We start from the raw sequence: 243,793 nt of genomic DNA on the forward strand, positions 1-243,793 counted from the left end.
GAGAGGTTCAGAGGTGAGCCACCATCCGCTTACTGAATTTCTCAAAGGTCTTGTCATCAGTGGGTCCGCTGGCGGGCTCTGCCCTCTGCAGTGGGCTGCCTTCGCAGCCAAGATCCCCATTCTAGACACCCTGCTGGCCCAGAAAAATGCCTTGTGCTCCAAACCTCACCTTTCCCTTGGATTACCCCTCTCCTCTCCCTCTGCACCCCCAGTCCGTGTTGGGTTTCACCGCCTCAGGACTTTGCTCTGTCCAATGGCTCAGCCAAGTGCATGAAATAAAGGAATGCCACCTTGCTGTGGGAACTAATTTAGCCCTAAAGGTGAGAATCATAACGCCACATGGCAAACCAGTGGGGAAGTATTTTTTCCTGAATACTCATTGCCTGTCTTATCAGGGAAATTATGGGGGATGGTGTATAGAGTCAATGCTATTTGCAATTTTTGCAAATTCTTTACACAAAGTGCTACTCTCATGTAATATCTCTCCAGGACCTTAATGGGTTTCAGTTAGATTCATTAAGACCTTTTTTAATGACACTTCATAAATGAGTTTGCTTTTGTGGGAGGGAAATTATGATAACTTCTCCTGGGGAAAAAAAATGAAGTTAAACATTTTTTTTAAAATGTTGTCATCTAAAATCAGTCAGCCGTTTTAGCTGCAGGGAAAAAAAATCAGAATGCAAAGAAATGCCCGATAAAAATAAAGGAAGAGGGAATTTACTGTTATTACAGTTAACTGATGACTTATATCCAGGGGCATGTAAGGAACTGATTACACTGCAGCTCTACCAATAACTCTCTTTGGGAATTTACTCCAGATTGTTGAGATCCCCAGTGACAAGAAGAGAACAGAGATTATGAGGTAGAAAGGGTTGTGGTTATATAGTGTGAACTGTTACTTGTTACTAAAGGAAATCACAGACTGTTATTCTGTCTCTGATTTTTAACTACGGTTGTTTAGTTGATTTGATTCTGGAGATTCTTGGAAAGTCTTTCTTGTTATATTATTCTGTTTGGGGAGTTCCCGCCAACCACATTAATGTCTCTTTTGTTTGTGATTTATTTCACAAGCACATTTCTAGTCCTATTGTTGAGGTTCACTCTTTTCTGTCTCATTCCAGATGACAGAGCTCTAGCTAGGAGGTATTTTTTTGGACAACATGAAAATTCAAGCCCAGCTAGAATCCTACAATGCCAAACAAAATGCTACAGCACAGGAAAATATTTCACTTTTTGTTTTTAATGTTCCTGAGGTTTTTGTAGTCCAAAATACCCAGCAAATAATTGCCATTTAGAATCTGAGTAAGGGGGAGGGTATAGCTCAAGTGGTAGAGCACTTGTCTAGCAGGCACAAGGTCCTGGGTTCAATCCCCAGTACCTCCTCCAAAAATAAGTAAACTTAATTACCTCCCTCCCCCAGCCAAAAAAAAAAAAAAGAAAAAAAGAAAGAAAAGAATCTGAGTAAAATGCAGAAATAGAGAAGATTGCTGCAATCACATTCTGTAGTAACTGTTAATACTGAAAATTATTAGAAATTGACCATTTTACCAGATTCAAACAATAGTTGAAGATTGTCTCATTTGTACTACACATTGATCTTGATATAAGTTCAAATTCTATTGATTCTGTTGATATAAGTTCAAGTTCACTTTAAGTTTTATTCTGAAAGATGATTTTCTTGCTGCATTATAAACCTAATAACAAATGAGCAAAGTGGTTGGTATTGGTATGTTTTTTAATGTTTGTGCCTTTAAGATCATAGTTCGAAAGAATTAAGCAAACACGATAACAAAGGAAATGCAAACATAACCTTTATTCTCTTTCAAAAACCCAGAGAACAGAGCCTGGAACCGTACTCATTGATTTAATCAGAAAACCTTAAGTTTTGTAGTCTCATTTAAAATTTTACAGCAATAGAATTAATATTGTAAAAATGATAGCAAAAGACATGGTTGCTCTCAACTACGTAGTAAAAAAATGTGGTAAATTTTCTTATCCATCATAAAGAAGGGCTAGGCTAGTGAGCTGCTCAATCAAACATTCATAATAAATAAAAATTACTCTATATACATATGATCATATATTCATAGGCTAAAACCACAGTACGAAATCTAACAATAAAATTGTGTCACATTCAAGAGTTGGGAAGCCAATAGATAGGAATTATAAAACATTTTTTGTTTTGTGGGGCAGAATCCCTTAAATCACAACTGCTTCAAAAGATCTGAGACAGACTTTGGTGAATATGCCTGCTGTCTATTGATGATTAATTTTCAAAGAACTAGAATAGAGTAAAATAAAATGAAAGTAAATTATTCAATACAGATCAATATTTTTGACAACTTAAAAAAAAAAAAGGAATTCAAGGTCTTGCACTGCTTCACAGGCATGAGCAAAAATTGTAGCATTTGGGAAGTAGCCATAATAGAGAACAGGCACCAAGAATTCTGATAGAAAACCAAATAACTGTTTGCTTTCAGTAAATAAACTGGTTAAGATGATCTCACTTTTTTGAGTTACTTTCTCATAAAAGTCCATTTTCTTAGAATAACTTTATAGATATGAGAATGATTCTAGAGTAGTCAGAGTTGAGCATCATCTCAAAGGTTCAAATAATTCTTAAGATTCTAGTTTATGTAAGGCTCTATTCCTTCGCATGCATTCAAACATATTACTACAGACAAACATGCTTCATTTGAGAACATAGATTAAATTTTTTTCTTAGACCCAAGGGGAAAGGTACAAATGTAGCCCTTTCTAAGCATAAAAAAATCATTTAGATGACAGAGGACTGAGTCAGGAGATGTAGATATGACTTTAGGGAAATCACTTTCGCTTTAAGATCCCTTCCAGCTATCTTATTCTAAGGTTAGAACATCCCCTCTGAGCTATACAAACTGACCTGGTATTTTCAAACTTCTACACGGTACTTGATTAAAAAAAAAATATAATATATATATATATATATATATAGTATATATATATGTAATATATATGTAATATATGTAAATTCCTCACACTCAAATATCAAATGAATTGATACAAACCCCACTATACAAATCTGTATGCCAGGGAGCTGTCTTTACTCATTCGTGGAGAAGTGCCAGACCAAACCTACAGCATTCAGCTTGTCATTGCCACTGGTAACAAATAACTACCTGAAAAACTGGACGCAGTGATTGCTTCAGGCCCAGCCTCAGACACACGAGGAAACTGGGAAGCAGGCAGTGTTCTACTTGCTCCCTGGTTCAGGGCACTGATTCCCAAACTTGAGGCAATACAGTGGAAATCTGCAGATGGGTCTCTTAAAACTGCAGCTTGGAGGATCTCACTGCAGCCTTGCTGTGTTAGAATCTCTGGGGATGAGGCCTCCTCATCTACCTAACATTTTTAACCAGTATGTTCTCCCCAACCCCTCCATGCCTCTGCAGGTTACTTGGGGGCTTCACTCTCTACCTCAAACCGCCCCCACCCCCAACGCCTGCTAAAAGAAAAGAAAACCACTGTGCTGTGGTGGTTAAATCTCTAGAGTCAGGAGCTAAGGAGTAGCTGCTAGATCTCTAACGAGATGTTTAACTTCTCTGGTCTGTCTCTTATCAGATGGGAATTGAATAAGAGGAGTCTCTAACCGTCCCTTCTGCTCTCAAAGAACCTAGCGTGTCAACTCGGTAAATCCTGAAGGACGTGGGGACAATTTGCAGGGACTTCTCACTCTAGCAGTTCGAACACCCCGGAAGAGTCCAGAAGCTCCCAGTTGGGTTTAACTCCCCTCTCTCTGGTCCCCTAATCCACAACAGGAGGCGAAGTGAGGCAAGGTTGGAACTGGGTGAGAGTCGAGAGGGAGAAGCCAAAAGAAGCTTGCAAGACAATTTTGGCAAGAAGCAGAAAGGATACTCTGAAAGCAAGAATTACTCCTCGTCCTCGTCCTCGTCGTTCTGGTCCTGGTAGCGAATGTAGACGACCAGCATGACAAAGCCCATGAGGATGCAGAGGGAGCCGACCACCAGGTAGGCGATGCCCAGGAACGGGTTCTTGCCGCCCATCCACGAGATGCTGCTGAAGATGATGAGCTTGTGGCCGCCGAAGGCGCGCACCGGGTAGTTGTAGGTGATGTTGACGCGGTAGGCGCCCCGCGGCAGCCCGGTCGAGTAGTTGCCCTGGCGGATGCGCGCGTACAGCTTGCGGAACGTGGGCAGCGCCGCCGTGCGCATCCACACCACGAAGTCCTGGTTGATGAAGCCGGTGTTGTTGGGATCGGTGCTGAGATCGTAGACCGGCCGGTGCCAGTTGGGCGGGGGCGCTGTGCCCTGGAAGGCCAGCGCCAGGCTGCCATTCACCAGCGGCGGATTGCGGAACTTGACGTGGTAGTCGGTCCACCAGGCGATGCCGGTGCGGTCGAGCGGCACCTCGACGTAGGGCCCACCGGCCCGGCGCTGGTGCCACAGGGAGAAGGAGTCGTTGAAGAGGCTGTTGGCGATGGCGCCGCAGGGCGCGATGGGCAGGCCGGCCGCGCTGAGCTGGTAGGGGGCGCACTCGTTGGCCGGGTGGCGCAGCGCGCTCGGCAGCCCGCTCAGCTGCTCGTCGTCGCGGGACACGCCGTAGCGCCGGTAGTTCTGGTAGAAGTTGGTCAGCTCGTAGTACAGATACACGGGGCCCTGGAAGAGCTCGGGCAGCGAAAAGTACCAGGCGCAAGAGCAGCGGGGCGGCGGCGAGCGGCCCTGGCCGGCCGCGGCGCACACCGAGCAGTTGCTGGTGCCCAGGTCGCCGGTGTAGTCGTACTCGAGCTCCTTGATGCCGTTGGAGGAGTAGTAGAGGCCCAGCCCCAGGCCGATGAAGGCCAGGCCGGCGCAGAAGAAGAGCGGCAGCGCGATGCTGGCAGACAGCAGCGGCTGCCAGGCGGGGAGGCGCTGCTGCGTGAACGCGGTGTTGTCGGGCTGGTGGGCGCCCCGGGCCGTGGCGCTCCAGGTCATGGCGGCCCCGGGGACCCACGGAGGGTCGCCGTCACCTCCGCGCCGGGTGAGCCCGGGGCTACTCCCGGGGCAGGTTTCCGCCGGCTCAGGTGAGTTCGTGCCCCGGCCCCGCCTCCGGCCCCCGCACAGGTGCGTCTCAGTTCCAGGTTCTTCGTGCTGTGACCGGACCCCTCAGTTCCGCCTCGGCCAAGGTGATGCGGCCGGCTCCGCCCCTGCTGGTAATCCGGAGCCGCGCCCCGCCTCTTCGGAGGTGAGCTGGGCGGGCTCACCTGGCCGGCTTGGGGCTCACTTTTCCTCTCGATCCAGGTGGGTCCGGACGCCAGCTCCTCCTCCCCGAGGTGAATGGCGGCCCAGGCTGCCTCTGAGTGGCTCATACCTTGCTCAGGTAACTCCTTCCCTTCCGCCTTCCAAGTGACTATAGTGCCTGGGCCAGTCTTGACCGACATGGTAGGAGCTGCAACCTTCAGCACAAAGTTCCACTGAGCGTGCATCCTGGAGACTTGAAGATTTCAGATAATTAATCCTCTTTTATCTGAACGGAAATAAAAGCGTCTCTAGACCCTCTTGTCTTTGTAGATTCACTTATGAACCCCCTTTCAGTCAACTCAGCCACAAATTGTAAGGCCCGAGGGGATTGCATTATGGTAAATCTGTTCCGGATTCAATGTCTGCATTTAAATTCTAGCATATACTTTTCAAGGGAAAATGATTTTCCGGCCAGGTGCCCCAATCTGGCTGTATAACTAAGAAAAGTGGAAAGTTCTTCTCTAAAAATAAAATGAGACTTAAAAAAAGAGAATCAAAGAAGGCAAGAGGTTCAGAGCCTTTAAATGTCTCTCTAGCTAGTGGAAAAACCACACAAGGAGAAAAATGCACTGGAATCCTTGTGATTTTTTTTTCTTTTTCAGAATATTTCCATGACTGGAAAAAGGCTGGATCCAAAGTCCCCAAAGACCCAGCTGCTGTCCACAGTCAAAGATGTTGGGACTGTTTGGCTTAAGGAGGAACTACAAGGATTTATAGGACTTAGGGCAAAAAAACCCAAATTAGGTCTGAACATTGCTTGGGATTCTGGCTTTTATATCTCAGTTGGTACAATATACACAAGGGGGTATCAGATCAATTCAAGTTGGTGCTAAATCCTCCTTAGGTATTCATTCAGGTGTTCCTGCTTCTCCTCCAGCTCATAAAATACAAATTAATTAAATAATTTCTATATTATACTTCTGCACCTAGAATAATACATTACATTCAGCAGTTATTCAAAACCCATTGAAATTTGGGAGGTTAAAATACTTGCTTAATTAAACAACAGGTTTGTTTTTTTTTTTAAGCATCTTCCATGTGTCACCCCTATGCTAAGCAATGTAGAAGACAGAAGAGAATTAGACTGAAAAGGACCCTTGAGCTCAAGGCATTTGCAATCTGACAAGGGTCATATTACTTATAAGTAGGAAAGAATCAACATTGCCAATAGATGGCATGTACTCAAGTACCAAATTATACTCTGTAAGAATGATACCAAAGTTAAAAAGTAATATTATTATAATAATGGAAAAGTCATTCCATCTCATTGAATGGAATGAGTGCAGGTTGAAAACTTCAGCTGTTCAAGAACACTAGGGAGACCCAGATGACCTGAATTCCACTTCCCTCACTTCTAATCCTACCTCAAGAGAGGAAATCCCAGCGTTGTCCATAGGTTCCTATACTGTGAGCCAGTCTCCACTACACCTTTTTTTCAACAAGGTAAAATAGTAAACAGTTCTCTGTATCATTTTGGTGGCTTCCACCCACCCCTATATCATTGAGTCATCAGGTGGCTTGATATTCGAGTCCACAAATCTAGTCTCTAGGAAGGAATTCAGTTCCCCCAACTTAATCTAGTGGATTTTAAGTCTAACAACTGCCCTGCCACCACTTTTCTGAAGCCCTCCTGTGGAGCTGAGAGCCTTGCCAGCTCTGCTCTCCCTGGATGACCTGAAGGCATCCATTTATTCATTCCAATAACTAAGGTAACACTAGAGTGTTCCGAAGCAGAGAATATATCAAGACAGGGAATGGTCAACAGGGTAAAACCCAGCTGAGGGTTCAGCGAGGTAAGAGGTGAATTTGTGGGAACAATTTGGGTGGTGGGATGGGAGGAGTCTGGCTTTCTCCGGGGAGGGAAAGAAGACAGGGAGATGGCCAGAGTAGGACAACACTCCTTTCAGAAGTGTCGGGGAGGGGGGGAGAAAGGCAAGTTGTCATCATTTAGAAGAGCATGTATCCCAAGGGAAAGGCTTCTTTATAGATGACAGCTAGGGTTTATTCTGGGGGAAAAAGATAACAGCTCAGTCAAGGTTGAAGAGAGGAGCAGGAAGCTCATGGATGGTACAAAGGCAGGAGTAGTCAGGAGGCGCTGGGTCCAGAGGGCAGGTGCAGGGTCAGCTCATCTCTGAACCTGGAGGGCAGGGAGTAAATACGGATGCAGAATGCAAGTGGGCTTTGGGCTCGGCTCAAGTGGAGACTAGTTTAATGTAAGAATTTCTTTCTGTGCAGTAAAAGGCATTGGGGGAGCGAAGAGAAAGCACAAGATCAGGGAAGGCTGCAAAGAGGAGGAGAGGGAACTAGCCGGGGTTACGTTGAAGGGATGCTGGATGGCTTCGTCTAGGAGAGTCCTGTAACCCAGGCTAGGAGAAGGCAGGTGATCGGATATATGCAATGCATGAGGGTTTTCAGCACAGGTGAACTGCAGATAAAGGCTTAGGACACTGCACTTATTGTGGGGGGCTTGGCTAAAGTGATAGGCCTTAGTATCTAAGCAGAAAAGCGAAGAAAATGAAGCAAAGCTGGGGAGTCAAAAGAAAGCGTGGGGACTAGCAGACTGGCAGTCCTAACTGTGTTAACGAGTAGGTGGCCTGAAAGCTGGGAGGGGAAAAATCCTGGTGTGTGATGGGATGTTAGAGATTTTGCAGGTGGAGCAGTGCCAAGATCCATGTATATATCATATTTTCCCTACCAGCTTCTAAGTTCCGAGAGGTCAAGGACTGGTATACATTGTTGTGTCCCTCAGAGTTCAGTGCATAACAAGGGCTCTGACTTCATGTCTTTCATTTGGTTATATGTTATCATGATGCATGAAAGGACACTTGGTTCATGTAAACTCTTCCCAGTCCTAACAAAGAAATGGGTTCATTCGAAACAATTCTTTATTGCATCTCTTTATTATGAAGAGAACTCAAAATGAACGAAAAAGGCATTCCCAACCCCAATACTCCTAAAAATCACTTTATTTTCCATTTTATTTTCTGGATTTTATCCATAGAATTATTTAATTTTTAATTGATTATAATTATGAAAAAAATATAATTATTATCATTCTCTGTGTTAAATTACCTCCTTATGGAATGATATGAAGAATAAAATAAATATTTTTGTTTCTTCATAATTTTTAAAATAGTTCCAAAATTCATAGGTCTGCCATATTTAACTACTCTCTTGTTGTTGGGCATGCAGATTATTTCAAGTTTTTCAGTATTCCAAAGACTATGGTAGTAGATATCTTTTTGCTTATAACCTTCTATTTTATATTACTTCCTTAGGATAAATTTCTAAAAGTAGGAAAGGGGCTTAAAAGTCAAACCTGTTAAAGATGCATACTGCTAGAGTCTTTAGTGCTGCCATGACATTGTCTACTTTGCTACACTCACCAAAATTTTGCCTCCAAAATCAATTGTTAACCACAGAATATATTTAGTCTGTGCTAATAAACTATCTGATACTAGGAGAAGCAGTATAGGATAGGGGCGAAAAATTACCTCACATTAAAGAAGTCCAAGTTCTACTCTAAAGTTCATCAAGAAATAGCTGTGTGACCTTTGTTAAATTGCTTAACTTCTCTGATCTCCTCATTGCTTACCTGTATGTGAGTGTTTGCCAAAATGATAGTATCTCTTTCAATGCAAAGATATTTGTTCCTAATCATCCCAAGAGGTCTTCCTTGCACAGACTCATTGAATAAATAGTGAACATTTCTTGAGGACCTACTGTGGGCCAGTCACCCTGTAGGCACTTCATATATAGTATCTCATTCACACCTCGAACCTAGGTGGTAGGTACTACTATTATAATACCCATCGAACTGATGCAGGATCTAGGCTAAGGAAATGGAGGCTGGCCAAGTTCTTACAGAGGTAAGTGGGAGACTGGGGAGTCTAAGGGATACTAAATTCCAGCGTCCTACATTTCCAGTCACCACACTGTAATGCCTGGGCATACGTCCTTTTAAAAGAACCCCAAAGACTTGAACCAGTTTTTAGTGTTGCAGGTCTTTTATACCCCAAAGATAAGAAAATTCTGTCCATTTATGCGTAGTCCCGGGACATCTGAGTTGCCTTACTTTTGTTGAACAAAAGCTTTTGTTTGGAAGCCAACTTTTGTTCAGCATGTCTATTTCTCTTGCTAAAGTAAAAATAACTTCACTTGTCTGGCTGTACTCAGCTTTTGCATTTATTTCACTTAATTCATGACTATTTATCTTACCGAAATAGAGCCAAGGGTTTTTAATTGGCATTCCCTTATATAAGTTTATACTGTGCAGAATTGTTGCATATTACTCTGCCCATGGGGCAGCTTTTATTTAAAAGGAATCAAATTAAAGTGCTTCATAAAATTACAGCATGTGTTCAGAAAAGTTTGAAAAAATCCACTGTGCCTGGACTTCATTTTTCATTAAGAACTGTATTCAGCAGACTTCCTGTTTTAAAAATTATGGGGTGGTACCCCCTAGTGGAAAGATGCAGAGAAACTTCAGTGAATGAATACTGTAAGCATTGGAGGCAGAAAAGATAGACAGGAATTCTTTCCACTCCTTGCTGCAGTAAGTCATTAACTTACTGGGAAACAATGGAGGTCAATTGTGAGCAGAATTGGGTAATCTGAGCTGCAGAGGGCAGTATAAAATGAACAATGGGACTGAGATAGGTGACAATAGGTCTTAGGTAGCCTAGGCAGTTCACTATGGAATGGCCAGGTTAAAAGACTAGCCAAGTCAGCAGGGATGGAATTGGACTTGAACTGTGTACATGGAGTTTGGTTGTAGGAATTGTGCTTGGTGAGTTGGCAGGAGAGAGACCCAAAATATCAGGAGGACAAGTTGGATGACAGAAGTGAGATAGAGGGTAAGGAAGGGCTTTGTAACTAGAAATAAGAAAGAGTTAAATCAAAACTGAATTGGGCTATCCAGGGTGAAAGGTGAGAGGGACATATGCCAGGGTGAGGATGGGAAGAGGGAGGGGACGCCTACAGAGCAGTGTCTATGGAACCAGCCCGTCCATTGAGGCTAGAGCCCACCCTCCCCTGCCATCCCCACCTCCCTGCCGGAGTGAAACTCACTGGTTTGGGGCTGGCCCCACTGAGAAGTGTAGTATACACGCTGGCTTTCCCTTTCACACAGTGACAGTATCTAGTTGAAACTCAGGAATTCCTCACTATGTATTAGGAGTGAATAGTTAAACATTTAAAAAATTCAACAAGTTATCAGATTGTGACATTGAATAAAGTAGATATCCGTCATCACGCAAAGCCCTGTATTCTAACACCCATAACCTCAGGAGGAGGAGAGACATCTTCGGAAAAATTGAAGTGCTGAGGAGAGATGTGCCTTAGATGTTCCTTCCTGTTTGATACACATACTTTCAATGCCATTATCTAGGTCACTGATTCAAAAGTTTAAATACCTTGGCCCAGAACCTGGGAACCTGTTCTTGTCATGGGTGCTGATCAATACGACTTGTTAATATTCAATCTGGAGACTGTGTTACCCTTGGAGACTGCAGGGGCCCCTGACCTTTCCTTCTGAAACATGAATTTTAAGTGGTTGGGTTTAAAACTTTAGGGTTTTTTTCCTGTAAGAAGGATACTGTGAGGAGAACTGCATCGTGACTAAGACCCTAGACGATATTTCCTCAGCGGTTCCCGCACTGGCCAGGTAGCAACATCACTGGAGGCAGAGGAGTGGTAGTTAAAAAGATACATTTCCCAGAGTCTGATTCTTGCCACTAAGGCACAGTCCCCAGGACTGGCACCCAGGAAGCTTACTCACAGCGGTGGGATGTTCACCCAACCTCAGGGGCCGCTAATCTACTCCAGCCTCATAATCCAGCTGGGGACTGGCTTTGACTGTAGTCAGGGATTTCTGCGGAGCAAGGAACAGCTTCAGTAGTGGGCAGCTATTGTTCAGAGGTGAGGAATGTCACAGGGAAGGAACTGAGGGGCCTGGATCGGGCTCTCACAGGAAGAGTCATCAGGCTTCTCCCCTCTCTCTGCACTGTTTCTTGCCGCTGCCTCTCCCTGCATTTCCACACCCACCTTCTTCAGCAAGGCTCTTAGTTTGCTGCTCTGGATCTTGGGCTTTGCATGCTTTGGGTTGCCACAGCTCTGACGTGGACATGGGTGCAGGATCACCTATCAGCTCCTGCCGACTCTGGCAGTTGTGTTCTTTAGTTCAAGGGAGGCTGCAGGTTGGGTCGAGGATCCAGCCCTTGTCCAATCTATTGTGGCAGGGGTGGGGAAGGGTCCCATGACAGATACGTGGCTGCCTACATCCACCTCTTCAATAAAAGTTGAAGGGACTCTCCAAGAGGAGGGGATGTGATCTGGTTGAGACCTTTGTAACTTCCCAGCCAGGGGGTCTTTTGGGCTCTGCTTGAACAGCTCTTGTGACAAGAACTCACCAATTTGTGAGGTCCCCTCCTTGTCCAGTTCTAAGATTTGACAGCTTTGGGGGTAATGACCATTCTAGGTTCCATCTCTGGAGTAATACACAATAAACTTACTCCTTGCCCTTTAAGAATTATGAAGATGGCTATCATGTTCGTCTTGAGATTGTTTATTTCCCGAACATACTTGCTTAGTTCCCTGACTTGGTCCTCTTTGGGTCTAGACCCTTATCATCCTGGTCTCCTTCCTTTGCACATGGCTTGAGTCAGTATATATTCTTAATAAGAATTTGCTTATATATAGACATATTTTTAAAAGGATTGAGGTAGCTTTAAAATATACAATAGAGCAACATACAGAAAATACTTCAAAACAAAAGAATGAAGGCAAAGAGAATACATTTTGTTAAAAAGAAAAAAGTGGAGCTGAGTGATAAGTTGGTTCATGAAGCACCTATCATGAAATCATGTGGCTTACTGGGAGTGGTCTGCAGGCTTGCTTCTTAAGCTAGTTCTAGGGGCCAGCCCCACGGGGGAAGAACCAATCTCTGCCTCCATGGGAGAAAACAAACCATTAGCTCAGAAGAACTTAAGTGATTTCTGGTGTAAAGAATAGGAAACATTTTATCCTTGGGCAGAGATGTTGTGAAACCAGGCACAGAATATCTTTAACAACAACCTTGCAGTAAATATTGCAGTCGTCTCCTAGAACTGTTTCTTACAGTGTCTGCTGGAGTGAGATGTGATGGTGCTTGGTCAAGGCACAATTAGTGAAGCCATTCTGGGGAGGACCCTCGATCCAGTCCTGCATGTGCCAGTCTGCTTCTCTGCCCCGCTGTCTAGGGAGGGGTGTTAGAGGATCTAACGATGGCTCTCTGGCTATGCTCTGAGGGGCCCATCAGTGGTGGGACTCCGAGCGCCCCATCCCTTCCTCGCATCCCATTCTCTGACCCTGAGCTTCTGAGAAAGACATGGTTTGAACAAGGATTCTATGGTTAAAAAAGAAGTTTGAAAACGACTGATCTAAAAGAATGGGTGCACTGCTACCCTTCAGATCTTCCATAAAGACTGTTCACTTCCCAAAGTTCTTCTCAGCTAAGCATCTGCTGTGTTTAATCCAAGATTAAACATCCTGCTAATTTCCTGGATCACAGAGCTTCTGTGTTGCCAGTTAGATTCAGAGCCATATGTTTTAATAATCAAGCAAGCTAGGGAGGGATTGACAACTTCTTATTAAATCTGAGGTACCGAACAAGGACATATGGTGGCCAGACGGCCACTGCATCTCCACTTAGAGGTGGACTAAGAAAGGACCATCTGTCAGGGCCCAGATTCTCCTTAATAAACAGTTTGGCGTTTGCTCTAACAAGATGATGTGCAAATACAACCTTAATAATTTTAGCTTGGAAAAGAATTAATATCTCTTATAAGCAAACACCTATTCTATTTTATCCCCAAGCAAATCTCAGTCAATCACTCATAGAACATCTGACTTTTATGTTGAGAAGGGTCTACACACATTGAAAAATACAGCAGATATGTAAAAGTAGGAAGTTGATGGCTTGAGATTTAGAGCAACTGGCTTTTCTTTGTGATAATTCTAGATGGGATCAGCTGGCTATTAATGCCTGTCTGGTCCTTGATACGAAAACCCTGGGTTGGTGTACCAGCCAAAGCCCATCTTTCTCTTCCATGTAACTGGAGGAAACACTGTATCTGATCCATCGATGAACTGTTATTCCTGATCTTGAAACTCAGAGGATGGGACAGAGCGTGGGGAATCACTCTGGAGCTTGTATATCTCAGCCTACCATGGAGTTTAGTCCTCAGTATACAAGATTATGGAAAGAGATAAAAGCAGTGAACGCTCTTAGGTGTTTCTTGTTAGATTGTTCCACAAGGTTGACAAAGAGTTTAATAATGATCAGTGGTGGAGTAGCTGCCTCACTTTGTGTAGAACATTGGCCCAGCAGTCCTGGAAGTTACAATCTATTTTACAGGGACCACCTAGTAAATCAGGAGATGAGTACATGGCTGTCTTTAGGGGAAATGTGATAGACTTAACTGTGGTCCAATCAATAAGGAGAGATTTCCCATTAAAATACCACCAGTAAAGTTCTTCCCTATCTATTCACGAAACCACGTGATAACCATTTTTAAGAGAGATCTGCGGGAAGAGTGTATACACATGAGGAGCCTGTGTATTTAGCTGCAGATGGTTGCAGAGTGAAAGTGGGAAGTTGCAAACTTAATCAAGCGTAAGCTCATCTTTACTAACCTCCCAAGTTGGCAACAGCAATCTGTTAGGGCAAAACCCTAAAATGCCTGATGGACCACAGCTTCGTGAAATGATAGGCCTCCCACCTTCTCAGAAGGCCTGGCAGCTAGTGCTGAACGCGGAAACCTCCGGTTGCCTGTAGGCCTTTTTTACATCATCTCAAATGACCATAGCAGGGACCACACCCCAGAGCCCAAGAGCCTTGCAGGCTGGGGAGCGAGGATGACAGCAGCAGAGAACAGACTTGTGAACGACTGGTCTCAGGTCTTCCTTCTAGACATGTGGGTCAGACCCCCATTGTGCCCTCCCTGTAGGTTCACACAGCCTACCTCTGGTTGCCCTTCCATTCAGCTGGGTACATGGCATCTCTTCCCCACGTTGAAATTGCCGAGTGGCCCCTGCCCAGCTCATACAGACACTTATCTGGAAACCAAATCTCTTGGTTCCCCAAACAGCTGAAGAGAAAATCTTTTTCTTTCTTTCTTTCTTTTTTCCAGCAAATAAATTTGCTAAGATCAGAGCTCTCGATTAGAAGTGATCTGTGGGTGATCAATGTTCTCCGGGAGTTTTATTTCGCTCGATTTTTAAATCATGCTAAGTGATAAAAGAATCTTGCTATGTCCCCATCCCTGTCTGCAAACAGAGCAGTCAGCCTTCTCCTGACAAGCTGTGAGAAGTTAGCCTCTGAGGATCTCAATGTTGGGGCTCCTCCCAGGAAAACCCTACTGGGGAAACTGCCGCAGAACCTCACCTATCTGGAGTGGGTGACCGAGCTCTTCTGAGTAATGATACGTGTATACTGAGATTTGCATCTTACATGTTCCCGGGTGGCCATTTATAATTCGATTTACCACTGATCTTGCTGCACCTTGTTTGTTTGTTGATGCCTGACTGAGGTGGATGGTTAATTTGCCTGCCCTATCTTTGTTCCCTTCCTAGATCCAGTGTATGCCCCACTCTCCAAAATATGGGGTTTGGACAGAGAGATACTAGACAGACACTGTTTGAAGTTTTATATTTGTTGAGTTTTATATCAGTTTAGAGATGATTTACATTCTGATTCTTTAAATCTAGTGTGTTAACCATCTCTGCCAACTTAGTGTCATCCAAATATTTGATCAACATACCCCTTCATCTCAGTCACTAAGAAAAATGTTGACTAGATTTGACTCAATGTTGACTTGTTGACTAGGCGGTAGATTTATTTGATGGACTATAAGATGAGCTTCAATGTGTTGTTGCAGATCTGTTCATTGCCATGCAAAGATATCCATAATACAGGGGAAACTGGAAGAAAATCACTGATTGTGCGTGTTTCATTCTGTTGTTAAAATATGTGTGCTGTACATAAATACAGAAAAGGGCCTGGAGAGAGATGCATCATAAAAAGTCAGTGTTTATCTTTAGGTGGCCAGACTACTAGTGATTTTTCACTTTTGTTTTTTAATTGAAGCAGAGTTGATTTACAAGTTTGTGTTAGTTTCTTGTGTGCAGCATAGTGATTCATTTTTACATATATATATTCTTTTTCATTGTAGGTTATTACAAGATATTGAATATAGTTTTCTGTGCTATACAGTAGAACATTATTGTTTATCTATTTTATATATAGTAGTTAATATCTGCAAATACCAAACTCCTAATTTATCCCTCCCCCTGCTTTCCCCTTTGGTAACCATAAGTTCGTTTTCTATGTCTGTGAATGTTTCTGTTTTGTAAATAAGCTCATTTGTCTCATTTTTTTAGGTTCCACATATAAGTGATAATATGTGGTATTTGTCTTTCTCTGTCTGGCTTAACTTCACTTAGTATGATAATATCTAGGTCCATCTGTGTTGCTGCATATGGTATTATTTTATTCTTTTTTTATGGCTGAGTAGTATTCCATTGCATATATATACCACAACTTCTTTATCCAGTCATCTATTGATGGACACTTACATTGTTTCCACGTCTTGGCTATTGTAAGTAGTGCTGCTATGAACATTGGGGTGCATGTATCTATTTGAATTAGAGTTTTCTCCAGATACATACCCAGGAGTGGGGATGCTAGATCATATGGTAAGTCTATTTTTAGTTTTTTAAGGAATCTCCATACTGTTTTCCATAGTGGCTGCACCAAACTACATTCCCATTAACAGTGTAGAAGGGTTCCCTTTTCCCACACCCTCTCCAGGATTTATTATTTGTGGAATTTTTAATGATGGCCATTCTGACTGGTGTGAGATCATACCTCACTGTAGTTTTGATTTGCATTTCTCTGATAATTAGCCATATTGAACATCTTTTCATGTGCCTATTGGCCATCTGTCTGTCTTCATTGGAGAATCAATTTATTTTAATGCTTGTATGTATCTTCTGGAAAATGATTTAATGAGCATGGCTTATTTTTATAAATAGAGGAAATAACATAGAATTTTATAGTTTAAAAAATTCAAAAGAAATAAGGAAAAAGATCAACGAGAGCCCTATGGCATGTCTCTAAAGACCTTTCTCCAGGTCCGATAAAATGGTTCTCAGACCATTATGCTAAACAGAATTATTGGAAGAGATTTTAAAAAATATCTCCCCTGGGAGACTCACCAGGTAAAACTGCTGTTGCCAGTCCCTGGACCACCAGTCCCTGGACCACCCAGAGGACAGAGCCACTTAACCAGCTATGAATACACCTCATTTCCCTACCTTTTACCAGCTGTGGGGCCTCAGATAACTAACCTGAGCTTCAAAAAATTTTTTTCTGATCTTCAAAACGGGATATTAACATCTATCTTGAAGGATAGATGGCTTACTTAGTGGCGAGGTGGTGAGGCTTACATGGAGTAATGCTCACAAGATACCTAATCCAGTGCCTGGCATGTGGTAAAGCCTGGGGAGTGATACGTTGGTCTTCGTGGCATCTTACCCAAGGTTCTCAACTTTATCCTCAAAGTCATTCCTTATCACATCTCTTCTCCCTTTCCAGCACATTTTAGGATCTTATCTGAATCCAAGAAGAAAGCACAGAAACTGTTTGCTTAATATTGATGCCAATTTGCAAAAATCATCATTTCTAATGATCTCTATATAAAGCAATAAGCCTTCCACAAATAACTTAAGTTGTAACCTTTTTATTTAGACTCTTTGCTTCTTTTTTGTGGCTTCCGTATTACAAAATCCCCCTTGCATTCTGGTAAGCCTGGAAGTTAATTCAAGAAAGATTTGCAATTGTACATAAAGCAGTGTGTGATCTTCATTCCCCAAAGAACTTAAAGGCAGGTGGAAAAGACTATGCAGTAAAATACTAGCTTTCCACATCATAACATTTTAGAGGAATTTTTGTCATTTTGAACAGCCTGTGATAAGGGAAGAATGAAACAGCATACTTTAGTTTTTAAATCCCTTCTCAATTAGAGCAGGATATTTTAACAATTCTTATGAGAAGTTGTCTATTTCTTTATCATATAGTTCAAGCCACCTCAGAAAGGCTGAGACCAAAGTGATGTAGCCTGGAAGAGACCAGTGAGCTGGCAGGGAAGGTGACTCATTTGACTCGGGAGACTCACAGCCAAGCCTCAGTCTGGGAGGCATTGTTCTTGGAGGAGGAAGCTTGACTAAGATGGTACACAACCACGTTCCTCCCTTCCCTTCTCGCACTTAGGCCCCAGAGCTGGATGGTGCGTGTGAGGATTGGAAAATTCCCTTGATCCCAGAATTGGTCTCAAAGGGGAAGGATCATGCCACACGCTACAGCTTCCCAAAACAGAAACAATAGATGGCAGCTTCACTTTCTTTCTCTGAAGTCCAAGACTCATGCAGTAGTCCCATAATGTCCCGAGTCCTGAGGGTCTGCAAGGAGAGTACTTAGAATAATTGTTTTCCACGCAGAAGACTGGTCCCGTGTTAGCCTTGTAGAAATCAAGATAAAGTCCTTCCATGGATACCCCTAATTTACCTACTTAAAAAAAAAAAAGAATCACCCTAGTTGAACATATTATTTCATCCAAGGTGTTTCTGATGATTTTGTGATTTTTTTTTAAAGTATGTAATTTATGTTTATGGGTTTGTCAAGAATTACTTAAATTTGAAATGTGATCTATTGCTATCTATGCAATATGATCATGTGTAACTCACATTACAATGATTAGGGAAAAGATAAAATTGTTGTATGCCAAGCCAGTTGACTAAACAATTTTGAAACTTTAAATTTATTTGATTTACTTTTATCATTGTTAGTATTATTTTAGTTCTCATCTTCTTTCCTTCCTCTTTCTGTTGTGGTTTGCGGCCATTAGATGGCACTGTGCATTTCAAATGTGAAAAGCACATGGAATTCTAATGCTAGGCTGTGCAGAAGAAAACAATATGCATTAGTTAACATTGTCACGTGCTTGTTTCAACGAGGACAGATACATTTTATTTTTCATATTAAATTTTCCAGTATTATAATTTACTAAATAATAACAAGAACATAATCCCACAGTCCCACATGAAAATTTACTTGCATAAACAAAATGTTCCTTCCTTTGTGACACAAGAGTAATGCCTCTTAGACTTAGAGATTTGGGTGTGGGACTCCTGAGTCAAATGAGATAATCTAACTGCTTTACCTCCCCTTTGGAGCATCGTGCCCCTGATTTGCTAATAGTGTTGCCGAATTTAGTGTAGCCATATTCTCTCATTTAGAGGTCCTTGTTACTGGAAGCATTTACTTACAGATAGAATGCAAGTTCATTTATATGTTATCTGAAATGCTAGCTTTAACTCTGGAAGAGAATAAAATTTATTTTGACTTTCTTAGGGATCAGTCCCAGGGGCTGGCTTCATTACTCTCATTGCTAACCAATCAATGGAAGGTGTTACTCAAGTTTCATGCCCAGATCGAAGTATAACACAGCCCCTGCTATGCCTTAGTCTCTGCCCCCCTTGCTCTCATCCTTCCCTCCCACTGCACACCCAGTCACTCTAGAGCTCAGCCAGAGGCTCCTCATCCTCTCCTCTCTCTCCTCTCCCTAGCAGTCCCGCCTGTGCCCAGAACTCGAGTTATCTTTTGGTGTTGATGTTTCCCAGCTGTATATCTTCAGCCCATGTATCCACTTCTTCCACTTGGATGTCTTCAGGCTAAAAGTGCCTGAAGAACTTAACTCATCTGAAATGGGACTCACCATGCCCAGCACCAAGCCAGCGTTCCCTCTCTGGGGCCATGGCCCCTTCACCCACGCAGGTGCCCATGAAGAGATCTGAGGGTCAGGCTCTACCTCTCTTGCTCTCATCTCCCACGTCCTTAACGTTCACTCTGCCACTACCACAAACCTTTGCTTGGTGAAAATTACTCATGCAATCCTTGAAGGGTGATTAAATAATGTTATGAGTGTGCCACAGTTTCTGAGTGGGGCTGTCAGAGTTTCGGGTGTGTGTGAGGAACGTGTGTGTATTCTGACTACGGTTTCCCTCTTCTAAACGCTCTTTGCATTCATTTCAAAGGAAGGGAGTTGATTATCCATTCCATAGTAATACAATACAGTAAAATTTTTCAAGCACATACTATGTGTCAGACAGTGTTGTAAGCATTTTACATGCTTTAACTCACTTAATCCTAGAAATAACCCTTTGAGACAGGTGCCAGCAAGTATTATCATTCCCTTCTTAGAGATGACAAGACTGAGGTACCAAGAGGTGTAGTACTCGCCCAGGGATGAGTGGAGATCCAGTATTTGGATCCAAGCACTTTGGCTCCAGATTGTGACCTTTTATTTACTGTATTATAGAGCTAGCTTGACAGGAAATACATTTTTAAAAATTTTTAAACAACTTTATTGTGGTATAATGATGAATTTTGATAGATGTATAAGGAAATACATTTCTGATTATTTTCGTTGAGGATATTAGCAACCATTTAACATTTACTGAAACATTGTGACGTGGGCCTGTGTCAGTATGCAGATACCTGTAAATAAAAGGGCAGTTTGTGACCAAAACCTCCCCTCTCCTCTGCCTCAGACCAGAGCCTTCCCAGACACAAACCTTGCAGAAAACCTTGTAACCCTTTGCCTTTCAGGTGGTCAATCCTACTTATGTTCTCACCTCCCATGACACTTTTCCTGAGGCAAGCAAAGCCTTGCTCGTTTCTCCACAAAGAGCCTTCTTTCTTGCTTTTCTTGATCACAGATTTCTTAACTGCTAAGTTACTTTCCTTCCATCTTCCTGATCCTAATTTAGAGACTTCTTAAGTTTTACAAGATCTCTTGCTAAACATTATTCACTGCATATGATAGTATACCACACATCTTGTCCCTAGGAGTTCACATCTATCTGAGTACACCCCACGTACAGGGAAATCAAACTAGAACACTGCAACTCCCAACACAGCTGCAGAAATTAACAAACTGCATCGTCATTTGACAACACAGTGTGGTCATATGTATTGATCTGTTATTAGAAAGGATATTTTAAAGTAAATGTTTCAAAGCATAAATAACATTTTTTTCATACAGTTTGAATACTATCTGACCTTTTAGGAAGTGATTTAGAAAGATCTTCCCATACGTAAGTTTTCCATCCTCTTATAATCCAATGCCTGTGTCCAGTATGTCCCTGGTCTCATGTCCCCACTTCATTTTATCTCACAGTTTTCCTTTATCTTTTCTATTTTTCACTAAATCTTAAAATGGAGCATTTGTGAGCATTTCTTCAGTATCACCCGTCTAATGTTTTTGTTTTATTGGATGTTTTATTTTTCCTCAGGGGTGCTGGCATACTCTTGTTAAACCAAGTTGGCAGATAGAATTCTTCAAATCATTTGTATCCTTATTAATCTTTTGCCTAGTTCTTCTATCAGTTACAGAGAATGGTGTTAAAATCTTCAACTGTGATTATGGGTTTTTATATTTGTCCTTTAAATTCCCATTTTTGCTTCTTGTACTTAAAGCCTTTTTAGTCTCATAGATATTTAGAATCTGTATATCTTCATGATGAAATATCTATGTGACCATTTATCATTAAGAAATTTTACTCTTCAACTCCAATCATTTTCCTTGACTTGGTGATAGAAATCAGATCAGTGGGTTGCCTATGGAGGATGGTGCATGGAAGAGGACTTGAGAGAACTCTCTGGAATGATGGAAGTCTCCCTTGAAGTTTATCTTCTATAATGATATCAATACCACCTTTCTTAGATTTGTTTCGTCTGTCTTTTTGCCTCCTTTTACTTTTAACTTCTTTGGGTCTTTAAAATTCAAACAGTATATAGTTGAATCCTGCTTTTTATTCATCCTTGCAATCTCTTCCTTTTCATTGGATTGTTCAGTTTGTTTACATTTAATGTAATTATTGACACAGTTGGATTTAAGTCTGTTATCTTGCTATTTGTTTTCTTCTTGTCTTATCTTGTTTTTTCCCCTTATTTTCTCCTTTTCTGTCTTTGTTTGGGTTAACAAAACATTTTTAATTCTCTATTTGATTTTATTCTTTTAGAGTTGGAAGACATCAGACATTCATTTATTTAACAAACAATTGTAGAATTTCTTCTGTGTGTCTGACACTGAGCCTGGCTGCATACAACAGTGAAGAAAATGAACATTCCTGCATCCGCTGAATTTATAGGATAGCAGATCTAAGATGACTAGTATTCTATTTTAATTCAATTCTCCTATTGGTTTTAAGTCATACATCTGTGTATTTTCTTTTAATTTTTTTAGTTGCATTCTTCAACTAAACTTTCTTCAGTGATGAAAATATTCCACGTGCTTTTCCAATATGGGAGCTCAATATATAGCTATTAAGACCTTGAACTGTGGTTAATACAACTGAGAAAATGAATTTTAAATTATATTTAAATTTAGTCACTTGTGATTAATGACTCCTGTGTGTGGACAACACAACCTTACCAGTTTACTTAGAGTTAATATTGTACTACTTTATGTAAAATATAAGAACTTTATAATAATATAATATTAACTCTATTCTTTTTGTTATTGTTACCATATATATTTACTTCTACATGAGTTAAAACCCCTACAACATATTTGTCTTTAATCAATCTTTTGTCTTTTTTTTAATTGAAGTATAGTCAGTTACAATGTGTCTATTTCTGGTGTACAGCATAGTGTTTCAGTCATACATATACATATGTATATTCATTTTCATATTCTTTCTCATTATAGATTACTAAAACAGTCTTTTGCCTTGTAAATAAATTATGAGGAGAAGGAAAAGAGACAGTCCTTCGTATCTGTACACCTGTTTGTCACTTCTTCCTTCAATGCTCCTGTGTTCTGGTGCTTTCTTCCTCTGAGGAAGCTTTCCCCTTGCTGCACAGTCACTTCCCATCATACTAAAAACTCCTCTCTTACTACTTCCTATAGTTTACAATGAATTCTCTCAGCATTCATTCATCTGAAAATGTCTTTTTCGTTTTCATTTTTGAAAGATACAATTATTGTGTATATAATTCTCAGTTGACCGCTTCTTTTAGTATTTTAATAACATTCCATTTTTTTTCTGGCCTCTGTTGTTTCTAATGAGAAGTCAAATCTCAGAGCATTGTTCCCCTCTGTATGTAATGGACTTTTTTCTCTGTTTTCAACATCTACTCTTTATCTTTTATTTTCAGTCTTTAGACTATGATGTACCTAGGTGTGGTTTTTTATATTCATTCTTGTTGGATTTTGTTGATTCTACAATCTGTAGGCTGATGTTTTCCACCACATTTGAAGAATTTTCAGCCATTGTTTCTTCATATTTTATTCTACTCCATTCTCTTTCTTCTCTCCTACTAGGGCTCAAATTATGTGTGTGTGTGTGTGTGTGTGTGTGTGTGTGTGTGTGTGTATGTAATTTCAGAGAGGTACTTTTTATTTCTAATATATCTAGTTGGTTTATTTACTTGCTGATACTCCCCATCTGTTTATTCAATATATTTTATCTTCTCCTGTGCATCCTTAAATGTATTTATAATAGCTATTTTAAGGACCTCGTCTGCTAATTCCGATGTTTGCGTCCTCTTGGATTCTGCTTGTATGACTGTTCCTTTTCTTGATTATGGGTCACATTTTCCTGCTTCTTCACATGTCTAATATTTTAAGTATTATTCTTGAATGTTGTTTTATGGGAATTATAGACAATGGATTATTGTATCTTTCTTTAAAGGGCATTGAGGTTTTTTTCTATCAGGCTGTTAAATTACTGGCAAACCCTCTTGACCTTGTTGGGCTTTGTTTTATGATTTGGTCGGACAGTTCTATGTCAGTTTGTCCTTAGTCCCGGGGCATGGCCCTGTCTCTGGCTCATGGTACTTACTCCTAAGGTGTGGCCTCTTTGGAGTTTCAGTTGAATGCATGAGGTGCTTAGTAAGGCCTCTCCATTTTGGTTGGGCCAATGTTCTCATGTTTGAAGCATTGCACAGCCTGTGACATCTTGGCTCAGGTCTCTTACCTGCAGATCCATCCTCCCTTAGGACTCATGAAGTCTCATCCTACACATGGGCTGTCAGGGAACACTCATGACATCTTTGTGCCCCTCTGCACAGCTCCTTCCTGTCTGATATCCTGCCTTACAAATTCCAAGAACCACAGACATTCTAAACTCTATCTGTACCTATTCAGCTCAGCAGGATTTCTGTATCCCCTAGGATTCCACTTCCTTATATTCCAGTTGGTATCCCAGGCAGAAAGCTGAAGATGTGGCCGCACTCTCTTTGGGTTTTCCTTCTCCCGAGCATTGCAGCCCTATGATGTTTATTGCCAAATGTGTGAAATCCGTTACCTCAGATATTTATAGTTGTTTTCAGTGGGAGGGCAGGTCCAGCACCAGTCTCTCTGTACGGCCAGAAGTGGATGTCCTCTGACATACATTTTGGTATGGTTTGTACATCTTAAAAATCACTAAGATAAAAAAATCACTTTTCTTTTTTCACTTAAAGATCTTTGTTTCGTTTCTATGTCAGAGCCCTGGTCTTTGATGATTATTATGTGTTCTTAACCTGGCCTCAATAGTTGCTAGTTTGTTGAAGTTCATTTAAATTATTATAATTAATATTTCTAAAGCACAATGATTAATAATTAACATTAATATCTGTGAAACTCATTACAGTGTTTATCGAACACTGAAAAGACATTTTACAAGACTTTAAAGCAAAATTTGGGTAGAACAAAGTGTATTCTAATATCCTATTTTTAAAAGTGGGATATAATAAAATTGAGATAGTAAAATGATCTATGCAAAACTTATTGTTCACTGGCACAAAGTTCAATTTGTAATTCTATTTAAAACAACAAAAATTACTTTTTTCAGTGGTTATAGTTTAACTGGAACATCAAAGGAAAATGCTAGAAACAAATTTTCCTGATACTGTATTTCTAAGAAACTGATATAAATCATCAACTCTACCATAATGTATGTGTTTTACTTTATTGTTTAACAAAACATATCAAAGCAATATGAATGATACTGCTGCTTATATAAATCCCTTAGAGATAAGGCATGTTGAGTCAGTAGTTTACTTGAGAAAGGGACCTGCTCTGGGGAGCTCTGGCTCCACATTCTGAAGACCCGGGGAATGTGTAATAAACAACATGAGAAATGCTTGACTTCCGTTTCTGACTCTTCATCTTTGGGATAAAGTTTTGGTCTCGAGTTCTCAGGCATGTCTTCCAGGTCAAAGGACCCATCTTTTTTGTGTTCTTATTTTAACTTGTCCGACCCATCTTCTTACTGCAATATTCTATTTTTGTTTTCCATCTTAAAACATTCATTGTATACATTTATTTCATCTCAATGACAGCTCTGTTTCTGGGTGCTCATAACACGCACTGGCTAATTACAAATGGGAAAAGGAAAACAAACATGGGGCTAAATGCCAGGTAATTTTAAAACAAAAAAGAAAGCACGTATCCCATAAGTACAATGCATTGAGTCTCTGATTGCTATGACAAAAACAGACCCAAACGAAGAGAAGTGGCTTGTGCGTTTACATGGAAATACAGACTCTGGAATGATATCACTGCCTGCCATCAGTTATCTCAAACCGAGTCCAAGTTTTTAAAGTCATTTCCTAACTAATGTTAACAAGCACAGGTGTTTCCTGATTTCAGTTGTTCGGACTCTTAAAAAAAAAAAGAGTAAGTCAGGGAAATGTGTAAAATTCCTTTGTTGGCTTCCGTTCGCCTGTATTGAGCCCAAGTTTCATCTCAGTACTATGTGTGGGTGGCTTTTGTGTTTCCATGCCTATTTAGCCCGTGAGCTTGGTTATACTCACCAGCGGTTTCTTTTGTTTCTCTTGCTACTGGAGGGTTTTTTTTTTTTTTTTTTCAGGTTTCCCTCCATATTTAGATTCTCAGTTTGGACTGATTCTATTTGAACTAAGAGAATGTGTTACAAACTCTGCCACTGATTTGCAGAGTCTCTGCGGGTGGTGGGGTTGAGCCCCTGCGAGGCCATGGGTCTGTGCCTGGTTCTGCAGTACCAATGCCTCACCCCGGAGGGACACATGGCGTGGGGTGTGAAGAGGCCAGGCCGAGGTGGGGGGATAGGGAGAGTGAGCAGCAAGACCAGTAACATGTATATAATGCGGCAGGACTTTGCCACGTGCTTTTGAGCTGGGTTCTCATTTAATTCTGTGCAATTGTGTGACTTCTTTAAGGTCATCTAGCAATTTGGAGGATGCAGACCTAGGTCTTTGAACGCTCTTGTCTCTTGTGCCTGGGTTTCTTGAACTCAAGTACAAAAGAATCACCTATACTTGTTCAGCTTTGTCAAAAGTGCCAATTCCTGGGCCATCCAACTCCCCACTCATGCCCAAAAATCATGGCCAGAAGGTCTGAATTGCCCTTCTCTCACTTGTTGGCTTCCAGAGCTAAAATTATGTTAACTGTATAGTGAGACTTCATTAAATTATTAGAAAATAAACAGTACCTTGATTTGCTACGAAGTATTTACCTACTTTCCTTTTCTAGTATCTACAATAAACATTTGCTAACTTTCTCTATTCTAAACAAACGCCTCGTTTCACAGTTCTAAGAAGGGAAAATGGGAAGGGACTGGGGGGGACTATGTATCAGTTTTGTAGACAGTTAAATTTTTCTCTTTGGGGTTGATATGAAAATTTTACACTTCATTACCAAGATTTCAAGGACAGAGGGTTGTTTTTTTTTTTTTTAATGCCTCCTTATTTTTATGAACTATAAGCTCCTGGGAAGAGGGGCCAAACTGCGTTTTCACTTCCAAGAACCAGAAGACGTTCATGTTTCACCAGAAAGATGACAGGAAATGATTACAATTGAAAGAGTTAAAGTCCACCTATCTGTGATTTGGTGTGCAGCATTTTAATATTAGCTTTAAGAACTGAAATTGCTGAAATTTTCATTATAGAAAAAAAGAAAAATCACAAAATACAGATAAATGATAAGAAGAAAAAGCCACCCATAATAATAAATGTTATAAAGTTGCTTACTATGTGCCTGGCACTGTTTAAAGGACTTTACAATCAACTTCTGTAGAACACAGTAACCCACTTTACAGATGAGAAAGCTAAGGCCCAGTAAGGTTAGGTACAGCCTAAAGTTACACAGCTATAGGAGACAGGATTTGGGTGGAGGTATTAGATAGGATATGGGTGGAGGCTATCTGGCTCCAGAGTCCCTGTTTTCAACCTCTATATTAGCCAGACTCCACTCTGTAATCTATGACCTGCAATAACCATTGTTCACTTAGGCGTCTACTCTTCCAAATTTACACGTGCACACACACACACACACACACACAAAACATACAATGTACACTCTACACGGCATAGGATCCTGCTGAATTATAGTTTAATAGCCTTTTTTTTTCACTAACTATATATTGTGAATATCTTAATGGCTACTGTCATAAGTAGTAATGGCTACATCTTGGTAAAATATTCTATTTAAAGTGAAGCTCCTCCCATCTCCCTGCTTACAACGATGTAAAAGCATAGCCAAGAAGGCTGGATTGATCTTCCTATTAAGATTATTTGAACTGACAAAGGCCATTTTATGTACTACATTTTATCACTATCTATTATTCAATTCCAAGGATGAAAGAACACGTGGAGGGTGTTACAAATGACCTAAAGGCAATTCCAGGGGACTTTGAAAAGTATGAGCATGATGCCCAATGACCAGAATGGAATTACTCGTTAGATGGCCACTGAGTACGCCAGAAAATGTTATCAATGAGACGTAGAGAAAACCCAGCAAAGGGCAAGAGAAAGATGCTATTAAAGCAAAATAATCATTTTCCTCTTACAGGTTTCTTACACAAGCCATAAACTCTAATAACTCAGTTGCTACTTGTAGTTAATAACCACTCAGCTTATTAATGGACTAGGACCAAATGATAAAAGTTAATGGACCAACCTGACCATTAGCTGTATTAATAATAGGTTTAGAGAAAATTATTACAATTTTAAACCATATTCATTTGCTTCTATCACTAGTGATTTTTAGAAATATCAAAGTATTAAGAAAAATACTAAAAGGAGGAGTTACAGTAAGTTATGCATTCAGAAATAAGTAATTTTAAATTATTTAAGTTTGAAAGATATTTTGCCTCATCTAATGACATGCTTCTCTGGGTTGTAATTACAGAAGTGGGTACAAAGAAATGTTTGAGGTGACTAAATGCAAATTAGTCTTGGCTCCCCTAAACTATTTCTCTCTTATTGTACATGAGATATGTCTTTTTTTTTTTTGATCCATAAAACCATAATTCAGGCTGAGGACTTTTATGAATCTGCTTCTTAATAAAGTGCCTGTAGTGTTTTCTAGGGTTGCATCCACTACTAAGAAAGGCACTTTAGGTAATGTGGAAGATTTCAAATGAAAATATTCTAACATGGGTAGATTCAAGTAGGTGAGTTATGTCAAAAAGTAACACAGCCATGGGAGAGATTTGTGTTTGTTCTTTTTACACACAGAAAATATTTAACTGTACTGGAGTTCCTGTTAGAAAACAATGGCAGAAATGTTTTCTGGAGTCACTGCTCCTGTTCCCCAGGCTCCATCTAGGCCGTGGTCAGGACGAAGTGTGCTATCAACTTGACTGCTTTTTACGGGGGTATTACTTTTATGTTTGCACTTCTGTTCTGATCTCAATCCCTGGAATCCGTCTGACTTAAGTGGGCTTTTGAGGCTCTTCTCTGAGAAAGGCTGAGGAAGGGTGGGAAGCCCAGCTGATCTACTCCGTCTGCTATTTTAGGACTTGGCCCCTCAGACTTCCTCTCCCCCCTTCCCTCTCTCATGATGAGCTGTTCATCCAGTGACACACTGACTGACTGACGTGTCACGACCCTTTGGCTCCCTGAGGATCTTACTACTCTGATTTCATCCCAGACTCCCCTACCCCACCCCCTTTGCCTCTGTTTCTTCCTTCAAGTCATTGAAGAGCTTCCTTTTATCCTAGCTGCAGAAACCTCACAATGATGTGTCTAAGCATGGTTCTTTTTTTTTTTTTTTTTTTTTTTTACTCATTCTGCCTATTACACTGTGTACTTTTTAATGTGAGACTTGTGTCTTCCTTCCATTCTGAGAAATATTACTATACCTGTGAAGTATCTTACCTTTTTCTATTTTTTTTGGAACACTTGTAAGTACATGGTGGCCTACCTGTGCCACACCTGTACTACCTCTGTACCTTTATACATACACTATTATGTATACGTACCTATGCATAGTTAGAAACCAATAGGGAACAGCATTGCTCTAATTCCTGCTCTGTGTACCACTCTCTCCTGCATCCTGAGAATCTCCAGATTTTTCCTCTTTGTACTCAGTGTGTATAATAGTTTTCATTCCTACTATGCATTAAAACTACCTGGGATGTACTCCTAGGCATATATCCAGAGGAAACTCTAATTTGAAAAGATACATGTACCCCAGTGTTCAAAGCAGCATTATTTACAATAGACAAGACATGGAATCAACCTAAATGTCCATCGACAGATGACTGGATAAAGAAGATGTGGTATATCTGTATACACACACACACATACACACACACACACACACACACACACACACACACACACACACAATGGAATACTACTCAGCCATAAACAAGAATAAAATAATGCCCTTTGCAGCAACATGGATGGACTTGGAGATTGTCCTACTAAGTGGAGAAAGTCAGAAAGAAAAAGAAAAATACTGTATGATACCACTTATATGTGGAATCTAAAAAAAAGGACACAAATGAACTTATTTACGAAACAGAAACAGACTCACAGACATAGAGAACAAACTTATGGTTACCAGGGTTGGGGTGGGGCAGGGAAGGAGTGGGGAAGGATAAATAGGGAGTTTGAGATTTGTAGATACAAACTACCTATGTATAAAATTGATAAACAACAAGTTCCTACTGTATAGCACAGGGAACTATAGTCAATACCCTGTAATAGCCTATAATGAAAAGGAATACAAAAAGGAATATATATGCTGTACTATGCTGTACACCAGAAATTAACACAACATTGTAAATCAACTATACTTCAATTAAAAAAAAAAACCTGGGATAGGGCTTAGGCATGCATTTCTGCAAAAATGGGCCAAATCTCAGCTCTTTCATGTATTTGCTACGTGATCCAATTCAGTTAACCATTCTGGCCCTCAGCTTTCCTATGTATAAAATAGGAGCTAAGAACATTTCTATGGTTGTCATGAGGCTTAAAAGAAATGTTTGTCAAGCGCCTTGTCATAACGCAGGCGCATTATTAAGTGAGAATATGGCAGCCAAGGTAACAGCTGAAATGTACGATGTGCTTGGCAATGTATCACATGCCTTATGTGAATTATTTTATCTTCAAAGCCCTTGTAGAGAAGTACATTTCTCATTCATTTGTAAATTCCACATCCTAAGAACTATTTTCACTTATCTGTGTTGCATTCTAATCTTAATCCTTTGGTATACATATTTTATGTGCTTCATGGCACATTTATATTTCTTACTCTAGATTTTTTTAAATGTTATTTACTAGCTTTTTTCTGTGCTGCTTATCATATATCATTTTAATAACTATGTAATATCCCACTGACTTGTTATTCTATAATTTACTTGGCCATTTCACTATTGCTGGACTTCTTCAGGCAAAGAAGTGAATTCTTACCTTGAAGCTTTTGATGTATGGTGTCAAACTGCCCTCCAGAGGGTGTCATTTTATGGTAACATGGGGGTAGTTTTTGACCTGGCTGCATTATTCTCTAATTCTATTTTAAAGTGGAATGGGGGTTGTGTCAAATATTCCTAAAGAAATTAGAAAAGTGACAGTGATTTAGTCAATCAAGCAGTCAATCAAAAAAGCATTTGGATAAAGTATTAAGAATTGTAGACAGGGAAGTCCAAAGTTATAGTGTGATGAAGACAAGAAAAAGTGACAGTGATAAAGGAAGAAAGAACAAACCTCTAGTCCATAAAAGAACCTATAATACATATTTCAAAACAATCTATACAGTTAAGCAAGTTGCAGTATTGCATTGTATACAAGCCACCAGGGAGCAGGGTGGGATGTGTAGAGAGGAAACTTCTTGCTCCCCTGCCTTTCTTAAAAGTCAGCACCAGCTCTGATAACAGCAGCTGCGCTGGTGAGGTTTGTACTGGCAGAAAGTCCTTCCCTACAGGGACTCTGTCCCATGTGCCTGTTTACTACCTGTCTAGTGTCCCCCAGGAGCCACCTAATGACACATGACATAGCCTGGAGACAATCAGAGTCTTCCCCAAGATTGATTTAAGGATGCTATTACAGAAAATCCTCCTTCTGCTGGGGCTGTTAAACTGGAAGTCCAGGAAGTTGGGGCCTCCGGGGACCATCCCCTCTGGCTGTATGCGGGCAGTTTTAGACAGCAGGCTACGAGCCCCAGGCATAGGTGTTTCTTTTAAATGAAGGCCCATTTCTTCACCTGTGTCTTAAACGGCATGCCCTCCTGCGGGCTCAGAACTGTGCCATCTCTTTCCTCCCTTGCGTTGCTCCTCTTACTAAAAAAGCCCTCCACCTGGTGATTCCATTCTCCTCCTCAGCTCCCACTGTCCTCCCCACTCCAGCCAAGCCTCTTGAGAGTGTCCACACTCACTCTCTCCACTTCTTATTTTCCACCTCAAGCCCACCCCAAATAGGCTTCACTTCCACCCTGCTGCTCAGTCAGCTCAAAGAATATTCAGGACCTGTCCACCGCCAGCTCCATGGGCCTGCTTTCCACCTGTTTGCTTAATCGTTTAGCATCCTCTGACCCAGCTGACCTTTCCTTCCTGCTTGAGAACTTTTGGGTTGGTTTCCACAATAACTGGATATCACATCCTCCTGGGTTTTCTCTCACTCCCGCCTGCCAGTCCCAAGCCCCTTGCCTGCCTCTCTTTCACCTACAAATGTTGGAGTTTTTGGAAGTTTCTTTTCTCAAGCTACATTCTCTCTCTCTCTCTCTCTTTTTTTAAGTGGAGGTACTGGGGATTGAACCCAGGACCTCATGCATGCTAGCACATGCTCCACCACTGAGATATACCCTCCCCTCCACATTCTCTTCCTATGTTTTCCCATAACGGTGATCTCATCCACTATTCTAGCTTTGATTGCTATCTGTATATTGATGGCTCCTCCCTTTATGCCTTTAGCTCAAGCTCCACCTCTGACCCCCACAGCCACCTAGCCGACTGCCCACTTCAGATTTCCACCTAAATGTGTCAAAGGTATATCCAACCTGACATGTTTCAAACTGAACTCTGCATCCCCCTCCACAGGTCTGCTCCTCCTCTAGTGTTTCCTAGTCACTAATGGCTCCGTGATCCACGCAGTTGCTCAAACTGAATTCCTGCAAGCCCTCCTTGATACTTTCCTCTTCGCCATTCCCTCTATTCATCCCATCACCGAGACCTGTCAATTCTACCTTCCAAACCTTTCTCAAACCCACCTCCTTATCCTCATCCCTGCCACACCACCCGAGCCCCAGTCACCGTCTCCCCTCTGGACTTCTGCAACAACGTCCTTCCTGGTCTCCCCATACCTGTGTTGCTCCTTCCCACCCATGCATCTCACAGCCCCAGAGAGATACTTTAAAACACCCATCTCACCCTGTCCTGGCCCTGCTTAACAGCCTTCCAGAGGCTTCCAGCTGTTCAGAGTTAAAGTTCAAAGACTTTCCCATGACCTACCAGTCTGGTCGGTCTTGAACTGTGAGCCACCTTTGCAGACTCATTTCAGCCACTAGACCCTGCAGCCACAGGAATCCTTCCCTGGTCCCCAAACAGGTCAATCAAATGGTCCCTTTTCTCAGGAACTCTGAGGAAACTGATCCTTCTGCTGTGAATTTCTTCAGGGGGCCCTTCCCTGACTACCCCTTCCAGCTTACATTATCCCATGGCACCTTGGCCATTCCTCCCCTGCATCCTCTAGTCATTGAGGGACTGTAAGTCCCAGGAGGGCAGGCTCCATGCCTGTCCTGCTCAGTGCTCCGTCACCACTTCCCACCTCTGCCTGGTGCTGACTGATGGGGCAAAAATGGAGGTAAAGTGTCCCTTACCTCCCAACCCTAGGGCAGCTGTGTATCTGCCCACCATTTGGGGACTATCTTCTTTTAGTACCAAAGTCCAATAGCAGCAAATCTTTCAGTGGTTCTTAAAGCCAGAGTCCCACTCTTTGGAGGAAAAGGAGACCAAGGAGACCCAAATCGTCCCCTTGATCTCTTCCCCTGGAGCACTAGGGCCAGACAGGCTCTCCCTGGATGTTTGGGAGCTTGCTTTACAAGCCCTGTCTAAAGCTAAGGTGTCATTAGGGTGATTTGCCACATCCTGGCCCTGTTCTCCTAAGGAAGTTCTGGTGTTTTTAATTCCTACCTCCCCTCACTGACCCATTGTTCTTATTTGTTTTCATTCCATAGTGTGCCTAGGTGAAATGCTGAGGACCTAGGTTTGAGAGCCCCCATTAGGGCACTTGGGTTAGGGGGCTACAAAGACTGACCTCCTCTCAGGAGACTCAGAGTCGCCAGACAGAATATAATTAAGTATCTTAAGAATGTCTGAGGCTCTATGGGAGACACACTGGTTGCTCTGGCCCTCAGGGAGTAAGCTTCAGGGAGAGCTGATTACACTGAAAGGAGTATCCAGGGGACAAAAACTGCAGGAACTATGGGTGGGGAAAGACACCAAAGGCTGCCCGCTCTGACTCATAAACAGAGCAACAGCCCAGAGTGTTCCTAGAAGAGACGATTTCTTTGGCCCACATGTGTCAGGGACAGTGTGTGTGAACATCTTCTGTCCTCATCTTGTAGGGCTGGGTGGACCAGGAACCACCCCGCCAGAGGAAGAGATTTATGACGTCTCAGCCATCTCTGTCTCCAGAACTGACCCTTCCTGCTCTTTGTGCAACAAGACACACCTCTCCGAGAAGGAGGCAGACAGGATTTCCATCATTACTACTGTCCTATTAAAACACACACACACGCACGCACACACACACACACACAACCACCATGTAATTACTCTCTGCAGGAAAGGCACACAAACAGGATAGGCCCAAGCTGAACCGGGATGAGCCACCCCTGTAAAGATTAGGAAAAGGAACCTCCCCGCCGTGCACCCGCGTCCGGCCAGGGCCTCTCCCAGACAGCCAGGCAGGGTCGCCAGCCCACCTCCTAGGCTGGTAGGGAGGGCGCGAGCGACTCCCAGGCGCGCGGGTTCCCAGCTCCTCCTCCCCGCCTTCCAGCCCTCCCCGGGCTTGTCTCCCACGCCTCAGGTGTTTGCTCCGGCTGGGCCGAAAGCCCTTCCTCTTTTGGCCGCCACCTGGGGTAGCCTCCAGCCCAGAGCGCCTACCAGACCCTGATGCTGAGAGCGCGCGCGGAGCGGTGCGAGCGGGCGGGCGCGGGGCTCCCAGGGCGGAGTGACCCCGCGTCTGACGGACCTCAGGGGCCGGCAGCCGGCCGCGCGCCACGCCCCCGGGCTTCAGAAGGCGCGCGAGCCCGCGCAGGGCTGCCGTGAACTTGGAGCTCCAGCTCGGGATGCGGCGGCAGCTGCTTCCTGGTTTGAAGCTCGCCGAGTGGGGGAGAGCGTGAGCCCGCGGAGGCGGGGGCAGGAGCCGAAGCGGGAGGAGGCGGGGGCAGGAGACACTCGGGGCTCGAGCTAACCGGACGGGTCGCTCCGGCTCTTTGAGGAGAGGCGCTTCCCGGCCCTGGCGAAGGGGCGAGTCCTGTGCGAGCCCCCGGGAAGCGCCGAGCGCTCAAGAGGGACGGTCGGGCTACCCCGGCCCGCTAAGGGCTTGGCGCCCGGCTCCCCTCCTTTCCACCTCGCTAGGAAGGGAGGGAGGGAGGGAGGGAGGGAGGGAAGGAGGGGAGGGAAGGTCCCGCGGAGAAGGCAGAATGGCCGGTCGAGGGGGGCTTGGGCGCTGCTTTTCCCGGGATTTGCCTCCGCTCCTGCGGCCGCCGCGAGGACTAGCCTGAGCGAGGGCCCCCTGCTCTCCCTCTGCGAGCCCGCGCCGTCCCCAGAGCCGGGGCAGCGACGCCGGCATGTCGTCCGGCACCATGAAGTTCAATGGCTACTTGAGGGTCCGCATTGGTGAGGCCGTGGGGCTACAGCCCACCCGCTGGTCCCTGCGCCACTCGCTCTTCAAGAAGGGCCATCAGCTGCTGGACCCCTACCTGACCGTGAGCGTGGACCAGGTACGCGTGGGCCAGACCAGCACCAAGCAGAAGACTAACAAACCCACGTACAATGAGGAGTTCTGCGCCAACGTCACCGACGGTGGCCACCTCGAGCTGGCCGTCTTCCACGAGACGCCCCTGGGCTACGACCACTTTGTGGCCAACTGTACCCTGCAATTCCAGGAGTTGCTGCGCACGGCCGGCGCCTCGGACACCTTCGAGGGCTGGGTGAGTACCTGGAACCCTCCCCTTTGTGTCCACTCGGCACCCTCTCCCTGCTCCGTTTTTTAAAACTCGCCGGGTCTCGCTTTCCCATCCTCTTCCCAAGCTGCGCGGCGCAGGGAATTCCCTCCAGACTTTGGTCCTCGCCCAGGTGGCCGCGGCACTGGTGACGCGACCGCGTGGGGGTGTGGGGGCTCAGATGTGTCTCTAGGAAAACATTCTGGACACGGTCCCCTTTCGGGATGGCAGCTTGGACTAAGGAGAAGTCGGGGTAGGGACAGTCACCCCCTCCTCTGTCCAGACTTTGAGTAATGCACCCCATCTCTTTTGCTCACGGATAATATGCAGGAAAGGCAAGGAAGGTGTGATAGGACAGTGATTTGATTTGGATAAAGTACTTCAGGAGCTTCTTAGGAGAAGGCCATACATTCTCGCAAGTATTATTCATAATGTTTACGGATACGTGTTGGTTCTGCGGCTCAGACGTGCACGCGTGTTTCGGCATGCACATCCATTACATCCCAGAGGTACATAACCTACAATGGCAGGGATCGGAGTACCTGGGTCTACAGTTGGCAGGGTTTTCTTAGCAGTTTTCCAAGGAGATGAGGTTTACATGTGTTTACAAGTAACTTCAACTCAGTTTCGGCTTGAGAGAGATGATCCTTGCAGTGTGAGTTTCTGCTGTTGTTGGTCTTGAGAGCTTCCAGAGCTCCTCAGCCGTTTGTGAACACCCGCCCACCCCCCCTCTTCTCCCCTCACCTGCTGGTGTTTCTGTGTATTGACGAGTAGTTACCGGCAACTTCCTACTTGCCTGTGCTTTTCACATAGTTCTCATGAGGCAAAATTTCTGCTGCAAATAAAATTTCTAGAGACTCTACACAGTGCTAAAATGCTTTTGCTTCTTAATCTTCACGTTGTCTTTGATGCCGGTGTTACTCTTCCCACTTTTATGTTTTATGATTATTGTAATGGAGTGGCCTGATTTGGCAAATTGGAGTAAGCTGTTTGAAGACCCTCAGGAGTTTACTGATTTAAATTCTGAAGGATGTCAGTTTTGAGCCCAGAATGTGAGTCAGTATTGAAAACCTGTTTGAAATTAACTAGTGGGGGGAATCAGATGGACAATAAGGAAGAGTCATTTAGATAGTCATTTTATACTTTGAGGAATTGACAATTTTATCATTTATTCTGTAAAATTACAGCTCGCTTGTAGCGCTCTTACATAGGAGTGAAAAAGCCATAATGGCTGTTAAACCGTACCATCAAATTATGTTGAGTTAATTTCCTTTCAGCTGAATTTACTTTGTGAAATTTAGAAGTGGACTGGAGAGGAATGGCTAAAATAGAGATTGACATTTAATCCTGTGAATTTCTGTATAGGAAATAGAGGTGAGCCTAGGAATCTGCATGGAATTATTAAATTAGTGTCTGATTAGGAGTTAGGTTGTGCAAAGCTCTAGAACAACTAGGTTCTGATGTGTGGTGGTGTAAACTGACCAATGGCCATTAGAAGCATGTTGTCCCAGAGAGATCCTAGGCTGATTCTTTTTACCCCCTAGTCTGCATATTTGAATCACCTGGGGAGTTTTTTTTGTTGTTGTTGTTGTTGTTGTTGTTGTTGTTGTTTGTTTTTTTTAATCCCGACTTTTAAAGACTCTACAGGAATCTCTAGCTGGAGGACCCCAGCATCAATATTTTTAGGCTCTCCAGGTGCTTCCAATGTGTAGTCAAGTTTGAGAACCTGTAGCCTCAATGAAGACTGAAAGATTAGGACTGGAAGAAGCATAAGCGTAGGAAGATTCAGGCTACCTGACAAGGTAGGGGTATTTTGAGCTGCTTACTGTCCCACTGGATGAAGAGATTTAAATGTAAATTAAATTTCTGTATCTATAATTATCTGAATTAATTATATTTAGATGTTTAATATAACCCACTGGTGGTATTCCAGAAAACATGAGTGTTTGGTAGGATAGGCCAGCATTTAAATGACCTCGAAACCAATGATTTGTCAGTCAGACATTTATATTCAATAAGGAGGCAGAGTGTTTTTTTTTTTTTTTTTTTTTTTTTTTTTTTAAGTTCTAGGTATTTTGAAACTGTGATGATAGGGTAGATAGAATGGATAATGTGCTTCCTTTTTAAAATTTTTGTTAAGAAAATAATGTTAAGAAAATACTTGGAAATATATGGATTGTTTGTTTTTTAAATGATCCTTTATAGGTCTAAAGGTGGTTTTAAAATTTAGGATTACAGAAGTACTTATTTATCTTTAGCATATTAAATTAAAATGTGTAGCTTATTCAGAAAGTTACAAATGGAGTAACTTACTCCACAATAAATTTATTTGTTGCAATTAGAATTACAAATTGCTAAACTTCAAAAAACCTAACAACTTACTTTTTGCTAGATTATGAGAGGAGACAAAAACAGATGATACCTTTATCAGAAAACAAGGTTGTTATGCTTTTTTGCATAACATACTTTCTAAGTATTAAGAAGATAATCATTGACATTGATTTTACACGAATTTCATCAATGTTTTCTTCTAAGCTTGATGAGAGAAGGAGTTAGATCTGTTATGCAGTATATTCCTAGAGCCAAGCACAGTGCCATGCCATGGATCTGTCAATCAACTATTTCTTTCCTAACTATACACATTTCATTTAATTTGCATTATATCCAAGGAGGTGGTGGGACACAACTAAAGAAGCTCTTAAGTGGAAATTCACAGCTTTAAACACTTAAATTAGAAAAAATCTCAAAGACCTGAGTTTCCACCTGAAACTAGAAAAGAAGAGCAAATTGAATCCAAAGTAAGCAGGAAGAAGGAAATGTAAAGATAGCAGAGGTCAGTGAAGTAGAAAACAGAAACAATAAAGAAAACTTAGTGAAACAAAAAGGGGGGAAAATAGTAAAACTGATAAACCTCAAGCCAGACTCATCAAGGAAAATAAAAAGACACAAATTACCAGTTTTAGGAATGAGAGACCATCACTATAGATCCCATGGACATTAATTTTATGCCAGTAAATTCCATAATTTAGATGAAATGAACAAATTCCTTGAAAGATTCAAATGACCAAAACTCAATCAAATAACTTGAATGGCTTTAATCTCTATTAAGGCAATTGAATTTGCAGTTAAAAACCTTCCACAACGCAAACTCAAGGTCCCAGATGGCTTTACTGCTAAGTTTTATCATACATTTAAGGAAGAAATACTGCCAACTCTACACAAACTGTTTCAGAAAAAGAAGAGAAGGAAACACATCCCAGTTTATTTCATGAGGCCAACATTACCTTTATACCAAAACTTGATGAAAACATTACACGAAAAAGGGGAGCTAAATGATCATCCTAGTAGTTGGAGAAAAAAATATTTGGCAGAATTCAATATCCATTCATGATAAATACTCTCAACAAATTAGTTACAGAAGGGAACTTCTTCAACCTGATGAAAGACAACTGTGAAAAACCTATAGGTAACATGTTAATGGTGAAGAAATGAATGATATTCCCCTAAAATCAGGAGTGACCAGGATATCTACTCTTACCACTTCTGTTCAATAGGAAATTGGAGGTCCCAGTCAGTGCAACAGGCAGTTAAAAAAATAAAATAAATAAAATACACATAGAGGAAGAAATAAAACTTTATTTGCAGACAAATGATTGTCTATAGAAAATTCTAAGACAACTACAAAAGGGCTACTAGACCCAATAAGCTAGGCTGCAGGATCCGAACCAATACACAGAAATCAGTTGTTTTATATACTGTCAGCAGACAACTGAAAACTGAAATAGAAAAATACAGTTTAAAAGAGCATCAGAATATGAAATTGGATAAATGTGATAAAACATATGCAATACTTGTTCACTGAAAATAACAAGCCATTTCTGAAATAAGTTAAAAATATAAATGGAGAGATATTGTGTTCATAAACAGGAAGATTCAATATTGTAAAGACCTCAGTTCTTCCCAAATTATTCAATAGATTTAATGCAATCTACTCAAAATCTCATCATGCTTTGTTGTAGAAACTGACTGACTGATTCTAAATTTTTATGAATATGCAAAGGCCCTAGACTCATCTAAGAATAATTTTGAAAAAGAATGAGTTGGGGAACTTAAACTATCTGATTTCAAGACTGACTGTAACCATAATCAAACTGCTACCGTAATCAAGATAAGGTGGTATTGGAGTAAAGAGAGTCATATAGATCAGTGGAATAGAAGAGAGTCTAGAAATAGATCCATACTTAATAAATTGACTTTTTATTTTTGAGCTATAGGTTTAAAAGATGTCAAGGCATTTCAATGGGGAAATGATAATTTTTTTCAACAAGTGGTGCTTAAACAGTTGTACAGCCGTGTGCAGAAACTGGCATTGACTTTTACCTCATACCAGACACAAAAATTAACTCAAGGTGAATCATAGACTTAAAATACAGAAGAAACTCTTAGTGACCTTGAGCTCAGCAAATATTTTTTAGATAGGACACAAACATGTATTAGAAAAAGAAATCAAATCAGACTATGAAAATTAACTGATATAGTCACACTGAAAAACACTTTGACCATTTTCTTAAAGTCCAGTAGATGCTACTCAGACTAACAAAATTAACACTTAAGAAAACGAAAACACAAGCCACTGGGAGAAATTAGTTGCAACATATAAATCAGACAGAAATCTTTCAATGAGAAAAGTACTCAACTTAAAAATGGGATGAAAATTTGAATAGGCACCTTTGTAGAAAATAATACATTAAAAGATGCATAAAATCGTTAGTCAGGGAAATGTGAATTAAAACCAAAACCCATGGGAAAGACTAAAATTAGAGACTGATCAAAGCAAGGGTTAGTGAGGAAGTGGAGCAACTGGAACTCCTGTATACTACGGTGAAGAATATAGTCACATTGAAAAACACTTTGACCGTTTCTTAAAGTGTTAGACATATGCCTGTCATGGGACCTTGCTACTCTTAATTATTTACTAAGACAAATAAAATTATTTATACAAAGGCTTGTATATGAATGTTCATAACTCCTTTACTTGTAATAGCCCCCAAATTGGAAACAACTCAAATGTCAGTCAGCAGGTGAGTATTTAAATTAATCGTGTATCTGTACATTGGAGTACTATCCAGCAACAAAAAGTGATGGATTGTCGGTGCATGCAACAATATGGATGAATCTCAAAATATGTAATTTACACTGAGTGAAAGAAGCCAGACCAAAAAAAGTACATACTGTTTGATTTCACTTACACAAAATTATAGAAAATGAAAACTAGTTTGTAGTGTTAGGAAGCAGATCAGTGGTTGCCTGGCAATGGGGGAGTGAAGGTGTTGGAGGGGTAGATTACAAAGGAGGCACAAGGAAACTTTTGAGGGAGGTGAAGATATTCATTATTTTGATTGTGGTGATCGTTTCACAGCTGTCTACTCATGTCCAAGTACATCAGATAGCTCACTGTTACGCATGTTCATGTTATTGTATGACAGTTATACCCCAATAAAGCCGTAGGGGAAAAATGAGGATTTATTGTCCTTATTTTACCGAAGAAGATGGTAAGTGCCTTTATTAGATTTGAGCCAAGGCTGACTCTTGAAAACTACATAGCCTTTTTAGTGCATAAAATATATCAGAGTAGGAACATTAAAACATTCATTAACTGTAGTTTCTGACTTTTGTACACAGTCTCATTTTCTAAATTGTCACTGTCAGCTTTTTTCCTGTTTCTTTTTGAACTGGCTTATTTTGTATAATTTCTTGAATTTCTGAAACCTGAACGTTTGTCCAAATTAAAATTTGTCCTTATTTCCTTTTTTTCACATATTTGCTCTTGACTTTCTGACATTCTGAATGGGGATCAGCACCTACATAGTAAAGCAAAGTAAAATTTTAATGCAGGGCATGGGGACATGGGAGGGGGCAGGAGGAGCTGGAGGCTGCGTCATGGAAAGACCTTGGCATTCCCTCAGGAAGGAAGGCCCTGCTTGGCGGGGTCCCAGGCTGCCTTCCTGGCTCAGCCATCCTGAAGACATTGTGTTCCCCGCAGCCCTGGAGGGCTGCTTTCTCTCCACTTCTCAGGGAGGTACCTGTGTGGTTGTCTTGTCAGGGAAAGCAGCCTGGTTACCACTGGGCAGCCGTGGGTTATCTTTCCCCTTGATCCCTGGATCCAGTTGCATGAATTTATAGCATTAGATCGAATCTTCTAGACTCATTATCTAGTGGTTTGTTCTCTTTTGTACTTTGTAGTGCAGTTACTCATCTTTCATAATTTTTTCAGAGCCAACTGGTGCTGAGGGGATAAACCTATCTTAGCCTCTCTAAGGAGGTTGAGTCCAGTGTCCGTGGATTGTGTTGGATGTGTTGTGCCTTCCATTTCACCGTAAGAATTTTGCTCAGTGGGGCTGGCTGTTTCTCATCACAGCTAAGTTGCAACTCAGATGTTTCCCCCTCAGAGAGCATTTTTCTCACTGCACTATTACCTGTCACCCTTCATTGCACTCATCACCCTCTGAGATGATTTTGTTCATTTATTTGCTTATTATGCCTTCCTCCTTTAAAGGATAAACACTTTGGGAGCAAGATCCCACCTCTCTTACTCACTGTTCTAACTCCAGCACCTTGAGCAGTGTCCAGTGTATAGTGGACACTAAATATTTGTCGAAATGTGATTTTAGAGCAAATGAAGTATAAGTGCTCTGGGAAGAGCTTGCCTTAAACATTTTATCCATCTTTCTAAAACAAAGAAATGAGGTAACTGGGGAGGGACCAAGTATCACAATGATTACAGTGTCCCTTTTTAAAAACTAATGAACGACATACCAACATGTGCTTGAAAGACTGGGCCAGACCTTTTTTGTCCTTCAAATATGGTAATGGATTGAAAATGGTGTTTAGAAATTTCTTGCTTTTGTTTCATTTGAAAAGACTGTGATTTCTAAACTTGTTAGTATGTTGCAACTTTGTTCACCAGTCATCTGTGAGCCTAACTTGTTAAAGTCAGGCTGAAGCAAGAAATAAGCATTTAAAGGTTGGGCTTCAACCTTGGAGAGCTAACGAGGTTGGTGGGCAGAGTGAATCATTTTATCTTACGTAACTCTGAGCACCATTTTTGTATCTAGCAAGTGTTCAGGATGATGACTCTTTGTAATAGTAAAAGTGCAGTGCATTTTTATGAGATGAGTGGTATTTACCTAGAATCAGAGAGGTGCCTTGGATTTTGTGTAGTCTTCTGTTTTAGCAAACAATTGGCTAGATCAGGCACTCCATTTGTTTTGGTTGGTTGCTCCATTTTGTTAGAATATGATAAAAATGAAGCCCAAAACTCAGTGCCTGACCACTTTTTTTTTCCATTCTCGTCATTGCTGTATCCAAAATGATCTTTCTCAGTTGCCAAGCTGATAGTCATTCCTTTAGTTAAAACCCTCTGTGGTGCCCCACTGCCCTTAGATGAAGCACAGCTCTTTAAAATGGTAGTAGCCTGTTCTCCACGGTCTGGACCCTGATGGCCTCTTCGGCTGTATCACTCACCTCTCCCCAATCCACACCATGCTCCTGCCACAATGAGCAGCTTTCAATTGCTCAAGATCCACCTTGCTAATTCCTACCTGTGCTTCAGGTCTCACCATAGACACCACTGACCCAGGAAACTTCCCCTGACATGCCAAGTCTGGGTTTGGTCTTCCTCTTCCTTTGTGTTTCCTCAGCATCCTAAGATGTCCATTGCCCGCCTCCTCTCTATCGTGAAAGAACGATGTGTGAATAGGTTGGCTTCTCATGAAAGGGTGTGGTATTTGTCAGAGGAGTTCAGGGTTTAAAAGTACGAGTGAGTGACTGAGATTCATCCCCGCTCCTCCTGAGGTAGCGACCGTAACAGACTGTGACCCGTTTTTCTATGAAATGCTCATCCACCACTGAGTATGTCCTCTGTACCAGGCACTGCACTCTACCCGGGAGAGGTGAGTGGGCAAGACAGACATGGCCCTGTCCTTCACAGGCCTCGTAGTTCCAAGGGAAAGAGAGATTGGGGCAGGGGGACGGGGGGACAACAACCAGGAAAAGACAGAACAGAAGTAAGTACTAAGATGCTGGTGAGTGCATGGTTTGGGGAGATCAGAAAGATTTCCCTGGAGGAAAAACAGCTGATTTTGAAGACTGCAGCATAGACAGCATAGCCTCAGGCTTGCTTCAGTTAAAGGCCTGTAAAAACTCCTTCCTCAAAAGAAGAAAAGGCACTTCTGACCTGATACTACTTTCCCAGAGAGACATCACAGATCCCTTTTGGAAGGTAAATGTTCTCCCGACCCGTAGAAATCTTTCCATCTCCTGGAAGTTTGGGAGGGGACTAAGTTTCGATGTCTGTGAACAGATGACCCGAAAGAACTCTTAACTCTCCAAGGCAGAAAACAGTAACACCCTTTTTGAACCATCAAATACACTGAGCTTCATAAAGATGGTATGAGAATCATAGATGTTGAAGCAGGAGGGTCACCTAGTTCAGAACAACAACGAAAAGCCTGACAGCTCTCAGGCCCATGGACAGGCTGCAGACATGTTCATTTGGCAGAGATGTTCTTAATATTGAATCTGAAGGCATTTAGTTCTGTGGGGCTCCAGTTTGCCACAGATCCCACTACTCCGTAATACTCGGCCTTCTTGACTCATTACCTACTTGGTCCTGGGAAGTTTTTGAGTTTTTGAACCTACTATAGCTCAAGCCTTTGTCTTCAGAATGTGGGAGCCAAAGCTCTCGCCAAAGCATTACTGTTGCCTTAGCTCATGTGATGTGTGACTGACAGACAGACCCACACTTAACATCAACATGCATATTTAAATGTATTTAGACATGTATTAATTTATAAATACATTAAATTAGATATTTATATGTATATATATTTGTGTCCTAAAATTTTAGTGGAAGCCAGCTTATAAGTAAATACATGGGGAGTTAACTTTAACTGCAAATTATTATAGTATTAACTACCCAATTAAAAAAGAAACTCTTTGTATTTCATGGTACAACTTCCAGCTCTATCTAAGTGCTGTGCTATGGAGCCAGGAGAGCTGGGTTCAAGATGTGGCTTTGCCATCTGTCCACAGTGACCTCAGACAAGCCTCTGTGTATCAGGGTCTCAGCAGCTTGGTTTGTATCAGGAGGGAGTTGTGCTGGAATATCTCTAAGGGCCTTTCCATCTCTAAGGCTTCTGCCTCCATGTGTTACACCATTACATCATTTCTTTGCTTTTGGAGTAATTGGCTTGGTTTTAAGCAGTCAAAATGAATTATGTCTTATCAAAGTTAGTAACTCTTAAGAATTAAACTGATCCAAATCTAAATTGCTCAGGCTTGGAGAGGATTTAGCTCATGTCTAAATGACTTTCAGCATTAGTAGTGAAGTAGTACTTGCTTGGCTTAGAATCAGCCTTGAGGAATTACAGTGGGTCCTCATTTCAAGCCATGAAGTTACATTTCTTGATTTACACTGATGGACTTGTACGGGGTGGTTGTAAGTTATGTGCCTGTTTTCTTACATCACAGACAGACTGAGAATCCCACTGTTGGAGCTTTTGCTAGAAGCCATTCTCACTAGCATGGTAATTAATGCTTTGTAGTCATGAAATATCTGTAGCCACCAGTGTATATATCCACCCTATGTCATGACAATACTATAAATCACTTTAGGACAGACATTATATTAGATGGAGGAATGAGCCTAAGGGTATTGGCTATCATAGTGTTTAAGTGCCATACTGAACAATTTTATGAGATCAGCAATTTTTGTTGAGAATCATGGTACTATTCAGGGAGATTTATCAAGATCATTATATTAGTGTGTTTCTGTAGCAGCAGTAAAGTAAAGCAGTGATTGTCAAAGCACACAGAACATTTTAGCAGAAAGCCCACTGAATAGAAGACCCACCAGCAATGCTTTTATCATGTGCTGCCTTCTGGAAATTTCCTTTGATTTTTACATAAGTTTTACCCTTGCACAACTTTGACCTTACAGGGAGAGAAATGCTTAAAAGGTAACCAAAGATATTTAGTTTGTGCTGTGGTTAAGAAAAAAAAAATAAGAAATTCTCCAGAGGATAGAACCATAGTCAACATGAGCCCCTCATAATTACCTTAAGCAGATAAATCATATGGGGCCAGCGTGAGCATGTTCTAGAAGTACTGCCTGTATTCCAAGTGCTTAAACCCAAACCACAAAGCTGCGTTTTCATTCTTAAGTCATATTTACCCCTCGTACTTGCTTAGCACTGTTTCTGCATCTCTCTCATAACACTTTACATGTGATGGGCTTTGGTGTCCTTGCCTGCAATGGCAGCGACTGGGCAGCCTGCGCTCTGTGGCCCTGTCTGGTATCAGAGTTATGTGGTTCTAGTCCTTGCTCCCTTGGACAATGCATACCCTGCTCCCTTCGGAAATATCTTCTGGAGACTGTTCTGCTGATGCTCAGGTTTGTGCTGGGCTCTGAAATTATTTTTGGAAGAGTACACAAAAAGCCATATTTGCCTAATTTCCTAAACAGAATGCATTTATTAATTTGTGTGCTCTGGACCAGTTAAGGGCTCCATTAAATATTGCTCTTCTTCCATCACAGTACAGAAGAGGTCAGAACAGATATTTTTTGCAGAAGCAGTGCTTCAAAAACTGTTTTTGAACCCTGGACCTTTTCAGCGATGATTAAAGCTATGGATTCTGTTTCTAGAAAAATGCACATCATATGTGTGTTGACAATATGCTGGGAAGGGTGCCATCAGATTAGTGGTCCCCTGAAGCCTGACTTTGTACACAGGAACTCAGGTTAAGAAACCCCAATCGAAAGGGGTTTGACAAGATGAGGTTTTTTATTAACTCTTAATTCCCAGGACGTGGTTCTGATATTTCCCCCTGTATTTGAGGACATTTTCACTTCAATTAATTATAAGAGATAGTTAATTAGTACAGAAGAGGAGCTATATATTTTAGAGAAGAGGATGTAATTAAAATGTGTTCTTACTTACTTCTGGACTCCTGGTGAAATGTACTAGATGGTGACCCATTTTAGGACCTATTTGGTTGTGTTATTTAGGTATTTTCAAGAGCCTCTGCTGTTGAAGGGGTTTCTTTGAGGTTTGCAGTAGATGAAAAGTTAAAAAAAAAAAAATGAAACTAGGACAGTTTGACCTTGGTTTGGTGTCTTTTGTTAATATAGACTTTTCCCCTGTAAAAAGAAATAGAATTTATCTGTATACTTAAAACAGTTACCCTCTTTTTGAGCTATACTAGGCCTTACGGTGAACTGCTGTGTTAGTCCAAGACAAAATGATGAAATCAGTGATGCTTGCCTGCCTCCTCACCCTGTGACCCCTGGGCTTCTCTGAACCCACAAGATTTTCTGATCTGCTCTTGAATTCCAGCTCCCCTTGCTGACACCTTGGCAAAAAAGCTGATGATGGTAGAAACTGAGCTGAATGGAGGTCGTCCGGAGCGCAGGCCCCTAGCTAGATGGAGGTGAGGCTGGAATCTACCTCTCTGGACTTGCAGATTCTTTCCTGATGCCACCTCAGTGTGTGGTGGAGGCAGAAAGCCGTTCAGTCATTCATAGACCTTTACTGAGCACCTGCTGCGTGCCTGACTCCAGTCCAGGGGTTATAGATGGTGCAGAGGATTCAACACCCAGGATCTTGGCTCTCTCAGGGCTTCTACCCTCGCATAGAGAGGCCGATGGAAAGCAGGCAAACAGGTGATTATGAAAATAGCAAGTGGTGGTTAGGTGCCAAGCGGCGAGTTACAGCAGGGTGACGTGATGGAGTGTGACAAGGTGACTGCTTTTCCTAGAGTGGACAGAGGACTCACAGAGAGGTGACATTTCAGCTGAGACCCAAGTGGCAAGAAGCAACCAGCCATATGAAGATTAGAGCATCCCAGGTAGAGGGGACGGCCAAGACAAAGGCCCCAAGGTGGGAACAAGCTTGACGTGGGAGGAATGAGCAGGAGGAGAGAGGGTAGACGCGGTGCTAGCAAGCGCGGCGCGTTACCCCAGCTCTGCTTCAGTGAGCCCGTCTCTTGTCTCTGACTCTTCTCTTCTGGAAAATGGTGCTGAAGTTAGCTACCTCATAGGATTGGTGTGAAGATTCGAGTTAACACTTTAAACATGCTCAACACAAAACAGGTCCTCAAGAAACGGTAGCTTTGGTTGCTTTTAATCTCCCAAGGAAATGACTATTTTGACAAGGGCCTTCTGAAAATAATCATAATGGCCAAGGAGAGACATTCAGAGGGTTGTACTGTAGACAGTGGAGGTGGTGATGTAAGTTTCTTGGGGGTAGGGTAAGGTGTAGTCTTGGGGGTGTCCCTCACATGACACAGAAGCATCTGCGTGCTCTCCCCTTCTTTCAGTGTTGTATTCTCTAAAAAGAGAATGGGGAAAAGAAACGAAGACACTCAAGTATATTTCAGATTCTTGAATTTTTGAATGATATTCAATATGTGTTTTCTATGGTATCGTAAGTATTAATGAAAGTTTTAATACTTAAAGGGATAAGATAATTGTACTGCAATATTATTAATAGAGTCCCAGCTGTTTTTATTTTCATTTTTTTTACAAAGTAATAAATGTATGCATGAGAATTAATAAACATGGCACCAGTAAGCATAAAGGAAATAAAACCTCAGAAATTATGAATAACTAGATGCAGTTGATTCTTACTGACTACTGAAAGCTCATTTACTTTATTGACTCTAATTCTGTCAATTAACTCTGGATAATTTTGTCTGTTTTGCATGATTTTGGGTCATGCCTATTTTGGCATCTCCCTAACCTTCGGAATATTTCCGACTGTCCCTTCAATATCCACTTGGTTTGTGTTTAATGTAAAAAGACACATTAGCATTTGCTTAAGCCACATAAATCAGGAGGCAGAATCTACAATTATGGAGTCATAGCAGACAAACACAGGCTCGGAGGAATAGTTATTGGGCAACTGCCACAATTATCAGCTCATCATAGTGTGATGTTTGGGTGTCAGCCAGATTGGGGTTCAACTATTAGTTCTGCCAGCTTAAATCTCTGCCAGCCCTAACTTTCTCATCATAACATAGTACCTACCTCACAGGCTTATGTGAGAATACGGTGAGGACTTATGTAAACCATCTAGCACAGTGCACATCACATAGCCCTGCAGAAAAATCATCCATGTCACTGTCAGCATCATCATCACCACCACCCCTCTACCCCAGTGCTTAAATATGAAGTCATGGGCCCAGCCTTTTCTACAATTAACTCTGAAAACAGTAAGATATTTATTTACATAGAATTTTAGAATTTTTAATTTTGGAGAACTTAGAGTTTTTAGAATTTTAGAAAGGATTTTTTTGGGTCCAGCCTTCTTGCTGTGTTTGCTTTTTATTTAAGATTCTGGAGTGTAAATCAGCAGGATGGTTACTGGTGGAAGAGGGGATGGTTTCCTTTTCCTGGATTTGAGGTACATTCGGCGCATATGTCCATTCTGAACAATCTTGCAAGGAATAGGGGGAAAAGAAGCCAGAATTACTAGAATTGCAATGTTGCCAAAGTTAGTTTCTGGGAAACCTTGAAACTGTGTCTGTTGGATTTGCTCATCTGATATTGGACAGATAGAAATTTCTGAGTCAGTGTGAATAACCAGAAAGATGTAAGGTTGTAATATTTAGTGGCAAAAGTCTGACAGAGTCCTTTGAAAAGCTGAAGAGAGCACATTTATTGCTGCAGTTAAAAGATGGTAAATAGCCTCCTTAAACTGACATTAAAAGGCATTTCTTTAAGTCTGAACATATAACGCGCTCATGTGAATTGTTCTTTCATGCTTTCAAGGAGGAAAACTACAACTCTAAAAGTGCATCATTTGGACTTGTGGATTTATAGGTGGATCAAAGGTACCAATAATTTTGATTTGGTTTATAGAAAATATAAAGTTTTCCCCTATGTTGACTCATTTTGCAGGTGATTGCCTCTAGTTTTATTTGTTGACTGGATACTTGTTTTGGGTCCCACATCTTTCACGGGTGATTTTAAGTTAGAGGCTTTCTGAAGTGTGCACATTTACTTTTTCAGAACAAAAGTTTCATTTGTGAGGCCAGCAGTATTTGCAGCAATGTTCAGCACAGCCTTGGGTTTGGTTGTTCAGAAGCTGTGGTTAGCTCTTGGGCGATGCGGCAACTACACGGCTTTTGTATCTCCCTGCTGGGCCTCCTCACCTCGTGCACATCTGGTGCCTGGGCTGTGGTTGTGTTGATTTGCTGGGGCGCTGCTCTTGCAGATGTCTGGGGGTGATTGGGAGTGCGTTCATGGGCGTTGACTTCCGTTGAGCCGCTGACCTCTGTTCAGCCCAGTGGTACCTCTTCGTGAGCACCAGCGACCCTCAGCCGCACCGCCACCTCCTGCCCCTGGCAAGTTGCCCTGTCCGTGGTAGGGATGCAGGAAACATTTGTAGAATGAAGAAATCCCTCCTTGTTCTCACGTGCTGGGTCTGCTTCAGAATTCCAATAGTGTCATCCATCTTTGCTAAGAGATCTTCTCTTTAAAAAAATTTGTATTTCAGATACTGACATTAATACTTGATGTGAGTTTAAAAGTAGCCTTAGGAGTGGTTCAGAGAGAATGTACATGCCAGCATGATTTGTGTTCCCTTGATTATTTACATAAGTGTGAAAGGTGGGTGAGAGGACAAGCTGAATCCCAGGTTCCCCAAATAGAATGTTAACTTGTGATTATGTGATAAGAGACGGTTTTCAAAGTAGGAAAAATGGACTCAAACCATCTTCTGGTACACCAGGTGTCAGGACTGTATTAATGGCAGCCTGCCCTTGGTGAGAGCAGGACACCCACATCATCACTGGATCAGGGTTCAACTGTGACCTTTGAAGGAATAGTTGCCATTTAAGCTTATTTTAAAAAAAAATCTCTGTTCTGGCAAAATAAATAAGGAGCTCCTGAAGTTGCCACATTAGGTGTACAATGTGCAATTTTCTCTTGGACCAGAATATCTGATAGCTCATTGTCCACTCCTTCCACTATAATTTGGTCCCATTGAACTTGTGTGTGTAGAATTTTGTTTTAAAACAGGAAAAATAATGCTTCTGAAAAATTGTTCCTGTCAAGATATTAAATGAGTCTTTCCATTAATACCGTTTCCATTAATATTTTGGAGTCAGATGACCTAGTGACAGTTTTGCTTCAACGAAGCTTACACTAAAAGGAAGAAAGTGACTGAGAGGATGGAATGAAGGAGTGAAGTCTCCCCACTCTCCTCAGGCCCCTCCCTTCACCAGCTCCACTTCCCCTTACTCTTAGCAGGACCCTGGCTTTCTTACTTGTCCTCTGCTGGGCCATCAGTTGGAAGAGCCCAGGTCAGAGTCAGCATTATAATCAGGGAGAATTTAAGTTTGTTCCCTGGCATCCAAATTCTTCTGTGTAGTCAAGGGCACTGGTGTTCCAAGAACACAGGGGTGGACGGGTGTCACCTTCCTGCTCCCACCTGTGGCAGTTTGGGCAAGAGGCCCAGCCCCACACGTGCTCTGTTCAGGTCCCCTCTGTGTGCCCCTCGGATCAAATGTTTCATCCTCTCCCTTCCTCCTGACACCTTCCCTTTAGAAATGACCCAGATCTCCAAGCACTCAGCATCCCCAAACCCCACAGAAAAAACCACCTAGGACTCTCTTGGCCTTCTTGTTTCCCTTTTGAGGGGGCTCGGTGTATCCCCTTCCCATCTCAGTCTCCTCTCCAAAGAGCCGTTAGCCTCTGTCCACCCCACCCCATCCATTCTTCTTCCCATTGTGGGGATATTGTTCCTGCAAAGCCCAGGAATGAGCGTGTAATCATGTCACCTATTTGTCTTGTTGGCTGCTACCTTCTCTTTGCTTCCCTGCTTCTGTGTTTCTCCAGCACCTCTGGGGATTTTGTTTGTTTGTTTGTTTCTTTTTGTACCTCTTTTATCATCCCTGGATCTCCTTTAGTGCTGGTGTTTCCTGGGGGTTTGTCCTTATGTTGTTGTTTTTCTCACTTCAGATGTTCTCATCTGCTTTCCTGGTCTTAACCAAATTGCGCATATATCAAGGACTTCCAAAGCTCTGTCTCCCATCTTTGTCCTGAGCCCGACTGCTGCTTCTAGGACTGAGGCAGGCTCCAGGCAAAGGGCTTTCTATCCTGTCTCCTTCGATCTTTATAGCAGTCCTGAGGGAAAGAGCGGTTTAATGGAATCTACATTTCCTACCTGAGGAAATGGTGGCTTTAGAAGGTCCAATAATAGGTCCAAGGTTTCATGTCTACTGTGCTTGCTGGACAGACCTATTTGGCTTCCTTCAGGCATCTCTAAGTCAACACTGTCCACAAGTGAATACTCCATCTTTATCCCTGCCTGCTCCACACCCCTTCTCACCATCATTTGATCACCTAGGCATCATTGTGGGGTTTTCTCTCCCCTTTCCCCTCTTTGCCCATTGCATTCAGTTGCCAAGTTCTGCTGAATTGGTTTGCTAAATACTGTTGAGTCAGTATTTTGTTTTTCTTTTTCCCATCTGCACCACACTTGTTCAGGCCCTGATCACATAGACAGATTATTGCAGTAGCCTTGGAACTGGTTCACCATGGATCTACTCCCTGAAATCCATCCTCTGTAGAAGTACCTGGCTGAGCTGCTGAAAACTCAACCTTAACCTCTCTCCTGCTAGAAATCTTTTAAAGGTGTCCCGTTGCCTATAAAGTTTGGGCTCCTGGGGAAGATTCCCGGTCGTCTGGCCCTGGTCTCCCTCCCCTACTCTATCTCCCTCCTCTCCTGGCCGCCTAGGTCATGATCTAGATTTTCTTGCTTCTACTCATGTCTAATTCAATTTCTTTTCCATGCAGATTGGGGGAGGAGAGCAGGTATTCCTCTGACGTTTGTACAGAGGACTTGTTATGTAACATTAGAAAAGACAGGAGGGGTGAAGGAGGTTACAGAGCAAAAATATGTCACTTTCCATGTAACCACACACACCCACAAACAGGCCTGAGCACGCACATGTGCATACGAACACACGCAGCATTCCAGAGCACCTGCTACGGCCAGAGACCATGTCAGATCCCAGGGGTGCAAAGCTCAGGGAGCTCACCGTGTAGTGGAGGAGTTGGCACAAGCCCACTTTCTCCTCGCAGGATAGTTGAGTCCCGGAAAAGAGATGTGGGCAGGACAGTCGGGGATTCCAAGCCTGGCATTCAGGGAGAATTTCATGGAGGAGGAGATATCCAGGTTCAGTCTTCAGGGAAAGTCAGTATTCACCAGGTTTAAGGTGGCAGAGACACCTTTCCCTGTGTCCCCCTTGGGGATTTGTATTTTTTTCCATGGAATTTTACCTGCGTGGGTCATTTGACACAAGGCTAACAACACTTTAGTGCCTTTTAAAAGCAAACCGTGTCTGGTTCAGAGCATCGGCAGGAACTAAGTTCACGAGGGCAAGGAAATTGTCTTGGCCCCTGTTTTTCCTCAGCACCTGGCCCTGGTAGGTGCAATATAAATGGTTGCATGGGACGCCTTGAGGTGAGGGGTGAGAAGGAGTTCTTCTCCCCTTTCCCCCTGAGGTGGTACAAGTCAGTGTGATAGTTGAGGCTGTTGGGGGGCAGGCCCATGGGGTCCTGGGTAGGTGGCCTGTCTCTGTAGTGTCACTGGGCTAGCTCATGGGAAGGGCAGAGTGTAGGCTAGATGTCCAACTCTGTTCTGAACATGAGGGCCAAACTCATTTGCAGCCGAAGGGAGTGCCCTTTTAAAGGCTCAACTAGTAATTAAACTCAAGCAGAAGGGTGGTGAAGATGGAGCTAACTCATTTATTAGCATATAACATGATCACCCCAACTCCTGCAAAGGTAGCTGATGGTGCTTGGTCCTTTCCCAACTGCGGAAAAGCCTGGGAGAGATGCCCTTGATTATGAGTTAGTCAATGAGCAGCTGCTGGAAGATCTCAAAATACCAGCATATGTCATCTCTGTGGGCTTTGTCCTCTAGAATTACAGGTTTTTATCTCCACCTGTGTGAAGCTGATGATGATCTTGGTTTGGGCTCGGAATTATCTACCCCAGACCCCCTATTCCGCTGGGCCTCGTCACTGCATACTGCTGGTGTGCAGGCTTTGCTTTTTTCCACCAGAAGAGTCACACTGTAAGTGTTTCCACAGGAACTCTGTTCTTTGCCAGTGTCATTGTTGTGGCTGTTCAGCAGAACCCACAGGGCGGAGGTGTTTTAGCTCTCAGTGAAAATGCCACAGATCTTTCCATCTCTCACGGCAAATTTTCCAGTGTGTTCTGGTCCACTGTGGAGCCTTCAAACCAGGTTAGTGATCATCGTGTGAGAACTGATAAGTTGATGTCATAAGTGATCCATTGAAGACTAGCATCCGGAAAGGTCATTCAGCGTGTCTTTCCAGCGGCTAACATTAGACAGTGCCACGTAGATGCTGCCGTTAAGGTCTGAGACCTGCATGGCTTTGCTGTTAGGACAGCCAGGGAGGCTTACCTCTGACTGAAGCAATTTTGTCCCCCTCAGTTTCCTCAGTGGATCAACAGATATTGTTCCAATTGAACCACTTGTTTGTTTCACTGATACCTCTCACAGAGACGTCCTGCTTTCCTTTTTTCCCGAGTGCTTACTAGGTAGCCTGGGTTGACTGTTAACTGGTTTTCATGCTCTGCCTGGTTGTTTATGGTGGAGCGGTTGCCACTGTGATCTAGCAGTTATTTGGATTGATAAGTCACGGGAATGGCTCGGAGGCTAGTGTACTGTCTGGAGGAAGGTTCACTGTAACTCTAATTAAGAAATTAATGAATCCGAAATGATTAGAACCCAAATGAGAGATCTTACAAAAGACTGCCCCTTGAGAGATCTAGTGACCAGTTCATTGAGAAATAAGACACTAGGCTAGAAGAAGGAGACTTATGTGTTCAGACTGCTTGATTGCTGTTATGAACTGTGAACGAACCAGGCTTTAGAAGGACAAAGTCTTTAATTTTCATTTGTTCTGGAGCTGGGATAAAGCAGGGACTGGACAATACAAAGGCAGTGAGACTGATTTCTTTACATGCTTGTCTTAAGGATAGAACATACGTGAAGACCTAGCCTCTTTTTGTCACTAAGCAATATTCTGAGTAATATTCATTGTGTAACAGCACATGACACACTGTGAAATTATGAAAATTGGTTAAAAAAATGATATGAGTATGAGGATGTTTAAAAAGAGTCTTGTTCTTAACTTTGTTAGGATGAGATGGGTGGAGTTATATTTGGCACCAGGAAGTTGGTCTGGATTATTTAGAACCATTTTTTGCCAGGTTCTGTCTTTTGCGTATAAGCAAGCACACAGCCTGACCCCTTGGCTTTCTCCTGGGTCCAGGATTCTGACTGTCTTCTACCCCCAGAATCACGTCATCTTTGTGCTCCACCAGGCCTGTACATTCTAACAGTGACTCTTTTGGAAGGTGACTTCCTGCCTTTAGTCACCTCTCCTCACGGTCCTGAAGTGATGTCCCTTTCCCTTTGGGACATGGTGAAGGCTGTCGTTTGAGGGACATGGTGTGGACCGGAGAAAGAAGAGGTGTAGCCTTGGTGTGGGTTGTTGATGGACCCAGGTGATCTCTAAAAGTTCCCCGAGCTCTGAGAATTCTATGTGGTCCATATCCGTCGCCAGGGTTTTATAGCTTCTTGTCGCTGGAGGTGTGAGGAGAAAAGGAGGCAGGAGAGACGTGGCTTCCGTGGGCCAGCAAGAAGTGGGTCGGGAGTCGAGTGAGACAGTGCCTTGCGTTTCCCGGCCACACCAGTGCAGAAGTGGCTAGTGATGCAAACAGTCAGGCCGACGGGTCCATTGTGTGCCATGTGTTCCCCTGAAAATACGCTGCTGTGTGGCCAGCTGAGCACACCGCAACCTGGAATGAGTGATAGATTTCATCTTTTTTGTTTCTTTTTGGTGATTTGCTCAATGAAGTGCTTAATGTTTGTAAGTAACTTACTTGAGGAAAGAAGAGCCTGGGAAAGTGCTGGCTGGCTGGGGAGTGACCAGACCTGTTCTTTTCAGGCCGGCAGAGCCAGCTGCAGAGATAGCTGGGGCAGCTCCGCCGCCTGCAGTCAGCAGGTTTGCTTGTGGATGAGGTGGGCAGAGTGGTCACCTGATGACCTGCTCTGATGAAAGTGCTGGGCCTGCTGATATTTGCTTGGGTGACTGTGTGTATGTGTGTGTGTGTGTGTGTCTAAAAGCTCCTCCCACGGCCAGCCTGTGCCTGTGTGACCTTCTGCTTTCCCCAGATCCAGGTTGCTAGCTCCTTAAAACTAAAGGAATCTTGGCTATCATCTAGGACCAAAGTTTTCTTTATTTTTTAAATCCCAGTGACCACCTCCGACTCCACTTGAGAGATTGGGGCCGCGCTCGAATGGCTTACCATGTCTCCTGCTTAACATGCTAGTTTTCCGGTTTCCCATTTGAGGGAATGACCTTCTCAGGCCTGCGAAGGGCTTCTTTCTGTTCCAGTCACAATACCTGGCTGCAGGCTCACTGGCCCTCAGTTCCCTTTTCTAGCATATTTCCTCACAAATCATTTTCCTCTTTGCCCTATTTTTAGGAGAGCAAGTCCTAAGATACATACAGAGGACCTCCCTTCTCAAACTTCCCTTTTCTGGTGAGCACATACATGGAGGACAGTCTCTGTCTACGGTCTCCTGTCACCTGTGGTCCCTTTGAGGCTAGCATGAACAGGGTGTTTTCAAGTCTTTTGTAAGAGTCTTCACTTAATGTTTGATTATCCCAGACTATGTAGGTTTTAGACCTCGAGTAAAGAGGGATCTGCATTAGGTGTCTTACCTCTCGTGGCCTCTAGTTAACATCGACCACTGCATTGGAGTAGTAGGTCCTTTGTATCCTTTCCCCATCCATAGACTAAAACTTTCAATATTAGTATCTGGAGACCAGATGGACACAGCCTCAAACAGTAATTTGATGGCAGTGGAAATCAGATGTGAACTGTGCACACTGAAGAGGATGAATGATCCTCCACCATGAGTCTCAGCTTGTCCCTGCTGTCTCAGTTCTGCTACAGGGTCCGGAGGGAGCAGGGAAGCCATGGGTGGAGTAGGTGGGGGTGGGGTAATGCATGATAATGGCAGGTACTCAGTAAAGGTTAATTGTCAGGCTAAGAGCTTCACATGCATTAACTCATTCAATCCTTAAGACACCTTTCAGATACATAGATCTTATTCCTTCCTTATGAGGCCATTGAGGCCCAGAGAGGTTATGATACTTGCCAGGTCAGTGATGGAGCTAGAGTTTGAACACCTGCTTAGATCCACTAGGCTGCTTTACACCTCCTGTAGGGGACGGGTAGGAGGCAAAACGTAAAACTTGCGTTTCCCGTGTGTTTGCTGTTTGAGGGTGTATGTCTCTTAATTTTGACAAAGTGGCAAAGAAACTATGAAGGGTTTTATAGTCCAGAGGGCCCTGGAGGGGGACAATTTTCTCTGCTTCTGCAGCAGATGACGACCTGTCATCTCAGCCTTGTGATGCCTGCCTTAGCGATGGAATGAGTGAAGTATCAGATGGTCCCATGGCAAATTCGATTGACTTTCTCTGGGACTTAACCTCCCCTCAAACTCTGTGCTTGCTGCACTATGCCTTTCTTCTCTCTTTAATTTTATGCCCTCTTAATAGAACCGTGAACGGCTAGGTGGAGTCCCGGTGGCTTTATCAGCAAGCACAAGCGTAGTGCAGGAGGTGTGAGTCTGCTCTACAAACAGTAACTGGCGGTAGGTGGGGGACTTTCCCAGTGCGTTAGGCGGTAGCCGACACTAGTGGCCTTTTTTTCCCCCCTCTTTTGAGATATTTAAAAATTAATTGTAGCTTTGCCAATGGGTTCAACACTTTCTTGGAACAATTATTATGTGTTTGGGGTTGTGTTAGATACAGATCACGCAGAAATAAAAAGATAGATTCTCTGTCCTCAAGGAGCTTATCTCTTAGGGGAAACAGACTCCTAAGTACTTCTAGGGACCATAGATTCTGTGTGTGTGATGTGGCCTTAATGCAGCACTCTGATTGACTGAAACACCGTGAGCAAACATCTCATGTATTTCCGTTCGTGTTTTGTGAACCATTCTGTGAATGTGGGCTTGATTTGAAGTCTACCTGCAGTCCTGGACTTCAACCAGACAGCCACTCTAGGAATGAACACTGAAATGAGTCCCTTTGCCTGAGCATTACAGCCTTCCTTATTCATCTTTCCATTCCATGATTAGCTAATGATATTCTCCCAAGTCATTTTTAAGTTTAGGGATGGCTTAGGAATTGTACCATATATTTACTTGGGCTTGTCTGTGGCCCCTTGTTTTATAATATGTTCAGTAGTGATTGCGTTGTTTCTTTGAGTCCCTTTGAAGTTGATGGTGAGAGGTGGGGACTGGTGGGAAGAGGAAACAATGATGGTTATTCCTAAAACTGTGAAGGTATTTTGGTGAAAATCCAGGAGATGCTGTCACGTTGCTACTTATCTAAGGCGGTTTGGTTTGTGCCAAGTTTGGAGGGAACTTAATTTTAAAAATGCAATTGCTTTTGATCTCATTGTTTTCCTTAGAGTCGCGGGGCTGGGTTACGGTTTAAAGCGATTTCCTTGTGCTGGTGGTAATTTTCTGATCTTCAAGGCTGCAAGGGAAGTGTCAGCACAGGTCTGTCTGTGCTGTCCTGCTTCAGCTGCCTTCACCTGCGCTCTCCCAGGCCTCGGTGCCCACATCCAAGCAGTTGCCAGCCACCTGGTACCCGGTACCTCTCACCTGCTGGGCTTAACAGTGGTGTTTCTGGGCCTAATGCAGTTGAAGCTTATTTGTAGCTTATTCCAAAATCCTCATTTTGTGGAGTTTTGTGCTCTTAGCTTAGATTTAATTACCCCTGAGTGGTGGTCAGTGTTAACTAGGGGTCATGGGAGGTAAGACACCTAATGTAGGTCCCTCAGAGAGAGGTGCTTGGTCTGTTTTCATCAGAATTTGGTTAACCATGCGTGTCTCTGTTGTACACACCGGAAGCCTGATGTAACTAGTAACAAACCTCCTCAGTCATTTTATACTGGCAGATCCGAGGTGTTAGGGGTTGAAACATTTCACACCGTGTGTATTAACCTCACTGAGTCGGTGGAGTGTTCTTGGGGTGAGGGAGGGTGCAACCACCTCTACCCAAATAAAAAGGAAGGGAAGACCCAGGTTTTTCAGTGAATGGGATGAAATGCACTTTACTGAGCTTGGTGGGGCAAGGAGCGGGAGTTAGCAGACCTGGGGAGGAGGGCATCTCGCTGCTTCCCAAAGCTGATTCATCCAGGCGCCAAGAAAGCTGTCGAAACCCACAGAGGAATTCCCCAGTTCCTTTCCAGTCCTCTTTCTGACACGATCTCGGACGAGTTGATTTGCTGCCTAGCTGTCCAGTTTTGCTGGCCCTGATCACTTTTACATCCTCCTAAATGGCAGCCTGTCCAGTGTGGTGTTTTCTGGGGAGGGAGTCCCAGCCAGAGCAGGGGGCCCTGGAGAGGGCTGCCTGCCCAGGTGTCAGGGCGAGTTGTGGGAGCTCGCCCTGCATTAGAATGCTCTGGAGGAGTGTGGCCAGAAAGCGAGTTTTGAATGAATTGAAGGAAAGGCTGGGTGGATCACAACATGAGGCCTTTGGAACCACCTGTGGCCTCTGGAGAGGCGGGAGGTAGGACAAGTTTTGGTGGCAGATGGAGGGAAACAAAACTCTGCCTCCGATGTGCAGTTTGGGAAGCCAGCTTTCTGCTTGGATGGTGTTAGGACGGGGTGGGGGGAGGGGGAGCTTCCCTTGTTCTTTATTGGATCCAGTAAAAGAAGGGCCTTTATTACTTGTGTTCTTAGTTTTAGTAAGCTCTGCTGAGCTGCTTTGTCGACCAGCCTTGGTTCGTAACTTCTGGGGCTGTGTATTTTGTCTTCTTTCTCCCCTGTCTCAGTCGCCAGAAGCCAGTTAGCCCTCAGTTAATGCCATCTTTGCTCCGAGTCCTCCAGGCTCTGTTTGTCCCCCACTCCCATTTTATCCTTGCCTAGTAACTGGCACTTCTCCCTGGTAGCGCCTTGTACACAGTTATTTACAGTTGGTTAGTTATCCCCTCCTTGACTGTAAGCTTCGTGAAGGCGGAGTCCACAGTCGCTCAGCATCCTCTGCTCCCTGCACATGCTTGGCGCACAGCAGAGGACCCGTTAGTACTGGTTGTCCCACTGACCAGGAGGCTGACAGCCTGACCCAGAGGCAGTCTTTGCAAGTGTTGTTAAGTGGAATCATGCTGAGAATTTGCTACAGTGATGATGGGTATCAGTTGACACTCTGAAAAGTCTGCCCTTGAGACTTCTCTGAGTGGAGGTTTGTTTGCTTAGCCATTTACAGTTTTCACAGTATTTTCTGTTTCCTTTCTTGTGCATTTCCTACTTTGACCCTCACGGTCATTCTCTGAGGGAGGTAGATCATCATTTCCATTTCAGCTGAGGGGACATAGGAGGGACAGCCTGTAACCTAAGGGGTGTAGCTGGAACTTGATGACAGATCTTCTGATTCTACATCGGGGCTCTTTCTGCTCTCTCATGGCCCCGCCCCCCTCCATGTTTATGGAGCACCCATCCTTAACATATCTTATTTAATCTCCTGTCACTTCTGCTGAGGTACATATAATCCCCATTTTACAGATGAGGAAACGAAGGCTCAGAGAGGTTAAGTAACTTCCCCAGAGACACACAGTAAAAGGGACAGGAAGAGTCTGGTTCACACCCAGGTCTCCAGTGCTGGAAGGCACAGCTGTTGTCTGCAGAGTGCCTTGCTGACTCTTCGATGGGGACTGGGGAGCAATGCTCATCACTTCAGAAATTCTGGTTGATGTCTCTACGTTCATTCCTTTGTTCATGGTAGTGTTAGAAATACTGTATTTCTTTGTTGTTGTTGTTTTGTTGCATATTTTATATATAACAATATTTGCAAATCTCATACTCCCCATTTATCCCTTCTGAATTTATCTACAAGACAGAAACAGACTCAGACATAGTAAACAAACTTATAGTTACTGGGGGTAGAGGGGGTGGGAAGGGATAAATTGGGAGTTCGAGAAATACTGTATTTCAGGTGCAGTGAGATGCCAGGACTCTGTTTGGGATGCAAAGATGAATAAGGTGACCTTACAGAGAATTATGACAATATAATATGTTATCAGTGTCTCCCGAGAGGTCTCTGTGAAATGCTGGAGAGAGAACCAACATATGTATTCATATGTTGTCTCCTGCTTTCACATCCACTCCTTTTTATATTCTTTCTCCCTCCCTCTCCATCCCCTTCCAGTCAGGGCTGAGGTTCAGACAGTAGCCCATCCAAGCCACCTGTTGGCTGCCAGGCCCTAGAAGAACACCAGCACGTGGGTTTGCCTGGCTTGGGTTGTGCATAAACAGTATAAAAACAGAAGAGAACAGACAGATATTGATCTAGAAGCTTGTACAGAAAATAAGAATTACTTCTTTTTTTAATCTGGACAGTATTTATGCCTTGGCTGCTGGCTCCATCCTCCTCTAGGGACTAAGAACATCTCATTGCCTCTCAGAATCATTTCTGAACCTGAGCCTAGATACTGCAGCAGAGTCCCTCTCCTCACCTCTTCATCAGAGTCCCATGCCTCTTGAAGACACTAACAGAGTGTCTCCTCTTCCCCATGTCTGTCTATACCGGGGAGCTCAAAGTGCTTCACAGCTACACTTGCCCCAGCATCTTGGGGGGCAGGAAGGGAATATTGTCAGTGCTCCATTGGGGCAGAGATGTCACCATGACAACCCTTGAAAAGCCCTTCTCTTAGCCTAGACCCTCATATAATTCCAAAATATCCTTTCTGATTCCGTCTCACAGCCCTCAGAGATAAGTCCCTGAGTGTCAGGGGTGACAGACATTTCTGTTGAGGGATTATAAGTTATTTGTTGACTCTCCCTGGAAGAGCCACTCTGTCTCAGGCAGACTCAGCCAAGGAAATGGTAGGTTCGGTGCTTCCTCTTCACCCCACGCATTTGACAAAGCCCTGCGTGGCTTTGTTTCTGGGATCCTGGGGTGAGCTGCTACATGTTTCTCATCTCACAGTCACTTTACACAGCTTAAGCAGTGCTCATTTAAAACATTGCAGAGGTTTTGTGAAATGGTACCCTGTTAAAAAAATTTGAAGGTGGCTACTGATGCCCCTAAATATATGATGGGGCTGTAGCCCCAGGCATGTTGAGTGGGGGCTGCATCATGTAATTATTTCCCTTGTCTTGGTGGGGTGAGGGTTCCTTTGAAGGGCCACAGGATTCTGGAAGAAGGTGTTTATAAATCTTCTCACAGATGGCCCTTCTAGCTAAGGTCCTGTGGGACTGCATTCTGCCACACTTCCTGCTCTGGGCGTGCAGACCTAGGAAGTGGGGAGTGCGTGTGGTTGGGGCCATGCTGGGGAGGAGGACAGGGAAAGATAGGCTGATACTCTGTAGCTTTAGTCCGTCTTTTATCCTCCTCTGCTTTTCTGTATTCTGAATTGTAGGATTGGATGCCTAGGCACATTTAAGCTTTGCCCTATAGAAACAAAGGCACCCTTGCTTGCTGGGAGGGGCATATTCGCATGAACTATGCGGTGTTTGGAGGCAGAGTAAGGGGTGGGTGGATTCTGGGGGCGACCCACTCAATGTTGGTGGTTTACCAGTCGCTAGAACAATGTCTGCGTTCTCTTCTCTGATACAGGGTTAGCTCTTTGGGGCCCCAGAAGACAAATCTAGATTAGTGAAAAAATGACATGTTCTTAGCAGGCACACTGTGGCTTGTACTGAGGAAAAAGTGACCCAAATTTGAACACCCAACTTAGTAATGAATTCAAAGAGGAGGTGGCTTTTCATCTATCTTTCTGTTTATCTATAAAACTATAAAAATGCATGCTGGGACGTTAGGAGGCTGCTCCTCACAATGGCAGGAGAGCAGACTTCTACCCCGACAGCTTGGGCTCACCCTGGGAGCAGTCTGTACTCCCTCACAGAGAAAGTTGCTGTCACATTTTTCATATCAGTGTGGCGGCCCTCACCCGGGGAGTGAGGAGTCTCAGAGCAGCAGCACTGAGTGTGGCAGGAAGAGTCAGGTATTTGGACTCCAGTGTTCCCGCCCCACATCGGCTGCCCAAATAGCAGTTCCGTGTGAACTCACGGAAACCATCACTTCTGTCTACACGGAGGTTATCTTCTCAACAGAAGAATCAGGCCATTATTTCTAAGGGCTTTTCTGGCTCTGAATTCTGTGATACCGACTCTTGGAGACTTTCCCCGTTTTTGTGGGTCTGATTTTTGAATTATATACCCTTCCCTTAAAATCAGGGTTCTCCTTTTTCTTCTTATCCTTTTACCTCCTCACTCATGTCCACATGGCTGTTAAAGTATATAGTGGATTCAAACAATAAATTCTGGAGAGGGTGTGGAGGTAAGGGAACCCTCTTACACTGCTGGTGGGAAAGTACATTGGTGTAGCCACTATGGAGAACAGTATGGAGATTCCTTTAAAAACTAAAAATAGAGTTACCATATGATCTAGTAATCCCACTCCTGGGCATATGTCCAAACTCCAATTCAAAAAGATACATGCACCACAACCTTCATGGCGGCACTATCTACAGTAGCCAAGACATAGAAGCAACCTAAATGTCCATCAACAGATGACTGGATAAAAGAAGATGTGACATATACACACAATGGAATACTACTCAGCCATAAAAAAGAATGAAATAATGCCATTTGCAGTAACATGGATGGACCTAGAGACTATCATACTAAGTGAAGTAAGCCAGAGAAAGACAAATATCATATGATATCACTTAATGTGGAATCTAAAAATAAATGAGACAAATGAACTTATTTGCAAAACAGAGATAGACTCAGAAAACAAAATTATGTTTACCAAAGGGGAAAGGGAGGGTAGCAATAAATTAGGAGTTTAGGATTAGATACAAACTGCTATATATAAAATAGATAAACCAGGTCCTACAGTATAGCACAGGGAACTATATTCAAAATCTTGTAATAACCTATAATGAAAAAGGATATAAAAAAGAAAATGTGTGTGTGTATATACATATATAAATATGTGTGTGTATGTGTATATAAATATATATATATATATATATAGAGAGAGAGAGAGAGAGAGAATACAGTTAATTGTTGTGGAAAGATGTCCTTGATGTGTTATTGAATAAAAAAATCTACTTGCAGAGAAGTGGGCATGGTATGGTCCATTTCTGAAATAATAATGATAGTCATATTAGTACAAGTCCACATCTTTTATTTGAACTCTTGGGGCCAGATGTGTTGCTGAATTCAGGAGTTTTCAATATTACATAGGGCCATGTGTTGTCTGTTAAATAATACTTCCTCTGGGGGCTGGGATGGCACCCTTCATTGCTTCTGCAGTGAAACGTGAATAGTCATTCAAAGTGGGATGAATGAAAATGGCAAATTGTCTTACATTTGTTGCAGTCAGATTTTGACAACAAATGTTATAAAAGTTTTCAGTGTTTTGGAGCATTTTGAATATCAGGATTGTAGGTAAGGGATTACGGACCTGTGTAGCCAAAGGGGAAAAATTCTGGAAGAGTGTGTATTAAATTCTTAGTGATGGTTTTCTTGGGTGGAGAAGTAGGGTGGAGTTATGGAAGACTTTTATTTTCCAAATCATATATTTTTTCTGGTAAGCACATATAATGTCATAATCAGAAAATGTGAGTAAGGACATGTGTAAAAATAGGTAGAGACACATTTAACAAATCTATAGCAGTGTTTATGTAAGGACATCATGGTTTGAATGATTTTTTTCTCAGTTTTTCAAACTTTTGAAGTGTGACTATTTTATATATACTTACATTTTCTTCTAGATAATATTAGAAAAAATATAAAAAGGATATGTGATAATAATTAAGAAGTGGTAAAAAATAAGCCCCTTGTAGTCCCATGTGGGAAATCAGGAGACACCTCCTCCCTGCTGCTTTGTACAGCACATTATATGAAAATCACATGGAAGAAGCAAATGATGATAGACAAAATACAATGTATAGGAGAACACTTTAATGGACACATAAGACCTTAGAAATAAAAGGTGTTATTGAAGTAACATTGCCATTCTTTTGGGGCGAGAATGAATGGAGTTAGTGGGAATTGGCTTTGTCTGAAAATTGACTGGAAGAATCCTTCCAAAATTGAAGGAACTTGGAGTTTTATGTATGGAAAGTAAGTGCGATGGTTGATAGTTGATTGTTTAATTTTATTAGTCAATATATAAGGATCTAATTATTCTTAATTTTCACACTTTTTCATAATTCTAATTAAAATATATTCATTTGTTGCTTTGCATTATTTACTGTCCTCCTGTTGCTATTTCTTTTTCTTTTCTTTTCTTTTTTTTTTAACAAATAACACTTGTCTGTGCCAGTAGCTCTTCCTTTTAATCCCCACCCCCCATATCTAGGGGTTGTTTTCTTATGAAAGATTTTCTAAATGCAGTAAGAACTTAAAGTTTATTCCATAAGCATTTATTGAGCACCTACGATGTGTTGAGGCTCTGGAGATGAATTTTTAGAACCTATGCTTGAGCTGTATGCATTTCCTGGAACTCTTTCCCTATAACCTGGTTAATTCTCCATTTGAATTCCACTTCGTCAGGAAGCCTTCTCTGAGTCCCCCAAAGCAGTTTAGGTTTTTCTTTGCTTTTTCTTCTCATTTAATCACAACTGTAAACAAATAGTCACTGTTGGATTATTTGTTTCATTTCTGCCTTCCTCATTAGACTGTCATCTCTGAGAAGAGGTCCCATGTCTGATTTGTTCCCCTTGGGGCCCTCTCTACCTGGTACTTTACTAGGCACTCAAATATCTCTAATAGATGAGTGCTTGGATAAATAAATGAACAAGTGTTTGCATGTGTTCCCTGCTTTGAGAAACTTAGAACATTAGAGGTGAACAATGGATTGGGTTGATCATTTCAGTGGTATGTAAGTGCTTTATGAAAATAAACTTTTTCCCCTTTGCAACAAAGCCCCCAGAGGAGGACTCAATGCCAACGTGTTATTCCATGTCTAATCTGATTCTGCCCATATTCTGCAGTAGGAATGGGCTCATCTTAAGGTTTTTTTCTGCTAAAGGTGTTGCTTTTCTGTACAAATCCTTCTTTATCTGTCATTGCATTGTATACCATTAACATTCTCCTTTTGGACTTATTTTGACATTTTTGTTGTCTTGTTTTCCTCATATTAAAAAAAAAAAAACCCTGCTTTTTCAGGGTCTCGTTTACTGGTATCATCTGATAGCTATAGCTATTTTTGTCTTTATGCCATTTTAAAATCTTCTGGTCCCTTGAGGAAAGGGATGGCTTGATCTCCGATAGTATCTAACACAGATTCATTCAGAAGACAGTTGGTAATAAAAATTTAAATAGGATACTTTGGAAGATTCATGTTCTTACGTATGTTTTAATGTATCCTTTGGGTTAAATGGAGGACTTTTTAAAAAAAAATAATCATCAAATAAGTATTTGAGTAATTGGACCAAAATTTATCTTCTTACCTTTTTATTAAAAACATACACTAAGTAATTTTAAGGGAAAATTCGGTAGTCTCATGTTCAAGATTGAAGTCTCTTGCTTTGATTTATCATTTGCTTCGTTGGTGGCTTCTGAATTCCTTTCTTGGAATGTTGCTACTCAGGGCCAATGTTGTTAGTATTGCTACGTCATAATTTTATTTGTTGCTACTTCCACATTCTAGCTGACCTGGACTCTAGAAGGTCTCCACCAAAACACCTGTAAAATTCAGTCTGAATTTAGAAGTGCCACTTGCAAGAGAGCAACCTCAGGCTCATGAGACGCAAATGAAGTTTCCTTTAATCATAGATCTCCTCATACATAATAAAAACTGGCAGGTGACTCACCAGGGGTGGAAGCCTGGAAAACAACCTGCTGAGGAGGGTAGTCTTTCAGGTAACACATCACCACCCTTTTGAAGCATCCAGAAAACCTGAAGAGCAGGAACTGCCAGTCAGACTGACTGAACGCTTGGCATTCTTTCATGGAAAGATGACAGCTCATCCAGGATGAAAGAAGAAGTGGAGGGGGGCATGAAACAGGAGGGTGACCTGACATTTCCACTGTTTGTAGGCTTCTAGCTCTCGTGCAGTGGTTGTTTGAGCGAGGGGAGGAGTTGGAATCATGTACTTTACTGTTGATGTCTAAGAGGATGTGTTGTACCATTTTGTCGAGGAGGGGAATTTGTACTCATTTTATCCTTATGTCAGTTCAGCATCCACTGTTTATAATCCCTGCTATTCCCCTCACACTGAGCCCTGGGACTCTACTGATTGTAATTCTAGCATCATTTTAAGAATTGAGACTCTCCTGTGTCAGCTTTTTGTGAAATTTGAGAGCCAAAAGACTTTTTACAGGCTATTTCTGGCTTTGCCACTAATGTGTTTTGAGTGTTAGTTGATTTTTGTCTCAATTTAGAAGCATAAGTAGTAAGAGTCAAAGGACTTAATTGAGTGTTATTTTGGTAATTTATTAAGTGTCATCTTGGGAGATCTTTGGGGAGAAAAGAAAGTTATTTTCCTTAGTTCTTTGTTACTTTGGGTAGAACCCACCAGGGAGTCAAACAAAGACTACATTAGACATCTGGTGGTGAGGAGGGAGGATGGTGGTTCATCTGAAGACTGATCAGTCCCCCAATTCTATAGTATATCTGTGCTTCTACCATCCTTGCCCAGCAGCCCCAAAGCCAGGACTGCCTTCTCCACGCCTGTACTGGGGCCACCATGCTGTGCAGGGAGAACTGAAAGCTGTTGATGCAGGTTGATGCTGTCCATTTCATCCCCCTTCTACTGAATGATTAGTCCAAGCAGTTGGTTCTCCAGAAGGCCTCTCCACCCCCTCACTCAGATGACCCTACATCTGACTCTAGTCGTCTAGAATGATCTCCACCAATTTCCTGTCCTGATGCCTGCAAAAATGTGGGTAGTCACCTCATTCTCCCAACCCCTCCTGCTTCCTCCTAGGCTTTACTCTATTAGTCATTGTGCCTTCATCTCTAATTTTCAACCTTTGCATCTTTACTGTCTCTTTCCCTTTGGCTGTGAAGTGCTCTCAGTGTTTCCTATGTTTGTGTTTCTTGTACCTAAATGAGCTATCTGTCAGATCCAGTGGATGTAATGCACTCTCTTCTCCTGAAGAGTCTCTGGCTTCTAGAAGGGATGGTCTATGCCTCTGCTTTTCCTGCTGCTTCTCTGTCTTCTGTCTCCTTTGTGGACTTCCCCTCTTTTATTCAGCCCTTGCTGTTCAGTTCTGGGAGTCATGCTCCTCTATTCTCTACTCTGGCTTCAGGGCTTCATCTGCTCATGGGGTTTTCATCACCATCTATGTCCCGTGATCCCCTAGTTCTCTGCCTTACACTGCAGCCTGGTGTCCACATCTGCTGTTTACCACATGGATGTCTGAAAGCCTCCTTAATTGTACAGGGGTTGAATGCACCAACTTTCCTCCTAAAGCTGCCCTTTTCTCCCATCTTCAGAGACTGTGTTGCATGGTGGTGAAGGTTGGCGCTCTGGAATCAGAAAGACCTGGATTCTGGCACTCCTTATTGTTGGATCTTGAACAAATCATTTCATTCCCAAGCCTCAGTGTCTTTCTTTTTAAAATTGGGATTAAAAAATAGCACCTATCTCAGAAGGTTCTTATGAGATAGATTCCAATACATCAGTCTGGTGGCTGGCTCAGAATAAGAATGCAAGAAATACTGGTGGTATTCTATCCTCACTCACTGAGTCATCCTTAATACCTGTTTTCTTTAGCTCCAAATCCAGCCCATCACCTTGTGTGGCTGATTTCTAATTTCCATTTATTTCCTAGTTCAGGAAATTTCTGAGTTTCCTCTCCTCTTAATTCTCACTGCTACTGCCTGCATGCAGGCCCTCATTATTGCTCTTCAAGATAAGGCTACAGTCTCCTGCCTTTTTTTTGTTCCTGCAAGTCCAGTATGCTCCTAGGTGGCCTCTCTCTAATAGGACCACTTCCCTGGTTGAAACCCTCTCATGACTCTCATTATGTGTAAATCAAAGACAGCCTCCTTACCATGGTATACCTGGCTGTCCCCTGGCTCTTGGTGGCATTTTAGTCTATTTTTTCACCACTCCCTGACTTCAGCTTACTATGTGAACAAAATGTCTCTCTGTTCCCTATGCATGCCATGGGGTTTAGACTCTTTATCACCTGTATTATCCACACTACTAAGGAATGCTTCCTTCCCTGCTCTTGCCTTACTAATGCCTTCTCATTCTGAGGACTGAGCTCAGTTGCCACCTCCTCCAGGAAGCCTTCCCTGACTCTCCCAGGATAGATAATCTTCCACAGAATCCTGTCATTCTCTGTACTCATCATTCATTTATCATGTTAAATCATGATCAGTTTATGGTCTTTGCTTCCAACATAAATCCTGACAGGCCGACACTATGTATCATTCAATCTGATATAGTTTGTGCCTAACTGAATGCTTGACATGTAATAGGTACTTCTGAAATGTTTGTTAAATGAATGACTGAATTTAAGAACAAGCAAACCTCCAGTTGACCTTGGTTTTCCTGTTTGTGTGGACTACAGGGGCAGGGCTGGGTATCAGCAGTTCAAGCCTTGGCTGAGCAGCCACAACAGAAGTAGACACCCTGGTATCTCTTCCTTAGAGACCCTAGTCCTAAGTGACAGTCCTGGAGTGAGACTGTCAACTCAAGAATGTCAGAGCCTGAAACTTATTCCTTTGAAGAATAAAATATTTTACATTATTGGCTTATTTTTTTTTCCAGGGGACATGTTAATATTTTAAAAACCTGTGGTAATGTTAACACTTTCTATTTGTATGAGAACTTCCCTGATGGGAGATAGTGCAGGTGTAAAGGTTTCTGAGTAGTGTTACAACACGCTGGAACTACTTGCCATCGAGGTGGAGGTAGAGAATACGTGTATGCTCTGAGACAGAACTTCTTTAGAGATGGAATGGACACTGACCTACTTTATAGGCGGCCTGTTTCCTAATGGCTGAACACTGAAATGCTGAGGACATTTTAGAACCCTGCTGCCCAATTCAGTGGCCATTTGCCACATTTGGCAACTTCCATTTAAACTAAATTGAAATTTTGAAAATTCAGATCCTTAGTCACATTAGCCACATTTCAAGTTCTCAATAGCCACCTTGTATGGCTAGTGGCTACCATATTGGACATCTCAGATATAGGACATTTCCTGCATTGCAGAAAGTTCTCTTGGACACACTGTTTATGAATGTAAAAGTCTTGATGGATGGTATCAAAACCACCTTACCACAGAGGGAGTTTTGCAGAGCTATGAAATAAGAATTCTTACTGGGAATGCTGTGTAATTGCCATGTCATTTTATGTTGTTTATATAGCATTATATCACCTTATCATTTGAGCTTGTGTTTATCTTTAGGGACAACAGCATTCAGACACCAAATGTTCTATCATCTGTCTGGAAATGTTTTCTTAGACAGCTGAACAGGGAAAATGAGGAATGAGAGTTGATAAACGGAATTATTTTTCTTTGCTTCACATCATCAGAAAAACTCAGAGTCTAAATGTGTCCTGGCACTAAATATTTACATTTCTTAAAGAAGGCTGTGTGTGCACATGGGCGTGTAGGTGTTGGATAAAAGGGAAACAAATGATTTGTCTTGTGGGATAATATAAAAACACTTTAAAAATTAAAAGCAAAATGAAGGCTAGATTGTCTGCTTTCTTTTGTTTACTTCCGCATTTGCCTCATCCATTTGGCTTCCAGTGGCCTAAATTAAGAAATTTTAGAAGCAAGCATAGGCTTTGTTGACCTGGAGCCATGCTAGGAAGCCCTAGCTGTCTTGTGGTGCCATGGAACTCACTGGAATGTTTCATGGTGGAGCAGCAACTTTGTACACTGAATCCCTTGGATACCATACCGTGGACGGATAGGAGGGACAAGAGTGATCATTCAGAGACAACAAGAGTGGGAGACCCACACAGCTCATCTCACTCACACACAGATTCAGCAACAGCTGCCATGCGCAGAGAAAATGGTACGAGCTATTCCATGATTAAAGACCCTGGGAGGCCAGAGCTGACTCCATCTGGACAGCTTTGGAACCCAGTTCAGAGGCTGCAGCAGGTGGGCTCTTTTTTGGATTATGGAGACCTGTTTGGTTTCATATCAGCACCTTCTTCCCCCAGCCTGTGTAAGACAGTGCCTGGGGATGATATTAGGTTTAACTTTTTCTTGAGAGGAGGGATGTGAGCTTGAGGGTGAAGGGCACAGAATTTCTACTCTGACCCTTCTCTGCCTTTGTCTTCTTAGGGCGCTCCATTATTGAGGAAGAAAATAGAGGGCCTCTAAGTTGGAGTAGCATGTGGAAAGGTTTGTAAGAGTGTAGAGTGAAGGGTTTTGATCCTAGATAATAATCACAGTGGTTGTAGTGCAGGCAAAGTGGGCTCCGGCCCCACGTTACAAGTGTATTTTACCAATGAGCTTTTATTTAGCAGTGGAACATTGGAATTTCAGAGTTAATTATTTGTTCATGGCTTTTGTAAAATCTTCAACTTTGTCTTCTTTAATCACAGTGGGGCTTATTTTATACCCTTAGCCTAGTGTTACGAACGTAGGTTTTGGAGGAGATAGACAGGGGATGGAAATCCATGGTCACTGTTTGGACAAGTTATTTAAATATCTGAGCCTTAAATTTTACAACCTATAAAATGGGAATAATAATGCTTACCTCACAGACAAGAGAAGGACATCTTCATGTGTGGAATAAAAAATTAAGTCAGGTTGACTCATTTTCAGAAAGGCCTTTGGACATTAATAAACATGCCGTATTTCTTGTTGTATTTTATGATTGGTCATTTTTTTGAGTTTTACCACATGTATCCATTTAGTGTTATAAAATTATAAGGAGAAAGGGCTCTTGATGAAATCAATCTCAGAATCTGCTGCTGTTAGAGTTAATCAGAAAATAAAATTGAATGTGATCAAAGGATCTGTTCCTTTTAAGACAAAACATTGTGTTATTTCAAGGAAAACAAAGGAGTCAGGAGACATGAGAAAACTAGGAAATTCAAAGAATATTCATTAAAAAAAACCCTTGATTATTTGAACTTTGGAGTAATATCATTGTTCACTGATTTCAATCCAGCCTAAGAGAAAAAAAAAGAATCCAACTTAACTTCCAGAGAGTTTCTGAGGACAGACTACTCAGTTTTGAGTGATCATGTATATTATTACAGACTTGCAAAAGTCAGGTTTCATGTGACTGTGACACAGAGGAGGTGGAATAATCAAGTGTTCCTCCTCCCATGAACACTATGCAGTGATCATCACGGAAGGAAACGAAGTTCCCTTTCCTTAATGGCCTGGGCTGCTTGAGGCAGCATTACTGAAGGTGTGTTTTGTTGAAGCCACAACATGTGTTGATGGCTCTCTTTGCACCCAATACTGGGCTAATCTCTGGAGGTACAAGAATAGGTAAAATACAGTCCCAGCCTTGGAGATGCATATCATGTGGAAGGGAATGTGGACATGAGCACAGGCAATGTCAGTATCAAATGATGAGCACCAATACAGGGAGCTGGGAGACCACAGAAGACAGCTCCTTACCCTGTGTGAGAAGAGCAAAGGTCAGGAGTAGGCTTCCTGGAGAAGTCACCTGAACTGAGTCTTGAGTGATGAGTAGGACTTAGATGATGAATGGGCAGGAGAGAAGGGCATTGTCTGTAGGCTAAGGGAATAGCATGAGTGTTAATGCATTAAACAGCCTGTTTATACTGGTAAGTGCAAGGCTTTCAATGTTGACCAAGTATAAAGCAGGGGGTTGGGGGTCAAGGGCTTTCAGGGGAGTAGTGTGGTTGAGGGCCAGACCATGAATAGCCAGGCATTCTATGTGAGGGCTTAGGGTATATGCTTTAGCTGATGGGGAACCACTGAAGAATTTTAACCAGATTTGCCTTTTAGATGGGTTGCCATGGCAGCTCGGTGGCTCACAGATTTAAGGCTGAATGGCTGGAAGCTATCATGGTAGGCCAGATGAGAGAGGATCAGCCATGCCAAAAAGGGCTGGAGAGAAGACAGTTTTGAGAAGGTCCCATGATGAGAAGTTTGTAACTTGGATCGCTTGGCTATTGGGAGTGAATGAGATGGAGGAGACCAGAATGACTCCTAAAGTTCCGGTGTCATTATGGATCTAGGGAATGTAGGAGAAAGAATTGATGTGGTAGCCAAGGTGATATACTGATTTTAAAGGGGGTGGCAAGGGATAAATTTGAGAGTTTGAGATTTGCAAATGATAGCCACTATATATAAAAATAGATAAAAAAATGAATTTCTTCTGTATAGCGCAGGGAACTAAATTCAGTATCTTGTAATAACCTTTAATGAAAAAGAATATAAGAATGTATGTATACATATGCATAACTGGGACATTATGCTGTACACCAGAAATTGACACATTGTAACTGACTATACTTCAATAAAAAAAGAAAATAATAAAGTATCTACCAGCCAACTGAATGTGGGTCTGAAGCTCTGGGAGGGTGGGTAGCTGGAGACAGGGACCTGGGAGTCACCCAAATAGAGGTGGACATTAGAATCAGATGAGTATTTTGATGCTCAAAGAGAACACAGAATGAAAAAGGTAGAGGGCAGAGGATGAAGCCCTGCAGAATAGCAGACAGAAGTGGAGGGATGGATGAAAGGAGGCATTCCTAGAAAAGACTGAGAAGAATGAGTCTGAAGATAGAATCTGTGTTTATCGTAGACGCAGGGAGGGGGAGACTTTGAGGAGGCTTGTGGTTGAGACAGCGAACCCTAGGTCACCCCAAGTATTTGATGAGGTAGTAGTCAAGGTGGAGTGGGTTTGGGAGTTTGAAGAGAAAGGAACATTCCAGTCAGAAGAAAATGGGAAGTGAGTTGATCAATGAAGAGTGAATGAAATGTGAAGAGGTGCTGAGGCCTGAGATGAGAGACTCTTACCTTCACTGGCCCCATACATGGGGCTCCTCAGCCTGTATGCAGAAGCAGAGGCAGCAGATGATGAGATTGGTCCAGGGTGGGGTTTTGCCAGTCAGAGTGGCAGAGGAGCAAGGTGTGAGGACATGGGGGTGCTGGCAAGAATCGGGAAGGAAATGTGGCCCAGAGGGGGTCTCAGAGGTTGGAAGGACACAGCTCGTGGCCTTGGAGGGCTCTGTGTGGTCAAAGGACAATTGTAGCGGGAGCAGGCAGCGGGCCGTAGGGTGGTGCAGATTTCAGGACAGAGCAGTTGCAGGTTGTGATCATGGGAGTGGGTGGCAGAAGTAGCCTGGCATAGAAGTAGCTGAGTGGAGGACAGACCCTGAGGAAAACTCTAGAAACAGGACTTTGATTCCACTTGGACAGGCTTGTAGGATTCACTCTGAATTACAGAATAAAAATGTATAGAATAAAAAAGTGTATTGGTGTTTAAGCACACGATAGATAGGTGTGTGTCCAAAATATTGTGAGCAGTCTGGCTAGATGTGGGGGCATCTCACCTTTGTATCTCTGAAGACACTTGTTGGGATTCTGCTGTCATTTATTCAAGGTGTGGAAACCAGTCTGGGTTTGTGACTCTTTAAGGACGAAAATAAGAAAGCTTCAACGATGAATATAATTTATGATAAGACTTTGTATGTATATATACTTTTCAAAGTTGTTTCAATGTTTGCTATTCAGTTTAGTTTGGTGGTTCTGGGTAATCTATTAAAAGTCAAGTTTTAGTGTGTTACTTTCTGCAGAGAGGGTTGAAAAAGAGTACATAACCCGCATATTTCACTGAGTAAGAGAATGGGTTATTAACAAAAATAACTGAAAGCTCTAAATTTAAGTCTTTTCCTCATGCTAAGGAAGGCAATAGATTGATGCTGAATTATATGTGCTTCTATGAAATCCCCCCTGAAGTCTCATTTGTAACTTTCTGTGTTTCTGTATTTGGTATTTTTTTTAACTGCAGGTATGTCTTCTAAGATGAGAAAAAATAGAAATAAATCACATTAGTGTGTATTTTCTGGTCTCCTACCATGTGCTGAGTGGTGGGAGAATGTGAAGATGCAAAAGACTTGCTTTTTGCATCCCAAGAGCTTCAAGTTTAGTTGAAGAAAGAAGACGTAAACACAGGAAAAGTTAGATAATTATGCAGGATGTAAATAGCAAGGCGTGACATGACTAATGGACAGAGGCATTGTTCAGGCAGCAGCTCCACAGGAGGTCAGGAGAAAGGCCATTTCTGGCAGTGACGGCAAAGGAAGGGGTGTAGTGACAAAAAATGAAGGGAAAGAAGGAAGGAGTTAAGTAGAGGGACTGAAACTTGGGAGTTACGAAGCCTTGTTCCACAGCTTCTGCTTTACCTTTTGCCTCGATTTCCCAATCTGTAAAGGGAATGATGGTGTGCCGCCTCCCAGACAGTCAGAAGGTGAGACGGTGATTGCAAAGGTCTTTGCAAATAAGCCTGGTCCTTCTGTCACATGTATGAGTACAAACTGCACACCTTTGGAAAGTACATGAAGTTTTAGTTATTAGGGTCTCATTTCTGTTGTTCTTGAGAAAAGATAGGAATTCATAAGCCAAACAGGAGAGGAGCCAGATTCCAATTTAGGAAAGTAATTTGTGATTCACTTGTTCACCCGGCATCCTTAAATAAGTCAGTGGAAGTTGCAGGTTGGCTAGTGACCACTTTGGGTGACCCTTGGCCCCCAGCATTTTGGAGACCATGGCCTCAGATTTCATGAGCTTTCTGGATACAAGGACATGAGTGTTAGTCACTTCAACTTTGTTCTTAATCGCTTTGGGGATGTGAATGGTGTTCATTAGGCAAGGAAGCTTGTACCCAGACTGTAACAAATGTGGACCCTTCTTGTACAACCAGTGATCCTTTATCTCTGTATTCCAGGTTTATGCAAATATTTATACTTGCCTCAATTGCCAAAGACTTTGAGGCATTCAGGGCTCCTGGGATCTTAGTGTAGTGGGGATGAAAACTGGACCTTAGAACTTTAACCTTAAATCCACTGAGAGTACTTCTCTGTCTAGGGAGGTGGGGCCTTCTGCTGTGGTCTTCCCTTCTCTAAGGCAGCAGTAGTGAGATGGACTAGAAGTGAAATTTCAGAGAGAAATATTTTGAGTAGGGAATTCTCTTATCTTCGGTGCCTCCACTTGCTTACATGTTTTGTTGTTCCACTCCTTCGCTGCTTCTGGAACTGGTGACCCAACGGTCCTCAGTGTGATTTTTTTCTTGCTTTGGCTGATTGGGGACCTAGAGCTAAGAGAAGGCAGGAGGTGTGACAGGAAACTATGCTGAAGAACAATGGGAAAGAGGAGGGGCAGGAAGATGAAGAAAGCATGCATGACAGACACAGGGAGGGGTCGGGTCAGCTCATAGTTCTCAAAGTGACGTCTGCCCCTTCCCCAGTCTAAATGTCCACACCTGACTCAACGTCCTCAGAGGACACGCACCCAGAAAAACAAATAGGAGATGGCGCGACTCTAGTATTGCATATGTGTGTGTGTGTGTGTGTGTGTGTCAGAGGTCGGCCCTGATGTAACTGCCTCTGAGGTCACTGTGGGTGAGGTTACTTGTAAGAGGCCCCACATGCCCGAGCCACCCCGTGGTGCTGCTCTCCTCCCATGATTTCCCGATTTCCAGCACCCACCTTAGTGCCTGGCACACAGGAGGTGCTCAGGAAATGTCTGCTGGGTGAATGGGTGCTACCTCTGACCTTTGCCGGAGGTTCTGTGACGTGGAGTAATTCTACAAAGAGCAAGAGGGCCCAGGGTGGATTTGTGTCCTGCTTGTGACTTTCTTGTAACAACTGCAAGTAACGCGTTACCCAGAGAGACTACGGGCTCTTACCTGGCACTCCTCCGAGGAGCCTCCAGGCATCTGAGGGCCTCCTGAATAGGATGCAAGGTTACGATTTTCTAGGGAGAGAGCCAGGGAGGTCTAAGACCCCACCTGGCTGAGGGGCAGTGCTTTGACCCAGCCTGACCCTCCCATGGGCATTCCAGTACCTTCTAGTTCCACATCTAGTTCCTAACACAGCCCACCTTTTGCCTCTCATTATGGGGGGGAGAAAAAGGAGAAATCGTGCCTCCAAGATGATCTTCCTTTGAGGTCCGTGTGTGTCTGGACAGGGAAGAAGGCCTCCTGCTGATGGCCGTCTGCCTAATGCCTGAGACGGAGAGGCTCCTCTAGACCGATTTGTAAGGAGCACCTTTAAAGGCAGAACCGACTTTATGGAGCCTTGCTCAGCAGACACACAGATGTTTATGAAGTAACAAAGGAGGAGAAACTAGGCCAGAGGTCAGAGGACTTAACGTTGATGTGCCCTTTGGCAACTCATGTAAGTAACTCTCCTGCAGGTATTTTCCATCTGTAAAACTCGGGCTGGGACTGATCATCTCCTGACTGGAGCTGACAAGGTCAGTGTGCCATGGAGGTCTGAACGTTCTTGCAATGAAAAAAAAATGTAAAATAGAAAGATGTTTGATTATACATGGCGATCCCCCCTCCCTTTCTGCCCAGTAAATTCATTAAAATTTTTGCAGCCTTTGAAATGATGCATTGGATATAGGCATCCAAAGCACAGCTGATAATAATTGGTACTTATGGGGAATTGCTTGAAGGCTATTCAGCCATGCATTCATGTAGTCACTGCTCATTTATTCAGAAAAATGTGTAGAAGTCTATCTAATGTGTGTCAGGCCATGGAAACATTTCAGCCCATGCTTCCTCTCAACACCCGCACTGCATACTTGGCCACATGGCTTGGGTTTTGTAAATCAGCTTTAGAAGAATGCTGCTAGAATTTGCTGCACGAACTGCACCGTGAATTTATTGTTGGGATATTTCTGAGCAGGTGTGTAACCACTTTCAGTGCATCCTATATGAAGATGTACTGAAGCAGTGGTTCTTAAACATTAGACTGCGTCAGTATCGCCTGGAGGGCTTGTTAAACCACAGATTGCTAGGCCCACCCCCAGAGTTTACGATTCACAGCTTAACTATTGGCAGTTTTAAGGAATGTCCGGGTGATTCTGATGTGGCTGGTCTGGGGACCACACTTAGAGAACCACTGCATTCGAGATACTTCTTTAAACCTAACTAAGGGCTTTGGAAGCTCTGTCCTCCTGAGGGATTGGAGTGGTTTGATTATGGTTAATGTGACACATGTTTGTGATATTTGATTCCTTTTTTTGCTTTACTTCAGAAATTTGGATTCAAATATTTAGTTCAACTTTAATAAAAGTTAAACTGTTCACATTTAATCTTGGCCCTGGCCTTGATCTCCTATTTCATTTTCCCCATTCTGATTGGTTTGACCTGTTTATATTTTGCAGTTTTATTATATAACTTCCTGTAAACTGACTCTGTTTTGTGGAATATAGTATATATTGGTAAAAACGATAGCAGTCACTGTTCTTTTCTTGGGCTTTTGACTTTCAAATCAGCTATAAAATATTATGTTTTTATTTATCTTTTATAAGCTATTGGGAAATTTTTCTTTTTTTAACATTTTTTATTGATTTATAATCATTTTACAATGTTGTGTCAAATTCCAGTGTTCAGCACAATTTTTTAGTCATACATGGACATACACACACTCATTGTCACATTTTTTTCTCTGTGAGCTACCATAACGTTTTGTGTATATTTCCCTGTGCTGTACAGTATAATCTTGTTTATCTGTTCTACAATTTTGAAATCCCAGTCTATCCCTTCCCACCCTCCGCCCCCCTGGCAACCACAAGTCTGTATTCTCTGTCTATGAGTCTATTTCTGTCCTGTATTTACACTAAAATATTATGTTTTAACTGTTCAGTGTATTAGCTATGGGAGTCGGTTCTCCAGAAAGGTTGAATTATTAACAGCAACTAACCCAAGTGGACTGCAAATAAAAAACTGGGTAGGTGGGTGAGAAAGTTCCCAGTAAAAATATATGGAGCTTTTTTTTAAACAATTGGCACATAGATAATATGATGTAATATGTATGATATAGATATAAGCAGAAATCTACATTTTCTGAGAACCTTACTATATAAAAGCAAACTGTACAGTTTCTCAGGTTGTGGGACGAGCAGAGAAGGGATGGAGTGGTGAGAACAGAGAAGGTAGGACTAATTACAGTGGTTGCCAAGCTTCAGCGGGCGTCTGAGTCCATTGCCTTAGGAGTTGGTTACCTGGGATGCTGGTTGACCAGGCCTGGGCTTGGGGCCTGCATTTGTATTAAGTCCATCAGGAGATTCTGGCTCAGGGTGGTGGGGTGGGGCACCTGGGAGAAGTCTTGCAGCTTTTGCCCCTTTAACCCTGGGGAGAAAAATGAAAAGTGAGGGTGTCTTGGAAACCTGTTCCCAAGTCTGTTTATTTATTTTTATTATTATTTTTTGGCGGAGGATGAGGTTCAGATTTTCTGCAACTCTTTGTGAAATCAGACAGTGCAAAGGGCATGACATCATTTGAATTGCACAGCCTTGGCTTTCCCCCAGAAGTACTCATTATGCTTGATGCCAGCTGGAAGCAGTATGTAGCTGATTTCTCTCTGTCTCTCTTACTACTTTTAGTTTAAGGGAAAATACTTCACCAGTAGGTTGTCTGAAAACAATTTGGAGAAAGGGAATGAGTGGGAGTACTAAAAAAAAAAAAAAAAAAGTCTTGGGGTTCTCACCGAGGGTCTTCCCCAGGAGAGTGGAAGAACACTAAACGCTGCAGTATGAAAACTGGCTCAGACTGGGGTGTGCTGACCCCGCGCAGGATGGGGAAAGTTGGCAATTGGGACAACCTAGCATTAGTATGGTCATGCTGCCTACACGATCAAAAAAGCTCAGGTCGCCTCCTGCACTGCCGCCTCCGGCTGGCTTTTCATCCATATTTTTCACCTGTAGTACTGTTACTAATTCAGATTTTAATTTCTCTAAGGGTTACCTGGATATAGGGCTCCACGGAGGCAGGTTTTATTTAAAAGCTACCTTTCTTAAATAGACGTTTTGTTTTAGAACAGTTTCAGATTTACAGCAAAATTGGGACGATAGTACAGAGACTTCCCATACGCCTCACGCCCAGGTTCCTCTATCATTAATGTCTTATGTTAGCCTGGTACATTTGTCACAGCTGATCACCCAATAATGATACATTATTACTAACTAAACTCCATTGTTTGTTTAGATTTCTTTAGTTTTTCCTCATGTCCCTTTTCCCGTCCAGGATACGATGTTATATTTAGTTATCATGTCTCAGGCTCCTTGAGACTGTCACAGTTTCTCATTTTCCTTATTTTTGGTGAGTTTAAAAGCTTGAGGAGCACTACTCAGGTATTTTGTAGAAAATCCTTCAATTTGGGGTTGTCTGATGTTTCGCTTGAGGTTAGACCAGAATGAGGGGTTCGTGGGGAAGACGACCAGAGGCCAAGTGCCATCTTTCATCACATCCCATCAATTACGTCACTACGCATTACGTACACACAGCCTTGCAGACAACTCACTGCTGTTGATATGACCCTTGATTGCCTGGATGAGCTCTTGTGTGTTAGGTTTTTCCCATAGGTTGCTCTTTCCCCTTTTCCCATCCAGTATTTTTTGGAAGGAAGTCACTATGCACAGCCTGCACTTAGGGTGTGGAGTGTTACAGTCCACCTCCTGGAGTGGGGGGCAGTGTGTACACACATTATTTGGTGTTCTGCTTGCAAGATTTCCCCCTCCTGTTTATTTATTCAGCACTTTCTTTAGGTCCACATGGACTGGTGGATATTTTCACTTCAGGTTGTAAGCCAACATTCCATTATTTCATTGCTCCAACTGTTCCAGCTTGGTCTTTGGGAGCTCTTTTAATAAGCTCCTGTGTCCCTTGATGACACGGACCCATCACTGTGGTTTTTTTTGTTTTTTCTTTGTGCACTTTATTCCTTCCAGCACTACATGATGCTCCAGGCTGATTTTGTGTGTTCCTTGCCCCAGCCCTTGAATCAACCATTTCCCACAGAGCACCAGTTCCTTTTGGCGGAGGATGGTATTAGAAACCGCGGTCTGGGCACTGGGTGTCCTTGTTGATCCTGGAGTGTCATTGCTTCTAGGTCCTCTCAGCAGACATTGCAAAGAATGAGATGTGTATATACTAAGCCTTGTGTGTGTACACATATCTCTTAAGTATTTCTCTCTATATTAAGCCAAATGTGAGTTGACACTGATGTCTTCAACTCCCATAGCTAGTACAGGGATTGTTCTAGCCTTTCTCCCTTGCTGGTCTGCAAATTCCAGCAATGAAATTTGCTTCCCACCACCTGCCATCCATTTACTTACACATGTAGTGGTTTCAGAATGGTTAACTGGTACATCCTACCCCCACCCCTCAACTTTTCCAGCTAGAATTCAGTGCTTATGTGAAGTTTCTTTTGCCTTTAGTCTTAAGAGTCTCCACTCATTTCCAGAGTTACTAGGTCAGTGCCTTTTCCCTTCCTCCCTTCAGTGAGGTCATCTCATATGTTTTGAGTGCACTTGATTCTGGAGTTGTAGTCTCTGCTCCATCCAGGAGATCTCTGATCTCCCTGAATGCTTTTTCTCTAATTGCATACATTCAGGTTCACTGTGCTGTAAAGTTCTACGGGTTTTGGTAAATGCTTAGTGTCCTGTATCTGTCGTTACATCATCATACAGAATAGTTTTACTGCCCTAAAAAAATCCCTTGTGCCAATGAAGCATTTTTAAGAGCTTGAAAGTGTGGCTAGGTGGAAGAAATAGGAATGAACATTAGAAAACAGCTTCTCATGAGAAGGCAAGGGCTGGTGGGGCCTTGTTTGCTGGTCTAAGAGAAGGCAGAGCCTAGAGGCCAGAGGATGTGTTCAGGTTAGAGTCAAGTGATGTGACTGAGGAAAGAGTGTGGGGTGGATTTTTCACTTCAGCAAAAAGCTTCCAAAGAGTCCTAGTTCAAGTACATCTAATTTAGATCTGGGGTGGGAGGTTGGGTGGTGGACATCCTGTCTCGGGCCTCTCTTCTTTCTTTCCAAGCCCTACGGTGGTCTCATCTCGCCCTTTGGTTTAACATCCTGCCCAGAGTCCTGCCAATCAGTTACCTCTGAAAGCAGTTATGTTTTGACTTCTAAGTGATGTTCAGAAACTTGTGTGCTGTCAGACTGTCCCCTGGCTGAGGCCCTAGTTGGGTTTCAGCTGTGGTTGTGAACTAGTTCCTAAGAGTAGGCAAAGTTGGTTTAGAAAGAAGTGAGAGAATGGGATAAGTGAACTTGAGTAAACCTTCTTGGGTGGCAAGTATTAATTTATCAGGTTTTTCGAAAGCCGTAAATGTGTTAGGATTCTATTCACAGGGTGGGTGGGAATGGGACCTGAGGCCCTAAAATCCAACACTAGTTCAACCTGCTCGTTAAGTCATTTACCTGCCACCCCTACCCCGGTGACTATGCAGTACAGCAGGGATGACGGTGCTGTAGTTTCCCCGGCTCATAGGGCAGTTGTGAAGATAAGTGGGAAAAAATGTGTGAAATTGCTCAGGGTACCCAAGGTAGATGGAGTGCTTTTCTGCATCCTCTTCCTTCTCCTTTGCTGGCTCTGCTTTCTCCCATTCTCTCAACATGGCTTTGGTCCCTGACTCAGCTCTTTGAACAGTACCCTCTGTCCTTGGGGTCACTGTCCTGCGATTCAGTTGTCTTTATTGTTTGGATGACGCCCACAACTCTGTCTAGCCCTCTGTTGTAAGTTGCAGGCCTCATCTGTCTTTTTACCAAACACTTCTACCTCAATGTCTCCTTAAAAAACCAACATATTTAAAACTTAGAGTCATCCTGAATCAACTGACCTTCTAGATTCTCTTATTTCTTCCAGGATAAGTCTTCCAGGCTTCCCAATCCTGGAACCCTTTTTGGTCTTGCATCCTCCCTAGCCCTTGGCCGACAAGTCATACTGAGCTCCTCCTGTAATGTTTCCTTGCTGTCTCCTCCATCACCAACCTGCACCATTGGAATAAACTCTCAACTGTGTCCTTTATCCCTAGTCCAGTCTACCCTCCTCTAGCTTATCTTCCAGCCTGTCCTTTCCTATTGCTAGTCTAATTTTTCTTAAATTTGAACTGTGCTAAGCATCCAAAGCACAACATGCATTTCTAGCTTTACCTTCCCACTTAAACTGTTTAACTACATGTTCCTTCCTGCTCCCAGGCTGTTTCCTCTCCACCTCTCCCTCCTTATCTTGACAGGGGAAATTTTAGAAGGGGAATTAAACTTGCAGTTGGAAGGGACAGAGATATGTATGGACTTTACCTAAGTATGAGGAGGCCCTTTCCACTACAGCTGCTAAAGATGAGCGGGGTATCATGGAAGAAGCCCAGCTGTTGCCTCCCAGTACCCAAGCCTCCTGGAGATCCCATTAAAGCCTTTGCCCTCCTCCACCTCTGCAGCTCAGGGCTTCTCTTCTTTCCTGAAGCTGCTTCCTTCCATGGCCCATGATACCACCCTTGGGTAAATCCTCTCACCCCTCGGATTGCATCCCTGGTACTTCTTTCTTCCACCTCCTATAAATGAACTTGTATTCTCATTTCTCCCTTTCCTGTGCTCTGTCTTGACAAGTTTCAGGTTCTTAGTGATCACCTTTTGAGAAAGATTCCTAAAAGAGAACTGCAGCCTGATCTCCACTCCACAGTTTGTCTTTAGTTCTATCTTCTTGCCAGATGTTTCTATTTGGGTTCCTTTGTGTCCAAATTCGAACTCATTTCCTTCCTTCTAAAACATGTTCCTTCCCCCTGAGTTCCCTAGTTGATTAATGGAAACAGAGGTTAGCAGACTTTTTCTGCAAAGGGCCAGCCAGTAAATATTTTTGGCTTTGTGAGCCATAAGGCCTCGGTCACAACAGCTCATCTCTGCCCTCGGGGCACAAAAGTGACCATAGATAATATGTAAACAAAAATAGGTGTCGCTGTGTTTCTATAAAACTTTACTTACAAAAACAGGCAGTGGGCTACAATTGGCCTATGGGCTGTAGTTTTCTGACCCTGATCTGGGTCACCCAGGCCTCAAACTCAAGATTCCTTTGACCTTGTTACTGCTTTTGTTTACCCGCTTCATATGATTTTAATTTCTGCGGAGTCCACTCTTATGAACCTTTGCGTATTTCTAGACCACAATCTCCCTCAGTCACTGGTCTATTAGACAAAACACACCTTTTACATGTTAACTGTCCATCCATTTACATAATCAAAAACCTCCACCCACTCCCCTTGGTCTGCATAGTAAGGTTCTCTAAGTGCAGCTTTTTCTATAGTTTTCCAATAACCTTTTCTTACTCCTCTATGTGGATACTCTTCCATCCACACTGGTTTAGCTTGTGTTCTGATACTGGTTCTCTCTCTGCTCACCATGTGTTCACAAAGGTCTCCCCTCCCACTTACTGAAACTTGCCTTCGGACCTCGACTCAGGCCTCAGCCCAGCTGAAGCGCCGTCCCCACCCAGTGGTTGCTCCTTTTCTCCATCTGAAGTACTTTTCATGTTGTCCATACCGGTTCTGTGGAGACTGCACTGGGCAGTGTTTTGTATCTTTGTGGTGTTCCTACATCTCTATCTGAACTTTAAGAAGCTGTTAAAAGGAAGGTAGGTGTAGCTCAGTGGTAGAATGCGTGCCTAGCAAGCATGAGGTCCTGGGTTCCATCCCCAGTACCTCCATTTAAATAAATAAATAAACAAACATAATTACCTCTCCCCAAAACACAAACAACAACAACAAAAGAAGCTGTTAAGGGTGGCCCAGGAGATGCTCAGTTGACACGGTTAACAGTCACACAGAGAATTCTCTCTCTTTCCACCATAGTAGTCCATCCCTTTGGAGTCCCTGTCTCGGTTAGTGGCACCAAGATTGTCATTGGCCCTGGGGACTGTCTGTGACCACTTCTCTTTCACCTTCCACCCCATCTCTGATTACAAAGTCTAGCTGCTGCCTCCTCCCCTGTCTTTCCCTGTGTGTCTGCCCCCCTTCCCATCCTCTCTGCTGCTGGCTCCGCTCAGGTCACCTGCATCCTTCACTAAGACTGCTGGAAGGGCCTTCAAATGTGGATCCCCCCACCGGCTTCTCCCTCCTTATAACCTCAGCACCCTGTCTGTAGGGGGGCTGTCAGGTGGGTATGATCCTGTAACTTTGCAGATTGAAATCCCCAGTGGCTCCCCATTGCCCTGGGATATGGACTAGCCTCCCAGCATGCCAGGAGGTCACTTTTGATCTGATAGCCTTTCCCCTCCAGTTTCTGACCTGTCTCGTGTACACAGACTGTATTCAACCACGTGCAACCCTAATGGGTTCTCTGTGCATTTTCACCTACTTCCCCTCTGTCTCCCCTTCCTGGAAAACTACTACCTGTATTTCTAGATAGGGCACAAATGTCCTTTCTTCAGAGTTCTCCTCTCTCCTTCCCTCTGGAAGACCAAAAGGAGTGAAAGTGTCACAGGATAGCCACGTGAGAGACCTTGAGCTTGGTGTATTTTCTGATGTTCCGTCAGATTCACAGTCACCTACAACTGACCCAGAGCCTGAGCAATGAGAAATTAGAGAGACAAGTCTATAAAGCATCTTGAATGCTTTAAAGTATGCTGTGTATAGCTTTGACTTCTTCCTTGCTTTGGTTTTGCTTTATTCCTCCATTACGATGTAGAATAATTCTAGATTTATTTATATCCTTTTTTTTTGAGTGACATCTTCTGTGGCAGAGCTTACTAGACTCTCTACCTCCTAATATTTCTCCCTTCTTGTGGGAGCTTCGCCTCAGAAGGCGGCTCACAGTGGGGCTGACGGCTCTCCCCAGACAACCCACAGAGGCTGTGAAGAAGGAAGGGGGCTGTGGAGCCACCGAGGAGGGTTGGGGGCGGGGCATGTGTGACTTCCTCACCTCCAGCCACAGTCTAAAGTCCTTCCCTTTCATTTAATACTTCATCCTGGCAAGGACAGAGCATGTTCTTTTTCTAGGAGGGTCTATGGGCCAGAAAAGAGCAGGGTGGAGATCATGTAGAAAGTGCCCCTTTAAAGCGTTCTTTGATGTGGGGGACATAGTTACTGTGTTTCCTCTTTCACTTGAGGATCTGTTCTGGCACTGAGGTCCTGGTGCGGGGGCAACACCTTATTGGAGGAGAAGGTGCCTTCGTAGTCCTGGAGGGTGCTGTTCTGTGAGTCCTCTGCTGACTTCCAGGGTGGGTATTTGCCTTCAGAAGAGCTTGGCCCACCCTTCTTGGTCCACCAGGAGTACAGCAGCTCTGGGTCTCCTGGCTGGGCAGATCCCCTCAGAGCCTGTCATCATTCGCAAAGAAGCTGTTGGGTGGGCCTTCCGGCGCAGAAGTAAACTCCCTAGGAGGTAAAGAGGGGGGAGCTGTAGTGCAGTGTGAAGAGCCTAAGACATCCTTCATCTAATTTATGTTTTCAGCCCCTCCCATACTGGAGTCAAAGATTGAGAGAAACACACACACACACACAGCACTTACACAGCGAGACCGTTTCTGTCTATCCTTAGCCTTCTCCTTGGCAGAGAAAAAACATTCTAGTCCTTAGAGATACACAGCCTGGACTCTTTATTCCTGATTTTTTGTTTTGGTCAGAGGAACTTTGAAAAACTACTCTTTTTTTTTTTTTATTGACTGAATATGAAGGAATTTATTACTAGACAATGTAAATTTTAATATATGTAGATTTGTGTGTGTATATTTATATATACATGAAGTGTATACAGATATGATTTGTTACTTTTTTTGAATTTTATTTTATTTTTTTAACATTTTTTATTGATTTATAATCATTTTACAATGTTGTGTCAAATTCCAGTGTTCAGCACAATTTTTCAGTCATATCCCATGCTCTTGGATTGGAAGAATCAATATTGTTAAAATGGTCACACTGCCCAAGGCAGTCTACAGATTAAATGCAATCCCTATCAAATTACCCAGGACATATTTCACAGAACTAGACCAAATCGTAATAAAATTTATATGGAACCATCAAAGACCTAGAATTGCCAAAGCATTACTGAAGAGAAAGAAAGAGGCTGGAGGAATAACTCTCCCAGACTTCAGACAATACTATAGAGCTATAGTCATCAAGACAGCATGGTATTGGTACAAAAACAGACATACAGACCAATGGAACAGAATAGAAAAACTACTCTTAACACAAAAGAGTTGGACTTCTGCCAGGAGGTACACTTTTTACACTAGGACGGGGGGGGGGGTACTGGGCTGTGAGCTGAAATAATTCTAAACTGAAATTTACAGTGATTTTGTGGGTATGCTTAGCTGGGTGTGGGGAAGGGTCATCATGAGGCTTAAGTGTGCCTTTTAGAGACAGACTCATCAGTGGTCTTTACTTCCTCTGGAGTTCAGAACCTGTTTCTGGCTTGGAATCATAGACTGTTAGATATAAGAAGGGGCTTAAAGCCTAGTCCACTTTCATTGTCTGAGTGCAGAAGCCAGGTGACCTGCCCCCAGAGCTGTGGTCACAACCTAGGGCTCTGTCCCCACCATCCTCTTTGATTGCACGGAGGGTCCAGACTTAGCGTGATGATGATCTAATCACTGACTAAAGATGTTGTTTTCCTTTGCTTTAAACTACAGTCAGATTTGACAAGTCTCACTTTTCTGTTCAGCTTTTGCCATCTTCTTTTCCTGATTGTTTCCAACCTGTGGTGCTTCCCAGTGTGCTTTTAACACATAAAGCTTGTCTGATGATTATAAGTGATGAAAACAGAAAATCAGCAGGGGTGTAGAATTTGCCTCATTCACCCGCTTTTCCTTTAAACTCCTTCCCGTGGTGAGGGGATGTGCTGGGTGTCCGCAGCACATGACACTGACTCGAGTTCTCCAGGCAGCTGACTAACAGGACCCAAGCTGCCCACTGCATTTTCCCGGCCCCAGCACAGACCTGCTGCGCTGGCCAGCTCCTGCCTTGTGCCCCTGTCTAGAGCCATCAGGCCACACCATCAGCCAGTGCCACTCCCATTGGCCTTGGCAGCGTGGAGGCGAGGCTGGAACACCGAGGCCTGGCATTTGGCAGGGAGCACGCTTAGAAGCTGAGGGCACAAGTCTAGCCCAAGTTCCCAGGGAGCTAGGTGATATGACTGACCTAACATGCCCAAGCCCAGCCACCTAGCCGAGAATCTGAACATCACATATGTCTGACTCTGGGTGAACCTTCTACCTTTGCCCAAAGGAAGGATTGGGTTTTTTCCTTTGAAGATGTTAGATCCTTTTGCTTAACCCAGGCTGAGATGAATATTAAGCAGCCAGAAGTTTCCTGTCTGTGATCAATTCTAATGCCTTTTGTGAAGGGAAATGGTTGTAAATTATTACCAGTTAATTAAATGAGTGTTTCCGTTGGGTCCTGTGTGCAGGCTTTTATCCAAGCCTGTTTAGAATCATGGAGCATTAGAGCTGGAGAGGTTTTTAGACAGTCCTCTTGTTTCATGGGCAAGAAGACCAAATCAGGGATATAAGTGACTCACCCAACTTCTGCAAAGTGGTGCCGAGGGAAGGGAAACACTGGCTCAGGGTGTGTGTGAGAGGAGGGGGTGCTGGTGACCTGCTGGCACATCAAGCTAGCAGAGTATGATCCCCAAGCAGTGGGCCTGCGTGGTTCATATGCTCCTGGTTTGCCTTGGAGCCATCTCGAAGTGCTTTTATATTTTATGAAGTGCTGTTAGAGTATTTATTACAGGATGGAATACTATCATTCCTATTTTATGGGTGATGACGTTGAGGTGTTCAGGTGACCTTCCAGTTCAGCTCATTAGACCACATCAACAGATGTTTGCTGAGTGTTGACCTGGTTCAGGGAACTCTGCTGGGCCCTTTGGGGAATATAAAAGTGTCAGATCCCACTGGAGTAGAGCTTGCAGACTTACTGCAAGAGATGAGATGTAAGTCTATGCAGTTTCATGTAATTGTTCAAGGGCAGAGGTAAATACTAAGATAATGATCGAGAGGGGAATTTTGAGACTGGAGGGGTCAATGTGCATGTCAGGATCTTCCTGGCAAAAGTTGCTTCCTTCAGCTCCTGTAGCTACGTCATCTTTGCCAGGTGCACTCCGTTGCTCATTCCTCTGGCAGCCCCAGGGAGCTTCTCTGGGGAATCCTGAGCACCTGGCAATGGTCCTGACCCCAGGAGTCATCCAGTCAAGGTTGGGATGAATGAGAGGGGAAGAGAGAAAGGCTTTCTAGGCAGAGACAGCAGCATGAGTGCAGGTGTGGCTGTACCACAGTGAGGAGACGGGTCTGACTGGAAGAGCAGGTTTGAAGCATGGAAGTGTGAAAAAGAGGTTTGGGTAAATTAGTGGGGAGGCAGTAAGAGGGGAGCCCGCGGTGCCCTGGAAAGCCTGGTGAAGCAGGGTGAGCTTTCCTCTGAAGGCACTCGGAAGCCACTGGAGGCTTACATGGAGAAGAGTTGACAAGAGTGGCACTTTGGGAAAGCCATTTGGGCAGTGAGGTGTAGACAGTTCTGTTTGTCTTTATAACATAGAAATTTTACATTTGGGTGCAGTCCAATTTATCTTTTTTTTTTTTTGGTCACTTGTAATTTTGATGTCACATCTAAAAAGCCATTGCCTAAGGTCAGGAAAATTTATCCTCTGTTTTCTTCTAAGAGTTGTACAGTTTTAGCTATTTTAGGTCTGTGATCCATTTTGAGTTCATATTTCTATATGGTGTGAGGTAGGGGTCCGCCTTTATTCTTTGGCACGTGGAACCCTGTTGTCCTAGCACCATTTGTTAAAAAGAGTATTCCTTTTCCATGTAGTTGTCTTAGTACTCTCCTGCCCCTTTCTAATACTTCTCTATCACCTGTCTTATTTCCCTTACCTGTCCCCTGGCAACCGCTGATAGGTTTTCTGCCACAATAGAAACTATATAGTCATGTAAAACTATATGTTGTCTTGCCTTTTCTAGGCAGAATGTACTCTTTTTCGTTTGACTTCTTTCATTTAGTATTCTGCCATGCTGTTACATGCATCAATAGTTTATTCTTTTTATTGTTGAATACTACTCCATTGTATAGCTATATCATTTTTTTTTAAAAAAGCCCTTGTAATCATTTGCATACATATCTTTGAACATATGCTTGCTTTATTCTTGACTAAATACCTAGGAGTTGAATGGCTGGATCAAATGGGAGGTGTGTGTAACTCTTTAAGAAAATGGCTGACTGTTTCCAAAGTGATGGTACCATTTTACAGTTCTGTCAACAACATATGAGAGTTCCAGTTGCTCCACATTCTTACATTTAGTGTGATCAGACTTTTTAATGCTAGCCATCCTAAGAGGTATGTATTGTTACTGCACTGTGGTTTTAATTTGCATTTCTGTAATGATTAATGATGTTGAACTTGTTTTCATATACTTATTTGCCATCTTTATATTATACCTTCTTCAGTGAAATGAAGTGATGGAGCCCATTTTTTAAAAAAGTTTTCTTACTGAGTTTTTTGTGAGTTCTTTATTCTGGATACAAGTGCTTTGTCAGATATGATTTATACATATTTTCTCCTGATTCGTGGCTTGTATTTCATTCTCTTGACAGTGTCTTTCAAAGAGTAGAAATTTTAATTTAGATGAAGTCCAGTTTATTATTTCATTTTTTTCATGGATTGTGCTTTTGGTTTCATATCTAAGAAATATTTCCCTAAACCAAGGTGCCAAAGATTTTCTCTGATATAATTTTCTTGAAGTATTAAAGTTTTCAGTTTTATATTTAGGTCTTCAATCCATGTTGATTAATTTTTGTGTAAGTTACAAGGTATGAGTTGAAGTTCACTACTGTGCATATGGACGCCTGGTGGTTACAGCACCATTTGTTTACACTGAGTTTTGGTGATTTATCTATTTGTGCATAAGAATATCATTTTTCAAAGATCATTGCTTTCTGGGTTTTGACAAGGGCCCACGAGTCACCCTCCTCACTAATAGAAGAGGTCTGTAGGAAAGAGGGGTTTGCATATTCACTTCTCCCTGAATGACTGTTACAGAAAGAATGCTCAGTGCATGGATTTCTGTGTAAGACCTCCTTAGCCCTCTGACCTCAGCTCTGTCCTGGTGGACATTCTGTAAGTGCCTTAGATGGTGACAGGTTATCCCAGGACCTGATTTGGCCATAAAGCTGAGGAGGAGGGTGACTGAATGACTGGATTTGGGATCCTATCTGCCTTGGGGCCAAGAACAACCAGGTGAAATTTCACAGAAAAAATACAGAGCTCTTAGGATTTGGGGCCTAAGCACTGCACAGGATGTGGGAAGCAGAGCCTCACAGCATATGGAAAAGATGCAAGGGTTTTAGCTGATGGCAAGCTCAAGCTGGACCACTGGGGTTTGTCCAAGTGTTTACAAAGTCTGTAGCTGTATCACTACGGGACGCTGTCAGTGTTGAAATCCAGGTTGGTGATAACCTTGCTTTGCCTTGTTAAGGTTTGGTTCCACCTATGGGCTGATGTTCGCTCTTTAATGGGGATGTGGAGAAACTGGAGCGTGTCTGGAGGAAACTGATCAGAATGGTGAAAGACAAGAAAAAGGAGGAAAAGCTGCTTGGAATATCCATATGTTAACTTACTCGCTCATTCACAAAACCATTTATGTGCAAGGCAGGGTCCTGAGAGGCAGGGCGTCAGTGCCTGCAACCTGAGTGGGTTCCAGCAATGGTCTCCACCATGGTGTGGGGTTGCCCAACTGTCTAAAGGAGGTCTGGAAAGGTCTTCTTGTAAAAGGTGAGTTTTGAGTTGAGTCTCAATGGACAAATAGGAGTTTGATAGGTGAAAAAGAGAAGAAAGGATTTTTTACAAGATCTCATGTCCCAAATCACTAGGCAATAAGCTTCAGAGAGGTAATGGGTATTTTTCACGATTTGGACTATATTCTCCATTACACTGTCTGACACATAACATAGTTTGTTCTCTCAGATTATAAGTGAAATAGCACACCTGCCTGGAGAGTCTACACGTAGTTAAAAGGGGCTGAGATGCGGATTTTATGTGTCTGGGGTGGTGAGGAACTACATGCAGGGCTGTTGTGTACCTTGCGAAGGAGTTTGGATGTTATCGTGGAAGGGAGAGGGAACAGAGAAGGATTTTAAGTGAGGACATCACATGGTCAGAGTGTCATCTTTGAAATGTCACTGGCAGCAGCTAGAGGACAATGAGTCTGGAGACAAAAATCAGCTACAGATCCACCACCAGAGGCTAGGTGAGACATGGCAGGAGGAGTGGAGAGGAAGGGGTGGGTTTCAGAGAGGCTCAGAAAGTGGACTCACTGGATCCGCACATGGTGGGGAACTCGGGCTGCTGGGGAAACAGTGGAGTCAGGAATGGGAGGTGTCAATTAGGGGTTGAGGGTAAGACTTTGGACTCTGGACAAGTTGAGTTAAAGGAACTTATCCCAGTGAGACACTTTCAGAAAAGGTGCACAAGTAGGTTTGAGAGTAAAGTCTGTGCCCGAGGCTCAAGAAAAGAGTCTGACGACACCCTGTTGGAGGTTCTCTTATGTTTGTTTTTCCTCCTTCTCCTACCCCAGAGAATCTCAGGTAGGTTTGGAAATCGTAAGTCTGAATCTTGCAGTGGAAGGAAAAGAGGACTTAGGAGCCTCAGGGTTTAAAGGCAGCCAGAGAGATGTGTGCCAGCAAGGAGCCTGAGAGGGAAAGTTAGGGAAGAGTGATGGGAGGACCAGGGAAGAGGGGAAGCAAGGAGCCAGGGAGATGCATCAAGAAGGAAGCCAGCAAGAGCATCAGATGCTGCGGAGAGGCCAGCCAAGGTGAAGCATCTTTGGATCTGACGCTGGAAGGTGACAAGGGTTCCAGGAGCTGTTTCAGTGTCAGAGGGAGACAGGGAGCGGATCGCAAGGGATGGCGTGGATGTGAGAAGGTGTAGAGGGGAGGTGATGATTGTCTTTAAAAACATGACTTATTCTCTTTGGCTGCCAATTTAGATGAGTCTTTTTTGGTGTGAATGATAGAAACCCCTCCTCAAACTGGCCTTAAAGCAAAAGGATTTGTGGGCTCAAATAACTAAGAAGTTCAGAAGTAGGGAGGCCTGATCTAAGGGTTTAAATGATACCAAGCCTTGGTCTCCTCCTGTCTCTCAGCTCTCTCTTCTTTGTTGGCTTCATTCTCCAGCCCAGCGTGGTGACAAGAAGGGGGCCAGGCACTCCTAAGTTTGTGTGCTTCCAGACTGAAGTCCAGCAGGAGTGAGACTCTAATTCTTCCTTGTAGATTCAGGATGCCTGATTGGACAGACTCGGATTTTTGTGCCCACACCCAAACCAGTGACTGAGGGTACGGAGTAGCATTTACTCAGGTGGCCAGATACAGGGCACATGTCAGCTCCAGGCCAGTCCTCGCAGCCGAGGGAATTCATTGCTCTGTTGAGCAAACCTGGGTCACGTGTCCACTCTGGAATGAGGGATAGGATCTCAGCTGAGCCATTTGGGCGAATGTGAGGGTGAGGCAGTTTTCAGATAAAGCTGAAATGCTGTTCCCAGAAGCTGGAATGGATGTTCACCTGGAGATAAAATACACTATAGCTGTAGAGGCAAAACTGGCGTCAGTGAATGGAAACTATTGGTCCCTGCATTTCTGCTGTTAGAGAAAGATCTTCCTTGGGGTACAGGAATGAAAGCGGCCGGCTGTGGTGGTAGTGAGTTGGCTGTCATTGGAGGTATCTAAGCAACCACCATGAATAAATGCCAGCAACTATCAGCACTATGGAGCTGGAACAGGTAACCGCTAAGGCCACCTTTTCCAACTATTTCTCTGTGACAGAGTAAGGAATACATTTTACCCTAAAACCCACTATACCCTTATACATGCATACAAAACTGCAAACAGTATTTTCATTCCATGATTCTTGTTCTTACTATTTTGCATGTTAACATTTTCTGTTCCACTTGATTCTACTTAAAGGTCCCTGTTGTGTGCAGCCTATTACATTGTTTTCCTGTCTCACTAATGAGTCTCGACCTGCAGTTGGTAAAAGCTGTTCTCAGGTCAGAGGTCATAGATGGACTAATGCTTGAAGACGGCGTTGGTGTCTGGTTTTTCCACCGGGAAGGTGGCATGGGGCAAAAACGACGAAGCAAACCTGTCGAACTGTGAGGGCTTCTGGCTCCAAGTGCTGGAGTCTCCTGCCATCTGTCAGAGCTGCTCCTGGCCCATCGGGGTGGAGTGGACTTCTTTGTGGGCCCCCCGGGCAGTGGTGGAGGGAGCGTGTGGGCTGGATTGCGGAGGCAGCCTGGCAGTCCGTCTGTCCAGAGGCTGGCGGCAGCTCCTTCTGCACCAGCAGCAGAAGATGTTGTGAGGTCGAATGTGTGTGCATGTGTGTGGCTCTGCCAGGCTTTTATATTTAAAGATGAGGGAGTGGCTTTCAAAAATAACATATTTTTGACTTGAAACAAGTCAAGGCAGAGTGGAGACAATTAGAGACTGACATCCTGTTTAGTCATCTCTCCAGAGAGCTCTATTTTCAGAATTGTTCCATCAAGGTTCACAAGTGGCGTTCAGATAGTTAAGGGGATATCGTTAAGTGAGCAGCAGTCGTGATGCAAGAAGCTGATGTGAATACAGGCGAGTTACAGTGTGGTAACCGCACTGATGGCGGATTCCATGAAGAGAAAGGCAGGGTTTATAAGAAGAGGCTGTTATATAGATGAAGCTTTCTGAGTCAGTTTGAAACAGGTGTCTTTTATTTTGAAAAAGTATACTCAGGGTGTAGTGTTTAAAAATAGGTGGTGGTGAGCTTGGATAAGTTCAATGCATTTTTTTTCCTTCTTCAGTATTTGTCATCTATAGGTACAATAAAAACAGTAAATAGTATGATTAAGGCTCTTTGAGATGGTGGGATGGAAGCCCTGTCAGAAACACTGAGTAATGACATCATGGACTTTCCGATAAGAGCAGTGAAGCTCGGGATGGCTAAGGACCTTGTCTAGAGTCCAAAGCCAGTGGTGGCAGTCAGATGGGGGCCCACATCCTGGTCTAGTCTGACACTGTACCACATGATTTGCAGCTCATTTAAATTTAATATTCTACCCCAATGGCCATCCACATCTATACTCAGCATCTCTGGACCTCTCTCTTTAGATGAAGTATCAAAGACAGAACTGGAGCCATGGGTTAATAAACCAGACAAGATTTTATTCAGGACAATTGTAAATTCATGTGTTTGGGTCCAGGAGAACCTCGGAGTCCATGGCCTCGAGGTGTTCACAGGTAGTTCACAGTTAGCACAAGGAGGGCAAAGCCTGCCTGCCTGGGCCAGGGTGGTCAGAGCAGATGTGGAGGGCACTGCCGCGTCCTGGGGATGTACTGTGGAAGGGGCTTTGGGACACAGGAGTGTGTACCGAGGACGGGACCTAGTGAGAAGACATCAAGCTGCCTCATTTGCAGAAGTTGCGTCTTATTTTCTCAGCTCATAGATAAGAACTTGAAGGAAAGTTGATGTTCCTGGAAAGTGTTGAGAGTATGGAAGGCACAGCGCGGGTACCGCCTTCCCTGCTGCTTCCTGAAGATGGACTGCACTCAGGTGGAAGTGGTTCAGAGAGAGACAGCACTCTTCCAGTCAAACTCATCCCTTCCTGCAGCTACAGGCTTGCCGCTGACCAGCCACGTTTGCTCATGGCCTAATGTGTTGCCATTATTTCTCCCCTTCACACACTTGCCACATGCTTTAATAGAGTGTTGTTCTTACAAATGGTGCCCGTAAATTAGAGGTGTCTCCAAAACAATGACCATGTTTATGGATGCTTATCAATGTCACAAAGAGCCGAAGTGGAAGAGGAAAAAATCGAGATTGAGAAAACACGGCAAGATGGATCTCCTTCAGATTGCTTTCCAGCCGTTACAGTTTCTTGCACTATCCCTAGTTGCTCGCTGCTCTACTGTTTAATGAAAGGCTGAGATCCGATCTGTGGCTGCGATTTGCACATTGAGGCCTCTCTGTAAAGCGTTATAAGAGGCCCACAAGAAATACGTCAAAATCTGACTATAACATACAATTTTTTCTCTTTGTAGGTGGATCTCGAGCCGGAAGGGAAAGTATTTGTCGTAATAACCCTAACAGGGAGTTTCTCTGAAGGTAAGAATGAGTTTTGGGTGTTTTCTGGTATTTGTATAATCTTACTTCATGCTCTGTAGGAATTTCTATCACAGAAATTATAAGAAGAGCATTTTGTAAAAGATGCTTTAAAAAAATTGACTGTTTAAATTAGGCTGGCTGGTATTTTGTTGTCTTAATGGTCTGTTGGTTTGGGTTGCCAGATTAACTATATTTGCTAACTCTGGTGACCTTGTGTTTTGTTTAACATACTCACTGAGTTCTTAATTTTATTCATCATCATCCTAGTTCTTAGTTCAAGAGGTTCTTGTCTCTCTTGTTTTATGTCTGTTAGACTGTACTTGAGATTTTTGGTTGGGACCAACCTTTTAGTTTGCCCCTGAATGTATTAAAAAATCTAAGGATCATGTCTTCTTCCTTATAATCTTTATCTCATTCTGTCCTTTCAGGGGTTCTGTTCCTCTTCCCTTGATACTACCCCCACCTCTCACTCCCCAATTTTTTTTTAAATTGAAGCAAAATTTATATACAGTGAAATGAATAGATCAGAAGTGAAGAATTTTATTTTGACAAATGCATACAGCCGTGAAACTAGCACTCCAGTCCAAGACATAGAACATTTCCGTCCTTCTGAAAGTTACCCGTGTCCTTTCCCAATCAGTCCCCTGCTGCCAGAGGCAATAAATGGTTTGTTTTGTTTTTCCACCATAGATTAGTTTTATCTATTCTAGAAGTTCATATAAATGGAACTACATTGTGCATTCTCATTTGTGTCTGATTTCTTTTGCTCGGCATAATTTCTATGAGACCCATTCACATCATTGTGTATATTAGTATTCTGTCCCTTTTTATTGCTGGGTATTCCATTATATAAATGTAGCACAATCTTGTTTGCCCATTCTCCTCTTGATGGGCATTTTGGAGTTTTCCCTGTTTGGGGTTATTATGAATAATGCTTCCATAGACATTCTTGCACATAAATTACACTTTGATTTCTTTTGGGTAAATACCCTAGAGTGGAATTGCCACGTAATAGAGGAGATACATATTTAACTTTATAAGAAACTCTCAAATGGTTTTCCAAAGTGCTTGTAGGTCTCATATTCCAACCAGCAATGTATGAGAGTGCCAGGTACTCCATATCCTCAACAACACTTGCTATGGTCATTCTCTTTAATTTTAGACATTCTGGTGGATATGAAATGCTATCTTGTGGTTTTAATTTGCAGATCAAATTCCCTCTATTTTCTGTCCCTTTCCTGGTTGCTCTCCGGTGTTTCCAGTGAATTGTTTTATACTGTATTTCTAAAAATGTTAGTTTTTGGTTGGAGAGTTAGTCCTACTACAAGCTTCTCCACCATCACTAAAATCCTCGTGAAGATCTTTAAATGTGTGGCTTAATGGTTTATCTGCTTGGCAGTGGTGTTTTGCAAACTGGCAACACCTTCTTTAAGAAACAGTTTTCTCTCCTCTCAGCCAACACTACTCATTCATGTGGGCAAATTGTCTTCATGTTGACATTTCTCAACCTGCTGTCTCAATCGTTGCATCTTATCTTTTTGCTCTCATATTGAAATTAGCAGAAACCTGGGATGCCTGAATAGGAAAAAACTATTTGGGGGTCTCCTGCCTGCTCACAGGTCTCTTAGTTTTGCTTGGTATCTTGTACATTCAGGATTTGTGAGAAAAATGAATCTACTCATAACTCAGTTGAACACAATGTAATGTTGTATCACAGAAAACTGCCGATAGCACATTCTTACAGCACGTGGAACGTGTGCACAACCGTAGTATAGGCAATCCCAGCAGTGAGAAAAGAGGCAAGAATGAGGAGTGGGTGAGATTTTGAATATGCTAAACTACCTTTCTGCACTAAGCGACAAGGGACCAATGGAGTAAGGCCACGCGTGTTAGACCAGGCCTGACGGTGCCATAGTCATTACTTGACATCTTTTTTCAGAGCCCCACTGGCTGTCTAGGACTAAATTTTATTACGTTTCTATCTTCCTTCATTGTAAAGTAGAAAAATCAAGGCAGTGGCACTGGAATACTCGTTGGTGTTCTCATAGTATTAATTTACTAGTTTTAGTGGTAAGAAGAAGGGAATGTCAAGTCTTCCCAGGGGTGAGTTCTTTCCAGGTCATTGCAATTGTATTCCTTTCAGAAGTGACCCTGGGTGAAACTGTGAGGCAGGCTGAGTTCATCTTTGGTAATTCTGCCTCCCTTTAAGTTAGTCCTTCCTGCTTTGTTCCTTCAGCTGTCTCTTAGTCCAGTAAGATGCCCAGGGATCTCCTCTCTCCAGGAATACTCGCTAATAAGGAAGATAGTGAATTCACAGACGAATTCACACTAAAGTGATAGTGATTGATATCTGAGTACTAGATCCTTCTTGGGTGTGTCTGCATATTTTTAAAGATGCTAAAAGAGCTGTTTTAGCCATGAGAAATAGATTTTTAATGTTGACATTTCAGGAGCTGTGGCGTCACTGCGTGGGCTATGTTTTAAAAGCTCAGATCTGCTTGCTCTCTCTGTGGGAGGCTTGTCTTGTTAGTTTTCTCCTAGGCTGGGGGCTCAGCTCAAGCTGGCTGGTTGCCACTGCCTTAGGGCTCAGCTGCCTTGTCAGCTGCAGAGGACGTGGCAGCAGCCTCTGTGTGCATTAGACAAGAAGGGAATGGAGCCCCCCAGCCCCCATACAGCTGCCTCTGCTGTGGTAGCCCTAGACCCAATGCTGTGAGGATGTCGCTGGCTTGGCCTCACTCCTATCAGCCACCCTGGGTGATCCCTGGCCATCAGGCGACAGGTTGACTGATAGAACATTTGGGGTTTGAGTTCCCATTTCAGACACTGAAGGATTTTACATGAGGGAGCAGGATGAGGTCAGACTTCCCCAGTGTGTCTCAGGTTATGACAGGGGCATTGACCTGGGATCCCAGAGGGGTTGTCAAACTCAAGATATGTTGGTAGAGCCTTGGGGTGCATCTGATCTATCTCACAGGGTCGTTTTGAAGGTCAGATAATATAATGCATAGGGAAGGGCTTTGCAAACTGTAAAGTGCTCTAGGAAGGCATGCAGGTGGGTTCTTATCCCTGTGTTCCTGTTGTCATGGCAGCAGGATTCCTGTTATTCTCCCCACCCCTGCCTGGGACCCCATGTATGCCCAGCAGGTGTGGTTTTTTTTTGACAATGCCTTTATTTTATACTAGATGCCTCAAGAATTGAGTGGACAGTTTCTAATATGATGTTGGCTTATCGCCATGCCTGTTTCCCTTTCATGGCCTCCTATGGGGGTTCTGCCCTTAGCCCAGATACTACAGTCCCAGAGTTCTCCTTTAAAAAGCAATTGCTGAAATGGAGATGTAGTCTGTGATGTACAGGACTGGCATTAGGAGCTACTGACTACTCCTTATTTCATCCTGTCTCGTCTTCTCATCTTGCATTAATTATGCCGAATTAGCAGCGAAGGCAAGAAAGTTTTTATTAAATACCATATAGGATTCAGAAGTGTCATGAGAAACACCTGCTGATTACAGACCTGTGATCTCATCACAGACGCTGAAGAGGTAAAGATGAACAAGACATGGATGCTTTGGTGAAGGAGCTCACAGGACTGGGGGCAGATGCAGCCCATGTGTGCAGCGAAGGGGCCCAGGTCCCAGCGCAGGAATGAGTCCAAGGCACAATGTGGGCTTGTGGGAATATGTGATCAGAGCAGGCAGAAGATTTTAGAGGAAGCTTCACAGGAGAGGTGATGTTTAAATCAAGTTGGAATGATCAATAGAAACTTGCCAGGAGGGGAAGATAGTTCAGGAGGGGAAGATAGTTCAGGAGGAGAAGATGGTCCGTACACAGGCGCAGAGGTGAGAAAACAGTGACGGGTTCTGGAGACTGAAAGTGGTTGTGGGGGGCGGGTGCCAAAGGTGGGGGTGCAGTGGGAGGTCTTGCAGAGACTTGGGAGGGCCTCATGTGTCAGTTTGCCTGGGATAGAATGAGTTTATTTGCTGTACCAGTATAACTATTAACAACATCACCTGTCACTCTCAGAAGGATCCCAGGTTAGAGGATAAATTGCATGGTCACACTACTTCTAGGCTAGTAGACATGATGGGGTGCCATTGAGGGGCTTTAAGGAAAGAGAAACAAAATGTGACTTGGTAGCAGTGGGTACAAGGGGCTTGGGGGAGGGGGTTGTTAGATCATAAGAGGAGACAGGGGTGTGGACAGCCTGTAAGAGACTATTAAAGTTGTCTAAGGGAGAGATTTCTAGAGCTCGAGTTAAGTTGGAATCTGCGGGGATGGATGCAGGGGACGGGACCGCTATGAGAAATGCATAACTCATGAAATCAACAGGAATTGGCAGTTCATAGGGTGTCAGGGATGGAGATGAGCCTCCGATGATGCTCAGAGGATGTTGTGGAGTCATTTACCAGAGTAGAGACATGGGAATGGAATGTGATGAATTCAGCTTTGAACAGGTGGAGTTTGAGAAGCTTGTGGGAAACCCAAATGGAGATGTTTAGTAAGAACTAGAAATAAGAGTCTAGAGTTTGGGAAGAGATCTCGGCTTGAGATATATCTCTGGGAGCCAGTGGGAGACAAGCACATGGATGAAGGGATGCAGTGAGAAGATTTAGAGAGAAAACCAAGGCTGACTAACAGAACTCTGTGGAATACCGATAATTAAGGACCTGGCTCACAGATCCTAATTTGTCAAACTCACCCCAATGATGTTGATGGTTTATTTAATGAACACTCATTTTATTAATGCATTCATTATTCATCCAATAATATTTGAGTGCTTACTGCATGCCAGGGACTGCTTTGCCAGATAGTATAACATCTTCCAAATTGGCATCAAAATGTTTGATAATGAAGTTTGAAGAAAAGACAGGACATAAAAGGCTTTCTGGAAAGTCCCACTTGAATTGGTGTTAACAGTCATAGCTTCACAAGGTGATGATCCAGTGTGCTGTGTGCAGGTTTCTGCTTAATGCCGAGGTGAGGAGTGAGCCTGCTTAAAATCCTGCAGTGAGGGCTCTTCATCAAACTGAGATGGAACGAGAAAAACTCTTTGTGGAAGTCTGTCGCAGCGCCGAAGGCATAAGATTATCTACTGGATCAGAAACCCATTACCATTGTTTATCTAAGAAAGGTGTTCTCACTCTTGATCAGATACAGAACTCTCCTGAGCACTGCTGCTGAAATAGACACAATAGAAGTGATTGATTACTTTGAAAAAGCTGTCTCATGTCACTCTTTATTTCATTCTGGCTAAGCCTTTCTGGAGGCAAACAACTGGATTGACCACCTAACCAAGCTGAAATTTATTAAGGCGATGACAGAGACCTGGCTTTGTAATTCACAATGACAGATGCTGTCACTGTGACCCTGTTTGATCATCACTTTATTGGACTAGTTCTTACCTGGGAGAGTGGAGTGGATTAAAAAAAAGAGGTTTGAAGAACTGAAGAAAATGCATTGAACTAAACTCAGAGCAGCAATAATTGGAAGAGAAGCAACACAAAGAAATTAAATGGTGATAGCCCCTTATGTGAGAACAAATCAGGAAAGATGTTGCTGCACTGTAATGTTATTAAGAAATACGCAGTAAGATTTGAAGATTATGTAGTTTTCGCATAAGTGAAATTTGCCTGGTTTCAGGGCACCTCAAGCTTAAATGATGGTCCCACAGAGAGAAAACCAGACAATATGTGCTTCCTGATGGGAGCCACATGCCATCTGTGAGGTGGTCTTGTCAAGAAAATTGAGCTCAAATCTGGTCAGGCTTCCAGATCTAACTGCCAGTTGAGAGGAAGTATAGGGGACAGGGGCACGTTTTAAATGACACCATGGGATGCAGTCAGGAAAATCCAGATTTTGGAAAATTTTGATAGGACAAGAGACTTGACTAAAAATTGGAAGAAAAGGGGGAGAAGAGAAGGAGGGAAAACCAAAATTACAAAAGAGCAACATATTAACCAGTTTCAACATGTGGAACATGTCAAACACAAATGGCAAAACAATGACTCCCAGGACGCAACTGAGAAAATGGGCCTGGAGACTGTATACACGATGATGTGAAGGAGTTAACATTGTTTCACTGTGATTGCGGTATTGTGGTTGTTTAAAACAAAAGGAACATCTGTTAGACATCCATATCGAAGTGTTTACGGATGAAATGACATGCTATCTGAGATTGACTTCAGGATAATCCAGAGTTGGGAGGAGGGGATAGGGTACAGATAAAAGCAGCTTAGCCACAAATTGGCTGTGGAAGCTGGGTGTTGGTTACATCTGGGTAGGTTTGTTGTTAAGTCTCTGTCTACGTTTGCATGCATCTGAAATTCTTTTTAATAAGAAATTGAAATTACACATTTAAAATATCTGTTTCCTAGACAAAAACCAGAATCTGGGTTGCCTCCCTGATGTCGAAATAATGCTGTAACTTTGAATACACGCTACCCATTCTCATTTATAAATTAAAGCTGGTGTTTTTTGTCTGTATGTATTTTATCCTTAATTCTCAATTTTTATATATGATGAAGAGGCAAGTTAAAAGCTTTAAATGACTAAAGTACTTCAGAAATATCTTTAAAAGTTCCAAATAAATATGAGGCCATGAGTCAAAAACCGCAGGTAGGAAGACATGAGTAAGATAATTCCGTCCGTTCTGTCGTAAAGTTCTCGCTTAGAATGAATGACAAGTGCAGCGTCTCCTACTAACCATTGCATAACATTTGGCACTTGCAAAGTTTAATGTTAAGATAGTTTCCTAAAAGAAAAAAGTAAAGTGAAAGAATTAATGGGAGAAGTATCTTTACAAAGACAGTAAGACAAAAGTTCTGTGTGCACATGTGTTTTCCCCCGGAGTTCCCAAAGCAAACTTTGAAAGTATTCAGCTTTGGAAAAGACAAACAAAAACACAACTGGACAAAGCACTTGTCATTTGCGGATGTGAAGCTCCTTGAGAAAACTTGGCTGAAACTTTAGCCCCCTGCTTTCGGACTCTTGTTACCTTGTTTGGAACTCATACGTATTTCCCACAGGAAGAATATGAAAAATGCTTAAATTTTGGTAGCTGCTTATTTCTTCTACTAAGGCAGCGCATTATGGAGTAGTATAAGCATCTGATCTTCTTCTTGAACCATTGCTTCATTTTTTCACTCAAATTTCTTGTGTCAGACCACTGCTTTACACATAACTATGTTCTCTGCTAAATCATTGTGGCCACGTGCACCAAGGCTGATGAAACATGCGTTACTGCTTGAAAGCTGCCACCCACAGTTTTTCACTGTTATCTGTTGCTCACAACATACGACATTTTTGAAGGAGAAAAAGTAATCTCTGATGGCGGTTGATTTTCAGTTTTCCTTTCTCATGTTTCAAGCCCAGTGACAGCTCGTTGATTTCATTTTTAAAATTTAGCTTTTTTCTTTTCTTTAATGTATTCTTCCCATATCTTCAGACTGAGGAATGAGCGACTTCTTCCGTTCTCCTGCCGGTCCTTCCGTTCTCCTGCCAGTTTTGTGGCTCCCATTGGAAATGACTGCTGGGTTGGGGGACAGGGTAGGAGAGAAAGGAAGAGACTTTAAGGGAATGGGAGAGAAAGGGGAACTGGAAAAAGAAGTGACCTCTGTAAAGGCTTGAGACTAATTGTCCCATGTCACAGTTGGCTTGCTCCTCCCACCCGTGACAGCACGTTCATGTATTGAACCCCTTCTGAGGAGCAGACACTGTGCTAGGCTGTAATTGAGCAAGTAGCAACAGCAGCCCTTGTTTTCTTTCTGGCATCAGGACAGCCTCTTACCCTAGTAATTGATGACTTCGGTATGTTCATGCCACTGTCTGTATTATTTCATTTGCTCCCCACAACGAACTTCTGAGGCTGATGTGGTCCTCAGGATGCAGCTGGTAAATCCGGCGCAGAGACACTGATTTGCTTTGGTCTCATGGGTAATGAATGCCAGAGCCCAGATACAAGCTCAGGCTGGGATGCTGAGGTCCAAGATCTTCCTGGGCCATCCGGCTACCGGGCATGCGTTTTTGTGTTTTCTCTTTATCCTGCCTTGGAAGAAAACTGCCTTTGAGATGGTATAATTCCACCCTCCTCAGAGTTTTGTCATTTTGAGGGATGATGTCTTTTTGCCAGACTTTCCTTGGATTCCTCCTCCTTACACCTAAAGCTTGACATTGACCTGGGAAAGGTGCCACCTTCTCAAATGTGAGTCATGGATCAGAGAGCTCTGGGAAGATTGAGCTTGAGATTTGCTCAAGTTTTACTGTCATTGTCTGGAGGTTCTTTTACTGCAGACCTCAAACTAGAACTTGGAAGAAATTAAAAGTCAAATAAATGAGTTTAGCACAGGGAATAATAGCTGTATTGGCCTGGTTATACCCCCAGTCATCAATGGCTTCCTCCTGACTACTTCTCTTACTTTCGTTGCCCATCGATGATAAACTTTTAAGTGGTGTTTTTTTTCAAAATTTTTCATTTGGTTCTCAGCGTGGCCTACAGACCTCTGGGGACATTCTGGGGACATTCTTAAGAGGTCTATAGTGCAAAACTATTTTCCTTATAATACTAAGATTTTACTTGTCTTTTTTTAATGTATTGATGTTTGCACCAATGGTGCAAAAGAAATGGTGGGTAAAATTGCTGGCACTTTGGAGTGAATCAGGCTACCAAGTGTGAGGTTGTCAGTGTAGCCAGTGTAGTTATCCTTCATTGCTACACAACTGCAGGGGAAAAAAAGTTTCACTTAAGAATTTCTTTGACAAAGCAGTAGACATTATTATTAATGTTCTTAAGCTCAACTCTTGACTATATATCTTTATAATATTCTATGGGATGTATGCATAAGTCACTTCTGCTACATCCTGAAATACTATTATGTCTCAAGGAAAAAAACACTTGTAGGATTGGGTTAACCACTTTTTTTTTCCATGGGACACCATTTTTACTTGAAAGACAAACTATGGTTATGGAGACTTGGGATTTTGTCAGATATTTTCTCTAAACATGAATGAAGTGAGCTTGTTACTTAAACAACCGTGAGTGTGACGCCAGCGATAAAATTGGATCCTCTAAGCCATACTCAGAATTTTGGAAAATTTATATCCACCATATAAGCTTGTCAGCTTACAAGATTTTTCTCATGAGTTGGTTGTTGATATTAACAATTGTGATTTTTTAATACTGGATAGTAAAATAGGTCAACATTTGGAAGAGGATCTGCATAACTCAGTAAACCTGTGCCTGGGTTTACAAAACCATGCCTGAGTCAAGGATCCATAAAAAGCATAAGATAGCCTTATGTAATAGTATAAAAAGTTCACTGATTATGTTTTTAATGTAACAGTATAAAAATTCATTGATCATGTTTTTAGATTGCACGTTGCAACTCACTTTTAAGAAACTACCACTTGTCAAGTCTTGATGTAGTATCAAAGAATATTCACAATTACCTGAAAAAGCTATTAAAACATCCTCTCTTTTTCAATTGCTCTCTGTGCGAGGCTGGATTTTGTTCACATACTTCAACTAAAACAACGTTGCAGCAAATTGAATGCAGAAGCGGATCTAAGAATCCAGCTGGACTCTTAAGTCACACATTAAAGAGATTTGCAAAATTGTTAAGACAATGCCACTCTTCTCACTTAACTTTGTTTTACCAAATATAGTTATCTGTCTTAAAAACGTTATTTATATTAACATGCAATAGACATGTTATTGTTTAAGACGAATAAGTATCTTTAAATGTCTCAATTTTATTTCTAATATGGCAAATATCAGTAGAAAGAACACACAGAAACCAAAACTCTTTGAGTCCTCAATTTTTAAGACTATGAAAGGGTCCTGAGACCAAATTATTTTTAGGACTTCTAGGTTATTTTCCCCCTTTATCCTTCTTTCAGAAGTCTAGCACTATGAATTTGAGTGAGAATTTAGAGAGAAGGAACCAACAGACATTTGTGGATGTTATATTGGGACCGATGGTAGGTGGCAATTAGGTGATAACACACGACAGGATAATTCAGTTATTTTTTTGAAGCTGTAGTCCTTTTTGTTTCGAATTATTTTTGCTGTGCATGGTACCTTTTCAGCCGGTTTTTGTTATAAGCCCTTTCTCATAAGAATAAGGAGGTCAGGAAATGACGCCCAGACAACCCAGAAGCCTATGTTGGTTTCTAACTGTAGCGGTGCCTGTTATGGGCAGCTTTATGCTAAACCTTTGCTTGATTTGAGCAGAGCGAGCCGGTCACAGTACTTCTGAGCAAGTGGTCAGAGCTGTAAGCACTAAAAGCTGAACTGCAAAAATAGCTCAAAAGTCTACGGATGGGAGCATCAGCAGTTTCACCTTATGTGACACTCATTTACCAGCATGTTCCTTTGAAATCAAGGTTCTTGCAAAGCACAGAGGCTGACTAGTATCTTAATTTGCCTGAGCTGCATATTTCTTAGTTGAAATTACACTAATATGGTATTCTCTCAGTGGGAGCTGAGATTTGGGGAAAACAGAAACGATTTAATTTTTTGATAGAAAAATTAATTGCTCCAGAGTCTCGTTTCATGGCTCTTCAATCTCATTTCCAGCAACCCCAGAGCTCTCTGCTCTTTTTGTTTCAAATGGACAAGGCAGCAGAGCTTCTGTTTGCCAGACCAGTTATATTGACATCCCTTTTATTAGGTTTTCTCCAATAATGCCAGGGTCAGTGGGCAGGTAAAGAGGCAGGAAGACCTGTTTCTTTCGTTCTCCCCTAAAACTTGTCTCCAGCATCAGGATGTCACCCCGGCATCTGAAATGTCTGTTCAGCCCTAGACGACTTCCTATATGAGGCTGAGAGTGGGCGAGGAGGGCCACAGTGGTCCAGGGTTGCAGACACACTCTTGGTGTATGTCAGAGACTGCCCTTGATTTTGGAAGTGGCAGCTTAGTTCTAACATTGTTTTGGAGAAAATCAGTTGCCAGTCTCTGTGACTTTACATTTGATTACAAAATATACTGGATCAAGCAACACTTCTAAATTACCTTGGGTCCAGTGGATCCAGAGAACTCTCTTGACACACAGAGAGTATTTATGTATGACATTATGTGATATGTATGTGCATGTATATATGTATGCATGTACTTACTAATGACACTGAGTTTATTCTGATGGAACTCAAAGTTTGGTGTGTGGGTGGAGACACAATTAGCCAAATTAACATAATATGCCTAGTGGTAAGTGCTATGGAAAAAATAAGGCGGAGTAAGGGGGCAGAGAGGAAGGCTGTGAGTGTGCTGTTCTGTTCAGGTCAGGTGATACTTGAGTTGCAGATCTGAAGAAAGGGAGAGAGTGCACCACGAGCTTTTGCTGGAGGAAGAGGGAACAGGATGTACAAAGACCCCACGGCAGGGTCATGACTGGTGAGTGAGAGTCAGCAGTAGGGAAGGGCACATGGCCGAGTCCTGAGGTCCAGGGGAGATACCAGCGTCGGTGTCGGCACAAAGTCAGCACCCTGTTAATGTCACTTCCCTTTTTAGCAACATACCTTTGTTAGTTAAGTGAAGTTCACCTGGATTCCATGCTGGCCTTCCGTTTGGCTGATGGAAACCTTTGGCTTGAAAAGCACCATTGTATCCACTTAAAATGATTTAATGTAAGTTGTTAAAGTAAAAACTGTTAAATGTATCATGAAGGCTTTCCCAAGTTCCCTGCATTCTATCAGGGTTTCTGATTGTTCTAAGCTACATTAGGATCCATTACATTGCTTAGTAAGCATTAAACGGTCCAATGTACTCTCTGGAGACACATAACAAGTCCATGCACTGTGAAGTGTAATTAGCTATAATTCAATTCAAATTACAGGTTATTAAGAAGTTACTGTTATTTGTGCAGCTCACCCGTCTGAAACACAGAAAACTGAGGTCCAGCTAGAGTCTTCTGTTCCTGAACGTGGTGGGAACTGTCATCCGTTAAGTTTTAATAAATAAATGATGACACTTCTACCAAGCATCTGGAAAAGTGAGCAGGTTGAAGGTCAGTCCGGGCACACTGTAGGGACTTTGTATACACCTTTTGGAAGGTTAATTCTTACAGCGTTTGATGGTACTTCCTGTTTCAGGTAAATGAGGGCACTTACATGATCCGAGTCCTTAGATTGGAATTCACCCAAGTACTGGAACTAGGGCTTCAAACAGTATGAAATGGCGGGAGAGGATCTTTCCTAGAGCAATGGAATCACCTGAGAATTTTACAGTCTCGGCCCCAGACAGAATCGAGTCTCTGGGGAAGAGGCCAAGGAAGCAGATCCCTAACAAGCACGTTGCTGGTTCTGATGGCTGGCCAAGTTTGGGTGACCCTGTCGTACCCTCAATTATATCTAATTTGATGACTGGACATTTTTGGTGACTGGGAGGTCTGCTAGCTGCGGGGGGGAGGGGGGGACACATAGAAAAAAAAACTGCATAGCAGAATATATTACTTTTGTGTAGTCTTTTGAGAGTTGACAAAACCCCAAAAGCATTTTTTAAAGAGTCTTTAAAATGCTGTGACATAAACAGGCCAGGTTACAGGTTTTTTCACTTTTAAGAGGAGAAAATGAGACTCAGAGGTAAAGGGCCTTGCTAAGGCCTATACTCGGTGCTGATGCTGAGACACAAAGCAGGGCCTGAAAGCGGTTAGATCAGAATGGGAATGTTGACTTTGAGCAAGTTCTAGGCATTTCCTTTCTCTTCAAGTACCTGGGACCAGGAAAAGGCAATTTAAAGTGATCTAGCTACAATAGGAGCCAGCTTCTTTTTTAATAGTATGTTTTAAAGATTTGATTGGTATTCTGTCTTTTAAAATGATGACAGAAATGGTTGAAGTTTCTTGCGTATTCTGTTTATCAGCATTTGTGTTACGATGGCACCTGGATGCTAATTCTTAGACCCAAGACCAGGTCAAATGTGTGTACTCAGTGTGTGCGTTTCTGACCTATTTGAAGGCTCAATACCTTCCACTTCACGCTGACTTTCTCAGCACTATCGTAAAAAAGGATATTTTTTGCAAAAATATTTGGAGGTGAAGGTATCATCAATTTTTCCAAAGGCTGGGCAGGGCTCCATCAGTGTTGATCTTTTCTCTGGTGGTGGACCTGACATCCCGGGTTTACTTTGTCGGGGGTTTACCTGTGATTGGAGCAGCTTGTCAATTGATTTCAAGACCTGTGTCAGCTACAAGATCTCACTATACCCTGCACCTGATTTTTATCGTGTGAGTTGTGTTGTGAGATATTGCTGATACTCAGAAAATGAGAACAGCCGTTGACATGTTGAGCAAGAAGGGACTAATTTAAAAGTGGTCAGTCTGTTCCTTGGTGACTGTTTTTATGCTTTGAGCATTTAGTTTACCTGCATCAATCTCACTATTATGGGGATTTTGGTAATGAAAACTCACATGATGAGTTCGGGTGTCACAGTAAAACGAATAACTTCTTTCTTCGGAAAGATGTAGTAAGTCTTATACAAGTCAGTAGTGTTCAGATACCATTCTGTAGAAGGGGTTGCATGTCTGGGTACCATCATCTCATCTAATAGTTACTTACAATCCACCCAAAGGACTGCCTGACAGAACCCGGACGGGTCTTTCTAATAGTGAACTTTAGGAAGGAATCATTGATGAAGACGGAACTTAACTCTCGAAGGGAACCATTGATTTTGTTCAAAAGAGTAATGGGTGATGATTCAGTAGGACTGAGACCTCCTGTTGGCCCCTCAGGACCCTGTGAGACACTCAGCCAGGATGCAGAATGAGCAGTTTCTGAGTCCCACTCAAGCATCTTCCTGACCATCACATCTTGTACCACGCCTCTGTCTCAGGTGTGGCATGTCCTTATTAGAGACTCTAATTCCTATATTCTTAGTTTTTCCTCTGTGAATGCTCAGAGGTCACTGTCAGTCCAGTCTGTGTGGGCCCTGTCTCTAACATGCAGGATATTGACTATGAGTTGACTGTCTGCTTGGTCCTCTTTCTCTCTCTCTCTAACCAGGAACCATGAGTTGCTTCTGGCCTGAAACTGGACCACAGACAGGATTTTGTTTCGTATGTGGCACAGAACAATGCTTTACAAGTGTTTTAACTTCTTCAGAGCAGGCAGGGTTCTCCAGGGCACCACTGTCCCCTGCGCTCCCAGTCTCTGAATTCCCTCTGACCTCACACCGCCGTGTCTCCACCTCTCAGTCTGTAATCCTGAATCTGAGTGTTTGTTCACTGTTTTTCTTGGCAGTGTGTAGGTGGCGTGGGGCACTTGTAATTTTCTTGGAAGGCGAAGGATCACTTTTTCACTGGAGTCAACTGAAAACACTTTCCCTTCGCTGAATACCTCAGAGTTCCTCTCTTGCACCATTGGGCATCCCTACCGACCCCAGTGGCACTTCCACTTCTGGTTTGGGGTCAGGCAGTCTCACTGTTCTGGGGAGCTTCAGGGGGAAGGGGAGGGAGAGAAATCTCTTTGTTTTTTGGGGAGGTAAGTTAAGCTTTTAAAGACTAGGTCTCTTTTAGTGATACCTCCAGCTTCCTGAATGCCTGATAAAAGTTCATTTCTGGTGTTAGTGTTAATATTTTCGTTAACAAAGCCTCATGGACAAAATCCCTTGGGCGCTGTTGTTGGAGATCTCTTACTGTGCTGGAGATACAGGCTCGGCGGTAGAAGGGCATCAGCTTTAGATCAGATGGACCTGGCTCTGCCTCCTGTACTTTCCAACTGTGGGTGGCCTTGAGCAGTGGTTGCCTCATGTGAAAAATACAGGGCTGGTGGTGTCTACCTCTAGGATTGTTGTGAAGGTTATACGAGATGTTACATGCCCACAAGTGTTGTATTACAGCCTGATGCAGATTATGTGCCCACCCATTTGGGAAGGAAATCTGTACCCAATTTATTTCCATGTCCTTTATGGTGAATCATCTGAAAGACATTGGGGAAAATATGATGACAGTAGCTTCCTTTCTCAGCCATTGTTCAAATCCTAGACAGCAGTTGAACTTCACATGTATTTCATGTTCTGGGAGGATGCAAGGTACATTCCGGTCTGTGTGTCTAAGTGCCTTTGATGGGAGCTGCCATCAGTGAAGCCGTGGATGGGTGAGAAGATGCGGGAAGGATTCACTCCCTGTGAGGAGGGGGCACTGCCTAGCCAGGTTCCTGCCTGCTCGGCTGCCGGAAACATGGCTCCCTTCTTCCTAAATCCACCCACCAGAGCCAATGCTCCGTCTTTTCCCAAGTCACTCTTTGAGGCTCTGGCTCATGAACTGGATGGCTGCTGCTGCTGCTCTGTGTCTCCTTGTGAGGGCCAGTGGTGTTCATGGTGTGGTGTATGTGCAACAGCCCTGGTACTCCAGAGGGATGTTGGTAGGACAGCAGGACAGGCATCAGGGTCTACTCTCCTGCCTACCATGACCCAGTGGCTTCAGAGAATTGTTCTTGGAGATCATATTGAAAACCAGCTCCCATGATTGGCTGGTTCCATTAGCACAGTTGCAATGAGAGCCTTCTTCCTATAGTTATGTTGAGAAGAATAAGTCAATGTTGATAAGACATTTCCAGGTCCCAGAAAGAAGGGGTTTTAAAAGCAGATTGCATTGCTACTTGATATTAATTCCTATCCATAGAGAATAGTTTTAAGTGCCAGGGCAGACATTGTGAATTGTCAGACAGCGTTGGTCCCCATCCCCTCCCTTTTCCCCTGTACCAGGATTTTGTTAGGTGTGGTCACCAGCCTGATGGCCTCAGTGCTGTCCATCAGCTTGGAGCTGCCCTGCTGTTTTCTTTGTTATTTGTTCACACATTGAAGTTGGTTCACTCCGTGTGGATGTCTTTGTAGCCTTTGGTCTTTTCCCAAATATTTGCCTTAGTTTATTAAATTAGTTTCTCATTTATCAGTTAAAATGTGTGTTGACTTTTGTGGTTTTAATTTTACAGGCTTCATTGTCTTTGTATTACCAGATGATATCTCTTGTTTGAGTCCGTAAGCAGGGTTTGTTGCCCTGCTGGCTTTTTTTGTTCAGAGCTCACCCACCACCCAGTTCCTTCTTAAGGATGGTGTTATATTCAAGTGAAAATCCACTTTAAACCAGGACTTAATGATTAATTAAAATGTTTCTTGTGTAAATTGGAGGCAAAACGACTACTTTGTTCCACATGAAGGAGGAGCAGGTGCTGAAAAACTGCTGACTTTTGTGTGGACTTGGGTCAGTCTCTTTACTCTGCTCCCTGGTGCCTGCAGGGAGGGAAATAAGGATCCAAAGGGCTGAGGGGAGGGTAGGCTCAGCTGCTTCTGGGGAGCCTGACAGGTATCATCAAAGTATGTTAATGGCTCTTTTCCTCTAGGGTCTTGGGGAGGCTGCTGCCTGTGAGGGCAAACAGAATCTAGATCTGAGTGCTTCCAGCACTATTTCTGGCTCATGGACTGTGACAGTGGGTACTGTTATGGCTAAGTTGCTCCTCCTAAAGTCCTCACCATATCCTTGGATGCTCCCCTGTCCCCTCTCTCAGGTGGTGCCCAGGGGACTCCCTGAGTTGTGGAGTTAGATTTGGGAGTCCAGGAAGACTAAGGCAGCTAGAGATCACAGGATAGAATACCAGGGAGGAGACAGCTGCCCAGAGAAGGGACTCCAGAGATACACAAATTGTCCCCCTTGAGTAATCAACTGAGTACTGATCAGTATAAGGAAACTCCCCTAGGCCAGGGAGTCATCCAAAAGGATTAGAGAGAACTGTGGCTGGTGCTCACACAGGGCCAGGAATGGAGCCTAGCCCTACCAGCCAGACTGGAAATCCTCAAGATTCATGGAGTGTTGAGTTGAGTATACAGAAGGGTCTTGCCTCCCTAGTGGGGAGTAACTAGCCCTAGGCTGAGCACTGTTCTGGCCCAGCTAAAAAATCTAAAAATCAAAATCTAATAGGATCAAACTATTTCCAAGTAACTTAACTGTGTCCCCAAACAAAGCTCAGGAATATTTATGGGCATACGAAACTATCCAGTATTCAACAGATAAAATTCACAATGTTTGGGATCCCATCAAAAATGGCCAGATACACAAAGAAGCAAGAAAATATGACCTATGTTGGAAAATCAGTCAATCAGTTGAAACTGACCCAGAACTAACACAGATGTTAGGATTAGCAGCCCAGACATGTAAAAAGTTATAACTATCCCATACGTTCAAAAATTTCAATTCAGAGAAGGAAGGTTAAAAAAAAAAACCCACAAATTCGATCTCAAACATGGTGTGCCTACTATCAGTCCTTACATTACTTAAACCTTACATTACTTCCACCAAATCCACGTGACCCAAACCTGGCCCCTACTAATTTATCTGCTCCCTAAGCCCATCCTGGTCCACTCAGTATTCTCTTGACTCTGGGGTCCACTCAGAGGCTCTTGACTCTGCAGTGCAAACTCAGTGATGCCAGGAGTCAGCTGACCCTTAATCTTCCTTTATGTCTGCCACACCCATGCCAGGTCTGAGCAGTCATTCTGCAGTGCTGCTCCTGGGACAAAGAACGCACCTCAATTCTCAGTGTATAACCAGGTACCCAGCAAAAATCCAAGTGTGCTTCTTGTTTTTTCAGCAACTGCAAAACCTTTATACTTGCAAGCCTCTTTTTTTTTTTTTTTTCTCAAACACAAATTCTGGTTCTAATACTCTGCTAAAAAAGTCCTTCAATAACTTCCATCTTTATGTGCCCACTGTCCCTCAGTATAGCCATCTCCTCTCTTCCTTTCTGCTGGTTGCCAGGGTAGCCTTTCTTCTCATAGAGGCTACATCCTTTTCTGGGCAGATTCATCTCCTCTGGCCTCTGAACAGATTCTTGATCACTTATCTGGTCTGACTGCACTTTGTATAGTCCCTCAGTCTCTTTGGGTTGTTGCTGCTTTGGTCATGTTGGTGGGAAAAAAACTTCTTCACCTGATCCTCATCTACCATCCTTTCTTTCCCCCCTTTGTAGCCAACTCTCTTGGCAAATACTCTGTATCAGCTCCTCACCACCTACTTTGTCCTCAGTCTGTGATTCTCTCTCGTTCAGACACCTAATTACAAAACCTACTGGCCTTTGTCAGCGACCTTCCGCCCTGACCTTGCTGCTATATTTGGTTCTGTTTCCTGTTGGCTTCTTTTGGGAGCCTCACGTCACCACTGCACGTCTCGGCGCTCTGTTCTGAGTGGTAATCCTCACACTTCCGTCTCCTTCTCCCAGACCCTTCAGTGATGCCTTCATCTTCATCATTCCCTTCAAGGCCCCCGTTTACCCCGTGCCTTCATTTGAAGCACAGGTGGCCGTGCTTCCTAAGTGAACGAGAAAGCTGCAGCAGGCGTGACTTCCCTCAGATACATCCCACCCCAGACTTTTTCTTCTTTCCCACCCACTTTTACTCTTTAGCCTCCGTCCCAGGGGTTAGTTGTCCTTGTTTTGGCCAGACCTGAGCTTCCTCGAGGACTTTGTTTCCCTACCTCTAACTTCTTCATTTCCCTCTCTCTTGGTTTCCTTCCCCAGTCTGCAAGCATGGCCAAGCCTTCTCATCCTAAAAGTCTTCCCTGCACCTCCTTGGGTATTTTCCGGGTTGTTTCCTCCTTTGCATCCAGATATCTTCAAAGTATAGCCTGTGTCCACTCTGTCCCCTCATTTGCCTTCTGTTTTCTCCTCCAGCCACTACTGAAGCTCTCTGGCTTTCTTCACCCCGACTCTGCTCAGGGAGCTCCTGATGAGGTCACCAAGGTCATCTGTATTGCCAAATTCAGTCAGTGGTTTTCAGTCCCCATGTTACTGGTCATCTCTGTTGCATTTGCCAATGCTCGTCACTCCCACCACCTCAGAGCCTTCCACATTTTCCCTCTGCTGCTCTCAAGTTTGCTAATATCCTCCCTGACTTTTCCTTCTCTGTTTCCTCGGGCCTCTCTCCATCCCTCTGCAGTTTGTATTCTCGAGGGATCAGCGTTCAGCGTGCGACTGTCCTCATGCCCCTAGGGATCTGTGTTAGTCTGGGGCTTTTGCTCTGCCTGTTGCTCTCTACCCCGACAACTGTCTCTGAAGTCCAGAGCTCTCTCCTGAGTGCCAGCTTCCTGTATCCGGTCCCATGCTGGGCACTCCCACCTTGGCGTTCCTCCATTCTTTCAGTTAGCAGGCATGCATCTTCTATCCCCATGTCCTGTTGACTGTGAAATCTTAAATATGATGAAAGAAAGCATCCCCCATCAGTGCTACACTATTCTAATCCTGTTCCCAACTCTTTCCCTTCCTCTTCTTTCACAGGCTTCCACTTCTCCTATGTCTTGAACGTGGGCACCTGTCCTTACAGGGGCTTCCATCTTCAGGGAGACCGTCCACTATTATGTTCAGCCTCATCTTTCCCTTAAGCCCTGGTTCAGTGATAAGTTTCAAATACCTTCGACTCAGGCCCAAGTCATCATTTTCCTCCCTTCTCAACCCCCTCTGCTTACTCTGTTTCTGTCCTTGCTACTTCTCTTCTCCTGGACACCCAAGCTCCAACCCACATATTTCCCCCACCTACGCATTTTGTCTCTGCAACTAAAAGCAAAAGCAATGTGAAGTTACTGTTCTGTTGTGTAGCTCTGTCGGTACCCGCCCCCCGCCCCCGACACGCTGATATGTGAGGATACAAAATGAGGCAAAGAGAAGTGGTTCCTACCATTTCCTGTTTTAGCAAGCATCTGCAGGGCCTTTACCCACCTCCAACTTTGACATTAAGTAATCATGTCAGAAGTGATACTTTTGGAAGTGGTTTCATCCAGACTTCCATTTCCAGCCGGAAGGAGAGCTAAGAAGGAGGATTAGCCACTGAAAGATGAAGATGTGGAATCAGTTTAATGAGGCTTCTCACTGGGGATGTTGACAGGAATTCTTCTAACAATACTTACTTTAGATAATTCCGTTATGTGGCACCTCCTTTCCCTTTGGGTAGCGGATTCCGTCACACCATATGGACCAGTCCCGTAACTTTCCTGTTACCTTCAGTGTCTTTTTTCAGCTTTATTGAGGTACAGTTGACGAATAAAATTACAAGATGTTTAAAGTATACCTCGTGGTGATTTGAGAGCATATGTATCATGAAAGGACTCCCACATCGAGTTAATGAACACATCCATGACTGCCTTCAGTTGTTTTGAAAGTTATTTTTAATTGTGGTAAAACACATTTAACATAAAAATATACCATCTTAACCATTTTAAGTGTGTAGTTCAGTGGTATTTATTACATTTGCATTGCTGTGCAACCATCACCACTATCCATCTCTAGGGCTTTTTTTTTTTGAAACTGAACAGAACTCTTGTGCAACTGAAATTCTATCCATTAAATAATAAATCCCATTCCCCAACTCCCCAGCCCCTGGCAACCACCATTCTACTCTCTGTCTCAGTTGAATTTGACTACCCTGGGTATCTTACATGAGTGGAATCATAATAGTATTTGTCTTGTGACCTGTTTATACCACTTAGCATAATGTTCTCAAGATCCCCCCATGTTGTAGCATGTATCAGAATTCCTTTCCTTTTCAAGGCTGCATAATACTTCATTGTATTTAAATGCCACATGTTGTTTATCCATCCAGGCTTTATCTATCAGTGGACACTTGGATTACTCACTTTCATTTTTAAAACAATCTCATACTAGTAATTTTAGACCAAATCCTGTTCATTTTGAAAACTTTAATTTCATACTCAGTTGAGACCTCCTTGACTCATCTCTGCCAACTGTGGCCTGGCTGCCTGGAGTGAAGAAGAGGGTGAAATCTTTTCTTTTTAGATATAATTGATAAATAACATACTTGTTTCAGGAGTATGACATAATGATTCAATATTTGTGTATATTGTGAAACGATCACCACAGGAAGTCTAGTTAACATCCATCAGCATGCACAGTTACAAAAATTTTTTTCTCTTCTGATGAGGACTTTTAAGAGCTACTCTTTTAGCAGTTTTTAAATAGACAGTCCAATATTGTTAACTGTAGTCACCATGCTGACATTGCATCTCCATGGCTTATGTATTTGGTAACTGGAACTTTGTACCTTTTGGAAGGAGGGTGAAGTCTTCTCCTGAGATCCTACATCCCCTTCCGTCCTTCCCAGCTTCCCTTCCTGCCCTCTCTTCCTTCCCTCCCTTCCTCCCCTCCCTTGCTCCCCTCCTCTCCCCCAAGAATGATTCTCTGGGAGCCTCCCTCCCTTTGATTCAGTTTGAGAAGAGAATATTCTCTCACCCCCTCTAGCGCTGATGTCCCCTTTTTTTCTCTGACTGGTTCTGACTTTGAAAGAAGGTGCAAAACTGGTGTTACAGATCCTGTGTGATGGAGTCCTGCTGGGAGGGGGCTCTCAGAACTTAGATTTTTGGGTACTTGGTACCTTTTGTCCTCAGCTAAAATACAAAGAGAACAGGAAAATTCCCACTCAAGATGCTGGTCCACTTAAAAAGTTAAAGGGAACCTAGTTCCATACGATTTTTCTGAGGACTGCACAAGGGGCCCTGAAATGATGTCTTCCTCCTGCCTTCCCCTTTCTAGTGTCCCTCATACCTGAAAAGGAGGGCTGGGGTCCGGTCCCGGATGGGGGTTAAAGCCCCTTCATTAATCACTGACTGCAGCTTCAGTCTCTCCAGAGGTGAGACCCGACCTGACGGTGAACTTCTTTGAAAGGGCTTCCTCCCGTTGTCCGCACCCCAGATTGCTGTACCGATTCGAACCCCTATTAGTGTCCCCCTGGCAGTCTTTGGCAGTCTTTCCTGATCTCTCATCCTCAGTTTACCTGAAAGAGCCTTATTTCTAGGGCAGTAGCTTTAAATGGGCTCGCTTAGTGGTTTCTCACCCTGTTGGTTACCAAGGCCTTACTAAATTTCCCAGCCCCTCGCGTAAGTGTAACTAGTTAGACTCAGTGTCTTTTGGGACTAATAATATACTTAATGGCAAAACTAAATTCAGTGAAGTCTTGAACTGGATTTTTTTTTAAATTTATGAAGTATGTAAACGCTAGTTGTGTATATGTGTTTGGTGCACTGTGTATTCATCTTCCTTTAAAAGGAGTCCATCCCAGCAGTTCTGGCCCACAGCTTGTGAATGGTCCCAACACCCAGTTTTCTCGAAAAGAAAAGAAAAGAGCCTATAGAGTGATTGAATCTTTATTTTGCAAAACCTGAGAGTCTAAATGAAAGCATCTAGGTTGAACGTATGCTTGTGTGTGCAGCTGGCTTGGGTGTGAGGGCTTTTTTGTGGCTGCATCTAAGGACTGGTGAGGAAGCCACACCAGGGTTGTTTCTCTGCTGACAGTGTAGAGGCAGGGTCATCTGACCCACTGATTACACTTAAAAAGGGAGAGTGTGTCTTTTGCCATCTCAAAGGGCAGCTGTTTATTGACTTTCTGTACCCTGCAATTGTTTCCCATATGGAATGGTTCCTGGAGAAAGATCTAACATCTGCGCAGGTCTATCCTGTTCCTCAGCTGTGTTTACCAAAGCGAGTTCTGCACTGACGTTCACACACTGCAGACTGCACGTACGGCGTGAGGGCAGGTCTGGCCTGCGGTGTCCAGTCTGCGGAGGTCATACTTAGAAGCGTGTGGCATGTTTGACAGGTCAAGCTCATTCAATCGCTCATTAGATATTTAGTCTCTTCTGTGCCAGGCACTTGCCTGTGTCCTAGTGATAAAAAGGTGAGTGTGACAGCCTCCCTGCTTTCAGAAAGCTCACAGTCTGGAGAGAAAGGTGGTCATCTAAACACAGCAGAACGTATAATGGTTCATGTGCAAAGGGCCAGGGTGCCTCCCAGAAGAGGGTCTGGTGGCCTCAGGAGAGAGGGACAGGTTCAGAAGATGAACCTGGATTCAGGAAGAAAGCCACACGTGATCCATTATGTAGACTCTGTCTTTGTATCTGGAAGGATAAACCTAAGCCTGGGGTGTCTGTTTCACGTACTGCGAGATGTCTCGGAGACCCTCAGTAGCAGCAGATCTTTGTGATTGGACAACTGTGTTTATTCCCCTGTCCCCAGAATCAGAATTATCCCTGTGCTTGGCATCAAAAGGCTCTTAGTCCTTGGGTGTTGCATTGGAACTGGTAAATAGAGAGTTCACCTGAAGCCTCTTGAAAGCTGACCCACAAAAGCAAGGACATTAACTCTGAACCTAGGCCACTTTCCATCCTGGGAATTAGGCTCTGCCGCTTCCTAAATTCCCATTGTGGTTTCAAATGTAGAGGCCATTGTTCATTTTCCTTCCTAAAAGAAGCAGTATATTTAACTTCTGGCTTTCTGCCTGACTGATGGAAGGCTGATCTCTATGAAGCCAACACCCGCGGCTTCCCATCAGGACAAACCCTCAGCCTGCATCTGATCTTCCTCCCTCTGCTTGAAGTTATTTAGAGTCTACACCAGCTCGGTAGGAGTCTTGTGTTAAGTCCCGCTAGGTGGCTACATGGCCTTGATTCCCACCCTGTGTTTAAAGATAAAAAGACAAGGTCTTAGCTCTTCTAGCAGCTAGAGATTCTCCAAAAGACCTATTATGGGAATTTAAAAGCAAATGTCAAATAGGAAAATCTGTACGCTCTCAGGACTTTGAAGCTCAATACAAATGAGTCTTTATCAGTTGTTGAATAGTTTGGGTCCAGGCAGGTGTCCAAGAGCAGAAGTTTTCAAACTTATTTTTAAGCAACACAATACTTTTCTTTCTTTCTTTCTTTTTTTTTTTTTTTTTTTTTGCCAAATGAAATCTACAGAATCAAAATACGAGGTTTCTTGACCTCGGCATGATTGACATTTGGGGTGGGAGAATTCTTTGTCAAGGGGGCTGTTCTGGGCACTGCAGGAAGTTTAGCGGCATCCGTGGCCTCTGCATTCTGAATGCCAGTAGCAACTGTACCCTCACCCTAGTTGTGACAACCAAAAATATCTCCAGACATTGTCAAATCACACCCAGTTGAGAACTAGTGCAATAGAGCATGTAAAACTGATGTTTTAAAAAAGAAGGAACCAATGCTTTGGAAGTGGAATTAAACTCCTTCAGAAGTCTGCCCACGGCCCCTGACCCTCACTCATGGTATCTGAAGAACTGGTGTGGAGCTCTGAGCTACACAGTTGCACAGTCCCACAGGGATAGATTGTCACTTTTAAGGTCTGGAATATGGGGACCTGGTTACAAATCAGAAAACTAAAACTGGAAAAATGCACAAGTATTTTGAATCCAAATGTGCACTGAACAGTTGCATGTGTATGTAGGTACATTTTGTAGGTGTACTTGGTTGTATAGAACAAGGGAAGAATGATGGTTGGATGATAGCCACCTTATTCCTTAGGCTCTGGGGTTTGGCTTCCACAGTGTGTCTCATTTTATGAGAGATGCCAGCGTGTGGTCTCAGCTCCATGGCAGACCCGTGTGAACCCCAGCTTCCATGAGACCCAGTAGAACTGGCTTCTACTCAAGGTAGGGCTCCAAGGGGGGCTAGTGTCTTTCTACCAGATGCTAGCTGGATCCTGGTTGGGACCCTAGTTGTTGCACAATCACGGGATGGAGTTCTACACTTCTGCACTTCATACTTAGGGAGTGACATGCGCTTCTGTACCCATGTGTGTGTGAGTGACCACGCCTCTCCTTCAGGGAGACCAGTGCTGTCTCCTCTCCCCTGCTCCTCAAGCACCAATCAGGGGGCCCTGGGAGCTTGGCAGATGCTTCCACCTCTTCCTCCCTAACCCAGGCTGGTGAAAGTGTGTGGAAGCCTGTCCCAGAGGCAGACTCTGTAGCCCAGGTATGTGGGTGTCAGTATAAACAACATTACCATGGAGTGAGTCACTCTCACCTGTGGGAAGACGCACGGGCTCAGGGAGGGAGGGAGTTGGTTGCCTAGAGGGCTCAGCATCAGTCTGTCCACCCTTCTGACCCCACACTGCAGCTGGAGTCCAGCGTTAGGTTGCTGGCTTGCTTGTGGGCTCACCCCTCATCCTAGCCATCTGTTTGGCTGCTTGTGAAGGTCTTTGGCACTTGCAGCAAAGTTTGATTCCCCCAAAGATCATGCAACCACTGCAGTTAGCTATGGGAACACAGGAATGAATAGAACTCATTTTATCTACACATCCATCTGTGGATCTCCAACCCTTCTGAGAGACCCACTCACAGAAATCCTGCAGGAATCCTGCAGAGATTTGCTCAGAATTCCTGGATGAGGCTGACAAGAGCTAGCTGTAATGGTTCTCCATCACCCTCTTCTCTCTCATTGCTGCCACATGGGCTGGAGGAGAGGTGCTCGGGGGACACCTTGGGTTGGAACTTGGGTAAGGGACCTGAGCTCCCCCAGCTCCCTCTAGCTCATGATGGAGAAGCTTGCTGTAAGAATATTTGGAAACAAGGTTGCTACTCCTTGCTTAAGGTTTGAAATCAGTTTGATTCTCTGAAATCCTTGGTTTGGATTATTGCTGTCAGATCAGTATTACAAACCATCAAGCCCAAAACAGGCTCAGCAAAGTTTACCGGTGATACGCTTGTCTATAGGAGACGTTATCTAGCGGACAGTTGTATGAGTGACCCATATGTAACTGGTTTGTTTTGAAAGAGGAGTGGAGTTCCCAGGACTCTTCTCTGCAGGGCTTCTTTCCTGACCTCTGCACTTTTGTCACCTTTTATCATCGAAATATGCACCCAGTTTTAGGTAATGCTGATGGGGCTATGAGAACTAAACATGAAAGACTGAATGGGTTTCAAAACTAGGAGTTGCATAAAGTATTCTTACACTTACTCTTTATAATGCGTGCATTATTCTCTCCTCTAATCGTCACAAGCCAGCCCTTGTGACCTAGGTTCCCTCTTGACCTTACCTTGAGAGAATTTAGGGAATCTGATGACACTGAAACCTCAGTGTCTTCCTGTGATCTGTGCAGACTCACGTCGCTTCTTCCTGCCCAGGTCTGGTATTAACTTTCTGTTTAAATTGCGTCTCTACTAGTCCTTCATAACCACTGCAGTTCCAGCTGTAGTATACTACTTGTAGGGACCTGAATGGGACAAGCTCTATTATACTTCTCTTTACTTATTCATTTATTCATTCACTCACTCATTCATTCACTCATTGCAATTTATTTGCTAAGCACTAGGGAGACAGCTCCCCTCTCCCACAGACCCCTAGTTCACAATCTAAACAGGTAAAAGTGAGTCTGTGTGATAAGCGCTTTGGTGTTGGTGCTGGAGACTTTCCAAGGAGGGCAGTCCAACCCTGACTTCAATAAAGTTCCATAAGACAAGTCCTGAAGTAGGCCATTTTCATGGGCGGGAGAGTGGGAGAGAGGAAGGGGAGGAGAGAGGAGGTGGAGATGAGGCAGGGATGGGTTTGGTGCAGGCGGATAAACCAGCAGGTGTGCTGCTTTAGGGAGCCCTGAAGCCTGAAGGCAGCCCTCAAAAGGTTTTTAAGTAGGAGCGTGGCTGGGTGCAAATGGCTCAAAAAGACTTTCTTGGATATTTCCCGTGCCTTCGCTTCTCTCCCTGATACGAGCTGCTCGGGCTTTGCATTGAGTGCAGGCATTGCCTCCTCCAGACGCCTGGGTACTCTCCAGGCTCCCGCTTCTGTCTCATAGCTTCCTGGACAGGCAGGTTAGAAATAAGGCAACAATTGCTTTTGTATTTTAACTGTCTATTTACTTGTGCACCCTTCCTGCAAGATCACTGGTTCTCAGAGTTTAAAATGCAGAGTCTTGCTTGGTTCCTACCCACAGATATTCTGATTTAGTTTAGAACAGAGTCTGGGAATCTCCACTTTTTCATAAGCAGAAATATGACAGTAGACTGTGAGCTTAGTGAGACGCCAACTCTTACGTATGTGTGTACATGCTATGCAAACACACACACACACTTTTACACCCACACACTTTCTCTTTATCATACTTATAACCATATTTAACCAAGTACCTGGTACAGATTTGCTCTGCTACAAATATTTGGTCTAATGAAAGAAGTTGCCCAAATTTACACATCTAAGAGTTGCTGGAGCCTAAATTAAAGCTCACAGATGATTCTGAAGCCAGGCCCTTTGACAGAATGCTACATTACTGCTGCCATGCACTATGATGGTCCTGGAGAAGCAGGCCATCTCATTGAACCACAGCATCCTAGAGACCCAGAAACGGGGACAAGGGATCTCTAACTTGCATCTTACTGTTACAGGAAAAATGAATGTGGGGCAAGAGGATGGCTATGTCCCAGGTCTCGGTTAAGTCCCTGGGACACGTCCCGCCAAGTGTGAGTCCTTGGCTTCATGCAGGAAAGAATTCAAGAGAAAGCCACAGTTGAGTAAAGGTAGATTTATTCAGAGAGATATACACTACATAGACAAGAGTGTGGGGCCGTCCCAGGAAACAGGGAGCGAGAGGCCATGCTTGGCATTACTAATTTTTATGGGCTTGGTAGCTTCACGTGCTAACAAGTAGGAAGATTATTCCAACCACTTTGGGGAAGGGGCTGGGATTTCTAAGAATTGGGCTACCACTCACTTTTTGACCTCTTCTAGCCAGCCTCGGAACTGTCATGGCACCTGTGGGAGTGCCATTTACCGTGTCAATATATTACAGTGAGCATATAATGAAGCTCAAGGTCCACTGGAAGTCAAGTCTCCTGCCATCTTGGGCCTCAAGATCTACTGGGAGTTGAATCTGCCACCATGTTCGTGTTAATTGCTGCTGTTTCTTGAATGGCTGTGCCCTGCCCCCTTCCTTCCTGTCTCATTACCAGATTTTCAATTGTGTGTTAGTATGATTGGCAAGGATTCCGCAAATGGGTGTTAGACGCTCATTGTGATGGCTCCTGTGAGGATACAAAACTGTATCTAGCTCTGGCCTCCAGGAAACTTTTGGTCTACTTGAGGTCAAAGGCAAAAATGTGCAGGCAAGTGAATGACTTTGTAAGGTGGTGAAGCCGGCTGGGGTGCTTTGTGTTGGGGAGTCAGAACCGTGTGGCGATAATGAGGGAGGGAAGAGAACGCGGGAGCTGGAGGGCTCTGTAGACACCTTTGGATGAGGAAGCACTTAGATGGGGACAGGCTTGGGGAAGGGGAGAAGCCTCTCCTAGTGAGGGGAGTGACCTGAGCTGAGTCTGGCTAGAGGAAAGGCTCTGAGTGCCGAGACACTAGTTGGGAACAGATTTGTGTGGGGGGTCATGGTTGTTAATCTGGAAGGGGCTGTTGGTCCAGGCTTGGCCTGGTGGGGGTGGAGGGACTTATAGGAAAGGCAGGGGATACAGTACCTTTTAGCTTCAGTCATACTCAGTTCTTTGAAAGTCTGTTGTCTTTGTCCCTCACTCCATTTACCTTACCAAAGTCATGCATTTCTGAATCTAAGATAATAACCATAGCCTCCTCTTTTTGGAGAGCCCTGGCCACACTGGAGCTCCAGGTGAGTGAAAAGCTGGCCAGGATGCATCAGTCTTGTCTGGCTTCTCCTAGGAGAGGAGTGTTTTCATGTCCCCACCTGTTCCTGGTGCCCATGCCCTGCTCACACCGGAAGCTGTCACGTCCCTGTGGTGCTGTGCATTTGCCAATGCCTTCAGTGAAAATATTTAAAACATCAGAACTATGATTTCCTTGGTTATTAATCCAAAACATGGTGCTCGGGCCTCCAGACACATGACCTAGAACACAGCTTTCAGTTCACACTGACCCTGTCACTGCTGAAGCAAGATTTGTAGCTCTTTCCCAAGTCTGGGCAGACCACCTTGCCAAGAATGTTTTTGTCAGAGGTGTCACTTCATAATTACCTTTGATCCAGGATCACTTGTTCATAGTCTTAGATGGTAATTTTGCCCCGAGGACGTCCAAGAGGTCTCCCTGAAGACTCTTGTTTTGTTTAGCGTTTGCCACAAATACTGGCAGAAGAAAGTCTTCTGTGATTACTATTATTTATATGGTTCTCAGTGAAAGGTTATGGCTTATTTTAAAATAGTTTCTGTTCCAAGTCTTTTATGTACAATTATAGTGGGAAGCTGAAATACCCCGTCCTTACGTTCACAAAGGAATCTTCTCACACAAGTACAAGAAAATGCGGAAAGTTTGGTTTGAGGAAATTCTGTTTTTTCATCTCTCATGAGTCACTGCTTCAGGAATGCAGTTCGTCAAAGTGGATTAGAGACAGTTCTCAATGGGGAAGTGTATGTGCTCACAAAAGCAGCGGCAGGGCTCTCCTCTCTACATGCCCACCTTGTTACCTGTCTGCACCAGGTGCTGAGAGACACTGAGCCTGTCTATCCTCTGAGGGGAGGCCGTAACTGTCTGTTGCGGGGCCCTCACCAAAACAGGTTGCTGGAGAATTGGGCCCCTTTATGTCTATGAGCAGAGCTTCACCTGGCACGTGAACACCAGAAGTGCTTCATTTATTTCCCTGGGGGCTCTTCTTTTCAGAATGTGAAAAACTTCTGTCTGTCAATCACAGAAAACAGTCCCCATTTGTTTGATTCTGAGATTCAGTCATTGCCTATGAATTTTTTTTTAAGTATCTTTACTTGCTAGCTTTTTCTCTAGATGTCCCTTTTTAAAATTTTATTTGTTATCAAAGTGTAGTTGATTTGCAGTGTTAGTTTCAGGTGTACAACAAATCTAGATGTCTCTTTAAAAAACCCCTTTTCTGGAGGGGAGGATGAGCTGGATCAAAGTTTTGGTAACAGTAGTTTTTCCTTTTTCACAGAGATGGCTTAAAGAGTTTTGAATGCCGTAGTTCCTCTCCTACTTCTATCCCCTGTTCCAGGTTCCAGGCCAAAGGTTAAAAATCAGTTCTTCAAAGAAGCACCATTAACACAAGAGAGAGTTCTCTCTTGATTGTTATAGAGAACTCCTACAGTTTTGCGCTGAGTTTCCAGTTAGTCTGGAGGACAGAGGGACACATGAACAGCTTCATTCCTTACAGATCAAGTGAAACCGGTTCCAATTTTCTCATTAACTACAAGTAAGAAACAGAAAAAGTAGACTCGAAGGCCAGAAAGAGCACAGAGGTTTTTTGGGCCTCTTTCATCAGAGTTACTATGTCACGTTAAGGAACCAATATGTAAGCTTTGGGCAACAGTTCAAATAGAAACCTGTTGGAACTGAGCAAACGCTCTTTTTCTCAAGAGCAAATGGCGAAGGTTTATAAACGCTTTACAGCTAGGGGGCACGCTCTCATCCACTGTTTTTGATCTTTGTGAGCAAAGATGGATATGAGGTTTTTTGTTGTTTTGTTTTAAAATCTGTCTGTACAATGATAGCTAAGGACGCTACCTCCAAATAAGGTGAGCAGGCACACCCATCACTGATGCTTCCAGAGCTTCAAGATCCTGGGATTCGTGGATCCCGGGATACGCGTCCCGTGGACTGTGCCGAGGCTGACTAGGGGCAGTTGTTGCTAAAAGCAAATGTATTTCAGTTAATAAAGAACTTGAGAAAGATATTAACAACACTCATTTTAATGAGGCCAGACAAAAAAATCTGTGTGTGTGTGTGCGCGCCAGGAGTTGTAAATGGAGATGACGTAGAATCAATTTAATTGGGATTATTTTGTTAAAATTGTATTATTTTATTCAGCTAGAGATGGTATGAAAAACTTGGTGACAGTGATTTTTTTCTTCACCTGCTGGTCAGGATAATACTTTGTATGTGGAATTTTAAAACCTAAGTCTAGATCTTCTCTCCTCCCTGCCATCACATATGTATAAAAAGTAGACATGAGCCCTAGTTTCTCTGAAGCCCTCAGTCTCGATTCAATCCTGGGTAGAAAGTCCTCAGGTGAACTGCATGGAACTGAATTTTCTCAACATGAGAAATAGTTGCTAACTTCTCCCCAAAAGTACACAGCTATATCAGAAAGCCATGGTTACAGATGGAAGACAAGTCATTTTTTAAAAAATAGACGAAAGATTGGTACAGACGTTTTCTCAAAAGAAGAAATATGAATGGCCAATAAGCACATGAAAACACTCAGTAAAAAAAGTCAAAAAAAAAAAAAGAGAAAAAGAAAACACGCTTAACCTTTTTAGGCAGTAGAGTGTGAACGAAAAATACTGCAAACCATATCAATAAACAAAGAATGCTGAAACCATCAAGTCATCAGAGGTTGCCGCCACCCCCCAGTGAAGACGAGCCTGCAGCCCAGCCTCTGCAGGCACTCACAATGGTGCACTCTGAGCGGACTCAGAATAATAAAGGACAAGATACTGGCCCTAGAGAGCTAGATGTTTGTCAAAGGAATGAATTCAATGAGCCCAAATGTTTGCTTCCTCCCACACACAGAAAAGCACTAAATTCTTTAACTTGAGATGCCTGGTTTTCTTTAAATAAAAAGTAATCTTTTATTGTTCCAGCTACCTGGTGTTTGTTGTAAAGCTCGTGTATATCATAGCTCCTCCCTACCTCTTTGGAGCAGTCCCTCAGAGCGATCTGAGAGACTGTCATCCCAGTTCTAGTCCTCCCGCCAAATAAAACATAATTGTCAACTTTTAGGCAGTGCATTTATTTCAGTCGACAAGGGAAATGCAAATGAAAACCAAAAGATACCACTAGAGTGGCTACAATTTAAAAGATCAACCACACTAAATGTGTGAGACTGGAGCACTACAAATTTTTGTATTATTGGTGAGAGTGCACAGTGGTACAACCAGTTTGAAAAATGGGCGGGCACTTTGTTTTAGAACTAAGCACAGATCTGCCCTGTGACCCAGCAATTATTCCCTTAGATATTTACCCAAGAGAAATGAAAGCTTAGCCCCATGAATGGAAACCAGATGCCAACTATAGTATGATTTTGAACAACTGACGGGATGAAAGAATAGAGAATGTATTTGAGCTTGACATTTGGAATGTTTCTCTCTATCAGGGGTTCCCCGAGCAGACACCTAGAGCAGGGACTGGAATCCTACCGCACTGCTCGAGTCCTCAGTAAACGATATGTACATAATGAGTAAATGCCATTTGTTAGTTTCTTTTAAATCTGTGCTGGGAGATAGATACAAGTACTTTTTTATACCCTCCAGGTGAAACAAACCTTTTATCGTTACACAGCCACTTCTTTTTATTTCTAGTAATACTATTTCCCTTACAGTGTATTTAATCTGATATTAATGTGGCTATTCTGCATTTCTTCTGGTTAGTATTTGCCTTGTCTCTTCTTTGATTTTTACTTCCAAATTTTTTTTACCTGTGTTTTAGGTTTGTGTCTTATAAATGGCAAGTAGTTACCTTTCTTCTTTGTAAAGTTGATTGATATTCTCCCCATCACCATCTCCACCAATTTCACTTTCCCCCCCTTCTGGTTTGGAAGCTAGAACCTCTTTATTTTTAATTGGCTATACTTTGGACTTTTCACACATCTATGAAACAAAATCTAAAGTTGGCCACTACCTTAGCCTCCTACTGAGCAAATAAAGATCTTGAAATGCTTCGGTTCCAGTCACCTTCCCCCTGGCTCATGTGCAATTAATTGGTTGGTAGTCTAGATTTTTTACTTTCCTTTTGAAGCTCCATTAACTAGACATTACTTACTTATTTCATCATTGTTTATACTCACCTACATGTTTATAATGTTTGACTCACCATTTTCTTTTCCTCCTTCTTGAAGTACATCCTTTAAAAGTTTATTTAGTGACAGTATTTGGTGGTGAACTGTCTCAGCTTTTGGAAACATCTTTCTTTTGTCCCCGTTCTTGAAAGCCAGTTTCACTGGGTGCACAGACTCTTAAGAGTTAGAAGGAACTTGGTCGACCATGTGGCTCAGCCTTGTCCATTTCCTGAGAGAGCGCCTGCCATGGGTCATACAGCTCTTCCAGGGTCCCTACGGCCTGCAAGATAAATACAATGTCTTAGCCTGAAACTGAAGATGCCCCTGCCTTGCTCCTGTTGTCTGCACTCCAGGATCCCCACCGTCTCTGCTACTTCCCTGTGGGAGGCTTTGTATTAGGGGAAGTTGGATTTCTCATTGTTCCCCAACACCCATGTACTTGGGCTTGTGTCATTCTTCCCAAGCCTCTCTCTTTACTGTGGTCTAAGTCCTCCTGTTCCATCAAGGCCTACACTAAATGCCATCTCGGCCATGCAGCCTCTCCTGACCACCCCAGCCCTCAGGTATCTCTTCCTGCCCCTTAATCCTCCAACACTGGTTGATTGCACTTAGCCACACTGCTTGGTGCTTTTCATTTCTTGGTAGCTTGTGTCTCCAGCTGCAATGTAAGCCCATCTGGATGAGTGGCCTCCAAACGTTTTTGATCAAGCCAACTTCAGTGAACAACTAGTGAGCATGCACCCCACATATATGTATATTTTCTTTAAAATTATATATATATATCAATACACACACACACACACACACACACACACACACACACACACACAGAGTTCTATTTATGTAGTACTATGTATGCTATAAACACAAAGTATCCAGAATTGAAATAAAGAATGTGAGAACCAAATCAATGGAAGGTGCAGGAGTTTCTTCTGGCACCCCAACATCATGATTTGAGAGCCTTCTTGGAGTACTCTTTCCCAGCTGCTTGTGCTCTCAGCCCTCGTAAATAGTAGACATTGGGTAAATATTTGATGATGATGGCCAGTTACTAGGCATTCAAGTGATGAGGTCAGGAATATTAGGAATTTCTTGAACCTTGTATTCTCTCACTCTGGATGTTGGTACCTGCTGTTTCCTTTTCATGCAACATTTTCCCCCGTTGTTCCCGTTCCACCTCCTCTTCCCTTGTTCTGAAAGTCGTGGCATTGCTGTCCTTAAGAGAACCCACCTCTGGTTGTTCTGGGTAAGGCTCCTGCCCTCCCACACTCCCATGGAAATGTATACTGTGCATGGCAATAGTCATTTACAGTCTGTCTCCAACGCTAGACTCAGATGTTGAAGGCATTACTGTACCTTGTTCACTATCACACCCTTACTTCCCGTCACAGTACCCAGCACTTAATAAAGTCTCAAAATCTGTCGACTGAAGAAGCCTGTGATGGAGAGAGGGGGAAGAGGTTGTGTGTCCTTAGAGCCTATGAGGGGACCAAGGTCATAGCAAAAGATGACCTGCCCTTTAGTGTCCAAAATGGGGCAGAATACCTCTTTGCCCCCAGAGTGATTTGTAACTTGAATGACAGTTTAGGGTTGAGAGGTCTGTTGCCCTTCATTTTCCAGTGGAATCCTAGCAGTTGGTTGAATTATGTATTTAGACTGTGTTTACCAGATTATGATAAAGCTCTAAACTAAAACTAAGATGTCCAGGCTTTGGTTAATGTGATGTGATGTGATGAGCTGGTCCTAAATATTTTGGAAGACAAAGGCATTCATCAGCCTTATCAGCTATTTGATGTGTTCTTATATACATCTCTACTTTTTCTGGAAAGGCATGAACCCTTATTCAAGGATGTAGACTGCATTATTTATGGTAAGAAAGATAGAACCCTTTAAATGGATTTTAAGGAAAGAGAATCCATTTGTCTTTGACTAGTGGAATGTTCTCTATCTGGTGGCCCAGGGATAACAACAGTAGATCCTGAAGACAGGAATTTACTGCAAATCCAAAACTGTATTTTCATCAGTGGGTTCAATCCCTGTAAGTACCAAACCTTTGTATATATATATATATTTTAAGTTCATCTCTTTTAAATTTTAAATTTCCTCTTTGAGGCATAAAACAATTGTCAAACAAACAAAAAAGCCAACCTGATAGCCAAATATATGCTTCTAAGTTGTTAGCCTCTAACAGGAGGTGACCAGATGATGTAAGTGACATTTGATTAAAGCAGCTGTCTCCCCCACTTGTTTGAACTATTAAATAAAGCTGGCTGAGGTTCAGAGCCCTGGCATCAGTGTTGCAGGAGGTTTGGTTATGTGATAAAGGTGTTGTACCTTCAGTGTTAGGTTTTGAATTAGTCTGTTTGCAATAAGCAATGATGCAGTGGTTTTAAAAATCGTGTTGAATCGGCAACATGGAGGAACAGCATTGCTTTCATTCCAGCCATGTAGCTGGAAAAGGAAATGATTAGGCATCATACTCCTCCTGGCTAATATCCTGCAAAGTTTTTTAAAAATCATGAAATCAGACCTTGAGAGCTTAGAAGGGACTTCAGAAGTCTGCTAGTGGAAAAGGAAAAAAGAAAGGGAAGTGGAATTAGCCAAACTAAAGAGCAGGATTCTTTTAGTTCTCAGCAGGAAACACATGTTTATCTGGAAAAGATTTTGGTTGGACAGATTGTTTGTATAAGAATCTTTTTTGTGAGGAAGGAAGACCAACCTGAGCTTGGAGACTGGGGTGGGGGTGGAGAGAGCAGTCTTGAAGCTTCTAGTGAATGAGAGGAAACACGGAGATTTCAAATAGGGAAACTGCTTTCACAAAGATGATATGCTAATGCTATTTGCTTGCTTAAAGTTAGTCATGCTGTATATTCATTTTGTAAGAGATGATTAAATGATAATATTAGCATTAATTGCTATAAAAACAAATAGTAACTTTTTAAAAGATAGGAAAAACTTATGTCCAGGCTAAAACCTGCACATGGATGTTTGTAGCAGCTTTCTTCATAATCGCCAAAACTTGGAAGCAGCCAAGATATTCCTCAGTAGGTGAAAGGATAAATAAACTGCAGTACACCTGGACAATGGAGTATTGTTCCATGCTAAAAAGAAATGTGCTATCAGTCCATGAAAAGATAGGGAGGAACCTTAAATGCATATTCGTAAGTGAAATAAGCCAATCTGAGAAGGCTACCTACTGTGTGTTTCCCACTATGTGACATTCTTTAAAAGGCAAACTATGGAGATAAAAAATCAGCGGTTGCCAGAGGTGGGGCGAGGGGAGGAGAGGAATAGGGAGAGCACAGAGGATTTTTAGAGCAGTAAAAATACTCTGTATGATATTATAATGATGTTATAATGATGAATGTGTCATTATACATTTGTCCAAACCCATAGACTATACAATACTAGGAGTGAACCCTACAGTAAACTACGTACTTTGGGCGATTACGATGTGTTAGTGCAGGTTTATCCTTGGTAACAAATGTACCGATTCTGGTGAGTGATACTGATAATGGGGAGGCTGTGCCTGTGAAGGGTGAGGTACACATGGGAAACCTCAGTACCTCCTCTCAATTCTGTTGTAAACCTAAAACTGCTCTGAAAAATACAGTCTTTAAAAATATATGGAAAGATGTTTTGATTAGAAAATAGTTAGCAAACTAGCACAAAGAGTACAACACCACTTACGTAAGATTTTATCTCTGTATGTTGTATATGTCTGATATGTTCACCAAAATTTTCAGTGATTATTTGTATAGTAAGATTGAAGATAATTTTCAAAAAGAATTTTTTAAAAAATTTTTCTATAGCAATCATATATTATCTTTATAAACAATAACAACAAAGGAGCAAAAAAAAAGATAAATGTTGCTTATCCTCTGACACGTGAAACCACATCATGGCTTCATGGTCCTCTTCAGTTAGGTTCAAAAGGTTGTCAGGGGAACAGGAGGCACCATAACTGGGACATTTTCTCCCCAGTTAAATTTACTAATGAATGATAAAAGAAAAATTGCCAGATAACTGGAAAAAGCTTCCATTTTTAAGCATGTAAAACTGATACTTTAACTTAAGCTTAGAGTTGTGGATAATGCCATTTTGAGATATTTTGCAGACAGTCAGGATGACAGTGAGAGGGATGATGGGGACATACCTCCAATGATCCAATACAGATTTGAAGGCACAGAAACACATTTCCTCTTCGTACTGAGAGCTGGTGGTGGTGATCCACTGAGCAATGTTTAATTTTCATTTAAAAAAAAAAAAACTGAAGAATGAAAGAATGGCAGCTGAAAGTCTATTTATGGATGAAATCAGTAGGGGGAAATGAAATACTTGTAGTATCATACCAACAGAGTAGAAATTCTTACCATTTTTTGTAGAGGGGAATTGTAGGATTCTTACATTTGATCATGGGGAGCAAGAGGGACATTGCTGTCGTTAAATTATGTGCGCAGGATAGAGTTGGCACAATAATAGTTGAAGACTGTTATTGTAGAATTTTCTGTCTATACTTCACCTCATTCCACCAACAGTTTGAAGCAGCTTCTTGGGGATGTCTTGAAGAGATGCTGAGACGCTACTTAGAAATAAGTTTAATAATTAGAAGCCGGGGTAGAGCTGCAGATTTGGAATTCCTCAGTACACAGGCAATAGTTAGAAATCAAGAGATCTTATGAGTCTTGGAGGAAATGAATGAGCCCTCAGAAAGACCAGAAGAATGGCGTGCAAAGAGCTTTGGGATACACATATGTTTCAGGATTGAGTGGAAGAGAACAGCTGGTGAGGGAGGCTAAGGAGGAGAAGTTGTGGAGTCAGAGGTGCCAGATGTTGTTGGCGCCACAGTACATTTCTTCTAGGACTGAGAAGGAGGGTTTTTAGTTTGGACTGTACTCAAAGATACTAGAGGTGAAGAAGGTAAGAAGGGGGCGAGGGGACGATGGGAGATCAGGGTCTCTTCTGACAACAGTGTGGGGAGGGGCCCTTCCCACAGCTTCTGATGGATTGGTCCCATTTCAGATGGTCAGATCCAGAAGCTCTGTTGCTTCTCTTTCTTATGTTGCCCATGATAACAAATGTACCTAATCTGGTGCATTGGAGGAATGGATGAGGATGGGCTTGGCTTCCACAGTGCGATGAGCCATGAGTCCTGTGAGAGAGTCAGGCTAGTTACACGTTATTTTTCCCTCCTCCTCTTGGCAATGATAGCTGTCCCCATGGGTTGATGAAGGCTGGGCTTCCTCAGAGGGAGCCAAGTCCCTAAGAAACACCTGAGTATAGTCCCTGTGGAGCCTGGTCTCACAATACATTGACTCTAATCACTCGATCTGAATTCGGAAATATCTATGAGTCATGTGGTTAAGCTCTTTCCAGAACACAGAAGATGCTGTCCTCCTCAGTTCCTTGTGGGGGCCTTTGCTTGCCATGTAGAATACCAACACCCTTTGTCACAGCCATTGTCACTGGTGCTGGCACAAATTGCCGGAATCCTGTCCCTATCCTGATTCACCAGGTTCTCCTTCCTCTTTTCTAAACAGCTGCTAATCTCAGCCCATTTATGAAGTCTTCCTCAATTAATCAGAGGACCAGGTACACAACTCCCGCAGTTCTCTTTTCACTCTACGCCCACTAAATGCTCTCACCCACTGGTGGTGTGTACTTGTGAAGACTCACTGAAGTTCTGTATTTGCTTAATACCTGTGCTAATCGTTTTCTGCTTATATCATTATTGGCTCAGTCAGGAATCACCTAGGTTTAAGTTCTTAAGCATCAATTTTACGCACACAGTGCTGTGATCAGATGGTTGCTTACTGCGTGTTTGATAACACCAAGTAAGAATCTCTGACTACCTTAGCGTACTACCTTCCAGGGGTATGTCTTACAGACAGAAACAACATAATAGTCTCTGGTTCTTTCTTGGCTAGGAACTTTGGGTTAACACTCAGGTTTTCCTGTTTGTTTTTGTCACAGTTAGACCCTCCCTTGTGCACACATGATGAAACGAGTATCTCAGGAAGAAGAAAAAAAACATTCGATAGCATTACTCAGTAGTTCAACATGGCAGACAGGGGCTGGCGCCCCGCTGCTGTCGTTGCTGCCTGACCTCACTTAACCTTCCTGCTAGTTTGTTTCCTCACCAGAAAATGTATGACTTTCCAGGGATTCCAGGAGACCCAGTGTTCATAATGTGAGGAAAGGCCCAAGTGCAGTGTGGTGTTACCCAGAGGGTCTGCGGCCAAAATCCAGGGCAGAGGATTCTGGGGGTGGGTCTGGTACTAGCTTGCTGGATGAACCCTGGGGCGTGTTATTCCTCTAGGTGAGTGTTTCCTAGGTGTTGATTCTTCTTCTTGTTGAATTCAGTCAATTAGGTGATTGAATGAAAATCCTTCCTATTCCTTGCACTCTCTGGTAGTTAGAAGTAAGAGTGTTAACCACAATTATAATAGGTATAACACTTAGTTGCTACCTGCCAGGTACTTTTATAATGATGTTATACTTATTATCTCAACAAGCCCTCAAAATGGCCTTTGAGGAGGGTCCTCTAGTGCTTCATGTTCTACAAATGAGGAAACTGAGGCACAGGAGACTAAACGACTTGCCCAAGGTCACCGAACTGATAAGGGGGAGAAGCAGGATTCAGGTCCAGGCTCCAGATTCTGGGCTCTCAGCCACCGCACTCTGCCTGTCACGTGTAAAGGCCACCCACCCTCCTCTGCACAGCCCTGCAAAGACCAGTAAACCAAGCATTGTTGCTGCTAAGCAAATTCAACTTAAATTGCATTCTACAACAAATCAAAGATATTCGTGTATGCGCTTTTTTGATCAATAAATCTAAAAATTAGAAAGTGCCATGCTAAAGATGTTCTCTCTGATTAAATTTGCTGAGAGTCATTTGAATGAGAGTCATTTTCAAAAACTGGGAGCTATGATTGATGCTTTTGGCTCACATCAGACTGTTTCAGAAGTACCTTCAATACGGACGTCTATGACTGGAATATAAAACCTTAAATTCAGGTAGGTAGAGCAGAACAGGAAAAAGGATGAAATATTTACTGTTTTTGAGATAAAGTTAAGACAGTTTTACAGAGGCTTCAGAGAGCCACTCCTTCCCCACAGAGCCTCATGTCAGCAACACAAGTTTCAGACCAGCACAGCTTTTTGCGATTAAAAACTTACCCTGGGGTGGTTTGGTGGCTTTTGGTCACCTGTGCCTTCTAATGTTCTGGAAGAGTGTGTGGGATGACAATCGGATTTTATGAAAAACAGTTTTCTTCCAAAGTAGTTCATATTCGTTATTTTTGATGTAATTATTCTCCACCCTGTGGTTGGGAGGACTTGTCGAAACTCACTCAGTGTGAGACAGGTGGGGGCTGCAGTCCTGCCCACCTCCGGAGGCTGGCTTGTGAGTGGCCTTGCTGGAGCACCGAGCCAGCTGCCTGTTTACTTAGAGGCATTGAGCACCTCGGGAGCAAAACAGGAGTTGTAATGCAAGTTTTGGCTGCAAAGCACGTTAGGATTGCTTGACGTATTCTACTAACATGTGATCTGAAAGATGTCTCAAAGCCCAGGTTCGTTAAAGGCACAACAGGATTGAAGAGTCTTTTTCAGCCTTTCTAACTCAGTCCTAAGTCAACAGAAGGCCGTGCAAGCAATGAGGAAGCTGCCTCTGACCTCTGATTGTAGTGTGGGGGTTGAGTCTGTTCTCAGGGAAACAGAGTGCAGTCCAAGGGCTTGTTCTTCCTGAGCGAGCATCCATCAAGAGAACGGTGACAGCGAAAGCCATATGAAGCCATAGGGACCCCAGCTTTCTTAAATGACTTAAGTTTCTTGCAAATTCCCAGCTGTGTATGAGTGTGTGTGTGTTTGCTTTTTAAACAAAAAGAGGCACATGTGCAGAATACAGGAAAGAGATGAATGAAGTTTAGTTAAAATGACCTCATGTGAGGTGTTGTGAGGCACCTGGGAGAAGGAGGTGAAGGAGACAGCCCCTGGTGTCATGGGATGAAGGAAAAGATGGAGGTGTGCTCCCAGGTTGCTATGGGAACAGGGTGGGGAGGAGCATTTCACCCTGATTCAGAATTTGGGGGCGGCTACTTGGTCTCTGAGTCAAACCAGAAAGTCTTAAGTAATAAAAAAAAAAAAAAAAGAGGGATGAGCATTCCAGGAGGGGTGAAAGGTTGACGTGAAGGCATTAGGGTAGACGACTACAAGCAGTTTTTTCCTGTGTCCTTCTGGCCATAATGAATCACCTGGAAAATTCATAGTTCAGGCTAGTGCCATGGTAATAGCTGTTGAGGGGAGGAAAAAAAGGATTCAATTTATGAAATATTAAAATTGCAAGTGAGATGCCCTTTTAATTAATCTTTTTAGTATTAAGGGATTAAGTAAGTAAATTATTGGTAATTAGACCCCCCGGGGGGAATTTAATTTGCATCTAGATGTGGTAAGTATTTAGTAATTCAAGTTTTGCTTTGAGCTGGGTCTTAGGTTGGTGATAATGTAGACCAGACATATGATGATATCATTAGGTGAAATTTCATCATGTCATTATGAAATTTCATCCATGTCAACAAAGGAGCATTAAAATCTGTTTATTTTGTGGTTACTAAACGGCTTCTAGAAGTATTGTGGAGGAGAGAAGCAGAGGGACTTCTGTGCTTCTGTGACCCTTATCTAAAATTGTAAGACCCTCTCAGGAGTATTGATTATGATACTACCCCTGTAGGGCTGAGGACAGGGGTATATTTTAATCTTCTTTAGACGGACAGGAAACCTGAGAATGAAAGTAATTAGGCTGCTTGCCAAAGATTTTACACACACACACCCCAAAACAAAAACTAAAGCAAGTACAATTCTAACTGTGCTGGAGCCTCTAAAGAACTCGTGTCTTAGCCAAATTTATTTTGACTTTTTCTGCATTTTATTCCTTGAGATTTCTTGGGTTGGTGCTAATTTTTACTACTAAAAAGAGTATAGCACTTGATATCTATGTAGCATACATTCTTGCTTTCTGGTATTTTTTATATAAATAATTCTAGAAGTTGAATTGTTGCATGAAAGGAAACACTTGGACATACTACATAATACTTGGACAAAGGTGACAAAAACACTAAGTCAAAAAGATCTGTACCCCGACGTTCATAGCAGCATTATTTACAATAGCCAAGACATGGAATCAATCGAAGTGTCTATTGATGGATGAATGGATGAAGTGTGGTGTATACACTCAATGGAATATTGGCTATAAAAAAATGAGGAAATCCTACCACTTACGTCAACATGGGTGGATCTTGAAGACATCATGCTAAGTGAAATAAGTCAGACAGAGAATGACAAATACTGTATGATCTAAAAAACAAACAGAAAAAACAAAACAACAAATTCATAGAAAAAGAGATCGGATTTGTGGTTACCGGAGGCGGGGAGTAGGGGGAGGAGGAACTGGAGGAAGGTGGTCAAAAGGCACTTCCAGTTTTGAGGTAAGTAAGTACCAGGGATGTAATGTACAACATGGTGACTACAGCTAACGTTGCTGTATGATATATAGGGAAGTTAACAGAGTAAATCCCAAGAGTTCTCATCACAAGGAGAAAATATATTTTTCCTTCTTTCTTTTTACTGTATCTATCTAAGAAGATGAATGTTAGCTGAACCTATTGTGGCAATCATTTCACAATATATGTAAATCAAACCATCATGCGGGTACAACTTAAACTTATATAGTGATGTATGTCAATTATTTCTCAATAAAACTGGGAGGAAAAAAACTTTGACAGATATTGTCAAATTGGTCACCAGAAGAAATTGTTTTTGAGATAGCTGTGTGTGTTGAATGCTACCTTGTGCCTAGTGCTGCTCAAAAATATTTTTAATGTATTACCTTGTTCAGTCCTTGGGGAAAAAAACCTACGGAGAAAGCACTACCTGGTTTACAGATGGGAACACTGAGGCTTAGCAGGATAATTAGAGCCAGAAGCTGGCGGGGCCAGGACCAGAGTCCAGTTTATTGGTAGGAGTGCCAGCACAGGTTGGAGGTGCCCCTTTCCCCACACTGCTGTAAGAACGGGCCTGCTAACTATCTTCACAAGTATTTGCCAATTTAAGAGTTAAAATGTCATTTACCTCATGTTTCTTCAGTGTCTATCTTGGATAGGATCGGACATCTTGGCATGTTTATTGTCTGTTTGCATTTACAGTTTTATGAATTGCCACATCTTCTGCCTCATTTTTACTAGATTGTTTATCCTTTTTTCTTAATTATTTATACATATTATAAATTGTAACCCTTTGTCGTGTGTGATGTGTGCAAATCCTTTTCACCCCAGTTTGTTTCTTTCCAGTCTATTTTGTGACTTTTCACAATAAGACTTTAAATTTCATACATTGCAAATCTGTGGATCTTTTATGGCTGTAGAATCTTGTTAATCCTCATCCCATCCTAGGAGTATATTTTCTTCCCGTGTTTTTTCTTTCTGTAATTTCCATCTTAACATTTATCTGAGATTATTTTGGTGTAAGGAGTGAGCTAAAGAGGTTTCCCAAAAGGCTCTCTAGTTGTCTAAACACCATTCATTGAATAATTCCTCTTTTCCCACTGTTTTGAACCACATTCTCTTTCAGCCAAATTGGTTTCTAGCTTTGCACTCTTCTTGAGATGGTAGAGCACTGCTTGAATTATTGTAGTTTTAGAATATGTTTTAACATGCAGAGCAGGTTCTCCCTCATTAAAATTTTTGGATAGTTTTTAAATATTTGTGGTACCCAAAAACTTCAAAAAAAATTTCAAGTTAAAAACATCCTTGAGGAATGTTGATTGAGATTTTGTTGAATGTAGAGATTGGAAAGGATTGACAGCTTTATATTGTTAAGTATTCCTATCTAAGAACTGCATTTCTATATATCTTTTCATATTCTTCAGTTGTTTGTATAGTCTTTTTCATAGAAATTTTGCACTTCTTCTGATAAAGCATTTCTTAGCTGGGGTTTTGTAGCTGTATGAATAGGATTTTTAAAATTATATATTCTAATCCGTTCTTTTGATATACTAAATTCCTTGACTTTTAGTGATTTATTATTATCCATTATACTGAACTCTTTTTTTTTTTTTTTAAACAGATTAGGCTGAATTCTCCTGCGTTTTCTAGTCATGCATTCAACAACTCCAAATAATGGTGTCTTTGCCACCTCTTCCCAATAGTTTTATCTTTCTTTTTTTTTTTTTTCTTTCTAACAGTTTTGGCAAGTACTTTCAGAATAATATTAATAATAATGGTGATAATTGGTCTTATTTGTTCTTAACTGTTACAGGAATTTTTTTTTTTAATTTATCATTCAGCTTGATGCTTTTGACCTGTGAGATCATGTGTTAATCATGCCAAGGAGACAATCTTCTTGTCTTTTCAAAAGGATTTTTTATTGGATCATAAGTTAAATTTTATCAAGTGCCTTTTCAACATCTATTGAGACTGTCATTCTTTTACCTATTAATAGAATAAGCTATAATAGATTTTGTAATAATATACCCATTGTTACGCTCCTGAGAAAATTCCCACTTGGTCACAGTGAGTTTTTCTTTTAAGCTAATTCTGGGTAAGAAGTTTCTAGTTATTTGAGTGTAATTGCTACTGGGAAAAGTCTACATAACATGTATACTTCAAAATGCAAAATGAGATGTAGCTTTTTAAAAACTTTATCAGTTTCTTCCCCCAAATTAGACTATTTGGTTTATGTAACTCTTACTCAAGTAATTTTGATCATTCATATTTTCATGGAAATCTTCTATTTCTTCCAGATTTTAAAATTCATTAGCAAATTATTTTTACATGATTCCTTTAATTTCTTTTGCAGTAGTGATTTCATTTAAAAGCATTATTGAAGAAGAAATCTTTATTTTATAATCACATGTCTCTGCGTACATTGGAAAAGTTCTAGAATAATTATGTGGAAGACATCATTTACCATCTCTAAATGGTGCATAGTTTTCAGAGATTAAGAGTCACTATTTTTAGAACATGAGATTAGAAAAGGAATTTGGCACGTATTCACAGTTAATTTCTGCCTATTCCAGGGTAACAGAGGTGGTGCTGGGACTGATGCTTTAGGCAGGGTTCTCACTGTGGGTGTTGGGGGCAGTTCCCTTACTCAATTTGCGAGGATACCAGAATGAAAGGGGAGTAATGAGGAGCCCTGTTTGCCAGCCAGTTGCTAACAGCCAATCAATGAACCTGAGGTCCTAGGCAGCTGGACAGGGGTTAGGCGGCCATGCTGCTGACACACACCGGAGCATGGGAACCCTGGGGAATCCATGCTCTGTGCTGGGGAGACTGGCTCAAGGCAGTCAGTTACAACCAGGTGATGGGGATCTCAGGGTTAACATAGGTCCAACTTTAAAAATTGAGTCCTAAGGTCACTAGGAAAGCATGATGGTTTTCCTGGGGTGTTTTGCATCTTGAAGAAAGAAAAAACAATTTGGGGAGTGTTTGAGCTGCCAGACTTTCTCATACATTAGGCGCAGGTAGATTCATTACGCATTATTCCTTTTTCCCTGCTTTTAATATACAGCGACTCTCCAGAGAGACAGACTCTTCAAACATTTTACCAGGAAGCGCCAAAGGGCTATGCGAAGGCGAGTCCACCAGATCAACGGACACAAGTTCATGGCCACATACCTGAGGCAGCCCACCTACTGCTCTCACTGCAGGGAGTTCATCTGGTAAGAGATCCCCTGGTTTCTCTCCTCCTAAGAGCTGAGACTTCTCTGGTTGTGTGTGATTTCAGGACAAAGCATGATTATTAAGAATTGTTTTAGAATCTGATTTTTTTTCCCTCTTCTTCTAATATGTTGACCTAGAAATTTTAATCCCCAGCGGAAAAAAAAGATGACAGTTCACAGATTAAGTTTTAGATGTTACCTCTTTTTCCAATCATTTTGGTAAAGGTGCTAATGGCTCATGAGCTGGTTAAAAAGCACTAATTAGAGGGAGAGGCTAATGAGTTAATAAATAATCTGCCCCTGAGGAGGAAAGAAATATCAAGGATATTGTTTTAAGAAGGCATGAATCACGGTGAGTTATGGGAAATAATCTCTGCGAATAAACTAACTAAGCACACAGTAGTCTTCAGCCTTATGGTATGTAGCCAAAGGTAATAGCTTTCAGTGATAACATACTGTAATCCCTGGCATTTAAGAATTAAGATAATTAATAGTTGAGAAATTCTAGATGATCTGGGGCAACATCTTACCATGCACATCACTCAAGCTTTTAGTCTCTGTGGCAAATCTAAAATGTAAAATAAATTTTAGTAATAGTTGCCTTCAATTAGAGGCAACATTAAACATACTTATTTGGAGAGGGTAAGAAGAAATAGACCCTCGCACACACAGAACGTGCGCATACACACCCCTGTCTCAGCAGGAGAAAACAGTTTCGTATCTGCAACATCAAAGGAGATCTATGTTTTTGTTGCAAATTTTAGTCATTTTGTTGAAGGCAGAAACATTTGGTTCAGATTAATTTCTGAATATTGATCAATTACTTTGTATTTTTGTGTATGTGTGATTACTTTGGATTTTATACCTTTTAGTGGTCAGAATCCAGGCTTAGTTTGGGTTTCTGGCACTTTTAACCAAGAATAGAGTCTTGTCTAGACCAGAGGCCCTCAACTGTATGAAGCCTACAGCTGTAGTCTTTAGGAAAAAGTTCCTGTTCCATTTTTTAATAAAAAATCAGAAGCTCTGGCAACTTTGAGCCCATTTTCCTTCTTGGAAGCTGTCAGCCTGCTCCCTTTAGCTGTAGTTCCACCTCTCAATGGGTTTGCCTGACCGGAGGGTGACTGTCCGTTGCTGTGTATTACACATCACAGCGTTTTGCTCCCCTCTTCATGTGACCTGCCTGCCTCTGTAGGCAACTGTGGTGACAACCTGTGATCTCAGCTAATGCTCTTAATGGAAACTTACTTGATAGTTTCACCAGAATTTTTTCCACCAAGGAAACTTTAACTCCCACCTAAGCAGCCTTGTGACAGATACACACACGTGCGCGCGCGCGCACACACACACACACACAATACTGGTCTATGTTTTACATATCTGTCATTCAGTCTTATCACCAACTACATGTGTGTACCTAGACAAGTCATAACCCAGCAGTGTCTCCACAGTTGCAAATAGAGACAATTCTATTTTGTTTATATAATATATAAAGTAAAATACATAATTTTATATAATATATAAAATAATAAAATATGTAATTTTATATAGTAAACATTTATATGCACTTACAGTATTAGGCACTATTCTAAGTGTTTTATATATCAACTCCTTTTATCTGCGTGATAACCCCATGGAGTAGGAACTGTTATCATTATCCCTCTTTATAGACTAGGAAACAGCAGCTCAAAAAAGTTAATAACTTGCCCCGAGTCATGTCCAGGCCATCCAGTTTCAGGATCTATGCTCTAGGCCATCCTATCATATCTGCTGCCTCCCAGGACTTTTGTGAGGATTAAATGAGATGGTACAGGTCAGCTGCTTGGCTCATGCCTGGCACATCCTACAGGCTTAGTAAGCTGTGCTTTTTGTTAGTGAGAATGAGGATCATATCAGCATCACTTAGAGACTGTGTTTGGGAGAGACAGAGATGGAAGATAGGGGCATGGTGGGCATATTGTGGCCCTACTTCTCCTCCCTGGTGGACTCTGGAGTGATGTGGGCACAGGGAGGAGGGAAGGTGTCCCAGGTCAGGCAGCTGCACTGGGCTCACCTGTTTATGTCTGTATGTGTATCTGCATCTGTTGACGTCACCCTCTGCACATCTTTACATGTATATGAGAGAGAATGCTGAATGAGATGGTGAGTGACACTTCAAGTGGAGGCTCCATCACACACGCAGATGAGGGTTTATTTTCATTGAGGACTTGGGGGGTTGCCACAGAGGTGAGCAGCATGAGAGGTGAGCAGTAATTCTCACCTGTGTGTATCATCTGGAGCATTCTAATTCATCAGACAATTTCCTCCTTGTCTTGTGGTAACAAACAAGTGCTCAAAAAGGAAAGCATCTTTTGCTGATTCTCTGAAATTGTGTTGTTTATAAAGGACCAGAGGATGAAATTTGTTTTCCTTAAGTACTGTAATTATAGGAGCATTGTTGCTGAAATATTTGACTGATGGTTACTTTTTTTCTCTATTGTCTTGAACAGGGGAGTATTTGGGAAACAGGGTTATCAATGCCAAGGTAAGAAAACATTTTAAAAAACTACGTTCAGTCTTGTTCCTGTTTTAAAAACTGATTATACCAAGAGAAAACAGGATACATTCCATTAATATTTTGATAAATAACTCTGTAGGTTAAACGAGACCCCCAGGGAATTACAACTCTTTAGTTTTGGTTAAATTTTGTCTATTTTTTTTTTTTTTTTGTAGACAAAGTAGTCGGAATGTTTTTATTCCTGAATCCAGGATACCTAATAAAGTTTAGTTGTTTAAATAAAGTTTTATCTCTGCAATAACATGAACATACTAAAAGGTAATGCCATTTTATAAGCAGGGCCCTTGAGTCTTGAAGGTAAATTTTTGGTATTTTACAATCCCCTTGTCAGGAGGGGTGAGAAGAAGCACACTGCTGTTTTCTTTTTACCTCCATTGGAAATAGGAGGTATTATCCAAGTAGCTTTTTTGATTTTCTGATTTTTTTTTTAAAAGTGAGAATGTTCAAAGTTAAGCCGTTAATGATCTTGCAAGTTATTATCCATTCACATTATTTTGCTTTTCACAATTGTAAGATAAATTCAATTTATTAGTGTTCTGGGAGAATTGAAACAAGATAAAAATGGGAGAAGTGAAAGAAGACTCTTTACTCTGGAGATTTAGCCAGGCTGGACTGGGCTTGTCTTTTATTGGGCCTCCCTCATCATTGGCTTGGGCATCATCTCGTGATTTCTATATATGGTACCTGTTTTCTTCATTTACACTCTACTGATGATTGGTAAAATGGCACTCCCTATCCTCGAGTGGGAGCGTGTGAATAAATGAAGAAATCCCACCTTCTCTTCTGAAGGAGGTGAAGTAAAACATTATTTTCCTCAGAAGAACAGAATAAGACATACTCTTGGATGTAATTTTGACTTTGTATGAGCAATTCTATCAAATTCTCAAATTTAGAAAAAAAACAATATATACTTGATATGATAACAACAATTGATCTGACGCTACTAATTTCAGCCCCAGGTGAGAACATAGTTCACAGGTCAAAATCAATGTCACTTTTTGGCTTGGACCTCTCCAGTACAGGGATATGATCTGTCCATCTTATGGATAAAAAGATAAGAACCTCTTGATGGACGAGAATACATTTTTGAGTTAAAAAAATACATGATTTGTGATGTGTCTGTTGTTATTTTAATTTATTTCTTCTTCCATGGCATGTAGTGCCAGAATATTTAAAGAGATGATTTTCAGTGGGCCACCTGCTACTAAAAGAGCAGGAAAGAACATTGGTCAGAAGACATGAGGACACTAACTTATTTACATCTTGCTAAGGGATATAAAACCAAATGCCTAGTTGGAAAGATATACCAATCATGCTAACACTAATCAAAAGCAAACAGATAAAGCAGACTTCAGAACAAGGAAAATTATAAGGGATAAGGAAGGGCATTATGTAGTGATAAAGGGATCAGTTCTCCAAAAAGATGTAACACTCTTTAATGCACCTAACAATAGGGCATCAAAATACTTAAGACAAAAACTACAAGGAGATATACACAAATCCACTATTATAGTTGGAGACTTCAGTATCTCAGTAACTGATAGAGCCAACAAGCACACAATCAGTAAGAATATAGTTGACCTAAACAGCACTATCACAACTTCATCAAACTGACACTTACAGAATACTCCATCTAACAGCAGAAGAACACATGTTCTTCTCAAGCTCACTAGGAACAGAACATTTACCAATGTAGACTACATTCTGGGCCATAAAACAAACCTTAACAAATTTAAAAGAGTATAAATCATAAAAAGTACATCCTCAGACCACAATGGAATTAAACTAGAAATCAATAACAGAAAGATACCTGGAGCACTTTAAAATTTTTGGAGATTAAACAACAAATTCTAAACAGCGCATGGGACAAAGAAGTCTCAAGAAAAAAAAATCATTGAATCAAATGATAAACAATTTATCAAAGTTTGTGAGATGCAGTGGAAGCAGTGCTCAGGGGAAAATTTATAGCATTGAATGTGCATGTATTAGAAAAGAAGAAAGATCTAAGATCAATCATCTACGTCTCCATCTTAGAAAGGAGAGACATTTAAGCCTAAAGTCATCAGCAGAAAAGAAATAATAAAATTAGAGTAGAAGTCAGTGAAATTGAAATTAGGAAAACAATAAAGAAAATCCACTAAATCAAAAGTTTGTTCTCTGAAAGGGTCAATAAAACTGATATACCTGTAGCCAAGCTAACCATGAAAAAAAAAAAAAAGCCTCAGAATTTAAGATATTTCTATGTGGAGGATTCCCTCATATAAAAAGACCAGTTCTCTGGGCACTTTCAGTTGGTTTCTCATGAGAATTCAATCTGATGAAAGCTAGATTTGTTTTAAATTGTAGTTTTGTTTGCTGATATGTCATCTGTCTTGCTGTATTTAATCCTAAAAACTCCCATATGTCTTGAAAGATCTTTAAAGTGATGTATATTTTCATATTGCTTCATCGCACATGTTCATCCTTTAATGGAAACTGGACTCTGCACTATATCAGTTATCTAAATGAAAATGAAAAAAAGAGTTATTTAGTAAGTTCCAACTATTCAAACAATTGAATGAGTCATTCTGCAAATTCTTACTGGATGCCTGCTTTGTTTAAGGCCTCACACTGGCTGGGAAACCTGAGGACACTAGAGGCTACATGTGGACAATTTTAAGTGAGGGGGGCAGGTTAAGGGTTGTAGGAGATCGGGGAAGGAGAGATAGTTTCAGTCTAGAAGGGAGCCAAGGGGAGTGTGTTTTCATGGAAGAGACATTTTTTAAAGTTGTGTCTTGTTATAAACTTAAGACTTAAGTAGGCGATAGGAAAGGAAGATCTCTTAGGAATTGAAAGGACATGGACAGCATGTGGGGGAGGGTGAAGACTTGCTCCAGGAAGAGCAACTAGTCTAGTTTTAAATGGAACAAGGAGCCTCCATAAAAGAAAGGTGACAGGTGAGCCTGGGGAAGGCTCTGGAGAGCCTAAAACCCATCTGGGAAATTTCAACTCTATTTTGGCTAACAGTGAGACACCATTGAATTCTTTAGATCACAGGGCTGAGGTGTCCAGCATCATGAAGTGAGACGATTCCACTGGAGGTGGGGACAGGAAGGATTAAAGCCAGGAAAGATGAAATTAGTGCAGGACTTGAGCACGAATAGTTTGAACATGAGTTAAGATGATGGTAAGGAATATAGGAAGGACGGGAGCTCCAGCTGCCATCACGGGGGCCCTGCATCTAAATGTAGCCACGATGACATGGCACAGCCCTTGTCGACTACTGAATCGGCCTAGACTGTCAGCCTCCAATAAACGGATAATCGCTGGGTTTAATTTCCTAGTGTGCACCTGTGTCGTCCATAAGCGCTGCCATCATCTCATTGTTACAGCCTGCACTTGCCAAAACAATATTAACAAAGTGGATTCAAAGGTAAGAGGATAACAGTTTACTGATTAAGTGCCTGCACGAGCTCATGTGTGCACATTCTCCCTGCCTCTCTCACTCCCCCCACCTCTCCCCGTCTCCTCCCCGCCACTTTCTCCCGGTCTCTCTGCCTCTCTTTCTTTCTCTCCCTCCTTCCTTCCCTCTTTTTCTCCCTCGCTCCCTTTCCCACTTACCTTCCACACTCCTTGAAGCCAATCATGGTATCAGAATTGAAATATCTCTCCTTTTTATATCATGGCATTTGTATTTCTGTACTTACGTAGCTTGACCTGCCTTTAAGATGACTCATTGGTTATCAGCCGAGTGAAAGCTCTAGGGATCAGTGCTACTAATTTGGAGAGAGATTTGGAATCATGAGCAGTTTCCTGTGTTTTGCATCAGATGACTGGGATTTGGGTGTAGAGTCCAGCCCCTGCTAGCTGGCTTCTTTTTCAGCCTCCATCTTAAAATGGGATCATACTCATCACATCAATTCTATCTTGCAGTGTGTTGTTAACTGTAAACTGCGCTTCCCAAATAAAGGGACTGTTGGCCCTCTCTGGGCTCTTGAGGAATTTCAGGGAGAATGTGTATCGGTCCATAAATGCTTGAACCTCACTCTTGGCACCTGCATTACATCCAGCTGGGGTGGGCATGCATTCTAAACTCTGGAGGCAGAAAGCAGGTAGAGTATTGCTGACAGTCAGCATGGATTTATAGGTGCACTGAAGAGGCTGACTCTGGAACTCAGTGGTTCTTTACAGCATCCACCCAGGTTTGCCACATAGTACACAGAGAGGCGTTTGTGCTTTCTTTTATGAGAAAGAGGCCAGAAAAGTTTCAAGAGGAGTAACACTGCCCCAGTCCTTGTTACGTGTGGCTCTGTTGTTATTGCCTCAAACCGTGATGTAGCCTGTCGCGTATGTGCCTAGTCTAATTATGTGTTGGAAACAGTATATGAGATTACGCCTGTCTGAGAAGTGGTTGTACGTTAGATTAATACAGGGTCTTTGCAGGTATCAGGATGCAAAGACAAGCAAAGGCTGGAAGGGCTGAATAAGGTCACCACTTGAATGTCACTTTGGAATAAATTTCTTCCGTGGTTCCATGTCCTCTGGGTGCCACCTTCTGCACCCCTCCCCATGACATAGCTTCTGGATTAACTAACGATGTAGTTTATTAAAGACTTGTGTAATCCTAAAGTCTAAAGGTTCTGGGAAATAGACCTGAGTGTTAGGGCATTGGTGGGGAGAGAAATAGAGCTTGAATATAAAAGGTGAAATGAAAATTTAAATTTCTCTCATTCTCCCCAGATGGTGAACCATCTAATGCACACCACCCATTTCTGTCCAGAATTGTTTGTTAGAAAATGTGCTTAGTGTGCTTGGTAAGGCCTGAGTAATTAATTGTGGCTGAGCAGTAAAATAATATACCCAGCTCAGGTGTCATAGTAACACTCTGCTGTTACAGTTTTTACACAAGGTGCCGGTATGGAATTTCAGCTCTTGTCCTCCTGTTTCCTTCTTACAGGTTGCTGAGCAGAGGTTCGGAATCAACATCCCACACAAGTTCAGCGTCCACAACTACAAAGTGCCGACGTTCTGCGATCACTGTGGCTCCCTGCTCTGGGGGATAATGCGACAAGGACTTCAGTGTAAAAGTGAGATGCTAGGGTTCTGGGTACCTACTTCCTCATGAGAACACCATGCTGCGAGCTTTCAGAATTCTGTAGCTCAGAATCTGACCTAGGACTGATGGTTTTAGATACTGGGCAAATTAGCATCTTCATGGCTCTTTATTTCTATGTCCCTTGCCAGGCACACAGCGTACAGAGAGTGACGTGTGATGCACAGGTTTTCTAACCGTAAAATGTTAAGTCAGTTGCTAAATTGAATGTTCCATCTAGTTAGCTGGCCTGCTGGCTGTCATCTGTTTAGTGCTGTTTCAGTAGGTATTTGAAAGGGAGAAAAATGTGATCTGGTCAGAAATGGAAGATGATAGGTGGCGAGGTGGCCAGCAGAGAAGGCTGGGTTATGGGTAAGGACCAGCAGGAAGTTGGTCTGATGACCTCACCAGTAATAAGCAGGGATCGAGTTACAAAAGCATAACTAGAGTTCCCCTGCATCTTCTCAAAGATATTGATAAAGATTGGAGCGGGTGGGTGGAATGAAAGACACTTAAGCTTTGGCTGTGAGCTTGCACTGTAATCATGCCCAGTGGAGCCTGAATTTGACCTTTTACGTCAGCAAAGTGTCTGGGGATGACAGCTGATCCCTGTCCTGTTAGGAGGTAGGCGACTGTTGACCTCGAGTCATCTCGCATTGAGTGCTGATGTAGCAATCTGGCTGTCATGGGGTGCACTGTCTCCAGCCGAAATACATGCAAATTTTAGCCTAAAGCCTTAGACGCATTGAGTCACCAGGGAAGGCAGAGTTTGTGTCAATAAAACTGGACTCCTTCCACTGACTGCCTAGACTTACCAAGCCTGCTTCTGTTAACAAAAGTTGGCCAGTCACTTGTCTTCAAGAAAGGCAAATTCTTATCTTTCTCCACAGCACCATTCAATTATTTTTTTTCATGGATACATGAAATAATTCTTTTTCAACCAAGCAGCAGCCGACTCACATATGGCTTTGGCTTGGTCACTGCTTGATCATTAGCCAGACAGCCTCACCCAGGTGTGGGCTTCCAGCATGAAAAGTCCCTTCCTGCTTCTGTATGGCTGTTGGGGACATGCAGAGCCATGGGTGGGGCTCATCTGCATTGCTCTTGTCCCTGCCTGTGCTGACGGTGGTGCACCTACAGTGTTCTGGCTCCTGTAATTTTCGCTTGTATGGTCACATGGTGCTTTAAAAAGGCCACTGCAGGCTTGTGTGTCTCCCTACCAGCCTTCCTGAGAGAGGTGGATTTCCTATGAAGCTAATGAAACTTAAGCCTTGGAGCCCCTCCCTTGCAAGCCACCTTCCAAGCTCTCTACTTGATTGCATATTCTTTCTCTTAAAGAGAGCAACCCCAAATTGCATAACTTCAGGCCCCACAAAACCTGGATCTGTGCATGCTCCCAGAGAGGGGCTGACACGCCCAAAACACGTCTCTGGCTGCTTCAGTTGTGCCTCCAATCAGCAGGGCCCGAGTCAAGAAACCATATCAGAACTTTGTGCTGATTAACCCTCAGGTCCTTCATCGTCCTGCAGCAGCTTCCTGTGTACCAGGAGCTTAGCTTGCTTCGCTCTCCTCTCCCAACTGCCACTTAACGTGACCTTTAAGAAGTTGCTTTTCTTCACCCACGAAGCCACAGGCTGCAAGCGCTGAGAAACACAGCCACACAGGATGCCGCATTCTGTGCGGTGAGGGCTGCCCAGAGACAGTGCTCAGAAAGAAAGCTTCACTTAGAGGTTCTTCTCTCGGGAACACCATTTCCATCCTATTGCAACACCAATCTCCACGTGGCTTTTCGATTGCTCCCTTTTATTGAGAGATGCAAGGAACAGTATAAAGGCAGCTGGCACGATTCCTTGTTATTTAATTGACTGAACTGTTGCTGGGATGAACGTTTTGATCTCTGTCTTGAATCATGCTGTGAAATCGGTGATGACTGTTAAAATATGATTTAGGAGAGTGTCTCTCATCAAGTCGTGGTGAGAAAGAGGTGTTTGAAATTTATTATTCATCAGCATGCCAGGCTTCCTGCTCTGAAACAGCAATCAAGAAGATGGCAGGGATGGATGTAGGTGTAAGTTTAACTTGATGAGAAGACAGCATTGTCCGGCCTGTACCGTTCCCCTGCCACAGTCTTTTGGGTTACCAGAGTTCTCTTTCACAGCGTGTGTTGATGAGACTTTTTTCTGAATGTGAATTCCCTTCTCCTCTTCTCTCCAGTTTGTAAAATGAATGTACACATTCGGTGTCAGGCGAACGTGGCCCCCAACTGCGGGGTAAACGCGGTGGAACTGGCCAAGACGCTGGCGGGAATGGGCCTCCAACCTGGAAATATTTCTCCAAACTCGGTGAGACCTCACTTTATTCATGTCCTGTAATTTAGAAGTTGTTCAGTTATGATGAGCCCTGGTATGGCGTGTGGCGTAATTAAAGTTCCTCATCTCACTGGGTAACGTTTACAGAATACTTTACAAGTTTGACTTCCTTATAAAGACTTTTCCAAAGTAAATTAATACATGATATATGATTTCTGTTGTCCTTTATACAGTAATCCCCCAGTCTACTTGAACACAAAGAATAACTTCACATTTTAAGTTTATCAGAAGGTTGGGACCATTTTAAAGAAGTTAAATATGGAGGATTTGACTTTGTTCCGTAAATGTTAAATCAATAACAATAACCTTTGAATTCCTTTATGATTGGGTTAGACGATGACTTCTTAGACTGAACACCAAAAAAAAAAAAAGAAAAAGAGAAAAGGAAAAAAGGTAAACTGGGGAAAAGAGTTCTTAATCTCAGCAAATATAATAAACAGATTTATTGCATTTTGTTTTGTTCCACAAATAAGATTCTATATACAATTGCATGACAAGAAATAATGAGCGTACAGATCTACCAAGAAGCAGAAGAAGGATTTTTTTAAAATCAGCTTCCTGTCATTGTGGTCTGCTGAAAAGCCTGGAATCCAGGGGCCTGGGCTGCACTCTTGGTGGGGGTGCCTGGCTGTGCAGTTGACCAGTAAACTCTGGGGCTCTGCTTCCTCCTCTCTGCAAGGGATTGAACTTGAAGATCTGTGGGGTTCTCCACAGCCCTGGAATCCAATGGTTGTGCAGTTTTTGTTTATGGATTGTGAATTTATCTCAAGTTCAGTAACGGACAGGAGTTCCTTCCTCTGAGCTCTCAGGAGTGGGTGGAGCATGTCAGTTGCTGTGGGCATGTTTTGTCTTGCCACTTCCCTGAGTGACCTCCCCCTGCTGTCCACTTGAGCCTCAGCCACACCCCAGGGCCTCGTCCTATCGCTGCCTTGCTGGCCAGGGGCTGCCGAGAGCTGGGAAAGAGCCATGGCTACGGCTGTGGTTTCTGGAAGGTGTAGCTTGATGTCTGGTTCAGGAAAGTTCTAGACTTAACTGTCAGATATCTCTGGGTACTTAGGAAGGGACGTGCAGTCACTGTCAGGTTCTTGGTTATCCAAAAAATGTCATCCCTAAACGCCCCACTTTCTTTTTGCTGAGAGGCCCCTGCCTGGTAGATGGGGCCTTGGATTGTCATTGTATTCCTTGATTTTAGGAAGGCATTGGCGAAGTCCTTCAAGTCTGCGTGTCTTTCTTGCGAACAGGCAGACAGGGTGCTATACCATGAGGAGGGTTTCTAACGCATGGGACGGCTGTGCCTGAGGGCCGTGGGTTAAGGATTTCAGCCTGAAATGCCATGTGAACAAGCTGGCCATGCGGCACAGTCTCTAGCAATGGCTGGTGCCACTTGTCATGTGAGCCAAGTATCTTTAATGTGCTAATATTTAATGGTGAGAAAACCGAAATTACCTGTTACTTGACAGTACAGCATTCAAAAGAGACACCTTTAGTCTATCAAGAGAGAAGAATGGGTTAAAAAAAAAAAAAAAAGATTGAGAAACACTGGCTTAGATTTTTCTGGCCAGTGCCAGCCCAACCAAGGGAAGTATTTAAGTGGAGGAAGTGAAATTCAAGCTGGTAAATTTTTTCTGCCTTTGAAAAATTTATGATCGGAGATCTAGAGGAGAAACTGCGAAAACAGTTGGATTTTAAAGATGACCCATTTTGTATCTTCAATCACTTATTTACTGGGTTAAGTAAAATCCTCGCAGTTACAGGCTATTGCCCAGCTGTTTATTGCAAACATTGCTTAGAAGTTGACCCAGATAAGGTTTTTTTTTTGTTTGTTGTTTTTGTTTTTGTTGTTGTTGTTGTTGTTTTTAGCTAAATAGGTCAAATGCTCCCAGATATTAGACTTTCAGTCTGCTGTCTGGTGGAAGCTTGTCTTATAAATATCCTGAGGTGGACATCTGCACATCACCTTGCCTTTAGGTAGCGCCCCTACCGGAATGGGTCTTGTACCAGGGGAATGGGCTGGAGCATGCGCAGAGAAAGCCACACCTACTTGTAGTTCCGTGCGGTGCAACTAGAGCTCTCCCTGTGTTGATGGTTAACCTTCCTAGGGGGCAAGCAAGTTGACCATGAATCAGAATTCTTCAAAATTAACACGGTGGCCCAAAGAATTCCCTTTCCAGAAAGTTATCTTAAGGAAATAGATGATGATCATGACCATAATTGGGATTGGGAACACAGCTTAGGTTTATTTATTTTGATACAGTATTATATGTTACAGGTGTACAGTATAGTGGGTCACAAGTCTCAGAGGTCATGCCCCATTTACAGCTACTATGAACTATTGGCCACATTCCCCACATTGTGCCGTACGCCCTGGTGGGTTACTTTATACCTCGTAGTTTGTATACCTCTTGCTCCCCAAGCCAAGTGCTGATCTAAGTACCTGAGGTGCAGTTGCTCACTTTCTCCTCATAACAACCCATGTGTCAGGTGCTATAACATCCCCTTTGTTAGGAAACTGAGGCACAGAGAGGTAGGTAACTTGCCCAAGGCCACAGGGTTAGGCTGCAGAGCTGTGATTTGAACCCAGGCAGCCTGCTTGAGAGCCTAGACTCCTAATCATCCTGATTTGAAGATTTCCATGCAGGTATGGTCACTGCGGTCACTAGCGAAAAGTGGGAGACAACCTGTATTTCCAATAGCAGGGGAATTCATAAATCAATTGCTATATATCCGAAATACGGACGATCAGACAGCCTTTAAAACTCATGTTCTTGAAGGATATTTAAAGACACAGAAAATACACATGACAAAATGTTAAATAAAAATTGGTGTTATGAAGCAGTAATTTTATTATATTTTTAAAAACCAAATATAAAGACAGATGTGTGTATATATATGTTTTTATTTTTTGAGACGGATGGTGAGATTATAGGTATTGTCAATTTTATTCTTCACCTCTTCATTGTTCCAATTTTTACATTAATTTTTATTTTCCTTCTGTAACTTAAAATACTGTGTATGAAATGATGCTTCGTTCATTCACATCCTGGTACCCAGTGGTCCTTGATTCTCTGAGCAGACCTGAAAACCGCTCTTCGCAGAACATGGACACCAGGCGGCGCTCTTTGAACCTTTCTACCCTGTAGAAAGTCATTGCAAAAACCTGAGGGACCAGACTGAGACGTTTGTGGTTCTCTGCACTCCCGTTTGAGCACAAACTGAAATTCAGTGGCTGAGATATATTCTGAAGCAGTTCTTACCCAGATACAGAAAGCACAGCTCAGGAGCTGGTACTGAGGCAGTCTTGCACGGCAGAACCTGATCACATGTCAGGCTCTTTCCCCGTGTGTTGTATTGAGGGTTGAAGCTGCATGTAAGGTCTTCTTCATCCATCCGTGCTTCATGCTTCACTGTGATTTCTGACTCGAGGCATTCTTTTCTTTGCAGAAGCTTGTTTCTAGATCGACCCTAAGGCGACAGGGAAAGGAGAGCACCAAAGAAGGAAATGGCGTCGGGGTTAACTCTTCCAGCCGACTTGGGATCGACGACTTCGAGTTCATCCGAGTGTTGGGGAAGGGCAGCTTCGGGAAGGTGAGTCCTGGCTTCAGCTGTTTGAGTTCAAGGATGCATGCTCCCAGTTTGTGGCTGGCAGGGGCACGTGTGTATCCACACACCCATTTCCCGGCCGGCCGTTGCCCTTCGGTCCTGTGCGAGCCCCCACTCTGAGAACTGCGAGAGTTCTCGTGCTCATGCTCCTCCTCCTGCCTTGCCACAGGTGATGCTTGCAAGAATAAAAGAAACTGGAGACCTGTATGCTGTGAAGGTGCTCAAGAAGGACGTGATCCTGCAGGACGATGACGTGGAGTGCACAATGACGGAGAAGCGGATCCTGTCCTTGGCCCGCAATCACCCCTTCCTCACTCAGTTGTTCTGCTGCTTTCAGACCCCCGTAAGTGTGACCCCCATGCACCACCTCAATGGTCCCCCTTCTTCAGAAGCTGAGCCAACAGAATGTTGACAATTTCACAGAGTATCAGAAACTTCGGGAGCATGGACTCCCAAGATAGGGCCCTTGGAAGGTCCCAGTGACTTCTGACGACCCAAACCGATGAACTAAGCACTTCCTTTCATGCTGTCCTGGAGAAGGATCACTTTGAGGGTTGTGTCCTAAGATTGAAAAGGTCTTCACACGGGCGTCTCCTCTAGCAGAGGGGAGGTTACAGAAGTCTAAGGATAGAGTAAGTGTCATGGGACACTTATCTTGGTGACTTGGGCCTTGGCCCCACTGCTTAATGCTAAACTGGTTCGGACCTGGGCACAAGAGTTCAGACCAGGATAGGCCCAGCGAGGGCACCCTGACTCGTAATATCCCAAGGCATCGTTTCCAGTCTGAATCAGGGATTTGCTTGATTTTTTTTTTTTTTCCAATTTGCTTGATTCGGTGGTCTGATCTTAGGAGACCAGTCTGTCCACTCCATCATGATGATGTGCATGAAAGGAATGCTTTTGGCTGCAGTTACAGAATACCTGACCAACAGAGGTTCATGAAATAAACAGGAAGGATGAGTTTAGTTTATTAGCACCGACTTTTTGTCTTGAGAAGTCTGGCAGTAAGAATGTTTGGGTAGGATTAGTTGCTCAGTGACATCAGGCGTCCCTTCCCCTTGGGGTCTTAAGGTAGTTGCCACAGCCGTAAGTGTCACACCTCGTATGACAGCACCCAAAGCAGGAAGCACATGGGGCAGAGGCAGAAAGTGCTTCCCAGTCGCTCTCCTTCTATCAGGGAGAGAAAAATCTCCAAGACTTGAGTTACCTGCTCACCTGTAGCTGCAAAGGAGGCTAGAAGAGCACATGTCTAGCCTAGCCTGATTCCCTTGATCAGTTCCCACTGACCTGGGTCAGGGCACTCTGCTGCCCACCTAGCCCTGGGCTTCTGTTGTCGGTGGTGAGGGAGGAGGACTCCTGCGAAGGCACCAGGAGTGTCTGCCACAGTTACCTCCTAATCTTCTCACTGTCAAAGGCGTTCTGAAAAAAGGAATTCGGGACATGTCCCTTGTCTGCCACCAGCAGGGCACTGGAGGGTGAGGTGCGAGCAGGATGGGGCGTCCCACCTAGTCCAGGGATGCTGCAGTGCATTTTTAGGGAAGGTAGCAGCCAAGTGGAACCAGAGGGCCAGTTAGAATTAGTCAGGCGAAGAGAATGAAAGTGAATGTAGTAAGCAGGGTGAACAGCTCAGGCATAGATCTACCAGTAAACGGGAACAGGAGGTGTAAATAAAGCTCAGGAGCATAAAATGTGAGGTTCAGGAGGGGCGTGGTGAGAACCGAGGCTGCAGAACTGGGCCAGGCCGGGGCCAGGCAGTGTGGGCCTTGTGGGCTGTATTAAAGGAGCTTGGATTTTAGTCCTAAAAATAAATGGAAGACATTTTAGCAAAGGAATGACATAGCAGATTGCATTTTTAAACTCAAAAAAGTTTGTTTTAAGCACCCGCCAAGTATCCATATCCTTTCTTTGAAAGAAACAATTATTACTTGTTTCAAGGGTAGCCTTTCAGAGTTCTTTGCACATAAAAGCATACATACACACCATATGTATGTATCCATATTTATTTAAAAAAAACACACACACACACAAGTGTCAGTATATATTTGCCCTGCATTCTGTACCCCCCTCCTTTTTAAGGAGACAAATCCAAAATGGTTTTATTGAGAGAGTAAATCTCTGTAACGCATCTTGCAAAATTTACACATTTTAAAAAACTTAGGTATAACTGATGTGTAACACTATATTAGTTTCAGGTGTACAAAATAATGATTTGATATTTGTGTACGTGGTAAAAGGATCACCAGAATAAGTCTAGTTAACATCCATCATCATACATCATACATCATAACATCCAGCATCATCAGAGTCACAGAATATTTTTTCTTGTGATAAGAACCTTTAAGAGCTACTTTCTTAGCAACTTTGATGTGTGCAATACTGTGTTACCAACTCTAGGCACCATGTTGTATACATTACATCCCCAGTCACCTTATTTTTTTTCAAAAATGAGATAACGTATCTTGAGATTATGTCATATTTGTATACACCTGGCTGCCTCGTGTTTTAATGGCTGCATTGCATTCCATTTTTAAGAATGTGACACAATTTATTTAACTTGTTTGCTATTGCTATATATTTAGGATGTACTTAGACTTTAATTTTAATCAAAGTTGCAGTGAGTTCCCTTGTGTTTTTATCTTATTATGTACTTGTACTAGGATTTCTCTATGACTCGCTACTAGAAGTGGTATTGCTTGGTCAGAGGGCTAAACATTTATAACTTTGACAGAGTCTAGTTGGCCTTCTTCCCCATAGTGCTTAAAGATAGCTAATGCTTCAACCCTTACATACCAGCCCCTGTCCTAAGTGCTTTCTTACAGTAATCACATGAAGCAAATTCTGTTAACCTCACTCCCATTTTACAGATGAGCAAACTGAGACGGGAAGAAATTTAGCTTCCGAGTGGCAGAGGTTTTGAGGCCAGACAATCTAGCTACTGAACCCAAGCTCTTAACCATTTGCTTGTTGTATTCCTAAATTCACACACCCAAACCATGTGTGAGAAGGCTTATTTCCCCCACCCTCTTCCTTTTGTGGCATGCTAGCTATCATTTTGATGATGGGAGAGATTTTTTTTAAAGGTGTCTTTGAAGTTCTAATGGGCATTTCTCTGACAGTGAGTGAGGCTGGACATTCACACATGTTTAAGGGTTACTTGCGTTGGCAGAGATACATGTGCAGCTTGAACACGGGGTGGGGCCGGGAAGATGGGCAGGCAGAGACAGGAGGTTGTGTTAAAGGAGGTGCATGGTGTGCACTCCCAGGCTGTCCACGCGTGTGTGAAGGAGCTGGGGGGTCAGCTCAGTTTCCCCTGCACTCCTCTGTCATGCTGCCCGTGTGACCTGGGCTCCTCAAGGGCACACCCTCCTCACTAGAATCCTCAGTGCTTCCAGGAGCCCCAGAGCCCCTGCTGGCCCTGGCGCCTTGCCCCTCGATTCTCAGCTTCCCATCTCCGCGTCCATGGGCCAGGCAGGGCTAACCCCAGGTCGTCCTCCCAGGGCCTGCACCAAAGAGCAGACATTGGATTAGATGAAATTAATGGGCTGATAACCCTGAGTCAGACAGTTGACTGATGTGGTTGTGCAGTGGCTGTTTCAAGTTCCTCTGATAAACAAATAAAGAAGTCTCTCCTATCGAGCTCCCAGGGACTTGCACCTACCACAGGAAACCCCCGAGATTCTACAGAAAGCAGTCTATCAATTAGATGATGCTATGGTAGAAAAGAAGTTAACCTGGAACAGATCGGGAGACCAATGAATATAGAATACACAATGCAGAATTTTTCAGGAAAATATATACTATGCAATATCCCCAAATATTAGTGGTTACGTGGGATTCCACTGTTCAGCAAGTGAAGCCTTTATGTTAACATTGGTGATCCAGTTTTCCTAGCGGCAGTTTCATATATGGCCACAAGGTGGCAGTCGTTACTGCAAGGTGATTTTTATTTCTCCACTAGAGAGAGGTGCCGACTTTGGGGTTTAAAATCTGCCTTGCAGTAGATGTCTCCAAAGCAAAGGATAAAGGGAATTTTCCCCTGCCATAAGTCTAGATGATAAACCAAGTGTTGGGAACCAACTTAAAAGAATCCAGTGCTTTTTTCTCATGCTGAGATAGAGCTATGCAGTCTTCAGGTTTAAGCCTTCTCGAATTTCAAGGTATCAGGCTCCATAGCATGCGTGGCATTTGCTTTCTGCATCTGTCCATTTGTCACAAATCCTCAGTCACTATCCCCATTTACCACTGAAAAACGAACTCTACAGAACAGAAAATGGCAGTTACCATGAAAAATTACAGCAGGTAAATTATGACTGTTTAGCTACTGGGTTTGTCAGGCCCTGCCTCTAAAATGAGATGCTCAACAGTGTGTAACTCTGAGCTGTACAGATCTCCCCTGCAGAATTTAGCAGTGAGCCGGGGTGAGGTGTGGGAGTCACTCCCCGGCTATCTTCAGTGCATCACTTCATTGTGAGGATGCTTGTAGAAGCAGCCCTGCGGAATGGGTGTCCCTGAGGCCCAGAGAAAGGGAGCAACTTGCTGAGCATCCCTTAGGCTGTGAGTGGTGGAGACAAGGTTCATCTCTGGGTCAGGCTGACTCTGGAGCCCGGCTCCATCCACTTGTTGTCTTCTGCAACGTTTAGGTTGTTGATTCAGCGTGTGCTTAAGCCTTTCCTGTCTTGCTTGGCTCCCCTCCCATGTTCTGATATGGAAAGAGCTTTGCCCTTAGAAACGGAAGACCTGAGGTCTTCCAACTGTTTTCCTCTGCTTGAATGGCTTGCGACTACCTTCAGATTCCTTTGAGCCTTCAAGTTCTCATGGTTGAGATGAAAGCAGGATTGCCATGAGGAGCAAAGGTGAGAATGCAGACTCGCTGTTGTTCGACGAGCGGCACTGTGACCTCCTCCTTCCTTCCACACACCAAAGACAAAGGTCCTGGGGCTTCCCGGCACAGACCTCACGTGGAGGGTCCAGTAAACACACACAAAGTCGGAGTCTGGGAGCTCCTTTCATTCTTGGCCAAAACAAAAAGACAAGCCAATTACAGATAATGGATAATTTTTCAAGTTGGCTACACAGAATTATGAGCCCATAAATTATTGCCTCTGATTTTTCCATAATCATGTTACTTGCAAGTATATCACTACATTGGCATCCTCATAAATTTCTGAAAGCATCGTAATTGCTAATAGTTTGGGAATAATTTGGTAATCTGTATCAAGACTTAACAAAAATGTTTATGCTCTTTGATCAGTTGATTTTATTTCTGATAATCTAGCCTGAGAAAACAACACAAAGAATAAAATAAACGTCATGCATAAAGATGCTGAATTTTCAGTGCATTATTCATAATAGAAAAATCCCAGAAACAACTTCAGCATTCAGCAGTAAGGGTGTACTTAAGTAATACGCTATTTAAAATTATTTTCTTTTTTTAACATATATTTATGTTTATTTATTATTATTTTTAATTTTTCCCCTTAATGGAGGCACTGGGGATTGAACCCAGGACCTTGTGCACGCCAAGCACACACTCTACCACTGATCTATTACCCTCAACCCCTAAATAATATGCTATTTGATGAAGATTTTCAGCCAATAGAGAAACAATTGAATATCAAGTAGTTACATGATTGTGTGTCGCTGTCATAAGCATCCAGCAGATATTATTTGTTGCATACAATTCTTATAACAGCCCTAGAAAATAGGTACAATTGCTCTCTATTTTGCTGAGTGACGAAGTAAAGGAGGAGTTAAGTTGCCCTAAATCCAATAGCGTAAATGGTGGAGCCAGGAGGTGGGAGCCTAGGAAGTAGTACAGAGTTGATGATGGTTCAAGGCATGTGTTCATGGCAGGTTCTGCCCAGGACAGTGACTTGGCAGACCTGGTCCCTCCACGAAAAAATAAGGCTGAAAGGAAATGATGCCAGTAAGCTCTCAGGGACTGCTATTAAGGTCGCAGAGTCGTGGATGATTTGTTTCCTGCTTTGTTCTGTTTTCCAGTTTCTGTGATGTGTTTCTCCTTCTCTATCAGAGGAAGCGGGAGGAATGAGGTGCTCTTCAGCCAGGAGGGCCCGGGGTCTGGGGTGCGGCCTGGTGAATGCCCCGTGTCCCACTCTTGCAGGTTAAATTCACTTCACACTCCTTTCATCTTAATCAGTGACTGGGCGGCTGAGCCTGCTGGCCTTGGTGGCCTGGAATCCCAGTCTCCCCACCCCCAGCTCCCAGGGGCTGGCGGTGGCACCCCTGGAGCCCTCGCTGAGCACTGAGCGGAGGGCCGAGACCCAGAGGAACAAAGACGCTGCGGCGGCGGGGGCAGGAGGGGGAGTGTCAGAGTCAACACTGGTCAGATGCTTCAGCCTTTGTTCGGAGACCCAGTTTGTGAAAGCAAAGGTTTCCGTTGGAAAAACATAAGACATGCTATGCCCGGTGCCCAAGAGCTGCCTCTGGTCAGCAGGACTCGGGGCACATCGGAGCCATAAGCCTGGCTGAGCCTCGTTTTGGGGGGAGAACTTAAGTTTGCATTTGTGATCTGTGCTGGAAGAGGGGGTACAGAATGCACAGAACCCCCCTGTACAGGGACAGAAACCCAGCACTCTTAGCTCCCTGCTGAGGGTGTGTCGGGGTGTCGCCGGCTGGGGTTTGCCGCAAAGTAATGCACCTGGAGTTTCCAGCCGGGCCGGGGCAGGGCAGGGCATAGCTTATCCGAAGAAGAACCCTTCATTGTGGGTTAACAAGGCAGAAATCCTGCTTTTGAAGGGTGCGGCAGCTGGGAGTCTTGTGACTTTAGTGCTGTCAGCTTACACAGTGGTGCAAAGTGATCTCAGGGCACTTAAATCACACTTAAAATACATTTAAAAATCACCCTGGCTGCATGGCTGCAAGAGAACAGTCGTTTCTCTGGGTTATTTGCTCCACTGTTATATTAAATATTAACAAAGGCATGTACATGTGAGAGACAGACAGACAGAGACAGACAGAGACAGACAGAGAGACAGGCAGCAGGACACTCATGTGTTCCTGGAATGTATCTTTTAGAATTTCATCAGGGGGTTGACCACGCCGTAGCCTTCAGTACGAGAGCTCTGAGTTCTGATGCTCACTTAGATAATAGCTCCTTTGTCTTGAGGAAGGTCCTCCGCTGGCTTCGTGCAGGTGGGGGTGCAAGGTGCAGCCCGCCCCAGGCAGCCCCGAAGCCCCGACCGCCTCCGGGTCCCTCCAGCTCCCGGTCCCTTTCCCAGGTTCAGGGAGCATCTGGCAGCGGCGGCCAGGCTGTTCTCCTGCTGAGCCTGGGGAGGTGAAGACACACTTGGACCCTGGTACGGCTTTACCAATGTGCTCTGAGTCACAGTGACATCCCGGTCAAGGGGACAAGGCCCTGTGACCATGAGTTGGAGGAGGAGAGGGGTTCCCTGCAGCCAAATGAGCTGGAAGACTTCTCCCTCCGCAGGGTGAGGGTTCGGAAGAGGCCTCTGTTAACGCCTGCCGTGGTTGGTCGGTTCTCGAAGCCTAGCTGCACCGGCTTCGCAGGAGGTGTGGGTGAAGGATGAAGTAGCAGCGGCTGTTGTTCACTGAGACCCCAGCCTGTGTCCTGGGGGCTTATATTCATTGCCAGTGTCTAGACAGCTGTGCATTTTGGTATTTCCATAGACTTCTGTTACATGAAACGTCTCATTTAATACCCAGAACAACCCAGGGAGTTGTAGATACTTTTATCCTCATTTTAAAGGTCTGGAAACTGAGGTTCAGAGAGATTAAAGAACTTGCCCCAGGTCCCACAGCAAGCAAGAATTGGGCCATGGATTCTTAACCAGGTCGTCCAGCTTAATGATCTTCCGTTATGCCACATACAGGAGACGTCCTTTCTCTGCCCTGTGTGCAGCTGAGGAGAGGGTCATCAGGCAGGAATAAAGGCAGCTTGTCACAGCATGCAGTTTCGTGGCCTTTTACAAAGTACCTAAGGAAAGTCCCTTTGCTCTTTTTGGTTTGGAACCGAGTTTCCTCCTTTCCCTGAGCAATGACTCCCACAAACACAATTTGGTCTGCTTATGGGTCATTTGGTCTCGTTTGCCTTAGGCTCAGATCAAAATAGAAAACGAGCCAGAACATGGTGTTTCCCAGTTTGGCACGTTCCCAACTTACTAATCGTGTTCCAGCTGGGGACAGATGCACTCAGGCCATCTCTGGGCTCTGGATTTCTGGGAGGCTTATTTAGAACCTTTGCTTCTGTCCTCTGAGACTTCCTGGCTTCCGGACTGCCTGTGACTTTGTAGGGCCCTGACAATGAACAGGAAGTAGGGGAACCCGGAGTTCCTGCTGCTTCCTTCGGCTCCCTCAGCTCAGGGAGGACTTCCAGAACACTCGGTGTGACCGAAGGGTCTGCAGGGGTGGGCATGTGTTTCCCTGTGAGGTTGTTCTGTTGTCATGGGCCCTGTTGTCACCTGCCAGCCATCATAATGCTTATGACCGAGAGATGGTGTAGATCCCCTACCTCGGTGTTGGGAAGGTGGCTCGTGGATTGCATGTCCCGGCCCGAGACTCACCACAGTCCGGCTCAGCCCCCGTGTTCCCCACTGACCGACAAAGCCTCGTGAGTTTGGTTACGGTTTTTCCTGACCGCACCTGGGAGCCTGCCAAGCTGCAGATACTCCGGCCTCAGCAGGGCCCTATTTTAAAGCCCTGGGCTGGAAGTGCCGGGTGTGGCTCCCAGCATGAGAGTGCGGTGGGCTTTCTGCCAAATAGCTGAGCGAGAAGCCAGCCAGGGAGTCCAGGATCACGCTGAGTCAGTCCAGGACCACGCTGAGGAAGGGCCAGGCAGCAGCAACAGCTCTTTTAATCCTCAGTCTAGTCGGGAAGAGAAGGTTAATACACGTGGAATAGATACCGTCATGACTACGTTGACTCTATGCTGCAAAAGGAAAGGCAGCTGAAAATGAGTGCTGGCCACTAGGGGTAACCTTCCCCGCGGGCCGGTCTTTCCTCAGAAGGGAATGGCTGAGACTGACAGTCCAACTAGCAGCCAGGGTGGCCCGCAGGTGTGTCCTGGGAGGCTGGGTTGTTCCCTCCAGGACCAACTAAAGCTACACCTGTGAGTGGCTGGAGTGGATCCCCACCCCCGAACCCAGAACCCTGCAGTGTAGAAACCCAGCTGCTCTGGGTGGAAACCATAGACCATAATGTAAGTCTGGTTTTGAAATACTCGCATTTTCCATAATTACTTCATCCCTGGTAAGAACCCAGCTGTGTCCATCTCTTCTAGGCCCCAGAACAATTCCAGACCTCTCATGACAAAATCAGCCCTGTCCTTCAATATAAACTTAGCCGACTTGGAATGACAGAGATTTGCCCACCAGCAGGTGAAGATCAGAGCTGTTCACTCATTCGGCAAGTGGGCACAGAGTTCCTTTAGGGTGCAGGCTGGGCTCTGAGCCATGAGGATGCAACAGTGCACAGGGCGGAGAGGACCCCTTCCCTTATGGAACTGGTGTTCTCCCAGAGATTTCGGGGGCCTGAGCAGCCCGTCCATAACGTTGAGTCGGCTGCTGACTCTCCATGGTGGGCTGGTCATGGTAGCAGTTCTGGGATTGTTATTTAGAACGGGCTTGGAGTGGCCATCTGCTTAAAAGAGGGTCCAGGGGACTTGTCTTGAAGCTGCATTTGGATGTGAGTTCGACCCGATGGAGATGACTGGGTCATGGGTGGTGATGGGTTTCATGGCACCGCTGGGCTTGGGGCCCCAAGCAGGAGGCGTAAGGGGAGAGCAGCAGTCCAGCTTACGTACCGTGCTCACCATTGCTATCTATACCGTGTTCTTTGTCCGGCTGGGGAGACTGGTCTCCTCCCTGACAGCCCCATACGAGGCTGCAGGGACACCAAGTGCCATCAAGACTGACTGCTCTTGGGTAGGGCTCCTTTTCCTGCCTTCTGCTGTCAGATAGTCCCTTGGCTCCGTCTCACTAGCAGCCCCTCTCCGCTCCACTGGTGGGCTTTGGCAGGCTCTTTCTTCCCTTTGGGGCCACCCAGGGAGTTCCTGTTTACTGTCTGTGCCAGGCATCCAACTTTTAGTGTATTTGCACAGCAAAAGAGCTCACTGTGTTTCACGCTCACTCCTACCCACTTCTTTAGGACAGTCTGTAATGATATATTGCTTAGGTCTTACAAAGGGAGTCTTGGAACTCTTCCCAGAATCTCTTAATTCCATTCTTACGGTGTATGATATTTTCAACATTAAAATGATGTAATGTATAATTCCCCACTGAAACAGAAGAGGAAAACCCTTCCAGTAAAACTCCTCCCCTCCCCCAATGCATGCCCTCCCCCTCCTGTGCAGTGGACCATGGGGAGTGCCTTCGTCTGCTTCCTTGTCCTTCCTCCCGCTCCCTCGCTCCCAGAGAGAGATGAGTGCTGTTCTCCCTGTGAAGTGGGGACTAGCCCTAGCCCACACCTACAATAAGCCCAGACCTTCTGCACTGGCGTGTGTCTACCACTGATGAAAGGCGATACAAGATGAGTTAGACACAGCCAACCAAGAGGGAAACCTGACCCAGAGACTGGTTCAGGTTGCTCTTCTGGAAACCTGTAGAATAGAAGGCCTGCTCATGAACTCAGCTCGTCCCTCCTTTCTTTGGCTTCAGGGTAGATCTGTAGAACGAAGTTCCCTCCCCACTGCTCAGAGCTTTACCTCTACCACCTTGACCTTCACCAACAGGTCAATGGTTTAAGTAATTGAATGACTGGTGAATTTTCAATCTTTTCAGTAAAAAAAATAAAAAATAATATATATTTTTAAAGTTTAAATCACATATTTGCATAATGTGATGTCCCTTGTCCACTCCTAATACTTGGGGGCAGAATAACCCTTTGTTACGGGGGTGGGGGGGCCTGTCCTGCGCATTGTGGGACCAGCAGCATCCCTGGTCCCTACTCCCTGTGTGCCAGTAGCACTTCCCTGGTTATGACAACCAGAAGTGTCTCTGGACATGACCACATGCCCCCGGGGCAAGAATCTCTCCAGTTGAAAACCACTGCCTTACATGAGTGTCTGGTGCTCTGGCCTAGATATGGGAAGCCAGGTAGGTGAGATCATTTCACTTTTTACAGGGGCCAAAGCAAAATGTGTTAGATATTTATAAAAACATAAGCATTAGTTCTTTTTTTTCCCCCTGAGTTTGTAGACAGGCAAAGTTCCTCTCTGGGGAACAACAGCTGTCTGTGGCTGCACTGTGGCATTTTTAGGGACTGGGGCCCTGGGCTGGGAAGAGGCAGTGGAAGTAAGGGGTCTTGTTGAATGTGAGCGAAGGTTAGCACCACGCTGCCAGCAGTTCTGAACGCTGAAGCCTGCTGCAATAAGACAGAATTTTCAGAGCCTGGGGCATCCAGGGAACAAAAGATTAGCTCAGTGAGCATATATTTCAAATGAGTTATGTTAAAAAGCAAGCAGTCCAAATATTGCAGCTTCTCGTGTTTCGGCATTTAATAATGATACTTCCGCTTTACCAACAAGGCGTCGACAGAGTGACATTTTATGAAAATCATCGTCATCACCCTGATCTTCTAGGGGTGCCTGTCCATAAGTCAGATTCCCATCCTGTGCGTCTGGTGGGAATATGACTGGGTTTTGCAAACAGAGATTAAGCGTTAAACGTTTCTCAACCAGCGCAGAAAAATGTGCTGGTAGCCGTACAAGTGTGCTATGGGGGAAAGCAGACTTGCTGTTTTCTTTCTTTTGTTTTCCATATATGGGGATGCCATTTCAACTTAAGATACAGATACCTTAGAGGCTGTCTGCAAAACTCAGTGGTCCCTGCATATTAAAAGTAGATCCTTGCCACTGGAGACATTGCCTGTTAATATACTGAATGGTAATATTGTATCTCCCTTACATTTTTAATTCAATTCAATAGATGTTTACTGAGCCAGGGACATGATATGCCAGGCCCAAAGACAAAGGGAAGAACAAAATGTGGACCTGCCCTCTGGTGGCTTTCAGTCAAGGATCATCCTAAACACAGATGCCTTTTATCACCGGGTGATAGAAGAAAGTTATAGCTTGGGGAAGTTGGAAGGGCCTTCCGTTGGGAGGGGCTGTCTGAGTTGTATTTTGAGGACAAACAGGGGCCCTGCAGTGATGGGAGGGGCACAGGCCTCCCAGACAGTGGTACCAGCAGTGCAAAGACACAGAGGATTACAGTTATATGATGTGCCCAGAAACCCACCCCACCAGTAAATTGATGCAGCAAGATTGCAGGAGAAGAAATGTGGGCAGTGAAGAAGGCATCTTTTGCTGAAGAGGTTAGACTCAATCATGAGGTGAAAGGAGCTGGCAAAGGATTTGAAGTCAGGGAGCAACCTAGGATGTGCATTTTAGGAGGGCTGTCTTGTGGCTGTCTGCAGAGGGAAGCGACTGAGAGTAACAGACCTGGTAAGGCTGTGGATCCACCGTTCTGCTGAACCTTCCTGCCCCAAGACAGCAGCTTCAGGAGTGGAGTCCAGGGAACACTCAGGAAGTAGAATTGATAGGACTTACAGGGTAAGAGAGTGAGAGGAGTGGCCAGAGTTCTGACCAGTTGGGAGCCTGGGGAGACAGAATATAGTGGGTTCGCTTTGCAGAAGATCCAGTGGTGAGATGACTGTTGTTCAGAAACACTTTCAGTTGGGAGATTAGATTTTGGTGTTGTCAGTGTCTTCTTGGTATAGTAGTAACTAATTTAAAATATTGCAGTGGGTGTTTATAGATGGAGAAGACAGGAAGGCTGAAGAGGAATTTCTTAGTATAAGTGGCTCAGGTGAAAACAAAGGAGAAGAATCAGAAGGAAGTGGTTTCATAGGAGGAGGCATCAAGTGCTGAGATGAACTCAGTTCACCAAAGGACTCTAATGCCCATTGGGTCTGGGATGCATTATTAGTCTTAACTAACATCTTAGTCACTGTTCTCATCCTTGGGCCAGGAAGGGCCCATCCAGACTTGATTTAACAGGTTAACACCATGTCCTCTCCTCTGGGTAAACCCTTCAGTCTATTTCTGGTTACTTTGCCCCTCATCTTAGCAGAGCTATGCCTCTTTTATTTGGTCTCTCTGCCTTTATAGTGAGATCTGCTTCTCTCTTTCTCTATGGACGGTGGAGATCCCTCTTCCACCCACACTGCAAGCAGGGTTTGGGAAGAGGTTGTAGGGGACTGTAGGGGATCTCATTCCCCAGCCAGAGGGCCAGAGAAAGACATGTCAGAGCTGCATCAGGAGCATCAAACTCGAAATAGCACATGGAAGACCTGTCCCTAAGGGAAACTTCAGCCGGCAGGCAGCACCGTCAAGCAGCAGAAGGAGCAGGCTTTTAGCCAGCAGATTCCCAGGCATCATCCAAGGCAGATATGGAATATTCTTGGCCAGATTTGATATGTCCCCAACTGGGCAAGATATGTAATCCGACAGCTGTAACCTAGAATCTCCTCCCATGGGGCAGAAATGTCTAATTAATCCACAGATGAAAGGGAGGGATGGAATCTTGACTTCTTTCGGAAGTTTAGGAACCTCCGTCATGAAAAAGGATCTAAATAACTGAAAAGACATTTTTACTCTGTATTCTCTAGCCCTGTACCAGCTAAATCCATCAATATCTTCAGTAGATTTTCTCCTATTTAATGCTGAAACCAAAAATCTTTATATAAAGAATGTACTATGTGAAATTATGATTTAAAGGAATCCCATTACACGTACTTCTTAAGTGACCACACCTTTTTTCAAAAAAGTGAATAATCACATAAGGTATCTTCTGAGGGAATCTAAGTTCAGAATTAAAACACCATGTCCAGTTGGTAATAGTCTGCTCTCAGAGATGCCTATTTTTACAGGCTAATAAAAGTGATCTTTATCATAGCACAGTGACTTGACTGTCAATACCATGTCCTCATTTTCTCATCAGCCTCACCAGAAGTCCAGATAATTGTAGGAATTCATGGAAATGACATTGGGAGTAGTATGCAACTGTTAAGAAATCATGGTTTTGGTGACTAAGTACTTCAGGAAATATTACGTAAGATAAGTGAAAAAGAAAGAATGTGGTTTTTTTTTTCTCTTTTTCTGTTCTTTAGACATGTTATAACATGTTAAGTATGGTTAGGACATAAGAGGGAAATAAAATGTAGTTAAAATTACCTTGTAAATGTCCTTTGTGCCCTGAAACCTCCAGTTCTTGGGATGCTAAAAGCCCTAAGTAGTTTTATTTCTCCTTGTATTTAGCCTTCATCTCTGGGTGTCAGGATTATAGGTGATTTTGTTTCCTCCTCAATTTTCCAAGTATTTACTTTGTAATTACATTTGAACGGAGAACGTGTAATTACTTTTATAAACAGATAAAAACCAAAGCTTTATAAATAAAGGGAAATGAAAGTGGCGTCAAGCAGACCTGCTTCTCTTTAACTCTTCCACAAACTATTTTAACTGTGGGCAAGGTACTTCACTTCTTTGCATTTGACTTTCGCAAAATGGACGGATAAAACTAATCTTGGCAGTTTGTTCCAGCTTTCCTAAATTTTATCAGGAAAAAAGAAAAGCCTCTTTCTATGTTAGTTCCTCAAGGGTTTATTAGCTGTTTTCATGGTCCACGCACTGTGGGTGCTGGTACTAGAGATACAGCATTGGCATCTGGGCTCTGCCTTAAGAGGTCTCAGGTCCCCCAGAGAAAACAAGACCAAGGGCACAGAGCCAGCACAGCCAGCACAGTGATGCTGGGCAAATGTGTGTGGACCAGAGATGCTGAAGGAGGGCTTGTTCTGCGGCTTTGCTCTACCCCTGCTCATATGTTTACTGCTTAATTATGCTCTAAGAAACATCCTGGCCCAGATGTCTCTCAGGGTGTTGAACTGCAAGTTTGATTGCTTCGTTGCCCTCCCCTGGTACATACGCCAGTAAGCCTTGTCGAGTTTCATTACAAGAGAGGACTAGTGGTTTACCAGGAAAATATTTGGTCTCTGAAAAGAGCTGTGTGTTCCTCCAGGTTTAAAATGCAAGTTCCTAAGGCCTTGTTATATTGGAGACATACTTCACCTTCTCAAAGACTAGTCTGAACTCAGAAGGGACATGTCATGCCTGTGGGCTTAACAGAAGAGTCTCTGGGTGATTGAATTAATGTCTCATATCTTCTGGGCTGCACAAACAATAAGTTAAAAAAAAAAAAAAAAACCACGGCGCCAATAAGTTCCCTCTCCTTGTTTCTTCCTTGAAGCCTTTGTAATCGTTCTTAGTGTGGTTAAGTTCAAGCCTGGCGCAATCAGGTTTCCTCACCAGGGTGCTTTGCCACTGTCACCTCTTTGGCGTCAGTAACTGTTTCCTGTTGACTTGAACTCCCTATTCACCCTGTAGATGACTTCGTCAGAGAAAAGTCATAAAGCAAGAGGCACTTATGAGAAATTGAACACGATGCTGTCTATTACTGGGAATCTCCTTTCCCTTGTCCTCAGCCCGTCAGTAGCACTCTGCGGGTTTTGGTCCAGGGTTGATGTGTTACTCATTTGGAAGTCATTTCAAAGTAATTCTTAGAACTTCGGTAAGTAAGTATAAATGTGGCTCCCAGCTTAACATTGCCTTTAAAGCAGTACCTAAATTAGTCATTAATTCTAAATGTTGTTTCTCTTCTTTGAGTTATTTCCAAAAGGTAATCTACATATTCACTGTAAATACATCTGTAAATGAGATTTATGTGTGTAAATGGCAGTGACTATGGATTCTTGCTTTAAACAGAAAGCCCTTTCTCAGTCTGTCTGTAAGAACAAATGGACTTTATGGAAGGGGAGAAGAGCTACCATAAGAAGCCTCATTTGCCGTGTGTTTGCAGTTCATAGGGGAGCACGTTTGCTTTACAATAATTATTATGATTATTACAAAGCTCTTAAGATATGAATTATCATCTAATATTAGAAAAATGGAAAAACTTACTGGAACTGAAATTTTGGTTAATTTGCTTTGGTTTATCCCATCTAGTTTTGTAACCCCTTGGTTAGAACTCACATCCAAGAGAGAGAAGTCCTCCTTATCAGGTCAAGGCCTTGACCACACAGTATTAGGAAGTGCCCCTGCACCCAGCAGCTGGCCCCAGGGTCCTCCTGACTCCCCCAACCCTGGAGATTCCTGTCCTGAACTGAGGGTCGGGGAGCCGCTGCAGAAGTGGTTAGGGCTGCTCTTTGGCTCCTGTGTGCTTGGCCGTCTGAGAGCTCCATGAGCGAGGTAGCACCTCTGCATCCAAGGCAGGCAGCTCCCTGCCTGGCCGGCTGCAGCCCCCATCCCAGGGGCGCAGCCCCAGGAGCAGACCCCGCCCAGCACCCTGCTGGCTGAGGCGGTGGTGGGCGTGGTCATGAGGAGGAGGATCACTGGCCCATAAAACTTGCTGACGTTTATCCAGCCCTTACTCTGTGCCACGTGCTGTTTGAAATTCTGAGCTTAAATCATTTCATCCTCAGACACCTGTGAGTCCAGTCATCCTATTATCCCCTTTTTGCAGATGAGAGTTTTGAGAGAGAAAGAGAATAAATACAGCAGCGCGGGAGCTGCACTTCATCTTGAGCTTCCTGGCTCCCGAGCCCTGGGCCCTCACCACTGCTCTGCAGTTCCTCTTAGTGACACCAGGGGCTTCAGTGCTGGGCACAGGGTCTCCCAGCTGCAGCCTCAGCACCTTTGTGTGATGTAGTAATGACAACAGCTTCTGTTTATTGAGATCTCCTTCTGGACCTGGTGCTACGCCAGGCACTTTGTTTCCAGTTTAATCCTCACACGACCGGGTCAGTGTAGTTCTAGGTGTTACTACCCCAGATGTGTAAATTGGAAAACCTCCTGCCCCTTAAAAACTGGTGTGTGTTTCAGTTAGAATTTTCCTGGTAGTAAGTAATGGGGGAAAAAAACTTAACTAACGTCATGCAAAAAGGGAGAAGTGAAAATAAAGATGCGGAGGTACAAAGGGCACAAATTGGCTGCGTCTCTCTGGGGATCTGAAACTGGAAAGGCACAAGGGACCGAGGGAGTTTCCTTCTCGACTCATTCACGCTCCCTGGTCTCCCATCTCTGCCTCACACTATGTTTCTGCCCTCTTCTTCTCCCTTGTTCATCTGTCCGTCCATGCACCCAGCTTTCACCGCTCTGTTGTACCAAGACATTTGACATGTTCACACCACAAAAGCAGCCCCAGCTCCCTAATTCATGTTTCCTCAGTTCCTGTGCACAGCACAGCCTGCAGGATATCCTGGCTGTCTCAGTTCCACTTTTCTGGGAATGAGACTGGCGGGAGCTGGGGAGGAACTTGGTCCAACTTTGCCATCTGCAGGATGTCTGGCATTGACCCACATGACCACACCAGGGCGGTTCCCTAAGCAGGGGAACTGAGCACCTCTCAAGGTGTCTAGCACACTGACCCTAAAGGGGGCACATCCCTAACCTGTGCACACTTACAGCCACCCTCCTTAGGTGATGTCACCTTGTCACAGGTACCCTAGCACTTTTATCTACCCGGGCATTCTGTCTCTTAACTTTTCTTCGTGCAATTGCCTGTCAGTTTTACCTCCTAAAGAAGGATCCTTATGAGAGGCTTTAGGGAGTACACGTTGCTTACACTTACAGCCACTATCAGTTCAGAGAATATTTTTATCCCCTTTGGCCTGGGGCAGTAACAGCCTTGAACTGATAGCAGCCAGGGCAGACTTGGCCCAGGCTGCAGTGGGTTAATGGAACCAGGCAGGTGACGACAGGAATTCTGATACTAACCAGGCACCAGTTCCCTGCCTCCTGTAACTCACACCGGGCTGGTTGGGACAAAGGCATTTCTGAGTTGTTTTTATTCCCCGAGGTGTTCCTCACCCTGTGTCAGTGACTTGCATTTGTGGCTGATTGAATCAGGGACAAAAGAGGGGAGCAAGGGACCGACAGAGGCCTGGGCCATTTGACTTTAGAACTGAGGCTAAACCAACCAGTCTGTGGGACCTTAGATCTCTTACCACGCAGGTCAGGGCAAGATTTCCCTTACAGGAGCCAGAGGCCTCAGGGAAAGCCGTGCAGGTGTCCAGGCTCAGTGTCTAGGAAATTGGATTTTAGAAAAACTGGAATGCTATCTACACGGGCTTAGATACAGAAACAGCCTCCTGCCCTCATTGCCCAAGGTGGAATTTGGACACTCTTCCCTGCCCCAGAAATGACTCAGGGTAGCCTTAATCCATCGTGTGGTAAGCGCCTCCCTAGATGCCTGGATCCTAGCAGATGCTTCCTCTCGCCGCTTCCCAGTTGGGTTTGTTCAGCGTGACTTAGCTGTTTGTCGAGTCATCAGTGAGACTAGTTCGTAAGCAGCACAGATTGAGTGGAGCTGTAGGCGGGAGGTGATCTGCTGCCTTGTTGCTTCATCACTGCTTTGTAAAGGGCGTCTGCCAAATGGGGTAGGTTTCCAGGTTGATGGAATTTAGTCCCTAGGAGTAGAATTCAGCTGGAGTCGTTGGTGTCTGTAGCCGATGTTTTATTATTTATGGCAGGTTCCAACACTCACCGGAGGCTTTTTCAAGCCAAGCCCTTGAAAAAGCATAGCTGCGGCCTGTTTTAGCCCAGACACTGGGCCTGTAATTATGGCCGGACCCGAGAGGTGAGTGACTGAGTGTATTAATAGGACTGAGGCCCTGCAGCTCTCAGCTGTGGGTGACCTGGGGATGGGGTGAAAGGGAGCATCCTAAGAAGCCTTTGCCTCTGGTACCAGCGTCTGACTGTGAAAGCAGCATGTTTTACTGTGATGCCCGCCCCCGCCCCCACTCCAGCAGCCTCAGGGCTTGGGGACCATCTCCCTTTGCCATCACTGCCGCCTGCCAGTGATACTTCAGCTGTTCATTCACCCTGGCTCCCGCCCCCTCCATCCCCACTGTAGCCTGACTCGTGCTTCTTCACCCTTTCAGGTTGGTAAATTGGCTCCTTGAAATCCCACGCCCGTCTTCAGGCAGCTCCCCTGCCTCTGCTGTGTGTCCACATGACACCCCTGTGCTCCTCTGCTGCACTGAGCACCCTTGGCTGATGTGTTCCAACTGTGGGAGCTTCCTGAGAGCACGCCTGGGGTCTGATTCATTACATGGCGCTTGGTCCTCACCCAGAGCCTGGCAGAGTGCGTGCTCAGTAAACGTTCATTCTTTCTGGTTGAGGACCTTAGAGGAAGCATGAAGAATCTCTGAAAGACTCAGCAGTACCCTCTAAAGCCTGCGCACCAGAACTCAGACCCTCTACTCCCAGTGGAGCCACGGGGCCCAAACCAGAGCCAGTTGAGCCTCATTTTGGATGCGACCCCAACAAGCCTGATGGCCTGATTACCTCAGGCATCGAAACGGCTATTAAGGGAGAAGGTGGTTACTAGGGGCCCTTAATAATGGGCAGCACGGGATGTGAAGGCCCTTCTTTCTGTAGCTGCTTTCACCTCCACTGCCTCGGTAACTGCTCTAAGACAGCCTCAAAATCACACTTTTCCAGTGTCCCATCTTTCAGATGAAAATGAGAGAACTAGGGAGGAAGCCATATGTGGCTTTGGTTTGTTTCTAATTATAAGAGTAATACGCCCTCGTCATAGAAACCTTCAGAGACACTGAGAATTATACAGAAGGAGTGTGTCGTCCCGGATCTCACAGCTGAAGGCTGGCTTGTCATATAGATATTTTTTTCATCCTTTCTGTGCATATCTGCATCTTTGGCTACAACTGAAGTAATTCTGCACATTCACATATATGATCCCCCCCTTTTTTTTTTAACTGAAAACGTCTTTATCTTCACAGCCAGTAGCAGCAGCCTGATTCTGTTTACTGCACATTTTCTAGAAGCCCCACCTGAGGACGTGTTTAATGAAAGTTTATTGCTGATGGTGACTTCTCACTCACGCCCACCCTTACCTAACAATGAGTGAATCTTCTTGCTCAAGGCGGGAGATTTTTGTCATTTACCTCCTCCTCTGCAAAAGAAATCTTAGAGAAGTTGCTGCCAGATTTTAACTGCCTCTACCGCAGACATTTTAAAATAGAGTGAACAGAGCTATATGGAAACAGAGGGTTTTGTCGCGGCAAACACAGTTTGCTAGCTGATAAACATGTTTTTGTTTTTCTACCTTGTGCCATTATTGTACGCATTGGATAGGATGGGCCATTACTTTTCGTTAAATCGTTACTGGGTCTCAGCCGGCTTGCTTTCCCTTCCTGCTTGCTTAAAGAGCTGCGTGTAGCCCAAGGGGTCTGAGCAGTACCCTCTGTTCTGGGTGGTGCCAGACAGGAGTTTAGAAAGGACACTCAGAGTGAGAAGAAACCCAGATTTTCGCCCTTCTAAAGCTTGTGGCCTCTGGCTGTGCATCCCAGGGGTGGGTGTCTCCGTGAACCCCTGCATTGGTGGGGCTGACGCAGGAGAATGACCGAGATGGGAAGGCAGTATTCCCTTCCCCAGATCTGGAACTTAGCCCAGGCTCAGGGTTTTCAGGCTTGAGTTGATGAGAATTATTTGGGGGGGGGGGGGTTGGAAATGGATGAAATTTCCCTTGGGATGCCCTCATCTTTGTGATGCCTAATGTCTGAGAAGCCCTTGCTAAGTACACTGATTGCCAGCAGTCTGAGTAATAGCCACTTACCTACTGTCCCAGTTCTAGTAATGAGGTATTTTGAGCTGTTGGAATTCATGGGACTGCCAGTCACAGCCATGGGAAGCTGAACAGGCCAGTGAACAAAAATATATAAGACAGACCTACTTGCTGAGGGATGGTTTGGGGTGGCTTTACCACCCGAGTCTTCACTGGGGACCCTGAGGCCCCTTCATCTAAACACAGCATCGGCATAACAACTTCCGGTGTGGATGCGGCTCTCAGACAGACGACTGTGCACACTCACCCGATGCCCCGCCCGCTGCTGACCTGCTCCTTCCACCCGGTGCCTCCCATACAGGAAGTAGGGAACACCAGCACTTGTCCAAGCTCGACCCGCCCAGCTCTGCCTCTCCCCTTGTCAGTCACACTCAAACACAGGCCAGTAGCTTCGTCAGATGGCTTGATACGTTTACTTTTCCGTTGGCTTATATTGGCCAACCTGAAGAGTTGTTTTATTGACGCTTGGGTTTTGCTATTCCATCTTGACTCTTAAATTCTTGCTTCTTATTAGCAGGAAGAGACATTTCATAGTCCAGAGGATTTTTTTTTTCCTTTTAATTAAGGTTTGTCTTAAAATGGGGACTAGGAGGTCCTAAGTTGTAGTGTCTTCTGATAGCAAAGGGCCTGATTAACCATGATTAAAGCAGTGACGGATTGGAGGTGAGCACGAGCACACGCAGTCTCTGAGCCCCGTTCGGCTGTGGATGTGTGGTAACGCTGACCAAAGCGGCAGCACACGAAACCACAAATAAAGATGGCACCTGTGTGCGCGTATACACGTCCTTTGTGAATTGATAAAACACCAGTTTTTTTGCAAAATGACCTCCCCTCTACTCCCACAAGGATGGTCACTTGTCCTGATTGCACTCGTTCTGAAGGTCTTGGCTCACACATCACTTGCTCAGAGAGACCTCCCCTGACCCCGTCCCCACCCCAAGCAGATGACAAGATGTCATTTATTCCTCCGCTTTGCCTTCGAGCATTTACCAGAATTTGTAAATTTGTTTGTTCATATGATTTGGGTTTTTTAAAAAAATAGTTATGTCTCCCACACCAGACTCCATACAGGTAGAGGTTGTGTCTGTTTTGTGTCTGTTTTATGCCTGTGTTACTCTCTCTTGGGTCCCCAGCCCCTAATTCTATACCTGGCTAGCCTGGGACTCCTTAAGTGTTAATGAAAGGGAGTGAGGAAGTCCATTGATCTTAGAGGTTCCTGAAGCAAAGCATTTTTACACTGTCGATCTTGGCAACATGCCTTTCTGAGCCTTGTACCCTTCTTTCATTAAGCAGCCTTAATTTCCACAGCACTTGGTACGCTGACTGTAGCAGTGACTTTTAAGAGCCCATTTCACCTGCTGGGTTAGAGTTCCTTCCAGACAGACACAGCATCTCACTCATCTTTAAGTTCTCATTTCTGATTCAGGAACCTTCTGATGGGCTGAAGAGACTTTCTAACATCAAGGCAACTCCGAGGCTGTCATTACATAGTTGTTTGGCTGTTTGTCTAAAGCATTTCCCTTTTTCTGTGATTATTCTCTGCCCATGTGTGAGGATCTGTTCAATGACTTACTTGCTGTGACTAACCTTTCTTGTTCCAGACAGAGAGGCATGCACCTTTAGGTTTGTGCTGCTCTCTCCCAGTTTATAAAACCCTATGATTTTGGTAGGGATCGCATCATTGTTCTCACCTTACTAATGTTGAACATCTGAAAAAAGTTAAGTTCAAGGTTACATGCCATTTAAGGAACAGAACTAGAAGGAGAACCAAAGGCTTCAGATGCCTTCTCTACTTTTTGTTTAATGCAGAAATTCAAGATTGTGTGGAATTACTTAAAGGAGATTCAGGCATTACTACCCCCCTCTTCCCTCACCACCCCAAGGATAGAAGCCACCAGACCCTCCTGCTTTGCCAGCTGTCAGGATGTTTCACTGAGTACCTCCATTGAATAACCTCTTCTCCCCATGCTGCAGCCCAGGGTCTAGAATGCTGACTGAGCTCTAGGGTGATGGCTACACCGTGTTGGACCCTCTCTTGTGTTTGTGCCCAGGATCGTCTGTTTTTTGTGATGGAGTTTGTGAATGGGGGCGACTTGATGTTTCACATCCAGAAGTCACGTCGTTTTGATGAAGCACGAGCTCGGTTCTACGCTGCAGAAATCATTTCAGCGCTTATGTTCCTGCACGACAAAGGCATCATCTACCGGTGAGTCTGAGTTGCTGGTAACCCATCTCGTACGAAATTCATCCCCATTTCATTCCCCTGATTCAGCCTATCCTTCCATTTCTTATGACGAGCAATTGAAATCTTTCCAGAATAAATTCACAAAGGTTTGCCTGTCCTTTAGAATAAATGAACAACACAGTGGTTAACATGGCCTGCAAATTAAAACTTGCCCCCACGTGGTATTCGTAAAACAGGCTTGAGAGTCTCGGAAGAGACTGTTCATGTGTTTGTTCAGCTGGGATTTTCTCAGAGCCTGTTATAGCCAAACCCTGCCAGGGGCTGAACATATTGCTGCTCTCTTTTTCCTGTTTTAACATCGGGAGTGATTCATTCCACTTTCAGAATCCATGCCTAATCCATGGCGGAGCGTGGGTGCCTGTTGCCCTAAGTTGCTGTAATAAGAATCACGGTCTGTGGGGCTTGGGTGCGCCAGTCGAGGAGCAGAGAGATGACCTGTTGACGAGCAGTGTCCTGCTGGGTGATTATCGTTTGTAGCCCCCTCGCAGATATTGTTTGATTCCATTTCATGACACACAGTCTTTGATGGTGATATAATGAACTTGAAATGGGCTTGACGTCTCGTTAATGCTGTCAGATCTCCAGGGTCAGGGAATGCCAAATGAAACTAGTCAGACACAAGGTTGGATACAGCGAGAACTGTCATAGTGAGTCAGACAATTTTTATTCTCCATTTTTCCTTTTTTCCCCTGTTGTCAGTGTCCTCCTACTCTTTAAATCACATTATAATTTAGTTGCCACATACACTCTTCTTTTCCTCTTGAGTGGCAACTGTGGTTTTCCTTTGAGAAAAATTCTCTCTCGTATTAGACACATGAGTGTCGAAGTGAAGAATTTTCTGATTGAAATTTGCTATTTATTAGCTTTGCTAAATGCTGTTCCTTTTGTGAGCTCATGACAGTATTGACATCATTATTAAAGGGTAAGTGAGCTCTAAGAACTGACTATTCTTAACTACCCTAGGAGAAAAAAAGACAGGAAAAGAGGAGTTAGACCAGTAAAGAATGCAATGTGACTGGTCAACAATGCCAGAAAGAAGTGGGAAACCAAAGTTGATAGAGCAGGCACTCTGCAGAAATGTCTTCTAGTAAATTCGCAGTGCGGAGCTGTACAACTTCCATTAGATGCAGCTCTTCCATCGCAGCCCCAGCTGGGAGTTAGAAAAAGGGTACAGAGCAGGGAGCCAAGCTGGATAACCGGCCATAGGGTCATCGCTTGAAGGTAATCGGGGTTCTCCGCTCATTCCTGAGTCATGAGGTGGCCACAGGTTACTTTGGATGACCTTGGCTGTGAACTTTCTCGACCAGACTGTGATGTTCCCCTGGATGTGACATTCCAGCCATGATGTTTCAGTACGGAATTTCTCCCATCTCAGCTTTCTACCCAGTGTGTGATGGGTGGTGGTGGCTGACATAATCTGAGAGTCCTTCCTGGTGGCGGTGTCAGATGCTGGGCTGTGTCTTCCACATTTGTTCTCCTCTTGATGGTATAGCTACCCATCTCTGCTCTGTCTATCCCAGAGAGAGCCTTCCCCAATTTAATTTTTAAGAATAATCACTTCCCTACTTGATGGGACTTGTAAATTAAAAAAAAAAATTAACAATGACAGCAAGAGCTAAACCGAGTACTTGTTACAGGCCCTGCGCTGACCTGCATTTCTGTCTTAATCCTCCTAACAAGAGTATTATATAACAATAATAGTATTTGTGTTAGATGAATAACTGGTCCTTCAAAAGGCTTGATAACCAGACTCTTAACTGGTAGTGAAGCCAGAATTCAAATTACATTCTCAACTATTGGTCTACACTGTCTCCTCAGGAGAGACTTGAACACTTGGAGTGCAATCTTAAAGTAAATCTTCAAGTAAACCCCTTGAAGAGTGGGCGTCTTACTCCCCTTTTGGTGATAGGGCAACCTCATGAAAGTGTGGCGTAGTGGGTGTCTGCCGTAACATACTGCATGGCTTATAAACAACAGAAATTTATTTCTAACATTTCTGGAGAATGGAAGTCCAAGATCAAAGCACCAGCATGGTCACGTTTGGTGAGGGCCCTCTTCCTGTGACCTCACATGGTGGAAGGGGCCAGGGATCTCTCTGGACCCCCTTTCATAAGGCACTAGTCCTATTCATCGGAGCCCTGTCCTCATGACCTTAGCACCCCACATAGGCCCTACCTACTAATACATCATCCCCTTTGAGGGTTGGGGTTTCAACATATAGCTGGGGAAGTGGGGAACACAGACATTCAGCCACAGCAATGGGGAAGAGCAGGAAGTTGCCTAACCTTGTCTTCTTGAATACCCAGGCTTCACTCAAGCACCACGTCACCTTGACGCGAGGCACACGCTTGATGACCTGTGTAGCACATGACTGCCTCTCCGTCTCTGTGTCTCACGTGTCTTGAAATATGGAGGATGGGCGGTGTAGCCTGATGTGGTTTCTGGCGATGCAGAAACCATCTTCAGCCCACCTCTTGAGAAATTTTATTTCAATTCTTGGGATTGTGGTTCAAATTTGGGAATTTCTTTTAATTTACTCTTTGACTTGAATTCCACGGGTAAGCTCTGACTGATACGTTTGACTTCAAAGGGAGCACATTTAATTAGGATAGATTCATATGCTATTTTTAGCCCTAGGATTTATTTCACAGGATAATTTAATTCCACTCAGGGTACTGGCCTGAGAACAGAGTCTTAAGGATAAGCCTTTGAAAGCCAAGTCCTTGGAATTCACACACAGCAAAGGGCACATGTGGGTCATGGAGGGTGTGAATTTGATCCAGAGAGCGCAATGAGAAGTACGGGAGCATCGGACAGCCTCATTTATCATGCGTGTCCTGGGACGGCCTGTGTCTGAGCTAAAAGGCTCTCCCTGGATGATGCCTCTGACTTGTTCAGAGTTGTGGTGGTGGTTGTAGTTGTTTGGTTGTTGTTTCTGAGGGACGTGTTTGTTTTCCAGCCAGTTAGAAAGATAGTACCATTTGAAAGTCGTCAAATGGGACTTCAGAAGGTCGTGCCTTAGGCCTCCTCTGATGGGACTTTCCTCTCTCTCTTGGCCGACTGTGCCTTGTGTGAGAGGAGACAGGCCAGGTGCATTCAAGGGCTTTTCTGTTCATGTCCTGACCCTGATTCTCACATGTGTTCACTTGCATTTCATGGAGGAGCACAAGCCCAATTCTTGGGAGTTACAGCAAGAAGACAGTCTGCCCCTCTGGCCTTGGTTGGAAGGTCTGGAGCTTGCCATGACCCAGAGACCAAGAAGAGAGGGCTGGGAAGTAAGCGGTCAATGGATTGCTCTGCTCAGGGGAAAAAATAGACTATTCATTCCTTTGTCCTGGGCTTGCTGGCTGAGTGGAAGCCCCGATAGCGCTCATGAATAATTCACACAGGCGCTGACTTTTTCCCAGAGTCAGGTCCCACAGCAGAGGGGGAAACAAAGGGGCACACGTCCCATTCACCTGCCCGCCAGCGTTTCGGGCACCATTTTCCATCCTGTTTCATAAACTGTATTAAAGGGGAACTCAGCCATCACTGACATTTCAACCCCCACCTCCTAAAGCCAGCCAGCACATGTTGGGTTTGGTATTTTGGACAAAGCATGGAATGTCTCTAAAATTTGCTGAGTGAGGAAGAATTTATGGAAGAGCTCATTTCAAGTTTTGATTCTCTCTTACCATGTTATTCTTGAACACAGCGCATTTCAACACACGCTCCTCAACTCACGCATCTGACCACTTTGTGTCCCGTGCAGTTCTTGGCATGCGGGGTGCATGGTAATCAGTGTTTACTGCTAAAGCTCCAAGTGCTCTCCGTGGTAATTGTCTTTCCCATCACCCAGATGTGGAACTGGCCACAGAGGCTGACGTCCAGACCTGACATATTGTCTTTTATACTTGCATGGCACATAAACTTTTAAAGAAAATCACTTTTGATCTCTTCTCAAATTTGAGAACAACCTCTGCTTAATTTGACTATTTTAAAGATTCAGAATTTGGAAAGAGTAGCAGTCTCCCTCCCAGATGAGATCTGTTAAGCTAGACTCTGGGCACAGCTGTTGGATCTGACCCTTGTTTCTCAGACACCATAAGGGACCATCAGGTGCCTTGCTGACTCCACATACCTGTGTGAGCTGACGTTTGCTGAGCACAGCTTTGCTCTGAGAGCCCATGCTGAGGCCGCCTCTGAGTGTTGCTTTTGTGTTTGAATTCATAAGTCATGTGTTTTCACATCAGTTTGTTGTTGGGTTGGTGATGAATATCACTTGCTTGTGTCATTGTTCTCCTGTATCTGGCTCTTTGCCCTCTTGAAAACTGTAGCAACATCTGTCTGGTTCCCATTTCCTGGGACCTTTCTCTTGTTTTTATGTTTTTTTATTGAAGTAGTCAGTTTACAGTGTTGTGTCAGTTCCTGGTGTATAGCATAATGCTTCAGTCACACATGAATATACATAAATTCCTTTTCATGTTCTTTTTCATTATAGGTTACTACAAGGTATTGGGTATAGTTCCCTGTGCTATACAGCAGGACCTTGCTGTTTATCTATTTTAGATATAATAGTATCTAGTAGTTAGTATCTGCAAATCCCGAACTCCCAATTATCTTAACCCACACTCCTTCCTGCACTGGTAACCGTAAGTTTGTTCTCTATATCTGTGAGTCTGTTTCTCTTTTGTAAATAAGTCCATTTGTGTCTCTTTTTTTTTAGATTCCACATACAAGTGATATCATACGGTATTTTTCTTTCTCTTTCTGGCTTACTTCACTTAGAATGATAATCTTCAGGCCCATCTATGTTGCTGCGAACGGCATTATTTTATTCTTTTTTATGGCTGAGTAGTATTCCATTACATATGTATATTACATCTTCTTTATCCAATCATCTGTCGATGGACATTTGGGTTGTTTCCATGTCTTGGCTATTGTAAATAGTTCTGCTTTGAACATTGGGGTGCATGTGTCTTTCTGAATTATAGTTATCTCTGGATATATGCCCAGGAGTGGGATTGCTGGGTCATATGATAAGTCTATTTTTAGTTTTTTAAGAAACCTCCATTCTGTTCCTACCAACAGTGAAGGAGGGTTCCATTTTACCCACACCCTCTCCAGCATTTATTATTTGTGGACGTTTTAATGATGGCCATTCTGACTGGTGTGAGGTGATATCTCATTGTAATTTTGACTTGCATTTCTCCAATAATTAACAATGTTGAGCATCTTTTCATGTGCCTGTTGTCCATCTGGATGTCTTTGGAGAAATGTCTATTTAGGTCTTCTGCTCCTGGGTGGGACCTTTCTTACTCTAAATATTAGCAGACTTTCAGAGTCCCCTTAGGTCTTTCATTTGAGCCTGGAATTTTGGGCTCTTACCTATATTCAATTCTGTATTTAGATTTAGTCTCATTCTAGTAAGAAAGGTGGTCTTTTTAGATAGAGATTAAAGTCAAATTTAGGAGCTCTATTTTCCCTTTGCCATGTGCTAACATCATTCCTTCTGCTCCAAGAAGTAGGTCTCCTCTTTCTTGATCTACTTGTCACAAAGACAGCTACAAATTGTCTTTTTTTTTTTTTTTTTAATCTTCATAGTCTTTCAGGATGTGCTCACCTGGAATTCTCAATGCATTAGTAACTTACGTCGGATTTTGGCCCTTACCCAGGTTGTTACTGGAGCACCAGATTTTTTAGTCATGTTCCCGCCTTCTCTCTTCTTAGCTTGCCCTGCTTGTTCTGCCAGATGCTGGCCTCATTCAGTGCCTGCTCTTCCACCGTCACCAGAAAGTGACTTCAATCCCTAACTCCTAAAATCCTTGTTCAAGGGTGTAATGGGGAGCTCTGAGGATTTCCAGCGTATTAGAATAGCTTGACAGGGCCCCCAGATGAAACTCATTGGCCACTAATAACAAGTGTTTATTGACTGGGTCAACACTCTCTGCCAAGGGTATGGACACAGTGGTGAGCAAAACCAAAAGTGGTCCCTTGTGGAGAGTACGGTGTAGGGAGGGAGAAGAACATCAGTCACATGGTCCTACTAATAGAGCAGCCTGGCTGTGCCCAGTGCCATGAAGAAGAGGCCTGTGTGGCAGTGAATGAGAACCTCTCCCAGTGTGATTCAGTCTGGTCAAGGAAAGATGGAAGATTTTCCTCAGGAAGTGACTCAGCAGCTGAGGTCACTAGTGAAGAGGGAAGGAAAGAGCATTCAAGACTGAGAACAGCAAATGCGGGTGCCCAGTATCAGAAGGTAGTGTGGCAAGTTCAAGGGCTTTTAAAGAAAGCCAGCGTGGTTGGAGTAGAGGAGGCATCTCTTCCCAGAGTCGGCATTTCATTTTCCTAGCATGCTCACTGTCCTCTGATGACTCTAAGACTTTATGAGGTACTCCTTATAAATAATTTATTTAAAAGTTGGGTAAGGCTGGTCATGTGCCAGTCCCTGGGGGAGCCATGCACTCACAGTGAGTTCCTTGTGTCCAGATCTATGTGTTTATATTCAACAATGGAATTATAAAATGTCAGAGGCAGCTGAGACCTCCAAGATTACCCAGTGCCAAGTTCCCAGTTATGGATGAAAGAATTCAGGTCTGAAACCACCAAACAGCAAACTGCTTCTCAGAATGGATGTTTTCTTAGGATGGCTTACTTGAAACTTGTTTTTCATCTCCAGAAAAAAAGAAAAAAAGATCACCTTTAGAAAATTGTGCTTCAATATTCAATTTACTGCTCATCTGAAGAGCTAAGCAGGACATTCAGAAGCAGTGGATATGTATTATTCACTCCACTGCAGTAAGGAAAATGCACTGGAGCTCAGAACATAATTACTGAGCTCCCACTTGCATTTGAAAGAGAGATCCGAAGTAGTAGATGTGGTGTCTGCTCTCTGAGGTTCCTTTTGTGGGGTGGGAGAGATGGCCCATATGCAAGTAACAGCAGGTTATTAAACATTAATAGCAGGTTCCAAAACTGCAGTATGCCCAGGGTCTTATGGGAGCAGAGGGAATGGCCACTTGGCCTAAGATGGAGCTTTAGGCAAACTTCCTGGAGAAGGTGATGCCTGAGCTGAGTGTGGAAAGTTAAAAGCCGAATAAAGATACAGAGGATGTTTAGGGGGCAAGCTTGAGCAAAATCTGAGAAGTATGAAAGTCCAACGTAAATATGTGGGTGGGGGAGAAAACTACTCAAATTTTGGTGGTACTAGCCTAAAGTTTGAAGTATGGTGGAAGATAAGGCTAGAGAGGTTGACAGAAGTGAAGCTATGAAAGGCTTAACATTCCTGAGATATTTGAATTCTGTATCACTTAGGATTTGGCACCATTGTCTGGCACAGGAAATGTGAAATGACAGTGGCTTACACCAAATAGAAATGTATTTCTCTACCCTGTATAAAGTCTGGAGATAGGGAGTCCAGCTCTGCCATGAAAGCTCCATGGAGCCATCTGGGACCCAGATTTCTGTCTTTTGTGTTCTGTCTTTGGAGTCACCTCATGGTCTACGATGGTTGCTGCAGCTCCAGAAATCTTCTGTGTATTCTAGTTGAAGGCAGTAAGAAGGGCAAAGGGCACTCCTTCCAGCTGAGTCAGCTCTCTTTAAGGATCCTTCCTGAACTTCCACATAGTACTTAGCACAGAATTATCTGGAATTTGGTCACATGGCTGCACCTAGCTGCAGTGAAGGCTGGGAAATTATTACATGGCCATGTTCCAGCTAAAAATTAGGAATTCTCTCATTAAGGAAAAAGGGGGAAGATAGTTATTTGATAGAAAACTTACAGTGTCAGATGTAAACTTCATACCAGGGAGTTCGGGCTTTATGTAGCAGGTAAAGGAGCGTCTTGGAAGAATTTTCAACAGGTTGCACGACATGAGTGGATTTATATTTTACATTTATTTTGGGGAGGGAGTGAGTGGACATGTATATGTGGGGGGCAGGGGGAGGTTCAGTTTGTGACTGTTACAGTGCTTGAGGTAAGAAGATAATGAGGCTTTGAACAAGACATTGATGGTAGGGCTGAGGAGAAGGGTCTAAGGTTAAGACCCTTCTGTCTTCTGTTATAAGATACTCCCAAGTAGAACAGATAGGACTCAGTGACTGGGTGAACCCAGGGGGTGAAGGAGAAACCTGGGGTCATCCCTAGGTGTTTAGGTAGAAGTTTGAATAGATAATGGTACCATTAGCTAGGAGAGCTCATGAGCCCATGAAGAGATCTAGGCAGAAGAAGAAGAAGACGGGATTTAGAAATGTAGCGTGTCAGGTACCTGAGACACATTCCAATTGAAATGCTTAATGAGCGGGTGGATTTGAGTCTGAAGCCCAGTGAAGAGGATTGGCAGGAATGAAATATTTGGAAGTTACCAGGACATAGCTATTAGTTCTAATCACAGGACCAGATGAGCTCACCCAAGTAGAGCGTCTTAAATGGAACAGTGAGCCACGGACAGAACTCTAGGGAATCAGGCCCCATGAGAAATCTGCCTAAATTTGGCTCCAGGGTTTAAAAAATTTCTATATACTGCATCATTTAGAGTGAGTGTCGTCAAAGTATAATTCCATTTAAAAGATAATGCTATGAAATAACTGGAAAAGATCACTTGTTTTAAAGTAAGTTTGAGAGGCAGCATGTGTTCTTTCAACTGTAAGAACGCTGGGCGTGGTTTTCCAAAGACCTTGGTGCTAGGATTCAGCCCTGCTTCATACTGGTCCTGAGGATGTGGGCGGGTAGCTGAATGCTCTGAGCCTGTTTGCCCATCTGTCCAATGAGGGTATCACTGATATAGCTTCCCTGTAGGGTGGTGATGAGGCTCCCACCAGATGGAAGTGAAGATGTGAAAGCTCTTTGAAACACGCCATGTCAATAGAGGAGATGATTCTCTGCATGCTGTCAGCTGATTTGCGTTTTCTTTGTAGGCATGGGCTTCAGCTAAAATTTTCCTCAAGATGCTTGCTCGAGAATAGAGAACTCATCACAGAAATTGGAGTTGTAGCCTGTGAAAATCAACCCTCTGTAGACCAGTCTTTAAATAGTAAGCTAAATCTGATTATGCTCTTCTTTCAAACTAAATCATTTTCTTCACATTTTAGCCATATTTTGAACTTGTGTGTAGTTAATATATTTACCATGTACTTACCATAAATCCTTAAGATAGTTTCCTTAGGAAGCCCTGGAGCATATGGGGCAGATTGTAAAACTTGAAGACTCTACTCTTGCATTTTGTTTAAATTTCAGCTGTCTCTCTAAGGTTGGGGAAAATCATCAAACTCATTTTGAGTTTACTTTTTCCAGTATTGCAGCAAAAGTGTTGGTTGGTGATTCATTTGAGGGGAGATTCAAGATCATTTTCAGACCATTACTGGAGTAAATATCCTGGCACAGATTCTGAGGACCTAGATTAATGGCAGAAAGACATTTCAGCCCTGAAACACTTTCTTTCTGTTCTTTACTTTCTGTGCTTTGCTGATTAAATCAGAATGCTGATCCTGGCATGCCTCATCAGTGTTTGACCTTTGCATCAACAAAGGCTGTGGTTATTTGGAACAAATTGATCAGTGTGTTAATTGATTCCACTGGCTAATGAAATCAACCACTGGTTGTGCTCTTCTCCGACCAAATTGATCAAGCAATCTCTTGCTTCCTTATAATTAAACACAATCTTGGATTTATTTGCTGGGCACAAAAAATATAGTCATTGATCTTTAGGTATCAGATGAACACCGCCATTTATAAAAAGTGATTCAGTTGTACAGTTCAACAAATGCTTATGGGAAATGTCTCCTCAATGCAAAGCTTTATGTCAGGCCCTCAGAGAGTAAAAGAAGAGTAAAGTATAAAGAAAGGCCCTGCCCTCCAGCTTGGGTTACTTACTCATTCCTTTAACATACGTGTGCTGAGCCCCTTCTGGGTGCCAGGCACTGTTCTGAGCTCTGGAAATAAAGCTGAAAAAACCCTACTCCCAGGGAGCTTAAATTCTAGTGCAGGGAGTCAGACAAACAAAAAGTAAGTACATTGGGTGTTGAGGTGACAAATTTTATGGAGGAAACACCACGTCTAGGGAAGACAAAGTTCAGGGAGAATGGTTTTACTGTTCACACAGAGGATTCAGGAAGGCTTCTCTGATCGGGGCCATTTGATCAGAGGAGCAGAGACCTAAGAATGTGGGGAAGCAGGCTGTCTGGGAACGTCATGGGAGAGCATCCCTGGCGGAAGGAACAGTGGGGACACACAGCCTCTGGGGGCGGGGGTGGTCCTCGAGGTCAGGGTGGCTGCGCAGGGTGTGCTGGGGCCGAGCGGAGGAGGTGATCCAAGTGCTCTCCCTGATTCTACGATACAGAATAATAGCCCCGTGTGCTGAGCATCTAACTCGTGTGGATAAATGCCTGTGTAAGGAGTCTGGCCTACTTAATTTTAACTTCTGAGGACCTCTCTCCCAGGAAATGGCATCATCCGTATTTTACAAATGAGGAAACTTGAGGCCCTGGGAAGTCAGATAACGTGTCCAAGGCCACAGACCCTGTGGTAGAACCCCTCAGTCCCACCTCAGTTTTGAATCCATGAAGGTGCCAGTTGCTTCCTCCTACGGCCTGGGCACGTGCATTTCCCTTTGCCCGAAATGTTTCTCCCTCTCTTTGCCAAGGGAGCTCCTGCTAATCTCTGCAGTCTCAGCTTAGCTGTCACCTCCCATGGGAAACTTTTCCTGGGCCGCCTTGCCCCCACCTCTTTCTGGGGTAGGTGCCCGCCCACTCTGCTTCCTCAGCATCCTGTAATGTCCCTCCCTCAGCACTTTTCCCGGGGCCTGTGCCTCTCTGTGTATGGGCCGCCTCACAAGGGCAGGGACCATGCCTGTCTAAGTAAGCCCCTGTCCACCGCCACTGTTACACTGGCCCAGACCCATGACTGGCTCAGAAATCAAGGTAGTATTTTTCAATAAATGAATGCCTTTTGAGAATGTGATCTAGTGAGAAGAATATTTGAGCATCCATAATAGTATTTTTCAAATGAGTTTTAATTCTTAGGGATTTTTAAATTTTGGATTTTCATTTCGGTGATAATAATTCTTTCACCCACTTTATAAAGGCAAACTTTCTTCCTCGTGATTGTAATTCTCAAATGAAAGTTATTTCATAGGAGGAGACATGTCTATCAGTGTTTCTTCACACGTGCTTTCAGAAGGAGTCATACGGTGCTTGGGTTTGAGAAACAGTGGTGATCTGTGCTGTGATTCTTTTCTACCTGCTGATTTAGGGCCATAGGATTAAGTAGCAAATTTCAGTTGTGTACTCTTGTTTAAGGTGATGCTGATTCCCCTGAGTTACATTAGATCTGTCTGCTCTATTCAGAGGGCTTCAACAGTAATCTATGTCAGTTTTTATGCCTTTCTGCTAAAAGCAAAGGTAATAACTTCTTTGAGATCATTTTTATAAACTGGACATTGCTTTGTAAGTTCCTTAAACCTACCATGTATACTTTATATATACATATATATAACTGTGGTAGAGACCCTGGTGATTTCACCATTTTTTACAGCTATGTGTATGTTATTGAATAACATTAATACCCTAAAATTATTAAGGGGCTTTAACAAAAATATTCTTCTCGTAAAAATGTGTATGTATAGTCTTCATGGGCTATACATTCATTAGTGAGAGCAATAGTTTTCCCCTGTGGTTTTTTTTTGTTGTTGTTGTTGTTAAGTAAAAATTGATTCTTCTCTAATTACAAAAGTAACATATAGTAACTTGGAAATTTTAAATTAAAAATTAAGTCACCTATAATCCTACCACTGAAAGATAATCATTTTTCTTAAAATATACTTCCTTAAAGTTTTTAATTGTATTTACTTCAAAAAAGGAAACAAAATTGAGGTCATTCTATGTATACATTTTTTAACCTGATTTTTTTTTTTACTTAACCTGTCACGACCATTTTTCCCTATCATGAAAGTCACTGACATTCTCTTTTAAACTAGTATTTCATGATGCAGAGTGGTCTATCATATGGGCCTATACTTAATTTATGGTACTTTTCAGTTGACTTATTAATAATGGTAAGTTGATTATATCCCTGTACACGTCTAGTTGGATCAGTCTTTGATCCTTTCCCTAGAACAGATTCCTGGAGGTATTACTGCTGATTCAAAAGGCATGCGTGTTGTTACTTTTTCCTGGGGTTTGAGGGACCTGAGTTCCAGCTCTGCCTTGCCACTTCCCAGCTGTGGCATTTTGAGCAAGTGACTTTAGCCCTCTTAGCCTCAGTTTCTTCATTGATAAAATGCAGATCCTGGAAATGCAAACCTGAGGGGGTGCCTGTGAAGCCTTTAGCCCAGAACCTGGTATGTAGTACAAGCTCAGTCATGTTCAGTTTTTGAATGTTCTTTGGAAAAAAGTATCAAAGTGCATGTTTTAATGACGGGCATTGGTGTTACCTAGTGGGCTGTATTGGTCTTTGCAATTCACTTCCCCCCGCAGATCTTAAGTGTACAATTTGATATGTTTTGACAAATGTACACAACATGTAACCAACACTCCAAATAATTGATACAATGGTTCTATCATCCCATAAAGTTTCCTGGTGCTCCTTTCAGTTAATTTCTGATCACCCCCATAGGCAACCAATGTTGATTCTATATGGACACTGTAAGATGTGAGTATCTCCATTAGGATCCTGAAAGTAAAATCCCTTCTCAGTAACAGCCTTGTGAGTAGAAGAGGATGGGGTTCTTCAAGGTGACTGTGTGAGTGCAGAGATGGTCGTGGGCAGAAGAAACCCCCCCAGAAGGAGACCTCATTCTCTCAGTCGGCTTCACTCTCTGTAGAGAAAGTAGTTCCAGGAGGATTAACGTCAGTGTCTCAGCAGTGGTCGTCTGAGTGCCTGAGGTGGTGTGTTTCTTCTCTTTTTAATGCTTTTCAACTGTTCTACATTGAACAAACATTGCCTTTTTAATCATTAAAAAGTGTTGCTTTCAAAAGGGGGCTCATATATGATATTGACTATATCCCAACATAAGTTTTTCAGCATGTAAGTTGGTGGCTTGTCACATGTAATGTTAAAAATAGATAACTTGCCGCTGCTGTACCAGTTAAGTTCTGCCACTCCTTGACCTACGGGCTGTGATCACTCCTTGTCTGTGAGTCATCGTCCTGGTCTATTCAGGCTGCTGTCACGAACGCCATAGACTGGGGGACTTAAACAACAGAAGTTTTCTGTCTCACAGCTGTGGACGCTGGGAAGTCCAGGATCAGGGTGCTGAGCAGTCTGGTTTCTGGGGACGGCTCTCTTCCTGGCTTGCAGACAGCCACCTTCTTGCTGTATCTTCACATGTCTGGTGGGGGAGAGACAAGAAGCAAGCTCTCTTCTTATAAAGGCACTAATCCTCATGGAGGATGGATGGAGGCCCACCCTCATGACCTTAACCGTAATTCCTTCTCAAAGTCCCCATCTCTAAATGTGGAGTGGTCATGGCTTCAACATATGAATTTGGGGAATATGCAACCATTCAATCATTCATGCATTTATTCAGTTTTGTGTTTTCTATTATATTAAGCCAGGTGCTTTGCAACTACTTGAAAGTGCAAAATCTACCCAGAAATGATTTGCGCCCCAAGGAGAACAGCACCTGCAAGAGAGGAACCTGCCTTAGACTGACACAAGAGAACAGCTGAGGATTAGATGATGGCCTTGTCATTCTTTTGGCTCATTGAGCCATGGATGTTAGTCCAAGAGCTATGTTTTCCAGTTGTATTGAGACCAAATCCTTCTCCTGGATGCTGGTACTTAAGCCTGGCAAGAGAAATAGCTGAGCAGAACGTGATGTTATAATTTGCCTTTTGATAAAGAGTCTGCGTGAAGGTGGCATTTTTTCCATTATTTTGCAAATATCAGATTTTACTTATCAGCAAACTTGCTAAGAAGAAATATAACTTGGTGCAAGCACCCTGTTACTGTTTGGCAAAAATGCCCAGACAGTGATGAATTTTCAGGTTCATTTGCAAAGAGGAGTGAGTGAAACTGACAGGAAAACTGCCCCACACCTTGGAAAATAAGATCGTTGAGGGATCCGGTTCCCAAAGTGTGGGCGTGATGCTTACAACAGGAAGGTGGCAGTCTGGCTGTGTGACCTTTCATTTCCCCTCCTCCCTTGGCACTGCTTCTACCCTCCAGAATACCCCTCCAAACCTGTGCTTTTGCATCCAGAACCCCTGTCCTATACAATTCTTGATACTTGCATCAAAACCTACCTGATCCATGTCTCACTGACACAATTTTCAAGTGTTTGAGTTGGAAGGGTGTTCACAGTTACATACCCTTCTCTTTCAAAGCTGAATACCTAACAACCTGCTGGGTGGATTTTTTTTTTTTTTTTTTGCTATACTTAAACCCCTCCAAATGAAGAGGCACTTGTTTTCTCCACTTTTAAGCACCAGCGACAATTAGAAATTTCACCTTTGTATTGGCTCCAACAGTATCTCTCAGTATCTTCTGTTGACTGGTTATGGACCACATGAAAGGAGGAGACTGAAAAAGCACAAATCTTCTACAAGAAAACTTTTCAGATATTTGAAGGCAACCTGGATCTCCCAATGTAGTTTACCTATCAAAGAAGGAAATACGGTTAGCATGATAGTGTTCATTCAGGTTATTTTTTTGTAATCACTGATTTATTTCTGAGTAGTCATCAGCCATGTAGTTTGTCATTCTTGATTCAATATCTAGTTGAGGTGTTACATTCTTCTTCTTTTTTAAAATTAGAAGTATAACTAGTAGTTGATTATCTACTACTCTTAGGAATTGTGGTGTTAGTAGCTCATGTTATCCCTCCTAGATAAGACTTGGGCTTTAATTGAATTTTGTTGATGCTGAATACAGGGGTAGCAAGCATGGCAGGAAGTTGATAGTTGTGCCTTCAGAACAGGGTGTTCAGAGTTGCCTTTGGCAATGATGAGGCCCAGGATGAGCACAGGTATGAGAATGGAGGAGACAAAGATCTGAACACCTCGGGTTAGAGGTACCTGTGGAATTCCTAGTCAAATGACCCATCTCAAAGTTGTAAATACCAGGCGAACATTGAAGACAGTGGCCATAGACTCCAGGTTGGTTGCAGGGCAACAATGTGCAAATGAGGCAGTGCTGGCTTCTAGTTAAGAGTAAGGCTCTGGAAAGCTTAACTTGGATTTGAAACTTACCACCACTATATACTGGAACTGATACTGGAGAAGCTTGTTAACTTCCCTAAGTCTTGGTTTCCTAACTTACATACAGGTAACAGTACTGCCAATCCCAAGAGGTTGTTGTAAGAATTCAATTTATGTGGCTGGCTTCTCCCCGGGTCTCGTATCAGTTAATGCTCCACACACATTATCAGTGATAAAGAAGAAAAGTGATCCAGGGAAGATGTTTGAACAGTGAACCCATTTAAAAGGTGGACCAATTTAACAAGGAAAGGTTGAATAAATTACTGCATACCCATCCTGTGGAATACTATGCAGCTATCGAAAGAAAGAACGTGTTAGATTTGCATTTATTCACCAGGGTGGTTTGTCCCCAATAGATAAATCAATGAGGGAAAGAAGTTAAAGAGTAGTATGTATGCTCATTTCTCTCTCTCTCTCTTTTTTTTTTAAGACTTAAAAAGTTTTTTTTTTTAAGTCTTAAAAAAAAAAAAACCAACAGGAGCAAAATCCATCAGTACCTAGATATGTGTGTGGAAGAAGGTAAGGAAGAGTAGAAAGAAAACAGTTTAGGGTGGGGTAGATAGTTACTCATTTTTCATTATGTATCTTCATATTGTATCACACTGATTGGGGTGAGAATGTGTTACCTTCGTAATTTTTGAGAACCTTTTTTTTTTTTTAAATAAGCAAAAAGAGAGAGAGATGGGCAGAGGAAGAGGAGAAATCAGTCAGTAGGGTGTGGGAGGGAAGAGATGTTCTCCAGCAGGGTGTAGAATTAGAAGCCAAGAGACTCATGCTCTTTCTCTCGTTTGTCATGGCTTTTTCACAGCTCAGCATCCAGAGCTTTGCTTTCCTTCTTCATTCTCATTTGGTGTCCCTCCATTTGTGGCACATGGATAGCAATATTTCTTATTTCTTCTCTTCCTTTGTGTTTTCTTTCTTGCTACTGAGCTTGCCTGGGGGAATACATTGGGAGAGATACATGATATGAAGATGGATATGAATAGGGTGTTAGATATTGACTAATGAGCAATGTTGATGTGATTTAATTAGATGAGTTAATGCCTACATAGGATACAAAAAGAAATGCTTAGCTGTTCTAAAAAGATGGCAGCGACAGCTAAGTCCAGCTCCCAATTTCTCTTTCTCAAGGCAACAGGTTACCTGTTTCTTGTATGTCCTGCCAGAAATGGTTTATGTATGCACAAGCTCTGTGTTTGAGTGCATTTCCCATTGAAAAACAAATGGTGCTATGGGATTCATGAAGAACAAACATTTTTCTCAAGCTTATTCAAAAGACCAGCTCTAAAGTCCTGTAAAAAAATGTGGCAGTTTTGAGCCTCCATGTCTTTTTTGAGATGGGTCTGTGGGTAAGGGTTCAAACCTGCAAAGAATTCTGCTCTTGTTGGAGAAACTGTACGGGTCTGTTCCGATCATGCAACAGGCTTATAAAAGTTTATTGCAGTTACGTAGCTATAAAGAGAAGTTCATTTCCAGCCCTACACGTTGCTCAGTTGCATCAGTGGTTATTTATAACCGGATTAAGGGGCAGCCGTACACACGTCCACCACTGCATGGTGCTTGCTCTGCTTTGGTGCAGGAGTGGCTTGGTCACTTACCAGCAGCTTCACAAACCCCTTTCTCTGCAAAGCGCTGGAGCAAGCACTGTCAAGGAGAGAAAAACATCAGGGACAAGCTCCTGTGCTCTGAAAACATGTGGTAGCCATCCAGATCTTGTGAATTAAGCAAAAGCAGGTGTTAAATCTTTGTTTAATCCAAGCAATGGGAAGCTCGCCTCTCCCATCTTTGCCCCTAGTGGGGATTTTAACACTCCTTTGACAAAGAAATGGGACTGAGCAGTGGAGGAAGGCAGGTGACAGTGAGTCATGAAATTCACCCTTCAGGAGAACAGCTCTTGCCTTCCTGAGGCACCCAGGGCTCTTGTGTTAATTCTTGAAGGAAGGGAGGGAGGGAAGAAGGAAGACCTGTTTTTTGGGTTTGTGTTTGTTTGTTCCAATTCCTCTACTCAATGCTGGAATTTAGAAAAACACGCTGCGGCAGTGAAATTAACTTAAGGCTTAATTTACAGCTTGGGGAGAAATTTTTGACCAAGCAGATCTGAGACCTAAATGCTGTCAGGCTGGCCACTCTGTTGCCACTCTAAAAGAGAGGATTCCGTTTTGACCTAAAGAACACTGAAGTTCTGTTTTCTTGTCTGTGAAGAGACAGGTTCAAACCTGTCAGAGGCGGCAGCTGAGTTTCCTTATGACTGACTTACGAGTCGTAGTGATTTTTCTTTTTTCCCGTAAGAATCTGGTTGAGTAATTCAAAAAGTTAAAAACTAACAAAAAAGGCAGAAACGAGAAAAGCTAGCCAAGGTTTGCCACAGATGCCAGGAAGGTCCACACAGACGGGAAGGATCTGTGAGGTCTCTGTTTGTTTCTCCCCAGGCAGACACTCCGCCTTGCTCTGCCGAGTTTGAGGGCCGTATCTGTTTAGCTGCCATTTAAGAACTAGGACTCTGTTCTCCGCAGCTTAGTCCTTGGGGTTTCAGAATGTAAAATATGAAGTGTGTGTGATCACAGTTCCCAGCATTTCTTGGCATTTCAGCTTTGGCAGCAAGAACGGGAAAAACTGAAGCTTTTATGGCCAGGGAGGCTGAGTGTAATCTTTGTGCTGTGGCATTACCAAAGAAAGCCAGTATGTTAAAAAGCACTTTCCCTCCAAAGCCCATCGGAGGGGCTGCTGGGCTTCATTCAGTTCGCTGTGGCTCTCGTATATCTGTACGTTCTATTTGCATCAAAAGAAAGGAGAATCGAGGGCTTAGATGCAGAATATTTTACAGTCTCTGACTTGATACATGATCCAGGAAGGGCAGCGCAGGTCACACTTGATGTTTGATGAGTTAATTCTAAAACTGGCAACTTACCAGAGAAGCTCAAGACGCTGTACTTCCGAAGAATGAATAAAATAAAAACTCAGCAAAGAGTGAAGATGAGAAGAATTTGGTAAAGAACAGGCACTTTGAAGAGAGGAAGAATTTCAAGAAACTGCTCTAACTTTGAGTAGATGAACTTACAGGGTGAAGAGGCGGGTCAGCCCCAGGTCTTAGTTTGCCCAGAGAAATCCCAGTTTGCTTCTGCAGCCCTGAACAGCACTCCATTTCCCTCTCAAACTCCCATTTTGGACAATACATGGCATGGTTACCCTACAAAGAGGTGTCCACATTATACAGCCTTTTTTCTGTGAGGGGCGGAACCAAAGAAAAAGGGGGTATTTTTACAGGTTGAGCAGGGTCCCCTCTGTAGGAGGGGAATCCTCCCAATATTTTCCTCTCATGGGCTATTCTCCACTCGGGCATCATTTGGGAATTTAGTTACTAACCATTTAAAAATTTCTTTTTAGCATTGGTCACTATCTTAATTTCAGAGACACATGGGGGGAAAATCGCCTCTCCCCTGAGTCCCATGTTTAATTTCCTTCACATGGTACTTTAAGATATTTACATGAGATATAAATTTGTTGGTAGTCATAATTGTATGTGTCTGCATTCATCTATTTATTTATGCATCCATCAAGTCGTTCATTTATTCATGCAACAAATATTCCTTGAGACCTACGTTGTGTCTAAGGTTATCATAGGGCCCAAGATAGGCCGAGACCCTGCCTACAGGAAGCATGTATTCTAGTGTCAACATACAGAGAAGTGAAAGTAATTACCAGTTGTGAAAATTACATGGAAGGAAATCAGTGAGTTTTTCATTTTTAGTTTGACTTCATAGAGATAAAGCAATAGGGAGATTAAAGAGACAGACAGACAGATACCCTCTCAGTTCACTTGTTTGGTTGTTGAAGGTCTAAAGTATTTGACCTGGGGCCTCAAACTCAAATGTCTTCAGAATAGGGACCAAAGGGGACCCCACAGTTCTGACCAAACAGAACTCACAGATGTCTGCACAACTGAAGTTCATTTTAAAAAAGGAACCCAGGAGCCCAGGGCCAGACCAGCAGGAGGTGTCCTCACTCCGTCTGGCCCTGGCCGCTGGTTCCCTTCCTTCCAGTCTCCCAGGTGCCCTTCGCTCCAGACCAGTGCCCACGGGCCCAGTGCCGCCTTCCATTTCAGTAGGTCCCCCTGTGGGCCTCTCAGGGGAAACGAGGGCAGTATTAGAACTGTGCAGCCACATGGAGCTTTCCCACCTCCCTGTGGAAACTTTGAGCTACCCCTCCTCAGGTGGGGTGGCAGAAAGACTGTGCTCAAGGAAACCTGCTGGAAAATCTGAGTGCTAGCAGAAAAGTCAGGGAGGTCGTCTTTCAGCGTGGAATTTCCACACATTTCTGTGGTGCTCAGTGAGTCTGCAGAGGCCACTTCACCACACTGCAGCCCAGGCCTCAAATCAGAGGGGCCGTGGCCATCTCCCAGCCCCAGCAGGGGTGTGCAGGGAGTGTCACCACCCACGCCTGCCGGGATACAGGCTCCTCCTTCCCAAATGAAGTCTGCATTCCTTGGGTCCCTGGGTGGGCCGTCTCTCTGGAAAGCTCATCTTCCCTGCTTCTTGAGCCAACACCCGCCCCTTGCCACTCTCCCAGAAAGTTTCTCTTCAGGGCCAAGAATGAGTCTCCTAGAAAACCAGATACCATCCTTAAGCTAGACTTGCATGAACGATGGGAGAGGCTGTCACTCACCCGCCCCGAGGCTCTTTCTCAGCCCAAAAAAGAAAGAGAAAAAGAAACCCCGAGAGGAGGGGATCTGACTGCCTCTTCTTCCCTTTGGCCCCACAGTGACTCCTCCTGAACAGACATTCAATGCAATACTTGGGTCCTAATAGAATAGGAAAGTTCTGGCCTCCCACGAATCCTCTTATAAGGCATTGGTGTCTTCAGATGGAGTTACCTAGACTCTGTTTTCTTTGAAGGTGAGCCAGTACGCAGAAGTTCTAAATCTCCCTGTCAGTATCTCCTCCCCTTTGGTCCCCCAACCTTCAACACAGCAATTGACAAGGGGAACACATGCTAATAAATACTGTATATCCTAGACTCCAAGTAACCAAAGATCACAAAATGCTCCTGGTGTCTGGTATGATGACAATGAGAATACTGGCAGCTGGCAGGCTTTTTGGTCATTCCCTTTAAGGAACTTCCTGTTTCAGAATCATTCAAGGGGATGGAAGGGGCACAGATCTTAGCATTTAGGCAGTGTCGAGGCTGGAATTTTATTCTTCTCTTGGTATGACAGAGGGTGTTTTTCCTCTCCGGGCACAGTGATGGAGGGTGGTTTGGTTAATGGTATTATTAAGGCATTCCTAGTGACAGTGAAAGGACAGCAGAAACCTAGATGGTCAGAAAAGTGTATGAGCAGCTGGACTCAAAAGCTCTTACCTTTTTTCTGTGCTGGTCCGGCTTCTGCAGGAGGACAGGTTGTAAAGAGCAGTGGCATGTGCCCACACCCACATCTCCCACTGTGTCAGAGAAGCCGAGTCACTCCACCCCTCCCTGGTTCCTGTCTCAGTAGATGTGTGCTCCTGGTCATTTCTCTTCCCCAAACTGGTGAGTCCAGTCTCAGATAAGAGCCGGTTTGGATAGCCCAGTATTACATAGGATAAAGATGAAAAAAATGCTGGTCAGGTGATTAGTCTTACACATGAGGCTCTGTGTTGTAAAGTGTCTTTAGTGGATTTCTCGTCTGTAAATGTACTTGGACAGTGGTGCTCAAGGATGTTATTCTATTCCAAACTTACAGTCAAATTTGTTGCTATGTCCTCAAGACGGGGCTACTAACTAGATTTGTAAGCATCCCATTGGTCATCACATCATTCCCATGCAAGTTCTCACCTTTCCAAGGTGAGCATTATTCTGAGTAACGTTCAAATTCCTGTAGTCTGTTATTAGCATGGGTGATGGGGCTGGGCCAGTCCCAAGGCTGGAGAGCTATGCAGAGACACAAGGGGACTCCAGAAAGAAGCCCCAAATCCTACCAACACTCTTCCAAAATGCTGAGTCTCAGCCTTCTGCCAAGAGCTTGTGGTTTGCAGGAATCACACTGGATGCAGGTTGTGAGTTATGGCATCAATGTGTGTTTCTCTTAAATGGACTTTTTGGTTTGGAAATGCCTTTCACCCCGCCTCACATACCCTGGTGCACTCATTTGCCCCTGTTTGTTTGGCTGGGGCTTGGAAACACACAGGTTCAGAGCAGACCATCGTTAAGTCCTTCTGTGGACTTTGACCATGAAGGAGCCGTCTCCACCATTCAGTTACTTATTCAGTGCATCCTGTGCATCTGCTTGGTCCTGGGCTTGGCTCTGAAGAGACCAAAAGTTAAATAAAGTAGGTTCCTTGCTCTCAAGGTTTTAGTCTATTGGGGGCTCCAAACACCTCCGTAAATTAACAATTTAAGACCCAGTACCACAAATGCTCAAAGTAAAATGTACACAGAATGCAATGAGAACACGGAAGAGGGAGCTATTAATTCAGATGGAGAAGGTCTGCATAGACTTTGGAGAAGACATAGCATTTGAGCCATGGGTTTCCAGTTAACAGTGAAAAATGAAGTACGTGCCAGGTGGATGGAGCAGTAGGGACAGAGGCCTGGAGACAGAACCATGTCCTCTGCTACAGAATCATGAGGACTCGGTGTGACTTAAGGACCAGAGCAGGGGGCGAGTGGCAGTTAAGGTAGGTTGGGGTGAGAACACGGAAGGTTTTGAATGCAGGCTAGGAAGTCTGGGCTTTCTTTGCCTGTCAGTAGAAGTCATCAGAGATTTTTGAGAAAGAGATTAACAGGAAATAAATGTGGGGTGTTAGAGGGCAGAGGAACAAGTCTGGAAGCTAGGCATTTAGGTAGGAGTGCTTAGAATAACTCGGGGAAGACATAGTCATGGCTTGCAGCAAGCCAGTGATGGTGATGGAAAGAGAAGGGGAATGGGGGTAACAGTGCAGGGGAAAGCTGAGAGGACTCCGGTGAATTGGATATGGGGACCAAGGAGTAGGCATTAAAGATGACTCCGAGATTTCCAGCGGAGGACTCTAAAGCTTTTAACTGAGCGAAGACAGCAGTGGGGGTAACATCCAGTTTCATCCTTTTGTATTTGAAGCACTGAGACTTCCCTAGTAGCTATGTCCCAAATCAGTTAATCTCTAACTTCTCAGGCAGCTCTGGGTCTCCCGAGAGAGGTGTCAGAGGAGACCTGGACTTGGGAGCCGTCTGATCAGGGTAATATTTGACCCCATGGGCTTCAGCTGCACAACTGGGCAGACTGTGCGCTAAGCAAGTCCAGAGAACACCGCTCCATCCTAGTCATTGATGACATGTCATGACTATGAATTTTCTAGGAGGTGGTGGTAACATGTCTTGAGAAAGGGGTGCCTTTCTGTAATTTGCACAAAGGCGCCATATGGTCTAGCAGTAGTGCTGGAAATAAACTAGGCAAGGGCCAAGAACAGAACCTCAGGGAACCGCCTACCCTTTAAGGGAGGGTGGAGGAGGACCAGCCCAGAAAGGAGACACTTAGGAGTGGTGAGCGACTTAAGGAGGACTGTATTCAGTTGCCTTGGCATTTACCTGACAATATAGTCCAGGCTCGGTGAACTCTCATCTTACTTTGGTTTAAGGACTCAGGTGGAGCCTCTGCTAATAACATCCCTGCTTGCCCTTTCCACACATCCTGTTGGTTTTCCTTGGCCCCAGCAAATGGGGTGGTTCACAGTCTCCAACTGGTTAGAACATAGAATTATCCATCCTGTGGCTCTGCTCCCTGAGAGCCAATACTGGGCAGGTGAGCATCGTCCAGGGTGAATAGATGCCTCAGGAATGACCATTCCAGAGCCTGCCCTGGGGGCTCCTGGGGTGCAGGCCATGTTCCCTATCCCTAGGAGAGGGCCCCTCCTCAGGCCACTCACCCCTGTCGCATTTGGCTCCAGCCAGCCAGAAGTCAGGCCACTCCCAGCCAAGAACAGGCAGAACCTCTCAGATGGCCCTGAGCCCTGACCTCTGAGGGCCTGGCCTCCTGAGCCACATGAGAAAGAAAAGCACCCCGAGAGCCCTTGGAGGAAGCTTGGAGGCTGTGTCATCTCATCTGTGGCACAGACAGCCAAGCTCACAGCCTCCCCCACCTGTGCCAACACAGAAATGCTTCTTGCAGAGGAGACAGCATGTGCCCGGCCTTGGCCGATGAGTCTCTGCCCACACAGACCTGTCATTGCTGCCTCCTGGCACCTGGGACCTTGGCATTGGTGGAAAGTTACAGGAGAGAGATCACCACCTTCCTAGCCAGGAATGTGTCATGTGACCCAGAACAAAAATTCCAAGCTCATGTCTTGTGTCAACGGGACCCAGCCTCTAAAGGCAGATAAAACACTGTTCGGAATGGCCCTAACACTCAGTAAGACTGGAGCTCACCAGAGCAGGTAGAACTCGATTGCTTGTATGTTACCTAGATCAGTAGGCTGGCGTGTCCTATTTTCAAAATAATTCACTTTTTTTGGATCATAAACGTTGGTGATTGTTCTTTTATCAGCTGATTCTCCGTCTTTTTAACTTGAATGAGGAAGAGCCCCTTTTCCAACGGGAAAAAAAAAATCACTTGGCCCATCTCTGAGGCTTGCTGGCTTTGTTACTAACCATAAGAGAGCCCGGGGTCTGTGGCTTCGTGCGTCAGAAGCCCTCAGGAAGTCCTGGGACAGTCTTATACCCTACATCTGGACAAACGAGCCAGTGATTACATTACTCCCTTTTAAATAAAGTTCTCTGAAGCAGAGAGGGGTAGAGGGAATTTTTCCACAACTTCAAAGGGAAAATCTAGCAGCAGAACTCAAGAGGCTGAGGTTCAGGAAATGTATTCTCAAACTGCCTTCTCCGAAAAATGCAGGGACCACTGGTTCCCAGTGAAAATTTTGGATTTATCAACTTTCAGAAAGAAATTAGTTCCATATGATGGGAATCATGTTCTTTGGTTTGGGCTTAAAGAATTTTCTGAGCCTTTAAATTGTTTCTTCTGTAATATTCCGTCCCTTCTGGTTTTGGAGTTTTCCATGAAATGCCTTTAAAAAAAAAAAATCGAATGAGCTTTCCAACTTGATGAAGGACTTCAGGAATCTCATTATTCTTTTTCTTCCTGGACTGACCTTTTACTTTTATGCAAAACATACAGGGGTGATTTGTCTTGTCTGATTACAATACCACACTGTTGTAAGGATGCGTAATCACAGGCACACACATTAGTCATGGGCTGTTGTACCTACAAGCCCAGCTTGCTTGTATTAACTCTAGGACAGAGAATTGAGTTCAGCTGGATGGATGGTATAAAGAAGTCACCACCTGATGCAGAGAGCAGCTTTCATCGTTTCTTCCTCATTTCCTAAGTACCCATTAGGGACAGAACACCAACTAGGCATGGGAGGGAGATACACAGGTATGCCAGATACACCAGAAGAATTTTATACTCAAGGGGTGTAGAGATAAAGGGAATATAACTAGAGTTTAGGGTTAAAAACTTAGGGCTTATTCTGTTCAATCAACTCTTAATTCTGTTCAACCCCCTCAGCCCTGTTCCAGGTACCTTGTTCTGAGGTTAGAGAGCTGAACTAAGCATGGGAAAGACCCGCAAGGAAACCAGCAGTTGCAGTCAGTGTAATAAATACTGTGATTAGAAGTAAGCACCCGAGCGCCGTTGGAGCACCGAGGAGAGGCAGCAGAAGGCTTGTCCGAGGAAGGTGCACAGAAGGCTTCTCAGCAGAGAGGCTTCAGTGGGATGGAAGTCAGACAAACCTAGTAGAGGAAAGGGAGGGAAGCTGCTGGCCAGACCACCTCAGACTATCTGCAGTGGTAAACCAGTGGGTTTTTCTCCTTTTCCAATCCCTTTAGGACCAAATACTTTTATCAAATGTGATAAAAGTAAATGAATAGAAAAACAAACTTTCAAAGAAATGTAAAGAGAAGCCAAAATTTTTGGTAGATTCAACAGACATAAAATTACTGTCAGATAGAAAAGTTTCTACAAGCTTACTCTCAATTTTTCTACTTACTTCATTGCTACTTCATTCATTTACTCATTCATTCGTTCATTCATTCATTTTCTACTTTATCGCCAGCCAGGGGCAGTTTGCAGGTGAGTACCAGTCCACAGACCACACTTTGAGCAGTACTGTTCTAGGCTCGGAGAGCATTGGTCCACCAGAGAGCACAGTGCTCATCTGGGAATGTACAGCGGGGGAGGAAATAAGGCTGGTGGGGCAGGCAGAGCCCCGGTGGTGGGGCATTACGGTGCTACAATCAGATGGGAGCCTCTTAAACTTTCAAGGGATACGATCAGAATTGTAGTTCAGAAAGATAACTGGTAGAGCATGGAAAGCGGAGGAGAAAAGTGGGGAGAGACCAGTAAGCAAATGCACTGATGCAGCTGGGAAATGACGGGCTGAATGGAGCCCAGGGCAGCATGGTGAAGGGAAGGTGTCTCATTATAAATATAACCAGGAGGTGGAATTGCCAGTCCTCAGTGATGGACCGGATGTGCGCAGTGGGGAGGTTGTCAGCCAGTCCCAACCAGTCATTTTACAGATGAGGAAACTGAGGCCAGAGAGGTGGCAGAGCTGAGGCAAGAAGCATTGCTTTCTAACTTGGAACAAGTGTTCTTGTCCCTTGACTAACTGACCAGACAGTGCACCAGATAATACCTGCATTCCAGCTTGTCCACCTGACCCCCTGTGCTGCCTCTAAAGAGAGGGTAGGATGTGTGTCCATCAGAAGATTCTGGTGCACCAAGATGCCAGCCTGCACACCAACACCTTCCCCCCACCACTGCTCAGCTGCACTCAGCCAGCTGGCCTGACCCTCTGCTCTCTGCTCATTGCCACTGTCTTAATGACAGAAGCCACTCCCAGGTTCACTGTGTTCTGTAGTAGCCAGTTCAGTTCACATAAATCCTGTTTATGGCGATCAACAGAATTTGTTAATGTCTTCCTTTTACGGGAACAAAGGTTGCTTTCACCTATCAGCCAAACACGGACAGGCAGTCGCCAAGCAGAGGCAGTTTTCCTTTCTGGAATCTCTTGGTTGGAATTGGTTTGGTTCTAGACGGGTCATGAAGGATTCATGGCTGGAGTGGGGAGGACTTGATAGTGTGTTCAGAGCCACAGAGCTTCCTGGTATGCAGTCCTGGTCCTAGGTTACCCCCAAGACAAGACCCCAGCAGGCAACGGTACTTTCACATAGGCTCCAGAGGGTCCCAGATGGGTGCCAGGGTCCCAACACAAACCAGAATCACCCAGCTGCCAAAGAGTCCCCAACGTCCTCACTGAGCTCTCAGAACCAAACCAATGCCAGATGGCAGAGGGGGCTTCTTGTTAGAACAACAGCCATTTATCAGGGGCCCAGTATGTGCAAAGCACCGTGTGAGGCACCGAAGGGAACTCAAAAACACAAAGATAGAAAAATGAAAACGGAGGAACCTCTCCAGGGAGATCCCACTTCAGTTGGGAAAATAAGAATCATAAAACAACAGCAGCTGGAGGCAAGATTTTGGAACTTGCCCCCTCTGCCTGCCCTTTCCTTTGACTACTCATGACCTTTGTTGGCTGCCTGTGGCAAAGGAAGGCGAACACCAGCGCAGCAGCATTGATGGAAATTCTTAAATGTAAGCACAGTACCTGCAGTTGAGTGCGCATTTGCAGAAACACACGGTAAAAGATATTAATAGGTTTGGACATGTCAGAACGATACTTTCATTTATCACAGCATTGCTTAAACAGTGACCAGCTAGAAACAACATCCCCCCAAAGTGGCCTTGCAGGGTCTGGGTCTTACCACATCACTGCCTCTATGAGACCATCTCCTTAACTGGGTGTATGTCCTCAGGAAGTAGGCGGAGAGGAGCGAGGAGAACACGAGGCCTGGCTGTACCAGCTGAGTTGTATTTGGTTGCATTGAGGGATTCTATGTCAGTTCTCCAGAATGGAAATAAATTTCCCCAGACCCTGGGGTGGAATGGATAGCACCAGCAGGACTTGGTGACTTCCTTCTCCTCCTCCAGCTTATTCCACTTAAAAGAATGGGCCACCTGGAGTAAACTGCCTGGCATTTGACAGACGGGGATGGAACTGGGCAAACTCAAACCAACCTTTTTTTATTGTGCTGGGTGGGGCACAGACATGCTGAACAGAGATCTTTGTTCTTATATCTGAATGCTTCAGAACGTGGTCTCAGCAAAGATGAGCAAAAGAGACGAAGGTGTTGGCTGATGGGGCTTCACCAGTTCTCAAGACATTTCACTCGTCGCTGGTGCCAGGCTGGGACCCTGCATGATGACCACCCTGCTTTGCCCTCTTGCTCTTGTACATAAATAAGAGCCATTTATAAGCCAGATGTGTTACTTAATAATGTAATAGACCTACCTGCCCCAAACGCAAAAACTTACAGAGTAAGTATTTGCAAAGTCCGTGTATCCTCTCCATGGGTCTTGATTCTCAGAAAAATCTTAAGCAACAGGCTGTGCTGTTATCTGTCATCTGGTTTTTTGCTGAGGAAATAATAGATAATGCTTCCAAAGCACATCACTGCATTGCAGGCACTGTTTCAAGCAATTCATATTTTAAAAAATCCCATAATTCCTATGAGTCAGGAACTGTTGTCATCTGCATTTCGTGATAAGGAAATAAACACAGAGTGGTGAAGCAAATTGCCCAAGATCACGCAGCTAGTAAAGAACAAGGGCAAGACTCACACCCAGGACACCTGGCTCTGGAGTCTGTGCCCTTAACCTCACTCTTCACTGCCTCTTGGGAACAGACAGAAGTTGGTTGAATCTTCCCCAAATTTACAAGGTGGGGGTGGGGTGAGGAAGCAGATTGAGGGGAGCAAATGGTGGGGGGCTATTGCTACGTAAGAGCATAGCTGAGTATTTGTCCTTGGCCTCTATCTACCTATCTTTCTTGACCACAAGTCCAGATTTGCTCCGTCTCCAGAACTGGTCACTCTGGATTTGTTACTGGATAAGATCTTCAGCGTGGACTCCTGTTCCCTAGTGGGGCATGTAAAATATGCCCCACTATTATTGCTATACGAAAGCTTCTATTTGCAAAAGGTCTTTAACTACCTCTGTAAAGTACGCATGGATATATGTATAATGTTGTGGCATAGGATATTTAAGGAGTGAAATCCAGGGTTAGTGACTGTTTAGACTAAGGCTGGTCGATCACCTTGTGACCTTAACAGTGTTTTCACACAGGAACTGAGGTGCTGGGCAAACTGATCAGACTGAAATAGCCATTATTTTTTGGATCAAGATTAGTCCAGCACTGAGGCAAGAAGGTTAGTCTCCTCTCAAAAGGTGTGTTCATCTGCCACTTTGGTTTACAAGTTTGGTGATGTTTTCTATACTAAAACTAAGACACATAGGCTAAAAATAATTTTCGCCCTGATTTGTGAATTCTGTTGACTTTTAAGAACTTAGTAGGTTATGATAACTCTTACTTATGCATTTAATAGATGACCTCTATGAAGACGACTATTACCACATGAAATCGGCAAATCTTTGGGCAGCATCTCTACAATATAAGTACTCATATATTTAAAAGTGAACAACTAAGCGGCTGGCTTGAAAGACCTTGGCTCTTTGGTTATAAGACCAAGTACTGGCAACAGAGTGAGCGGGTGCTCAGGAAATGGCACCGAATTCTCCCGAAGGGAGTGACTTAGGGGGAAATTCGAAGCCTTGCACATTTTGTCATGCCATGCACAGCGCTGGGAGGAAATCAGGAAAGTTCCTCCATGGAAAGGCGCTCGGATGTGGGTTGCTGTCCTGTGTCCAGCCTGTGATCAGTGGTCTGGAAACGACCTGTGGAATATTTCAGGCCTATCCTTGGGGTTTGCCATCTGATTGGGGAAAGCAAGGCTTTTTATGCAAAACATCATTAGAAAACAAAGCAATAGTGACTATGACCCAGGACTAAAATTTGAGGTCCGTGTTTAATTCTGAGGGCCTGGGAGTGGTTCTGAACTACAGATGTCCTTGGGGTTTTCAGAGACTTCGGTTGGGACAGCTCAGGTTTCGTCTCTGATGGGGAGAGCAGGTAACCAGATGAAACCTGTCGATATCACCAAAAGTCCTGGTTCAAGTTGGAAGGCTCCCCGCCCCTCCCCACCCCTCTGATATTACTGTTGCGTAAGGCATTACTAATGCTGGCAGAGGCTTGTGCTGAGCCATTTGCCAAAATCAGCCTGCATGGCCCTTCCTGGGGTTGATGCTATAAACTATTCCTTCCTGTCATAAAGCGTTCTCGTTACCCACGCCCTGCTTCGCACGCTCTGCAAGGCTGTGTGTTCGGCCAGCGGATGGCCGCAACAGCTTTTGCTGCATATTTGCCCCAGGTTCTAACCCTGGCAGAGCAAGGGCATTACTGTTTCTTCTCAGTGGACTGTCTTCAGCGAACCAGCCTCACAGCTGACAGGATCTAGGCCCCTTAGAAGAGCCCTGGGTTTTCTTAGAGGGAACCAGCCACAGCTAGACAGGTTAAGCTGTCTCACTGTCCCTGACAGTGTCTTCCATTATCCCCATTGTGTCCAACAGTAACCGTGACAACTATGGCCAGTGGTTACCTAGTGCCATGTGCCTGAATGTTAACAGAGTTTCATTCTCTGAACCTGTTTGTGTCCAACAAAAAATCCTGTGGGATCCATCGGCCCCTGCTCATCCCTCCTCCACAGCTGCCCCGATTGTCATTAACATCTTTTTGCTTAGTAGGGAGCCATGCTCTGAGCCTCCATAATGGAAACCTCCCCATCCTTCATCTTCACATACACCTCCTGCAAGCAGCCAGCCAGTGAGGAGCTCCTCCCCACCAGCCCTGACCCTGGCTGGCAGGCTCTCAGAATCCCCATGACTCACTGATCCTATTTGTGATCTTGCTGTAGGAGAAATTCCATTTCCTTGTTGGATTTCTGTGGTTGGGAAGCCAAGCTGCCCCTGGCAGCTGGATTTCCGTGGGTCAGCTGCACTGGGCGTGGGAGAAGTCCTGAGGAATTAACAGGATTCAGCTCGTTGACCGCTTTGTCCCCTCTGGACCACAAGTCCAGGGATGCCATCGGGCCCAGCATCCTTTCTGTGGGGTCGGAGCTAGGTCCAATGGCCAGGAGGCCCCTAGCAGCCAAGGGGCTGTCATCTCCTTGATGTCTTTCTCCGAAGCCCTCCACCCTGCCTCCTGCTTTCTCAGTGAATGCTGCCAGGTACCACATAGGAAGCATTTGGCAAGAAGAGTTAGTGAGAGAGATTTGCTTGGCAACTTTAAAATAAAAGTACTGTAAGGAACTGCTAAATAAATTTGTGCTGCTCCAGCCAGGGAATTTCAGCCCTCCTGGGAGTAGGGAGCATGGAATGAACAAATACATGGAGAAAGCTCAACTGCCTGTTTGATGGCTCATTCATGTGATGGTCCTAAGGAGATGTGTGATTGGCACATTGTGGACATTATTCAAACTCATTGCTTTCTGCATTTGTCCAGAAAGTCAATGAATGCTTTCTTTGTACATTTTTATTTTCCTACCACAAGACAGGACAAGGGGAAATTTCTCAGTTAGGTTGGTCCAGTGTGTACGGAGGGGTGCAAGTGGAAACAGGCTTTCTGCTTATCAAGGGCATGAAATGCCAGGACTGGATAGAGCCCAGCACCTGGCCCATGGGGGTTAGCTGGTGTGGCCCTGGCCCTGTTTTAAAAGGGGTGTAATAGCCAAGCTTGTGCAGTCATTTTTAGGATCATTTCCCATCTCAAGTAGCTGTTGGGAAGACATATGTAAGGGTAGTGAGGAAAGAGCCACCCAGGAGCCTCGGGAACACTTCTGGGTTGGAAATTGTTTCACTGACTTTCATTCATTAGAAAATAAGTTATTTTGCATTGAGCCTCATAATGATGAACATTCATATTTCAAATATTTGTACTTAAGCTGATGTTGCAATAGATCAGCCTCACAGACACCAGATAAAGAGTCACTTCATGAGGAGAAATGGCACAGGGACCTCCTTTAATATCGAGAAAGTCGCTTATTTTTGCCGGGGCCTCATTTTCGAACTACTGTTGGTTAAGGCTACAGGGACACATCATGGGGCTATGGAAAATATCAGTGTCATTGGTGACAATTATGTAGATGGTAGGCACTTCAGGTAATTTCAGTGGTTAGAAAAAAATGAGCTTGTGATAACAGGTTCCGAATTCTGAGCCCACAGATGTTCACCTAAACAAGTAAGGTGGCTTTTTTCAACATGTTTTTGTAGCCTGGGTTTTTAAAACAACTCCTTTCCATTCCTAGCAGTAGAGCATTTTCCCTGCGTGTCTTCCTTGAGAATGACAGCCTGAAATGGTAGGGAAACCAAAGGAAAGGATTAAAGCCAAAAGATGTAAATATATGTTTTAATGGCTTTTTCCTGGTTATCAAAGTAAGACTTAATTCCTATAAAAATTTAGAAAATACAAAAAAGGAAAAATAATTCATAAATATATCACTTAGGCACAGGCTTTCAATCAGTCTTTCTCGTTTATCTTTTCTCATCTTTTCCTTTTTCCCTCTTGTCTTTCTTCCTTCCCTCTGCCCTCCCCTTGACAACAGTCATAACACAACTAAGAGGATATTGAAAATACAATTTTGTGTCCTGCTTTCTCACTTAGAATTGTATCAGCCTATAAATAAGTCATGAAACCCAGCAGCTATAAAGACTGACAGATTTGACTCTATAAAAATATGAAAGTTGCCATAAACAAAACAAAAACAGACTGGGCAATAATATGTGCAACCAATATAACAAATTGCTCCTATCTGCTGTGTTATGAGCCTCTAAAAATCATTTTTTTAAAAATCCCAAATTTTAAAATAGGTAAAACATTTTACCTGTTTTTAAAATACATAAAGCAGGCAACAGAAGAAACACAAATGACCATTAACCATATACATACTTTTAAAGCTTAATATCATTAATAATCAAGAAATGAAATTAAAACAATGAGATCATTTTTCCCTAGCAAATTGGCAAGGATACAAGAATGATTACATCTAACCTGAAAACGGAAGCCCAGTGGACACTCCTGTACACTGCTGGTGGGAGTAAAATTTGGTGTCAGTTTCTTGAAGGGCAGTTGCTCAACATCTATTTAAATTTTAAACATTTATACCCTGTGACACAGCATCTCCACTTTTTAAAATTTAACCCTTCTACAAGTGTGCAAATAACGCTCATTACTCCGTTGTCTGAAGATGCAAACAATCAGAAACAATCTACATGTTCATGAGAGGTGGAGACTAGGTTAATAATGGTACATCTTTATGATGGAATTTTATGTAACCATACAAAGAATGAGGCAGATTCACAGGATATAGGAATATGTCCAAAATATTTGTTAGGTGAGAAAAGCAGTTTCCTTCAAAATGCATGTTAGGGCAGCACTGAGAAGATTTGAAGATTGTGAACGCATCATCATTTTCTCCGTAATTTTTTCAGGAATGATTGGATGTTACATAATGAAAACAGTACTTTTATAATCACCAAAGACATAGTTTTCAAAAGGCAAAAAAATTCTGTCATAAACATTTGCCTGCCTTTTTTGTCCTTCATAAAATGTTAACAGCTTTCATAAAATCCTGTCCTGGATATACCATAATTTATTTCGCTGTTCCCTTATTAATAAATAATTTAGCTTGTTTCCAAAATTTGCTGTCATGCATAATGCAGCAATAAGCATCTTTGTAAAGTAAGAAGGTAAAATATAAAAAAAACTTAAGTTTACACTCGCAAAAACATCACATCATGTAGTAGAGGTTGAGAGTTTAACCTAGAGAGAATCCATCAGATGATTCTGGTTGAAAAAGGTTAACGTTTTCTAACCCTTTTAAACCTAAACAGGACTATGGATGGCCTACTGGAGGCAAAAGATCCCTGCTTCCTGGCCCTCAGCTGAGCTGCTCACTCTGTTCATTTCTCGCTAGTGTTTGTGGTCTCAGTGTGAAAAAAAACGAGGGGTATTATCCTCAGGATGCTCTCACCAAGGCTTAGTCCCAACCCGTCTCCTTTTCATTCCAGTCTTTCTCCCCAGGTGAACTCATCCCCACCCAACTAATAACTCGCACATTTCTATCCCTGGCCTGCCTGACCTGCCCTCCGCATCCTAGCTGTGTATAGTCAGCTGCCTGTTAAACATCTCTGCTCGGACATCTGAAAAATAGCTCAGTATGTCCAAAATAAATTCTGTGAGCTTCTCCCCTTTTACCTTCTACATCTTTCCATTACTAAATCCCATTACGTTTTTCCCCTAAAAGTTCATCCACCTAGTTCTCTGCACCCTACTGCCCCACCCTGGTCCAGCCTCCATCACTTCTTTTCTGAATACTCCAGTAGCCTCCCAGCTGGTCTCTCCATGTTCTAACTCATCCCCTCTGACCTGTTATCCATATCATAGCTGGAGGCTTGTTGTAAAATCACAAGTTAACGCCACCCCTCTCCTCTGTAAGAGCTTTCAGAGGGTTCCCTTTCTTCTTAGGCTAAAGACTGGAATCCTCGCTGGCCCCACTGTATCAGGCTCCTGCCATCTCCTGTCTCCTTCTGAGCCCCCTGCATATGCCCGGCTCATGGATAGCAATCAAAGATTTGTAGGGTGGGTGAACAACTGAGTATCTTCTGTTAGGTAGTACATGAAGGGTGCTACTATCTGACTTGGGATGAAACCACATTTTAGGCTTTTGCTATTTCAGTGACTATTTAAAATTCTTTTTACCAGTTTAATACAATCAGTCTTGCTTTGAAAAGATTTCAAGTTTATATAAATCCAGACATTCAAAACACAAGCCAGCCCTGAATGGTTTTGTTTTGAAATTTAGATCATAATCCAAATTCACTCTCTTGGCAAATGCCACCTCTTAACTCTTGCCCACATGCCAGCCTCTCTTCCCTGGAAGAGGGCAGCATGCTATCTTCTGTTTGACAGCTAGAGATCTGCTGTGCACTCCCTTACTCCTGCCCCTTGAAGGATTGTATAAAATCCATTGAACTTTCTCCATGCACAAGCTAAAAACCAAGGCAAAAAAAATTTTTTTTTGCAGAATTTTGATTATGCATTTAATAGTGATGTGCACAAAAATGTCCTTTTGTTCTAGTTCAATCTCAGGGTATTTGCTGATTCTCTGATGGCTCTTGTTTGACTTGATGAAGTCCTCTCAAGAAATAGCCTACTAGGAGGATTAGCTAGTAACATAATACCGAACATGGAAGAGAATGTGCCACCTGTAGTGGGTCAGGAACCCAGGCCTTGAAGAGGGGTGAGCAGAACTGAGTTTGAATCCTGACTTCATCCCTGGCCAACTAACTGATGTTGGTGCAAAGCCTACTTCATAGGGTTGTTTTGAACATAAAATAAGACAATAAATAATAAAATATAGATAAAGCACTTAGCATTTGGTGAGCATCCCAATGTATATTAGCTAGCAATGACACTCATTATTTATTATTATTATTACCCACAGAACCTTTTTTTCAGGTTCTCTGGATACACACACATACCAACAATGAGCAAACAGACAAAACTCAATATATCAACAATAAATAGTATGTTGACTGTATATTTTATAACTAATATCAAAGTTATACTTTGTTAAATAATTGTTATGCATTAGATTCAGATATTAAAATATGTATAGATGAGATCGTTTCATGTTTTGGATTTGCATCCAGATCTGCAAACAGATGGATCAGGAAGGGAGTAAATGTAGCTGAAACAAGGTTGGGCGTGCATTGATTGCTGCTGATGTGGTATGATTGCTACAGGAGATGTTACATTATTCACTGCACTTTTGTAAACATGTAATATTTTCTGTGATAAAAAGTTTTAAAAATATATTAAATATAGCACCTAAATAGCCTCTTAGATTCATTCTTGTTCAAGGAGTCAGCTCTTAACTCACTTTTTATTTCTTTTGGAAGTGTAACTGATTCCACTGATCTAAGCAGTAAGACTCCTGTCATTTTGTTTTACGACTCTCAGAATAGCTCGTGGTGGAAACAAAATAAATACAATTTCTGAATTTCCTTTGTCTTGAACCACTTGAGAATCCTCTCTGAAACCACTGTGGGCATTTTAAGTAACCCTGATTACCCAGCAAGAACAATGTACCTTTCAGGCAGTCAGGGAGGATAAAGTAACTCTTTCTACCCTTCTGTGCTTGCAGAACAAAGGGATAGCTATTAAATCCCCGCGCTCAATACGCTAATGAACGATGAGCCCATAATTGTGTGTTTAGCATTTTAGGACCTGAGCCTCTACCCTGTATGAACCTGTCATCCTCATTGTCTAGCCTTGTTAACGCTGGCTGCTGAGTTACATGTTGGCATGGGAGGCTGCGGAACTCCAAAGCCAAGAACTGACCTTTGCATATTTCATATTCAGTTCAGGAGTCAGAGGGTGACTTTTTGGCTTTTGCTTTTTTTGTTAAATGAAGATGACTATTTACCCTTAGAGTAGAAGCTGGCCATGACCGTAAATGGCTGTGTAACCTTTGAATGTGTTTGGCTAACCCTCTCAGTGTTCTGCTCGCCCGTCTGGACGTGAGCCAGGGAAAGTATTATGCCTGAGTCCCCTCTGCTTTCTGATTGCCGCTCCTAAGGCAGTTTCTTTTCTCCAGTTTCACTAAAGCAAAGCATTTGAACTTATATTTCAGGGTTTTTCTTTCCACAGAATCTATCTCTAGGGGGTAAATCACATGGGTTTTTATGAGTATAATTATTTTGAAACAAGGGTCCCAGTGATGTTTACAGAACTTCTGTCTTTCCCCTGAAAATAAGTCAGGCTCTGCATTGGTCATTATCTACCTGAGATGCACCTGTTGATCTCTTTGGTCAGTGTCTTCTGCCGGGACCAAGCTGGGGCTAGGGAGGAATAGGGCTCAGCCCCAGCCAAGGGGGGAGACAGGTGCAGATTCTTCAGGAGTACAGTGCAAGGTGTGCTGTCGGAGAGGTATCTGGGGATGTCAGGACCGATCTCACAGTGGAGGTGTAGATATTGGGGCCAAGGGCAGAACTGATAGCCTGGGATCTTACGCTCTTAATTGAACCCCCTGAGGATCCTGGTTTGAGAGTTTTGTCCTATTAGGTAGCACCTGCTGTGAAGCCAGCAACAGCATTTCCCTCAGGGCTGGTCCCATTCTGAGCGTGCCTAAAATTAGACTGAGAAGTCAGGTTTGAGGTGTATAACCTGCCTCTGTGCCCCGGGGAATCATCCCGTGACCAGGCTGAGTCGCAGCCCTGTGCTGCTCAATTCTGTGTCCTGAGCAGCAGGGTTGTGCCCCAAGACTTCTGGGTACAGAGGGCATTGTGACAGGCAGCTTACAGACCTGATGACAAAGCCCTTTTCTCTCCCTGAACAACTCCTGTGTACCTGTACCTGTAACAGCTGCCGAGTAATAAGCAATCAAGCCTCTTCCCTGGGACGTTAGTCACAAGTTCTCCTGAGCAATCTCAGGTCAGCTCTTTAGACCGTTGTGGGTTTCTGTCTGCACTTGTTTCTGCTACCCCAGGAAATCCTTTCCGAGCCCTTACCAGTTATAACGGCTTCGGGAAAGTTCAGAAACTCAGGCACCCTGTTTGGCCATGGAAGAGACTCAGAGCACTCCGTGCAGGCTCTGGGTGCAGGGCCGCAGGGGCCTGGACTGCGGGGCGAGAACGCGGTGCTGATAAAGCCAGCTCCCGGGCTCTCCTGGGGCCACAGGCTGTAATCTCCAACCTCAGCCAGCCCCCTCTGATGTTTGCCATCATCAGTCCCCAGAGGAGCCAGACAACCAGGCGCTAATAGGGCCTGGAGTCTGAAGCCACTTCTGGAAGAATAACTGAGCTAGACCGTGCTCCTGGCAGTGGTCTCCCTGCCCACCGCCCCGGGCTCTTGTGATTCCACTTTCACGTTGGCTAAACAGATCTAGCTCATGTGTGTCGGCGTGCAGAGGAGGACACGGGTTCCGCAGACCACAGCCTGCTGCAAGCAGTTGCCTGTGTAGGAGGTGGGATTCTTCACAGGGAGGGGGTGGGAGGCTGACTGGAGGTTTAGAGATGGAGGAGCCTTGCTTTGCAGGTGACTCCGCAGGTCCGCAGCACACCTCTGCCGACCCCCGGGAGGTGGCTGCCGGGACACAGGTGCAGAGAGGGGGCTGCTCTGCGAAAGCTCTACTGCTTTCACCTCGCTTGTCAGGGATTCCTGGAAAACAGAACTCGGTTTCCATTCCTGGGTGTCTTCCAGCCACCACTGTCTGTGAGACCAGCGTGATCAGGCTGGATCCAGTCGTGGGGCCCGGTGTGGAAACCAGCCGCACCGGTTCTGTCATTACTACCTCCTCCAACCGCAGCGTTACCCTGGGCTGGACAGAGACCAGCCTCTTCCCTCGGGCCGAGCAAGGGTAGGAAAACAGAACTGTGAGTGCCCTGACACCACCCACTGGGGATGCCAAGCCCCAGAACAGCAGTCAGCGGCCCCCACTGTGAAGATGCCCAGTGCGGGGCCACCGTCACTCCCAGTGGCCACCTCACACCTGGCAGTCGACTGCAGACCTCTGGGTGCAGGAAGTCACCTATCATCCCCGGCAGGCTGGGCAGCCTCCTCACTGATTAGCCCGTGTGGTTGCCTTTGAGCACGCCATTGCTTCAAAAAGCAAAGCATAAAGTTGTCGCCCCATAGGCAAGGCTGCCTGTCTCATCCTCTCCAGGCTGAGCCTAGAGCCTGGCAGTGGTGTTGGTCTGTAGGATGCTTTCCCAGGCTGCCATGGTGCCAGGTCTCCCTCTGTGATGATGCCTGGATCTGTGTGGTGACAGGAGACAGGAAGACAGGTGGTGCTTGAAGCCCATGTTGGGGAGCAGGCATTGAGGGAACATGGCCTTTTATTTGCATACAGTTTTTTCAGGTCTTTTACCAAATAATTCTGCTGCTGGAAACTCACTTCCCTTAAGTGGATTCTGCTCCTATGGTTGGGGAAGGGAGGGAAGGTGCTTTTGTCCTGGGCTCACCGTAATCTCTGAGGCTCCTGTGTAGCTAGGGTGCACCCAGACCAACCCTGTTATTACTCCTGTCTTGCTTTTCCTGGGTTATTAACGTCCCCGCTAACCCACTGAGTCTCAGCAGAAACCCAAGAGTCATCAGTCCTGCCGCTTCTCCTCATCTCCCTCTAAGTGGTCCTCAGGCCTCCACACTGATTGTGCGTTCACCGAAGCCCTGCTAACTGACCCCTTGCCTTCTGTTCCATTTGACGCTGTCCTAGTTCAGGTCCTAACGTCTCTGCCTGGGACTGTTTGAGCTGCTGCTAGCTGATCTTTTCTGTTCAGTTGGAGATCTTAATTAGAGAGCTTCCGTGGGTCACTTCTGCCTAATAGCTAACTATCAAAATTCCTTAGTGTGGCATTCGGGGCCCTTCACAGTTTGGACCTAATTGTCCTTTCCAGCCCTGGCATTTTGATGGCCCCGGTGTTCCAATGCGGACTCACTCTCCATCCATACTACACCTCAAAGAGTTCCCGAGCCTACCTGCCCATCACGTCTCCGCGCCTGCCTCCATGCACCAGCTCTGTCTACCTGCCCACAATAACCTTCTCACATCCCTCCCCTGTATGGAAGGCTCTGACACACCACTTTAAGAGCCAGCTCAATTTTGCTTCTACTGTGGAACTATCCCTCTCTCTTCCCACTAGAAGGGATTAATTATTCCTTCCTGTGTTCCTCTCCCAGCACTGAGTTCGTGCGTCCATCATGCCACCTGTATTATACAACAACTGGTTTTCTCTTCCTCCCTCTCCCGTTTCTCTTTCTCCTCCCTTTCATGTATGTATATATAGAGATGCGTGTATATGTATCTATGTATACACACATCTCTATGTATGGATTTTTAACAAATATTTATGGAGTGCACTATGCCTAGCACAGTGGTGAACGACATCAACCTGCTCCCTCCTTCGTGGAGCTAATGTTTGTCTCCCCAGTGCTCTGCGAGCCCCTTAGGGAGAAGGAGCACCTGCACTCTCGATGCCTTTCACAGTCCGTGGCCCACAGCGGCCACTTGCTCCGGGAATGTTCCCCGAGTGAAGCCCAGTGGGTAGAAAGATGCCAGAGTGGATAACAAGGTGGGGGTGGGTGGATGTCTTGGGGGTATAAAGTAAGTGGGAAGCCTGGAAAAGTCACCTTCTCAGTTTCTAATGGGCAGCCTGTGTCTTAATATCTGGAGAGTCCATTCAGGTGGATCCAGTATCCAAGAACCACAAGGCACATTTTGAGAGTTGATCTGCATTTTTCATCTAACTGACCCAAAGAAGCATTGTTTTCCTTTAAAGTATGTGTGCAGAAAGCTCTCTGGGCCGCGCCTGGCCCCTCTGTGGTCTGATCACCCATTCCGTGACCCAGCTCATCCAGGTGGATGGTCTGGGGGCCCCGCTGCCCCACCACATGCCACTCTTGGTTTCTTTCAGAGATCTCAAGCTGGACAACGTACTGTTGGACCACGAGGGTCACTGTAAACTGGCCGACTTCGGAATGTGCAAGGAGGGGATCTGTAACGGGGTGACCACGGCCACCTTCTGTGGCACGCCCGACTACATTGCTCCCGAGGTGAGTGCCCTCGCTGTCTGGGCGGCTCTGCAAGGCCCAGAGCTCCAACAGCCCTGTCAGAGATGCACAGGCCATTCGTGCGCCGCAGCCTGTGGGCGGCATGGAAAGCTGACGCCTCCATGCTCCTCTGTGGCTCGTTGGGTGAATGATGGCTGAAAATGTCCTCAGTTCCTCCAAATAAGAATCCAGGTCAAAAACAGTTTTGTAAACTTTGTAGCTACTTCAGGGTTTAGCCCTGAATGAGGACAAAGCATGCTCCACGCACAGCTATTCAAGTTTCTTCTTTGCCTCTGTTCAGTGCTTTGACCCAAGCCCCATTTAGCAGAAATAGATAAGCTCTTGAGCTTTTCCCCATATGGGTGAGTGAGCCCAGTCTCCTCTTCCTTCTCCACAGATGCAGTTCCAAACCCTTCCTGGTTTGGATCTGCATCTACTATCACCTTGGCCTAAGCAGGCCATAGACATTTGATCACCTACATGAGAAAGCCTCTGAGTTGAGCCCCGGGAAGACAGACCACTCTCCAGAGGTGGAATGGAACACGCAGGCCAGCACAGGGAACTCCCTTGTGGTGCGGCCTCTCCTAATCCATCATTTTCCTCAGTCATTAGGACGCATTTGTTGATCAGAGGCATGAAGCAATTCTCACATTGCCCCTTTGCACAGATCCTCCAGGAGATGCTGTACGGGCCCGCGGTGGACTGGTGGGCAATGGGCGTTCTGCTCTATGAGATGCTGTGCGGCCATGCGCCCTTCGAGGCAGAGAACGAGGATGACCTCTTTGAGGCCATACTGAACGATGAAGTGGTCTACCCTACGTGGCTGCATGAAGATGCCACAGGGATCCTGAAATCTGTAAGTTGTGCTCACTCAGCCAGCTTTCCAGCTATTGCATACCAGCTTGCTGTATGTGCTTCTTGATTTGAGTTTTTTTTTTTTAATTTATTTATTTATTTTTGAGGGGAGGAGAAGGCAATTAGGATTTTTTTTTATATTTAACGGAGGTACTGGGGATCAAACCCAGGACCTCGTTCATGCTAAGCATGTACACTACCACTGAGCTGTACCCTACCCTCCTGGGTTTGTTGTTTTTGGTTTTTTTAAATACCACCTACCAGTAAGCTCCCAGCTCTAACTGAAATCTGTGTTGTAATCTGTAGAATCAAAGAACCAGAGTTCTCTCAGGCTGTTTTTTTTTCTCTTATGCAATAGTTGTCTTGGGGCCAAACACAATAGCAGCTGATAGTGTTGTCTGCTATAGATCAAGTATTTCAAGCACTTGTGGCTTTATTGTGGGTGAAGTGATGCTCCCCCTTCCTCCGGTCAGGACAGACGAGGCTGTCGGGTCATGTGAATGACATTTCCAGTTGTTTCAATATTGATGGTGTTTCGGTCATCAGCATCCAAGAAGCAGGATGAAGGGGCCTTTCCCATAGTACTGGGAGAGGAGAGATTTTCCAAACTTTCGCAAGATCTCATTTGCTTCCATGTTATCCTTGTGCAAGCCTTACTGTGAAGTGAGGAAGAAAAAGGAATTGATTCCCTTATGTTGAGAACAAAAAAGTAACAAGTAATAAGAAAATAACATGTAATTTGGGCCAGTTTTCTATTCAGAAATCATGTATTATTTCCCACTGTATGCCCAGGGGGAATAACAATGAATATTCTTCATTAGGGAAAAATCAGAACAGTCCATCTCTCTGTTGGATGGTATCTATGGGATAACAATTACTTTCCTCAAATCATGTCCTTTCCAATGATTTGAGACAAAAAAACTAGATTTGGAAAATATTAGCCACGTTGGTGAGAGACTTGTCTCTCTTTAGAACTCCCCAGTCATATGATTGGTGTCATTTTAAGAACACTTTGTATACAGATCAGTGTGTCCTGGGGCTGATGGCATGATTGTCCCTGAGAATTATCCACATGACAAAAAGAGAAATGATCGCAGAACTCCTTCCCAGGCAAGTAGTGCCAAAGCAAGTCATAATCCATAACTTGATTCTCAAGTTCAGGGGCCAATACTCTAACGATATTGAGGAAGCACTAACTGCATATAGAAATAAAAGTGAAGTGCTTTTGTACAAATGTCCTCTATCTAGCGTGTTTTCATAAGAAAAATGTGTATATTTAGTAGAAAATGTAGACTAAGGAAACCAAGAATGTGACTTTTATGATTTGATCAATTACAAAATCAGGGAGAAGGGCTCGTCTGTGTAGATTTATGCCCCGAAGTGTCTTAACGTCTGGAGGGGAAGTGTCCTTACCTCAGCTGGCTACCTTTGATGACCTAATCTTTGATAACACCACAGATTCGTGCTGCAGGGTCGGGCTTACTGCACATTGTGACCTTCACAGTTAGCGGGCTGGAGCCGGGGTCTTTGTGATTCCCAGGCGTGCTAATCCCCGTGGCCTGCGGCAGCCACCATCACAAAACCGATGGCTTTTCCTGGCACACGTATTTAGTCCACTTACTACAGCTGATTTGGGGAGTTTTTTTAATACTTAAAAGAAGGACCGCAGAGTTTATAATTCAATGAAATTGAATATAATTTTGGATGAAAATGCTAGTTCAAGCCTAAAGAAACAGACATTGGTGGCCTTGGTGTATAGAAGTCGCTCTGCTTGGTACCATGGAGGGTAGGAAATAAAAATCGGTCTGGGCCTCAAGAAACTTTAATGGTCTCTATTTAGGGATTAACAAGCTAGTTCAGGGTTTCTCTAATAAACACCTCATACCCTTTGAATCTAGGTCCAATAGCACTCTTCAGAGGCCACATCCTCATTTGAGTTGAACATCACCCACATCTGCTTCTCTTAATTTTTTTTACATCCTCAGACTCTTCCTAGTGTTTCGGAACCCTCTTGAGAGAATTCTTCCCGACTAAATCTGGGACCATGATTTCACCCCCACCCCCATACCCCAATCCCTGTAAAACCTAGACTAAGTACTAAGCAAGGTTAAGATTCATGCGGAACGATTAAGATGGTTTCTTCTTAATCAGGTCAATCTAATTAACTTTAAACTCTATCTTTGATGTGTATAAATTGTTTTGGTAACTTGGATATATGCTAACCAGGAACATCCTCCCTCCACAATCTTTGTTCTGGGAGAAAACAGAACGTCTGGTGTCTAAAGAGAATCCACCCTTCAGAGGGGACTGAGATGTTCCCTCTGCTTGCAGACTCGCTTCTGGGAATCTGTGAACCTCTCTACTTCCCTTTATTTCGGCTCCTTTCTAATGCCAGCTGCTCAGCTCGCCGCAACGTGTCACTGACTGAGCACTGATTCTCCTAAGTGGCTCTGTCTGTTCTCTGCGTGGCGTCTCCCCATAGGAAGGAGCTTAGGTTTCACTCTGTGAAGGGCTGATCTCCCAGCTCTGGGCTGTTCTGGCCGAGTGACCTCAGCGAGCCACCACACCTCTCTGAAGCTCCGTGTCCTTAGAAAACTGAGGTGATAAAATCTGTGTCATAGGGTTACTACCTAAATTCAGTGAATGAATACATGTAAAGCACACAGGAACCCACTAAGCCTTCTGTTTCTTTCTCCTTCAAGGAGTGTACCTTAAAAGTCATTTTCTGAAAAACACTTGAAAAGGTGTCAGAGCAAATTACTCAAAAACATTCACTGAGAGGATTTCTGAGACAGTTTTGTACACATCAGCCTCCAGGCCCCAAAAGCAAAAGCTTAAATGCCGTAGCTGGGGAAATGCAGCTCTTCTTGGCAGGGGGCTGAGACGTTGAAACAGAAGTGTATTCATGTATGACTGAAGCATTGTGCTGTACACCAGAAATTGACACAACATTGTAAACTGACTATACTTAAAATTAAAAAAAAAAAAGTGTGATCAGAGAAAGGAAGAAAACAGTGAGGACCACTCAAGACTTGGGTAGAGGCACCAAGGAGGGAGGCATTAGGGCATGGTCCCAAGGTCCCTGCCTGCTGGCTGTGGTACCTTGGGTACGTGGTGGGATTCTGCCATGCCTTGGTGTCCTCATCTGTCCCCTTGGGGTCTGAGATAGCATATGGGGATACTGGAGATGGTTCTTGGCACAGAGTAGGGGCTCAGGAAGCAGCCACCACTGTCATCAGTGAGAATGCATTTTTAGACTCTGCCCTCTTTCTCTGAAAACTCATGAGGATTTATTGTTTTAGGAAGAGGGTGTAATATAGCAAGTCATGCTTCACAAACCATTCAAACTGCTTTCTGGCTCTAATTGCACCTTGATTTAATTAAGCCAATAGAGTTCTTTGCTGGAAGAAACCTAAGAGATGATATCCATTCCAATTCCCTCACTTAATAGACCAGGAAACTCAGGCCTGGAGAAATTGTGACTCACCAATGGCCATTCAGCACCTTACTTAAAACAAACAGATAAATTAGAACCCCTGTGCACCTCTCATGGGAAGGTAAAATGGTGCAGGCACTGTGGAAAGTTATATGGCAGGCAGTTCCTCAGAAAATTAAACCTAGAAGTACCATGTGACCTAGAAATTCCATGTCTGGATGTATACCCCAAAGGGTCGAAATCAGGGGCTCAAACATATTTGTACATCACTGTTCACAGCATCATTCACAATATTTAAAAGGTGGAAGCAACCCAAGTGTCCATCAACAGGTGAATGGATAAACAAAACGTGTTATATGCACACAGTGGATTATTAGCCAAAAGAAGGAAGGAAATCCTGATACATGTCACAGCATGGATGAACCTTGAATGCATTATGCTTAATGCAGGAAGCCAAACACAAAAGAGAAAATATATGATTCCACTTATACGAGGTACCTAGGATAGTCAAATTCATAGAGACAAGAAGCAAAATGGTGGCTGCCAAGGGCTGCCGGAGGGGGAGTAGGGAGTTAGGGTTTAAGGGATACGGAATTTCAGTTTGGGAAGGTGCAGAAAGTTCTAGAGATGGATGATGGTGATGGCTGCACAACAATGTGAACAAACTTAATCCCACTGAACCGTACACTTAAAAATGGTCAAGAAGGTAAATTTTATGTTCTGTATATTAGCCCTGGGATCAGAATCCAGATTTTCCTGACTCCCCAGTCCACAATTCTGAGTTAGACTACACCTGGCCATTCCCTATTTTTCTTCTACTTCCTGTTAATAAATGCCCTTTACCCTTAGAGCCCAACATTTTTAGCCCCAGGTTACCCCCTGATGTGATTCTTTCCAATTGTAAAAGAAACATTAGCCACTGGAGAAAGCTACCAGCATGCTGTGTACTTAATATCCCCCTAGCATCAATCTGCCACCTGTTTAACTTTCCATCGAGTAAGATATAATATTTATGATAATACTGTTAGAGTGTTATTTAAAGACTGTGTATTTGAATATTTCTCTTTTTGTTTTTAAATTGTTTTACTTTATTCCCCAGCTTTATTGTGATACAGTGGACATATAACATTGTGTAAGTTTAAGGTGCACAATGCAATGACTTCATGCATGTGTGTATTGTGAAGTGATTACCACAATAAGGTTAGTTAACACCTCCATCATCTCATGTAATTACTTTTTTGTGTGGTGAGAACATTTAAGATCTACTTCCTTAGCAATTTTTAAGCATATAATATGGTATCGTGAACTGTAGTCACCATGCTGTACTCTATTTTTTTCCCCCTACCCAAATGAGAATCCAAATCCATGAAATACAATTGATGATGTTGCCTTTAAATCTTTGTCTTTTGATTGGATTATTCAATCAACGTATTACACTTTTTTGGTGGTTACTCTTGAGTGGCATCTTGACTTATTAAAGTATAATAGAACTCAATGCTTTAACCATTTTCCTGACACCAGTAGTCAGCCAGAGCTCACTCAGCCCTTCTGTCTCTCCAGTATCTTAGCCCCTGCCTTGGTAGTTCTCTGATGTGTTTAGGTTTAAAAATATTATTCAGCAGATGAGTCAGTCTGAAATAACATGGTTCAGGATTGCTGCAAGCAGAATGGTTACCATTTTAAAATTTTGATGGACTTTTTTTTTAATTTAAGTGTAGTCAATTTACAATGTGTTATTTCTGGCATACAGCATAGTGATTCAGTTGTACATATATATACCTTTTCATATTCTTTTTCATTATAGGCTATTACAAGGTATTGAATATAGTTCCCTGTGCTGTGCAGTAGGACCTTGTTGTTTATCCAGTTTTGTGAAGATTTTCCCTGTAGTTGCACTTGTACAAGATCTGTCAGATTTCAGTAGATATTCTGTGAGAATTGTTCCACATGTAGATGTATTTTTGATGTATTTGTGGGAGAGGATGAGCTCTGTGTCCTTCCATTCTGCCATCTTGAAGCCCCTCTCTGGGGGACTTTTTGATTGAAGCATAATATATATATAGTCTATTGGACAAATCGTAAATACACAATACATTAATTTTTACAAAGTGAGCATACCTGTGTAAGCACCACCCAGATCAGGAGGTGGAACTTTAACAGCATCCTAGAAATCATTCTTATGCCCCCTAACAGCCACTACCTCCTCCTCTTCTTTCCAACATAACTATTACCCTGATTTCTACAGAAAAATCTTACTTGTTTTGAACTTCATTTATATTGGATTATTACAGTTCATGTACTTTTTTGTCTGGCTTCTTTCACATATCATATTTTGAAGACCCATCCATGTTGATGCAGATATTGGTTTATTTTCATTGCTGTATAGTATTCCATTGTTTGATTATATCATCATGTATTTATTCATTTTAGTCTGGCCTTGCCAAGAATTGATAAACATCCTAAGGGAAACAGTATATTGCAGAAAGTTGCTAATTGCCGTGAACCTCCCTTCTCTTCAAGATCTGGCTCTTCAATTCCTGCTTGAATTGGTTAGTCTTAGATGCCTCAAAGACTTTTAAAGTATTATTTTCAATGAGAACAAAAGCTACTCCATTATAATCTATAGCTGAATTTCATTTACTTGTTTTAATCCAGTATGCCTGTTTCTGTCTTTTGGTGGGTTTAAGTAATACATTTGCCTCCACTATTATTATTGGGTTATTGAATCTTAACCTTGCTTAGTACCTAGTCTAGGTTTTATAGGAATTGGGGGCAGTTGAAATTTAGGTCCTAGATTTAATTGCGAAAAATTCTCTCAAGAGGATTCTGAAACACTGGAAAGTGGTTGCAGACTTCTAAAAATAGGAAATACAAAAATTAAGAGAAGTAGATATGGGTGACGTTCAACTCAGATGAGGCTGCAGCCTCTAAAGATGCCCACTGGACCTAGATTCAAAAGGTATGGGGTGTTTATCAGAGAAACACTGAACTGGCTTTTTAATCCCTCAATGCAGAAAATTAAAGTTTCCCGAGGCCCAGACCAACTTCTATCTCCTACCCTCCGTGGTACCAAGCAGAGCGACTTATAAACACCAAGGCCAACAATGTCTATTTCTTTTCCTATATTTGTTGTTCTTGGCCTGAGGTGAGCCTGTGGCCCTGGAAGGAGGAAGTGATACACTAGGGAATTAGAACCCCTATTGAGTTCAATTCAGCAAGTCCCTGTCTGGTGCCTTCCCTCAGCTTGGCCTGTGCTAAGTGCTGGGAAGCAAAGATGAGAAGACATGGCCTCTTCTGTTGCTCAAGGTCTAGCAGAATGAGAACATGTAAATGGATATACTTGGCTCTCTGCCAAGGAGGAATGATCAAAACTCCTTTCTGGAGGCCAGGACAGGGAAGTGACATAATGACAACAGAGAAAAAGTGGCATTGAGGCTGGGTGTTGAGGAACAAATAAGGGTCGGGTTGGGTTCACGAGGGAGAGAGTGTATTCAAGATGGAGGAAATAACTCATGCAAAGTCTCAGAGGTGGGAGGTCGCGCACGTGTTCAAAGAACTGCGCTCACCAGTTCTGTGCCTTCGGTGTGTTAGGTGCAGGGTGGGGACAGTGAAGGATGAGTTTAGGACATGGGAACTCTGTGGGGTCAGGGGGACATTCAGAAAATGGTCTATTCCTTGCAGTTGGCCATACGGGTCTCAGGAGAGCACGGGAGGTGCCCACTGCAGCGTGGTAGTGAGACGCGGGAGCAGACGTGGACTGCGGGGGAGGGTGAAAAGTGAAAGGAGGACAAGGGGGCCTGGGGACAGCAGCGCTGGAGATGTGACAGTGGAAGAGGATTCAGTGAGGAGGTTGAGGAGGAATGACTTCAGGTTGTAGAAACATCTAAATCTGCAGTGTGTCTGTTAGTTTTACTTGTGGTGAAATAGGCCAGCGGTTGTACAGTGTGATTCATCCAGAAACTGACAGCCGCAGTAACTTTTGAGTAGCGCTGGCTAGCTAGGAGCAAACGGTCCTCGGCCAGATAACCAGGGGCTTGGGGAACATGTCTGTGTTAGGAGGTAAGTATACTGAGACATTTTTAAGGACTCTGAGGAAGCATTCACTTTGTTGTACAATTCCAGATCAAGATAAGGTACACTGCTTTCTTTAAAAATACAAACTTCAGGCCTTTTCCCAGAATTTTGTGTCCACCTATGATTCTGGGCGCTTGGTGACTTCAAGAGTACCAAAATTATGAACCTGGAGGGTATCATGCTTAGTGAAATAAGTCAGACAGAGAAAGACAAATACTACATGACATCACTTATATGTGGAATCTAAAAGATACAACAAACTAGTGAGTACAACAACAACAAAAAAAAACCCAGACTCGCAGATATAGAGAACAAACTAGTGGTTATCAGTGGGGAGGGAGGGCAAGAGATGGGTAGGGGGTTAAGAGGTACAAACTACTATGTATAAAATAAGCTGCAAGGATGTAGTGTACAGCACAGGGAATGTAGCCAATATATTACAATAACTACAAATGGAGTATAATCTGCAAAAAGTTTGAATCACTGCTGTACACCTAAAACTAATATCGTAAATCAACTGTACCTCAATTTAAAAAAAAAATTCCCAACGCAGACTCCCTGGATGGTGTCTCTCACGGTCCTAAAAGCTGTCAGGAGGGCACATGTGCTGAGTTTCGGATTGTAATCACTCATCATAGAGCTTGGTGACTATTAGAGACGTAAGCTCAGGATTGCAGTGTCGGGAGAACTTCAGAAGCGCTTTGTCTAAACCCCTGGCTGGTAGATGAAGCTGAGGCCAAGAGGTAGAATGGAGACAGCACACCCTGGCCCTCCTGACACCGCTTTCCAGTCCTTACCTCCGTCACGTGGCGAGGATAACACTTCCAGTGCCCACTTCTAGTGAGGCAGCGCCCATGAAAGCATCTTCAAAGTGTCGCTAATGTGAGGAATAATTTCACAGCACGCTGAGGGGTGTCATTATCATCCTCCTCTCCTTGAACAATCCACCAACATCATTAAGATTATTAAGTGCTTAGTTGTATATGAGGCTGTGTTAGACTTTTATTCCAGAGAGAATTGTACTTCTGTTTTCCCAGAAGCTTTTTATCTAATCCAGAGTCACTTATGTGGCATGTAAATAGCCAAATGGATATTGGTCCTCCTGTTTATTTAATGGGCATGTATCAATGCATATGCACGTAGCAGCCACAGGTCTGCTCTGTTCAGGTGCTGTGCAAGGGGCTGGGGTTAGAAACAGACACATCTGGAATATACATAAGGAATATATGTACATATAGACATCATCCCTGCCCTCGTGGAACTTACAGTGCAGTTAGGGTAGGGAGGAAGACAGGTCTGTTAAAAAAAAAAAGAGAGAGAGAGAGAAATTATGCAAATAACTGTATACTTACATTTTTTTTTATTTTGTTTAAGTCTAAGTTGCTCTGAGGATACAGAACAGGCAGACCAAACCTAATCTAGGCTGTCCAGGGAAGCCGTCTTGAGAAGGTGACATTTAAGCCGAGAACAAAGGCTGAAGAGAAGTCAGTCAGGCTTACAAGTATGCAAAGGTCTTGAGACAAGAGAAGTCGTTTGGAGTTGCTGTGTTGGTGAGGCTGGAGTGGAACGAGCTAAGGTGTGGGGCGATGGTGGGTGCGGGGGATGCAGGAGACGAGGCTGAAGAAACAGCTGGAGCACGAAGGACACGGGGCTGAGCGGAGGAATCGAACCTTCCTCTGAAGGGCCAAGGTAGTCACTGAAGGATTTCAAGCAAGCATGAGTGACGAAAATCTTTTTTTCATATTTAAAAGATCTCTTTGGATGTTGTATAAAGAGGTGTCTTGGATCAGACAGACTGAAGTACTTGTAGATGAGATAGCTGGGATTTTTTCTTTTTCAAAATCATCCAGGGGTAGCGGAGAGGAACAGATGAAACAAGACTGGGCGTGTGTCAGGCTGGGTGATGGGTACATACTTACATATGTTTGGAAAATTCCATAATAGTATTTTCAATTAACATATGAATTGATCTCTTATACAAGTTCAAAGTGTGTGTGTGTATATGTGCCTGTGTATTTGTATTATGTTTATACATATGCAGATATTCTAGAATGTGTAGAAAAAGTAAATTCAGCCTTCATGAATGATGCGAAATGGTTTAACAATACAAAAAGAAGCCACATATGACACGAGCCATATACCAGCTGTCTGATGGATCTAGCTACATCTTTTTTTAGTTTTGGGTTTTTTTTTTTTAATGTATTGTGAAATGTTCAGTAACAGTGACATCTTTTGATTCCCAGTAAGTGTCTCAAGGTCCTGGACTGGGAGTTTGCATCATCCTGGTCATGTTCATGCTGTAGACAAAATCAGCGGTTTTGGCACACTCATTCTTTACCATCTGTGAACATTCATATCTTCTCAGGAAGGGCCTCATAGGACGCAAATGAACTTATTGACAAAACAAAGACAGACTCACAGACACGGAAAACAAACTTATGGTTACCAGGGTAAAAAGGGGTGGGGGGAGGGATAAATTGGGAATTCAGGATTTATAGACTCTAACTACTTTATCTAAATGAGGTGAACAACAAGGTCCTACTGTATAGCACAGGGAACTATATTCAATACCTTGTAATGGGCTATAATGGAAAAGAATAAGAAAAGGAATATATATACACTTATAAATGAATGGCTATACTGTGCACCAGAAATGAACACAGCATTGTAAATCAACTAAACTACAAAAAAAAAGGAGTCCCTTGACCCCCAAGTTGAGTGCCTAGGCACACCCCAAAGAAGGTTTTTTGATGTGAGAACAGAGAGGGAGAGAGCCCTCATTGGTGAGCTCTGCCCACACCTCCGCGTGTGATCCTTTTCTGCCGGGCCAGGTCTGCCCCTCCCCACCAGAGAGGCAGGCGGGAAGGGCCAAGGTCCCGAGCCAGCCCTTCCTGTCCAGCCCCACGCCATCTCCACGTGGTAGTCATCCCTGCTGGGCTTCCTGAGATTTCCTGATGAGCTTCTCTTTGGAACATAAGGTCAGCCCTGTTCCTGGAATTGGTGTCTGCTGGATATTTTCCTTGGCCCCCCTTTTTTTCCTTCAAAAGGAAATGCTTTCTTTCTGACTGCCTTCTTACCTTTTTAAAGGGAAGGAAGTAGTAGTGGCCCCTGTTTGTGGACATTGGTTGGGTATCTATGTGTATAACACCACAGACGGAGTCAGAAATGTGCAAGACCTCAGGCTCTGGATGGTGTAATAATGGCAGTGAGGCCTGTGAATTTGGGGCGAGGTGGTGTGCTTATCTGTTGTTCCATGGAGGGTGAAAGGTTGAACAGGATGGGCACCAGCATCACTCCAAAGTCAGTAACTTTCCTCCCAGGCCCTTCCATCATCATCGTTACCACCCCTCCAAAATGGTGAACTTTGGAGTTCTTGGTGTATCGATGTCCAAAAATTTCACGTAGACTTGGCTAGGGGGTGGGGGACTTGCTTGTGCGAACATTCCCCGCAGAGCACAGAGTCGGTGGGAGAGGAGTGGCATTTACAGGTTTTAGCCCAGTTTTCTACTTGAAAAAAATTCCCAAATCATTAACCAGTGATCCTTCCAACTGGAAATAACCATAGTATTTGGCCAAAAACGTGCACATGGAAGAGTTTTTCTTGCGTGCCCTCTTCGCTCTCATTTCTCACCCTCACTGTAAAAGTACATATGATAAACGCTCACATGCGCGTGCTCCAAATGCAAAACCATCCCACCCCTGCTCTCAGAGGACAGACTGTAAAAACCAGCAACGACCGCAGAAAGGAGCCCAGGGAGGATGTCCAAGGATACACACCCTCGTGTGAGAAACAGATCCAGGCTTTCTAAGTCCCTGGACTTAAAGATGATTGTTTAAATGGGTTTTTGGTTTTACTTGGTTTTGGTATAAATAAATGTTTCCAATTAGCCACCATGACACAGAAGAAAATAGTTTGCTTAGAGCTTCTGTGGTTGCGCTTTCTGGCCTCATCTAGCTCCAGGAAGGCCAGGGAGACATCCTCGTGAGTCCCCTAAGCTTGGGAAAGTGATGGCCTCTCTCTGAGGTGAGTGTTCCTTTGTGCGAAGTCATCTCCTGTGAGAGAGCACCAGGCACCAGTGCTGACTCAGGTGGGGACAACACCCTTTTCTCCAGGCTCAGGCAGGGAGCCAGGTTAAGTAAGTGCTGAAAGGAGTTCGGTGCGTTCTCCTGAGTCACCTTTGTCAGTTTGGGAGGCATCGTAAGCTTGGATCAGGAGATGATAGCTTTACATCTGTGCCTAAGCTTTACAGAAGTTAAAGTGTGTGCGTGCACGCGTGGGCTTACCTGTCATCACACCTATCAGATTTCATCCTCAGTGCGTTGTCAGCAGGAGTCTTGTTTGCCTCTGTGCACAGAGGGGAAACCACATGTAATTCTGAGATCCTTTTTTAGCCACTAGTGTGTCCCACATCTGTCACCAGGCACTTGACCAGAGCAGCCTGAGTTTGCTCCTCTGCATTCCCTCCTCCCCTCCAGGCAGAAGTGGGGGGCATCCAACGCAGCAGCCACAGGTGGTCAGCCAAGAGGAGGCTAAGGAAGCGGAGGGAAAATGGGGACCAAGTCATGCAGAGGCTCCAGCTCTCGATCACGAGAGCTGGTTTTTCAAACACTGTTACGAGGAGGGTCCAAAAGTAAGTTACTAAAATGTCCTTTAACAAGAGGGATGGGTAACAGGCACCCTGGCAGCCCTTGTCCAGGACTGGAGTTCCCAGAGGCAGGCTTCCTCCTGAAACTGACACCTTCTGAAATGGACCGCTTACTCACAGATAGACCAGGCTCGTGTTGGCAGAAAACAGAAAAATACTGCTCTTCCTAGAGACTTCACTTTCAGCAGTCTTTATCATTTTTTTAAAGTTGTTGTTCTCAACTTCCTTCCCCAGTTTTAGGTTGTAAGTTTCCTAAAAATAGAAGTTCTAACATTTTATCTGTGGCAAGCAGTGTGAAGGATTTTTTTTTAATGAAGTACTTGTTCCACATGACTCTTTAATCTCCATCTCTCAGGCAGGAGGATGAGCATGCCAGACGTTTTGTAAAATGAGCATGGAAATCTTCTCTATGTAGAGGTTTGCTAACCGATATCTGTGGGTCAGAGGCACTTTTTAAGTTGGAAAAACTCTGATGAACAGAAGTAGCACACTTTGTTTTCTGTCGTTTGTCCCTGCCAGTTATCAAAGATGAATAATTTTGAGCAGTTGATGGTTTGGTTTGGACACCAAAGATAATGCGTGTTCAGGATAAAGAAAGGCATTGCCCAATGTTTCATCAGGAGGAAACAAAGCTGTTGTGTGGTATGTCTTTGGAGTAACCTTTTTTTAGCACTTGCATCCTTGCAGTAGCTACATTTGGGGGATCACAGCTGTCAGGAGAGCTGCCTCTTCCTTTAACAGTTGGGAGTTGCTGGAGAGCAGTGAACCCCACCCCGTCAGTCAGAGCTGCTCACGACTGGTTTGCCAGAAATAAAACCATCTTGGCCAACACTATTAGTGTTGGCACAAATGCCTAACCTTGGGCGTCCATCTCTGAGACTCACCTCTGACTTTTTTTTAGCCAGCATTATCTCAGGAGCTCCACTCAGGTCATGTGACAGACTTGGGTTTCAGAGGAGGCTCAGGCAGAGGGCTGAGAGCGCTGAAAAGGAATTGAATATGTGCCCATGAGAAGGCTGCGTGCAGGATTCCAATGACAGGATGGAAAATACAGCCCACAAGCCTGCTCCAGATTTGAGCCCTGTTCCCGCCCCAGTGCAGGAACAGGAACAGGACAGGGCATTTTTAGCACTTGTTTTCAATAAGAGGAAATAAAGCCCCCTGTAGACTGTGTCCCTGGAGGGAGCTCACGTTGTGCTCTGATGTGGGTCAGTTAAGGCATTTTCAAATAAACTCACATCCTCACCCACCCCTTCCTTTGGTAACTAGCCCATGGAGATCAGCAGAAAGAGTTTGATTTCATTTTTCTAAAGACAAGTGCACTTCAGACCCAAGGAAAATGTGGCGTCACCTGAGGGGTAATGACAGGTTTTTTTCCCCCCCAAATCCAAATAAAGAAGAAAGAAAGGGTAAGGTTGTACTCTTGATGTTGGCACAGACTGTGGGGGACGTTGGTCTCTCTCATCTGACGCCGACATGTCATTCAGGTCTTGTTCCAGTGTCTCCAAAGGACAGTCCTGTTCCTCCCAGGAAAGCCCCTTTTATCACTGAATGGCATTGAGTATTAGTGTGTTTTCATTTTAATTTTCCTTGCGACGTACTTACACATGCTCCTTTAACTTCCACTCCCTGAGCTTATTTCTCCATTCTGCACTGCCTCTTCTGGCCGACAGCACTTCTGGTATTTGGAAATACCAATGACCAACAGTGTCATCTTTTTTTCTCCGATATAAAGACCCCAGTGGTTGGAGTTGAAACCAGGTGGTCAGTATGAAGGATTCCTCAGGTTCTTTTCAACACTGTTCCTTTCCTGCCACATCCCTTAGCGCCTGCTCTGGGTGTATGGCTCAGTCACTTCTCCCTCCCTAGAGTCACGGGAAGAAGGCTGTCTCGTGGGCCAGCAAAGGGAGTAGCACATGAGCAGACAGAGCGCTGTGCCTTCTCATTCACGTGAAGCTCTGAGCATCGTCCCAGGGTTGCTCCTGACCTGTCAGTCCACGCTGCTCTTTGATCTGGAATCCGTGTGGGAAGATACTCGTAGCCTCAAAGGCAGGTTTAGCACAGTGACTGAGAGCAGGGGCTTCTCGTGTGAGATAGATCTGGGTCCAAATCTCAGCTCCACCACTCCCACACCGGGTGGTCTTGGGCAGGTGACCGAGGGGGGAGCACGGGAGGAAATACAGACTGGGAAGCGGAGGAACAGACCCAGCAGCTGGCTCACATGTCTCACCTTGTCCCTCTCACCACTGCCCTGGCTGGAAGGTGCTGCTGCCCACCCTGCCCTGGCCTGCAGGGGTGGGAAGGCAGCGGTGGGAGACTAGTCTTCATCACAAGGGCAAACTCTGCCTGTGACAGTGGCCAAAGACCCACAGGCATGCATTTTATCCACACCAGGGTGGCCATCGTGGCCGTGAACCATATCATACCCTGTTCTGTGTCCTCTCCCTCCTCAGAGCTCTCTGTAAAGCCAAAAAGTTCCTTCTTCCTAACTAGGAGCATCTCCCTGGAACACAGGCAGGAGCGCCCTGCAGCCTGCTTTCCTGCCCTCTAGCTTGCCAGCACGGAGCATGACCTCTCTGCCTGTTGGTTTGCAGTTGAATGAGAGAAGGAGATTTGTTTGCCCCTCAGCCACATCCACCTGTCAAGTAGGAAACATAGTGTTCTCTCTCTCCTGGAAGAAAATCTTAGATCGATTGCTCTATTTATATAACTAGTCTTCTTCCTCTGAAATCAGATAGGTTTTTGAAACAAAAAATACTTTGAGTCATGGAAATGCATTAAAATGTAGGCAGAGTACATTTGGGTCGTGTTATTGCTACACACAGGGTGAGTTGGAACTCTAGCCTCTGCAACACCGGGCAGCTCAAAACAGAAGCCACCTCGGGTGTAGCAGAGCCCACAAGACATGACAGGTACTATAGCTGACCTCAGATTTATAAGCAGAGGTTCCGGGTTTGGGGGTATAGCTCAGTGGCAGATCGCGTGTCTAGCACGCACAAGGTCCTGGGTTCAATCCCCAGTAACTCCACTCGGCCTGCACTTGGTACTTCCCTTCTGTTGTTAAAGCAGATAGAACTGCATGTTAAAACCTGAGTCTTATCTGCGTTCTTGTTTTCAGATTGTCTTTCGAAAACCTTATCAGAAAAATTGTTTTCTTGAGACCGTCGCTGCCACTGTTGGAGTCTGGGGCAGCGGAGGCAGAAACAGAACTTGCTCTCTTTCCTGGCTGCACAGTAGAGTAGCAGAGAAAGCCAGATAAGCCTCAGATGTTCATCTCCCCGAGGCTTTTCAGTCCGTGCCCTTGCCGTTAGGTGGAACAGGATGGTCCTACAGGCGCTTTAACAAGATGCTTGCTGATACTCACTAGCCTTGATTGAGGGCTTACTTTGTGCCAGATGTTTTGTGCTGATTATCTCATTTACTCATCATCACATTGTGAAATACAGGAAAATCTCCATTTTACAGCTGAGGAACCTCAGGCCCAGGGAGGGTAATAAATTGATCCAAAGCCACACAGCCACTGGTGGGAGAACTGGCATCCAAACGTAGTAGTCAGGCTGCAGCACCTAACCAGTTCACTCTGCGCCCTCCTTCAGAGGAGCTCTTACATCCTTTGTACATCTTTTCTTGGTTGGCAGGAGGCTTCCCAGGACAACCCTGTGCAAACCGGGCCTCCATCACTTAACGTTTCTTCAGAGGGACACCTGGCTGACTGCTTCCCCCTGTGGCCGCGCCCTCTCTGCTGCCTTGAAAGAATGTTGTTTCTCATTCTCCGGCAGGCGTGTGCTTCTGATTCCTGCAGAATCTTCAACATAAATTCCACTTTCACAAGGGCCACAGGAGGAAGGAGGAAACAAGATGCATCCATGCATTCTTGCCCCTGCCCTCCAGTGAGCTAGAGACGTACATTTGGGGTGGCCTCAGCTTTTCCACCCGACCTCCTCTTTGCGGCTTACAAAGTGCTTTTCATTGACCCCAGCAAACATTCTGCTTCCTTTAGTAAATGTGTCCAGAATTTTTCATGAAGTCACTTTATTTTCCCTCTTGGCTGACTTCCCTGTTGGGACCACAGTCGGGGAGAAGGTCAGTTGAGGTGAGGCAAGTTGTCAGTGGGACCTTAGAGACGGGTGAGTGATCACCCTAAACACCATCGCCGTTAACTCGTTTGGCATTTGGGTCCCAGTCAGGACATGAGCAAATAGAAGAAATTTTCTGCAGCGGCATCATGCCATCATCGTCACAGCTGCAAGGACACGTCCTGGGCCTGGTCTCGGGCAGTAAACCCCTCCTACAATAGAAGATCCAGGCCTGGGACTGATGTTCAGTGTTCCTTCACCTCCCATCTCTGCATCTTTGGAGGAGGGTAGTCAGACAGGGGCTGTGACCACACCCCCTCCTCCTTTCACTCTTTCAGCACCACTGAGCACCCTCCTCTCCCTGGAGTGGTCCCTGTCCTGGTTTCTGTTTCGTGGTCTTTATCATCCTCAGGCTTTGTCATGAGCTCCTGCTGCCACCCTGGCCGCCTTCTTACCTTGTGCCAGGCTTAGGACCAGCACAGGCCTGCGTGAAGCCGGCCCGGGGTGAGGCCGCAGGGATGGAGGGCCGAGGGGCTGACCAGGGATCACCGGCCCCAGCTAACGAGGCAGCCCCGGTCAACTCCAGGCCGTTTTCACCGAGAAGCTGCGGAGGTCCATTGTTCCAGAATATCCCATCTTCAAGAGAATTTGGAAAACTTGACTTTGATGTGATGTGACATTTGCTACTTTTTAAATGTTTGACAAGTAGTTAAAACTATTTTAAAATCCTCGATTTGGGCCAAATGAAATGTCTGCGGCCTGGAGCTGTTTTCTGTTCTGTTCTCTCTCTCCCTCCGCTTTAGCAATTTCTCTCTCCCCAAACCATGTCCCAGAAAGTGAGATCTCTAGCCCGGCCTGCACCCCAGTCCTGCATGGCTCCTCATCTCCTGGTGGGTGTCTGCACATCTCAAACATATAGCACATCAGTGTCTCACACCAACTGCCTAGATCCGTGAGATCTTAAGAAACAGGTGTTTTGATTTTGGTTCCTCTGACAAAAGTAGTTACTCCTGCTCCTACTTCTGTTAACACTACTCCTCCCGACAATGATCTGTTGCTTTTTGTCCCCCATTTCCACTACTTGCCACCAATATTCCACTGGACAGCCGGAGGGCACCCTGGGACCTGCCACTCCTCCAGGCCCTTCCCCCCAGTTCCAGGCAGTGTAGAGTGTGCTCATTCTTCTGCCACAGGCCCTCCAGGACACCCTTCCTTTCCACTAACTAGAAACTAAACTCTGAGCTTGTCCTGTCTTCTCAGCCATTGCCTCAGGCTCCTGACTAGTCACTCCCAATCCCCAACAACCTCTGACCCCTCCGTTTGGGATTTATCCAACACACCGTGGCTAGAGTCCTCCCCTAGACCACAGGGCAGCTGCCGTCAACACCTCTTCATATTATTTTTGGTGGGTCCTCGCAGCTCCCCGACCAACATGCGCATGGTTGCCGGCATCTGCACCACCTGTGTTCTCGGGCATCGTGGTCCTCTTCCTTCCTGCTCTGTTAATTCTGTGCATCCACGTCATCTTGCCAAATGTCACCTCTTCCACGAGGCCATTGCTTCCCTGTGCACCATCTACCCCCAGAGATTTGCCCTGTCCCACTTTGAAGTTCCCACTGCACCTGGCTGTGTCTCTGCATTTCATCCAGCTGGGTGTTACAGAGAATGCTTGCTTGCCTCCGCCCTCTTCTCTTGATCAGCTCCTTCGTGGGGAGACACCATCCTTGTCATCTGTGTATCCCCCCATGAGGCATAGTGCGCTGTCTTGCACAGATACCTGCAAACCTTTGTAAATAGAACTTATATTTTTTCACGTGGAGGATGGCTGTATCTAAAGGGCTCAAGATATTCAAAGTTCAAACTGCTTGGTTGTTCAGAAGGATTTACCAGAATTCTAAGTCTAAGCTAGTGAAAGGGTTATTCTGCCTGACTCCCTTTCCAGGGATGCAGTTGTCAGAGGAGAGCAGCCCCATTGGGTCGGCCTCGCCTCGGGCAGTGCCTTTCCACAGTGCCCCTTGGAAGCTTGGCTTCTGGGCCACGGGCAGGGAAGAATACACAAAGTCATTCGGACACCAGGGCTCCTGCCACCCTGGCATCAAGAGCCCTCCACTGTTCCTCTTGCCCAAAAGAACAAGTTGTACCCACACATTCACAAGGTGTCCTCTGCTCACACCATTGGCAGGCCTGAGAATTTCCCACAAGCCATCTGGGTCTGTTCTGCTGGCCTTGTGGCCTGAGTTTTTCGCAGCATTGATTTTTGTTAATTAGACACCACTATTCCATCAGGGATTGTATCCCACTGATTTTGCTAAGGAGAGTGTACTCATTTCTTTTGTGTGTGTATTTTTTGCTGCCTTTCTAAGGTGCACAGACTTATCTGGGGAGAGGCCAGGCAGCGTGAACTGCTAGCTCTTCCAGAATGAAGTGGTTTATGAGATCTATTCCCTAAGTCTACGTGGACCCCCGTGCGTGCCCGGAGTGCTAACTGCCCGGATTGGACTCTGTTGCCCTGAAAGCTGCCTTTACTTTTGAGTTCTACCTCCAAATCCAGCAGCACCAGGCCTTGCATTCCTTGTGTCTAGGAGAGAGGAGAAACCATTCAACCCCATCAGTATCTTCACTTTTCACTCTCTGTCCTTTGAAGCCTTTTTTTTTTTTTTTTTTTTTTTTTTTTTAGCATTTTCGCATTTTACGAAGTCTCTCCTGTCAGATTTGCTTAGGGATTCTGCAGCCTCCTCCCTCCGTGTGATCATGTTCATGTGAAGCAACCCGGGAGGTCTCGCAGCTTTGGATACCTGGCAGGGCCGGGACGGCCACCTCTAAACCCTGCCCTTTCTTGTGTGCTCTTGTCTTGTGTTCATAAATCAAACTTGGAAAGAGGTGCTTGGGGGCCGTTATCAATTTGTTTAATGATAACTTGATTTCCATTTTTTTAATTGAAGTATAGTCAATTACAATATGTCAATGTCTGGTGTACAGCACAATGCCCTAGTAATGCATATACATACATATATTCATTTTCTTTTTTTTCCATTTTTTTTAAGTTTGTATCCAAGGCAATTTTCTTTTGAAAATGGGAAATTAGCTTAAGTGTCTTTGAAATTGAAAATCACATGCCAGTTATGAAAAATGAATTATCCTATACTGGTCCTCAGTCAGGAAATGGTCAGAATACCCTTACTGACCATTTTGTGCAAGTAGAGTTAGCCCAAAACATCTTGCTAGGAGCTCAGACCCAAGGAAGTTGCCCAATTGATATAAATACCGAGGATTATATACACACATTCCTTGAATATATGGCAAGGCTTGTTTTAATTTTTGGTCTATGTAACAAGAGTCTCCATCATGAAACATTTCAAAATGGAAGGGCAAGAGAGAAGGGAGCATCTTACAGAGAAAAAGCTTTTCACTCAAAACTATGATATCTGTGTTGTAGAAATAAAAGCGACCACCTTTGTTTTTCCTGGAGCCCGAACACAGAACTTTAAGTTTTTCACCCTTGCGGCTTCTTCACACAGATTCTTCAGAATAATGACTCACACTCTTCTCTCTGTGGTCTTGTCAGAGAGCGGGCATCCTGGCTGGCCGGCCGGGTCTCCCAGGAAAATGGCACAGCTGTTCTGAAAAGTAGCCCCATTCATAAGCTGCCGGCTGTCTACAACTGCAGGGCTGGAGAAAGGACACTGTTTTAGAAAGACTTTCTTTCCTTTCAAGGGGAAAGAAAAATACATGGTATTTACAGGACAGAAAACTGGACCCTTCAGTTTTGTTTGAGTTGCCACGTCTGAAATGGAAGTGGGGAAGGCCAGAAGCACACACGAGCCCTTGCACCTTCACAGGATGATTCATTGTGCCCGTGCTGCCCGGGATGGAAAATTCAGCTGGTTAAGCAAGATCACAGCCAGGAAGCCTCACACGGGCTCTTCTGCCAGAGCTGATGCCTGCCATCTTAGGACACACTGGCTGTGTCTGACCGAGTGATTGACTGTCTCTCTCCCCTTGTCTCTCAGTTCATGACCAAGAACCCAACCATGCGCTTGGGCAGCCCCAGTCAGGGCGGTGAGCACGCCATCTTGAGACATCCTTTCTTCAGGGAAATCGACTGGGCCCAGCTGAACCATCGCCAAGTAGAACCACCTTTCAGACCCCGAATCGTAAGTGTCCAAGGCCACATTGTAGCCTTTCTTCTTTCTTAAAGTGTCTCTGTGTTCCACTCCAGTGCATGGAGCAGTGGCCAGTCTCCTGGGGAGTGACCGAACTGGAAGTTGAGCCTGACACTCTGAGAGGCAGCCTCACCCGGGAGGAGGCCAGGTTCCTCGCCACTGAGGCCACATCTCTGTGTGCCGGGTGACTCCTCAGCGTTTTCACCTCTCGCTTGCCCCGGCCCCACCCTCCATTAACCCAGGTTAAAGTTTCCTGTGGTCTAAGAGTCCTTGAAACTTTCCAGGTTTCCCCCAAAGAGTTTGGTTGAGAAATTCATTGTTCCCAGCCAATTTCCTCACGCTCCTTAGTCAGTGCGCCTTTCCTAGGCCCCCAGGAAAGTAGAGAGGATGTGAAATGCTCCGCAGTTCCTGAGCCTGGCTCCCCAGCCTGAAGAGCTCGGGACTGTGACCTCTGCTGCAGCTCTGGCCAAGTCCTCTTTGACCAGGAGATACTCTCCCAGCGAGGCAACTGAGTGGAGTGGCAGTCCTGAGGGCGTCCCAGGTCTTGGCCTGAGAGCTGAGCTCCTTCTCTTGTGTGGGGCAAGAGAGCCACCCCAGGTAGGGGAGGAAGGGGCGCCCCAAAGGCCAAGACAGAGGTATCGTTGCCTGAGGTAAGAGAGCTGAGAGGTCTCACGATCTTAGAAATGGTCTTTTCAGCATCAGTGTGTAAAAATGAAAAAGACACATCTGTAAACATCATTAGCCTAACCTGTAACAGCCTGCTCAGTTGAGACACCAGATACCCAACAATAAAGCCACTTCCTTTCCTGGGCAACCTGCTGTGGGGAGGAAGGAAAGCTTGGCCAACAGGACAGAATTAATCTGTCTGGTGAGTAAAGTGAGAGGCAGTCGTTACCTACACCCAGCAGTCCTAACAAGTCTTTCAAGAAAATCTCTTCAAGCATATAGGCCTGTGTACAAACAAGAGGTGGGCCAAGCGTGAACTTTCACAGCCTCTGTTGACTTGTGTGCCCCTCGGTCAGGCCCGCTGAGAAGTGGTACCTCGGTGAAATGGAGAGGACGTGGTGGACCAGCCAGCTGGGTCAGGTGACCAAATTAATTCCTTGGCCTCCCAGCCAAAGGCTGGCCTGCTCAGCAAGATTGTTGTGGGGTTAGTGAACTGGTGGTTACCACACGCCCTGATCATACACCATGCAGCAGAATTCATATAAAGCACTGTTTAATCAATTGTCATAACTGCCACTAATGCTCCCAAGAGAGGTGCAGAGCAGTTCTTGGAACTTGTGGGAAGGGGCTAAGTCCCATGGGAGACGAGCTAGTCTCAAGGGCATGAAATCTGAAGTTTTCCTTGTTTTCCTTTTTGACAGAAATCCCGAGAAGATGTCAGTAATTTTGACCCTGACTTCATAAAGGAAGAACCAGTTTTAACGCCAATTGATGAGGGACATCTTCCTATGATTAACCAGGATGAGTTTAGAAACTTTTCCTTTGTCTCTCCAGAATCGCATCCATAGCCCTGTGGGGAAGGCGAGCGATGGTATGAGATTCGAAAGGGGATCGAGGGTTTCCAAGCATTTCCTTGGTGGGGAACCCCCACCCCATCATCAGCCTTAGAACAAGAACCTGACCTGCGGGGAGCAGGTGGAGAACTCTGTGAAGGATGGAACGTCAAGAGAGCAACTGCTTCAAGCCCTGAGGGAGCCATGGTTCTGGAAAGAGTTGAGTTGATACTGAAATGTGATTTCAGGAAGAAACACACTGCTCAGCCTGTGCGTTTCCATGGCTACTTTGGGCCTGGGGTATATTAACAGGAGCCACAAGGAGAAAAGGTATGAAGAATAAACCAGATCCTAGAACTTCTGAGCCAACAAGGCTTGTTACTTCGACGAACTTAGACCTTGTATGGACCACTCCGAGGTGATCTTTATGCCTATGAGCCCCTAACACTGGCCCTCTGCAAGGAGTCTCTAAATACTAATGAAGAACTTGAAGAGAAAGGAAAAACAGGTGGCTTTCCACGTAGAATGATTTACTTTGAGGAAGCAAAAAACATGGTCTCCATAAAGCTCACAATTTCAAGCCCAGTATCAACAGCAGATGGACACCACTGCAACTGATACAGCTTCGTCTTTTCCCCTTCCTTTCGTTTAGTAGATATTTATTGAGTGCCCAGTGAGATGGTGCCACAGTACCCAGTAATGTCAACAACACATTTGCGTTCACCAAGCTTTCATTCTCAAGTTACCTGAGTGGTGTCTGCGTTCTGGGAAATGCTTCTCGCCGTTGCGTATGTCATAAGCGCTCTGCGCATAGCTCTTTTCACAGAAGGCGGCTCGCTGCCCGAAGGGAATCAGCAGGTGAGCTCCGGGTGCTTGCTGACTTGTCGAGTCTCGTCGTGGGGCCACGTCTGGTTACTCCTCTGAACTCATCAGTGCATAACCGCCCTCCACTCCTGTCCATGACCAGACTCACGGCTTCGCCCTTAGCAATTTATTTATATTTTAAGAGACAAAGATGTCTGTTTGGTATGCATTTTAATAATTAGAAATGGCTCTTGTAAGCAGGACATTTATCAAAGGACCTTATACAATGTACTCATATATATGCAGTTGGAGAATTTTATCTGGCTGAAATAAATGCATTTTGTAACAAAAGGATTTTTTTTCTGTCTAAAAGGATTTAGTCCTATCCCCACCAGGAAAGGAGATACCTAATTAAAATAAGCTTTGAGCAGAATGGAAAGCAACTTCCTGAGAGCAAAGGTTGGCGTCACATTACGTGTGTTGCTCAAATGAACGTGGCCTGTCTCTTCCTAACCCCAGCTTTCGTTCTGCATCAGGGTCATGACTGATAAGCATTTACTAGGTCTAGCTACTGACACAGTAGGTATGGTGGAGCAGTGCTTATCTCTCCTTCAGAGAAAGTAGAGCACAAGTTCAGTAGCCCTCCTCCATCTTTTCTCCATGCCGTCTGACCATTGCTGTAGCAAGGGAAGGGAGAGATGGAGGCGGTGCTTACTGCTTACCTACCTTTCCTTGGAGGGACACATCACCTCTGCTCACGCCTGATTGTAGGTAGAGGAGGCCACGTTCTGGCCAAACAGGGCCAGGAACTACAGAGAAGCTGAGGGGTATCTGGGTAGTAGTGACAGTCTCCGTGAGGGTCTTTTTATTGCATTCCAAGGTGAAAAAAATGACTTTTGAATGAATAGAGGAGCTAAGAGTCTCCCTTTCCATTGAGCTCTTAGCAGTTGGGGGGCACTCCCCCCTAGGTCAGTTGACCCAATCTTCACAATATCCCTTCTGAGGATCACAAGGCCACTGGCCCGCCCTTCCAGAGGCAGACTGGCCCCACGCCATTTGATCTGCTGGCACTGAGTCTGCTGGGGCTGCCCGGTTCCTGAGCTCAGCAATAGCATGGAGGTCAAGATGAGGTCCCACTGACACTTCCCTCCCACCTTCCCTCCCCACCATCTCGCCTCTTGGAAAAGGAATCTTAAGCAATCCTCAGGCCTCATCACCCTCCATCCTCATCCCCGCACCCCTTTGCCCCTACTCTCCCAAGCAATTCCACGCCAACCCGACTAAATTTGACATGTAACCGTGAGTGTTTGTTTGAAAGGAGAATGATGATAAAGCATTTGCTCTGAGATATTATTCGCCTTTGACTGCAGATGGGATTTTTGTATTTATTTCACTTCATATTTATTATGTATGAGGCCCTGTTACCAATACTTTAAATGTATTTCCTCATTCAGTGCCCCGAGAGGTGGGTCCTCTCATCTTCATTGTATGGATAGGGAAACTGAAGGACAGAGAGATTAAGTACAGTGTCCGAAGTCACACAAGTGGAGCAGTTAGGTCAGGAATGGGACCAGGTGACTGAACTTGAGTCCCTAGTTTTAGCCCCATTTGGTAAGATTTCCCTATTAAGGCCAATCTTATTCTTCCCGCTTTTGTGAGTTATTGAGAACAATAAAAAGGGTGTAAACCAGATTTAGCAGAGTGCACTAGATAAACTGGCAGCTGGGTAGGCCAGTATTACTCATCCCAGCTACAGAACAACTTATCAGCAGTGAAATTGTCTGATTTGCATGCCAAGGGCCTGGAACTGCTCACCCGGCCTTAAAGGAACTGGGGCAGGCCAGAGTGACGCAATCAGGACTTGACCTCCCCAAGGAAGAGGAAATAGTCTGGGTCATACCCGTAAACCCTGTCTGCACCTCTGGGGTAACCTCTGAGCCTTGGCAGGAAGGGTGTGTGTCGGGGAGGTGTCTGGTCCTTTCCTCTCCCCCCCTGGGGGGTGCCTTTCTGGGTTTCAATAGCCCACCCTTGCCACCACCCCCTGCTAGTAGATCAGGAAGGAGGCAGATGGCCTCGGGTCTACCTGGGCAGCTGCACGTTTACAGCGACAGAGGTGATACATACCTTGATAGCAAAGAAAAGAACCAGAAATAAAAACACCCCGTTTATCATTCATCTTAATTAGGTGTGCTTGCCATAAAAATATTCCAGCCACGGACTTGGCCTTGACTCTTTCACAGGCCAATGCCATGAAGCTTTTTGTCTTTATTCCCAAATTTGGTCATACTGACTGCTTTACCTGGCTGTGTCGACTTAAAATGACACGACAGCCCACTGCGACTGCCCCTGGCTCAGCATCACACTGGGTCCTCTGACTTCTCACTTTCCACCATCTGAGAAGATGCACATACAGCCGAGACATTTGCCAAGGAAGTGAGCCCTGTGGTCATATGTTGCCCTGAACTGAGTTGCGGGTTGGACAGAACAGGCCCGAGTGCAGCTATAAATGAGGCTTTGTCGTCTCACTTCCTTCCTGTGTTCAATTAGAATCAAAGCTAAGAGTGCCACCCTCGGTTGCTTCCTGTCTCAGCCACCCCACCCACAATCACCTCCACGGCCCTGTCAGTTGCACTTTCTCTCCTCTCCCTTCCACACTCTTTATTCCCCAGTGTCATAAGTCAGTTCTCTATTCTCCCTTCCCCTATCATTTGATTTTCCAAGCCCACCTGGCCATAGAGTCAGCTTTCCAACCACCAGGATGACATCAAATCCTGATTTGCCTATGTACATTATAGGCTTGTTTAGAGCCCAGAAGTGGCAGCCACCTTGTCCTTGTATTTCTGCACCTTCAGCATCACTTCATGTCTGGTCCTGCCGAGTCAGACTGCCTCCGAGCCCAACCCTGCCTGCGCTGCCCACCACGGTTCCGGGAAGCAAGACGGCACAGGGGTGAGCACGTAGAGCGCAGACCTGGGCACTGATTCTGCCTCTTAACGTATGTTCTTTGGGAAAGGGAGTCATTTCCCCAGGTTTCCTCATTTTCTGGCCAACACTCTACACTCTGGCCCACTCTGTCCAACCTGCAACCCAGTTCAGCAGAACATCTGACCACAGGGCTCACTGGTGAAGTGGGAGCAAGATTGACCCCTGCCTGCCCCGTGTCATTACTGCAGGGATTAGCTGGGCTAATCCCTACATCAGACACACACCATCTCTCAGCTGTGGGGATGCTGTGCCCGCTCTGAGGTGGAGGGTTAGCACTGTCCTAACTAGCTGGTGCACAGATTTCTCAGGAGACTCCTGTAAAAGCTTCTCCTAGGATGTTTGGGGTCCATCCTGTGCTGACCGATATGCAGAGTCAGTATTAAGCTTGAAACTGTGCTGTTCACCCTAAAAAAAGCAACACTAAGAAATACCGACGGTTTTCCCTAAAATGGCTCCTCTCTCAAGCTTTGCAGGAATTCTTTTGTTCTGCTCTATTTAACCTGAAGGTACACTTAACTCACTTTTAACCAAACAGCACAGGGGCAACACCCCAACACCAGCACCTGCCGGGCTCCCTCTGGACACTCAGCATGCCTGCACCAGGTCAGAAAAGAGGACTTGTGTTCAAGGTGTCCACTCAGTCTTGGCATGCCAAAGGGTTTGAAGCCAATCAGAACACAGGGCCTCTTCTTCCTGGATTAAGATACCCGGAAGGCTTCTGGGAAAACCAGGGACCACACGGTTCTGTGTATTCTTACCAGAACCTGGGCCTCAGTGCCCCTGTCCTCACACAACACCCAAAGACCACCCAGAGCTGCCTGTCTCTCGCCACAAAGGCATTTCCTACCTCACAGAAGTTTCATTCTTCTAAGG

At 44.0% G+C, this 243,793-nt stretch overlaps 2 protein-coding genes across 3 annotated transcripts; one reads left to right on the forward strand and one right to left on the reverse strand.

Moving 5' to 3' along the window:
- Positions 1–1,793: 1,793 nt before the first annotated feature.
- Positions 1,794–5,159, reverse strand: TMEM30B (transmembrane protein 30B). The gene has a single exon (XM_032482143.1). The coding sequence runs from the start codon at positions 4,968–4,970 to the stop codon at positions 3,909–3,911; it is 1,062 nt and encodes a 353-aa protein (XP_032338034.1). The 5' UTR covers positions 4,971–5,159; the 3' UTR covers positions 1,794–3,908.
- Positions 5,160–33,448: 28,289 nt separating this feature from the next.
- On the forward strand, positions 33,449–240,286 carry PRKCH (protein kinase C eta). 2 transcript variants are annotated; one of them, XM_006185726.3, is made up of 14 exons: positions 33,481–34,786; positions 94,913–94,976; positions 140,035–140,185; positions 142,672–142,706; positions 146,063–146,151; positions 147,676–147,805; positions 150,025–150,152; positions 153,621–153,764; positions 153,949–154,122; positions 176,446–176,600; positions 216,247–216,385; positions 217,050–217,238; positions 237,480–237,623; positions 239,000–240,286. In XM_006185726.3, exons 1-14 carry the CDS (start codon positions 34,424–34,426, stop codon positions 239,144–239,146), a joined length of 2,052 nt encoding a protein of 683 aa, XP_006185788.1. In that variant the 5' UTR covers positions 33,481–34,423; the 3' UTR covers positions 239,147–240,286. The 2 variants fall into 2 exon arrangements, with proteins under 2 accessions (XP_032338035.1, XP_006185788.1); XM_032482144.1 differs by lacking the exons at positions 237,480–237,623; positions 239,000–240,286 and adding an exon at positions 236,906–237,470 and having other exon boundaries at positions 33,449–34,786.
- Positions 240,287–243,793: the final 3,507 nt, after the last annotated feature.

Source organism: Camelus ferus, chromosome 6 (genome assembly GCF_009834535.1).
Source record: "Camelus ferus isolate YT-003-E chromosome 6, BCGSAC_Cfer_1.0, whole genome shotgun sequence".
Lineage (NCBI taxonomy): Eukaryota > Metazoa > Chordata > Mammalia > Artiodactyla > Camelidae > Camelus > Camelus ferus.

Excerpts from the sequence above, each read along its gene's own strand:
- PRKCH (XM_006185726.3), top strand. The coding sequence starts at position 34,424 with ATGTCGTCCGGCACCATGAAGTTCAATGGCTACTTGAGGGTCCGCATT. Across the intron at positions 94,977-140,034 it reads AACAGGGAGTTTCTCTGAAG|CGACTCTCCAGAGAGACAGA; the intron begins GTAAGAATGAGT and ends TTTAATATACAG. Across the intron at positions 237,624-238,999 it reads CACCTTTCAGACCCCGAATC|AAATCCCGAGAAGATGTCAG; the intron begins GTAAGTGTCCAA and ends CCTTTTTGACAG.
- TMEM30B (XM_032482143.1), bottom strand. The coding sequence starts at position 4,970 with ATGACCTGGAGCGCCACGGCCCGGGGCGCCCACCAGCCCGACAACACC.